We start from the raw sequence: 288358 nt of genomic DNA on the forward strand, positions 1-288358 counted from the left end.
GGCCCCTGCTGCTCAACCGCCCCAGGGCTGCACCTGCCATCTGCTAATGGCAAGGACTTATCGTCAGTGGATATCCCTCCTTGGGCCCTATTTCTAATGTTCATAAGTGTTAATGTAAGCTGATTTCCATGAGCTCTTATTCAAGGGCAGGACAGCGAGTATAAAGTGAATTAGCTCAACAGTCTCTGTGGTCTCTTAAATTCTTGTACTCTGTACTTCAAATTTTATTCAGACTCGCTGATTCTCTGGACTGTTCCAATCCAGAACAGGTACTCTGGAGATTACCCTTAGGTTAGCTCCTAGACTACTGAAATAAACTAAGTTAAGTAAAAAAAGGGACTAGTTTTAGGATGTTTGTTCCCCTACTTCTAACTTTAGGCAAGAGACCCATATTGTTTCTAGATCCTTTGAGGAGAGATTATGAGGCACTGAACAGTCTAATTCAGATTATGCCCAAGATTGAATGCACTCCCTCCTCCAAGGTCAGCCACTTTGACCTTGTCACTCATTCTTTCTCAAGTATCTCCTTGAGATCCCCAGTTATTTTTATAAATATTGATCTCTAAACTCATTTGTAAAGTAAACAGTTCTGTCACATAAGCTCTACATATTATACCATTTCTATAATTACAATTGCTAGAAATTTATCTGAATATTCCAAACAAAAGTATTGATGATCAAACAAAACAAACTTGGAGTTGTCTGTCTAAAGGCTTAGAAGTTTGGGGTTTTTTGAGTGGAACTTGCTCCTTTTCAGAGGAAAACCTTAGAGAGGAGTGGCATATGGTGCATCTTCCTAGGCAGGGCTGTGTTAAGCATGGCAGGAAGGCATCTGAGTCACCTGCCTTGAAGAAACCCTGCTGCTTGGATAATGAACACATCAGCATGGTTATTAATGAGCATGAAGATCAACGGGCTCCCTGAAATTGAATGCTATGAACTGTTGAAGACTTCCACAGAACAGAGCGGGGAGAGGTCCACGATGACTGAGATGACTTTCTTGTCATCTTTGTTAGAAGGAGATGAACCTAGGATCAATTTTACTTTTACTAAGGAAAACTAAAAAAGTTGGGTATTTCTACATCCAAAGGTAATATACAGCGAAATTCATAGCATTCCGTGTCTTCTAGTCTGAGTTACAAAATGGCATGCGCATAGTGGGAAGGACAGGATCTGCCTCACATAATTTGCCTGGCAATGAATGCTAAAAATAGGGAATGGGCCTCAGGAAATCAAAAGAGGCCAGTGTTTTATAGCTATAACAATATCTGATTACTGCAACACAGGAAAATAGTCTGACAATTCTCACCCAGACTTCTAAACTAAAAGCGATTCTGTGGTCCATTCTAGCAGAGATTGTGCAAGGGTACCTTTTGAAATCATAGTACAAAAATCTAGTGGTCCTCAATGAAGGAAAATATAATCCTTATGCATGAGAATTGGAGGAAAGTGGAAGAGAAGGGAAAGAGGTGATTAAAAGATAGGAGAGGTCGAAGTCCTGACAATGTGAACCTATCCAAATATCAGCCTGATGAAATAAGACCACCTGGATCTCCCTTCTAGAGCCATCTGTCTCCTCTGGCAGCATCACAGACACTCCTGGTCTTAGACACAAAGGATGCCTGAAAGTTAAGGGTCTAAGTTAATTTTTCTTACTCTATTACAATTTAATAGTAGTTAATCCTGTTTTTGCTGCAGTAGGCACCATTGGTTGCCTCCCCAGTTTGATTCCTCCTTCTCCTTCCTATCAGATCCTGACTTTGTTCATGTAGCCACCCTCTATCTTTGCAGCCTTTTTGACTCAAGGGAAGCCGATCCCATCCTCAGCTCAAAGAGAAGACATGATTGTTCTAAATTAGTCATGGCAATTCCATTCTCCTTACCAGTGATTGGTTAAGGGCTCCAGTATAAGCCAGTTAGCACATGGCTTTCCCCTTATCAATGCCTTGGATCCAGAGATGGGTACAGGATCTAAGTCAGGCCAATTGAGGGAACAAAAGGACATTCATCCCATGACTGAAGGACATCCTTTTACTGGACATGACCAAACAGACACGTTATTTGTTTATTTGCTTGTTTGTTCAGCAGTTTGGTTTGACAATCTTCTTGTAACAATAGGAGAATAGAGTCTAAGGATAAAGAAAAAGAAAGCAGAGCCAAGAGGAGAGCAGCGAAAGGGATCCTGATGATGTAATGCCTGGAGCCCACACCACCTCTGAGCTTCCTGTTATGTGAGATAATATATTCTTGTATCATTTAATATAGCTGTAGTTGGTTTTTAGTTTACTTAAAGCCAAAAGCATCCTTATATCACTCACTGATTTGAAATGCCATCTTTATAATATGATATCATATGCTAAATTCTTTATTTTAAAATTTTTGAACTCACCCATCCCATTCTGTTTCATTCTGTGACATTCCATTGATGTATTTTTCTTTCTGTACCAGCATCACAGCACATCATTTAAATTATTGTAGAGTTTCAATTTGCTTTCACAAATTGTGGGTCAAGTCGACTCTCAATTCTCTTCACTGGACAAATTATTTCTTAAAATCATTTTATTAAGTATTAAAATTGTACTGGGATTATGATTGGGATTCTATGATATCATTTAGTTATTTGGTACTAATTAACATTTTTAAAAGATCAAATCTTCCAATCCAGAAACAGAAATTGTTACTCTAAAAAGTTCATCTTCATTTTTTAATCCCTCATTAAAGTGTTTAGTTTTCTTCATAGAGATCATATACATTTCTTTTTCATCCTATTACTAGGTAGCAAGCATTATTGTGAATATGATACTTTTCCCCACACCATCAGATATTGCTGGGATAGCATAACTTGGTTTCCCCTAATGTGATTACAGTGAAAATATCCATGAGATTTTTCATTAAAAATGACAAATGATTCTATAATTCATAGAGAAGAGCAAAGAACTGAAAATAGCTGAGACAATTTTGAAGAATAGTAATGATATTTGGAAGATGATGGTACTAGATGACAAGATTTAAAAAGTTACAGTAATTAAAATACTGTGATAAGACGCAGGAATAGATAAACTGACCCACAAAAACAGAACAGAGGGCCTAGAACACGACCTTGAATAGGTGGAAAATTTAGATATGATAGAGGTGGCACTGCAGGTCAATAAATGGTGATGAGACAATTTGTTTTCCATATGAAACAAAAATGAAATTGGGTCCTTATAGCATACACACAAAACCAAAATGAATAAAGCAAAACTAATCTTTTGATTATGATTTTTTGGATTTGTGCTTATAAATGAGATTAGCCTAGAGTTTTGCCATTTCATATTCATTGTCTGACTTGATATCAGGTTTATACCAGCCTCATAAAATGAACTGGGGGGTGATCCCTCATTTTATATTCTCTCAAAAAGTTTAAGTTTGGAATGAAATGTTTCTTGATTGCGTACGCACAGGTTTTTCTTGTAAGTAGATCTTGCTGGTAAAACCATCTGGACCAGGTGGGGGAGTGTGTGTGTGTGTGTGTGTGTGTGTGTGTGTGTGCATTCATCCATACACATTCATACATACATGTTCATAGTGTGTAGGTATGATTATTGTCTTCATTCACAAATGAGGAAACCAAGGCTTAGAGAGATTAGGTGACCCGCCCAAGGTCACACAGCTGGGAAGTGATAGTTTGGGACTGGAACTCCCCAGTCTGGCAATCTATGTCCAGAGCCCTCTCTTTTATCACGTACCTGAGCTTCCGATTTTAAATACTAATTGTATTTACTTAATGGTTGTAGGGGTTAAGTTGGGTTTGGTAAACCAACACCTGGGACAGTGATTTGGGCTGCTGTGTTGTATTGAGGGAGTGATCTTCAGGGAAAACCTCTAAGGAAGGTAGGGAAGCAGGATTGAGAAGAGGGAAAGGCCCAGAAAGAGGTGATCTCAGGTAAGGTCTAGCTTTGGCTGGATTCCCAGAGGAGGAGTGTAGAGAGAATGCATCTTGCTGCAGAATTGTCCTTCTTTAGTGCAAGGGGGCTCCCATTTTTATTCTTGCTTTAGTCAGTCATAGACTGTGGGCTGAGGAGAAGATGCTATTTTTTTCTGACCCAGATTTAGGGTAATTCTTGGGAGAAGGGGGAAGCTGTAAAAACTTAGCAGTTAACAGAGCAGCTGGGGATGAGTGAGCTATCTGGTAAAGGGAATCTGTACAGGGCACCCAAACAGCATCTACCACTCCTAGCTATTCGGGTGTTATATTTCTTCTTGAGTCAGATTTGGAGGGATACATTATTCTAAGAAATTATCCATTGTTTCTAAATTAATACGTGTTTTGGAATAAAATTATTTACATATTATTTTGAGCAGCATTGTTGAGGTATAATTGACATACAATAATGTGAATATAATGTACAATTTGATCCTTTTGACATATGTATACACTGTGAACCATCATCACAATTAAGATAATGAACATTTTCATATTTTTCTTTTTCTTTCGAATTTATTTTACTTTAAGTTTTGGGATACATGTGCAGAACATGGAGGTTTGTTACATAGGTATACATGTGCCAGTGTGGTTTGCTGCGCCTATTGACCCATCCTCTAAATTCACTCCCCTCATCCCCTACCCCCCAACAGACCCTGGTGTGTGTTGTTCCCTTCTCTGCGTCCATGTGTTCTCACTGATAATGAACATTTTCATTGCCACCAAAAGTCTGCACATCCCCTTTGAATCTTATCCCCAGCACCTACTGATTTGCTTCTTGTCACTTCATATTAACTTGCATTTTCTAGAGTCTTATATAAGTGAAAATCTATAGCATGTACTCTGTTGCATCTGGCCCTTTCACTTAACATAATCATTTAGAGATTCACCCATGTGGTTTCTTGTATCCCTAGTTCATTCCTTTTTATTGCTGAGCAGTATTACATTGTAATACAATTTGTTTATCCACTCACTTTCTGATGATCAGTTGGGTTGTTTCCAGTTTGGGGATTTTACAAATAAAGCTGCTACAATTCATATACAAGTTTCTGAACAGATATATGCTTCCTTTTTTTTTATTTTGTAAACACTTAGGAGTGGGATGGTTGAATCAAATGGTAGATAGATATTTAATTTTTAAGAAACTATAAAATTGTTTTCCAAAATGATTGTATCATTTTACATTCCTACCAGCAGTGTATGAGAGTTCCAGTTCCTTCATATCTTTACCAGCACTTGCTATAGTCATTTTAATTTGAACTATTCTTCTAGGTGTGTAGTAGTATCTCATTATGATTTTAATTTTGATTTCTTTAATGACTAATAATGTTGAGCATCTTTTCATGTGCTTCTTGATATCCATATATCTTTGAGGAAGTGTCTGTTCAAATCTTTTGCTCATTTAAACAATTATGCTATTTGTTTTCCTATTGTTGAGTTTTGGGCGTTCATTATATCTTTTGGATCATCCTTTAACAGTGTATGCTTTGCAAAGATTTTGTTCCAGTTTGTGGTTTGTCCTTTTATTCTCTTAACATAATCTTTTAAAAAGCAAAAATTTTGAATTTTTAAAAATCTAATTTATCAATTTTTTCTTTTACACAGATTGTGTTTTTGGTGTCTTATCTAAGAAATATTTGCCTAATTCAAGGTCATAAATATTTTGTCAATTTTTCTTCTAAAAGCTTTATATCTTTTGGTTTTACATTTAGGTCTACGATCCATTTGGATTGATTTTTGTATGTGGTGTGAGATATTGGTCCAAGTTCATCTTTTTTGCATATGTATATCTAATTTTGCTGGCACTATTTGTTGAATGAGTTGTCTTTTGTGCCTTTATGAAAAACCGGTTGTACATATATATGTTTGTTTTATTTATGCAGGTATTTTTCTATAAATTAAAAAATTGATTATAAAATTCACTTGGAAATGCAAAGGACCTACAATAGCCACTACAGCTTTAAAAAAGAATGAAGTTGGAGGACTAGCTCTACATGATTTCAACATTTATTATAAAGCTACAGTAATCAAGACAGTATGGTATTGACATAAAGATAGACAAACAGATCAATGGATAGATTAGAGAGACCAGAAGTAAACTCATACATATATGGACAATGGAATTTTACTCAGCAATAAAAAGGAATGAATTTTGGCATCTGCTACAACATGGATGAATCTTAAAATAACTAGGCAAAGATTAAAGAGTCATACTAAAAAAGTGCTATTTTATGATTCCATTTATGCAGAATTCTAGAACATGCTAACTATTGTATAGTGATAGAAAGCTGATCAATGGTTTCAGGAACAGAGGACAAGGATGCGGAGCAACAGAAGAAGGAATTACAAAAGAACGAGAAAGCCTTAGTGGGAAATAGATTTGTTTATTTCATGCTTGAGATGATGGCTGCACAGGTGTATGTGAAAACTTACGTAATTGTACACTTTAAATATATGCAAGGTATTGTATGTCAAGCCTCAATTTTTACCAAAGTACCATAAGGAATTCCCCTGAAACAGTAGGAAGAATCAAAGAATGATTATATAAAGGTAGAGGGGAGGGCATCATAGGCTCTAGGAGAGAGAGGTTTTGTAGAGAGTGTGAGTGGGATGGGGTTCCCAAATGGATCTGGCAGATCCTTCTGGACATATAAATAACACAAGCACAGCCACGGAGTTGGAGATGACCATGGTTGCCATAGCATGTGGGGCCCAAATGGAGACTGGACCTTGTAGAATAGAGATGATGGTTGGGATGAGTTGAAATGGTCAGGATGAGAGAGGATGTGCTGTTTCTGTGAAGGCAGGAGTTTGAATTTAATGTAGCAAGTGACGGTAACAGTTTCTGAGCAGGAAAGTGAAATGATGAGCCCTCAACTTCCTTAAGGCTCTGGTTTTTGTCCACTCTCCCTGTGAGACTGTAAAAAATGAAAATTCAAAAATGTTCAGGATTGGCCAATGCCCTCATGGGAAAAGTAACTTTTGAGAATGCTTCTCTTTCTAGATTATTGTTTTCCCTTCAATTTTGGCGGGGTAATTCTTTACTCTCTTGCCAGCTTTTTGATGCCTCCCAGAAAACATTTTTAAAGTTGTATTTTTAGTTGTTTTTAGGGGAAATTTATGTTCAAATAATCTAACTTGTCTTTACCAGAAACTGCAAGTCTTTTTTATGTCTTTATTATTACTCGTTTTACCGTGATGTGGCAAACAGAACCAGTATTCACCACCATTCAGTTTTCCTCTCCTTCTGGACACATGGAAGACAAATCTCATTCACCTTGGGATTTAGTAGGGCCATGAGATCAATTCAAGATGATAGGTTACGAGTGAAAGCAATGTGTGTGTCTCTTCTAAGCTGATGCATGTAATTGCTGATAAGAGATCTTCTCACATTCTCTTCCCCTGTTGCTGTGGCGGAGGAGAAGTGTGTTTCAGGTGAAACAATTTCAAGATTATGGGGATCTCTGTCAGTCAGGTTCCCTGAAGGACTACATGGAAGAGATCTCTGCCTTTGAACCTGTGAAAAACATAGAAGGGATAAGAAATAAACTTTTGCTGAGTCCTGATATTTGGGGGTTGATTTTTTTTTTTTTAGGAGTTTAGGAGTTTAGGAGTGGAGGTTTAATAGGGAAAAGAAAAAGAAAGAAAGAGAAAGGAAAACAGCTCTCTCTTTAATCTGGGGGTTGATTTTTACTGCAGAATATCTTATCCTCACTAATACATAGACTGTATGAGGCTACTCTTCCTTTCCTTGCCTTCCCTTCCTCCCTTCCATTCTTTCTCCCTCCCTTCTTCCCTTCCTCCCTTAATTTTTCTTATTTTCTTTATGTTTTTCTTTTAAATTGAAGAAAAGAAGCCCAAGCTCACTGTTTGAAATTATTAAAAGTCTTGATAATTGGAAGAAGAAAACCTTTGGCATCAACTCACCCAATCCCCAACCTCAACCTCTATTTTAAAGTTTCAGACGTGGACTCCCAGACAAGGACAGAATGTCAAAACATTAATGCCAGGGTTTTGGGTCTTGAATTTCATTATCTTTCCATTCCACCATGTTACAGCAAAGATAATAAGTTATATGATGTTTTTTTCTTTTTCTCTTTTTAAAAGCAGAATAAATTATACTTATTTATATAGAAACAAAGACCCAATGGGGTAAGAAGAAGTTTGAATTTTTAGCACTAGGAAAATATAATTCATGCATGGTGAGTGGGCACATGGATTATTCTCTTCCTATATTTAAGATATTAATGTTTCTTTACCTCACACTCAAGGGAGAATATGAGTCATTTCCATGAATCCAACATAATGTGTGAATTGCAAAAAGCTTTTCAATTTTTAAAGATCATTCTGTAGTCATTTAGTCACAATATTTTCCTGTCCAAAGCTTAAAGATTGAAGCATTCTTCTTCTTTTTCAAATTTAAATTTGTTTGTTTAATTCACATAAAAATTATGTATATTTGAAGTATACAACATAATGTTTTAAAATATGCATACATTGTAGAAAGGCTACATTGAGGTAATTAACATATATATTACTGCATATATCATTTTTTTTGTGGCAAGAACACTTAAAAGGTACTCTCAGTGATTTTCAAGTATAGACTACATTATTAACCATAGATGCCATGTTGTACAATAGATCTCTTGAATTTATTCCTCTTATCTAACTGAAATTTTGTAATCATTGGCCATTTCCCCAAGCCCCCCACCCCCTAGCCCCTGGTAACCACCATTATACTCTCTGCTTCTACCTCTCTAGACACCCGCCCCCCCGAGTCAGATACAAGGGCACCCAGTTGGCAGAGCCTGGATCCCATGCCCACATACCTTGGGACCCGGGAGCAGAGGGAGAGGGACTATCTGCCCCTCTTTTGCTCTGTGATGAGAGGGAGGCTGGTTTCTCACCTAGTTTGGGATTTACCCATAGGAAGGATAGTTAAATGCTTGACAGCCACAGAAACAGTTGTTCTGGGGAAGTTTGTGAGTCTCAGGAGGGCAGTGTGTGTCACCTGTCTCTGACTGGTTTGTTCAGGGAAAAGCTGGTATTGGTTATAGCTCCATGGCAACGTTAAGCGGTTTGCAAAGTTTCCATTTGCTTTAGTCAATCCACACAGCGATTGTGTTGCTTTTTTCCTTCACCATCAATTACCTGCATGAGGCATGGATAAACTTTGATTTTGTTTCAACATACTAATAGCATGCTAGGGAGTGCTCCTGTTGCATGAAGCAATGATAAAGTTCTGCTTTAGGGCACAGATGGGTCCACCTTATACTGCCCATCTCATCATAACACACGTAACTTACGATGTTTTCAATTCATGATAGGTTTATTCAGACATAACCCCATTGTAAGCCGAGGAGCATCTGTACATACTTAGAGAAGTAAAACCTAAGTGTTCAGTTAATGAAAGTCAGAATGTGAACATTCATGAGTCTCTCTTGGGTGCCCCTTCTGGACTTCTGCATTTTCCTTCCCCTTAGATATAAGCACTATTTGGATGTTTATATATCCAATTCTTGTCCTTTTATTTCTTTTTCTTGCCTAACCTTTCCTGCTAGAATTTCTGGGACAATGTTAAATAGCAGTTGTGATAGCAGGCATTTATGTCTTATTCCCAAATTTGAAGGAAAAGACATGTTTATCATTAATCATGATGTCTGCTCTAAATTTGTTACATTTTATGACATTAAGGAAGTTGTCTATTATTTCTGTTTTGCTAAGAGTTTTTATCATGAATGGATGTTGAATTTGTCACATGCTTTTTTTCCTGCATCTGTTAAGATCCTCATTTTTATTTACTGTTTTAATATTTATTATTTACTATTTTTATGTGTGTGTTTCTTTTATTTACTGTTTTAAAAGGACTTTACAGAAGTCACCCCAGGACTAAAGTGGATAGAAAACATTTTTGGTTTTTCTTTCAAGTTATCCTACCTTTAGTACCATATATCACGCAATATTTGCCATATATCATGCAATATCAAGGTTGGAAGGAACCGTAGAGGTCATACACCACTATTATCTGTCACCCAGGCTCATGAATCATCTCTGTTGTTGCTAAGTGGTTGGTTGTTCACCTGCATCTGTTCGAATATTTTCGGGTATGAAAAATGTACTATCCTTGTCCATTCTATTTTTGGAAATCTCTGGTTCCAGAAAATCATTTATTGTGTGAGCTGAAATGTGCCTCAGTGTCAGATTCATGCTTTGGTCCAAGGTTTGCCCTATGGAACATGTAGGACAAGTGTTCCCTGAGGTATGGGTAGAGGCAGTGTGTTTAGTGGGAAGCTGGTAGTCTTCAGAATTAAGCAGATCTGGGTTCACTTTCTGGCTTAGCCATTGACAAGCTGAGTGAGTCTGGATACTATAGAAGATGGCTTAACAGCCATAATTCCTTCCATCCCAGTATGACCCTCCTTTGCAATGTGACTTTGCAACTCCTCAAATCCAGAGGTAGATTCCATTTTTCCACCTCCTTGAATCTGGGCTGGCCTTTGAACTTGCTTTGGTCAACAGAATGTGGAGAAAGTCATACTGGAAAAGGTCTGAAGCTTAGGTCTCAGGGGCCTTGCTCCTTCTGCCTAGTTCCTCTTGGGATGCTGCCCTGAACCTGCCATATAAGGAAGTAATCTAGCCTATTAGATGTAAGAGGATGCTTGGAGGAGAACCGAGGTGTCCCAGCCAACAGCCTGCATGCTCTGACTAGAGCTTCTTCAATGTCAGCTCCTCCCCTGAACTTATGCAGGTGTTTTCTTGGAACTTAAATGTAAGACTTAACATTTAATCCGGAGGAATTTATTTTGATTTTTAGAGATGGGGTCTCCCTTTGTCATCCATGCTGGAGTGCAGTAGTGCAATCACAGTTCACTGTAGCCTCAGACACCTGGTGTCAAGCAATCCTCCCACCTCAGCATCCCAAGTAGCTGGGACTACAGACCCACACCACCATGCCTGGTTAATTTTTGTTTGTTTGTTTTTGTAGAAACGAGGTTTCACTATGTTGCCCAGGCTAGATTCGAACTCCTGGCTTCAAACAATCCTCCTGCCTCAGCCTCCCCAAATACTGGGATACAGGCATGAGCTATGGTGCCCAGCCCGAAATTTCTTTTTGTTAGTCTTAGCAGAGCACTCCACCTGTGCCAGGGCAATCGTGTTTTTTTTTTGTTTGTTTGTTTTGTTTTTTTGAGACGCAGTCTTGCTCTGTCGCCAGGTTGCAAACTCCACCTCCCAGGTTCAAGCAATACCCCTGCCTCCCTGCCTCAGCCTCCCGAGTAGCTGGGACTACAGGCACGCACCACCACCCCCAGCTAATTTTTGTATTTTTAGTCGAGAAGGGGTTTCACCACATTGGCCAGGATGATCTCGATCTCTTGACCTCGTGATCCACCCGCCTCAGCCTCCCAAAGTGCTGGGATTACAGGCGTGAGCCACCACTCCCGGCCAATTGTGGTTTTATATCTGTCATTTATTTCTCCACTTAGTTCATCTAGATCAGATGATTATTACTTCCATGTTTTCTATCAGTTCCTAAAAAAAAAAAAAACGTGAAATAGGACCGTGCCAGGGAAGGAAGCTTAAGGGACACTACTAAACACCTCTTCCATGCCTGTCACTGAGCCAGTCAATATTATTAACTATGTTATGCATGCATGTTATTTCCAAGCCTACAGATTGCTTTCACACATTAGCGTGTTCATCCATAGTGAATGTGGCCAGCGGAAATCTATATGGGCAGTAACATTCTTTCCTGAAGTCAAGATATACCACGTCTAGTAATGCTCTCCTGAATAAGTTATTTATTGAGTATCGACATCACAATCTACGTCTTTTCTCTTTGTTTATTGGATCACAGTGAATATAAAACTATACCTATAGTTACGATTATACAAAAGAATCTTAAGTCAGTGGTCATGGGTAAGACAGTAAACCAATTTATCTGCTTTCAGAGCTTTTAAGAAGTCAAAGTGCAAAAATGACAGTTTTGTGCAAAAAGAATTTTCAACGAGCCTGACAGCCAAAATATACCTGAAGTCGCTGCGAGACTTTACTTGGATTTTCATGAGATCGTTTGTGTGTGAGCACGCTCGTGTTTTTCCCAGAGCAGGTGTAATGATGGGTCTTTACTTACTCTCCCCACTCCCCACCCCCTTCGCACACTCTTTCACCTTGGGAAGGGTATGGGAATGAAGAAAGGAGTGTTAATCGGGTTCCCAGCGTTCCCTTATCTTTCACCTAGCTCCCTAACTACTGTGGATGTTAGGTTTGGGCACACCCATTTCAAGACAAGGAGACTGGTTCTCGAGGGAAGTGTGAGACTGAAGTTACAGAGCCTGTCAAAAGCGGAGCCTTATAGAGGGAGTAAAATCCCACGTGCTTCGTGCTGCAGCAGCTGGAGGGTGGACCTGGGTCGACCTGGGGGGATGCTCAGCCCTGCGGGTCCGGGAGCGCGCAGAACAGCGGGGAGGGCTTCTCCCTCTTCTGGGTAGGGGCGCGCTAGGTGGAGCCCCACCTCCCCTCCGCGGAGACCCACCCTCCGAGCCGGGAGAGGCGTTGCGGGGGGGTGGGGGGGGCGTGTCCCCTGGCGCAGCGCGGCCAGCGCGCACGCGCAGCGGGCGGAAGGTGCCCGGGCCCACTTTGAGCGCGCGGCTGCGCACTGAGCCGCCGGCCCTCCCGGAAGCGCAGAGCTCCGCTGGTGCCACGTCTATCCCCTTACATCCTCCTAGGACCCGGTCGGTAGTCGTCGCCCCAGCCCGCCGGGGGCGCAGCGCCCGAGCCGCGGCCCTCGAGACGGGACCGAGAGCATCATGGGCAGCACTGTCCCGCGCTCCGCCTCCGTGCTGCTTCTGCTGCTGCTCCTGCGCCGGGCCGAGCAGCCCTGCGGGGCCGAGCTCACCTTCGAGCTGCCGGACAACGCCAAGCAGTGCTTCCACGAGGAGGTGGAGCAGGGCGTGAAGTTCTCCCTGGATTACCAGGTGAGGCCGGGCGCCCGGCAGCGCTCCCTTCTCCCTCCACTCCCAGGTCTCACCTGGACACTGGCTAGCCCCTGACTGGAGGCGCTCGAATTAGCCACAGGCTACAGGGAGGCTGCATGGGGTGGGAGTCCCCGGAGACCAGTTGACTTCCCCGTGAGGAGGAAGGTTTGGGTCATCAGGGCCCACCCGAGACGAGCCTGGCCAGCGAGGAGGTAGTCAGCGCCGCAGGTGCGAGCCCGGGATGGGGACGCCAGGGCGGATCCCGCAGCCTGGGGAGCTGGCCAAAGAGATATCCGCAGGCCCCCGAGACACTAACCAACGGCAGTTCTGATCGGCTGGACACAGGCTCTCTAACCCCAGTCTCTTAGACCACCTTGTGCCTTCGAGTACTGAAAAATGGCAGCAAGAGGAAGTGGGCTCATAGTTTTAGTTTATTCCTCCCCTCTCCAGCGTTTAAAGTTGGAGTGAGGTGAGGGCAGCAGAAGTGAGAATGGGCACTTTGGAAAGGAGGGATCAGTGCAGCCATTGAGGCCTGGCGGTGTTTACAAGGAGCGGTGTGGCTGCAAGACTTGGCTCTTGCCATATGGCTTAGAAAAGCTCAGTTCCTGTATTCCTGTCTCCTTTGAGAGATCCCGTGGCCCACAGGTGACAGGAGCAGGTCTTGAGTGAGTAGTCTGCCCCGATATTTAGTGAGCAGGTCTAGGGTTGGGGGCCAAGTGGGCATCATACTCAGACAGCTATCTGCTTGTGGACGCATGCTGATAGGCACTTCAGAAATGAGGGGCCACGGGCAGCAGGAATGGGGGCAAGCTATTTGACCAGTTCCTCTGTGGTTAGAGGCACTGAAGGAAGCTTGCGCTTGGAGACAACTTCTATGTGGTAGTCTCAGTCACTGATTTGTCCACTTTCAGGTCTTTGTGGACAACATGCAAATTGTGACTGGGTTAACATGGGCAACCTAGGTGCAATGACAAAAAGAATGATAATTCTGTGGTTGCAGGGACCTCAGATGTCATCTGGTCACTGCCAGGGCGGAAATCCCTTGTCAAAGTGTGTCCAGCCTGGGTTTAAACACACTTAGCAACAGGATACTCACTGCTTTTTGCAAAGCTTGCTGAGCAGGACTAGTAACTTTTGTCCGGACAAAGAGGCCATTTAAATTTGGAAGCAGATGGAGGCCATTGACCGTGTCCTTTGATGGATCTTGGTTATAGCCATTGCCTACCTGTGAGATTTTGCTTTATGTGGGTCTTATTTTTCTTATGTTACAAGGAGAGTTTGAACTAAATGATTCCCAAAGACTCTTCCACCGCTGACACTCAGAAATTCCATGAATACTTCGATCAATATTTTTCTTCTCCTTGCATTCAGTCATTAATAATATATTGTTAATAGCTACTTGACCCATTCAGCAAGCCAAGAATGACCCTTGCTGGTGGGGGGAGGGGGAACACCTGTCTGTTATTGGAACGGAGAAGCAGGAGGTGCAGCATGCATGCTCTAGGGTGGCCCCCAAATCAGATCCCACATCTCCACTGCAACCCCAGGGGGTTAGTTTGCAGTCTGACGATTGTCCAGTAATTGGCTGGCACTTTTGGGGCCCTTGCTAAATTTATGTTGGACACCGTGCTAAACACTTTAGGTGTGATAACTTATTGACTCCTCACTTCATGGATAAAGACATATCCTCAGAGAATAAAGTAACTTGTCTAGGGTCACATGGCTAATGAGTGGCAGTGCCCTAAATCAGTGATTTGCTGTGTGTCTTGTGTTAAGTATTGAACAAAGATAAAGAATCGGTGGCATCTAGTTGCATTGGAATAGTTTCTTGGACATCCCTCCTCATCTTGCTCTTGATTTCGGGAAGCTTTATCAGCACCATCTCAGGAAGAGCAGTTATCCTGGGGTATGTTCATTCATGCTTCAGAATAGTGCAATAGGTAAATGTTTAGGCACTGGAACCAAAAGCTCTCAAGGCAGATCTCATCTCACCACTTTCTCTTGTGTAACCTTAGGGAATTTACTTAACCTTGGAACCTCAGTTTCTTCTTCTGTAAAATGGAAAGGATTAGGCTCATTGAAACCCTGCAGAGCAAACTTGGGAGTCAGGCAGGCATAGATTCAAATCTTAGCCCTTTCACTTTCAAGCAGTGTGACCACAGCCAATTTATTTAACCTTGCTCAGCCTTAGTAAAATGAGAAGTGGCGTAGCACCTGCCTTAGAAAGTTTTGAAGATGAAGTGACAGAAATGTTTGTAGAGTCTGATCACAGTGTCTGGTTGGCATTTGGTAAGTGGTGGTTGCTCCTTTGATAACAGCAATTTTTTTATGGTTGTCAGGTCATCACTGGAGGCCACTACGATGTTGACTGCTATGTAGAGGACCCCCAGGGGAACACCATCTACAGAGAAACGAAGAAGCAGTACGACAGCTTCACGTACCGGGCTGAAGTCAAGGGCGTTTATCAGTTTTGCTTCAGTAATGAGTTTTCCACCTTCTCTCACAAGACCGTCTACTTTGACTTTCAAGTGGGCGATGAGCCTCCCATTCTCCCAGACATGGGGAACAGGGTCACAGCTCTCACCCAGGTGAGTGAACATTAGCAGTTCGGGGCTGCTGAACCCCCTAGCGTGTTCCTCTTCATTGGCCTCTGTCTAGGCTGGTGGTGGGAGTCATCATCCATCCAGCTCCCAGTCTGGAAGTCTCAGGGTTGGTTTTGTCTCTTTCTTCATACCTAGTCCTAAAGGATGCCATGCTCTTCTTTCGATCTTCCTTTCCACTCTCTAACCAGGTCCCTGCAGTACTTTCCTCTGACATTCCTGTCTCTACTCTTTCATTCCCACTCAGTCTTTTGCACAGTACCACTTTCGAAGTACCTGTGTCATGTGTCTCTGCTTATATGATGTGCCTGTATCATAAAGACCAAAGTCCTACTTTGTGTGGTGTATTAGTTAAGGTAACACAAGGTGCTGTAACAAAATAAACACCAAACATCAATGGCTTAACAGAATAGAAGTTTATTCTCATGCATAATCTAGAAAAGGTTGGTGGGGAGCTTTCCTCCATGGTGTGACTCAGGAATCCAGGCTCATTCTTTCTTGTCATCTTTCTGTCTTCCCTTAGGGCTTCAGGGTCTTCTGCCTGTAGCTGCCAAAGGAAGAGAGAATGAGAAAAGCCCATCTACTTCTTAAAAGCCCAGGCCCAGTGGGAATACGTATCACCTGCTCATGTCCCATGGGTGAGAACTTAGTCATGTGGCAAAGCTGGATGAAAGGAAGGCTGGCAAGTAGAGCCTTAGCAACAGCTCCACACTATGGAGGAGAAACGGTGACATTTTGGGGGGATAGTCATGTCTGTCGCCCATGGCTGTCAAGGTTCATTATTCTCTGATCCCATCCTCCTTCGTCTGTCTTCCCTTCTGCTATTTAAGCCCCTCCTTCCCTTTCATATGCAGGCTGGGGGCTTCCTGAGGGCTAGGACCCTGAATGATTTACTTTTGTATCCTCAGTGCTTCAGTGCATAAGGTAGGGCACAGGAAGGAGCTCACCAAATACTTGTGAAATGACTGTCAGGGCCCAGGGAAACCTGTAAGACAGGAATAACCATCGATAGCAGCACGTGTGCCAGAACCAAAGCCACAGCGTCTTGAACTTTCAAGGAGGCCAGATGATCTTCTGGGCCGCCTTCCAAGGTGGCATCCTTCCTCTGTGGCTCTGGGCACACTCACGAGTGCCTGTGGATTCATTTGCCCAGTCTTCCACCTTCCCTAAGCAGTTGGAGGCTAGAGCTGCACTGTTCAGTACAGTAGCCAGTGTCTAAATTTGGCTATTTAAATTAATTAAAATTAAATTAAAAATTCACTTCCTCATCTGCACCATAGCAATACTCCAGGTACTCAATAGTCACAGGTGGCTAGTGGCCATGCATAGAAAGTTCCATTGTCCAAAACTGGGTTTGATCTTTGGGCTTTTGGCAACATGACTTCTGTTAGAAGATCCAGCCGAGGGTGTGTATTGTGTGTAAGATCTTTTGCAACCGATACTCATGAGAGTTCTGTTGGCCACTGTTGAGACAGCCTCTATTGGGAAGATTCTGTAAGTCTCCAAAAGCTGAGCTGAAGAACTTCCCCCTTAACCAGTAGAAAACAAATTGGTAGGAAAAGCCTTAAAGAATTAGGTCAACAGAGACATTCTTTCCTGGAGCCTGAGCAGTAGTTTGATTTTGTTGCAGGAAAGAGTGATTTATGCTTCCCTTTTCTTATATCTTAGAACCTCTTCTTTGCTCCTGCTTAGCCTCAAAAGAGCCGTTTCCTTCCACTTCTCTTACCCCGCCACCTTGAACCATCTGTGCCTGCCTTTGAGAGTACTTGCTTTTATGCCAGAATTCACTCAGTCTACACATTGTGCCAGCCGTGGATGGCTCTGTGCCTGGTACTGGGCACCCTGCAAGGAGCGCAGCCCTGCAAGCCAGTTGGCTATGGGGCACTGTGGTCAGAGCTGTAATTGAAGCGCCAGGAGTCTTGAGGAGGCACTGATGAATTCTTCCAGGAGTCAGGAAGGCTTCACTTGAAAATGTAGAAGCTTGGCCTTCTAGGTGAAGAGAACAGGTGAGATTTATGGAGTGTAACTTTCATTCTTCTCGCCAGCGCTTTTTATCTTGCTTGGCATGGGTCCCCCTTTACCCAGCAGCTGCTGTCTCGCCTCTCCCCAGACTTCTTGCAGCACAGTGGTGAGCCAGAGGCCATGGTTTCTGGCAAGAAAGTAAGTATTAGGTGAAAGAACAGGTTCCATAGTGACCAGGGCCCAGGCCAGGGATTCAGGTCCAAAGGACTTGTTTCAGGCCGGAGTTCAGGAAAACCAGGCTCCTAGGAGAGGACCTGGGCCAGGAGAATGCGACTTCAGGAAAGCCAAGCTCGAGGGGCTTCCAGGCTTCCTGAGAATCTGGGAAGATCCTGGTCAGAGCTGAAGGTTTCTGACAGAGGTCAAAGGCCAAGAGCTACCTCCCTGGTGATCTAGGAAGGATTAAAGGTTTTCTTAAGTGCTCTGATGCCAGCTTCTACTTCCCTGTCTTTGAGTTCTTGAAGAATTTGAAGAAGCAGATACTTGGGTCAGGGGAGGCCTGATGAGGTGAGGGCTGCAGGAATTTGTCAGTGGTTACAGACTGAAGACCTCGGCATCCGCTGGTGGCTGGGACAGGATGGGATGTCAGCGTGGAGATGGAGGAAAGGGATGGTGCCAGAGGTGGGATGGGTCAGGGTGTCCTAGAGACCGACAGTCACCATGAAGTGGCAACTATAATCCCTGTGAGGCTCCAGGACACTGGAAGCCAGCCAGGACTGGTGGTCTTAGCAGGGCGGAAGGTCACACACGAGGAGACCTGGGGACTCGTGGCCTGGAAAAACAGGACCCTGAAAACAGAGGGGTTCTGTTGGTTTTCTGCTGGGTGGGAAGCTGGCTGAGGGACTGCCTAACTGAAATTTTGTGGTAACAGGCTGAACAAGTTTGCTTTAGATGAGCACTAACTGAAGATCTCAGCGGATGGGGAAGTAGCATGTTTTTGTGGTGAGGGTGAGCATCCAGGTAGCTGTGATTCTTGGGGATGATTCTCGGGGATGTATTGCTCTGGGGTCTCTTGCAGCGTCTGTGCAAGGTCCTGAAGGCGTCTGCAGGTGTTAGTTGCCAAGAAAGCTGTAGAGTATCACCTGTTGCTCCGTTACCCTCTTGGAACTGGTCCCTTTGCTATCACTGATCTGATCTGAGATTGTTCCTTTAAAGGCCACGAGGCCTCTTCATGCAGTCTCCGTGCCGGTTTCTGGCCTGTGTCGCTGGATCTAGGCCTTTAAAGTGATGCTTCACATAAATATCTGACTCATCCTCTGTCTTGGTGTCTACACCTGTGATTTCTGTGTCCTCCCTCTTCTTTTTCCCTTCCTCCTTCCTCTCCAGTGACTCTGGGTCCTGGGAGAAGGCTGGAGATGCTGACCAGTACTGCTGAATTCCCAGGCCAGGGCCTACGGTCCAAGGAGTCCCCAGTCAAGTGAGTCTAGTTGTACACTTTGTTTCTGAATGAGTTTGTGACACATAAACTTGGAGAATGGAATTATAGCCTGGAAAATCAAATGAGCCCTTCCACAGTGTTCTCTGCGGATTTGTACATACAAACATGTATGCATATGTGTACATATGAATACATATGTGTGTGTGCCACACATACATATACACATATACTACCTATGACCATGATACATACATGTATACACTTATGTGTGTGTCTCCATCCCTCCCACTGATTTCAAGAATGATCCACTTTGTTATGAAGTCCTGTGATTTCAGTGCCATCAATTTCCCTCCAGTCCACTCTTCCCTGACATGGCGACCTTCTTAACCGAGGCCTGCATCTTCTCTTCCCAGTAGAATTGCAGCCACCTAAGTGGTTTCCCTGCCTCTAAACTGGTTCGCATACATCCCTTTCTGCATCATAGCTGCCAGAGGCAGATTCTCGTAAAGTGGGATTCCGATCTTGCCAATCTTCTGCTCACAGAGCCACACGATAAAGTCTTGGACCTCGAGGCCCTTTACTGTGAGCTTCCACCTCCCCACAGCTGCTTCTCCACGCATCCCCATCACCATGTCAGTCCCTGATCCCAGACCAGGCCCTGTACAGTTCTTTGCCTGTGCTTCTGCTGCTTGGGATGTGTTCTCAGCCTGGTGACGTCCTGCCCATCCATCAGGGCTCAGCTTGTCGTGTCCCATGTCAAGTACTCCATCTTCTCTGGCAGGCTCAGCATCTTTCTCCTGGGGTGTTCCTGCCGCTCTGCATACCCTTCTGTTGTTGGCTGTTTATACTGCATTCTAGTTGAGTAATTTTTTCTTTAAATTGGGAACTTTCTGAGACCCAGGACTGTGTCTGGCTCTGATTCTTAATTCCCTGGGCCTAGCACAGTGCCTGGAAGGAAAGTAAGCATTGAGTAAATGTTTGAATGAAGGAATTAGTGGAAGTGTGAGCTATTCAAACTCAGCCATGATTTGAAATCCTTGTAACCTCATCCTACAAGTGTCTATCCTGAGTCCCCCAGCCCCACCTTCAATCCTTTGTGATTTTCCAGGGATCACCAGGGTGATGTAAATACAGAACGGATTTGTGTTACCAAGTCTGCCTGTATAGGTAGTGCCTGGCAGGGAGCACTAGGGAGGCTTCTAGAAATGGCATATCTTGAGTTAGCTTTGACACAGGTTCACATAGGTTAAGCCCGACTCCACATTGACCTCTTTCCTGCTTCCTTCCCAGTTTAGTGTCCTGTTCCATCTGTGACAGCTGACATGCTTTAGTGAGCTTTGGAAGCATTCCCCGGAGAGCTAGGAGGAGCAACCACAAATGCGACCATTGTCCCCAGTGCAGAGGCCTACACCTGAGCTTTCTTTTCTGGTGGTTGGCCTTTGAAGCCAGTTGGCTTTGGAAGTTCCCTTTGGAGTCAACTTCCTGATGTCTGGAACCCTTCTTAGGATCATTTGTTCCTTTTTCAATATCAAATGTCTGCAGGTATAGCCCACCTACCAAATGCAGGGAAGTGAAGAAGTCCAATGCTGACTACACTCCAGTTGTGAAAGATGATATGTAGCCCAAAATAATAGAGGATAGAGGATGTCACTGAGAAAACAGGACAGAGGTACTCATGGGGGACAAATAGGCTTGTTCTTCACTTGCTATTGCTCCTTGAGCTGGTGTACCCAGTCTAACTCTATCAGTTCCATCTGATACACAGTGATCATGCCACCTTTCTACGTGTGACATTTCACCACTTCTTACACATGGACCTGGATGAGAGGGCCAGCCACTGTGTGCAGGAGAGTCCCATAGCCTTGGGAGGTAGACCTGTTGCCAGAAAGAGGGAAGCTGCTGCCCTGTAATGCAGAGGCAGAAGGGAAGCTTTTGTTCTTCCTTACATAGTCTAGTTCAGCTCCTAGAATGGCCCAGAATTAAGGATACCCAATGAGGCAAGTAAGGGTAACACCATTGTTTGGCAGTGGTTTCCTGTTTGTCTTCTGGAAGTGGTTTAATGTGAGAGAGAAACAAGGGTTTTGGGGAGGTGTAGGGTCCAGCCCCACAGGGTGGATGGGTTTTCTCCCTATGTGTGGAGACGAGAGATTGTAGAAATAAAGACATAAGACAAAGAGATTAAAAAGAAGACAGCTGGGCCCAGGGGACCACTACCACCAAGACGCAGAGACTGGTAGTGGCCCCGAATGCCAGGCTGCGCTGATACTTATTGGATACAAGACAAAGGGGCAGGCTAAGGAGTGTGAGCCATCTCCAATGATTGGTAAGGTCACGTGTCCACTGGACAGGGGGCCCTTCCCTGCCTGGCAGCCAAGGCAGAGAGAGAGAGAGAAGAGAGAGAGACAGCTTATGCCATTATTTCTGCATATCAGAGACTTTTAGTACTTTCACTAATTTGCTACTGCTATCTAAAAGCCCAGGTACACAGGATGGAACATGAAAGAAGACTAGGAGTGTGACCACTGAAGCACAGCATCACAGGGAGACAGTTAGGTCCCCGGATAACTGCGGGTGGGCCTGACTGATGTCAGGCCCTCCACAAGAGGTGGAGGAGTAGAGTCTTCTCTGAACTCCACTGGGAAAAGGGAGTCCCCCTTTCCCAGTCTGCTAAGTAGCGGGTGTTTTTCCTTGACACTGACGCTACCGCTAGACCACAGTCCACTTGGCAATGGGCGTCTTCCCAGACACTGGCATTACCGCTAGACCAAGGAGCCCTCTGGCGGCCCTGTCCAGGCATAACAGAAGGCTCGCACTCTTGTCTTCTGGTCACTTCTCACTATGTCCCCTCAGCTCCTATCTCTGTGTGGCCTGGTTTTTCCTAGGTTATGATTGTAGAGCAAGGATTATTATAATATTGGAATAAAGAGTAATTGCCACAAACTAATGATTAATGATATTCATATATAATCCTATCTATGATCTATATCTAGTATCACTATTCTTATTTTATATATTTTATTATACTGGAACAGCTCGTGCCCTCGGTCTCTTGCCTCGGCACCTGGGTGGCTTGCCGCCCACAGGAAGGGAGGTCACAGAGTGACTTGGTCTTTTCTAGTTTATTGTACTGTACTTTACAAATAGTTTGCCTTTGGAGTTTGGGAACTGAAGTGAGTGTCTGGTGCATGCTTTGTGAATTCCTCTAGCCTGAGAACTCACTGATAGGATAGAATTTTCTAGGTCTTGGATACATGGTGGTTTAGAGGCTGCCTCTGAATAAGAACTCAACGTTTTCCCACAGGCATAATGTGTTGTCTATTGCTGAGTAACTAATTACTACAAACATAGTGTCTTAATGCAATACTCACTTATTACCGCACAGCTCTGTATGCTGTGAGCCTGGGCAGGTTGGCCAGATTCTTTGGGGTCTCCCAAGCCTGATGTCGAGGTGGTGGCAGGTTGGGCTCCTACCTGGAAGCTCTGGGGAAGGATCTGCTTTCATGCTCATTCAGGTTGTTGGTGGAGTTCAGTTCTTTGTGGTTGTAGGACTGAGGTCCCCATTTCCTTGCTGACTGTTGTACCCTCAACGCCTGGAGGCCTTTTTCTGGTCCTGGCAAGTGGTCACCTCCACCTTCAAAGCCAGTGTGGCACATTGAATTTTTCTCATGCTTCAGAACTGTCTTGACTTCTTCTGCAACTAGCTGGAGAAAGCTCCTGGCGTCTGAGGGCTCCTGTGATGGGATCAGGCCTGAATAACCTCCCCATCTTCAGGTCAGCTGTGTCATATTAACGTGATGCAGTCACAGAGGTGACAGCTCATCATATTCACAGCTTTCTGGAATTAGGGCGGGGGACCTTGGTGGTGGTGGGAAGGACATTTTCAGACTTCTGCCTACCACACTGAATATTTTTGCAGGTAAAGAAAGTTATGATGTAGTATGTGTTACACATGAGCGTATGTGTCTATGTAGTGCCTGTTTATATATATGTGTCTTTGCATGTGTGTGCATGTGCTTACATACATGAAGCGTGTGTCTTCATGTGTTTGTGTTTATACATAAAACTATAGGCAGCAATTACATAATAGAATGAGCATGAGCAGTGGATTCAGAGTCCAAACACAACTGTGGTCTAGTTCACACTTTGCTGTTTATTAGTTGTATGACTTTGGGCAATTCGTGTAGCCTCTTGGAGCCTCAGTTTCCTCATCTGTGTGTGGGATAAGCCCTCGTTAACAGTGAGGGTAATGATCCGTGCCTATCAGGAGTATTGTAAGGATTGAATAAGAGAGTATAGGGCAGTGCTTGAAAGCATAGGCTCAGGACTCAGACTCTAACTCAGCCACATACTAACTGTGTGACTCTGGGCAAGTTACTTAACCTCTCTGAGCTTCAATTAGGCTTGTTGTGAGGATTAAATAAAACCACGTAAAACCCTTAGCACAGACTCTTAGTTAGCATTCAGTGGATATCACCTAGGATGTTGACAACAGCATTTGCTGTTTGCTGGATCCCACATTTGTCTATGGGTTAGCAGTGTGACTGCTTTTCTCTTCCTGCCCAGATGGAGTCCGCCTGCGTGACCATCCATGAGGCTCTGAAAACGGTGATTGACTCCCAGACGCATTACCGGCTGCGGGAGGCCCAGGACCGGGCCCGAGCAGAAGACCTTAATAGCCGAGTCTCTTACTGGTCTGTTGGCGAGACGATTGCCCTGTTCGTGGTCAGCTTCAGTCAGGTGCTACTGTTGAAAAGCTTCTTCACAGAAAAACGACCCATCAGCAGGGCAGTCCACTCCTAGCCCCGGCATCCTGCTCTAGGGCCCCTCATGCCCCAGGCTGGAGCAGCTCTCCTAGGTCACAGCCTGCTGGGCTGGGTCGCGTAGCCCAGGGTGGAGGCAGAACGATGCTGCTGTGGTAGCCCTTTGCCTTTCATGCCCATGCTTGATTCTTGCACCTCAGCAGCTGAAGGTCTCAGAGACCAGTAATCAGAAGGCATCCGACTGCATTAAGTGTGCAGCGCTGAAAAGACATTTACAACTAGGCCAGGGATTAGCCACTGTGGGAGGGTGGACAGGCAATGGTTCAGTGGCCTGGCTGTTGGCAGGAACTCCAAGTGCCCAGGCCTCTTGGGCAGCTTAGGGCCCTGCCTCTGTTTCATGATGCATGGGTCATTTGTCTTGGGTGTCCTATCCCATATGGAGAAGAAAGGGGCTCTAAGTTCTGGCTCTTCTTTCTTTGGGGTTCTCTGTACCTGAGGAAACCAGGCCCTGGGTGACTTTGCAGATCTGCTCACCCTCGGTGAGCAACAGTGTCAGCCATGCAAGCAGGACAGAATGGTGACTGGGTGCCCTTGGTGAGCTGTGTATTTCCTAGGAGGTAGAAAACTGTGGGAAACTGTGGCTAATAAAAACTAAGTGTGAGCGTCCTGGAGACTTGTGCCTTTATTTCTTTGCCCTAAAGGACTCCAGAGCTTACTGCAGAGCATGGGTGTGTGCATAAATAATTAGAATGTGACATAGAGTACCTAGAGAGGTGCATGGGGTGCTGTGCAGAGATGTATAGAGTGGGCAAGAAATGACTCCTCCCAGGTGACTGAAAACAAAATAGGAAGTCTCCTCGCATGCTCACACCATGTTGTACAACGGAACTTTGCAAATGCTGTTTCCTCTGATAATACCTTCTCCCGGATATCTGCATGCCCTGCTCCATCATTTCCTTCTGACCCAAAGGCACATTATCAGTGAAGTCCCTCCCAACCACTCTTCAAGATGGTACTGTCTCACTTGCCCTTAGTCCTCCTTGCCCATTAGTAAGAAATGAATGCATACCAATCAGATGTCTGTGCAGTAGGTCTGGAGGGAAGATACAGTGTCTCCGCTGAAGGAAACCTATCAAATCTGAAATCCTGCACCGTCTGACAGGCGTTAATGCATTGTAGGAAAGGAAGCAAAATAATCTCTTTAAAAGGATACCCCATAAGCCTCACTTATTTAGCTTGATTGAAGGATAAATGTTGCTTATCTTTCATATGTTTTTGCTATTTCTTTTCTCTTATTTTAGAATTAAGTACTGGGTATATATAAAAGGTTACTTATGAAATATGTCTAAGGTGAAATATGTCTAAAGTGAAAAACAATACAAAAATCCTATGCTCCTGCTACCTAGATTAAGCACTGCAACATGACCCATTGCTTCTGGAATGTTCTCTACCTGCCCTTCTCCTTCACCCTCTGAGGGAACCACCAGCCTGAATGTAATGCTTATCAAGCACTGAGAAAGGAGTTTAAAGAATTGAAGGACACAGCTTTACTAAAACTCACGTTGTCTTCCACTTTTTTATGGAAACTAGGTTCTTTCAACCTTAAAAAAAATAGGATTGCTGGTGATACCTGTTTTATTTATATAACCTTGTAATCATTTATCCATAAATATGTAGATTCATTGAGGGGGCAAAAACCCTGCCCCACTGGCTGATTTAGGAAATAATGTTGGCAATAAAATGTACTGCTTATGCAGTGTTTATGTTTTGATCAATTAGGTACTAATAACAGTTGAAATAACTTCCCAATCCAGAAGAAATTTTTTTTTCTTTTGAGACAGAGTCTCACTCTGTCGCCCAGGCTGGAGTGCAGTGGTGCAGTCTCGGCTCACAGCAACCTCCCCCTCCTGGGTTTACACCATTCTCCTGCTTCAGCCTCCCAAGTAGCTGGGACTACAGGCACCCGCCACCACGCCCGGCTAATTTTTTTGTATTTTTAGTAGAGACGGGGTTTCACCGTGTTAGCCAGGATGGTCTCGATCTCCTGACCTCGTGATCCGCCCGCCTCGGCCTCCCAAAGTGCTGGGATTACAGGCGTGAGCCACTGCACCCGGCCCCAGAAGAAATATTTTTAACACTTAAGCTTTACAGTTAAACAGCATATGAAACATTTTGAAATTGAAGATTTTTTGTTATAGAGAAATACAATAGGGTACTCTATATAATTTCAAACAGAGTAATACAGTTCCATAAGAAAGATGAAATGGAAGTATGACTCTAAGAAGGAAGGGGAAAGATGGAAAATTTCTGAGCATTTATTTATGGATGATGATGGGTATCAAATCGTCTTAGTAATTAGAATCCACTGAATATAATTAAAATAGTGATGTAATTTTTTAAAAAGTAATATTTAATATATGGTAGAAATTATCTCCCTTGTAACTATTTAAATTCATGATGAAATATTTTAGATGTCAGCTTTAAAAATGTATGAGGCTTTAGAGTTTCTCAAGTTCTTTTAGGGGATATTTAAGCAAAAGAAATAGGAGAGGCTATTTGCATCTGGATTTTCTGGAGAGACTCGTTGACATCTGGGCAGCATGGTGGAAAAGGGTGTCAGCATTGGCATTTTAGTAGAAAGAGGACTGGGTTGGGGCTGACCTTTCTGGATTTGAATCCAGGTCTGCTATGTGCTACTTGTGCCATCTTGGGTAAGGTACTGAACCTCTCTGAACCTTCATTTCCTCATCTGTAAAATGAGCAGAAGGGAGTATTTTTACTGGCCAGGAACTTCAGGCTTATGCATTGGTAAACAGAATTAGGATTCACCCTGTTTTCAGTAAAATCCCTTTAAATTTGAGGCCTGGGTGGAACTGACAGGTGGAGTTTGAAGGCACATCTGCTAGCTCACATAGGAAACAGAATCTCCCAGGGAAAAGACATAGGACCTCTGACTCTAACTGAGGTTCTGGATTATTATGAGAGATTTTCAGAAATGGTCTAATGGTGTTGGCTTGCTCCATACCATAGATTTTAAGAGACAGTAGAGCTTCTGCGATGAGATTCCCCCATAAAATAATTATGGATCTGCACTGGCAAGCTGGTCTTGGCTCCAAAGACCAAGAGTTGGTTTGTGGTGCTGATTCTGAACCCTTGCGATGCAACTGTCTGGTAGTAAAATGGCTTTGTATGGTAAGAAAGCTTTAATCCTCGAGGCCTAGACAACTTTACTGCAGGGCATTCTCTACAGGATGACTTTAGTGGGGAGGTGATGTTTTCTTTGTTGAAAGATAATTTTCCAAAAAAGGATAAAATCATTAAGTGTTATATAAAATGAACACGTGTATTAGGGTTCTCCAGAGGGACAGAACTAATAGGATATATGTATATATGAAAGGGAGTTTATTAAGGAGAATTGACTCACACGATCACAAGGTGAAGTCCCACGATAGGTCCTCTGCCAGCTGAGGAGCAAGGAAGCCAGTAGAGGCTCAGTCCGAGTCCAAAAACCTCAAATGTAGGGAGGCCAACAGTGCAGCCTTCAGTCTGTGGCCAGAAGCCCAAGAGCCCCCAGCAGACCACTGGTATAAGTCCAAGAATCCAAAGGCCAAAGAACCTGCAGTCTGATGTCCAAGGGCAGGAAACATCCAGCACGGGAGAAAGATGAAAGCCGGAAGACTCAGCAAGCCATCTTATCCCACCTTCTTCCACTTGCTTTGTTCTAGCGCTGCTGGCAGCCGATTGAATGGTGCCCACCCACATTGAGGGTAGGTGGGTCATCCTCTCCCAGTCCATTGAGTCAAATGTTAATCTCCTCTAGCAGCACCTTCACAGACACACCCAGAAACAATACTAGCTATCTAGGCATCTTTCAATCCAATCAAGTTGACACCTCATATTAACCATCATAGCACGTTAGAGGTTTTATTTTATGTACTAATCAATGAAGGAACCAGACAAACATCATAATGATTCAAAAGATAATTCAAAGAACAGACACATTTATACAGAGTTGTAAAACAGCTCGAAGACACTGAACCAGGCTAGAATCAGTAATCCAAAAGGATATGCTATGTGGAGAAAACACAAAGTTGCAAAAATAGCTCAAAGAGGAAACTTAGAATCAAATAGCCCGGAGGGGTGTCCAGAAATGCGTAGTTTATTTTATTAAAACCATTTTTTCCTATAACTTCAAAAGGGGCTCCTGAGCTGTCACAGCCCCTGGGGAGCGGCACTGATTTCTAGTTTAATTAATAGCAAGACCACCTGTTCCATGTTCTCTCTGGTTCTATAAGGACTCATCCCTTGGCCTCTTTATGTCTGGGATGGGAACAACTTTTAGCTATTGCTAGTCTTGGGGCTTTACCTTAACCCTGCCCAACCTTTGTAAATATTTCCTCCTTTAAACTCTCCTCAACTTAAAATAGGGAGGAGGGCGGGAAGAAGGAAGGAACAATCACTTGTTGCAGATTCTAGGTGCTATAGACAGAATATTCTGTTTCTCCCCAGTTAATATGTTGAAATTCTTCCCCACAAGGTGATGGTATTAGGAGGTGGGACATTTGGGAAGTGACAGAGTCCTGTGGGTGGAGCCCTCCTGAATGAGATTAGTGCTCTTATAAAAGAGGCCTGAGGGAAGGCCTCTTTAGTCTGCTTAGTGTTGCGATAAAGGAATACCCAAGTCTGAGTAACTTATAAAGAAAAAATGGTTTATTTGGCTCACTGTTTTGCAGGTGGGGGCATCTGGTGAGGGCCTCAGGGTGCTTCCACTCATGGCAGAAGGCAAAGGGAAGCCAGTGTACAGAGATCACAGGGTGAGACAGGTAGCAAGAGAGAGCGGTGAGGTGCCAGGCCTTGTTTAGCAACCAGCTCTTGTGGGAACTAATAGAGTAAGAGCTCACTCACTACAGCAAGGACAGCATCAAGCCATCCATGAGGGATCTGCCCCCATGGCCCAAACACCTTCCACTAGGCCCCATCTCCAACACTGGTATCAAATTTTAATATGAGGTTGGCAGGACAAACATCCAAACTATAGTGGGTCCCTAGCCCCTTCTGCCACGTGAGGATGCAGTGAGAAGACAGCCATTTATGAACCAGAAATGGGATCTCACCAAACACTAAATCTGCCAATGCCTTAATCTTGGACATCCCAGTCTCCAGAACTGTGAGAAATAAATTTCTGTTATTTATATGTCACCCAATCTGTGGTATTCTGTCATAGTAGCCTAAATGAACTAAAACTCTAGAAAACAGGGATGATTAGAACAAAACTGCAAATACACATATAATCACCCCTGGGTTGGAAAATTCTGGGAAAAGGCTGGATGTTCTTTTAAATGTACAAATGTTCGAGCACAGAGACCTGTGTATTCAGTATATTTCTTCCAGCCCTGCTGTTTGATCCTGTATGCGAATGTGCCTAGCACAATACTGGTCTGAGACAAATACTAATTTCCTTCTTTCTACTCACACGCACCCAAAAAAACACTACTAAATAAACTTGATGTGATGGTATCTGGGAGAGTCTGACCATCTAGATCTATCTATGAGAAAGTATTGTCAGACATTCTTGCTACTTCTTGTTGGAACTGGCAATTCGACAGCTTTTATTTGCTTCTCCCTGGAGTTTCAGTGTTATGTGCTATAGTCATTTGAGGGATGGTTCATTTTATCTGATCACAAGCCTTCTAAAATAAAATAGAAAATAGTTGCTTCCTTGGGGTTAGTTAGGGTGGCAGCACTCAGCCAATGGCCATATCTTTTTCTATGTGTTTGGGGGCTTGTGTAAGAATTCTAAGAGCTACAAAAGTAAATATAATATAGTTATCAACTCCTAAATGACATATAAGTGTTGGAGACTGTTCTGCTCTTCATAGAAAATGAAGCTGCTTCTGCTCAAGCTCTCTAGTGAATGCCAAAGCACGTTACTTTCTCTTGGACTTTGATTCAACAGTGGTTTAAAAAAGTCACCTTTCTTGGTAACTGTATTCATCGCAAAAGGAAAGAAGCACAAGGGAGCCAGTGGGTTGTATGATATAGGAGGAAGAAAAAGTCACGGCTGATCCTCTTAGGATCACCAAGCAGTCTTTTGATGATAATCTGGCTTCTCGTATCACTTGCCTTCGAAAAGAAAATATATTTGAGTTGCATTTTTAATTGTAAAAAAAAATTAAAAACCCCATTTTCCTTTAATTTATAAAGTAATCTTTCAGGCAATTAAAATATTAACTAAAATTTATCTATTCCCCTGACTTCTATGCAAAAAAACTGGGCCTTAAGCAGGTCTAAAGCCTGTGTGGGCTGCACCTGGGACGCGACCTTTGGTTTAGCCATGCTCACAGCCAGCCCCCCAAAATGGGCTGGGTTTGCATTGCACCTGGTGGACAGACATCTGGAAGCTGCAGAACAGTGGAGTAAGTGTATGTGTTGGATGGGGTTGGGGGCAAGGATAAGTTACAAAGACCCCATGTCACCTTCAGGTAGTGACCTGGCAAGGTGACCATCCTCCACATCAAGCCTGGAGAAACCACAGAAGCAAGAGAGAAGCCTGCATCTGAGGAACTCTCTCACACACACAGCTGTGAGAAACTGGAAGAGGGGTCTGTGGAGAGGGGTGGGAGGACACTGTAGCCTGGGGGCAGAGGCCCCTGGAGAGCACTGAGAAGCAAAGTTGGAGGAAAAACATTTCCATTCTGTGCCTGCCTCTCCCATGTGTTGCCTTAAGGCACCCACAGCCGACCCCTTTGCCATGAATTCAGTGGCACAGCCCAGGTTGCTGTTGGCCCTATGGGACAATAGCAGGTAGATCAAAGCCCCTGTCTGGGTGGAATCCAGTCCTCCTTGTCCTCCCCTTTTTAATACCTAGGGGTGGTGGATTAAAAACTAAGGCCACCATTTTATTCCAAAGTGGTTGTTTCTGAGAGTTTAAAGTGAACTTTGAATGAAGTTGTCAAGTATTAGCAAATGGGGATTTTCTTCTGTGATTTTCTCTGTCCAGGGGTTCCCTTCCTTCCCTTAAACTCTCTAAAGAGACAACAACCAGGGCCTGGCCTTTAGCCCTTCTCAATACACATCACCAGACCTCATGGGAGCATGACTCACAGCCCCAAACAGCTAGACTGCAGGGGATACAACAAATGGATACAAAATATCGTTATACCAGAATCACTGGAACATGTTGTAAGGTAAATGGATGTGCTTTGGTCAGGAATAGGCAGAGGCAGACATCCTGGCCAGAGTGACTCAGCAAGTTTAGCACACAGGCGCATAACTCCACTTGTTAAATAGCCTGTTTGTGTAAGCTTGTACTTGGCTCAGAGCCACTATTGTTTGTAAAAGGTATAACTGCCCTGCTGACATTGCACATACAGCTTGTGCCCAGAGAGGGAGAGAGTGTGAAGCTGTTGACCCTGTAAGGCAGAGGTGGCCTGGCAGGCCAGGGAATGCAGCTGTAAGTGTGGGAGCCACAGGAGCCGCAGGAGCCTCAGAGCCGGAGCAGGTAGCGGAGATAAAAGCAGACAGCATGAGAGAGCTGCTGAATAAAACCATATTTCACCTGTCTACAGCCCCCGAATGTTCTTCCTGCTGTCCGCCACCCATCCACCCACTCCCCTTGGACCTCAGCATGGGCTGGAACCTGACACTTGGTGTGACACATGTGGACCACAATTTTTTTAAGCAGCATGATAAATATACTCTACAAGAGAATATTTTAATAATATTTTGCTGTAACAAGAAGTCATAAAAAGAACCAAGTAGAAATGCTATATATGAAAAATATAAAAGTAGAATGTTAAAAATGACAGCAACAGGATGGCTATTTAGAGATGCCCGGTGGTCATTCCCCACCTCCTCGCCTCACCACACCCCAAGAAAGGCAATGACTAAACAGCTAAGGTTTAACTAACATCATATTGAACAGTGAAAAGCTGAACGCTTTTTCTCTAAGAACTGGAACAGGACAAGGATGCCCACTCTTAACCACTCTTATTCAACATAGTACTGGAAGTCCTAGCCAGAGCAATTAGGTAAGATAAAGAAATAAAGGTCATTCAAGGAGCAATTCAAATTGTCCTTGTTTGTAAATGACATGGTCTTATTCCTAGCAAAACCTAAAGACTCCACCAGAAAACTATTAAAATTGACAAATTCAGTAAAGTTGCGGGATGCAAAATCAACATACAAAACACAGTAACATTTATATATACAAACTACAACCTAGCTGAAAAAGAAGTCAAGAAGGCAATCCCATTTATAATATCTATAAAATAAATAAAATACCTAGGTATAAATTTAACCAAGGATGTGAAAAATCTCTACAAGGAAAACTGCAAATCACTGATGAAAGAAATTGAAGACGATACAGTAATTGGAAAAAATTCCCATGCTCATGGATCAAAAAATTAATATTGTTAAAAGGACCATACTACCCAAAGCAATCTGTGGATTAAAGGCAATCCCCATCAAAATACTCATTATATTTTTCTCAGAAATATTTTTAAAATCCTAAAATTTATATGGAACCATAAAAGACCCCAAATAGCCAACACAATCCTGAGCAAAAGGAACAAAGCCTGGAGGTATCACACTTCCAGACCTCAAAGTATACTGCAAAGCTGTAGTAACCAAAACAGCATGGTACTGGCATAAAAACAGACACATAGATCAAGAGAACAGAATAGAAAGCCCAGAAATTAATCTACATATCTATAGCTATATTAGTACATTCTCACATTGATACAAATAAATACCCAATACTTGGTAATTCATAAGAAAAAAGGTTTAATTGGCTCACAGTTCTGCAGGCTGTACAGGAAGCATAGTAGCATCTGTTTCTGGGGAGGCCTAAGGGAGCTTTTACTCATGAAGCCAACACTTCACATGGTGAAAGCAGGAGTATGAGACCAAGAGGGGAGGTGCCACACACTTTTAAACAACCAGATTGTGAGGACAGCACCAAGAGGTGCTAAACCATTCATGATAAATCTGCCCCCATGATCTAATCACTTCCCAGCAGGCCCCACCTCCAACATTGGGGATTACAGTTTGACATGAGATTTGGTGGGGACATAAACCCAAACCATAACACAGTGAACTGATTTTTGACAAAAATGCTGAGAACCTTCATTGGGAGGACAGTCTTTTCAATAAATGGTGCTGAAAAAACTGAAAATCCACATGCAGAAGAATGAAAGTAGACCCTTATCTTTCACCCAACACAAAAATCCACTCAAAATGATCAAAGACCTAAATGTAAGACCCCAAATGTTAAAACTATTAGAAGAAAACAAAGGAAAAACACTTCAGGACATTGGTCTGGGAAATGATTTTATAAATAAGACCTCAAAAGAACAGGCAAAAGAAGCAAAAAAAAAAAAAAAAAAAGGATAATATCAAACTAAAAAGTCTACACAGCAAAAGACACAGAGTGAAGAGACAATCTGAAGAACAGGAGAAAATATTTTCGAAGTATTCATCAGATAAAGGATTAATATCCAGACTGTACAAGGAACTCAAACATATCAAAGATAAAAAATAAATCCAATTAAACAATGGACAAACAATCTGAATGAATATTTCTCAAAAGAAGACATATAAATGGCCGACAAAATATATGAAAATATGCTCAACATCACTAATTATCAGAGAAATGCAAATCAAAACCACAACAAGGTATCATCTCACCCCAGTTAGGATGGCTATTTTGAAAAAGACAAAAAATAACAAATACTGGTGAGGATGCAGAGAAAAGGGAACTCTTATACACTGTGGAAGCTGAGGTGGGAGGATTGCTTGAACCTGGGAGACGGAGGCTGCTGTGTGCTATGATTGTACCACTGCACTCCAGCCTGGGTAAGAAAGCAAGACCTTGTCTCAAAAATAAATAAATACATAAATAAGAAAGAAAAGGATGAAAAAGACTTTCCAGGGAAATAACCAAATGAAAAGTGAGGCAATAGCCGTAGCATCTGACAAAATAGAATTCAAGGCAAACTATCGTACTGAACAGGAAGATTACATACTGATGTTAAAGGAACCAATGGAGGGAATGATAGAGCAGGTAGATACCGCCATCATCAATGGATAGAATTAATAACTGTATTAATTGAGAGCAGCAGACAGGATTGCCCATCAGGCTCCAAGGGAGACAATCCTGTACAGCTGCTTCAAAACTCTCAGATGTGGTGATGCCTCGCTCACACAGGCCATCTGGCCAATGCGAAACTCTTCAGCCTGGTGAGGTGGATGAGTTAAAAGTGGGAGTAGAGGGCAATTGGGGCACATTCAAGCTATTATTTTACCAGAATCTTCCTCCCACTAAGACATGTTAAAGACTTGGTTTTTCTCTTAAGGGCAACCCTCCAGCAATAGTCCCATAGTTTATTGCCATCAGGAAGATGTTGCCTTCTGAGAGGCTTGGCCAGTATGCTGGGGCAAGGCGGGCTGCTTTCCAGACAAGGTAAAACCGGCAGGCCCATTCTCGCTTATCATTCAGCTGTAAGTGTCTCATGGTGGCCTCCTTCCAGGCCCACGGACCTACCTGGTTGTGATTTCCCATGGATTAATATCTCCCTCCTGGAGCACAGCTGGGTGACATTCTGAACAAAAGTCATCTGATCTAGTGTTTATGATGTATTCTGGGCTTCCATATTGTATGATGTGGGACATGGAGTCTAGCAATTTAACTTCGTCATTTCCAAACTTTCAGGCTCACCTCCTCTCCAGCCTTAGGGAAAAACATAGCTGAGGTGAAGCCTGTGGCCACTTTATTCCCAGTCTGTGCAGGAATGAATGGCCCCTGACTGCCCAGTGTTCCATCTCGCCTGGTTTGCTTCCTCTGTGCTTTGACATTTGCATAAATCCTTCTCTTGCACTCCATTCTGACTGCCTGCTTGCAGTGGGACAGTCTTTAAACTCTGTGTATTCTAGGACATTCATCTCCAAAGAACCAAAAGTCGGAGTGCATCTGTGCTAGGACTTTACCTGGTACAGGTCTACTGGGGAGACCATTCCCCTGTGACATTTATTTAAGCAAAATTGTAAGAATGCTGATAGAACATTCTTGGTCAAACTCATAGGCAAGCAAAATCTAACACAGTTGAATGACAGGATATGGAGCAAGTTTGGGGAGAACCTGTTTTTCCAGCTCTGGTGGCAGTGACAGACTAGAATGTTGTTAACTCCTCCCTGCTCACCACCAAACTGCAAACTGGAACTTTTAGGTTATGTAGAAAGCAACTGTCTTTTTCCTAATATAACGCTAGACATAAGCGTTTGTATGCCCTCAAAACTACTGAGCCATTATAATTCTGGAGATGCTAACATAGTTTAAGGCTATTTTCCTTCTGCAGGTTTGTGTTTTTCAGTTCAATATTTGACCATAGGAAGAAATAGTCTTCAGATATGGCTTCTGCACCAGTAACTACTTTTACACTTTTGATCACATCCTGGAGAAATCGTTCAAGAACTTGATAAGACTTTCACATGTTTTGTTGGGCTATTTTCAGCTTTCAGTAGTGCACAGGAAACAGTAATGGCTTGGCTACCTTTTTTCAATATAGACTCCTGGTGGCTGAGGCCCCCACACCCTTTGTTTAAAGCTACTGTGAGAATTAGAATTAGTAGGAAAGAGTCCTCAAATGACAATATAATATTTCAAACTAAGTAAAACAGGGCTGTACTCAGGTAGATTCTCCTTCAAACATGGTTTGAATCAAAACCAACTTTATTAATATATATGCACTCACCTCAGCTCTAAGAAATTGGGGAAAACATATCCTCCTAAGCATTTGTGGTTTGATAAGATTATCACAAATCCAGAGTAGCCTCACAGACCATAGCAAATTAGTAGAACTTAATTTGCTATTAGCTAATAGCAAATTAATAGAACTAATAGCTTAAGAGTAACTGTTCTAAACTAATTATCTTGGGCTTCTGAAGTAAAAAGGAAGATCCCTGTCTTCCCCCGACATCCAGTTCCTTAAAATCAACCCAAGCAAATAAGAGTAAAATAGAATTTAAATTACTGAAACCAGGAAAGAGCCATAGTCAAAAATCACTAGCTATGAAGAGTGGCTGTCAAATGCAGTGATATTTGAACTAAAGGGAAGGAGAGGACTAGAACAGTCCTAGAGGGTTAAGACTTTCCTAAAAGAAGAAGGTTTTGGTCCTGAATGGCCAAATGGTGGAGCTTGGAATGGCAGCATCTAGGGGCCATGTGTGAGCAGCAGGGGTGACCCCTTCTCTTTTCCTCATTTCAGAGTGGCAGGGCAGGTGGGGTCAGAGGAGAAGCTTTTCAGGCAGGTGTGCAGGAGATGTGGCAGGTGAAGGAAGGGTCGGGGGGAGCTTTATAGCCCCAAATCTCAGGAGAACTGATGAGAAAGGATGTGGAGAAGGCACCTCTGACTCGCAGCTTGCTTCTGCCTCAACTTCTCCCCACACAGTGTGACTCTTCAGCAAATCAGTGACCTGGATCACAAAAGGAAAAGTGACAATTCAAGACCAGGATCACGGCAAAGTAACAAATAGAAGGCACGCAGGAAATGTATTTCGGAAGAATTACTCCAGGAAGTCAAACAGTGCACACATTTTTTCCCTCATAGTCTTAGAAAAAGGAAAAAAATTAAAAAAGGCAACAAGACTTCAGAGAAGGTTACAAGAAATTGTAGAAGGGGTTATAATACAACAAAAGAGATGAAAAGGAGCTGTCCAGTCTCAGGGAATATGTGGAAGAGGAAACATCATTTCAGAAATGATAGTTAACTTTAAGATGCCAAAATGAGAACAGGCACTGCACTGCTGAAATCAAGGGAGGGACACTAAAGAAAGGCTTGAGAAGACTGTCTGAAAAACAAATGGAAAACAAAAAGAACAAAAAGCTGAAAGTTATTAGGGAGAGCCAGACAGCTTTGTACAACAAGGATATCCATCATGCAGGTAATTGGTGTTCCTGAAGAAGAAAACAGAACAATTTCAAAGACGTAAAAAAAGAAAGCCTTAATAAAAGTCAAGGAAGACCTAAATCCTCAGTTTAAAAAGGTACCTTGCGTTTCAGGAAAAAATAAAGCAAAATGATTAACACAGACAGATTCTGGTGATATTCCTGGGCTTCTGGGAAAAATAAACAAACAACATTGAAGTTTCATCAAACAAACAAACAACAAAGACAAAAAAGCAAGTAACCTGTCAGAGGGAGAAATCATGTGACCCCAAACTATTTCTTGACATTTACTGGGATAAGACCCTGGAATACTGTCCTCAGGGAACTCTGGGAGAGACAGTGTGGACCCAGGGAAATGATACACTGCTAATTTGTCATTCAGTTACAAAGGCCACAGGTGGCCTTTCTAAAACTAGAAGGAATTCAGGGCACAGAGCACCTTTGAACCACTCTTGAATCAGCTACCCCAGGAAAAACTCTACTGAGTAAGGAAAGGAAAGGGGCCATCACAAAAAGGGCAGGTTTTCAAGCATTTCATCCATTAAAATATACAGCTGAGGCTAGACAACTATGAACAATCTAGGGACTATAAATGTTATGAAGTCTAATTATTTAAAAATTGCAATACAGCAAATTGAAATTGAGAATTAGGAGGTGAGGGAAGGTAAGAGAAAATGTAAACGCTAGCTTTCTAACTTTTCCTGATAGAACATTAATGACTACAAAAGAAATTACATTGAGTTCTTGCTAGGCACCAACCACAGTTCTTAGTGCTTTTTTGTGTGGCATTTCATTAATCTCTCACAACAGCTCAGCAGCATAGGAACCATTAATACTCCCATCTTACAGATGAGGAAACTGAGACACAGAGAATTTAATCTTTTCCCAAGGCTATGCAGCTAGTAAGGAAAATAAGGAAAGCCATTTGGTCATCTCAAGAGGCCCTGAAAACTAAGTTTGTAAGATCAATACAAGCCATTCCTGATGAAAAATTTTGATAAAGGAATAATTGGTCAGGGATAAGGGTGGCAGCTGAAGTGTGGCTGTGGAGTCTGGAGCTACAGATTCACTCCTTTCTTATTCTGGTGCCACGGAGGTGGGGCATTTCTTATACATGAGGTTGTAAATCTTCCCCTCTCTGAACCTCTGTGGCTCTGGCAGGCAGATATTAAAACATCAAAAAGCTAGGCCCCCACTGGCTGGCTAGTGGAGCTGGATCTGGGGGTGTCTTGATAGAGCCAAAAACAAACTACATTAGGGCTGGGCACAGTGGCTCATGCCTGTAATCCCAGCACTTTGGGAGGCCGAGGTGGGTGGATCATTTGAGGTCAGCAGTTCGAGACCAGCCTGGCCAACATGGTGAAACCCTGCCTCTACTAAAAATACAAAAATCAGCCAGGTGTGGTGGCAGGTGCTTGTAGTCCCAGCTACTTGGGAGGCTGAGGCCGGAGAATGACTTGAACCCAGGAGATGGAGGTTGCAGTGAGCAGAGGTTGCAGTGAGCAGAGGTTGCAGTGAGCCAAGATCACACCACTGTACTCCAGCCTGGGAGACAGAGCAAGACTCTGTCTCAAAACAAACAAACAAACAAACAAACACAAAAAACAAACAAAGAAAAAAACACATTAGCACCCTAGCTAATATTTTTACTCTAGGTGGATCCAACCCAGCAAACTCCACCCACTACACCCACTAGAGTTGATCGATTGACTTATAAAATAGAGGGACATAGATATTTCCAGTACATGAAACACTCAGGACACTTACCATGTCACAACTTCCAAGTGTCAAAGTAGTTATAATAATAACAGACAACAAATGCTTTGTGCATCTGTCACCAGAGCAAGGGGCTTGAAAGCTCTGGGCTGTGGTGGACCCTGGTGGAACAGGCCTCACTACTACCAAGCCTGTATGTGAACTGACCAGAATCTATTGGATCTATCTGCTTTAGCTGCTATCAGTTGCAAAGTGTCATAGTCCGCTGGGGCTGCCATAACAAAGTGTCCAACAGTCTGGGTGGCTTAGAACAGAAATTAATTTTCTCACCGTTCTGGAGGCAGGAAGTCAGAGATCAAGGTGTCAACAGGGTTGGTTTCTCCTGAGACCTCTCTCCTTGGCTTGCAGATGGCTGTCTTCTGTGTCCTCACACGGTCCCTTCCCTGTGCATGTCTGTGTCCTAATTTCCCCTTTATATAAGGACAACAGTTATGTTGGGTTAGGGCTCACTGTAGTTAATTTAATTACTTCTTTAAGCCTTATCTCCAAATATAGTAACATTCTGAGACACTGTGGGTTCAGAATTCAACATAAGAATTTGGGGGAAAAACAAAAAACAAAAATAGAATAATTTGGGAGAAAGGGGAGGACACAGTTCAGCCAATAACAGACAGTGTTAGATAAATTCCATCCAAGTCTTTCAACCTATGCTGCTTTTAAAAAATTAAATTATATTCTACTAGAACCACTATTTTGTCAAGACTAGGTGCATTTCGTAGCTTGAATTACTTCCCTTTTTCCTGATCTCTTTTATAAGATATCGATCACACACTCGCATCAGCAGGAACGTGCACAGAAGATTCCTGGAGTATGGAACAGTTCGGTAGTGATCAAATCCTGACTCTGCTCCTGGGAGCTGTGTGAGGATGAGCAGACCACATGGTCTCTCCCCTCTGACCCTCAGTTTCCTCGTTTGTAACAAAATGTGGTATTAAGGGAAATGTACAATGATATTCACTGCAGCATTGTGTTTGGTGATAAAACATTACAATATAACTCAAATGCACATGGATGGGAATGAATAAACAAAACGTTGCATGCTTGTATATGGGGATACTTTATAACAGTTGGAAATGAATAAAATAGCTCCCAATAAAGCAACATGAAATAATATTGAAGACACACCAGAGTGTACAGTGAAAAAGGAAAACCATCCAATGTGGTATCACTTATATATCAGTAAAAACACACATTAAACACTATTCTGTATAGCTCATGGGAAAAATAAATGTGTTCATGTATAATATATAGTAAAATTATAAAAACACAGATTGTAAAGAAAAGTTTACCTCTGGGAATTGAAGATAGAAATTGGGATGGGGTACAAAGGAGATTTCCATTTTATCTGTGCAGTATTTTTTTCTTTAAAAAATCTGAAGAATGTATAACAAAATATTAGCATTTGTTAGTCCTGAGTGGCAGATATGTGGGTGTTTGTTATGTTACCATTAGTATTTTCTGCATTAAACATCTCAAAGGCAAAGTAAATAGAAGGATGGTAATTGCCCTGGCTTCACCTCTTAGGGCTATTGCAAGGTTTCAATAATAAAATATTTGTGAAAGTTCCTTGTAAAATTAAAAGCTCTGTACTGTGGGCGGCAAGCCACCCAGGTGCCGAGGCAAGAGACCGAGGACACGAGCTGTTCCTGTATAGTAAAATATAAAATAAGAATAGTTATACCAGATATAGATCTTAGATATGATTATATATGAATATCATTAATCATTAGTTGGTAGCAATTACTCTTTATTCCAATATTATAATAATCCTTGCTCTATAATCATAACCTAGGAAAAACCAGGCCATACAGAGATAAGAGCTGAGGGGACATAGTGAGGAGTGACCAGAAGACAGAGTGCGAGCCTTCTGTTATGCCCAGACAGGGCCACCAGAGGGCTCCTTGGTCTAACGGTAATGCCAGCATCTGGGAAGACACCCGTTGCCAGGCGGACCGTGGTCTAGCGGTAGCGTAAGTGTCAAGGAAAAACACCCACTACTAAGCAGACCGGGAAAGGGAGTCTCCCTTTCCCCGGGGAATTTAGAGAAGACTGTACTCCTCCACCTCTTGTAGAGGGCCTGACATTAGTCAGGCTCACCCGCAGTTATCCAGGGGCCTGTCTCCCTGTGATGCTGTGCTTCAGTGGTCATGCTCCTAGTCTGCCTTCATGTTCCATCCTGTACTCCTGGCTCTGCCTTCTAGATAGCAGTAACAAATTAGTGAAAGTACTAAAAGTCTCTAATAATGGTGTAAGTTGTTTCTCTCTTTGTCTCCTCTCTCTCTCTCTGCCTCAGCTGCCAGGCAGGGAAGGGCCCCCTGTCCAGTGGACACGTGACCCACATGGCCTTACCTATCATTGGAGATGGCTCACTCTCCTTATCCTGCCCCTTTGTCTTGTATCCAATAAATATCAGTGCAGCCTGGCATTCGGGGCCTCTACCGGTCTCTGCAACTTAGTGGTAGTGGTCCCCCGGGCCCAGGTGTCTTTTCTTTTATGTCTTTGTCTTGTGTCTTTATTTCTACACTCTCTCATCTCCGCACACGGGGAGAGACCCACCGACCCTGTGGGGCTGGTCCCTACACTGTACAAATATTAAATTTTAAGCTAATCTGTTTCATTTGCTGTTGATTCTATTAACTTCCATTGCAAAAGTCCACAGTGTCGGATAGCTCCAAATTTGGGGTGGTGTTGGCAGTGATCATGGTAGTGGTCATGATGAGGGTGGCAGTGATGGTGGCGGCAGTGCAGCTGCTAGCGGGTGGTGATGACAGAGGAGTGGTAGTGATGGTGATGATGGTGGTGATGGTAGTAATGGTGGTGGCAATGGTGTTATGGTGGTGGTGATGACATGATGGTGATAGTGGTGATTATGGTGGTGTTGATGGTGGTGATGGCAGTGGTGGTGGTGATGGTGTGAATGTGATGGTAGTGGTGATGGTGGTGATGATGGTGGTGATTAGGATGATGGTGGTGATGATGGTAGTGGTGATGGTGGTGATGGTGGTGATTAGGATGGTGATGGTGGTGGAGATGATGTGTGTAGAGAGCAGTGTTAGACCTCTGATCTAGCTCTGAGCCACACCACACACACACTACTGCATAATATCATACACTTCTAGGGCTGTGTGTCTCACTGCTAGTAAGACTAAACCCTCCAAAGCCAAATTACATGAATGTGTATCTCCCATTGCTCCTAGTAAATACTGTTTAAAGTACTGTATTGAGCACGGTAATTAGCTTTTACTAGAAATACTTGAATTTCATCTTTTTGAAGAACTGCAGCAATATGAGAAATGACCACAAGAGGACAGTAGAGAAACATCAATAAAGTTCAACTTTACCTCAAGGATTGGGCAGGCACAAGCCATGGTCTCCACTCAAGAAGCTGCTCCTCAGCAGGGAGAAGTGTGGGTCTCTGCAAGAGATCAGGTTGTGGGAATTTCGGGGCCAGTCAACATATCACAGAGTGTCATGGACTTTGAGCTGTTGAAAACCATCTAGTTCAACCTCCTCAGCCCCAGCCAGCATCTATCTGGACTGCAATTTCTTGAGACACCCTGAGCCAGAATCACCCCGCTAAATCTCTCTTAAATTCCTGATCCATTGAGATGGTGATAAGCAGTGTTTGCAGTCGTGAAGTGCCAAAAAATTTTGAGATAATTCGTTATGCAGCAAAAGATCACTAATACACCTGGCGTGTAGTCAACAGTTAATGAATGTTAGCCATAATTGTTATTCAGGACTATTAAATGCAAGGAGGTTATTTTTCCGGCATTTTCTCATTATGTCAATTATGATGTAACTTGGAAGTGGTATCATGGATGCATTCATTCATTAATTTTCCAATAAGCCAAACTACTGCCCAGAATGACATCAATAAGAAAAATACATCATTCCTTCATGTATCCATTCACTAATTCATACATCCATTCACTTATCAAGTATGAATTGTGACAGAGGTACTAGCTTAAGGTAGAGTGTGGCCAATTGAGTGAGAGGGGTCAGATAAAAGGTAATTTGCTGGGCATAGTGATTCATGCCTGCAATCCCAGCACTTTGGGAGGCCAAGGCAGGAGGATCACTTGCATGCAGGCATTTGAGACCAGTCTGGGCAACATACTGAGGCCCCATCTCTACAAAATAATAGAAAATTAGCTGGGTGTGGTGCTGTGTACCTGTAGTCACAGCTACTTGGGAGGGTGAGGTGGGAGGATTGCTTCAGCCTGGGAGACAGGGGCTTCAGTGAGCTGCGATCATGCCACTGCATTCAGCCTGAGTGACACAGCAGCAAGACCCTGTCTCAAAAAAAAAAAAAAAAAAAAAAAGGTGAAGAAAGAAAGCCAGCAGGGGAAGAAAGACAGCAGATGATGGAAGGAAGCATGAGCAGAGGCACAGAGTTTCATGTGGTCTTGAGTACTCAGGGGAGGCAAGGACTTTGGCTGGGCTGGACCATAGGAAGAGAAGGTAAGATGGGAATAGGTATATGTAAAGATGGAGAGGATGCAAGGGCCAGCAAAGGAGCCTTACCATAATATAAAGATTGCCATAATATACTACAAATCCCATAAGAGGGAGCTTGAGCTTCATCCTTTGACAGGTTTTAGGTAGGCGAGCCCATGGCCAGGCGTAGGTTTTTAGATCACTGTGGCTGCTGTTAGCGAGGCAGATGGAGAAGAGAGACTGCTCTGCGAGTTGCTGAACAGCTGCCAAGCCCAGTAGGCTGCGGAACAGAAAAGTTTACAGGAATTCGTTTATTCCCCTTCCCTGTGCCATAAGAAAAATTCCTACTTCACTGGAGTGTGGGCTCATCCCCAAGCAGGAAGAATTCACTTCTTGCAGAGATGAGGGATCAAAAGGAAGGACCGCATGATCTCTTTCGGCGGTTTCAACTACCAGTGATTTTGCCCCTGAGGAGACATTTGACAATGTCTGGAGATATTTTTAGCTGTCACAACTGGGGAGGAGGAGGCGCTTACTGGGTAGAGTCCAGGGATGCTGCTGAACATCCTGCAAGGCACAGGACAGCCCTCCACTGATGAAGAAGTATACGACCCAGAGTGTCATCAGTGCTAGGCTGAGAAACCTTGGTTGGTACAAAAATGTGACAAAATAAAAATGACACATAAAAACACATTAAAGATGAGAAAAACTAAAAAACGTGGATGGGGGCAGATGAAAATTATGACTAAATATGTCATTATCAGTTTAAGAAATAAGTAATTGTCGTTACAAAACAAGAGTTTGAAGCAGAGATATAAGCAATAAAGATAGGATAAAAGATCTTACATCAACCATATCTGACATATAGATAAGGAAAATGATACTCATCTATCAGAAGAGAAAATGTTGGATCACAAAGCAAAACCCAATTTTATGTTGTATGCAACATAAACAAGATGTTGTATACAAGAAACACAATTAAGACCAAGTTGTCCAGCAAATTTGAAGAAGGGTTGGCAAAGATATACTATGTGAACAGAAAGAAAAATAAAGCAGTGTCACAACTTTTATATCAAAAAAGGTTAATCTCTGCTTCATACTTTATGCTAAAATAACTTCCAGGTAGATAAAAATTGTAAACATTACAAAGAAAAAAATTTAAATGCTAGAGGAAAATCTTTGAAAATAATATTATTTACCTTAAGGGAGTCCTTTGAAGTACAATATCATAAAAGAAGTTGATAAATCTAACTACCTAGAATCTAAAATTGTTGCATGGTAAAGCATGCACACAAACACACACATATACACTGTATAAACAAAACCAAAAGACAAAAGGCAAACTGAGGAAAAACTCATATTACAACTCATATCACAAAAGATTAGTCATCTTAATTAATTAAGTAGTTAATAACCATTTGTTAAGTGTCTGTGTTACACTGGGCCCTGCTTAGCACTGGGGAGATAATAACATAAAACACAAAGTTCCTGCCTTTGTGAAACTTACATCTCATGGAACAGCCAGACAATAAACAGATAAAGTAGTAAATGTATGTAATATTAGGTACTGATAAGTGCTATAAAGACAAAGTTAGGTGTGGGTATAAAGAGTGAGATGGAGTGAGAATAGGTATTACTGAGATTGGGTAGTAAGGAAGGTCTCATCGATGAGATTTTGTTTGAGCAGGGGACATTTCAGCTAGGAGAAAGAGCAATTGCAAAGGTCTGGAGATGGAAATATAAGGGTTTGTTTGAGGAACAGCATGGAGATAAGAATTGGTGTGGCAGTGAGAAAGGGGTATAGTGGTTAAAAAGTGAAGTTCAAGGTACCCAGGAGCCAGCTCACAGAAAGCTTTCAGGCCATGATGGGACGGTGCATACAACCTCCATCACCAAGACACTCTGTCCATCACTACAGAGATCTCTTCCATGCCAGTCCTTTATACTCATACACACTGCCCTCCCTTCTACCACCCTTGGTGCCTGTTAACAACTAATCTGTTCTCCATCTGCGTACCTTTGTCACTTTGAAGATGTCACGTAGATGGAATCATGCAACATGTGGCCTGTTGAGATCATCTGTCTTCGCTCAGCATAATATATGCTCTTTCATTTTATTTCTGAGTAGTATTTTATGCTATGGATGTATCACATTTTATTTAGACATCCATACACTGAAAGATATTTGGGTTGTTTCTGATTTTCACTATTACAAATCGGGCTTCTATGAATCTTCAAATTTGTGTTGATTTATATTTCAAAGGGTCACTATGGCTGCTTTGTGGGTAGTAGACTGCAGGGGTAAGAGTGGATGCAGGGAGTGAGGAGCTACTGCCATAGTCCAGGCAGACATGACAATGGATTCAACCAACTGGAGAGGTGAAGGATGTGGGACAGGCTCTTGGGTTGAATATGAGGCACAAAAGAAAGAAAGGAGTCAATGACAACTTTGTGAATTTGAACTACCAGGTGAAAGGTAGTCTCATTTACTGAGATGAGCCTGACTGTGGGAAGGAGAGTTTGGGGATGGAGTTTTGGTGGAGGCAGATCTAGCACTCTGTTTTGGCCATGTTAAGTTGGAGATCGCTATTAGAGGTCCTGCAGAGATAGCAATTCAACAGCCATATGAGTCTGGAATTCAGAGTGTAGGTTGGGCTGGAGAGAAAACTTTGAGATTCCATAAATATGTAGATAGAAGGTGAAATAAAAACACTCGGCCTACGTAGTTCACCAAGTAAATAAAGACAGAAAAGCAGGTCTAGATCCCATGGGCCTCCAACTTATAGAAGTTGAGAAGAAGAGAAGGTCAAATAGAAAGTGAGAGGGAGCAGCTGGAAAGACAGAAGGAACCCCCCAGAGTGTGGTGGCCCACAAGGCACCAGAAGATGCCTTTTCAGGAGTGAGGAGTGAGCCTCGGTGTCAAATGCTGCTGCTGAGAGCTGGTGTTGGCGTCCTAGGATTGCTGTAACAAATGACCACAAACTGGGAAGCTTAAAACAACATAATTTTTTCCTCTCACAGCTTTGGAAACCATAATTCTAAAGTCAAGGTATTGGCAGGGTTGGCTCCTTCCAGATGCTCTGGGGAAGAGCTCATTCCATGTCTCTCTCCAGGATTCTGGTGGCCCCAGGCTAGGATACATGACTAGGTTCCATGACACACCACCAAACCCCCAACTCCATTTCACATGGTGGTTTCTTGGTCTCTCTCTCTTTTCTCTTATAAGGATTTGTCATTGGATTTAGGGTCCTCTAATGCAGGATGACATTATTTTGAGATCCTTACTTTAATTACATCTGCAGAAAACCCTTTTTCTTTTAAGGTCACATTCCCAGGTTCCAGGAAGACATGAATTTGGGGGAACCTCATTCAACCCAGAGGGCCAGCAAGAAGAGAACTGGTAACTGAACTTTGGATCTGGCAAGGTCGAGATCGTTGGTGACTTAACAAGAGTAATTTGTACGAAACATTGGAGGCAAAGACTTCACTGTAGTGAGCCCAGTGAGATGAGGCAGTGTGAAAGGGAGACAATGTTTTATAGGAGTTTAACTTTAAAGCTTTGCTGTGTTTGAGCAGTAGCCGGAAGGAGATGTGGAAGAGACTGTTTTTGTTTTATAATTTGAGAGACAGAGCAGCATATGGGAATTTAATGGAAATGCTCACAGAAAGAGAGAAAACAGGGGGACAATGAAAGACATATAAATATAGAGAGCTACCAATCAGGAAGAAGAGGACCACCAACTCAATAGAAAGACTGGGCCAAAGATCCAGACAGGGAAGAAAAATAGAAAGCTCTTTTTAAAAATTTATTTACTTTATTTTTTATTAACTTTTAAGTTCAGGGGTACATGTGCAGGTTTGTTACATAGGTACACTGGTGTCATGGGGGTTTGTTGTACAGATTATTTCATCACCCAGATATTAAGCCTAGTACCCATTAGTTATTTTTCCTGATCCTCTCCCTTCCCACCCTTCACCCTCTGATAGGCCATAGTGTGTTGTTCCCCTTTATGTGTCCATGTGTTCTCATCATTTAGCTCTCACTTATAAGTGAGAACATGCAGTATTTGGTTTTCTGTTTCTGCATTAGTTTGCTAAGGATAATGACCTCCAGCTCCATCCGTGTTCCTGCAAATGACATGATCTTGTTCTTTTTCTGGCTGCATAGTATTCCATGGTTTATATGTACCACATTTTCTTTATCCAGTCTATTATTGGTGGGCATTTAGGTTGTTGATTCCATGTCTTTGCTATTGTGAGTAGTGCTGCAATGAATATACACATACATGTGTCTTTATAACGAAACAATTTATATTCCTTTGGGTATATGCCCAGTAGTGGGATTGCTGGGTCAAATAATATTTCTGCTTATAGGTCTTTGAGGAATCATCACACTGTCTTCCACAATGGTTGAACTAATTTACATTCCCACCACCAGTGTATAAGCATTCCTTTTTCTCCACAACCTCACTAGCATCTGTTATTTTTTCCCTTTTACTAATAGCCATTCTGACTGGTGTAAGATGACATCTTCTCATGGTTTTGATTTGCATTTCTGTAATCATCAGTGATGTTGAGCTCTTTTTTATAAGATTGTTGGCCACGTGTATGCCTTCTTTTGAAAAGTATCTGTTTATGTCATTTTCCCGCTTCTTAATGGAGTTGTTTGTATTTTTTCTTGTAAATTTGTTTAAGTTCTTTATAGATGCTGGAGTTAGACCTTTGTCAGATGCATAGTTTGCAAAAATTTTCTCCCATTCTGTAGGTTGGCTCTTCACTCTGTTGATAGTTTCCTCTGCTGTGCAGAAGCTCTTTAGTTTAATTAGATCCCATTTGTCAGTTTTTGCTTTTGTTACAATTGCTTTTGGTGTCTTTGTCATGAAGTTTTGCCTGTTCCTATGTCCAGAATGGTATTGCCTAGGTTGTCTTATAGGGTTTTGATATGGTTAGACTTTGTGTCCCCACCCAAATCTCATTTTAAATTGTAGATCCCATAATTCCCATGTGTCGTGGGAGGGACCAGGTGGACATAATTGAATCATGGGGGCTATTCCCACCATCCTGTTCTCATGATAGTGAATAAGTCTCACAAGATCTGATGGTTTTATAAAGGGCAGTACCCCTGCACATGCTCTCTTACCTGCCACCATATATATGTGCCTTTGCTCCTCTTTCACCTTCCACCATGATTGTGAGGCCTCCTGAGCCATGGGAACTGTGAGTTCATTAAACCTCTTTTTCTTTATAAATTACCCAGTCTTGAGTACATCCTTATTAGCAGCATGAGAACAAACTAATCAGGTTTTTATAGTTTTGGGTTTTCCATTTAAGTCTTTATTCCATCTTGAATTGATTTTTGTATATGGTGTAAGGAAGGGGTCCAGTTTCAATCTCCTGCCTATGGCTAGCGAATTCTCCCAGCACCATTTATTGAATGGGGAATCCTTTCCTCATTGCTTGTTTTTATCAGGTTTGTAGAAGACCTGATAGTTGTATGTGTGTGGCCTTACTTGAAACATCATCAATAATGAGCTCTGAAATTGAGCCAGTAATAAATAGCCTACTAACCAAAAAAGCCCAGGACCAGAAGTATTCCACAGCTGAATTCTACCAGATGTACAAAGACGATCTGGTAGCATTTCTGCTAAAACTACTCCAAAAATTTAAGGAGGAGGGACTCCTTCCTAATTCATTCTGAGGCCAACATCATCCTGATACCAAAACACGGCAGAGACACAACAGATAAAGAAAACTTCAGGTCAATTTCCTAGATGAACATCAGTGCAAAAATCCTCAACAAAATACTGGCAAACTGAATCCAGCAGCACATCAAAAAGCTTACCCACCATGATCAAGTAGGCTTTACCCCTAGGATGCAAGGTTTGTTCAACATATGCAAATCAATAAACATGATTCATTACATAAACAGAACTAAAGACAAAAAACCCACATGATTATCTCAAGAGATGCAGAAAAGGCTTTCAATAAAATTCAACACTGCTTCATGTTAAAAACTCTTAGTAAACTAGGTATTGAAGGAAAATACCTCAAAATAATAAGAGCCATCTATGACAAACCCACAGCCAACATTATACTTAATGGGCAGAAGATGGAAGGATTCTTTGTGAAAACTGGCACAAGACGAGGCTGCCCTCTGTCACCACTCCTATTCAACATTGTATTGGAAGTCACGGCCAGGGCAATCAGGCAAGGGAAAGAAATAAAGTGCATCCAAATAAGAAGGGAGGAAGTCAAACTATCCTTGTTTGCAGATGACATGATACTATATCTAAACATCCCCATAGTCTCACCTCAAAAGCCCCTTATACTAATAAAGAACTTCAGCGTAGTCTCAGCATACAAAATCAATGTGCAAAAATTACTAACATTCTTATACGCCAACAACAGTCAAGCTGAGAGGCAAATCCAGGAATGCAATCTCATTCACAGTTGCCACAAAAAGAATAAATACCTAGGAATACAGCTAGCCAGGGAGGTAAAAGATCTCTACAAGGATAACTACAAAACACTGCTCAAAGAAATCAGAGATGACACAGAAAAAGGGAAAAAACTCTTATACCCAAAAAAGCATATCATTTTGAAAGTTAACAAAAATAGCTGATTTTACCCAGATCAAAATGTTTGAAAAAACACTAGATTGTCCAAAGTGTGGAGAATGATGCCCAGTCATAGATTGCTTGTGGGAAATTAAGATGATAAGAGCTCTATAATAAAAATGAGACCTAACAATTATTAAGCACTTACCCTGTTGCCAGGCAATATTTTCAATAAGTTACATGCATTAAATCATTAACCCTCACTCTAACCCCTGAAGAGGGCACAGTGCCCTCTGAAGAAACTTGCCGGTTAAGTCACTTGCCTAACACAGATGACAGGTCACTTGTCACACAGATAGTGGCCTGCAGCACCCTTCAAAGGGCAAAATGGTGACACTTATCAATGTGAAAACATATATACTTTTTAAGCCAGCAATTCTAGGAATTTTTCTTATTGCTACATGTTCATGCTTGTCAAATATATGTATATAAATATAGTCACTACCCTGTTGTTTGCAATAGTAAAAAACCGAAAGTGAATTTACACATAAGAATGCTGATGGAAATGCTCATATAGGGAGACAAATCAATAGAAACCTCATTAGCAAACAATGGTATATTTCAACAATGAAATTTTAAGCAGCTATTACTAAAAATTAGATAGTGCTCTGTGTAATGGAAGAAATCAATCTCCAAAATACACTGTTAGGTGAAAAACAAGAGGTGCATACCATAATGTATGGAATTCTCCCTTTTGGGTAGAAAGTATACATGTACCCAGTAGTGTGATTGCTGAATCATACAGTAGTTCTGTTTTTAATTTTTTGAGGAACCTTTAAAATGGAACCTCTTTTCTATAATGGCTGCAGTAATTTACATTCCCAACAACAGGGTGTAAGGGTTCCTTTTTCTCCATATCCTCACAATACTTGTTGTGACTTGTGTTTTTGTTTTGTTTTGAGACAGGTTCTCACTCTGTCAGCCCAGCTGGAGTACAGTGGTGCTATCATGGCTTATTGAAGCCTAGAACTCCCAGGTGGGTGATCCTCCCACCTCGGGCCCTCCCCCACCCCCAGTAGATGGCACTACAGGTGCACACCACCATGCCCACTAGTTTTTTGATTTTTTGTAGAGACAGGGTCTCCCTATATTGCCCAGGGTGGTCTCGAACTCCTGGGCTCAAGTGATCCACCCACCTCTGCCTTCCAAAGTGCTGGGGTTACAGGTGTGAGCCACTGTGTCTGGCTTCATTTGTCTTTTTGATGATAGCCATTCTAACTGGAGTGAAGTGATACCTCATTATACTTTTGATTTATGTGTCCTCACGACAAAAATGATAACTGTGAGATAATACATTTGTTAATTAGTTAGATTTAATTATTCCACAATGCTTATATACTTCAAAACATCATATGGTGCATGATAAAAATGTAGAATGTTATCTGTCAACTTAATTTTTTTTTAAAGTATAAGATACTTTTTTATCATCTCTGGTAATGGAGATTGCATCTGGGAAGAGAAACTGGGTAGTTGGGAGACAGGCTGTGGGTGGAGATTTACATCTCATTCATGTCCCTCTTTTTCTTGTGAATTTTGAACCACCTGTGTGTTACATTATGCAGTAAAAAAACAAATAAAATTTAATTTAATTATCCTATTCGTCTCTCCCTAAAAACCTACCACTACTGCCATAACTGCAACCCTCCCTAGGCCTCTGTCATATTCAGAATGCTTCTTCTGGGCACACAAAAGGACATGCATGTATCACATGTTCTGATCCTTTTCTGCCTCATTGTCTCCTCCCAGCTCCCCAGCTGCCTCCCTGCTCCAGCCGCCTGGCTTCTTTCTGCTCCTAGAACAAGCCGCACTCATCCTTCCCTCAGGGCCAGGGCAACAGCTGTTCTTCCGCCTAGAAGGCTCTATCTGATTTTTCAGTGGCTCCATCTTTCAACATCCTCCTATTGGAGGACATTAATCCCTGTTTGAAACTCACCTTTCAGAAAGCTTCTCTGACCACTCATCCATAGATGCCACTCACTTACTCTGTATCCAGGATCCATTTTAATTCTCTGTTTTACATGTATCCCTCTCTATTTTCTTCCTGTTTGTTTTCTGTTTCCTTCCAGTAGAACATAAACTGCATCAGGATAAGTAGCTTGGCTATTGTGTTTGTGGCTGTATCCCAGTGCCTAGAGGAGTGGCCAGCACAGAGAAGGCTCAGTGAATATTTGTTGAAGGGCTGGGTTGAAGGATGAATAGATGGATAGATGGCTGTGCGGATGGATAGTTGGATAGATAAATGGATGAATAGCTGGACGGTTAGATGGATTATGAATGTGTTAGGGTTCTCCAAAGGAACAGAAGTAACAGGATATATGTATATATGAAAGCGAGTTTATTAGGAGAATTGACTCACATAATCACAAGGTGAAGTCTCATGATAAGCCGTCTGCAAGCTGAGGAACAAGGAAGCCAGTCCGAGTCCCAAAACCTCAAAAGTAGGGAAGCCAACAGTGCAGCCTTCAGTCTATGTCTGAAGGCCCAAGAGCCTCTGGCAAATCACTGGTGTAAGTTCAAGAGTCCAAAAGCTGAAGAACTTGGGGTTTAATGTTTGAGGGCAGGAAGCATCCAGCATGGGAGAAAAATGAAGGCTCAGCAAGTCTGCTCTCTGTCCACCTTCTTCTGTCTGCTTTATTCTAGCTGTGCTGGGAGCTGATTAAATGGTGCCTACCCAGGTTGAGGGTGGGTCTGCCTGTCCCAGTTCACAGACTCAAATGTTAATCTCCTTTGGCAACACCCTCACAGACACACCCAGGAACAATACTTTGCACCCTTCAATCCAGTCAAGTTGACACTCAATATTAACCATCACAATGAATGGGAGAATGGAGGACACTGCTGAGGGAGAGCATGGCTGGCCAAAAAGCAAGAAGTCTGGGGAGTCAAAGTCAGACTTCACTGATCTCAGGTTTTGCTGTACATCAGCTCCCTTTGCCACCACCTCTCACCAGAAAAGCAGAAGCTGTGTTTAGAAATGTTTGATGGCACAGCAGGCACCTGGTCAAATTAGAAGAGATATGGGTTATGGTCTCTTTTGTCCACTCTGGCTGCTAACTTGCTGTGTGACAAGTGTGCTGTAAGCCACGTTTATTCCTCAATAAAATGAGGAGTCATGGCTAAGTGACCTCAATGTTACTGTATTTATTGTCTAGTATTTAAAAAGTCCTATCATTCTTTAATAGTTGCCATCATGATAGGAGGCTCAATATTATTTTTAAGTCAAAATAACTTGACATAATGACTACTAACTGGTCAGGTGACCATGGGCAAGCCACTTGTCTATTCTGGGCTTCAGTTTACTAGGCTGTGCTATGAGGATGTTGAACCAGAACTGAATGATTTCCAAGAGTCTACGGCTCTGATATTCTGAGGCTTCTCAAGTTACTTTTGCCCAGATAAGTACATTCTCAGTTTATACACAAATCCATTACATGATCAGTTTTATAATTAGTTGGCAGTACTGTTTCTGCTTGTTGAAAAGATGAAAAAACCTTTAATTACCAGCACATCCAAGTCAGTTCTTTTCCTCTTCTTTCACAATAAAATACTTTGTAAAATAAAACGGGAAAACTGATTTTTAAAAACCCACCTTTTTATGGCCATAATACAAAAATACAAAAATAATAGATGTTGGCGTGGATGTGGTCAAAAGGGAACACTTTTACACTATTGGTGGAAACGTAAACTAGTGCAACCACTATGGAAAGCAGTGTGGAAATTCCTTAAAGAACTATAAGTAGCACTACCATTTGATCCAGTAATCCTACTCTGGGGCATCTACCCATAGGAAAAGAAGTCATTATATGAAAAAGATACTTGCACAAACATGTTTATAGCAGCACAATTCACAATTGCAAAAATTTAGAACCAGCCCAAGTGCCTCTCAATCAACAAGTGGATAATGTGATATACGTATATGATGGAATTCTACTCAGCCATAAAAGGAACAAAATAATGGCATTTGCAGTAACGTGGACTGAATTGGAGACCATTATTCAAAGTGAAGTAGCTCAGGAATGGAAAATCAAACATTATATGTTCTTATTCATAAGTGGGAGCTAAGCTATGAGGACTCAAAGGCATAAGAATGATACAATGGGCTTTGGGGACTCGGGGGGAAAGAGTAGGAGGGGGGTGAGGGGTAAAAACCTACCTATTGGGGACGGTGTACACTGCACGGGTGATGGGTGCACCAAAATATCAGAAATCACCACTAAAGAACTTATTCATGTAACCAAACACCACCTGTTCCCCAAAAAGCTATTGAAAAGAAACACCCACCTCTTTGCCACACAATTATTTGGCATAGACCATTGTTTCTGAACTTCCCTTGACCTGGCTTCATCCCCAGAAGGCACCCATGAAAGGTCAGCATTTGAATCATGCTCTGGTCCCTGGTGAACATTCAAGCCTCTGAGCTCATGTCATGAGTCCATGGCCATTTTTCAGAAGACAAACTGCCCAGCACCAGAATGTCAGGCGTCATGTGCTCAATCCCAAACAAGGATGTCAACAGGATTTCAGATGCATCAAAGCTGGGGAGAGCTAAGAGGATTTACTAATGTGACACATGCCTCTTAGAAACTGTGTTTTCTTCCTGCACTTAAGCCCCTAAAATAAAATAAAATAGAAGTCTTAATTTTGAAAGACACAAAATTATCTTTCTTTGTGACTAAGATTTCTCAAAGCGGAAAACACAAGGTCATTAACTAAGAAAAAAAAAATATATATATATATGTAACTGAATATATATATATATTTCACCCAACCTTTTATGGTACTCTTGCTAGTTCTAATAGATTTTTAGTTAATGATCTTGGGTTTTCCGCTTTGAGAAATCTTAGCCACAAATAAAGATAATTTTGTATCTTTCAAAATTTTATATATATATATATAAAATATACATATAAAATATACATATATAAAATATACATATAATATATATAAAATATACATATAATATATATAAAATATATATAATATATATACATATATAATATATGTAATATATAATATATAAAATATATATAAATTATATATTATGTTATATAAAATATATATTATATAAAATATATATATTTTATATATATTATATATATAAAAAATGTATATATAAAAATATATATTATATATAAAATATAAATGTATATAAAATATAAAATATATATATAATATATATAAAATATATAAAAAATATATAAAATATATATAAATATATATACATAATATATAAAATATATATAATATATAAAATATATATTATATATATTATACATAATATATAAAATATATATACTATATATAATATATATTATATATAATATATATAATATATATTATATGTATATTATATATATTATATATATAATATATATAATATATATTATGTATATAAAATATATGTTATATATAAAATATATATAATATATATAAAATTTTGTGTCTTTCAAAAAATATATATATATAAAAATCAATATTTTCTTACAAACCAACAATAGCTAGTTAGAAAATTTAATGGGGGAAAAAAGGTCCCAATGACTATGGCAACAAAATTTTATATATTTTCCCACTAGAGGGAAAAAGCTTTTTTAAATGTGCAGATTTTAACCACTGGGGGTTAAAAATACACACACACACACACACACACACACACACACAATTACCTAGATAACAATTCTAAAAGATAATCATCAAAATATCACCATGATTTTTTTCTCGATGGCAGAGCAAGTGTAATTGGTAGGTTTTGTGTTGTATTTTGCTTTTCTGTATTTTTCCACTGTTTTAAAAAATGAAGACATTATTGTGTTATTAAAAAAAACCTTAAAAAGAAAGAAGTAACACATCTCTGTAGCAAAGCCTAAGGATGCCACTCCTTCATTTTTGCCTGTTCCCAGATTCACACTTTGTCATATGCTTCTTCCCATTGTGTAGCTGTTGATCTCTCAGGGAGAACCAAGTGACCCCAGCTTCCCCTAGAATCCTTGTCTAGACAATTATGAGCCACATTTGGAAGCTTGTGTTTGGGATCACAAAGTCAGGACTGAAATGCAACAGATTGTGGACTGAACCCTTCATTGCCCTCACACAAGCCTAAAGAAAAGAACATAGTTGCAGGAAAAGGACTTTGCATGAGTAGTTGGGATGTATTCTTTGAAATTTTAAGAAGAATTGAGGTGTGTAGTTTCTGAGATTAACTAGGGATGTGTAAAACTTCATTTTGCCTGATGCAAAGTTCCCAGTATTCTTGTCACTAATTTCTTTCCAGAAAATGAAAGTTATAGGCTTGGCTGTTCTCTGTGGGGTGAGGAGGGGAGTATGGAGGGCAGAGGAGGAGACAGAAATGTCCAGGAGCCATAATCTAGAACATCCAAGTCCTTGACCAACAGTTTCCTTAAGTACAGTGAGCCTCAGCTAGACAGATCCTGGGGGAAGTTTTCTGCACAGAGAACAAGCTCAGGAAATTCTCCTTTCTTTACCACCCAAGGCTTTGCCGCAGCCAGAACCCTCAGCCATTGGGCTTGTGTGGTGCAGATCATGTAGTCTTCTTCTATGGATTCTGTCTGCTGATAACAGGTTCTTAGCCTTTGCTAAGAGCAAACAATTTGGACTCTTGGTCTCTTGTGCCTAAGTTCAGACTCCCTGTGAAAACACTCCAATGAATAGAAGAGGCAAAAAAAAAAAAAAAGAAAAATTCAAGGAAAGGTTCACTAAGGAAAAAAGGGGACTCTTTGCAGGAAGCCTCAGGCCCATCTTACCCCTCCCATCACATGGAGCAAGATAGAAGCAGAGCAAAGATACTGCCAATCCCAGGAGGCCGAAGCCACATAGGGTCATTCCCTGTGGGGGCCCAAGCTCTAAATTTCAACTGTTCCCCTTCAAGCTCTGCCCCCCCATTCCGTTTTTAGCTTGATTCTGATCTTTCTCTGGGGTGAAGATGTTGGGGTGGAGAAGCATCATCAGGCATGACCTTAGCCCCATAATGCCCTCTATGAGTTATTTCTCTTATTTAAGCAGCAAAGGCCAGGACGAATCAGGAGAGGGGATCAGTTGAGTATCAGAGGTCTTGCCTACCCTTGCCAATCCCTGCCACTGGGTTTACATACCCACTTGGTACCAGTAATACAGGAAGTAAGCCCTTTATTCCTCTTAATATCCCATTATTGAGAACCCCAGATGCTTCTGAAATGAGCTAGGATATTACACCAATTCACCAATTAAGTAACTCCAAAACACTGTGTACTAGACCAGGAAGTCAGCTGTGACATCCAAAAAGCCCACTCTGTAGAGTTATTCAGTGTGTATCCAAAAACAACATAGCTCACTTGTATGATCACAGCTGCCAGAAGGGGCCCTATAGACTCACTTCTAAACCTGGAGGTGGTGGGAGTGCCCAGCACAGGAGGGTCATTTGCAACAGTGGATCCAGCCCGTAGGTTAGGTGGCTGGGCTGATTGGAGGGAAGGAACTGTATGTGAAAGAAAGCCACACCAGCTCACCCAAAGGAGTGACTCAGCCAGAAAGAAGACTTCCAGAGTCTCAGAAAACCAGCTTGCTATCAAAAGCAGGGCTCCAGTCCTGGGGTGCTGCAATTTCAAGCCAGACATCCACAATAACCAGTTGTCCGACATGGCTTCACAATTTTAAGCATCCATCCTTGGCTTGGCAAATACACTGCAACCCTCAGCAAAAGGACAGATTTGAGGGTGGGAAAAGGGGCTCCAGTCCTCACCCCTTGGATCAGACTAGTCTCGGGATCTGGGGTGAGCACGCCAGCAGGTGTGAGCCATCAGGAAACCAAGCTCCAAGGAGCCGGCCTGACCCTCCACTGAATGGCTTGTCCTCCCTTTCTCTGAGCGCATCCATTGCCTTTTCCATTTGTGGTTTCCTGGGTGGCATCTACTGCCCACATTACAGCTAGTTTTTATGGATGAATTGACTGAAAGTTCGAGAAAATGTAATTTACCGTTTAAGTTTTAAGTGGGAGGTTTAATTTTAGATGTTTCAGCCCAAGTAAACATCATTATTATAAACTAAATGTCAGAGATGTCAGCAACATAACAGTCTTCTGGTCCAGCTTGTCCTCATTAGTTGGGGGAACTGAGCTTAATGGGACATTCTGATTGTCTGTTTGCCCAGCTCCCAGCACATGTCCTGGGTGGCAAAGTACATGGAAGAGACTGCCTCTGGACCCAGCATCAATATGTGTCCACGTGACACTTTCTGCAGGGATGAAGTGGTTCAACAGGATTTTGTTAGATTGGCGAGGAAAAGCTGTGTGCTTTGAAGAGTTTAAAGTGTTCCCCAGTCCCAAATGTCCCCCCATTAGAACAACCCCTTTCATTCATTTAGCGACAGGGTGGGGTTTGTGTCTGTTTTCTTTAGTGCTGTATCCTCAGAGTTTAGAACAATGTTGGCACATAAAAGGTGCTCAATATATATTTGGTGAATGAATGGAAGAATAAATGAATTTAAGAATGTTCCTTTGGCACCTACCACATGCTAGACACTGTCCTAGGACCTGGATGGCAGCAGTGAACAGCTCCAGTAGTGAAAAGACAGCCAAAGCCCCTGCTGTCATGAAATTTCCAGAAGAAGAAAATGAACAACAAACACATACATTCATATGCACTCTCTCAGATGGTGATGAGTGCAGTGCTGTGATGGAGATCCAAAGAGCAGGGCAAAAGGATGGAGAGTGTCAGGGGATGGGGGAGGTCTACGCAAGGGGGTCAGAGCAGCTCACTCTAAAAAATTCAGTTGAAAGCATTCATCCCCTTTAACTTGCATTTTTCTTTTCAGGAATTTATCCCACACATCTCAGCAGTGCTCTAAGATCTGTGTAGAGATATTCACTGCAGCATTATTTATAACCTCCCCAAACTGAAAACAATCCAAATATTCATCAGTAAGTTAAATAAGGTAAGATATGCAACACTGTGGAATATTATGTAGGCATTAAAATAAGAGGGACATTTACATGTGCAGACATAGACAAGTGTGCTTGATCTATTCCGGGAAACAAGGGAAAGCAAACTGAAAAACAGAATGTGTAGTATGAACCCATTTAAAATAAAAAGAATATACACATAAACACAGTTATGAACAAACATATAAACATATACAAATATGCATATGTTTATATGTGTATGAGCATTTGAAAAGATACACCAGCTTAATAGCTAATACTTCTGGAGAAGAGGATCCATTTTCTATGTTATACTCTTTCATATTTTAAAAAAACAAGCACACGGCTGGGCATGGTGGCTCGTGTGTATAATCCTGGCATTTTGGGAAACTGAGGTGGGAGGATCGCTTGATCCCAGGAATTCAAGACCAGCCTGGGCCACATAGTGAGACTCCCATTTCTACAGAAAAAAAAAAAATTGCCAAGCATGGCAGTGCATGCCTGTGGTCCTAGCTACTTGAGACGCTGAGGCAGTAGGATTGCTTAAGCCTGGGAGGTTGAGGCTGCAGTGAACTGTGATTGTGCCACTGCACTCCACCCTGCCTCAAAAAAAAAAAAAAAAAAAAAGCAAGCACATTATTACATTATTAATTTTAGAATTTAAACTTTTTTTTTTTTTAAAGCAGAACACGTCTTCTTGAACTAGTGTTATACCTCCTTCTCCTTGGGGTCCTATTGTCTGTGAATGTAGGCTCATCTCCTACTGGGAGGACTGCCGTGCTGGGGGCATTTGGAGTCTGGGCCACTGTAGAGGGAGCTGGCGGCCCTCCGCTCTGTGTATTGAGTCCACTCTGATTTCAGTTGATTGCAAAGGCAGTTGGAAGAACACTGGCTGGGAAATCAGGAAGCATGGCTGTACTTCTTAGTAGTTGCAAAGGACTGAAAAACTCACTTCCCTTTTCTGAGCCTCAGCTTTCCCATCTGGGAAGTTAATGCATTGGTTTATACCATTGTTTAAGTCCCTGCATGCCATCATACCCTAGGATTCTTTGGTCTTGTGAGTCTAAGTCTCCAATTGCTCTGTTTGAAAATTCTGTATCAACATCCTTCTTGGGAGATGTAACACACTATTAATGTACCCGTCTCGGCTTCTCTGTGAGCATACGTTCATTTATCAGATAAATCAGCAATCAGCAAGTTGACCCTAACGGGATGGGCCACTGAAGCATGCCTGTTTATGTCATGAGGGGAAGACCAGAGTATGGAGGTCAGTCCTACTCGTTGTCTTCCATCAGAGGCCCAAGGCACTGGATAGCGCAGTGAGCAGAGCCAGGCTGGGAGGAGGCTGTGTCCGAGGAATTTTCTGGGGGCCTGCTGTCTCACAACCCTGTGAACAGCCAGGAGAAGCAGACAGCTGCAAGGTCAGGACTTGAGGCCAGCACCTTCAAGTGTGACATCATTTTGCCACTTCAAAGCATAAAACTTTAAATGGCTCACTTTTTATTTCTGAGGTTTCAGACAACAACCCTACTGTGTGTGTCTAGGCAAATGGTTCAGGGATGCTGCTGACAGAAGAAAATTATGTTTGGCTGTGGATTGCAGTCTAGACTGAGCAGGTTGAGAGTGACTGGTACCTGGCTGGGATGGAAGCTGGGGATGGTGGGGGTGGAGTCTGTCTCTTGTGACAGCCATCTGTAGGATCCAACTTCAAGATTAGGAGGTTAACAGAAGCATCCCTCAGGCCCATCCCGAAGGAGATCACGGGTCCACCCTAGGACCTCTGACCACTGCCTTCCAGTTAACAGTATTTCCATCAGTGGATATTCAGCAAAGAAAAAATACTTTCTAAGACCCCAACATTTTCTTATTTGCCTGATGCTTAAAACGAAATTTCATAGAAAGCAGGCAGCTTCCATGCAGCTTTCCCTGGGGTGAAATGGCTGGGCCTATTTGCTCCTTGAAGGAAAAGTTTGCTGTGAACTTCTCAGATAAGTGGGTGGTGGATAGCAGGGACAGGAGAGCCGTGGCCTGGACAGGGTTCCTGATTCCTCCAGTCTGGATCAGTCTGAGGATAACTAAGAAAGGGAGTGGGGATGGGAAGGGGCTTTTTGCATGCCAAACCTGCATCTACTGGGAGTGCAGTGGCTGGAACAAGAGAGAGTGCAGCAGCACCTCATCTATCAGGAGTACAGCTCTGGCCATCCCAGGAGAGGCACTCAGACAAATTGGATTCTGCCCACGGGGGAAGACAAGGGAAGTGAGGAGGCTTATGTAGCTGGAAGGAACAAAATTGCAACTCAAAACAAAAGTGGACTGTGTGCTTATTTGCATACCAGAGGAGAGGTACAGTTTATTTGAAGGAGAAGGCTCAGTTTTTTTTTTTTTTTTTTTTGAGACGGAGTCTTGCTCTATTGCCCAGGCTGGAGTGCAGTGGCGCAATCTCAGCTCACTGCAACCTCCGCCTCCCAGGTTCAAGCCATTCTCCTGCCTCAGCCTCCCAAGTAGCTGGGATTACAGGCACCCACACCATGCCTGGCAAATTTTTGTATTTTTAGTAGAGACAGGGTTTCACCATTTTGACCAAGTCTCGAACTCCTGACCTCAAGTGATCTGCCCACCTCAGCCTCCCAAAGTGCTGGGATTACAGGCATGAGCCACTATACCCGGCCAATTTGAAGGGGAAGGCTCCTTATATAGAAAAATCAGCTGAGAGGTGAGTCTCCCTGTCCAGGGCATGACCTTTTTAAGGGTAAGGGGAAAAAAAGAGGAATAAACAGCTCCACAAATAAATGGTATAGAATTTGGGAGTTGTTTCTGACAGCTGAAGAGATTGAGAGATCAAGGTCTCAGAAAATGGAGAGAAAGCACGTATAGTATCAAAAAGTTAACAATCAGCTGATCACACCAAGCAAAAGGAATAAGTGAGTAAATACAAGTAAAGCCCTTATTATTATACATGCCTGGAATAGCGAAAGCCCTAGGTAGTAGCTATTATCTCCCTTCTTCTTCTGCCCGTGGGTCTACACAGAACAGGTCTTGCTCTTATGCTTCAAGAATGCCCTTGGGAGGAATGTCTGATAAATTTTTAGGACATTAAAGTCTAATGATGAATATAGTGTCTTGCCTGTACTTTACTATGTTATACTCTTCCACTGTTACCCAAAACCTTTAGCAAAACTGTAGTAAATCCAATCTCAATTGTTAGTGAGACTGCGGGAAGAAAAAGTTAGGATCTGGGGCCATGGACAGGCACAGCGGGTCAGTGAGAGGGCAGGTAGCCATGGGATCCGAGAACAATAGCCAGGAGCATGCCACAGAGTGCAGCAGGTGCAGGAGGACCCCCAAGATGTTGAATCCACCTAGAAATTCACACAACTGTTGAGGGTTGAGCTGGGTGTGGGGTGGGCTCCACACAGAATGTGGGATGGAATCTTGAGCCATCTTACATGGATATTAAAGTAGAGGGCCCAGGTTTCTGTGGGATAGACTTGGTCATGCCATCGAGGAACCAGGGGTGTTTAGGTGGGGAAGCACTCTTCAGGGGTCACATAGCTACTGTCTTCTATCAAAAGGACATTCCTGACGCATAAGAAAGACTTGTTTTGTGTAGACCCAAGGGCAGAAGAGAAAGGGCAATAATAGCTACTAACTGAGGACTTTTGCTATTGCAGGCATTGTTACAAATTTACTCATGTATTCCTTACAACAGTACACTGTAGTGTGTCACTGTAAAACAGACATCTTTACATATCGTTAGACCGCGACATCCCAACAGCAGTGCCTTAAGTGGATTATATATGTCCAGCGATGCAGGTGTCCAAAAGTGATCAGAGTCCCAGGCTGGCTGTCCACTCTACGTGTCGTGACAATGCTGATACTATCATTTTCTGTGTGTGCCATAAAACGAAAAACAATAGTGGAACATTGATTTAGACAGTATGCTACAGAATCACTTAAAACGAATACATAATATTCCATGTAATTTATTTTTTTAATTTTTATATTTTTAGAGACAGAGTCTCACGGTGTCACCCAGGCTGGAGTGCACTATTGTGATCATAACTACTGCAGCCTTGAACTCTTGGGTTCAAATGATCTGCCTGCCTCAGCCTCCCAAGCAGTTACAACTACAAGTGCACACTGCTCAGCCTGGCTAATTGTGTTTTATTTTTATTTTTATTTTTTGTAGAGAGAGAGTCTTGCTATATTGCCCAGGCTGGTCTTGTACTTCTGGCCTCAAGCCATCCTCACACCTTGGCCTCCCAAAGTACTGGGATTACAGGTGTGAGCCACTGGGCCTGCCCATATGTCACTGATATTTTTAACCAATTCCAAGTGTTGAAGTTCCAATTCTGCCATTTGCTGGTGGTGTGGATTACAGAAGACTTAGGTTTCGGTAGCCTAAGTTTCTTCGTTTGTAAAATAAGAATGATAAAACTTATCTCATATGATTTTTGTGAGGATTAAGTGAGGTAACTCAGGTAAAAGAATTTTATTTTACATTTTAAAACTATTTAAACATTCAATATATACGATGGAACACTACTCAGCCATAAAAAGGGATGAATTAATGGCATTCACAGCAACCCGGGTAACTCAGGAATGGAAAACCGAACGTCATATGTTCTCACTTATAAGTGGGAGCTAAGCTATGAGGACGCAAAGGCATAGAATGACACAGTGGACTTTTGGAACTCAGGAGGAAATGGTGAGAAGGGGATGAGGAATAAAAGATTACAAATTGGGTGCAGTGCTCAGGTGAGAGGTGCATCAAAATCTCACAAGTCACCACTAAAGAACTTACTCATGTAATCAAACACCACCTGTTCCCCAATAACTTATGGAAATAAAAAAATTAAAAAAAAAAAAATATTTAAACATTCAATATTATGACCAATACATATTTTGCCCAAATAATTACTAAATTAATGACCTGAAATTATGTCAAGAGAATCAAGTAAGCAACTTAGAATTAACAAGAGATTTCGGAATGTGTCCATTTATAAAATAAATGTAGAAAATTATTTTCCTTTTTTAAAAAAAGTATTAATCACTTGAACAGTAAAATAAAAGATCTAATTTATTATTGAAAAATAAAATATCACAGGAATTCCCAAAACTTTTTAGGGTCTATAAGAAGAATACAAAGCTTTGCTAAGGTCATGAACTATGACTTGAAAGACATTTTAGTTCCTGGATAACAAACTCAATGTTGTAAACCAGTCAGTTTATCAGAGTCAGTTAATACATTTAATATAATGCTAATGAAAATCCCACTGGGATTTTTTGCGGGGGTACTTAACCAAACTATGTATAAGTTAATATAGTTGGGTGCAGTGGCTGATGTCTACAATTCCAGCACTTTGGGAGGCCAAGGAGGGAGGATTGCTTGAATCAAGGAGTTTGAGAACAGCCTGGGGCATATAGTGTGATCTTGCCTCTATAAAAAAAAAAAAAAAAAATTAGCCAGGTGGTGGCATGCCTGTCCAGCTACTCAGTCTTCCTGAGTTCCAGCTACTCAGGAGGCTGAGGTGGTAGGATTTCTTGAGCCTGGGAGGTTGAGGCTGTATGAGCCTTCATCATGCCACTGCACTCCAGCCTGGGTGACAGAGTGGGACTCTGTCTCTAAAAAAAGTTTAAATAAAAATTAAAAGTTAATATAAAATATTTATTTATGTATAAGAATTGATATGGTTTGGCTCTGTGTCCTCACCCAAATCTCAGCTTGAATTGTAATAATCCCCAAGTGTCATGGGAGGGACCTGGTTGGAGGTAATTGAATCATGGGGGCAGGTTTTTCCTGTGCTGTCCTCATGATAGTGATTAAGTCTCATGAGATCTGATGGTTTTATAAATGGGAGTTCCCTGCACATGCACTCTTATCTCTGCCTGCTGCCATGTAAGATGTGACTTTGCTCTTCCTCTGTCTTCTGCCATGATTGTGAGGCCTCCCCAGCCATGTGGAACTGTGAGTCCATTAAATCTCTTTTCTTTTTAAATTACCCAGTCTCAGGTATATCTTTATTAGCAGCATGAGAACAGACTAATACAAGAATAATTGCAAACATTCTAAAAACAAAAAAGAGGGATAAGATAATGTGTGCTATCAGATAATGTAGCATTTCCAAGTTACAGTATGAAAATTGTTTGATTAGGGGTAGACTGACTGACAAAACACAGCAGTCCAGAATCAGATGCAGGTATACACAGTAATTCATTAGATGAGAAAAGTTTATGTCAGAGGGAAACAATGGACTAGTGAATAAATAGATTAGGAATAATTAGGTAACTATTTGAAAAAATAGTTTTATGTCTTGTATCATATATGAACACAAATTCCAGGTGGATTTGAATGTTTAAAAAACTGCACACAACAGAAAATATAGGTAATTGTTATTTACACATCCTTTATTTCAGAAAGAACTTTCTAATCATACAACAAAGGTAGAAATTATAAGAACAGATTAATAGACCAGACTAAAAACTTGTAAAACTTCTGTATATCAAATATAAAAAATGACAAACAGCAAACCAGGAAAAATCCTTGCATACTGTATCACAAAGAAATGGCCAGTGACTTTATATTTAAGGAATGCTTATAATTTGCTTTTTAAAACTCCAAGTGACAAAGAACTACAATGACTCAAAAAAAAAAAAAAAAAAATCTCCAAGTGAAAAATGACAGCCAAAGAGAGAAACAAGTCATTCACAAAGGAAACACAAATGGCTGATGAGTATATGAAAGTGACTTCACCCTATTTGATGATATATAATATTTTTACTAAAACAATTACAGTTTACAACTGAGCAGCAAAACAATACTTTTAAAAGGAAATTGTTAATTTTCTCCAGTTTTAACGTAAAGCAAAGGCAGATTTGATTATTTTTGTACTCTAAACTCCTTTCCATTGTTACCAAACCGAACTTGGGTCCACCCACCTGGTGCAGCAAAGCTCAACACTGACACCGGGATCGCAGCAAGACAAAGTACGGCCTTTACTACAGGGTGCCAAGCAAGGAGAATCGGGAGGCTCATGCTTAAGATCCAAACTCTCCGATGTCTTACAGGTAAGGGTTTTTTAAGTCGGAGAGGCAGAGATTACAGCCAAAGGCATAAATCAATATAATGCAGGATTTTTGCTCCTTTAGCTCAGCTAGGTCCAGGTTCTTGTCTCACAACCAGGAAAAATTAGGCATGCGGACACCATAGAGTGAGTGGAGTAGTATTTTTTAAGCAAAAGGAAAGCTCTCAGCAAAGAGAGGGGTCCTGAAAAGCAGGTTGCCGGTTGGCCCTTCACAGTTGAATACAAAGGCTTTTTATATAGAAGCTGATGGGACTGGGTTCCCTATTTGTATAAGGCACGAATTCCTGGTGGCTCCACCCCCATTCCCCCAGTGTGCATGTGGGCTCTTAGTCCCCTGCGGGCATGTTTAAGCAAGCCCCCTGTGCAAGTTCCCTTATATGCATAAAATATCTGGTGTAAGCACTTGTGGGCCAGGTCGGAGGTTCTCCGGGGGCTCTTTCTTTACTGTCTGCCTAAAGCAAGCTGGCTAACTCCTTTTGATACGGATAGGAGACAGAGAAATACTGGGTAGAAGAGGTCGGTTCCCCAGCAAAGGCCCCACCCCTCGAGCCTGGAGCCCCATGGCCCTAAGTGGGAACAGGCATTTCTGTTTTCATTCCCAAAAAGTTGTCTTTTGGCCTGCCATGCCCCGATCCTGCACCCATATAAACCCTGAACCCCAGGTTCCAGGAGCAGACAAGCAGATGAGGAGATGAAACACGCAGATGAATGGTGGAACGACACAGCAGAGAAAGAGAGAAGAGGAGGAATGTCTGAACACCGAGAGGAGTTCAGCTGGGGGCTGTCAGAGAGGAGTTTGGCCACTGGATGGCCAAACTCTAGGGGCAGATCATCCTCTCACTGCATCCTCCCAGCTCCCCATCCATCCCTCTGAGAGCCACCTCCACCACCCAGTAAAACCCCACATTCATCCTTCAAGCCCATGTGTGACTTGATTCTTCCAGGACACTGGGAAAGAGCTTGGGATACAGAAAGGTGTCACACCGGCCCTCTGCCCTTGCAAAAAGGCAGAGGGTCCATTGAACTGATTAACACTTAAGCTGTCTGCGGATGGCAGGGCTAAAAGGGCACACTGTAATGCATACCCACTTGGTCTCCTGCATCTGTCCCTCTGCATGCTCCCTCTCCCCTCAGGGGTTTGAGCAGCGGAGACGAGGGAACAGGCGATTCACACCCCTGCTGAATGTCCTGAGAGGGGGATCAGGGAACTCTCCTGTTTTGCTTTCAAATACATGGGGATTACACATTGGTTTGAACTAAAAAGACAGGACAGCTCAAAGCAGGGGCCCACAGGTCATAGGTGAATTCAGAGATTTTCTGATTTGTAACTGATTAAAGACGAGAAGCTTTGTCTAAAGACTTGGGGTCAGCAGAAAAGAATGTTAGGTCTGGCTTGTGGACATCACCTCCTCCAGGCCCCTCAGGAAGAAATTTAGAACAAAGAACGGCAGTGCAAACCAAAAAGTATCCGAGACAGGTCTCAATTAATTCAAAAGTTTATTTTGCCAAGGTTAAGGATGTACCCAGGAGACAAGTCTGTGCCTTTCTCCAAAGGTGATTTTGAGGGCTTCAATATTTAAAAGGGGAAAAGCAGACTGGAGGGGAAAGAAGGAGGGTATGGTCACATTACTGAATCCACGTGTTGCAAGAGAAAAGGAGCAGGTAGGGGAACAGTCAATTATGTGTCTGTCTGGTGCTCAGTAAATCAGCACTTTACGTAAGATAAGGTGAACGTAGAGTAGCTATCTGTGGAGATATTTAACCTTTTATCTGTAGCTCTCTGCTTAGGAGCAAAAGAAAAGGCAGCTTCTTGCATGACTCAGCTTTCAGCTTAATTTTTTCCTTTTGGCACAGAGATTTGGGGTTCCAAGTTTTTATTTTCCTTTCACAGCAGCAAGAATCCAGTCCTCTCGGTCCCTCCATATCTGAGGTCTGTGTGCCAGCAGATCCATTTGGTGGGGTCCGAGTTTCTGAAGAACAAGTCAGAGACATATGTTAAGATGTTATCTTGTGTGGAGTCCTAATTAGGGAAAAGGAGTCAGGCTGGCAGGACCAGAGGAAAGCAAAGAGATAAAGCAGACAAGCTATAGGTCTGCCTTTCTTCGTGGTTCAGGACATATAAACAAAAAGAGGGTGAGATAAGCTATAGGTCTGCCTTTCTTTATGACCCAGCACATAGGGCCCTCCTGTGTAGGTAATGTATATAGCTCACAATATCATCAAACACCTAGGTTGATGGAAGAATGCAAGTTACCTTCCTGCTACCTTGGCGTTATCAGTACTGTACACAGCACTCTGCAGCCCAAGAACTATCCTATAAAATCTCCGGGAAGCCTTTGTTTCTTTGCAGTCAGCTGCTCTCTTGCTGATTCTGCCCATTGCTCTCTTGCAACATTATTTTTATATGTTCCTAATGAATCTGCCTTTCTTTATCCACAACTGCCTTGGTAAATTCTTATACCCCTCAGCCACTGGCCCAGATAGTCACCGCTCATCCGCAACATTTAGTTTCTATAGAGAACCAAACATCTCATGATTAACTTCCATGGCTGTTGTTATAAGCTATTACCTTCTTGCTAATCAAATTGCTCCCTTACTTCTCAGGGCGAGCTAGGTGCCTGGAATTTCCCTTGAAGGAACTAAAGATTTTCCTTTATTTCCATGCTTGGTTCGGGGATAGTGCCCAGCAGGCTCCTAAGAGGGGTCCCTGCTCCATCTCACCATTATCCACATCTTTGGAAAAGCTGGCCATTTAGATCCTAAAGCTAAGCTCGTGGTGGCAGCTACTTGAATGTTAGGCACAGAGCCTGGGGATGGCTTCACAAATCTAAAGCTCCAAGGTGACGGTGAATGTCTTATTAGCTGTGTGACTTTGAGGAAGGAGTTGGACTCTTTTTCACTTTTCAGCATTCCAGCAGCCCTTTGTGTATTTAATGTGCTGCACTTTAAGGTGCATTTTTTTTTCTTTCATTAATATACAAGTGACTGGTTTTGACTCATCAGATGGAAACTTCCAAGTCAGTTGCAGAGAATAATGATGGCTAGGTCATTGTTTTCAAAAAGCACAGCACAATCTCAATTCATATTTACCTCAAGTGGAGCTGATTATAAACCAAGTTTCATTTTCTCCTGACCCCAGCTGCTGGGTCCTGAATTAGCTTTTTATTCTTCTTTCCGGGTGAAGGATTTAGGTGGAGACCTAAAGGCATCTTTAACCAAATGCATCTCATATGGTGCCTAACAAAGTCCAATATGATGCAGAACTAAAACAGAGTTGGTCAGCAGGTTACTGGATACTATAGAAAATTGGATTAGTGAAGTGGAAATCACTCCAGCACTCAGGTGGTGTTATCAAATCAAACTTGAAGTCTTCTCACCTGGTGCAGTAGGACCAGCGATCCACACTGGGTTTGCAGTGGGAGAAAGGGAGGTTTTTATTTGTAGGGCACAAAGCAAGGAAGATTGGGAAGCTAATGCTTCAGTCCTGACACCCAAATCCTGGCAGCATCTAACACCTCTTCCTTAAACTCTCCCCTAAAACACCTAATGCAAGCCCAAGTCCTATCATAGGTCTTTTCTAACACTCTCTTGCAGAGGTACCCCACAGTTCCCAGAGCGTGCAAGCTCCCTCAGAGCAAGAAGTAAACCCCACCTGTTCCACCACAGGTGTTCTGGATGGTCTTTGGCTGAGGTGTTGACACTTACATCTCCGAATATGCTGCCAGCAAAGGCTGTTGGACAACCCGATGGGTTGCAGGTACAGGATTTTTAAAGGCAGGGGTAAATTTCAGAAAAGTAGAAGTTACATGTAAAGTAATAAATCAATACGTGGAAATTGCACATTGGTTTTGCCCTAAAGGGTTAAATGTCTTGAAACAGGGTCTTACAGATCAAAGGTAGATTCAAAGATTTTCCGATTTGCAATTTGTTAAGGAAGAGAAGCTTTGTTGAAAAATTTGAGGTCAGTAGAAAAGAATTAGCTCTGTTTGTGAGTATACCTTTATCCAGGCCCCTCAGGAAGTAATTTAGAAGAAAGAATAGTGGTCAGAGCTCAGTCCTCAGCTCCCCATTGCCTGGGGTCTCAGTGCCAGTGGATCCATTTGGTGGGGACCCAGGTTTCTGAAAAACAACTCAGGGACGTATGTTAGGATGTTGTTTTTAGTTTCTATAGGAGAACCAAACATGTGATTCTGGCTTCTTTAGCTATTATTTTAAGTTACTATTACCTTCTTGCTTATCAAGTTCCTTATTTCTTTCTGAGGGCCAGCTAGGTGCCTGGAATTTCCCTTGAAGGAACTCAAGATTTTCCTTTACTTTCATGCTTAGAGCTTATTTTCAAGCTTTCATGCTTTTTTGATCATAATTCCCAATGGATGGTCAGAATCCAACATACTTTGCTGGCAGCAGATTGGAAGTTGGAAGTGTTAATGCTCCAGCCAAAGACCACTGAGAACTCCTTTAGTGAAAAAGGTGGGGTTTGCTTCTTGCTGTGAGGGAGCTTGCACACTGTGGGAATTATGGGGTACCTCTGTAAGATAGTGTTAGAAAGGACCTATGATAGGACTTGGGCTTGTATTCAGTGTTTTTGGGGAAAGTTTAATTAAGGAAGAGATGTTAGATGATGCCAGGAATTGGGGGTTAATTCTATGTTTGGGTATCTTAATAAATCTAATCTAGAAGGAGAGAAAACTAGGTGAGGCCAAAACTGTAATTGGTAAAGAAGCAGTAGTCAGTCATATTGTAACTGAGCACCTCCATTTTTTTAAGAGTTAGTTTAATTATTTTTAATCATTTTATTATTTTCTCTTCTTGTTCCCCTGATTTTCCACTTCCTACTTAACCCTTTAGAAATGCAAATATAAGGCTGGGCACAGTGGCTCACATCTGCAATCCCAGCACTTTGGGAGGCCAAGGTGGGCAGATCACATGAGGTCAGGAGTTTAAGGCCAGCTTGGCCAACTTGGTGAAACCCCATCTCTACTAAAAACACACGCAAAAAAAATTAGCTGGGCATGGTGGCACACGGCTGTAATCCCCGCTACTCGAGAGGCTGAGGCAGGAGAATCACTTGAACCTCGGAGGTCAGGTTGCAGTGAGCCGAGATCGCACCACTGTACTCCAGCCTGGGTGGCAGAGTGAGACTCTGTCTTAAAAAAAAAAAAAAAAAGAAATGCAAATATAGCCTTTTACCTCTTCTTCACCAGACATTCCCTACAGGGCAAGTTCGTCTAACTATGTTCTCCAAGACAGAACTTTCTTTGAGAATTAACAGTGGATTTATAAACAAAAGCATGCCCACTAGGAAACTCACCCACCAGGGGGTTGCCTCGAGAGATAATAGTTGAAAAACATGCCTGCTACTCTCTCCTACCTGGGTAGTTTTCAGCTTAGTCCTGCCCATGAAGATGCCAGCTATCACTAGCTTGACCGCCTGGTAAGTAAGGCACCAAGCTAACATGCAGACTGCCACCTTGCTGGCTTCCTCCCCTGCTTTTTAAAAGTGCCCACTTTCTGTTCCCAAAGCAAAGTGGTACATTTAAAGGTGGGATGCCTGTGCTTCTTCCCCTAAGCTGGCTTTGGAAATAAGTCCCTTTATACCAGACCTCGCTCTTGTTAATTGGACTCTGCAAGCGGTAAGCAACTAACCCGCATTTCAGTTACAATATTAGCCAGAATGGGGGAATGTTAGGTCATTTTTATGATTTGAACAGTGCTCATGTTTCGTCTGTGTTCACACATAATTATGGAGTAGTCTTGTTTTTGTCTTGGTCCATCATTGGCCCTGAGTAGCCCTGTTGGGTATTGATGTTCTGTGAAGTGGTTTATGTCTAACAGAACACCAAGGCCCTGCTGTGCCAGGCCAGCTCCTGGCTGTCAGGGGCCTCTTTGCTGTTTCTCAGAAGGAAGGGCGATCCTTTTTTTCCCCTTCTGCATCTGAAGTCACCTCCAGCAAGTGGCAATAGCAGGTCCCTGCTAGGGCAGCTTCCTGGATTCTGCTCAAGCAGGGCAGAAGTTGAGAGTTTCCTAGTGGGCATGCTTTGGTTTATAAATCCACTGTTAATTCTCAAGGAGAGTTCTGTCTTGGAGAACACAGTTAGACGAACTTGCCCTGTAGGGAATGTCTGGTGAAGAAGAGGTAAAAGGCTATATGTGCATTTTTTTTTTGAGACAGAGTCTCACTCTGTTGCCCAGGCTGGAGTGTAGTGGCGTGATCTCGGCTCACTGCAACCTCCACCTCCCAGATTCAAGTGATTCTCCTGCCTCAGCTCTCAAGTAGCTGGGATTACAGGCATGGGCCACCATGCCCAGCTAATTTTTTTTTTTTTTTTTTTTTTTTTGTATTTTTTTGCAATAGCAGCAGCAGCTCAAAGCTTGGACTCTGGCTCCAGCAGGAGCAGCCCCTGATGACTGTAGGTCCAGAGCTCCTGCAGCTTCCACAGGAGTGCAGACTCCTGGCATCCCATAGATTGGGGCAGGCAGGAGTAGGGGTTCCATCAGCCCCAGCGATGGGCTCCGGGGAATATCAATTTTCCTTTTGCTTCCCCGGTCACATGGGTTTCACCTCAACCATCCCCTTTTGCTCTTCCATCACTGCTAACACTCTGAAACACCTAGAGTGGTTTCTGTTTTCCTAACTGGGCACTGATTGATAATGTCTCTTCATAACTAGTTCTGCCATTCAGTGTCACATGTCTGTGTCTGATTTTATGACCTCCTAAGTGACAGAATTCGGTTATTAATGGGGTAGTTTTTACATGGAGACCTTGAAATCCAATGATATACTGCTGGAACCTGTGGATATAGTTTTGAGTCTGTGAGCTCTTAAATGGGAGGGAATGTTGTTGTAGTCCTTTGGCTTCTGATGGTTGTGTGAATGAAACAGTCATTCGCTGAGGATCTTCTGCTCATATTGCTTCACTTGTCATGTCTGGCATTTCTCCTTTGTGGTTGACTTTCATTGCCTGAATACACAAACAGCTCTGCACTGAGCTTATCTCAGTCACAGTTTGTGTGAAAGGCATCTGTAAAGTCTTCCCAGCCAACTTCTCCAGAGAGGCAGATGAACTGTTACTAATCTGACAGTGATCAAACTGAAAGAATAGTCATCTGCCCATGCTTGAAACTGCCTTAAGTTTTGAACTCTAACATACTCAAGAATGTATCTTTTAGTTTACCAAATAGTGTGCCAAGTAGGCCCTACTTCAAGAAAACCAAATACACAAAGATGTGTATTCTTAAAGGAATTGATTAGGATGCATATTTTAAAATTGAGGTCCCTAAGTAGGTTTAGATGACATGATGTATACCAATGAGTTTTATATCTAAATCTCTAAAGATGTGGCTATGTTAAGAAAATCCATATAAAATGTCTTTTGTTGATGAGGGTTGGGGCTGGTGACTTTTTGAGTGACAGTGAGACGTGATAGAACTGCAGCTTCCTGGGCCCCAGTGTCACAGCCCAACAGGTTCTTATTGCCTGCTGCCCTGAAAAAAAACCAATTCACTGAAAACAGTAGATGTTGCAGCAAAGAAAGAGTTTAATAATTGCTCTCTAGCCAAGTGAGGAGAATGGGAGAAATTTCTCAAATCTGACTCTCCAAGAATTCAGAGGCTAGAGTTTTTAAGGATACTTTGGTGGGCAGGGGGTTAGGGAACTGAAACCATCAAAGGGCCAGGGATGAAACCACAGGGGTATCTAAACTGTCTTCATGCAACTGAGTTAGTTCCTGGGAGGGGGGTCTTAGGACTAGAGGCATCTCTTGGTCTGCTGAAATGCCAACTCTGAAAAATATTTCCAAGACCAGTTCTTTAGGTTTTACAATAGTGATGTTATCTATAGGAGTAGTTGGGGAAGTTATAAATTTTGCAACCTCTGGTTATGCACCTCTGGGGACAGTAAGCAACTTACAGAAAAACAAGATAGGCAGTGGCAGGTCATTGTTTATGCCTATTCTTTAGCAAAGTTCAAGCCTCTACCATAATTCTACCTTTTCTTGTGAATGTGGCGTCAATCTCTGAACAAGAAGGGGTATCAGTTTTCCTTGTCTCAAAGTTTAACTATCAACTAAATTCTTCTCATAGTTTTCTTGGCCTCCATGCTAGAATAAGCAAAAACAAACAAACAAACAAACAGAAAAACCTTAGCCTGTGGGTTAAAAGCAAGATGGAGTCAGTCACGTTAGGTTTCTCTCATTACTTATAATTCTGCAGTGGCAGTTTCACCAAGATAGGTAGGGAAGTTGTAAAGTAAGTAGAAGGCTTATTGGTCCAAAGGAAATGGTGGAGATAGGCAGGGGTGGATGTCTTTGCCAGGGTGGAGAATTTGTAATGTGGGATGATGCAGGTAAAGAGGTTGAAGTACAGGTATGTTGAATTGAATGAAATTAACTTTTATTGTTCTAAGGTCCTCACCTTCTCTGCAGAATTTTCTGTAATCTTCCATATCTGAGACTTCTCCTCTCCTCTCCCTCCCTGTATTAGTCTGTTCTCACACTGCTAATAAAGACATATCTGAGGCTGGGTAATTTACAAAGAAAAGAGGTTTAATTGACTCACAGTTCAGCATGGCTGGGGAGTCCTCAAAATCATGGCCGGAGGCAAAGGAAGAACAAAGGCACATCTTATGTGGTGGCAGGCAGGAGAACATGCACAGGGGAACTTCCTTTTATAAAACCACCAGATCTTGTGAGACTCATTCACTATCAGCAGAACAGCATGGGAAAACTAGCCCCCATGATTCAATTACCTCCCACTGGGTTCCTCCCATGACACATGGGGATTATGGGAGCTACAATTCCTGATGGGATTTCAGTGAGGACACAGCCAAACCATATCACTCCCCAACCCTGACTCTACCGTTCAGTTCCCAGCTAGGTAGTTAGAATTGAACAGAATCCTTTAGAATTCTCCTTTCTTATCAGTGCCCCTTCTATACCCGTAATGTGTTCCTGTCTTTTCAAGTCAAATTTCAGGCAATGTCTGAAAAATGAGCTTTCTCCTTGTTTGTCTGATCAGCTTTAAATAACGGATCCACAATTTTTTGATTTATCTGTATGGGATTCTCCAGAGCCTAGCTCACTGGTAGCCTAGACTGATCAAATAAGTAGAGATAGAAGAGAATGGAGCCCTTGTGTTTCTGGTTTTAGCAGATTCTGTTTTATTTTTATACCTGCAAACAAGTCTGCAATAGTTATTCTCTTGCCATGCAATGAATTGGTGTTTTATAAACACCACTAATCATGCAGATAAGACCAGTCATAGGCTGTTATCTCTTTTATTCATAGAAACTTCTTGGTAATGGATAGAAAGGGCTGCATTTTCAACAGGATTATGCTAGTCTGGGAACTTTGTCAAGAATCTTCCATCAAGGCATCTTAAATCTTTTTGGTTTCCCTCTTGGGCTATTTTCTTTGGCTGTTCAATTGTCTTCAACTGCAAAAGGTTATAAATATGGTTTAATGTGAGCAAGCCCATCCTTCAGTGAATTTCCCTCGCCTCCCAACAGTAGTTTATCATCTATCCCTTTCATTCCTGCAAATGAACAGAAGATTAAGTACTGGTATGAGGACAGACTCAGCATACAAAGCAAGAGACAGCCTCAAGACAGACAGCCTCTCTGAGATGCTGCGGCTTTGGGTTTCATGGTCTATATAGTTGGTTTGTGTTGATGCAAAAGAGTCAAACCCTGTAAGCTATTTGAAGGGATTTATTCTGTGCCAAATATGAGTGACCAAGGCCTGAGGCACAGTCTTAAGAGGTCCTGAGAACATGCACGCCAGGTAGTTGGGTTACAGCTTGGTTTTATACAGGGGAAACATAATACATCAATCAATACATGTAAGGTACACATTGGTTTGGTCTGGAAAGACAGGACAACTCGAAGCAGGGGCTTACAGGTCATAGGTGGATTCAAAGATGTCCCGATTGGCAGTTGGTTGAAAGGATTAAGGTCTGCCTGAAGAGTTGAAATCAGCAGGAATAGATGTTTGTAGTTAAGTTAAGGGAGGTTGTGGAAGCCAAGGTTCTTGTTATGTAGATGAAGCCTCCAGGCAGCAAGGTTCAGTAAATGTCTCTTATCAGACTCTTAAAGGTTAAATCTCTTAGTTAAATCTCTCCTGGATCAAGGGGAAAGACCTGGAAAAAGAAGGGGACTCTCTTCAGAATGTAAATTTTCCCCAGTGGCCCTGTAACGTTGCAGGGCTATTTCAAAATATGTCAAATAAATATATTTTAGGGTAAAATACTTCAGTTTCTTCCGGGGACTGCTATCTGCCATGTGATGCTATGCTAGAGTCAGGTTGGAATTTGGTATCTTATTGCTACAAAGAGACTGTTTTGTCAGTCTTAGGATCTCTGTTTTAATTTTAATGCTAGTAAGTTGTGCCTGAATTCCAAAGGAAGGAAAGTATAATGAGGCATATTGGATGTCCCCTCTTCTTATCATGACCTGAACTAATTTTTTAGGTTTACTTTGGAATGCCCTTGGCCAAGAGGAGTCCATTCAGTCAGTTGGGGGGCTTAGAATTTTATTTTTTGGTTTATGTTTGAGACCTTTTCTGCCTGAGGCAAGATTATTTTTTAGGATCTGTTGGGCAGGAAATTGCTTAAACTTTAGGTGGATTCAGTTAAAAATTCCCACATGAAAAAAATGCATAAAGTCAAGATGGAAACTGACGAAATGCAAGTACATTCTCTCCCATCCCCAATGTCTCTCTGCCAAATGCCTGCCAAATTGTCTACCTGATTAACAAGGACTTGGGGGGTTAGGGATATTTCTGGATGAAGCATGGTTAATTATAAAGGCCTTCTTGTTCAAGCTAATTTGCAAATGGACCAGGGCAAACAGGTGGATCACATTAACTCTGCTTTGGGCCATAACTCCTTTTTCAAGTTGTCCCTTGGATTCTGGACCCCAAGAAACACAGTCTAGGAGATGCTTCAAATAGACTAGTGTACTTCATTCCTAGAGCAAGCTTTTTCTCTGATTCCCTATCCTGGGTTGCTGAGCAGATACATGAAGGTCTTTCTCCTCCCTAAAGACTTCACAACAAAGCCATCCTTAAATTGCTAATCTTATGTCTTCACAATGCTAGATACACTCGTAGCTTCTCATAACCTTCAGAATTCCATAAAGTCCTGAAAAAATGTCTCATCCCCAAAGCCTCAAAAGGCTCATATAAAGGGCCCTTATCAGCAGCATCCCTCTGGCCCTTTAATCCTTGTCATGCCAGGTGCAACTTCCCAGTTCTCTGATGCTGGGCCTTGACCAGGAAGGAGGAGAGGGTCTGGTCTGTCCCATGCTCCTCAGGCCACCAATTAGCACAATGTCCCACCTCTGCTTGGTCTCCTTCTGTCTGGATAACAACTAACATTCCTTGTGTTTACCTATCTCTTTCTTGGTTACTCCCAGGGACTTCCTCTGTGATGGTTGGGAAATGAGAGTATTGTGTGGGGCCAAATTCCACTGTCATCTGGAGAGGTTAGAGTTTACATTAATCCATTCTCACATTGCTATAAAGAAATACCTGAGTCTGAGTAATGTATAAGAAAATAGGTTTAATTGGCTCACGGTTCTGCAGGCTATAGAGTATCCACTTCTGGGGAGGCCTCAGGAAGTTACCATTCATGGTGGAAGGCAAAGTGGGAGCAAGCATGTCACATGGCGAAAGCAGAAGCAAGAGAGAGAGGGAGGAGGTGCCACATACTTTTAAATGACCAGATCTTGCAAGAACTCACTTACTATCGTAAGGACAGCACCAAGAGGATGGTGCTAAATCATTCATAAGAACTCCATCCGCATGAGCCAGTCACCTCCCACCAGGCCCCACCTCCACTCCACCACTGGGGATTACATTTCAGCATGAGACTTGGGCAGGGACACACATCTGAACTATTCAGGGTGCATGATTTTATGTGACATCAGAAGCCTTTCAGAGAAGGAAGGTGAGTGGTGATGGTCAGACCTGTTGTCCTGTCATCCTCTGCATCCAAGGTGAAGGGCAAAAATATGGCAGCCCTATGCTACATAGGGTTAGAGTTGGGATTATTTAACCTAGCGATTTACTCTTCTACTATGCCTCCTTTGCTTATCACTTCCAAGTCAGGTGACATACCGTATCAAAACTTACTTCATCTATTCTAGAGAAAGGTTTTTTTTTTTTTTTTTTTTTTTTTTTTTTTTTTTGAGACGAAGTCTCGCTCTGTCGCCCAGGCTGGAGTGCAGTGGCGCGATCTCGGCTCACTGCAAGCTCCGCCTCCCGGGTTCACGCAAGAGAAAGATTTCTTTAAGTTAAAGTATAACACTCTGTAATTTGTATAAACCATGCTATGAAGATCAGAACCCTGTTTGATAGCTTTTGGCATTCTTGGGTAACTTAAATAAGAGTAGAGGCAGAGGCCATTAGAGATAGATATTATTGGTCATTTTGCATATTGTATTTTAGGAGAGTTATGCAATGTCAGAAGATTTTGCAAACCCCAGAATTACAAAAACAACCCCAGTCCCACCCCACTTATTTCGCACTTTAATCCCATAACTACTCATTTCTTTGTGTGGAGGTGGTGGAGAGAATTTACGGGGAAGTGTTAATTTGTCAGGGCTGCTTGCAGAGTGTGTTACCCAGAGCAGAACACACTGTTGCAATTGTTATTTGACTAGCTCAGATAGATGAAAAACAACCCCTCCTTTGTTCTGGAACCTAGGCTTTCATTAATGTCTCTAAAATAGCATTAACCTTTTGGCAGTCTCACTGAATTGTTAACATTGGGTTACTATCCATCATAACCTCAAAATATCTTTTGTTTAGCATTTTTATTGTTGGCGTTTGTTTTATTGTTTTTTAGTTGGTGCTCAGAGTTTGTTCCCCCTTCCTGGAATCATCTAGCTGGTCTAGATTTGGGTCAGTTTGGTAGTTTTTGCAGACCTCCAAGACTTCCATTCAAATAGCCTCAGGTAACAAGGCCAGTTCAGGTACGTGATGTGCTCAGTGGCTCCTTCAGTCAGTGGGAGGTGGGGTCAAGACTGTGACTACTTACTGGTAGGTCTTCATGAAGCTGAGAAAACCTGGAATTAGCTGTTGGCATTGCCACTTTGGGAAGAACTAGAGGGATACCAGGGAGCAGAGATTACAGGTATTACAGGTGTCATAAAAAAGTACAGAATATCTAAATGAACAAGATCACTCTTTTATTTGCAATTTTAGGTTGAGCCATTTTCTTGCTCACGTGGGCCTATTTTCTTTTCTACAGTGGGCCTACTTTCTAGGGTGAGGTGGATATGTCATCCTAGGTATTCAAAATAGCAAACCCTAAGTGGAGAGTGTGTGCATGTGTGTGTGTGTGTGTGTGTGTGTGTGAGAGAGAGAGAGAGAGAGAATGTGGGGAGGGATTTTCAAGTGCAGGTGTGGGGAGGGAGTTTTGAGTGTAGGTGTGTCTTATTTTTGTACTTTTACAGTCTCTAATACAGTGTCTGAAGTATGGAGAGTATTCAATAAATGCACATGTAGTGAATGATTATAAAGATGTCTCTAACTTCAGATACAGATCTGTCACTTGCCAATTCATGCTTTAATAACTTTTTAAAATATCTACCATAGTGCATAGATTTTTAGTCTTAAATATTTTTAAAGAAGTAGTGAAGGACTCTGGTAGCAACTTAAGGCAAACGATCATCTTTAAAAATTGCATATGAACAAACCGTTCTTTTTTTTTTTTTTTTTTTTTGAGACGGAGTCTCGCTCTTTCGCCCAGGCCAGACTGCAGTGGCGCAATCTCGGCTCGCTGCAAGCTCCGCCTCCCGGGTTCACCCATTCGCCTGCCTCAGCCTCCCGAGTAGCTGGGACTACAGGCGCCCGCCACCGCGCCGGGCCAATTTTTTGTACTTTTAGTAGAGACGGGGTTTCACCGTGTTAGCCAGGATGGTCTCGATCTCCTGACCTCATGATCCGCCCGCCTTGGCCTCCCAAAGTGCTGGGATTACAGGCGTGAGCCACCGCGCCCGGCTGAACAAACTGTTCTATAATGTTAAAAAGTTTTATATCATCCTTTTATTTGCTTGAATTTATTTTGCCACATCCCTTCCAATACATAATTTTAGCTTATGCTATAATACATTTTAATATTTATTGGTCATGCCATCAAAATTCCCTGTATCAAAATTACGAATGGAAATTGAAATTAAACATCTAAACAATTTCCTATGACCATAAGGCTCTAAGTGTTAAAAATTCTTCCGGATTGAATTATTAATACAATTCATTACTAGCATATATTTATTAAAAGCAACAGAGATGTATTATAAATATTGATAAGTCATTATTGAGTATTGTGTTATTTACGGTAGGGATGGCTGTTTAAACAAATCCCCAATTCCAGTGGCCTAACACAATGGAAGTTTATCTCTGGCCCATTTTCCAGTCTTAGGTGGATGTTCTAGTTGGTATGTGGCTCTCTGTCCAGTGATTCGGAGACTCAAGCCTCTTTTGATTTTATGGCTTCTCCATCCTTGAGCGCCTTGTCATCTTAGCAGAATCCAGCTGGAGAAGGAAGAGGATTGTATAGGGAAGACCTTCTTAAGAGCCTTGGCCTGGAAGTTCCACCCACTGTGACTGCTTCCTTTCTATGGGTGAGAAGTAGTCACATGACCATATGACATGCCTAAGGTCACTGGGTGAGCAGCTGCTTTCTAGGGAGGACTTTCTACTATAGGATGAGGCATGGGAGCTCACAGGTGGGCAGGCAGCCAACTACAACATAAAAGGGGAAGGTTGTTGTAAATACATTCTTTTAATGAGATGAATGCTTGCAAAAACATTATCATATTCCATTGATTAATTTTACTTATGGCCAAAATGTAATATGATTTAGTATCTATTCTATTTTTTCATTTTTATAGATACAAATACTGAGAAACCTTGTTCTCAGAAATATGGAGGTGGGAATAGAAATTATGTTTTAGAATTGTGACTCAATTCTTGGAATTCTAAGTAATATGGCAAAAGTGATATACTTATCTATCATTATCAGTTGATGACGTAATTAGGTCTTTCTGCAATGTTGTTGAAATCAAATAGTTGGAAAACACCTTATTTTCAAATGATGTTTCCCATTCATAAAGTGATTTCTTATTTATATTCCTGGAACATATAACCAAAAAACTTTACCAACATGTATTAAGTGACTATTAATTATACTGTTGCCCCTTTACTCACAGGCACCATATTTAATCAATAAGAGTGGGGAAAATTAAAATTTTACTTTCAGTATGCCTTTGTCAGTCCAATATTATCAAATGTCTTAATTGTCTTGCCTGCTTTGTAAATAATTTTTATCATTATTGAAATCTTAGAACTGCAGATTTAGCTTATTCAGTTGATGGAAAATATCTTCTATATAACCTAATGAGCAAAGCCAATTTCTTGTTGGCAAAGTATTCAGTCACATTAGGTTTACTTTCTTTATTTAATAAAACTAGAAAGGATTGACTTTATTTTTCAATATGTGTTTCAAAAAATAGTATTTTCCAAAGAACAATTAAGGAATAACTTAAAAGCACATCTTGTAAGATATATTACTACGAGCAATCAATAATGAAGTGATATATATCTAATAATTACTCTAATATTACTGCGATGTAAAGTGTGGCTAAAATTTGTTCTTTAAGAAGCTAGGTATATGAGGCATTTATTTGAAAAATGTGTATGTATTTGTGTATTAAACAGTGGTGGCTAGCTTTTTGAAATAATTAACAAATAAGAACCATGTATAAAGTCAGAAATTATTAATCACATTAGATATACTGATCAAACTTTCCTTATGTATTTAATGAAAGTGTATAAATGAATCAGTCTGACAGCTAGCATATAATTTTGTTTTTTCTTAAAAAGAGAGAAAAATATTAAACATTTTATAAGCTGAAATAAGGTAATGGCAGAATAATTGGAATAAATATTTCATAATATGATGTGTTATGTGATAGGTTTTAACTATATTATTGAATGAAACACACCAAATCTGAAAGATCACAAAAGGTTTTTATCTGCAGGAATGAGTCAGTGTACACTGGAGAATTCTGGTAGCTCAGAAAACATTCTTATCATGCTTAAAAGTATCAGCATCACTAAGATGTGCAGGTCCTTGGTATATATATGTCTAAAAGCAATCACTTAAATATTGAGGGAGGGGCCGGATCACGAGGTCAGGAGTTCGAGACCAGCCTGACCAACATGGTGAAAACCTGTCTGTACTAAAAATACAAAAATTAGCTGGGCGTGGTGACACACACCTGTAATCCCAGCTACTCGGGAGGCTGAGGCAGGAGAATCGCTTGAACCTGGAGGTGGAGATTGCAGTGAGCCTAGATTGTGCCATTGTACTCCAGCCTGGGCGACAGAGCGAGACTCTGTCTCAACTATATATATATAGAGAGAGTTATACACATATATATATAAAGAGAGTCTCAAATATATATATAGTTATATATAGTTATATATATAGTTATATATAGTTATATATGTTATATATGGTTATATATAGTTATATATAGTTATAGTTATATATAGTTATATATATAGTTATATATAGTTATATATATGTAGTTATATATATAGTTGTATATATGTAGTTACATATATATAGTTTTATATATATATATATATATAGAGAGAGAGAGGGTATATTTTCTGGGGCTCATTTTTATGTTTTCAGAGGACTCTCCCTCAAGAGTGCTGCTCTACTTGGCAATATTTGGGGGATGGAAGAGGTGAAACCCTTCACTGCGGTACTCTACAATATATCCAAATTCAGAACACTCTAGCACAGGCCAACATAGGCTCCGATGTCTCACTTAGCCTCACAGAAATATCTCCCAGACCTGCAGACACAGACAAATCCTAGACAAGCCTATGATGCTTTGATTAATCACTAATGGAGTTGTCCTTGAAGACAGTATTTTAAATTGTCCCTTTGACATCCTGCAGTTTTTTTACAGCTCAGGGCAATGCACAATAGTAAGATTCAGGATGGATAAGGATGTGTCTTTCTTTTTTGTCCAAAAATGCCATTTTAAAGAGAAGATGGGCAAGGAGACTGTATCTGATCATTCCAATCTGTTTTCAGGCAGATTTTAAGAATGACAGTCGAGGCACCTGGAAATTGATTCCCTTCCAAGTCTCTGTGCAAGGGGTATTCTTGCAAAATCTTAGCTTTTTAGTGCAATTTGATGCTCACTGGTATAGAGTCCCATGCAAGGCGATTGCTACCACCAGGTGGCAGCATCCTCTAGTTGTTGGTGGGCTCTAAGGCAGGAAAGAAACCCAGTTAAGTCTGTAACCTTAACAGCCTTGAACAAATGAACCTGAGCCAAGGCAGAGTGCACACAGACCCCATGAACCAAAGGAGACAAACCCACAACAGACAGAAGCTAAGGTGAATGTCTCTTAGTCTCATTTTCTGCTCACTTCAGCATGAACAGCTTGAGAGATGCACACTTAGCAAAACAGGATGAAGGTTAAAAGGTCCTCTGGAGCGGTAAGGAGGTAGCAGGTGATCTGTAGTCAAACTCCTAATTGTTCCTCTGAACCATTAGCACTTTTGGGCAACTTTTGTCTAGAACAAGTGCTAAATGTCACAGAGGTTTGTTCCCCTGCCCAGTGGTGCCCAGGCTGAGAGGGCAGGTTTAACCTGGTATCTCATCAGAACAGGGACAAAAGAAGACAAATCATATTGGAGCCACTCTCACCTGGCTTGGTCTTATTAGAGCTACCTGCTCTCCCCTGGGGTGATAAACAGTTGCATTTGCCTGATTCTTTCACTGGTTTAAAAGGCTGTGTGTCCTGTGATTGCAAAGTCAACTCAGACTGTTGACTTAACAATGTCAGAGCTGCCCTTCCTGTCCTCAAAGCACCTTCCTTCTTCCTTCCAGAGCTCACTGGGGTCTTAATGCTGTCAGAAGTATCCATATGGACTTAAAAATATTGCATCACAGCCTAGAGGTGACCAGCTCTATCACTAATGAAGAAGCAATTTAAGCTTTTGGGGCCCCAGTTTCCCCATTAGTAAAATCATGTGCATTGTGTACAAAGTAGCTGCTTGAGCGGAGCTTCATTATTCAACAGGGCTTAGATTTTTCTGGACTTTGCAGGAAGAAGTCTCTGCCCTTCTGGGTTTTGTGCTCTGCAGCTATGGACATGAAGATCACCCCATCCTCTCGGCAGTCCTCAGCAACATGAATGGCAGGCCTGTCCTAGGAAGAGATAGACATCAAGGCCACAATGCAAGCCATGCGCAGGTCATGGGTTCATGGTACTGTTGAGTTTTGACTCTTTACTGAGGAACTGAACTGGAATGAACAGCTTAGCAGGCATTATTCCTGGAAGGAACTTTCTAGGGAGGCTATAAGCTGGCTGGACCCCCAGACTCTGCTCTGTGTTCTGCCTCACTGAAAAACAAAATAGTTGTGACTAGCCCTACCTTCTCTTGGCTGACAGTAGTACCTGCTTGGAGCTGCTACTTGCTGATACCCACATGAGCCCAATGCCAGAATGCATAGCTAAAGTTCTGTTGCAAAGGGAGAGGTCATTCTTCCAGTGATGCCTGGCCTGCACTGGCAGCACCTATCCCACAGTGGCCCTCTGGCCTTCCCCAGGCTACCAGAAGCTGTGTCTGCCCTTCACAATTCTTCTGGGTGCTCAGCTCCTTTGGCTCAGAAGTTCACTACCTCTACCCTCTAAACTCCTGGCTGGAAACCTTAATCCCTTTCTCTATGTCCTCCACTTCACTCTGAACTTCTACCAGTATGGCTAATGGCTTTTTCAGCCACCTATCCTTCCTGCCACTCCTCATCCTGAATTTCAATCAGATCATCTACTTGTGAAGTAGTGTTTTCAGATATAGGTGCAGGGAAGCTTCTTTTATATTATCTTTCATGGGTATCTCATACTATTGTTCTTACCAACACAATATAGTCTTTATTCCCATTGACAAAGTCAATTACAAGGGCATAAACACGATTTATTTCTTTTCCAAGGGTCCCAGTGCTTCACCAACACCAACGCCACCACTAAGGGTTCCAGTGTGATCACCATCTGGGATCTACCTGTTCCAACTGCTTGTTTACCTCCTGTGCATGCTCCACGGGACATGGCTCTTTGCCTGTAGATCGCCAGGTACCCACAGCTTTACTGCCATGGTGCACTTCACTTCCTGCCTTGTCCACTCTCACCTGCACCAGTTATTGCTTACGTGGTAATCAGTATAGTCATTGATCTTCAGGGACCATCCAGCTACCCGATTTCCAATGTGGCTGCCTTTGCTATCTTGTTTTGGAAAATGTCTTAAGGCTGTTGAAGATTATATCTATTTGATCCTTTGTGCCCTTAGATGGAGAAAAGAAATGTATTGAGTAGAAGCTCTGAAAGTTTGGAAGGTCCCTCACACCATCCTCAGGTTCAGAGTTTCACTAGATGAAGTCACAGAACTCAGCAAGCCAATTTACCCATGGTTACAGTTTGTTAGAGCAGAAGAATACATTTGAAAATCAACAATAAGAAAAGGTACAAAAGGTAAAGTCTAGGAGAGACCAGGAATGGAGCTTCCCACTTGTCGCTCCCCAGTGAAGTCATACAGACTGCACTTATCTCTCCCCGCAACGATGTGTGACAATATGCCTAGGGTATTGCCAACTAGGGAAGTTCACTTGAGTCTCAGTGTCCAGAGATTTTATTGAGGAATCAGTCACATAGATATGGCTAGCCACCATACGACTGACTTTGATCTCTAGCCCCTCCAGAGATAAAGCTGATGTTGTGTTGTCCAAGGACCTCACCATAAATCTTATGGTTAGTACAGACTATCTGGCATGGCCCAAGGTCCTAGGTTTATAAAGACACTTTTGAAAGCCAGGACATTCCAAGGGCTTAAATGTTACCTTCCAGAAACTGGGGGTAAAGAGCCAAAACTTTCTTTGGGTTAATCCTTTACTGCATAAGCTCTAAGACCCCAATAATTCATGGCCCTATTTCTGGGGCATGATTCAGCCCAGAGAAGAGATCGGAGAAACCTACCTCCCATCATCAAAGAGCTCCTGGATGTTCCATCAAGCAAAACTGTGGGAGGAAATTCAGTGTTCCTATGGAGATGGTGGTGTGACCTGAGCTGGCTCAGAGGTTCTAAAAGCTTCTTCTCAAACATTGGCAAGGTCACAGGTACCCAATAAGGTACATCTTCCCTTTCCTTCAACAGTCCAAAACCTCCAGAACTCTCTCGAGGCAGTGATTAATACTAAACAAAGGACTTGAAGGATAGGAGGGATTCTGAACAGGGTAGAAATAAATAGTAGTGTGGGATATTCGTATAGTTTTCTTGGAAGAGGTAATATTTGAGTAGGATCTTGAAAAATGAGTAGACGTGTAAATGCCACAAGTAAAGGCAAAGATATATACATCATTGTCGGAATAGGAAAGAGTGTGGCACATCTGGGAATGATGAGGGGCCTTATGCAGCTGGGGGAGTCTATTGGTCAGACATGAGGCTGGAAATGGTGCAAGGGCTAGATAGGGAAGGGCTTCATATGCGATGCCAAGAGGCACAGACTATGCTGTGATTCCCTGGCAGTATAGCTGGTGGGACAAAGAGAAATCAAACTCAAAAAGTTCCCCTCTTGTCTACCATGTGTATACTCAAGTAGGTGATGAGATTGTAGGAAGAAGGTAGGATATAATAGCAGATAATTGGGTAGCCATATAGAAAAATCAAATAAAATTTGACCTTTACCTTATAAAACATATTTTTAAAAACCCAGTCTGGGTGTGGTGGCTCATGCTTGTAATCCCAGCACTTTGGGTGGCCGAGGTGGGAGAATCGCTCGAGCCCAGGAGTTTGAGACCAACCTGGGTAACATAGTGAGACCTCATCTGTATAAGAAATGAACAGCAGAGGGGCGAAGATGGCCAATTAGAAGCAGCTGCAGTCCGTGGCATTCACGGAGAGGAATGAAAGGCGTGAGTGAATACAGCACCTTCAACTGAAATATCCAGGTTCTCACATTGGGACTGATTAGGGAAACAACTTAACCATGGAGAATGAAGAAGAGCAAGGTTGGGTGATGGCCCACCTGGGAGTGACACAGAGCTAAGGGAAGTGGTGAGTGATTGTGTGACCCTGGAAAAACATGCTTCTCCCACGGATCTTTGCAACCTGTGGATCAAGAGATGCCCTTGTGAGCCCACACCACCAGGCCCTGGGGCTGACACACAGAACTGTGTGGAGTCTTGGCAGAGTAACTGCTCAGGCATGCACAGAGACCCAGCAGCTTTATATACTCTGGCCCTGGGATCCCCATCAGATGTGTCTAACTCAGGCAAGGTGAGAGGTCCGCACCTACCCCTAGGAAGGGGGGCAGAATCCAGGGAGCTGATTCTGTGGGTCCCACTTCCACAGCACCTCACAAATTCTTGGGGCTCCATCCCATCTCAAGCAGGCTCCACCCAGTTGCCGGTGGCTGGCTGGAATGTCAAGCCAGTGGATCTTACTTTGTGAGGTGCTGCACCTGGGAAGGTGGCTGCAGCTGCACCTGGGGAGTTCCCATCCCACCCTGCTGGAAGGAGCAGGACTCCTGCTTGTCTCTGGCTCCTGCCTGCTCCCTGGAGTGGAAGGCCCAGGTCTGCAGTCACTGGTTGGGTGCCTGCAGCTGCACCCAAGAGGGCAGATCCTGCCTGTTCCTGGCAACCTCGAAGAGCACAGGTAGGCTCAGATCCACAGCCACAGTTTGGGCAGGGGTCCATTCTGCTCCCTAGAGCGGGAGGCCTGGGTCTGCAGCCACACTTTGGGTAGCTACAGTGGCACCTGGGGAGCTGAACCCCCAACTTAGAAGGGGCAGAGCTCCCACTGGCTTCATGGAGTGTGCAGTGCCAGCCGCAGCCAGTGTGATAGCAGCAGCCTCTGCCATCATTAGGTACTATTTATTATCTTGATTTTACAAATGATAAAACAACTGTTGGATTTCAGCCCAGGTCCACCAGAATCCACAGTCTTCATTTAACCCCCATGTTCTACAACACTAGACCAGGGGAGAAATTTGCACAGAAAGTAGTATGAATAATGGAGGCTGGGAATCAGAGAAAGTAGACAGAGAAAACAGGCTTAAAGGACTGAATGAATTACAGATAACCTGTATTTTCCAAGGGCTGGGGGCTGGAGGGAGGAGCAATTAGATTTTAATGGGTACGGAGTTTCAGTTTTGCAAGATGAAAAAGTTCTGAAGATCTATTGTCTAACAATGTGAATACATTTAATACCACTGAACTGTACACTTAAAAATGGTTATGAGGGTAAATTTAATGTTATGTGCTTTTGACCATAATAAACAAAACAAAATAACTTGTATTCACTCTCTGCAGGTGAGGGGCCACTTTTCAGAGCACTCTCCTCATCTCTACCTCACTAGGGCTTTGCAGCAAAAAGTTTGTCTGATCATTTTATGTTATTATATGCTACATTGTTCCTCATTGAGTATATGCTGCTGCTTCTTTGACTATATGTCCTCCTGCTTGGAGGTTTGGCTTTTCATTCTCTAAAAGGGGTATTTTGATGAATAACAGTTTTTAAATTTTTTTATTTTCAAGATGGAGTCTCACTGTTGCCCAGGCTGGAGTGCAGTGGTGCGATCTCAGCTCATTGCAACCTCCGCCTCCCAGGTTCAAGCAATTCTCTGCCTCAGCCTCCCGAGTAGCTGGGATTACAGGTGTGGGCCACCATGCCTGGCTATTTTTTTTTTTTTTTTGTATTTTTAGTAGAGACGGGGTTTCACCATGTTGGCCAGACTGGTCTTGATCTCCTGACCTCATGATCCACCCGTCTCAGCCTCCCAAAGTGCTGGGATTACAGCCGTGAGCCACTGTGCCTGGACTTTAAATTTTAATGTAATATAATTTATCAATCTTTTTTGTTTATGGCTAACACTTTTCTTTTCTTTCTTTCTTTTTAATCTTTTAATCTTTTTTTTTTTTTTTGAGACAATGTCTCGTTCTGTCACCCAGGCTGGAGCACAGTGGCACCCAGGCTCACTGCAGCCTTGAATCCTGGGCTCAAGCGATTCTCATGCCACAGCCCCCTGAGTAGCTGAGATGACAGTTGCATGCCACCATGCCTGGCTAATTATGGCTTCTACAAAATGCCAAACATTCTCTGCCCCCAAATTAGGAAGAGAGTCTCTTGCATTTCCACTAAAAGCTTTAGAATTTTGCCTTTTATATTTAAGTCTATAATCCCCCTGGATTGTTTTTAGTGTTTTAGAAAGTAAGGGTCCAATTTTATTTGATTTTTCCATATGACTACCCAATTATTTCAGTTTCTTATTGAAAAGATTATATGTCCCCCTCTGCTTTGCAGTCTTATATTTGTCATGAATCAAATATCTACATATGTGTCAATCTGTTTCTAGACTCTTTATTTCCATTCATTAGCCTATTTGTCAATCCCTGTGCAAATACTACAGTGACGTGATAATTGAACCTTTATAAGTGTTGACATTTTGTGGGACAAGTCCTCTCACTTTGTCACTTTCATGGGTGTCTTGGCTATTCTTAGCTGTTTGCATTTCCGTGAAAATGTTAGAAACATCTAATGAAATTAAAATACACACACACATGCACCTGCACACACACACACACACACACACACATACACACACACAAGTATTATAACCCTGTTCAGATTTTCCCTGGGATTACATTGAATCCATAGGTTGATTGGGGGAGAAATGACATCTTTGCAAGACAGTTTTCCAATCCATTCCTTTCCATTTACCTGAGTCTTCTTTCAGTTTCTCTCAATAAAGTTTTATATTTCTGTTCATGTGAGTTTATACATCTCTTCTTGTCTGGATTCCTACATACCTGATACTTCTTGATGCTATTATAAGTAGAATTTTTTAAATTTTCATTTTCTGTTTGTTGCTGGCATATAGAAGTAAAATTGATTTTGTTTTCTGACAATTTTGCTAATCTTTCTTAATTATTAAAAATATTAAAATTAACTTTTAATGATTCACCTACGGTACTTCTGGGCAGTCTGTGAGCACAATCATAATATCTGAAAATATAGGATTTTTTTCCATTCCAATCTTTATATATTTTATTTCTTATCTTACCATTTTAAACTGGCATGATGCCCAGTAAAGTGATGAATAGGACTGGTGATAGTGAGTGAATATTTTTGTCTTTTTCCCAATCTCAGAAGGAAAAACCTTCAGTATTTTACCATTAATTATGATGTTTTCGGTAGCCTTTTCTTTCTTTTTGGTCTATCTCTTTAGACAATAGGGAAGTAATAAAAGGGAAGTCTGCTTTTATTCCAAGTATACTAAGAGCTTATCTTTAACCATTAATGAATGATGAATTTTATAAATGTTTTATTCTATTTTTTGAGATGATCATATTATCATGTTATTTTTCTCCCTTAATCTGTTGACAAGGAGAATTATGTTTTTTTTTTTAAGACGGGCTGAGTAGTATTCAATTTTGTATATACATATACCACAGTTTCTTTATCCACTCGTTGATTGATGGGCATTTGGGTTGGTTTCATGATTTTGCAATTGCAAATTGTTCTGCTATTAATATGCATGTGCAAGTATCTTTTTTGTATAATGACTTCTTTTCCTCTGGGTAGATACTCAGTAGTAGGATTGCTGGATCAAATGTAATTCTAGTTTTAGTTCATGAAGTAATCTTCACTCTGTTTTCTATAGTGGCTGTACTAGTTCCTACCAGCAGTGTAAAAGTGTTCCCTGATCACCACATCCCCACCAACATATACTGTTTTTTGGTGTTTAGATTATGGCCATTCTTGCAGGAGTAAGGTGGTATCACATTGGGTTTCGATTTGCATTTCCCTGATCATTAGTGATGTTAAGTATTTTTTCTATGTTTGCAAGCCATTTGTATATCTTCTTTTGAGAATTATCTATTCATGTCCTTAGCCCACTTTTTGATGAGATTGTTTTTTTTCTTACTGATTTGTTTGAGTTTGTTGTAGATTCTGGATATTAGTCCTTCGTTAGATGTATAGATTGTGAAGAATTTCTCCCACTCTGTGGGTCGTCTATTTACTCTGCTGACTGTTCCTTTTGCTGTGCAAAAGCTATTTAGTTTAATTAAGTCCCAGCTATTTATCTTTGTTTTTATTGCATTTGCCTTTGGGTTCTTGGTCATAAAATCCTTGCCTAAGCCAATGTCTAGACGGGCTTTTCCAATGTTGTCTTCTAGAATTTTTATAGTTTCAGGTCTTAGATTTAAGTCCTTAATCCATCTGGAGTCGATTTTTGTATATGGTGAGAAGTGAGGATCCAGTTTCATTCTCCTACATGTGGCTAGCCAATTATTCCAGCACCATTTGTTGAAAAGGGTGTCCTTTCCCCACTTTAAGTTTTTGTTTGCTTTGTCGAAGATCAGTTGTCTGTAAGTATTTGGGTTTATTTCCGGGTTCTCTATTCTGTTCCATTGGCCTATGTGCCTGTTTTTATACCAGTACCATGTTATTTTTGGTGATTATGGGCTTATAGTATAGTTTGAAATCAGGTAGTGTGATGCCTCCAGACTTTTTCTTTTTGCTAAGTCTTGTGTTGGCTATGTGGGCTCTTGTTTGGTTCCATATGAATTTTAGAATTGTGTTCTCTAATTCTGTGAAGAATGATGGTGGTATTTTAATGGGGATTGTGTTGAATTTGTATATTGTTTTTGGCAGTATGGTCGTTTTCACAATATTGATTCCACCCATCCATGAGCATGGGATGTGTTTCCATTTTTTGATGTCATCTGTGGTGTCTTTCAGCAGTGTTTAGTTTTTCTTGTAGAGGTCTTTTGCCTCCTTAGTTGGGTATATTCCTAAGTTTTGTTTTGTTTTTGCAACTGTCATAAAAGGGGTTGAGTTCTTGATTCGATTCTCCACTTGGTTGCTGTTGGTGTATAGAAGAGCTACTGATCTGTGTACATTAATCTTGTATCCAGAACCTTTGTTGAATTCCTTTATCCATTCTAGGAACTTTCTGGAGGAGTCTTTAGGGTTTTCTAGGTAAACAATCATATAATCAGCAAACAGTGACAGTTTGACTTCCTCTTTACTGATTTGGGTGCCCTTTATTTCTTTCTCTTGTCTGATTGCTCTGGCTAGGACTTCCAGTACTACGTTAGGGAAGAATGGTGAGAGTGGGCTTCCCTATCTTGTTCCAGTTCTCAGAGGGAATGCTTTCAACTTTTCCCTATTCAGTATTATGTTGGCTGTGGATTTGTCATGGACGGCTTTTATTACATTGAGCTATGTCACTTGTATGCTGATTTTGCTGAGAGTTATAATCATGAAGCAATGATGGATTTTGTCAAATGCTTTTTTCTCCATCTGTTGAGATGATCATGTGATTTTTGTTTTTAATTCTGTTTATCTGGCGTATCACATTTATTGACTTGCGTATGTTAAACCATCCCTGCATCCCCAGTATGAAACCCACTTGATCATGGTGGATTATCTTTTTGATATGTTGTTGGATTCGTTAGCTAGTATTTTGTTAAGGATTTTAGCATCTATGTTCATCAGGGATATCAGTCTGTAGCTACCTTTTTTGGTTAAGTCCTTTCCTGGTTTGGCATTAGGGTGATACGGCTCCATAGAATGAATTAGGGAGGGTTCCCTGTTTCTCTGTGTTGTGGAAGAGTGTCAAAAGGATTGGTACCAATTCTTCTTTGAATGTCTGGTAGAATTCTGCGGTGAATCCATGTGGTTTTGGACTTTTTTTTTAATTTTTAAGTTACCATTTCAATCTCACTGCTTGTTATTGGTCTGTTCAGGGTATCTATTTCTTCCTAATTTAAATTAGGAGGGTTGTATTTTTCCAGGAATTTATCCATCTCTTCTAGGTTTTCTAGTTTATGTACATAAAGGTGTTCATAGTAGCCTTGAACCATCTTTTATATTTCTGTGGTGTCAGTTCTAATGTCTCCCATTTCATTTATTATTGAGGTTATTTGGATTTTCTCTCCTCTTTTCTTGGTTAATCTTGCTAATGGTCTATCAATTCTATTCATCTTTTCAAAGAACCAGCTTTTTGTTTCATTTATCTTTTGTATTTTTTTTTTCATTTCAATTTCATTTAGTTCTGCTCTGATCCTGGTTATTTCCTTTCTTCTGCTGGGTTTGAGTTTGGTTTGTTCTTGTTTCTCTAGTTTCTTCAGGTGTGGATGTCAGTTAGAATGTCAGTTTGTGCTCTTTCAGTCTTTTTGATGTAGGTGTTTAGGGCCACAGACTTTCTTCTTAGCCACACCTTTGATAGGTTTTGTCATTATTGTTGTTCAGTTTGAAGAATTTTTCAATTTCCATCTTGATTTTGTTTTTGACCCAGTGATCACTCAGGAGCAGGTTATCTGATTTATGTGTATTTTCATAATTTTGAAGGTTCCTTTTGGAGTTGATTTCCAGTTTTATTCCACTGTGGTCTGAGAGCATGCTTGATATAATTTCAATTTTCTTAAATTTATTGAGGCTCGTTTTGTGGCCTATCATATGGTCTATCTTGGAGAAAGTTCCATGCGCTATTGAATAGAATGTGTATTCTGTGATTGTTGGATGAAATGTTCTGCATATATTTGTCAAGCCCATTTGTTCAAGGGTATAATTTAAATCCATTGTTTCTTTGTTGACTTTCTGTCTCGATGACCTGTCTTGATGACATCTAGTGCTGTCAGTGGAGTATTGAAGCCCCCACTATTATTGTGTTGCTGCCTATCTCATTTCTTAGGTCTATTAGTAATTGTTTTATAAATTTCGGAGCGCCAGTGTTTGGTGCATATATGTTTAGAATTGTGATATTTTCCTGTTGGACAAGGCTTTTTACCATTATATAATGTCCCTTGTTGTCCTTTTTAACTGCTGTTGCTTTAAGGTTTGTTTTGTCTGTTGTAAGAATTGCTACCCCTGCTTACTTTTGGTGTCCATTTGCATGAAATGCCTTTTTCCACCCTTTCAGTTTAAGTTTATGTTTGTCCTTATGTGTTAGGTGTGTCTCTTGAAGGCAGAAGATAGTTTGTTGGTGAGTTCTTATCCATTCCGCAGTTCTGTATATTTTAAGTGGAGCATTTAGGCAATTTACATGCAATGTTAGTATTGAGATGTGAGGTACCATTCCACTCATCATGCTATTTGTTCCCTGTGTACCTTGTTTTTTTTGTTTTGTTTTTGCTTTTTAAATTGTATTTTTGTTTTATAGGTCCTGTGAGATTTATGCTTTAAAGAGGTTCTGTTTTGATGTGTTTCCAGGATTTGTTTCAAGACCTAGAGCTCCTTTTGGCAGTTCTTGTAGTGGTAGCCTGGGAGTGGCGAATTCTCTCAGCATTTGTTCATCTGAAAAAGACTGTATCTTTCCTTCATATATGATGCTTAGTTTTGTTGGATACAAAATTCTTGGCAGATAATTTTTTTGTTTCAAGAGGCTGAGGATAGGGCCCCAAATCCTTCTAGCTTGTAGGGTTTCTGCTGAGAAATCTGCTGTTATAGGTTTTCCCTTGTAGGTTACCTGGTGCTTTTGTCTCACAGCTCTTAAGATCCTTTCCTTCATCTTAATTTTAGATAACCTGATGACGATGTGCCCAGGCTTCTACTTTTTGAATACAGTAGGCTAGTGTTAATTCCAAAATTTCAAATAATTGTGCAACTCTTTCTACTGTTTATTATTTTAGCTGATTTTTTGTTCGTGTGGTCTTGTCTGATAATGTGCTTAGTTAATTTTTGTTCTGGACTTCATATTTGAAAAATTATTTGGAGAAGTAATTTGAGGCCTTCAGGTAACATTTTCTTTTCTTCTAAAAGGTACATGACACTACACATTCAGTACCACCCTTATCTGGCTGCAAAGCTTGAGCCTTCCAGTGACACAAAGCTAAAGGCTGTACAAGAGTTGGTTCACTTCTGATTCATCCTTCTCTGAGGTTGCAGACCTTTGGCATCCCAACTTAAATTGGAATCTTTATCCTTCTGGCTTCAGGGATCCCCAGAAGTGAAACTCAGTTTTGAAGCAATTTTCTCCCTTCTCTCTTATCACTAGCAAAAGAGCTAGACTTAGCTCTCTGGCTTTTCATTTTCACCCAAGGTTTTAGTTCAGTTATTTTCCATTTCTTCTTTATTCTTTGATCCTTTAAAGAGAAGCTATTTGGATTTTGAACAACTTTTTGGGAAGTTTTATCCAAAATTTTTGGAGGGTAAGGTCAAAAACATCTAGTCTGCAATTATTGGAACTGGAAGCTATTAGTATTTCTAGGCCTAGATTCCAGGAAATAAAACAGCATAACTGGTGATAGGCTTGCAGGAACTAGAGCCGAGTTTTGTTAATAAGACAATAAAAACTGAGTAGCTACTATCTGTAAGTACCTCTGCTAAATGCCAGGAGAGGATACAGAAATGAATCAACCAGAGTACCTCTCCTCAAGGCACTCGGGACTTGGTTTGAAAGACATTGTAGACACATGAGCACTATGCTGCCTATAAAAGCAAGATGTTATAAAAGATATATGTGAACAGAGTTCTGTGGAAGCTCACTTCTGCCTGGTGACACTTGGGAAAACTTCAAGTGGAAGTGTTCTTTAAACCAGATTTTTGAAGGGTAGTTATGATAGGTATATTATAGATTGGAGAAACAGAAAAGGCAATAGTCAGCAAATGATAAATGCCTAGAAGAAATACAGAGGAGTCCCATTTGGTTCATCTAAGCATTTTTAAAATTTTGTTTTTTATGACAGGGTCTTACTATGTTGCCCAGGCTGGAGTGCAGTGGTGTGATCTCAGCTCACTGCAACCTCTGCCTCCCGGGCTCAAGCCATACTCCCACCTCAGCCTCCTGAGTATCTGGGACCGCAGGTGCATGCCACCTTGCCCAACTAATTTTTTAAATTTTTTGTAGAGACAGGGTTTCACCATGTTGCCCAGGATGGTCTCAAACTCCTGAGCTCAAGCGATCCTCCCATCTCTACCTCCCCAAATGTTGGGATTACATGCATGAGACACAGTGCCCGGCCCATTTAGACATTTCATATTCTCCTTTCTACCTCTAATTTTTAAGTCATGGATGTAGGCCTCATTCTGAGGGAGAATTCACACCAAAATGTATATGACTGTGCTGTTAAAATGCTGAGAGCTGAAGAGGGTCTGCATAGTTGGGGAGTAGGGGGGTGGGTGGACTAGTGCACATTTAGGACCAAATGGCGTTTACATAATAAATTAATGAAGGTGTCCCAAGTCTCTAAAAAGCTCATTCGAAAAGGCATACTTTAAAAGGGTTTATTTTCCCCATAGACTGTCAGAAAATCAGCCTTGCCGATCTTTATAGAATGTTAACTTTGCAGAACGCCCACCATTCCCATGTGTTTACTGCGACAAGTTTCTTTTGGCTCTGGTTGTGTCTCTGGCTAGGAAGGCTGAGAGACTGACTCATCCTTCTGTTGGCAACCCAAGGTTTCCTAAAAAATACACATGGGGAGGGAAGTTTGCAAACAGATTTTGCATTTTGAAGTCTAATTGTTACTGGAGCAGCAGTTCTTAGATCCATAGGCTGGCATTCCAGTCTGAGTTTTCATTCTTGCTGTGAAATGCCCATGAAATGGGTTTTCCCCACTATTTATAGGTCCCATAGATTCAGCCTTCTCTGGGCTCAAAGAAGCAGCTACAAATGGAGAAGAGGTTCTTGCATTCTTTCTCCTGCTACGTTTATTTTTGAGAGACTATTTCAAACACACAACTAAGAATAGAGAATAATATCATACCTATGTTCTGACTACTCCAGTTTTATCCAGTTTTAACACAGTATCCTATTTTATTGAACTTTGTTTAAAGAAATTAAATATTCCAGAGAAATTGAGACCCCCTGTGTAATAGTACCTAACACTAGTACCCTCTCTTCTTCCCCAAAGGTAAGTACTGTCATGAATTAGAGCATCATTTCCATGCATGTTGTTTTATACTTTTGATACATGTTATTTATGTATCCATAAATATTATAAAGCACTGTGTTATAGGCTATCAAGCTATGTAAGTGGAAAAATGTTACTGATATAGTTGGACTTATTTCTCTCTATCTTTTCATTCTTTTCTACTCTCTTTTCTTCTTCTCTGCCTTCTGTTGGCCTGATAATATTTCCTGTTTTCGTTTTTTTACTCAACTCTCCTGATTTGGAAACTGTAGATGATGTCCCTGGTTTTTTTGTTTTGTTTGTTTGTTTGAGATGGAGTTCCACTCTTGTTGCCCAGGCTGGAGTGCAGTGGCACGATCTCGGCCCACTGAAACCTCCGCCTCCTGGATTCAAGCAATTCTAGTGCCTCAGCCTCCCGAGTAGCTGGGATTACAGGTGCTCACCACCACGCCTGGCTAATTTTTTGTATTTTTAGTAGAGACAGGGTTTCATCATATTGGCCAGGCTGGTCTCAAACTCCTGACCTCAGGTGATCCACCCGCATGGGCCTCCCAAAGTGTTGGGATTACACGCTTGAGCCACCGCGCCTGGCCAATGTTTCTGGTTTTTAAGTGGCCATACTTAATTTAAAAATATTTAACTACACTTTAAAAAAAAAGACATTTTTCTTCTTCCCCCAACCATGGATAAGGACTTTAGGCATTGAGATACTTATGCTATTTTTTGTTATTATTATTTAGAATTTTAGTTTGCCCTTTAACACGAAAATATCAGATTTTAAAGGGAGATGTTTAATTAAATTTACCAACATATTTTATGAATTCCTGTGTGTTTCATTATTGTTTCGTCTATTTCATATCTCACACTTATGTTTAAATACACCCTTTTATAGGCCTTTTAATGAAAGTCTGTGTGTAATAGACTCAGGGTTTGAACATTTTAAACGTTCTTATTTTGTTCTTTCTCCTAATTGATACTATGGCAAATAATAACATTTTGGATGGATACTTTGACTATATCACTCAGTTTTCATTTGGATCAGTTGTTGCTGATAAGTCATGGTCAGTCTAAATGACAATCTGGGAAATATTTTTTCTAGTGTTCCTTTGATAATGCTTCAATTCAGGCAACTCCTGAAGGAGACAAAAGTAAATTGTCTCTCCATCTTCTGACTTCCATGTTTAACATCTTTTTTATTGCTTCATCTCATTTTTCTTTGCCTCTGAATTCCAGAACAAATGCTAAAGTTTGCCCTCCGTAACAATTATCTTCTTTCTGGTTCCATCAGTTCTACTCTTTAACTCCTTCTAGTGAGGTGGTAACTTTTATTTTTATGTTATAACTGTCTAACAAATCGTGCCAACATTTGGTGGTATAAAGCAATGACCATTTAATTATGCTTGCAGATTCTGTGAGTCAGGAATTTATAAAGGGCACACGGAGAGTAACTTGTCATGACTCCACTATGTCTGGGGCCTCATCTTGAATGGCTAAGCCTGGTTTAAATGGCTGGGGGCTAGAATCTTCATTCACCTGTCCAGTACCTGGCAAGGATGGCTCAGTGGCCATCCTAAGTAGAAACATCAATCAGAACACCTGTTTGTAGCCTGTCCATGTGGCTTGAGTTTCCTCAACGCATGGTAATCTCAGGGTAGTTGGACTTTTTCCATCTTCCCTCTGGGCTCCAGTGTAAGTGTTCCTAATGCAAGGTGGACGCTGCACGGCGATTTATGATCTAGCTTTGGAAGTCACATAGCACCTCTTCCATCATACTCTGTTGGTCAAAACGTGCACTGCACAGAATGATTGGCACTGGTCACATGTGGCTGTGGTCACTGGAAATGTAGTTAGCCTGAAGTGAGACTTCAGGCAACTGAAGTAAATGCAAGACACATTCTGAGTTTCAAGGACTTAATATTCAAGAAAGAATGTAAAATATTTTATTCTTAACTTTTAAATTTATTACATGTTGAAATAATATTTTGGATATGTTCGGTTAAATAAAATATATTAACATTAATTTCACCTGTTTCTTTTTACTCTTTCTATGCAGCCACTAGAAAATTTAAAATGACACACGTGGCTTGCATTATGTTTGTGTTGGACAGTGCCGGCCAAAGCACCCGTTCAGATGTAAGAGGCGGGAATGCAGACTGCACTTCTTGAAAGCAGGAGTGTCAAAGAATTTGTGGTCAGGTTTTAAAACCATGACACTGTTTCTCATTTGCTGCTTAGCACCTCTCAACTCACTCATTTCTTTTTTACATTCATCTTCCTATTTCCTTTTCTTGTCTGTTTGCTTCATCCTTTTATCTTTTCATCTAAATCTGCTCTCTCCCTAGAACTTCGTTCCTGGTTCACAGAGGCTATCTCTTCAGTAATTTTTTGAGAAGGAAGAAAGAGTTTTCTTCTGAGAACCATGCCTTTCAGAAAGTATTGTGTACATAGCAGTCTGCTCACCTTTCTTTCATCTGCTTAGTTGTTTTGAGTTTTGCGCTCTCTGCCTGGACATGGAAAGACGACAAACAGATCTGAAGAGCCTCTTTCCCTCCTCATGGAGCAGCAGCACAGAATAAAGAACTGGCTACCATTTTCTGGTCAGCCCTAGGACTCAAGGCTGGAACAGATGAAAACAGACAGATTCAAAGTGCAAGCCAATCTTTGATGATTGTTGTCTGTTTCATGAAGGGTAGGTAAACAAGGTACACCAGGAGTTGACTCTGGATACATTTTTCCCTATTTAGTTAATCTGCTTTGCAATTTGCTTCAGCTTCTCTTCTCCCAGACTCTTGCATCAGATTATTACATTACTACAGTCAATATACATATGCATTTTTGCATTTGCCTGTATTTGAATAAGACGTCAGGAGAGGCAGCATTAAGAGTTCTATCCAGATGACATTTTGTACCAGAATTCAGGGTATAGTTTTTAATAGAGCCAATTTTTTAGAGCAGTTTTAGGTTCATGGCAAAATTGAATGAAAAATACAGTTTCCATATGCTCCCTCCCCACTAGCCCCATACCCAACCTCTCTGACTATCATCATCCTGCACCAGAGTGGTATATTTGTTATAACTGATGAATGTACATTAATACATCATTATCACCTAAAGTCCATAGTTTACGTTAGAGTTCACTCTTGGTGTTGTACATCCTTTGGTTTTGGACAAATGCATAATGACATGTATCCGTCATTATAGTATCATACAGAGTAGTTTCACTGCCCTAAAAACCTCTGCGCTCTACCTATTCATCCCTCCTCCTCCATCCAACCCCTGGCAACCACTGATTTCTTTACTGTCTCCATTGCTTTCTTTTTCCAGAATGCCATGTAGTTGGAATTACACAGTACGTAGCCTTTTCAGCTTGGCTTTTTCACTTAGTAATATGCATTCAAGATTCCTTCATGTCATTTATTTTATTGTATTTATTTTAGAGACAGGATCTTGCTTTGTTGCCCAGGCAGTGGCATAATCATAGCTCACTGTAGCCTTGAACTCCTGGACTCAAGTGATCTGCCTGCCCCAGCCTCCCTTGGAGAAGTCCTACAATCTGCTGCCTACAAGTTGGAGACTCAGGAAAGCCAGTGGTGTAGTTTGACGGCCTTAGAGCCAGAGAGACCGTGGTGTAGATTTCAATTCAAGGCTAAAGGCCTGAGAACGGGAAGCTGTGAGAATAGAAGAAGATCGATGTCCCAGCTTGATCAGTCATGCAGAGTTAGTCCCCTTACTCCACCCTTTTTTTCTGTTCAGGACCTCAAGGGATTGGATGAGGCCCACCCACAGTGGGGAAGGCCATCTGCTTTACTCAGTCCACCAATTCAAATGCCAGTCTCTTCCAGAAATGCCCTCACAGACACATCCAGAAATTGTGTTTATCCAGATGTCTGAGCATCCCATGGCCCAGGCAAGTTTCCACATAAAATTACCCATCACAAGCTGATGGAATTAGGCCCACCCACAATAGGGAAGGCTAGGGCCATCTGTTTTACTCAGTCTACCAATTTAAATGTTTTTTGTTTGTTTGTTTGTTTGTTTTTTGAGACAGAGTCTTGCTCTGTTGCCCAGGCCGGAGTGCAGTAGCATGATCTCAGCTCACTGCAACCTCCGCCTCCAGGGTTCAAGCGATTCTCATGCCTCAGCCTCCCGAGTAGCTGGAATTACAGGTGCATGCCACCACGCCCAACTAATTTTTGTAGTTTTAGTAGAGATGGGGTTTCACCATGTTGGCCAGGCTGGTCTCAAACTCCTGGCCTCAACTGATCCACCTGCCTCGGCCTCCCAAAGTGCTGGAATTACAGGCATGAGCCACCACACCCAGCAAAATCTTAATCTCATTCAAAAGCAGCCTCACAGAAACGCCCAAAATAACGTTTGACCAAATATCTGAGCTCCCCAAGGCCCACTCAAGTGGACATGTATAATTAACCATCACCTCAACTGTCTTGGTGTGCCCAGGACTGAAGGGTTTCCCAAACTGCAACTTCTAGTGCTAAAGCTGGGGACATCCTGGGACGAGTTGATCATTGTTTGTGTGAGTCCAAAAACGCAAAAAAGAGGAAAGAAAGGAGAAACTGAGGCATGGAGACACATAATGTGTCCAGGAGAATTGGGAGTTTTGGGTCTGGAGAAGTAGGATGGTGTGTAGCAACAGATGTGAGCTAGAATGGTGGTCAGGAGCCATGTGTGGAAGCAACTTGAATTCCATGCCAGGAAATGTGTCCTTTATCCGGCCTGTAATGAAAGGTTTTAAGCAAGGGAGAGACACAATCAGATTTGCATTTTAGAAAGGTTTCTGACCTGCCTTCCCATACTGGGCAGAACATTCCTCTGATTCATTACTCAAATGCCAACCTAAATGGGCTCTGGAAAGGCTAAATAAAAATTGCATCTGTGAGAATTGTCAAGTGTAATCCTGCTCTTATCTGCAGTGACAGCTGAAATCAGGGGGCGTGGATCTAAGCCAGCTAGACTGGTACATGCTTCAGTCTCCACGGAGGCAGGGCCTCTTCCTCTCCGTGAGGTCCACTGACAGCCAATGACCCTCTCTACTTTGCAAGTAGGGTAATTTACAAGGTATCCCAGGTCAGGAAATTGCTGTCCACAACCCCTGTCCTCAACATCAATGGCTTTCTATTGTACCGGGGATAAAGTCTAAACACTGCATAGCTTCTGCCTTTCTCTCCAGCCTTTCTCACTGAGGTCTAGCTAAAAGACCCGTCGAACTTGTCATGCTCCTCCCAACCTCAGGGCCTTTGCATCTGCTCTTTCCTTTGCCTGCACCATTCTGCTGTCACTCCTCACAGCACTGGTCCCTCCTAATGTTTTAGTTCTCAGCTTCAATGTCACTTCCACAAACAAGCCCTCCCTTATCCCTTATCCAAATCAGTCACTTCTGTTATTCTTTGTCATAGCACCTGTTTATTTTCTTCCTGGCTTCTTCGGTGATCTGTAATCACTTAATCTACTAATGTATTTAATTATCTCTTGTCCATCTCCCTTACTAAAATATAGGCACCATAGAGGCAGGGATATCAGCTGTCTTGTTCACCTTCACTTCCCCAATGCCTCGAACATTGACGGCTTAGCACACAATAGACATTTTGGTAAACATTTGCTGATTAAATGAACAATGCGAAAATGATACCTAGGGTCTAGAGTTGATTAGAGCCTTCTCGTTATCATTACTGTTAGAATGTTCACTATTACACCTACCTAAGAGACAGGAAAGTAGGAGAGTAAGTGATAATTACAATGCCATCATTTTAGTACAATTTTGTGTATATAACAATTATCTCATTTAATGAGAAATGAACAAGAGACCCATGTTATTTTCCTAACTTTGTCATCATTGTAAGTACTGGTATTTTCTTCTGAAAAATGAGGGGGTTGGATCACTTAATGTCAAGGGACCTTTCCACGTCTGATCTTCCACAACAACGTAACAAACTGTCAGAATGAATAATAATTCTCCTGTGGTGACAGCTATTATCATGAGAATGCGGCATACATTGCCTTCACTCTTTAAGCTGGCCTGCTAAGGTAGGCATTACAGCACCCTATTTTCTAGACCAGGAACTGGGTCTCAGAGAAACTAAGTACCATCCTAGGACCAAACATCCTGAAGATAACAAAAATAGGACTTAAACTCAGGTCTGTACTATTCCCAGACCCCATATATTTTACCATACCATGGGGAGTGACTACTATGCGCCTTAGGATTTTTATTTCCTTTCTTCAATAATAGATTTTCAGTGCCTAGAATATTTCCTGACACAGAATAGGCACTCAATAAATACTAGTTGAAGGACTGCATGTATGATTGAATGAATGAAATCAAAGACTTAAGTGCTAGTATTAATGTGTCATTTCTTAATGGCATAATGCCCAGGACGTACTCTGGCATGTAGCAGCTGCTTGACAAATATTTAATAATTTGTATTCTTATTTAGAAAAGAAGGAAAGATAAGTATTTTCTTTACAGGAGTGTGAGATAGATGACAGAGAGTGCATAGGAGGACGAGAAAGATTTCCTAGACCAGTGATTCTCAACCAGGAGTGGCTTTGCCCCCAGGGGACATTTGGCAATGTCTGGAGACATTCTTGGTTGCCACATTGGAGTTGCTACTAGCATCTGGTGGGTAGAGGGCAGGGATGTTGCTAAACATCCTGCAATGAACAGCACAGCTCCCCCAACTATGAATTATCTGTTCCCAAATGTCAATAGTGCCAAGATTGAGAAAACCTGTCCTCACCTGGTGAGGAAAAACGAAGAACAGTGACATGGGGTAGTGCGAAAGAGTTACTTCACCTTTCTGCCTCTGAGTGCCAGTAACTGCAAAAAGGACAAATGGAAAAGAGAAACGAGGGTGGAAGAATCAGAAAAGAAGATTTTCCTGTCAAATCACTTTTGCAATGGGGTATGTTGGGTGGGGATGTTTAATACCATTTTCAAATAGATGTGGTTAGCGATTGAAATCCCATCAATAGGTTTTTAGGCAGTTAGAAAGTCACTTTGGAGGAGGCATTCTTCATGAAGAGTATCCTCAGTGGCCTCTCTTGGTTGGCAAAGGAGCAGTGATGGAGGCGAGGGCAGGGAAAGGAGGTCATTGTCTTGGCCTGAGTCCCTCAGAAAGAAAAACCTGTGACAAAGGCTTTTGGGAAGATGGTTTATTTTGAGACCTCAGGGATCAGGAGGAAGGGAAAGGGAGCGTGCAGGGTGAAGAAGGAAAAGCTGATCAAGAATACATTCTGGAGGTGGTCGCTGCTGAGGATGGCTAAGGCTCAATTCTAATGAGACCTCAGGAGCAGAAGAGAATGTGCCCCATAGATGTCCACCCATATACCAAAGAGTGGAGCATTTATCTGCAGGCTCCTGTGCCCCATGGGTCCAGTTATCTTATGGTCATTAACTTTGTCCAGTCCCCAGGTTATACACGTGTGAGTGAATGCTGGGTGGGTTCCCACATGTGGCTCATGCTGAGGCTTTAGAGAAGCCCAGAAGCAAAAAGTGAGAGATTCATAATAGAGCCAAGGCTTGGCACTGCCAAGTTATACCTGCACAAAGCTGATTGTCCTAGCACTTGGTAGGGTAAAAGGTGGGCCAAGGAGGATGGGCACAGGGGCTCACACCTGTAACCCCAACATTTTGGGAGGCTGAGGCGGGTGGATCACGAGGTCAGGGGTTCAAGACCAAACTGGCCAAGATGGTGAAACCCCGTCTTTACTAAAACTACAAAAAAAGAAAAAATTAGCTGGGCATGGTGGCAGGTGCCCGTTATCCCAGCTACTTGGGAGGCTGAGGCAGGGAATTGCTTGAACCCAGGAGGTGGAAGTTGCAGTGAGCCGAGATCGTGCCACTGCACTCCAGCCTGGGCAACAGGGCAAGTCTCTGTCTCAAATAAAAATAAAAATAAAAAAATAAAAAGGGGGGCCAAGGAATAGGAGGTAAAGCATAAGAGATGTCTGACACTCAGATGACTGAGCCCAGTCCTCACACTGCTTGGGCCAGAGAGCCTTGTGAAGGAGTCTCATCAAGACTTGTTACAGGGCCAGGTGCAGTGGCTCATGCCTGTAATCCTAGCACTTTGGGAGGCTGAGGCGTGTGGATAACTTGAGGCTAGGAGTTGGAGACCAGCGCGGCCAACACAGAGAAACCCTGTCTCTATTCAAAAGAAAAAAAAAGTCAGCCAGGTGTGGTGGTGCATGCCTGTAATCCCAGCTACTTGGGAAGGCTGAGGCACAAGAATCATTTGAGCCCAGGAAACAGAGATTGCAGTGAGCTGAGATCACATCACTGCGCTCCAGCCTGGGTGACAGCGGGACTCTGTCTCAAAAAAAAAAAAAAAAAAAAAAAAAAAAAGACTTGATTTGATACAGGAGGGTCAGCAGAACAAGCTACAGTCCTTGCTGCTATAACTGGGCCTGAGGCAAAAATTGATGTTCTCTTTTATCTCCCCTTCCAGAATTCCCTACCAGTGATTTATCTAGTCTAGGTTGCTTGGCTGGTGGGGTAACCCAGACCTTAGGGACCCCTCCTTCCCTAAGGAACTCTAACTTTTCTTACCATTGTGTGGTGGTAGTTGCTACTTTTTCCCTTTTACCATTATCTCTTGGTGAAAAAGCACTAAGAGCCGCCCAGAGTGTCCCCTGCATTTTGTATATACTCCTTTCAGACCTCATTATATAGCAGCAATCCCAGTTTCTATGATAGGGACAATTATGTCTGCCAATCTGTTTACATTTTTCCTTGCCTACTAGTCCTGCTGGCATGAGAAACTCAAAATGACCAGGTGGTAGTCATAGCTGCAGTTCAGTGGAAACTTACTGTAATCTTGCTAGAACCTCTCCCTTGTTGGGAATCACAACCTATGATCCAACGGAATTTAGAGTAATGGAGGCAGGAAGCACATATTTTGCGAGAAAGTCATGGAGAATAATGGTGAGCGAGACCACTGCTACTTCTGTCTCTTGGTTCCTGAATATGTACATTCTAGATATTGGGGACACTATACCCGGCATGACCCTTGGTTCATTGTATATATTGCATTCTGGAGGAAAGAGCCCCAGTTCTGCAGGTGTTGTCCCCAATCTGGCACTTACTCTAAGTCTTTAAAAATGATTTCATTGTTCTGTATGTTGGTATCTTCCAGGTGATGTGGTATATGGTAGTTACATATTCACACACCTTCTTTGTCATAAAATGTATTCCTTGGTCTGAATCAATATTGTTCAAGATTCTATGCCATTAAACCTGGTATTCTTTAAGACTTTGCATGGAGAGCTGGAGGAAGCACAATGGGCAGGTTAGTCAAACCCCTATATGAATTAGGTGACAATTCCCTGTTAGGTGGAGGGGCCTATTGTAATCATCCTGCCACCACATGGCTGGTTGGTCTTCTTAAGGGCTGGTACCATATCAAAGACTCAGCATCAGCCTCTGCTGGTGACAGGACAAACATTTAGCTGCATCAGTAGTCAGATTCACACTGATGAGAGGGACCCCATGCCATGGGGCCCATTTGTAGCATCCTCCCTTGTTTCTGTAGCCTCTCCATTCATGGGTCCATTGCCCAAGCACCGAAATATCTAGAGAGAAGCTGGCTGCCTCAAACTAAAACATGGCAGGTGAATGCTTCCTTTGCCGTGCATATTCTTTGTGGGCATTCATGTGAAATACAAAGTTCTGCACACTTTTTCCTCCTCCCATCAGTCCTTCCTCAGGCCTTTCCTTTGTCCTTCTGACCTCTGATCTCCCAATCTTACTCCTTTAGGCCTCTTTACCAATCAGCCAAAACATTTGCCGCTACCCAGAAGTTTATGTGTGGTTTTACTTCATCCCACTTCTCCTTCCACTCAAACTTGACCATTTAGGGTGATGAGCTCTGCTCACTGGGAGGATTTACCTTCCCACATGTCCCTCATGACCACCCCTGAGTGGGGATGTGGGCAGCAGCATTCCTGCTTTGTTTAGCATCAACATAAGTGAGCCCATCCATCTATGAAGTAAGCCTCAGTTTTTCCTCCTCTATCTGTTAATCATAGGGACCCCTCTGTATTCTGCCATAGGCCACGGGTATAAGTTGAGGAGGTGGCACTGGTGTGTCAAAGGTAGCAGTCTTGCAGGTTTGGGCTTCCCATGGAGGCCACCTCTGAATCTTCTTGGACCCAATTCTGAATATACAATGTTCAGCATGACTTAGTGCATCTGAAAAATATCAGTTCATAATACTCAGCTCCAATCTCATAGTCACTTGCGATTCTGTGGTCAGGAACTCAGGCACACCCAGCAGCATGACAGAAGATACTCTCAAATGGCAAGCTATTCCCTGCTGCAGATGGTATAGCTTTGATCTAGAACTCTGGGGGTCTGAGCTGAAACTCCCCTGTGGTGATTGCCAGAGAATCCACAGAGCATCCTCACTCCCTTCAGATTCTTCTAGCTATATCAGATCTCCCAGTCACATGGCCTGAGTGGTGGGAGCTCAATATAAATTGGTGTGAATGCCAGCTTGGACCTATTAGAGAATCCTCTCTCACTCGTGTCCTGCTCAAAACTGGAAGCCTTCCAGCATGTCTGATAAATGAATTGGAGTAATATTCCTAAGGACTATACACGCTGCTTTCAAAATCCCAAGAACCCTACCAAACCTTAGTGGTAGAGATTGCAGGGTGCAGCAACCAATCTTACAGGGAATAACCTGGCAAGTCTCCGACCACTGAATGCCTGGAAGCATCACCAATGTGACCAGCCCCTGAATTTTCATGGCTTTTTTCTCCAATATTCTGGCAGTATGTATTTTCCTTGGGTATCTGAAATACTTTCCGCTTCTGGCTCATCAATCCAGTTAGCATGATGTCATTCATATAGTGGGCCATCATGATGCTTTGTAAATGTCAAGACAATCAGATCCCTGCATACTCTACTAAGACAGAGAGCAAAAGCATTAACATTGCCCTAGAGCAAGGCAGTCGATGTGTACTCCTGTCCTTCCCACAGAAAGGTGAGCTGCTTTTTATTCTCCTTACTGATGGGGGTTTGAAAAGAACTTATTTGCCAGCTCAATAGCCACAGTCCTAGAGCCTGAGGCTGTGTTTATTTCTTTCAGTAAAGATACTATATCTGGCATAGCGGTTGCAACTGAGGCTATCATTTGGCTTAGTTTAAGGTAGTTCACCATCATCTACTATATCTATTTCGTTTTTGCGGAAGCCATGTAGATGAATTGAATACAGAGATGTGATGAGGACCATCACACTTGCACTCTTTCCATCTTTGAGGAAGCCACTAGTATTTGCCATTTCACCCAGGAGGCAGAATGGATTCTAATTTGCTGTCTTCACCGGGGTGAGGGGCTGTTTCTTGGACTTCCACTCACCCTTTGTGCTTTAATAGCCCTTTCTCCATAGACCCGGAAATGAATGAGACGTCCTGTCAGCTGCTAGAAATAATTATATACTTGACAACTGACAGAATAACTAGAGGGTAGGTCTGTGGATACAATGGACCCACTGTGAGAGAATTTGGGCCAGGGCATCACATGACCTTCCCCATCCCCACTCTAACTGGGAGGGTGGGGGCCACAGTGGCATGCTGGGTCCCTTATCATCAGTTTTAGCCTAGAACTCATATCTAAGAGTGCACACATACAATTATTCTGGGAAGTAGCCACAGATCCCTTTGGGAAAGGACTGGAAGAATATTGATTTCTCTCAAGGAAGCAATAGGTCCTGGGTCTGTGAACTGACTTAACTCTGGAAACTGTAGGAGGAACAGTGATTTTCTGTTGCAGCAGTTAACATTGACCTTTGCTCATCAGAACTCCACTTTTTCTGTTTTGAAGTCAGATTACACCCTAGCCAGCTACCCATTTATCTTACCCCCCGCAGGAATACTATGGCCTAATGGGCATTACCGTCAATCTCTGAAGCCATGTGTGCCTGTTATGTTAACACATCTTTCTCGTCTCTGACCAAAGGGATTCTTGCTTTGTGGGAATCCTGTCACATCAATTTACTAGAGAGCCTAGTTCTATGCAGCATTTTCTAGTGTCAGTCCAGGCCAATGGAAGACAGTGGCCACTGAGCTTCTTAAAAGTGCTAATGCCTCTGTCATCAGTGGATTTTTATTGCCTTAGTAAAGAAGCCTCTTTCACGTGTTTCCAGGGATGCTGTCACACACGTGGTGGGCTCTCTGGTCTCAGTGAGTCCTTCTTACATTTCCACCTTCCTGGCTCTCCTGACTCTTCCTCTATATGCTGCCAAGGCAGACCCAGTGTCTCAACTTCATTTGCTGAAGGCTATCGTTGAGTGAAAGCTTGGAGGAGCCATTCCAGCAGTAAGTACAACTGGCTCTACCTGAGTTTAGCAGGATATTAAACCCCGAGTCAGGGGAGAGTGCCTCTACATCAATTAAACTCTCCCAACACAGCTTTATATTCTCCTTGTCACCTTTCCCTGCCCCAAACCTTTGAGATACTGGGGCATTTGCTCCCTAGTTTCTATAGGTACATATTAGCCTGTTCTTGAAATTCTTTGAGTTATGTGGACTATTTCTTCCCAAAGTAAGGACTCTATATCCCTGTTCTGTTCAAACTGAAGCCAGACCCTGGTTGTTGATCTGGAGGCAATGAGGGAAGACGGGGGCAGATCTTGGAGAGGACAAGAATCATCCTGCAAAGTTTTGTGTCAAGGGTTGGCCAACTATACAGCCCAAGGACCAAATCTGGCCCACCACCTGTTTTTCTAAATAAAGTTTTATTGGAACACTTCCATGCTCATTTGTTTATGTATTGCCTAGAGCTGCTTTCAGACTAAAACAACAAAGCTGACAAGTTGTGATAGGGGCTGTATGGTCTGCAAAGTCTAAAACATTTTTTACCTGACCCCTGACAGGAAACGTTTGCTCACGCCTGCTTTGCCCGAGAGCCAATGGGTAGTGGTCCATTGAGGATTTATGCTATCTGTCTAAGAAAACTTACAAAGAAGAGAGGAATTCGGTGGGCAAGGAAGTGGGGCATGCTCTGGTAGAGAACCAGATTGGTTTTTGTTCAGCCTTGCAGCGCAGCCATTTACTAACTGTGAGATTTTGCGCAAGTCATTCAGAGTACTAGTTCCTACCCTTCCTGCTTTACAAAGTCGTTGGAAAGATCAAATAAGACAATGGACATAAAACCACCTGGCAAACTGTAATGTGCTATAAAAATGGGAGGTATAATTGTTCAGTCCTCAATATCCTGACCTTCCAACCCACAGCAAGGAAAACATTCTTCATCTGTAAGAATGTAAGAATGTTTGTGTGTGAAATCCCTCTCTGCTCACATCACTCTACAGAGATCTTCCTTATGCAGGTTTGGTTTGCAGGCCCTGCTTAGAGGGCTGGAACACCCAGTTCCCTTTGCCAGGCTAGGTTGCACCTTCTGCTTCTGCCAGTCGCAGTTCCTCCCATCGGACGTATGAGTCACCCATAGGCTTTTCAGAGACCTATAGCATCTATGATCTGAGTGCTGAGTTGCAGTTTTGAGCTTAAGACACTGACTCCCGAGGTGGTCGGAGCCATAGGGCATCTGCAAGGAAGTGATATTTAAAGCTGTAAGAGGTATTTTAATGACATCATTTGAAGGAGAAAAGAGAAGTCAGCCCCAGAGAGAAACTTCAGGGATGCCTAAATGTGAGTGAGAGGAGGAAAGAATTGAGCCACGGAGACAGAGAAGGAGTGGGAAGAGAGGTGTGGGGAGAACTCAGAGAGAATGGCCCCTGGAAGCCAGAAACCCAGGGTCCAGATCTGGGATGGTCAATTCTGTGCTGTGTGGCTTTGCATAAATCACTTGACCTCTCTAGGGTTTCATTTTTCTCACCTTTAAAATGCAAGTGGTGAGAATTCCTGCCTCCCAGCCTTGTGCGATTCAAAAGAGGAAGGGCATAGAAGTACCACATGAAGTATTTTAAAGGTATAGCATCTTTCCCAGGGCAGAGAAGAAGGGCCCACGGCTTCTCTGTATTCACATTTTTATCTCACTGTGAATCTCTCTTTTGGTCTCTGTAATTACATTGTCCTAATACAACTTAAATTAGAAAGATACAAGAAAACTTGACTCAATATAGATTTCTTTGTTAATTTAAGTACAGAGCTTCTCTCAAAAGCTTGATTCCATGATTGCTTTTCTGAAGCCTAAAACCTGAAGCTTATATTCCTGAAGCCTATAACCTGCATTACTAAGAGGGCAACAAGAAGTCTTTAATGCCTGGCAACACATTTCCAACTGCAGGATGCATCCTATAAGGACAGGTCGAGGAGTTACAGTCTGCAAGTGCAGAGAGAGACTTTTCTTGATGAGCAAAGGTTCATTTGAGGCACTACTTTGGAACACTCCTTCTCAGTTCAATTTGGCACTTTCAGATATTCAGTGCCAATCTTCCAACCAAAGGATGTCCTCACAAATTTCTATAGATAAAACCATTATAGGAAATCAATGCGCTCCTGCATTTTCCAGTATAACACAGCCACAATGCCCCAGATATAGGCAGGGGAACCAAGAGGTAATGATTGGAGGTGGGGCAAGGGAGGACCCGTATTCCATTTGCAAAGTCACAAACACTGCTCAGAGTTCATGCAAATGGGCCCGCTAACATTAATTTGCTGGACAATTGTTTCCCAGTGTGAGCCTTAATTTCTTCATGTGTAAAATAAGGTCGTTGGAATAGATTTCTTATACATCTCTTTTAAAAAGAATATTCTGTGTTCTTTATTGACCATTCAACCAAATAAAAGCACTTTGTCTGAATGTTTTCCTCAGCCTTCTGCTCTTATTAGAAAGTTTTGGTTCGTATTGTAAGAAAAGAATGCCTTTGGTTTGCCTGGAGCCGAGTGACAGCTATGTATTATGGGTGAAATTTTGTTAATAGTGAAGAGGCCAAGGTTCTAGTTTGGCTGCAGCAAACAACTTGCCATGTGACTGTAGATTAATCATTTTGCTGTTCTGAGCCCAATTTTCCTGAACTGTAAAATAAGCTAGAGGATACAGAAGAAATTGGTAACCTTAGTTGCCCCTGTAGAGGGGTAAACTAATACCCGAAGATCCATTTTAGGAAATTTTGTGCTGAGTTTAGATAAGAGGTATACTAGATTGGATTGGTACTTTTCACTACACCCTATGCTCCTTTCATACCCGATGAATTTTACGCCGCACACATATGCCACCTATTCATTAAGTAAATAATTGTTTAAAATGAAAAATAAGTTCATAGGCCTGGGAGGTTTATATATTTCCTTCCAGAAACATAGCCCATAATTCTATATGCTTAGAATGGTTTATAGTGTTCCCTTTCTTTATCAGCCTCATGGTTAAATAAACAAGACATTAAATATTATAGATTCATAGAAAACTAGGTAAAATGACAAAGCAACCCATTCTAATTCAGGATATTAATAATTGTGAAAAGACCCAATTTTTCCCATCGGAATGAAGCATCTGTTCCTTATTACTGACAGTATAGGAGAGGGTGACGCTGTCATCTAATTGCATCTTCCTAATTGGGGAGAGCACTTGGAGGGGCAGCTGTGATGTGGCCAGCAAAAGAGCACAACTATCACAAAGGCAGCCAGCATGCCAGACAGGATGTTCACTGCAACTGGATGAAAATTGGTTTAGGTAATACAGTAAATTCCATCACCAGCTTAATTTAACAGGAAATGACTGCTATTGGGGACCTACAAAATATTCCTTGAAGATTTCCCATAGGTGTTTAAGCTTTAAATTGTGGAAAAAAATAAGATACATGTGAAATATATATATGTGTATATGTGTGTGTGTATATATATATATATATACATTCTCGTAGATGCATGTATATGAATAACAGCCCAGGATAAAGGAAAAATAAAATTATGAAAGTTGGCAGCAACCTCTCAGAAGCAATGATTTGCAAGTGCTTCAATCTAAATTATAATTTCCCAAGTCTATCACAATACATTTCCAGAAACATGTCCTGCCTTTTTAATGAAAATATATTGACAGGAATGTCACATCTATACGATAGTGTTTTATGTGTCTTTTGACCCCTGATGTCAAAGCATTCTCTTTATATTTGTCTTACTGATTTGTAACCCGAGAACAAGAAACATGCTGGTTGCTCATAATTAGCAATAGCAAAGAAATTTTCAGAATTCCAGAACTGATCATTTTATTTAATCACTTAAGGTATGCGGGAAGAAATAGTTGCAGAGATATTAGGTAACTCACCCGGGGTCACACAGGCATCCAGGGGAAAAACAGGAACTAGAGCCTGTTCAATTTATCTTGTGGTTCCCAAGAGCTCCCCATTTCTGGCAGGTGAATGTGTAAACTTTCTGGCTAGGGGAGGATAATTAGAGCCAGCAATAAAGGTAAATTCTTCCACAAAGGGGCTAGGCAATCAACAGAACTAGAGAATGCAAATGGAGGGCTTTATCCTGGGCAGTTCATGGTTCCACATTTCATCCTTTAAATCTTTTTATCTTTTTGAACAATGAAGAGATTCAGAGGAGCTTATTGGAAGGAGGTGGACAAGATGGTCGACTATATGCAGCCAGGCGGAACACCTGCCACCGAGGGACTGGGACGACTGGCACCCTCCTAACAGATTTTCAGCGGGGAGGCACTGAGAGTGGATGGAGGGAAGACACAGAAGCTACGCTGAAGTGGGAGGAAGCTGCTGCACAGAGCTACCATGCACTGGGACTAGCTCCTGGTCCCCAGTGACTCCAGGGGAACAGGTGAGTTAAACTGGCAAGGAACAACCTGCTCTCACCACAGGCCTCTGGAATCCCGGCAGGAGGAGACTCCTTGACCACCACAGACACTTGAGCTGGCAGGGAGAGTTGCTTGGAGAAGTGGTAGGGGCAGCACTTCAGCCTGGGTGGAGCCCAGAGGGTTTGGTGTGGGAGCATTTGCAATAAAGCATAGCCAGGGACAGCCATCCCTCTAGGCTCGACTTGCTCCCATGGCAGACTTTAACCCTAGGGGGACTGTTGAAACTAAATTCTTCAGGGTGGTCTTGCCTGTCAGATGAGGCCAGTTCAATAACCTGAGCACCCCTTGGTTTTCTGGTCTCTCCTGGAGCCCCAGACTGGCCGTGCCTGCTTGCAGTGCAGCCTTGGGTAGCCCTGGGGGCCCGCATCACAGCTCCTGTGCTGGCAAACCACACCATGTTTGCCAGTGCAGTAGCTGTGATGCGGGCCCCCAGGGCTACCCAAAGCAGAAAGCTCCAGCACAGCAGCCCCTATGGACATGCACCAGCCCAGCCACTTCCTTCCTCTACTGCAGTTTCCGCTGGGCCCATGGCCATCCCCCCCAATCACTGCTGGTGCACATGTGAGCAGGCAGATCTTGCCTTCTCTGCCCTGCCAGTGTGCATGTGTGCATGTGCCCTGCCCTGCCACTGCTGCTGGCATGAGTGAACTCAGCCTCCTCCTCCCCACACCATGCCATCATTGCAGTCAAAGCCTTGGCAGGCACAGAGTCCACCAGCCTCACCTTCACCAGTGCCTTGCCCCTGCACTAACACTGCTGCTGGAGTGAAACTAGGCAGGGAGAACAGTGGACTTACCACACCCTGAGCAGCCACCCTTGCCTGCAAAAACTCAGACAGAGGGTGCACGCAGACCAGCACCTGCCAGTCTCCCGCTCCCATGCTAACACCACTACCAGCGGGACAGCATGCGAAGTTGCCATTGGGCGTGAGGGGCCCACCTTCCCATGTCATGCTGCCTCCACTGCTGCTGCCAATGCCCACATGGAGGCTGGCACCTGGGCACCCCCTAGCACCCTGCCATAGCCAATGAGCATGCACCCTGCTGCGCTGCCACTGCCACTACCACTGGCACATGTGAATGAGGACAGATTCCACTGCCACTGCCCTACAAAATGCTTTGGCTGGCACCACCCATTGGAGTGTTGTGACCAGCAGTCAGGGAGCACCTTGGCTGCACCCAGCACAGTGGGTTCCTAACCTTGAGGAGCCAGAGAACGAAGTTGGGCCTGATACCAATCCCCTAGGGTTAGGGTATGCAGTCTAGGAGTTGGAAGCCTAGCTTTGGCTCCCTGAAATTTTCCAGAAATGAAGCCAGTCATTTGAACTCATCTTATAACACAAGCAAACCCTCAAGGTCATCAAATAGGATACAAGAGAAAAAAAAACCATCCCAAGGACAGCAACTTCAAAGACTGAAGGAACATCAGTCTGCAAACATGAGAAAGACCCAGAGCAAGAACTCTGAAAACACAAAAAACTAGAGTACCTTCTTTCTCCAAATGACCACACTAGCTCTCCAGCCAGGGTTCTGAACCCGCACATGTACCCCTAAACTTAAAAGATTTTTAAAAAAGAGATTCAGAGAAGGACTGTAGCTGTGGACCCAAGCTCCCTTCAAAGCACTGGCAGGTCAATCGTTTGCAACGCAGACAGCTGTATGTAGAGCTCTGTGATCCACCCAATTATTGGCTCATCAAGGAGTGTGCCACATGCCAGATGCTCTGCAGAACCCAACAGAGGGGTTGCTCCTCCATGGAAACAACAAGAAGCTTTGATCAAAGAGCCTGTATTGACTCCTTCAGTGAAATTCTTGACTGAAATAATCACCTTCTTAAAATACACACATGGTGAGGTTTGAAGAGGGGAAATTGCCATCCAGGTAAGAAACCTTGGCCTTGTCCCAATTTAGTAGTGCTGAAGGTGTGTTCATTTGAACATAGATCATGTGCTAGGTACTGGGAGGATACAGGAATGAGCATGGGAATAAACTTTACATAGCTCTTGTTCAAGCAGGAACTTTACAATCTAGTTAGAATAAAGAATTATCTGTGAGTCCTGGTTGGACAGTGTGTATCCCAGCACTATCTAGGGGTAAGGATGCCTTCATACCAACCTCGTCATGACTGTGCTAAGTGGCAGGTCTGATTTGGTTATAGAACTGGATACATCAGACAGTTTTAACTTTATGCTATTAAATATTTGAACATATCACTGTGCACTATGATGGATATTAATTGTTTATGGCTGTCTAGCACCTATTCCACCTTCTACTGAAAATGGCAGCCAGCTTTTACTTCTCTTCTATGGGATACTGTCTAGGGGGAGGTGGGGTATGTATTTAATTAGATCTTGCCTTTGTCTAGTTGTGAAATAGGACACACTAGGCTACTGATACACCCATTCCCTGAATGTTAATGATATGGAAAGAAGCAAAGGGACTGAAAATGTGGGATGCCTGCATTTGTTGCTGTCAGATATTTGTTATGTGCTGTGCTGGGGTTTCCTGCCTTTCTTTCTCTCCTGGAAGCAACACTACATCCTTCCTATAACTTCTCTTTCAATTCAAGATAGCCAGTTTCAGATTCTGTGAGTGCACACAAAGAGCCCTAATATATAGGTTAAGATCCCTGTGCACTGAATTCCTCCTACCAAGCAACCTTCTACTTACATGCATGTTTTCAATCTTTCTATTCCCATGAACATGGCACACAAAAAATTCTCAATGATTTTTGTGGAACAAATGAATGAGTAAACCACAAGTACAGAAAAGTAGTGATGTGTCAGGATATGTGATGTAGTCATGGTTGAAACTATGAAGAGGACAGAAAGCTGTAGGTAAGAGGCAAACCGGGGGAGAAGCTAAGGTGGAAGTGTAGCTGGAGCTGAGTTTTGATGGCTAAATATGGTTTGAATGGATGGACAGGGAGGTTGAGGTATGGAGATAAGAATGAGGATGGTATAGCTAAAAAGAAGGCAGTTTTAGCGTGGTTGGAGATGTAGGTGACCTCCTTGGAACAGTCACCTGAATTTCATAAATAATTATTGAGAAGGTATTGTGTGCTTGTAATGTGCCTAGAGGGGCACTTGGGTTCAGAGATGAGTAAGACCCGATCAAATTGGGGTGGGATGGGGGAATTAACCTGGAGCATGCAGATAATTATAGCTCAAGGCATAATGCAGTGAGCACTCCAAGACGGGTACAAACCAGCACCCTTAGGTCCTCAAGGGGTTTGGATCTTGAGCATGTCTAATCTGTGATAAAATGCAGAGCTTTCCAGCAAGGTTAAGAAAAGACAGTCACAAATTTTAACAATGGGCCTGTGTTCAGCGACCATAGGTTGAATCTTTGAGGTTGTCCATGTCAAGATAAGGAATAAACAGTGATGCTGTGTTGGGTTCCTCATGCAGATGTGGGAAACCCAGTGAGGTGTCAGGATAAGTTTCACATGGGGGAAAGCCCTACAGGCCTCCAGGGTGAGGGGCCCTGCCAAGTAGGACAGAGTGGGAAAGCACAGGGTGCTCATGGGGAACCAAGAGTTGCTGTTAGTCTGGAATAGGGACAGGCACACCCAGAGACTGATAGGCACCTACTGAAAGGTCGTGACTCCAGGGCTGAGGGGTCCTGCATTTAACAATGTCAGCCACAGGGAGCCACAGGTCAGTGGCTGGATGAGACCATATGTCATTTCTAATAAGTCAATAAATGTGCCTTCTCAATATCCTCCAAAGCACGAAGGAGCTACAGATTACCCAACTTGGGCCTTTTAATCTTATTTGCAATTTCTTGATCGTATCTGTTAATCTGATATCAGGAGGGTATTATTATTTTTCTGCCAAGGGTGGCTGAATTCTTTTGAAGTTGCAGACCAAAATCGGTAGTAGTTGCGGTAAAACCTTTGCACTGTGGACCTAGTTTTGGGAAATTACGTGATGAATTTGGATGAGGGCTCTACTTGATTGGATTGTGAACAGAGGCAACTTACAGAGGGTGCATTCAGGCCAGGTTCCTTAGGGCTGGCTGGATCTTTCCCTCTACATCACTCTAGGGGCTCACGTCTGAGTGTGTCAAAGCCATAACAAAAGCAGCACTCCCAGAAAAGGTCAAGAAGCATGAAACAGAAATTTTAATTACAGGCCTGTATGCTGAGAACATAGAGACCTGGAGATAGCTCAGGGGTTTAACAAACAAAATTCCCATGGTGTGGCAGGAAAACTTATTTGTGTGTGTTTAGTAAGGCAATACTTTTAAAAAATTATAGAAAAAATCATCAACTATTACTTTCCCTTCTGCTCCATACCTTCCAATTCTTGTTCATATGCCAAGGTAGATATTTTCTTTGTTGCAATGGTAATACACAGTATATGATTCCTTTGAAGTTTTTGTTCACATAGCGTATCTTAAATTTGTTTCTCTTTCAGATATTAATTTCATTTTAGTGGTCGAGGAACACATCATCTTAGTGAATATAGCATACTTTTCAAAATTCTTTTCTTAACACCGGAAACTTGTTTCTATCATAGCCAAAGCTGCCACAGACACCACTATGGACAGCTTTCAGAAAATGTCTCTCTTGGCTTCCTATTCTGCCTTTTTATAAATCAGTCTTAAAGTTATCAGTTCAGCCCTGAATTGGCAGCTGGTATGGAAATTTCTTGCCTGGCACATCTGGAAAGGAGGGGCTTGTTTGTGATCGAACAGATTTCTTGGCCAAAAATATTGGCCAGCCAGGATCCACTGCCCATTATGAGAAATTCCTAGCTTGCCAGCAATGTGATCTCTTTCCAGGGGTCGTAAGTCTCATCTTACCAGGACAGAACCACTTCATTAATAATGGCAATCCAGTCTGATGGGGCCATTTTCTTCAGCTTCATGGTAGTGTAGAGATCTTCAAACATCTTGTGGAGTTTGATCTCTTCAAGGCAAATACAGGGCTGAGGGGGAAACTCATTATGCAAATAATCTGAGCTATTGAAGGGCGTTAGAATAGCAAACGGGAAAAGTGAGACTAAATCTAACAATCGACCCCTGAATCTGAGTGCCACAAATTCACAGCAGTCAGCGAGGCAGGCCGAGATCATGGTGGCTGGCTGAGGAACACCGTGGTTCTACCTTCTTAGCTTGCAAGAATACCCAGTCTCTAGGACCATTGACTCCCAATCAGCATATGGTAAAAGAGGCCATTAGTGTCCATTGTGACCTCTGCTCCTCCTCTCAGCATCCTCACTACATCCATTTGGACACAGGGGAGGCCTTGACACCAGCTGACAATGAGCCCTTTCCTCAGGGCTCTGGAAAATCTCTACCTTCCCAGGGATTTGTGAAGTTTTCTTTTAGGCAGACAGCTGCCAGGCGTCACATGTGCAACACAGGTACCGTGAGCTCACCTGACTTTGTCCACCCACAGAGAGGGCCAGCAGGCTCCAACACAAGCAGGTACTCTGTCCAAGTTCACTTCTTGGCAGGAGGCTGCTTTCATCTTCTCTGCCCACTCAGACATAGGGATTTGAGTTGCAAATATTGCCAGGTTCACATAGTTCAATTACACCTCCTTAACAATCACAAGAATGTAGAATACACAGTTTAGGAAGCTGTTAATGTAAGCATCTGTCTATTAAATTGCAGATAGTTCCAGGCATCACTGCAGGATGAGTCTTATTAACCAAGGTTAATAATCCTTTCTAATCAGCACAGTATTTCTCCACTAGCGGTGGGCTTAGAAATCATCTATGGCACTTGTAAAATATGTGGATCCCGAAGACGGGCTTCTCCTCCAAAGCTGCAGGTCTTCCTGCTGAAATGGCTTGTTAGTGTCTGACTTTGTGTGGTAAATGGTACCTGAAAGGGCTTCCTCCTTCATTAATTGGAGATCTCCTCCCTGGCCATCTCCTGTGTCTTCCATCAGCTTCCCTGCATCCTTTTTATGAGGCTGCAGCAGCTGTGGTTAGAAATCATCTGTTTGCTGCTGCAGAACCAGAGTTTCTCTGTTTTACTGTTTGATCCCCTCTGCAGTGTGGGCTCTTCGCTCTTCCATCTTTAAAAGTATGGAGCAAACGCACACAGCAGGGCCAAAGGGAAAGCAGCCAGGCTTAGAGCCATCAAGAGGCCTGACCATCAGGCTATTTGGTTTAATGCTGTGGATTAAAAGTTGGTTCCTGGTAGATACAAAAGCACATGTTGGAAATGCCTGCAGAGACTTGAAAAATAGCTGCTTCTTAAGGATTTTGAACACGGGCTTGGCCGTGCTGTTGACACTGTTTATCTGCACTTTCCATGAAGCCACGATTTTACGAAGCGAAGATAAACTTTGGTCCAGTTACGGAATTATCATACATTCTAAATGAGTGTCATCCAAGTTAATGACAAGTAAAACTGTAATGCGGAGTGCAAATGCAAGGACTGGGAAAAGGTAGAATTAATCACGTGATTCTCCTTGGAGATAAAGGATGGGAAGGCTGTCAGTTGTTTATGGGAATCCCAGCAGAAAGCCCCACTCCTTTGATCACACACAGCTGCATTTAAGGCAGAAATGTGGAATTGCAGACTAGAGAGAAATTTAAAGATCATCTTGCCCAGATCTTCCATTTATAGGTAAAAAAATGAAATCAGAGAGGTGAAATGTTTGTTCAAAGTCACAGAGCAAAGCTATTAAGAGCTAAAAATAGAAGTTATTTAAGTAAGATGTTTAGGTGTAAACTGTCTTTTAAAAACACCGCTGTGAAGATTGATTTAGTGGCATTAGCATGGTTTCGCAGTCCCCTGCACCCACTCTGCCTATCCACAAACTCCATAGAAATGATATAAAATAATGTTTTGTAAGCTATTCACCCTTGGAAACCACATTGGGTACTCTCAGTGTTGAATCTGTGATGGGTCCTTGAAAGATGACAGCAGAAAGCCACCAAGGAAAGCCCTAAGATAGCAGAGGGAAGGACAGCTGGGGACACCATAAGTGAACAATTTGGGACAGAGAAATGGGGATAACATTGAGGATGCTCTTTGTCAAAAGGTGGCAAAAGCTGGGGGCAGGAGGGAGCCCGAGATTAGCAGCAGGAATGCTGTTTTCCTCCAGCCGGAAGAGTGGGTATAGATGCTTGGACTGGAAAGGACAGGCAGGGCCCTGGGAGAAAAGGGGACACTAATGCCCAGATGGACAGCTGCCCTAGGAGCCCAGCCAGCTGGCCTCACTCCATGAGCGCAGTGCATTCTGCAGGGGTGATTCCTTCATCTTCTCCCAGCCCAGCAGGAGATCCACTAACTGAGTCTTGGCTAAGAAAACGAGCCTGCAATTAAAGGCAGCAAACATTTGCAGAGAGCAAACCCCATGTAAATGAGTCAATTCATCCAAACAAAGGAAGAGTTTAATTCTAAAGGAACACATCGACCCTACTGGGACTTCAGATATAATGTGATGGGTGTTGGTTCATGCCTCGGCCATAGGCTACCCTTCTTAGCTATTGTGGGGATGGGGAGCGGTGGCATGGTGAGAGGGCAAGACCTCGCAGGAAAAGGGATAGCAGGGAAGCTGGGAGGCAGAGTATTTCCTGCCCCGGGATTATTCTCAGACTGAGCTGATAAGGTGGGAACTAACTAATCAGGGGAGCCCTGGAATAGTTTCTGGTGTCCTGGAACTCTCAGAAGCCTCATGACTCAAGATAGTCTCCACTGATATTTAAACTGAAGTGGACCACCACCAGTGTCAGATGGTGCCAGACTTCAAGTGGGATCTGAATGGGCTTGGACTTTGCAGTTGCTGCCTGTGACTGTCCACTGGCCAGCTGCGTGGGTGTCCCCCAGCATGCCCTCTAGAGATACCAGGTTTCTTTTTCTATCTAGAAATGACTGCAAGTGGAAGCTGGTAACATGTAACCCTTTATGAAGAGGGGACTTTGCTGTCTATGTGCAACAGCTTCATGTCCTCTCTCCCTCCCCCAGACAGCACATAGTTAGGACAGAAGAAAGATATTTTATAACTAAGAAGATCTTGGAAATGAAAACATGAATGCTAAAATAAAATGTTCAATAAACGAGCTGAATAGAATGACTAGAATCAAAGAGTAAATTAATAAAATATATGACTGAACTGAGGCATTCTCTCAAATCATGGTTTAAGAGAGAAAAAATACATAGCATAAAGGGAATGTTCGGAGACATGCAGGATGAATCCAAAGGCCCCCAAATCTACTTAATAACAATTTTAGAAGAAGAGAATAGAAAGAATGGTGGTGAGAAGAATACAAGATCTGAGAAAAAAAAGCTTAATTGTCTACAACCATAGAAAAGATTGAACAGGCCTACTGTTTACCAACTAGGGTGAATTAAAAAACAAACCAACAAACAACACCTGAACAAATTGTAGTGAAATTTTAAAACATCAAAGACAAAGAAAATTCTTTAAAATTCCAGAGAATAAAGATAGACTATTATGTATGAATGAAAATCAAATTTGTCTCAGTAACACTAGGTGGAAGAAGACAATGAGGAAAAATCTTTAAGATGCTGAGGGAGGGAAGAAGAAAACTTTTGATGCTTGAATGTTATATCCATTAGATTATCATTCTACAGGGAGAACTTAATATACACATTTTTAATAAGGACTCAGGTAATTTGCCTACATCATTAGGCAATGTGGGTGTTTTATCGAGCAGTGATTCTCAGACTAACTGATGTGAAATACCAGTATTTTAAAAAATGTCCAATTTACTCAAATCAATACTTTTATACAGTAAAATAAGAATAAATTTTTGGAAAAATAATTACAGGAATTACAAATTATCGCAAAAGTAATTCAGCTGTAGGCTTGGGGGAAACTTGGTGGTCCCTCTAGAGATACCAGGCTTCTTTTTTATCTAGAAATGACTGCAAGTGGAAGCTGGTAATATGTGGGCACTTTGTAAATTCATATTGAGTAAATGAATGAAATTGTGACTTCCTGAGAATTGAAACTTGGTTTCCTAACCCTAATTGATATGAGGCGAATTGCTCTATGGTGGTGTACAAACTCACCTGAAAAGGACTTTTATAGACAAATCTTCATGACCTGTTCTTGCCCCAGTTCATCACCTCTTTTACACCAAAAGGCCTACAGGGTGTGGTCACTGTTTCTTTTGGGTCATTTTGGGGTGGAAATGGTGGATGTAATGAAGCCAATAATTCAGGACTTAATTCCTTTCATGTTGTGGTTTTTTGCTCTTGCACTAGAGTACGAAATAGCTTCCAGGAGCTCCAGCTCTAAGCTTGAAAGAGTCTGTATGATTGTAATCACATGGTGACGATACTCAGAATCTACATTGGACTTCTGTTGTATTCTCATCACTCAGTTTATCTTTTAGCAGTTTAATAGGTACACTTCAGGGTCTTCCATTTTGTGTGGAATTAAATCCTCCTCTTCAAATGCTGTAAATAACATCAGTTAAAATAAAACTTGAATAAAATATTGGAAAAAAGTAATGCAGTAAAAAAATTACAGTAACAAAATAGACACACAAAAATATAAGCCAGCATTGTTTATTATTAAATTCAACATACATAAAATTACTCTGTCAAAGTGCTATGAAAGTTTCTGAATACTTACCCTGATTTGTGAATTTCTGCTATTGTGGGCAGGTAGCAGTTTGTGGGTCAGCACCAGCCTAGGATGATGATAGTGACCTCCTTATGGAGGGCACAGTGACCTGCCTGAAGATCTATCCAGAGTGAGCAGCAAAGGAAGGACTTGATCTCAGGTCTTCTCCCTCCAGGTCCAGGAGGTTTTTGATCCTCCTGCATCTTTGCCACTGCACCTACCTGAAACCTGTCTCTCTCCCTTCAGCCACAGCAGGAAGGTGTCCCTGAGGTGGGCAGTAGATCTCTCTAGACACAGCAGTCAAGCTCCAATTGAACACCTCTTGGATTTGAATGAAGTTCTAGGGTAAAGGGATGAAGAGGTCATGCCACCTCCCCCTACTCTTAGAAATGGTCTCCAAAGGGGCAAAAGCAGTTCAGAATCCATCTTTGATGAAACATGGAGTAAGTGAATGAGGGAGGGGCTTCCAAAGGCAGTGAAAGCCATATGAATGCTAGGGGTAAAGGAAGACACCAGAGGGGACACCTGCCCACCTGCCTGTACAAATCCCAGGCAAAGCGAGCACTTCTCCAGGGAAGGCAACATATCCTCAGGCCAAAACCCGGAAATGCCTTGTTTAGAGGAAAGGGAAAAGGGTGGGTCGCCTGGTGGTGGGAACTTGCCTGAAGCTAGTTTGACGTGGAGAGAAATAGTGGGAGTTTGAGTGGATGGAGACACATTGTATATGCAGTCAGCAGCCTGTTGTCAAGGTGGGGTAAGGAGAGAGACTGCACTATGAGCAGCCGGCAGGAGCTGGCCTCTGCAAAGGAAAGGAACTAAGTGAATGCTGAAACAGCCCCCATCCCCAGTGTCTCACCTCATATGACCTTGTGAACAGAGAGGGGGTCTGCCAACCTCCAGTGAGGCCCCAGCCCTCATCCCCAAACCTTCAGTGAATAACTTTTCTCAAGGAGTAAGTTCTTATTTGTTCACAGTCAGGAGGCACCACTGTAAAACATCCCTTCTGAGTTAAAGGCTTCAGATATGCAGGCCAGGCGTGGTGGCTCACGCCTGTAATCCCAGCACTTTGGGAGGCCGAGGTAGGTGGATCACCTGAGTTGGGAGTTCGAGACCAACCTGGCCAACGTGGTGAAACCCCGTCTCTACTAAAAATACAAAAAATTAGGCGTGGTGATGGGCACCTGTAATCCCAGCTACTAGGGAGGTTGAGGCAGGAGAATCACTTGAACCCGGGAGGTGGAGGTTGCAGTGAGTCAAGATTAAGCCACTGCACTCTAGCCTGGGCAACGAGAGTGAAACTCTGTCTCCAAAAAAAAAAAAAAGGGTTTCAGATATGCAGAGACAATATCACTCAGAAATGAATAACAAGATCAGAAAGAGAGGAATGGAAAAGAAAAAAAAACAAATGGCAAATGAAGAACATTCACTGGAAAAATGTTGCCACAAAATTGTGCCAAGTAGATGCCACAGTTCAAAAAGTGTAATGAAGCTGCCACTTGTATATAACTAAAGCTTAAAGGGCAGATAAGAGAGAAGGTGAGGGAAGTTTGGCCAGACCACAGAAGAAGGTAAAACATGGGCAGGTAGAACAAGAGGAAATAAAACCATTGCAGAACTGAAGTCTCAGTTGGAGGAGAGTGTATATTGGTGTAACCTCAAGGGAAGGTAAAATTTCAATATTGACAAATTAAAATTTCATATGCCCTTTGATTCAGCAGTTCCACTTTTAAGGATTTATCCTACAGGCATTTCCTTGCAAATGTGTGAAATAATATGTTCAAGTCTGTTAATTGTATTGACATTTATAACAGCAAAACTTTTGAAATGACCTATATATTCCCTTATAGAGACTCATTAAATAAATTATGGTTATCTCTACAATGGAGTATTATGCAACCATAAAACATAAGATAACTGCATGTGACTCTATATGTATCTCAAAATAAAAAGCTTAATTAAAAAATAATAAGGCAGCCTTATAAATACTGTTAGAGTAATCTCTAAAATATTATGTTGATGGTGAAACAAATTAACATGTAAGATAATGTGTATAGAATGTTAGCATTGTATAAAAAAATAACAGACTATGCTGACCTTCTTTTATTTCCTTAGTCTATCTCTGGAGGGACATATAAGAAACTGGTAAAGCAGTTGTCTCTGGACAAGGAAACTAGCTGGTTTCTTTTGAGTGTTGTAACATTTTATACCATTGTATTATTACCTATTCAAAACAATAAATTAAACAATTTATTTAACAATAACCGACACTCCTATGGCTCCTCTATGGCCCACCCTCTTCAGTGTCCCCACACCATCCTGCACTCCCTGGTCACCCTGAGTTATAAGGACTTTCTTGGCATCTGCCTTTCCCAGTGGACAGTGAGACTTTTGAGGGCAGGGACTATGTGTCACTCATCTCAGAATGGTATAAACATTCAACACGTAGGTTCTAGAATTAGGCTGCCTGGGCTGAAATCCCTGCTCCAGCTCTTCTTATCTTTGTAACCTTAGGGAAATAACTAAACCTTTCATTGCCTCAATTTTTCATCCATAAAGTGGGAATAATGGCATGACCTGCCTTATAGGATTTTTGTAAGGATTAAGTAAGATAAGTCTCAGAACACATACCTGGCATGTAACAAATTCTAGATAATTGTTAGCTTCTGTTGACATCTCTGCATTCAGATGCAGCTAACAGAGGGCCTGACATATTGGTAGCACTGGTGTTTTCACAGAATGAATAAAATGCATGCCACCCTGTGATCTGGTGCTAACAGAGCTATCTTTCTTCTGCTTAGCTGGTAGATAATTTTGGATGATTCAAGCTGTCTACCAACCTAACATCCCTGACATCATGAAGGAGGTGGTTATTTCAGTGGAAACCTGGAGGCATGCCCATCAATGCCGACCCTAAAAATATTTTTGTTTATCTCAGTGATCCAGATAACTCCATGGAAATAATGGGACTCTCAGAATGAGGCTTAGTTACCAGACATTCAGATAGAGAGACCAGGCTTTATCTGATCACAAAATAGCACCTGAAGCACCAGCAATCCCTTAAGTACCCTTTTCGATTGAGTTTCCTTTCGTTGAACTTTCCTTTTCAGGCAATATTATTTAGGTATGCTGAATTGAGATCTAATTCTTTTTGAAGTTCAGTCTAGTGGAGAAAATGTTAGAACAGCATTAGAGAACTCCCACTCTCTGAACGACGTGGTGAAGTCATTTCATTCACAGCACTGTGGCTTTCTTCTCCCATCTGTCAAGTCATGATAAAATAACAAATAAACCAAATCCCTGCTGCAGCGTGAGGATATTATAAGGTTAATGTTAAGCTTGGGCTGGGAAGTGCCCAGATAAAATTGCATGAAAGTACAGAGATGATTCTATAAACATGTGCTGAGCACCTATTATGTGCTGGGTCTTGCATTTAGTTGTGGGGACTTGAAAATGAAAGAGATTCATGCTCGGTAATTTTTACAAGAACATCGAACTCACTTGGCAAATATTTACTGAGCCCCTACTGTATTTCAGGCACTGTTTTAGTGCTTGGGATATATCAGCGACCCAAATCCACAAAAATTCATTCTTTTGCTTTCCAAGTCACTTGGATGTTATTGGATGCTTGGGTGCTGTGGAGAAGAAATAGAAGGAAGGCCTAGATACTTCTTCCCAGGATGCAAGTTTCAACACTCATGTTTCAACAAAAACAATGACATCTATAAATTATATAAGCATTAGTGTGCAATTATTGTCGTAAAAAGGAGGAGTCATGGTTCTTCTTTTGTTTGTTTGTGTTTTTTTTTTTATTTTTTTGAGACAGAGTCTCACTCTATCGTCCAGGTTAGAGTGCAGGGGCACCATCTTGGCTCACTGCAGCCTCTGCCTCTCAGGTTCAAGCTATTCCCCTACCTCCGTCCCCCAAGTAGCTGGGACTATAGTCATGCGCCAACACGCCCGACTAATTTTTGTATTTTTATTAGAGATGGGGTTTCACCATGTTGGCCAGGCTGGTCTTGAACTCCTGACTTCAGGTGATCTGCCCACCTGTCAAGGTGCTGGGATTACAGGCCTGAGCCACCGTGCCAGGCCCATGGTTCTTCTTTAACAATGTATATAACTGTCATCCCATTTGAACACTGCAAGTTAATAGGTGACTGTAAGTTAAATGGTAATGCCCAAAATATATTGATTTCCCCACTTACCCCTGTACCAGGACAGCATGTCTCATTCCTCCCTCACCTCACATGATGAAATTAGAATCTCAAACCATGGACAAAGCTCCTTTCCCCTCTCCACTGTTTCCTCCTTTATCTCTCATTCATGGCAGCTCAACCAACAAGCCTCACTCGTTTGGAGGTAAAAATTGGCAGCCAGGATGACTGGGGACTCTTCCCCAGACATCCAGGAATCCTTGAGCATTGGAGTGGCAAAGGTCTCTAGGAAACATATGGTGTAGCCTCTTCATTCGACAGCTGAGGAAACAGAAGTCCAGAGACTGCAGTGCCTTGGCCAAGGTACCAGAGCCAGACACGAGAGAGCCGGGCCTGGAACCCAAGCCTCCTGCCTCCTTGGTCAGTACACCACACTTTAGCCCCTGTGTTGTACAATAGGCCCTGTATCCTGCAGAGGAGAGGGAAGCATCAGGAAGCTCTTGTGGCCTGGTGAGTTCTGTTTCATCATGGCTGGACACTCGGAGCTGGATCTCAACGCAGCTGTCCTGTCTGGGACTTCCAGGGCATGATCATTTCCAAGAGTCAAAAGCCAATCTCTCATGCACCAGTCAGGACTCTGGGTTGCCAACATCAGACACTGACTCTGGCGTGCTTGGAGAGTGAAGGAATCTACTGAACGGATATCAGGAGCTGACAGAATCAGTGGTGGGGCCAGAGAATCAGTATCGGAAAATATGCATGCAGGAACTGAAGGAAACTGGGGGAGTTGGGGGGCTGGAATCACTGCCAAGGTCGTGCCACAGGAAGAGGCTGTTTAGGCTCTGTTGCTCCCACTACTGGACTCAGACCATTGTACCCTGGATGCCACTACCACTAGGGGTGGGACGATTTTCAGACTGTCACCAGATTCTTTCACATCGTCCCTGGCTTCAGATTCACAGCCTCAGGCAAAAGCATTGGGTTGGCCAAGCTCGGGCCACTTGCCCGTGCCCATGCTGTCAAGGTTCAGGAGAAGAGAGGCTCTTGAAATTTCACTATGGCAGCTTCCATTGAAATAGGGAGAGAATTTGGAATCTGGGCAGCCAAATAACAAAAAACGAATATCCTCTGCATCTGCCAAACAGGCCACCACAGCAGCCTCTGCTTGGAAAGGCCATTTGCAAAGCAGGAGAGTAGAATTCAGTGGAGCATGGATTAACTCAAGCTGTAGTATGCTCAGCCTGGCTCCCTGGGACCAGCCTTCTGAAGGGGACCATGGGTACTGCTATACTCACCTTCGTCTAGAGAGGCCCCTAGTCTCCAGCCTGACTCAAGGAAGCTCCTAGACAGCATAGAGATGCTCTGAACTCCAGGCCGTATTTTAGGAAATTTAGGAAGTAACCCTTTGTGAGCACTGGGCTGCATTCAGAAGAACTCAGTTCTAGTTTCAGATTCATTTATAATTCACAGCATCACTTAGAAGTTTATAATTCCTACCATTTGTCCCAGCAATCCATTATTGGGTATAGACCCAAAGGCAAATAAATAGTTCTACCATAAAGACACATGCACACGTATGTTCATTGCAGCACTATTCACAATAGCAAAGACATGAAATCAACCTAAATGCCCATCAATAGTAGACTGGATAAAAAAATGTGGTACATATGCACCATGGAATACTATGCAGCCATGAAAAAACAAGATCATGTCCTTTGCAGGGACATGGATGGAGCTGAAGGCCATTATCCTTAGCAAACTAATGTGGGAACAGAAAACCAAATAATGCATGTTCTCACTTATAAATGGGAGCTAAATGATGAGAACTCATGGACACGAAGAAGGGAACAATGGAGGCTGGGGCCTACTGGAGGGTGGAGGATGGGAGGAGGTAGAGGATCAGGAAAAATAATGAGTACTAGGCCTAATACCTGGATGACAAAATAATCTGTACAACAAACCCTCATGACACGAGTTTACCTATATAACAAACCTGCATATGTACCCCTGAACCTAAAATAAAAGTTAAAAAATCAGAAGTTTACCATTCCTTCTGGATCTCATTTTTATGATTGGCAATCTGCTACTATCAATCTCTACCCATTTAACTCACAACAAAGTGTTAAGAGCTGGGGAGTGGCTCTATATTCCACTTCACTCCAAATTTGTGTCTCATAAACCTATTGTTGTAGCTAAAGTCCTGCCACTCGTGGAATTCCTCTGGGAACAGATATTATATCAAAAAGTGTTTCCCTAGGAAGTGAAGTAGAGGTTAGAAGCTACTGTTCTACTGCCTGAAAATTATATCTTAAATGATCTCTGAGATTTATTTGTGCATGACATATATCCTTTTAAGTGCTTATATAAGATACAGGACAACTGAGGCTTAATAGAATGAGATCTAAAAAACTCTGGGTTCAGGGTGAAGTCACTAAGTGCTGTCCTGGCAGGTGACAACCCTGGAGTACCCAGGAGAAATACAGATACAGGATTCTTGGGCAGCTCAGAGGAGAATCAGAGAGGGAGCTGCTAAGCACTAATCACGGGGTACCCATGCCAATGACATGATTGTAAAAATGTGTACTGCTTGCCGTTTTGTCGGCCAGCAAAGCAACATCTTCTCTCAGGATCCAAAAGGAGATTACAGCTCAGCCTTTCAGCCCAGAGGAGGAAACAGTTTTCCCGTGCCCAATTCCTTGTTCACTGGTACATTCAAGCTTATGCCTAGATGCCAAGATGAAAGTCCTTCCTTCCTTCCTTCCTTCTCTCCCTCCTTCCTTCCTCCCTCCCTCCCCTCCCTCTCTTCTTCCCTTCTTTCCTTCCTTTATTCCCCCTCCCTCCCTCCTCTCCCTCCCTCCTTCCCTCCTTCCTTTCTTCTCCCTCTCTCCCTCCCTCCCTCCTTCCTTCTTCTCTCCCTTCCTTCCTCCCTCCCTCCTCTACCTCCCCCATCCCTCCTTGCCTCCTTTTCTTCTTTCTTCCCCTTCCCTCCCTCCTCTCCCTCTCTCCCTCCCTCCCTCCTTCCTTCATTCTTTCCTTCCTTTCTTCCCCTTTCCTCCCTCCCTCCTTCCCTCCCTCTTTCCCTCCTTTCTTCCCCCTCCCTCCCTCCTTCCTCCTTCCCTCCTTCCCTCCCTTTTCTTCCTTCCTTTTGTTTTTTCTTTCAGCCTGCCATTTTCAGTCACAAACTTTTGCGGAATACCTGTTATGAGGCTTCCACTTTCCATTTATCTCATCTTCCCAAAAACTCTATGAAATCTCTTATTACACTTTTATAGATGATAAAACTGAAGCTCAAGAGAGGTTAAGAAACTATCTCAAGTTTACCTAGATAGTAGGTGAGCTGGAGACAAAATCTTTATATAATGATGCTATATCCAGTGCCCTTTTCTAATAGTTCAATACATCTAAAATGTACCACAGGAGATCTGATTATGATGGATTAAAAAGTATTAATGTGTCAGTGGTCACAGTCTTCTCCCCTACCTCTATCACTAAAGAGAATTCTGATTTTGCCCACAGTTTTCCTTTCCCCTTCCCTCCCCTAAAGACAGGAGAGAGAAAATGCATAGCTCTACACAATGCAGAAAAGTAGAGAGGAGGTAGGAAAGGAGAGATGAAGAAAGATGTGTGTTATGTATTTAGAGAGAATTTGGGGGGCACTGGAGAAAGAGGAGCTTTAAAGCAGCTGAGATAAGAAGGGCTTAGAGAGAGAGGAGGATGTTAGTCTCTAAGAAGTTCAAATGAAGGATTTGATTAATGATACATTTCTCTTGGCTGCTGGACTATGTTTCATTGAATAGGACACTTATTGAGACTGGATCACATGGACCTCATCAATTTATTAGGTTTCATAATCAACCTCCGATCCTGTAAGATGGAAACCGTCCATGTTTCTGGGTTCAAATATTAAATTTAAGTAGAACCCTCCATTTAAATGCTAGAGGACCAAAACCAGGTCAAGTGATTTGTCCAAGTTCACATAGGTGGTTTATATCACTTATCAAATGTCTAAAACCATGTCTTCACATTCCAAACTCAAGGCTGTTTCTTTTACACCACATTGGGTTTTCACACCATTGCCAATGATATTATGAAGTGAAATTTCGGATCTGAGTGGGACACCACTAGAAACAGAGGAAAATGTGGAGGCTGGATAGTTTCTGGATGCTTATTCTATTCTTGTCTTCGTGATCTGGTGCACAGTCTCCCATCTCATCGTCAGTCTCTTTCTATTGCCCAGACCAAAACATTTTTTTAAACTACTTATCCTGGGAGGGTGGTGCCATGAATTCGCGTCATCCCCCAGCCCCTGCAAACTGAATGCCTTGGGTCCATAGATAAATGGTGAATATAATTTAGTATCACTCTGGTGCAGTGAGTAGTGCAGACAAATAACCTTCACTTTTCCCCAGGTGGGGAAGATGGGCTGTGCACAAAGATGTCCACTGTGCGTGTGTGCAACGGGAGAGGGAGTCCAAGTTCCAGCCTCTTCCCAGAGAGGGGGGCATAGGAGGAGACAGCACCTGGCTGAGGTGTTACTGTATCTGTGTCCACTTGGGGAGGGGTGAGTGGCCACAAGTGAGAGGAATACCTCCCAAGGCTTGAATGAGGGCTTCTGGGGCAGGCTTACAGAAATCAGTAGCCAGGAGGGGAAAAGGGCAACCACTTGAATCCTTTGTGTCTGTAAACACCACTAGCCAACTCTGGCTGGAACTGAGTAACTGTAGGATCAGAAAGCTCTAATCTGCATTTTCCTTTTATGCTGTTTCAAATTTTAAAAGTTGTTTTCCAAAAGGGTTATTTCAGAAAGAAATTAAATAAACCTCTAGCCGACCTCAGCTGAACTAAGGGAGGGAAAAGCAGATTTTTACTGAATCTGAGTTTCAGGAAGCTATGGTTTTTCCTTCTAGAATGTGGTCTCTGTGGTAGTATTTCATGAAGAAACAGGAGAAAAAACAGGAAAGAAGAACTCAAAGCAAAAGAAAAGGCAGATCCCACGCAGCTTCCTGTCCTAATTGTTCCATGTGGATTCAACTGTTCTCGGTTTTGGGAGAAATATATACTTGTTCAGGTCTCAAATAATCTGCCCCTGAACTCAAAGGACAATGAGGCCCCCAAACAGTCTTTAGCTATTACCAAACAGGCTTCTTACCCTGGGGACCCCCTTTACTCCTTAAGCTTATGCTCCCTTTTGCCACAAACAATATTGGGACCCAAAGACAGAGCCAGCACTACTTACAAATTTAAAATCACTAGGCAAGGTACAGTGAATCAAACAAACTTCACTCCTACTTTACATTTTCAAATCCGTTTGCCCTTACTAGAATAGGTTTGAACTTGCCTCACAATAAGGTAATAAAGGCAAATGGATTTTAAAAACTTGGGCAGAGAGGAGCTCTGGGAAAATCTAGTTGTCAACACGTATCACCCTGATAGGGCGTTATTTAAAGTATCCATTTATTAGCAAGTTCACTTTTGTTTGCTTGTTTTGTTTTTAAAAAACTTTTTATTAGGTAAAATTTGAACATGCACCAAAAAATAGAATCAGATAATGAATCTTGGGACTAGCTGCAAGTTCACTTTTAAAGCGTTGTTGCCACCCACATCCAGACAGCTGAGGGAGGCTGAGACTGAGATCTGCGTCCCCCCAGGGCCTTTGCTCCGATCACAGGTAGCAAATGTCAGGGAGAAGCTGGCCAGGGAAAAGCCGCCACAGCCCCCGAGAGGGCTCTGTCCCTGGGGAGGTATGCTCCTTAGCAGCTCTGTTCGGTAACTCGGTGGCAGGGAAGGAGGTGGGGTGGTGGGGGTGGGGGTGTTGCTTTCCTTTTGAAATGAGATTCCATGGCCCCGAAACTATGATTCCCTCCCTCACCCTTTTTGTTTGTGTTGTTCTTGTCTTGGGGATGCAAAGTGCTGTTAACGTGAGCTTCCCCAGCCACAGGGACAGGATCTGTCTAGATGGGGCCACCAGAGGCAGCTGCTGTGTTTCGGCTCCACTCCAGCACACAGGGTGACACGGAAGGCCTCCATTTCTGATCCATGTATCCAGTAAGCTTTTGGAAACCCATCCCAGTTTCGTGGGGTTTGGGGGTGTGTGAATGAGTGAGTATGTGTGTGTGTGTGGGGGGGGAGAGAAACAGGGAGGGGTGGTCACGTGACAGTCTTTCCAATCTGGATCCCAATTAAGCCGACACCAGCCAAAAGAAGAAATCAGTGAGTGAAGTGACCACTTGGCCCTGGCCTTGCAAACCACTGCAGAGTCCGAAGCCCCGAGTGCTCCCTGGGAAGAGGAGAGCCGAGGACACTCTTCGCCCCTGCTTGCCACTGGGGGCCGCAGTCACCTTCAGCATAGGGGAGTGGGGAGACGCGAACCCCGCGGGTGGCTCCGGGTGGTGGGCTCCCTCCAGCGCGCAGCTTCCGCTCGCTTTCCCCTCGGCGCTGCAGCCGCGACCTGGGACCGAACGGACACCGCCTTCCCGGGGCTCCGGCGGCGCTCTGACTCCCACTTTCCTCCGCCGCAGCCTCTGGCAGGGCACCCCCTTGGCGCGACGCCGCGCCCCTCCCCGGGACCGCCCCCTCGGTCCCCCAGGGTGCGCTCAGTTGCTGCCCGTGCGCCCCGCCAGCTTGAGCGCCCCGGGCGGGCGGCGGTGGAGAAGCCCAGCCCAGCTCTCCCCAGCCGCGTTCCCGGCCCGCGCTGCTCCCAGCCTGCAAGCCCATGACGTGGCGACGCCGACCGAGACACAAAGACCGAGGCTGAGACCGCCAGGGGTTGAGGGTGAGGCCGCGTCCCGGGGCCGCTGGAGCGCGGGCGTCATGCGAGACTGTCCCGGCTGCGCGCCGCCCCAGAGGAGTCCGAGCGCCCCCTTCAGCCGCGGCGCGCTGGCCCTGGCCGGGACTGCAGCCAGGTGGGCGCCGCGCGTGTGAGCGCCGCGCGTGTGAGCGCAGACCTGGACTCGGGCGGCGGAGGCGAAAGTCGCTCCATCCGCGGGGTGCAACCCTGGGCGCGGAATCCGGGCTGCCGGGTGACAGTGACCAGCTGACTCTGGAGCCTACCGGAGGCGCGGCATCGGAGGCCGTGCGGACCACTGCCGAACAGCCGCTGGAGACCCGCAGAGAAGGGCGGGCCCTGCGCCCGGGGCGCCTCGGAGGTAAGTTCGGAGAGCCCGGGCCGGGCGGAGGGCGGGAGCGCACGAGTGTGTGTGTGTGTGTGTGTGTTCGCGGTGTGCCCGCGGCTCGGTGCACACGCGCGCGGGTTGTAAAGTCAGGAGCTGCGGGAGCGCCTCCCTGCCTCGGCTTGGCCCCGGAGCATTGCGGGCCGCGGAGGTGTGGGGGCCCTTGTCGCTGCGCTCAGGGCAGCGGCGGAAAAGGTGTGTGCGGATGCGGGGCGGGGCCGCACCTGGTGGACAGAGCAGGGATTCGGGAAGAGAAGCCACGGAAGATGATCATGCAGTTTGGGGCAAGTTTTCCTGGTTGAGCATCGCTTCAGGAAACGGTGTTTTGAGGGTTAAATATGTGAGCTATCTGTGCAAAAAGCCTGACACATCAGAGGCGCGAAGTAAGATGGAAAGCTGGACAAGCCCCAGGTGGACCGACCGGTGCATCCAATTCTTAAATTGAGATTTCCAGTCACGTTGATGTGGAATGGGATCGTTGTTCTTCCCGAGGGTTTGATAAGGATGCTCAACTTCACCTGTCAGAAAGCACGGGAGCTGGGCCTGGCCCGCGGGGAGCGTAAGCTCGCTCACACGCGGTCCAACTCAGGCAAATGCAGCATGCCCGACCTGCTCTGCCGCCATCCCTCCGAAAGCGATAATTTCCTTGGGCTACCGAATCCATCAGAGTAGTCATTTGTCCCCTCGCCGGCGGTGCGGGGAGCGTAACATTTGAGTAGCCTAACTCTCACAGCGCGCACTCCAGCATTGTTTTGCTGGAAGATTGTTACTGTGGTAAGCGGCTGGTAGCCTGTGTTAAGCAGCAGGGAAGATAAGGTTGTGTTCAGGTGCGCTTAATTCAGCGGGAATTAAGTTATGTTTGGTGAAGATCTAAGGAGAGGAAAAATCCAGAGTTTCTGCTATAAACAATGTACATCTATCTTAAAGGCTTCTCACCCATTTCTCTTGTGGATGGAGCCATGTGGTTGGGAGGTGGTAGAACCATGCCGCCATCCCTGAGGCTGTGGTTGGAGGCCTCATTGCTGGGCTCTGCAATTTTATGCTCTGTGATATTATGCATGGCATGAAGAGTTGCTAGGAGGAGTGTGGAAGCAGCTTATGTGGCCAGTTATGCATCCTTTATTCCAGCAAACGAGCTGCCACTGCTACCTCTCTCTGATGGAGAGGGACGGTAAATGGCCCTTCCTTGTCATTTCTCAGACACCAGCATTACTGGGCCCGCCCTGCAGGTGGAAGCTAGCTCACTGCTGTGGCCACAGGATGTCTTTTGAATTGACCCTCATTGAGAGCCCGGCGGCAATATTTTGGGTATTGTTGAAATAAGAGAAGTGGATTAGAGAGAGTAGGATGCCTGGAGTTGTACAATACCCTTTAATGGGTTTTCCTCTTGTGTATCAGAGGAGGGTAGAGCAGGAGACGGTGGTGAGTCTGCAGAGAGGGCAAACTTAGAGATTTTCTCAGGCTACTGGAGCCTGGAGGGAAAAACCTTAAATGTCTGATAAATAAAGTCTGATTTTTATTGTGTGTGTCTGAGAGACTTGCATAGATCAGGGAGTATGTGAAAATAAATGTCAGTTGCCAGAGAAAGAATAGATCAAACAGTTTATTTGAATTTCTGATGAGTTTGGTGAGGAAGTGTATAGCACTTAACATTTGGAAGGCAGACAAAAGGTTTTGTTGTTGGTGTTATGTTCCTTTTGAATTTTAGATACATAATGCGATTTTTTTTCTGGCCAATGCTCCAGGCAAAATTGATGTCTTTCCACTTTCTAAAACCCATCATATTTATGAACTCTCTGATACTCTGTCTGAAACAGTCGTGCTCCTGTGAGGTTGAAATATCTCTCCTGCCTCTATTCACAGCAGACGCACAGAACTGATCTGGGAATTTTCTCACTCAGGATTCCCAAAATGAGCCCTTTCTCAAATCTTGACAAACGTGCAGCAGAAGCCATTGTTGCAGTTATGGCTCTGTGCCTGCTGGGCAGGGATTTAAAGGCCAGGAGAAGGCAGGGGAAGGCCCTGCTCTCTGCTCCAGCCAGGTGGTAATATGCATTCTCAAACTAGCTAGGAAAAGGTTCTAGATTCCTCAGTGAATCTATTGCTGAATCCCACTGATTAGCTTTTCCCACTGACAGACATTCAAATCTTTGTTTTTGGAGCTTCCTCTGCAGACTTGGTGTAAATTTCAAAAAAAGAAAAGAAGGCTATGAAGCTTAAGACAGGCAGAGACAGTTGGCTTCCTACCTAGGCATGCTTCAAACTCACTATATGACCTTGGTAAATTATGTAACTTTAATGCATGCTTGTTTTCACATGTGTAAAATGAGAGAGTATCAGACTAGATCATGGATTTGTTTCCCCTCTTTTTCCCCTTCTCTCTCGAAGAGTAGAACCCTTTAAATTAAATCTTTTATAAAAGGTAAGTGGCCGGGAGCTGTGGCCCATGCCTGTAATCCCAGCACTTTAGGAGGCCGAAGCGGGTGGATCACCTGAGGTCGGGAGTTCAAGACCAGCCTGACCAACATGGAGAAACCCTGTCTTTACTAAAAATACAAAAAATTAGCCAGGCATGGCGGTGCATGCCTGTAATCCCAGCTACTCGGGAGGCTGAGGTAGGAGAATCGCTTGAACCTGGGAGGCAGAGGTTGCGGTGAGCCGAGATCATGCCATTGCACTCCAGCCTGGGCAACAAGAACAAAAATCCGTCTCAAAAAAAAAAAAAAAATACGCAAAACAGATTAAGAGCAAGGGAGGGACATAGCAGCCAGTTCACTCTCAGTGTGGTGTCTGAAGAACCCTTTGGAACCCCTACAGGCTTTTCAGAATTCAGTTTGAGAATCACTGGAAGCTTCTCTCTGCAATATGGCATATTCCCTCTCTGAATGTTTCCAATGAAATGTTGTGGTCACCTAGCTCAGTGTTATAAATAGTCATGTACCTGTAACTGATCCTCCTGGATGGCTAGCTAAACCCCTACAATGTCAGCTCTGGGAGGACCATAACTTTTTCAGCCCTGGACCTTCTGAGTCTCACACAGTGCCTGGCATGTAAGTAGGTGCTTAGTGAATGCTTATTGAATGGATTAAGAAATGAAGAGGGAGTAAAGTTATTCTGGCAGACCAAAGACTGGTGGATGATACACTATGGTGGAAATCTTAGGAGAGCAGGGACTTTGATTTATTTGTTGCTATATCTCTAGTGCCTGGCACAGACAGATTTTGGCTTATTGTAGGAAGTCCTTTAAAATAATTAAAGTTAATACTGGGAATGGATTGCCCCAAGAGGGGATAGAAGCATATATATGGTGGCTATTAATTTTGTTCTTAAAGATTCTGGCTGTCTCTGCTTCTGGGCACATGGTAAGATTGCATTTTCCTGTTAATTTGAAATCAGGTATGGCCATGTGACTTGTTTGGCCAGAAAGTACATGAACCTTTAAGAGTCAGCAGGTGCCTCACCATGTTCTCCCTTTTCCTCTGTTTCAGTGGTAGTTAAGTCTCCAGAAAGTGGCTGCTCCTCCCTCAGCCTGGGTCTGGGATTGAGGATGATGTGGAGCAGAGCTTCTTGCTGACGCATAATGGACATGTAGCATTGATAATAAACAAACTGAAATCTGGGGATTATTTGTTGCTGCAGTGTAACCTAGCATACGTGACTGATGCAACATGTAAAGAACTTAGGATCATACTGGCTGCTGATCAGGATAGCAGTGTTATCCAGGAAGGCCAGTCCTTGCTGAGACAGGGCTTCATGGGGATCAGGACCTGTGTATGAGCACCACATCGTGGCATGCGGCTGTCATTTTGCCTGGTTGGAGAGCTTATTTGGTAATATACTCAGGTTAGTCTTTTAGAGAAGGAACATGAAAACCGAAAGTCTGATGCACTGGCTATAATATGCTGATTTCATAGTTTAGAGAGAAGCAAGTGAAGCTGATAAATGTGTTCAGTGATTGGACAGAATTGTCCATTAAAAGCCGGATAATAAACAGAAGGTGCTTTGTGAGCCAAGAATGAAAGCCAGGGGAGTTGGTGGAATGAATTGAATGACTGTGTCATAGGACTGTGACATGCCAATGTATCCTTCATTGTCCAAGTTAGAGAACTACCTGCTCAATAGACTCCATGCATACGCATGCATGTCATTTAATATTATCCTTAAAGCATGATTTATCGAACACAACTGTATGATTTTTCTGATGCTCTGAGCATTGTTCCATGCCCTTAGCCAATGGGAGCTCACATGACAGTTTTCTACTGACGTGGCCTGTGAGAACTTCATACTGCAAAAACTCTCAGCCAGTGAGCCCTCCACTGTCCCCAACTTCAGTGTCTTACTCAATATGTGTCCAATTCCCTGCACCCTTTCTTCCTGCCATTTACTTTGTGTCCTAGTGAACAATTTTGACCTTCAGTGGCTCATGTGATTACCCCATTGATCCCTCTTCAATAACACTGGGATCTTGAGGAGAGAAGTTTTATTCAGGAAGCTAAACATGCAAGTTTTAGGGTTACTAGAGGAGGCTTCAAGTAACTAACTAAGAAAACAAACAAACAAAGATCAACCAGTCACTAGGAACTGAAAGCTTTAGCATATCCTGGCAGCCTAAAAGACTGAACAGTGGTAAGGAGGCAAAATTTGGGAAACAACAAAAGGAGGCCTGTCTCAGCCATGGAAGTTGAAGAAGATGAAAGTCTTTTGGCTACGTGAGTGCAGAATGGGGAGGAGTGAGTAGGTGTGGGTATGGGTGGGTAGTGATTGGGTGTGAGTGAGTAGTGATTGAGTGTGGGTGGGATAGGTAGTGAGTGGATGTGGTGGGCAGTGATTGGGTGTGGGTGTGGGTGGATAGTGAGTGGGTGGGTAGTGAGTGAGTGTGGGTATAAGTGGTTGCTGAGTGGGTGTGGGTGGGTAGTGAGTAGGTGTGAGTGGGATAGGTTGTGAGTGGGTAGAGGTGTGGATAGGTAATGAGTGAATGTGGGTGGGGTGGTTAGTGAGTGGGTGTGGGTGTGGATGGGTAGTGAGTGCATGTGAATGTGGAGAGGTAATGAGTGAGTGTAGGTGTGAGTGGGTAGTGAGGGTGTGGGTGTGTGTAGGTAGTGTGTGGGGTGTGGGTGGCGTGGGTAGTGAGTGTGTGGGGTGTGGGTGTGGGTGGGTAGTGAGTGTGTGGGGTGTGGGTGTGTGTAGGTAGTGTGTGGGGTGTGAGTGGGGTGGGTAGTGTGTGGGGTGTGGGGTTGGCAGTGAGTGTGTGGGGCGTGGGTGTGTGTAGGGAGTGTGTGGGGTGTGGGTGGGTAGTGTGTGGGGTGTGGATGGGGTGGGTAGTGAGTGTGGAGTGTGGGGTGGGTAGTGAGTGTGTGGGGTGTGGATGGGGTGGTAGTGAGTGTGTGGGGTGTGGGTGGGGTGGGTAGTGAGTGGGGTGTGGATGGGGTGGGTAGTGAGTGTGTGGGGTGTGGGTGTGGGAGGGTAGTGTGTGGGGTGTGGATGGGGTGGGTAGTGAGTGTGTGGGGTGTGGATGGGGTGGGTAGTGAGTGTGTCGGGTGTGGGTGGGGTGGGTAGTGAGTGTGTGGGGTGTGGGGCTGGTAGTGTGTGGAGTGTGGGGTGGGTAGTGAGTGTGGGGTGTGGGTGTGTAGTGTGTGGGGTGTGGATGGGGTGGGTAGTGAGTGTGTGGGGTGTGGATGGGGTGGGTAGTGAGTGTGTGGGGTGTGGATGGGGTGGGTAGTGAGTGTGTGGGGTGTGGGGCTGGTAGTGTGTGGAGTGTGGGGTGGGTAGTGAGTGTGGGGTGTGGGTGTGTAGTGTGTGGGGTGTGGGTGTGAGTGGGTAGTGTGTGGGGTGTGGATGGGGTGGGTAGTGAGTGTGTGGAGTGTGGGGTGGGTAGTGAGTGTGTGGAGTGTGGGTGTGGGTGGGTAGTGTGTGGGGTGTGGGGTGGGTGGGTAGTGTGTGGGGTGTGGGGTGGGTGGGTAGTGTGTGGGGTGTGGGTGTGGGTGGGTAGTGAGTGTGTGGGGTGTGGATGGGGTGGGTAGTGAGTGTGTGGGGTGTGGGTGGGGTGGGTAGTGAGTGGGGTGTGGATGGGGTGGGTAGTGAGGGTGTGGGTGTGGGAGCATAGTGTGTGGGGTGTGGATGGGGTGGGTAGTGAGTGGGTTGTGGATGGGGTGGGTGGTGAGTGTGTGGGGTGTGGATGGGGTGGGTAGTGAGTGTGTGGGTTGTGGATGGGGTGGGTAGTGAGTGTGTCGGGTATGGGTGGGGTGGGTAGTGAGTGTGTGGGGTGTGGATGGGGTGGGTAGTGAGTGTGTGGGGTGTGGATGGGGTGGGTAGTGAGTGTGTCGGGTATGGGTGGGGTGGGTAGTGAGTGTGTGGGGTGTGGATGGGGTGGGTAGTGAGTGTGTGGGGTGTGGATGGGGTGGGTAGTGAGTGTGTCGGGTATGGGTGGGGTGGGTAGTGAGTGTGTGGGGTGTGGGTGTGGGAGAGTAGTGTATGGGGTGTGGATGGGGTGGGTAGTGAGTGTGTGGGGTGTTGATGGGGTGGGTAGTGTGTCGGGTATGGGTGGGGTGGGTAGTGAGTGTGTGGGGTGTGGATGGGGTGGGTAGTGAGTGTGTGGGGTGTGTGTGGGGTGGGTAGTGAGTGTGTGGAGTGTGGGGTGGGTAGTGAGTGTGTGGGGTGTGGGTGTGTGTAGGTTGTGGGGTGTGGGTGGGGTGGGTAGTGTGTGGGGTGTGGGGTGGATAGTGAGTGGGTGGGCGTGGGTGGGGTGGGTAGTGATGAGATGTGGGTGGGGTAGGCAGTGTGTGTGTGGGTAATGAGATGTGGGTGGGGTAGGCAGTGTGTGTGTGGGTGTGTGTGGGTAGTGATGAGATGTGGGTGGGGTAGGCAGTGTGTGTGGGTAGTGATGAGATGTGGGTGGAGTAGGCCATGAGTATGTGGGATATGGTGGCAGTCAGTCAGGGAATGTTCTCTGTGTTGTGTGGGACTGAGACGTGGGTAGATAGTGTCGGATGTGGGTTAAGGTAGGTAGTCTGTGGGCTGGGTGGTTGGCTGTGGGCTCCCACTGTTTGTGCCAATGACATCGGAGCGCTGACTGCCCTGTGCTATGACAGATGGTTTACTGCTGCTCCCCTTCCTCTAGCCTGTTGCCCCTGCAGGCATGGCCAGGGTCTCATTTATAGTTTTGTCCTGGTGAGGAGCACAGTGTCTGGCTCAGGTTGGGTGTTCCCTAGAGCTATTGGGTGAAAGACGGAAAGAACACGGTGATTCTGAAGACGCTCAGCAGGTACGGGAGAAGCCTGACTCTGTAGTCACAGCAGGAAGGAAAAAGTATTTGGTTATTTAGTTTTCCATAACCTCAGCCTGAGCCAACAGTATACTATGGCCACCAAAAAGATCCTTAGCTGAAATTATGGTGTCTAGAATGAGGAATGGAACTCCTGTTCTTTTCTGCACTTCAGGGGAAGGAGACACAATGTGAGAAATGCATGAGCCAATTGGAAATTATTTAAAGAACCATGGATCATTAGCCCCAAGGTGTGTCTAGTCCAGAATTTCCCAGTTAGCCGTCACTGCATCCACTATACCAGAACCTCCAGGGGACCTTATAAATGCATATTTCCAGGCCTCATCTGCTGAGTCAGAATCTCTGGGGTGAGGCCAGAGACTTGCTTTATCCCCCATATTTTACAAGGCTGTTGTGAGTTTCCCGCATAAGGAGAAGATCTGGGGTTTGGCTTGAGTTTTTGAGTCAAGAGACTGCACCTGGTAGCCTTCTCTCCATCAACCCAAAAGATGCAGGGAGCTGCAGCCAGGTCCTGAAGCAAATGGGAGAAATGGGATGTAAGACCCATCCTTAAATACTCGAAGAACTGCCCTTCGAAAGTGGATTTGGCTTCTGCATGTCCCTGGGGCAGGATGAGGACCAGTGGGTGCAATTGTGGAAGAGGCTGCCTTTGGGAAATTGTGAGTGTTCCCTGTCTTAGAAGCCATCATGCCCAGGCAGGCAAGAGCAAAGGCCCTGGGCTGGAAGCAGGACTGGCATGTTTGGTTGGTCATAAAAGTACTTCATAAAATCTGCTCTTCCGGTTCCCTCTGCCTGGGCTTTGCCTTCCCCTTCCCCCGCTCCTCCCCACCACCCAGGCAGGCACGTGGTTTGCTCCATTGCCTCCTTCAGGACCACATTCAAAGGTATCTTTCCCCTGCGCCTCCTCTGACCATCTTGTTTACAGTTGTAATACCTCCCCTTGTTCTTTCTAACCCCTTTTTCTGCTTTTCTCCATAGCACTTTCTACCATCTAATACACTCTAAATTTTACTTTTCTATTTCGCTTATTATCTGTCTCCCCCACTAGATTATAAGCTCATGAGGGCAGGGTTTTTGTTTTGTTCATTGTCTGCCTTACACCCTGCTGTATTGCCACCAGCTAAGACAGTGCCTGATGCATGCCAGTTACAAAAGAAACATTTTTGAATGAATAATATGGATGTCTCATTTGACCTTGTTAGTAACCTCAGGAAGAGGAATTGATATCTTCCTTTTATAGATAAGAAAATCAAAGATTAGAGATGATAATTTACTTTCTCAAATTCCCCTTGCCAGGATTTGCTTGCAAATCCTTTCTTCTTTATTTTTTATTATAAAATCACATATTTAGAACATTTAAATAAAACAGCCCTGAAATGAAAGGAAGAGAAAACCACCCAGAGACAATTATTATTAACATTTTAGTATTAATATATACAAAGAGTGAGTGTCTGTATAAAATTTTATGTCATAATACAACCAACCATTTAGTGGTATACTTTTTCACTTAAGAATACATCATTAAAAATTAAACATGCCAATAAATGTATTTCTGCACCATGACTTATTAATGGCTACATGGTATTCTATCATACGGATGCACTGCAATTTATAGAACCCAGTGTTGGCTACAAAGATTATTGCTAATTTTTTCTTATTTTAAGCAACATTAAAGAGAATATATTCATAAACTTTGTTTACATATATCTGATTATTTTCTTCAGATAAATACTTAGAAGTGTGGATTTGCTTCATTTCAAGGGTATGCGTATTTTTCAAGTTTTATTGTTGATTACTTCCTGTAAGTCACATACTTCTCCAGGAATACATGGGAGTGCCTATTTTCCCTCATTCTCCCCAACAGTGGTATGAGTATACTGATTATAGATACCATAACAAATATACTATATGCTGGTTATAAATAATATCAAAAACCCTTAATAATAGTCAGAACCCTTAGTCTTTAGTACTTTTCCACTTAGAAAGAAAACATTTTTATTTTCTTTAGATTTATAAATAAGTAATCAAACAAATTGCTGTTCTACTTTGCTTTATTTATGATGTTGCACATTTTTCTTTGCCTTCCTTTCTTTGTAAATTAACCATTTGTTTCTTTGAATTGTTCATTATTTCATATACATTTTTAAGAGCTTTCAATGAAATGCAAGAATTTTCTGCATTCTGTTTTTTCAAGGTTTTTTTACTTTTTTTTTTTACTGTTTTTTTTTTATGTTTACTGACATGGTAAGCAATTTTTATCTATCCAAACCTATCAGTTTTCATCTTAATTATTTCAATTTTGGGATCTTGTGTGGAAAACCCTTTCACTACCTCAAATTATCTAAATCTTGACTCGAATTTTCTGCTTTATATTTCATCTGTAATTTACTTTTGTCAATGGCAAGAAGTGGGGCTAACCTTTTACCAGTTGATTAACCAATTATTCCAGTAGTATTTTAACTAACAAAGTAACACATTTATGTTTATTGAATAAACCATTATTTTCTCATTGAGTTGAAAGGCCACCTTTAAAATATATTGACTGTTTATCTATATTTGGGTCTGCTACTTTCTATTCTGTTCCATTGATTTATCTGTCAAATTATAATAGGAACTTTGTATTAAGTTTTCATATTTGGCTATCCAAATAGATTTTTATTTTGACCAGAATTCTTAGATAATTAACTTAAAGCAAATAATTACTTAGTGTTACCTTTAACATGCATGGCCTTGCCCCATAAAAATGAAAAAAAAAAAAAAAAAACTTCCAACAAAACATAAACAATAGCAAAAAATCTGCCTGGTGAATTTTCTTTATGGTTACTGCCCATTTAGAGCCTTACTTATATAAATTTTCTTTTAGCTCTCTTTTTGGCAGGTCTCGGTAAAAGCAGATAAATTGGAACTTGTTTATCTAGTGTTTTTACCTTATTTAAAATTAGTACTTATTTTAAAAAATTAAGAAAAGTACATAAAATAACCCAGTAGACATCCATATACCAGTGAAATTAAACGGATGTTAAAGTTTTGTCATTTTTGCTTCAGTGTTTGTTTTTTGTTTGTTTTTAAAGAAAAGAATATGATATAGTTCAAGTCCCACCTGCCACTTGTTTTGTTTTAATCACCTGCTACTCCCTGCATTGGTGAGAGAGGATTTCCACTCTAAGGTTACCGAGATGACTGAACACTTGACACCAACACTGAGCAGATGAGATGGACAGTGATTTATTAATTGCCTGTACTCACAGGAGGGCAGGCGGAGGACACCACAGGCCACACAGGGCCACACGGGAGCTGCACTTAGAAACAGAGGGAACAAACGGGCTGTGGGAGGCAGGCTTTGCTGTATCAAAATGGTGAGGTGACCCCTGATTCCCACAAGAGGATGTGATTGGCTTGTTTGAATATTTCTGAGGGCTGGCAGGGAACCAGAAGCTGCCACTTGGGGTAAGTAGAATCTGTGCCTGGTCCCTTGATAAGAAGAGTGGTTTGACTAGGGTACCTTACCTGCAGGAGTAGAGAAACTTGCAGTTTGGCCATTCAAGGTCCTCCTGGTTTCACCAGGTGTCAGGGCAGCACATCATATTGGGCCTTAAATGTAGGCCTTATACCACATCTTTCCTGCCCCTCCCAGAAACCGCTATCCCAAACCTGGTATATTTCATTTCCATATAGATTTTTGCATTCTCCTTTTTATGTATACATCCCTAAATAATCTATTTGAGGTTTTTTTTCCAATTACATCAATGATATGATAGATCCATTCACAACTTTTTCCATGCATTCTTAAGTTTTTGAGGTTTATCTTCAAATTTATTGTAAGTAAATTCATTCATATTAGCTGTTGTATAATATAAACTATGTGGATAAACTCATTTATTCCCCCACATTATTTTACTATTCAAAAGTGTTTGATAACAGTTTTGTCTCCTTATGAACCTATGTGCATGCTTATCTAGGGTACCTCAAGGTAGATCTGGGGTGGCAATAGGTTTTGATTATCTTGAGCTTCAACTGTATTACCAAATTGCCCTCTAAAGTGATTCTGCCAATATTCATCCCCACCAGTAGCATATAAAAACTGTTGGCCTGCATATTCAGCAATCCTTGGTGTTATATTAAATAAAACTTCCAAAAAGTTGTCTATTGAATTTGTGGCTCTATCCCTGTTTTCATCCCTAATTTTGTGAAGTGCTGTATAATGTGATGTGTAACGTGAGCTCTAGACTTAGAGTGTATAGTTAAGGCCCGGGTTCACACATGCCTTAGGCTGTGTGGCCTTTGACAAGTTACGGACCTGCTCTGTGCTGGAGAAAATTCAGCCATAAAATTAGTATCATATTAGTTCCTATTTTGTAAGGTGATTTTGAGGATTAAATAAGTTAATCATTATAAAGTGTTTAAAACCTTTCTGGCACATAGTAAAGTTCTCCATAAATGTTACCTATGTTAATGTTGTTCCATTATTTATTCATGTCTCTTTTCTTTTTTTCTTTATCATTCTTGCCAGAGATTTCCAATTTTGTTATTTCAAAGAAATCATTTAGGTTTCATTGATGGTAATGTTTATTTGTTTTCTACTTCACTAATTTTTCTCGTAACATTAGTTGCTTCTTCCATTTTCCTTTGTATTTACTATACTGATTTTTTTCCCACTTCTAGAGTGGGATGCTTAGCTCATTGATTTTCAACCTTTTATTCCACTATTTGTATTTATTACTATAAACTTTCCTCTAATGATAGCTTTAACTATAGTTTATAGTTTTGATATGTAGTATTTTCATTACATTTAATTATAACCATATTCTAATTTTTACTATGATTAGTTTTTTGACCTATGGCTTATTGAGACCTGTATGTTTAAATTTCCGTGTGTTCAGGTGATATCTTTGGGTATACATTTGTTAATTTTATTACCTTATTGTAAAAAAAAAAATCACTGCAGGATATAAATTCATTTTTTTAAAAATTTGTATCATAATATGTGGCCAGCATTACTTGAAAAGAATGTGTATTCTTGGGTCCAGGTTCTCTATATGTATAGATCAAGTGTGTTAATTGTGTTGTTTTAGTATTTTGATATCAAATGTATTATTTTCTTTGATCACTCAGTTTCTTGAGAAAGATATGTTAAAATCTCTATGCATTATTGTGAATTTCATATATTTCCTAGAAATTTTGTTAATTTTTGCTTCATGTATTTTTAAGGCTATATTATTGAGTGTCGATATGTTCAGGATTATTTTCCTGGTGAGTTGTTTTTATTTATCATTTTTGCAATAATTATTTGTATCCCTAATGATTTTTAACCTTAATATCTTTATTATTTATGTTAATATAATAATAATGTTATAGCTCACACTTATTAGAGTGCTTATTGTATGCAAGGGACTATTACATAAAACAAATCATATAAAGTAGATACTATTATCATCCCCATTTTGCAGATAAGGAAACTAAAGTACAGAGAGACTATAATGTGCCCCAGGGTAATAACTAATAAGTGCTCCAACTAATAACTAATAAATCACATGGCTTATAAGTAGAACAGCTTGTATTTAAATTTGGGCAATTTGGCTCCAGAGTTTAGAATCTTTAACTGTGATGCCATTTTGCCTGTAACAAACACTAACAATACTCTGATTTAGTTTTGATTGATAAATCTTATTTCATCCTTATACTTTAAATCTTTCTGTGACAGTTATTTTTTTTTTTTTTTGAGACGGAGTTTTGCTCTTGTTGCCCAGGCTGGAGTGCAGTGGCATGATCTTGGCTCACCGCAACCTCCACCTCCCAGGTTCAAGTGGTTCTCCTGCCTCAGCCTCCCAAGTAGCTGGGATTACAGGCATGTACCACCACCCCTGGCTAATTTTGTATTTTTAGTAGAGATGGGGTTTCTCCATGTTGGTCAGGCTGGTCTTGAACTACCAACCTCAGGTGATCCACCCGCCTTGGCCTCCCAAAGTGCTGGGATTACAGGCGTGAGCCACCGTGCCCAGCCTGTGATAGTATTTTTAGGTATATCTCCTGTAGGTAGTCTTTGCATTTTATTTTAATTTTTAAAAATCCGGCTTGAGAGTCATAGTCTTGTAACTGGTAAGTTTAAGCTATTTACATTTATTGTAATATGATGTATTTTGAAATATTTCTGTCATTTTATTTGTGATATTAATTAGTTATACTTTGCTTCTTTATTTCTCTTATTTTCTACCTTCTCTTAATTGACTGGGTTTTATTTGTTCCCTTGTTTTTTCTACACTGGTTTAGAAGTCCTGCATTAAGTTGTACAGATTCTTCCTGCTCTTTTAATAATTACTCATAACTTTTTTCTAATATGCATATTTGACTTAAAATTTAAATTTATTTAACATCTCTTTCCTCTTCCAGATAACATAGTAATTTAAAAGTTTTAATTCTGATCACTTCCTCTCCCATTAAATTATTCATTAACAGTTTTATAGAGTTGATACATGATTAGAATTAACTATATATTTATCACCTTATTTCCTCTGGATTCACTTTCTTTCCCTCTGAAGGAGCTTCTTTATAGTTTTTACAATAAGGAATATGAGTTATAAACTCTGAAACTATTTCTTTATCTTTACTTCTGAATAATAGTTTACATGGTAATAAAATTATCTGTATATTATTTTTTTCAGTATTTTAATGATTTTATTTCTATTTTTTAGTCTATAATTGTGTTCTTAAAAATCTGCTTTTAAGTTTATTCTATTTTAGGTAATTCAATTTTTTAGGCAAGTTTTTCTTTTCATTTCTGGTATTCTTTAGTTTCAATATGATGTGTTTAGGTATCTAAGGGTGAGTTCATTATTTATATGTCTTATTTAGTATTTATATCACTCCTTGAGTTAGAAGATTCATGCTTTCAATTCTGGAACATTCTTATATATTATCACTTTTATCATCTTTCTGCCATTCTCTTTTCTCTCTCCTAGAATTCCAAATAGATATTTGCTGAAACTTATCCTTCTATGCTCATGTCTCTTAAGCTTGATTTAATGGTTTTTGTTGTTGTCATTGTTGCTGTTTTGTTTTTTGAGACAGAGTCTCACTCTGTCACTCAGGCTAGAGTGCTGTGATGCAGTCTCAACTCACTACAACCTTTGCCTCCTGGGTCCAAAAGCTTCTCATGCCTCAGCCTCCCGAGTAGCTGGGATTACAGGTGCATGCCACCATGCCCAGCTAACTTTTTGTATTTTTAGTAGAGACAGGGTTTCACCATGTTGGCCAGGCTGGTCTTGAACTCCTGACCTCAAATGATCCACCCACCTCAGCCTCCCAAAGCTCTGGGATTACAGGTGTGAGCCACTGCCCCCGGCCAGTTTCATGTCTTTTATCTTTGTATCTCTTTGTGCTGCATTCAGCTAAATTCCCTTAGACCTATCTTCCAGTTCATAGACTTTCTCTTTATTTAGATCTAATATGCTATTTAATGCCACTGTGTTTTGTATTTTAATGATTCTTTTTCTATTAGTATACTTCTTTTCCAGATCTGTATGTACTTTTTTCATAGTGTCTTCTTTTATTTGGATTTTCTATTAATTTTATGCCTTTACTTATTTTAAGTATATTTGTATCTTCTTTAAGATTGTGGATTCATTTATTTTAGGTTCTTGAAGTTCTAATCCTGCTGGTGATTTTGTGTCTGCTGATTCTTACTCATTGAGTAGTATTTTCTCTTGTGTGTTGTAATTTTTAAAAATATAATTCAACCTTAAGGTGGATTCTTTTCTCTGTGGTGCTCCTATGCACCTTTGATTGTCTTGAGTACTTTTGCTCTTGTTTCTGCTTGCAGCCATGGACATTAGCAGCATGGAACTGATTTTTTACATTAATTTCTTAGCTCAAGAGTTCTTGCACACCGTGACAACATAAATTTGGGCCCCAAAATATTTAAGACATTGGCCTTGTTTTCCATTTCTAAGGGGTAATTTTTTACTTTATTTAACCCAGAGCCCAGGCAGAGGCTGACAAGTGTCCTTGTTTACTGTGCACCAGATTTTTTTCATCCTTTCACATAAAGCTAGAGAATAGTCCTTCAAGGGTCCCAGCTTTATGCAGACATCTGTGTTTCTACTCTCCATCTCATGGAAGGCCTATCCTAATCTACCTTAGAAGGACCATCCCCTTTACTCTTAGGGCAGCCACAGTGCCAGCTCTCCTGTCTACCTCTGTGATTTTTCAATCTCTTCTCTATTTCTGGAATCTGGGCATTTAGCTTGCTCTCGCAAGTTTAGTTATGCCCGTTAAGAAAAAAATTTGCATCTTATCCAGCATTTTGAGGTGTTCATAATCAGAGTTTTTCACATTCTCTAAGCTTACTTTCTTGCCAGATCTGGAAATTGCTTCATAATCACTTGACTTCTTAACCAAGGGCTTTGCACTAGGGTTGAGCTCTGCAGGTATACGTCTTGAGAAACAGAAGTGTAACCCCTTCCCAACTCCTTGCTGCCCTCTTTAGCAATTTTTTTGTGGAAGATGGCTATCTCTGGGAGAGAAAGTGTTCCCCCTTAAGTTTGAAATTTTATTAGAGGTGACACAAACAATGTAGAAATTCTTAATCACAAATTTTATATTCCTAAATTGATAGCTTCCTTTTATAGTTTCACCAAATCACAGTAGCAACCACCATCCTAAAACCAGAAGCAAGACAAAATTCAAAACAAGCAGGCCAACACCGACGCAGGAATTACATGAATACTGCAGATGAATTCTCTTGCAGTGTGCTTTCGTGAGCGTGAAATGAGAACATTGTGGCTGTTATATCTCTGCACTTTATTTCAGTTTTTGAAAGATCAATATATTTTGGCGTATTGGAAAGGTTTGATAAGAATACTTTATAACTGAGTTTTGCTAATCCAGTTCAAGGTATATGTCATTCATTTTGGGGCTGTTGGTAGCAGAAGGGAAGATTAGATTTCTAATGGAGTTGTTGGAAATGAAATTCAGAGAGCTTGTCTTTTGTCCAAAGATTCAAGCAGCAATACTACAAACTATATCCCTAAATCATCTCTCTCTCTTTTTGCTCTGCTTTGATTAACATTAGATGCCAAGAGTGTGAGCAGTTGAATATGCGTAAGATTGTGAAAGGGTGGGTATTCATTTTAGCTCTGTAGACTGGACAGCAACAACATTTATCATGCCCAGAATGTGGCATGAGAAATGAACAAGGTGCCACAGGGTAATGGGAAAAAAAATCAGGCATCTGGTTCTGGCCTTTCCCAAACTACAGACTATTACCTAGTGGAAATACCTATGGGTTAGGAATTAGAGGAGCCTGGAGTTCTTCCCTTCGCTGTATACGGGTAGGAGGTTTTGAAAGGGGCTAAGACAATATGGATCCCCATCAGCGTATCCTGTAGGTTGCAGTGCTCATCTTAACCTCAGGCTTGCTCTGCTCTAACACCCACTTTGTCAGTTCCCAGCTCTCATTTACTACAGAATTGAGTTCAGACTCCCAGCCCAGAGTTTAGTGTACGCCCTATCTTAGTATGTTTGTGTTGCTATAACAGAATACATGAGACTAGGTAATTTATAAGGAACAGAAATTTACTTCTCATAGCTCTGGAGGCCGGGAAGTCCAAGATCAAGGTGCCAGTTTCTGATGTATCTGGTGGGGGCATTTTTGCTGCATCTTCACATAACAAAAGGGCAAAAGGGCAAGCTAGCAGAATGCTGCACAAAGCCTCATTTTATAAGGGCATGAAACCCATTCATTAGGGAGGAGCCCTTATGGCCTAATCACAATCACCTGGGATGGTTTTTAAAACCTATTGAGACCTGGCCTCCCCTACCCTAGACCAGTTAAATCAGAATTCCTGGGAAGGGGTCTTAAAGGTCCTACTTCTTAAAACTATCACACTGGCAACACCTGAATCTTGAAGGGACACAATCAAACCATAGCACTCCCTATCTAAATTGTTTGTCCAGCTCCACCTCCTTCTCTCCATCCCTACCAGACATACAGACTCTTCTCTGCTGCCCTGTACCGTCATGCCTTCTGCCCTCTGCCTAGAGTACCTACCCTGTCCCTTTTCTCCAGACCATCAAACACTCCCCTCCTCTTTAGTCTTTGCGGCCACTGCAGATGGCACCTTCTCTGTGAAGCCAGCTTTACCTTTTCCCCATGGCTGGAATTCATCTCCCCCTTAATCGGGTTCCCAGCTCCATGTTTATGCTCCTCTGGCACTTGACAGTCAGAACTGGCATTCTTGCAGACATTTATGAAAACAGCCTAGGGGTCAGGAACCCTGGGTGTTGGGGACAGTTCTGCCACTAGCTCTACATGTGCCTTTGAAAAGTCATGTTACTCTCTGGACCCCAGTTTTCTTGACCATAAAATGAAGGGTTAGGCTGGAGTTCACTGTGGTCCCATCCAGCCCGCTCTAAAGAGTGTTTTCTTCCCTTTACCTTTCTCAGCTGTGCCTAGCCCAGTCTCATGCACCTTCTGGGTGCTCAGAAACAAGTTTTAGTGGGGGCTGGACACCTACAGAATCTTCAAGGACACATAAGGCAGACGCACAAAGTAAGAGTCACATAGTGAGGAGGGTGTGCTGTAGTTTGGATTGGCGGGCGACGAGAGCACCCCCATTAATTCTGAGTGAGCAATTTCAACCTCTGGCTTTCAGAACTTTTCATGGAATCAGTTTTCTGAACTGTCTTCCTATTAAAAAAAAAAAAAAGCTGAATAATGAACCCCACAGCCAATTTGTTATTCCCCTCTGAGGTCATGTGCAGCCTAGAGAGAGGCAGTAAATCATTAGTCTACTGAAGGTCCATGGGAGCATGTGGTTGAGGATGAAGCTTTTTATAATGAGAAACTAAAAGTCTTTAAATAAGTTGAAAATGTAAAACTTGAGAGGCCAGAATCCCGCTTTAGGCAGGCGTCTCTTGCTCTTTGTACAGAATAGAGTCATTTTTCAAAAATACTCCTTTTTTATAACCTGCAGAGGGTGCTGTGAGGCATGAAGCCACTGAGACTGCTAGAATTCCCATTGCTACAGCTGTTCCATGAGTGACAGCTGTTATTTGTTGAATGCCTGTCACATGGGAAGCTCTTTATTATTAAGTGCTTTACATATGCTTGTTAATTAAACCCATTGTTACAGATGAAAAAACTGAGGCAGGGTGTGGGAGCTGTAAGTAACCTATCCAACGTCACATAGTGGGCAGGACTGGAGTCTGAGCCCAGGTCTGTGGGCCCCTGTCGCTCCTCTCTACCATTAGGCTTCAATGCCTTTCACAAACCTCATCCCTCCGACTTATTAAATGGGGCTTCTTGGTCCCAAAATCTGGAGGCCCATGGTTCAGAAATTTGGGGTGGCTTTTAAAACTCCTAAAGACCTGGACCCCTCCTAGGAATTCTGATTTAACTGGTCTAGGGTAGGGGAGGCCAGGTCTCAATGTTTTAAAACCATCCCAGGTGAATCTTACCTGGTTGAAAACTCCTGCGTGATAAGCGCTTTAGCCAAGGCACAGGCGGAGGGCTGTTGAGCACCACGGAGGGAACAGAGGAGACTCTGGGACCTGGCGAGGGACTGGGGCAGAAGGGCTGTTCCAGGAGCCGGCGTGGGTGAGCAGGACTGCGGGAGGATGTGGGCAGCCGAGGCAGCAGGCCTCCAAGCAGACGGGTCTGCGGGAGACACAGGGGAGGGGAGGCCTGGGCTACGGTGTTGGCTTGGGCAGTCAGTTGGGCCCGATGGGGGCCTGATGTGCTGCAGGCAATCCCCAGTCTGGCCTCATGATTTTCGGATCTCTGCTGCTCACCGGCTCCTCCTCCTGCCAGCTTCCCTGCCGCGCTGGGCATGGCTGTTCCTCAGCAAGGAGCTCTGAAGCCAGGTGGGATGGAAGTCCTGTGATTGGCCTCTCAGAGTCTTTGCGGAGCTTTTCCACATGGGGGTGGGGGTGACAGGGTGCTGCAGTGGCTGTGTTTGCAGGTCTTGTTGGCAGGCAATGTGCGGCATCATGGGGTCAGCTTCCCAAACGCCAGAGAGGGGTGGATTTGTTGGCTGCTTAGCCCCCAAAATATGCATGGAGATGTGCTGGGATGTTAAGAAAGTTTAAACCCTGAGGACAGAGCTAAGAGACACTTAGGAGAGAACAGAGCTAAGAGACACCTAGGAGAGAAAGAGTGTGGAGATTGTGAGTGAGCCTGTGTATGTGGTGTATACGTGTTTGTGAATGTGTGTGTGTGCAGAGGTGTGAATGTGTTTGTGGATGTGTGGGAGCTTGAGTACTTGTGTGAATTGTGTGTACACATGGGTGTGTGGAAGTGCGACAGCGTATGTGTGTGCAGCTGTGTATGAGTGTAGGTCTGTGTGAGTGTGTGTAGGTGAATGTGTGTGTGCTTGAGAGTGTGTATGAATGTGTTGTGTGTATGTGCATGAGCGTGAGTCTGTGTGTTTAGGTCTGTGTGAGTGTGAAGCTGGGAAGCTGTGCAAGTGTCTGGATGTGTGTGTCTGGATGAGTGTGACTGAAGCTGTGTGAGTGTGTCTGGGTATATGTATGTCCCTGAGTCTGCATGACTGAAGCTGTGCAAGTGTGAAGCTGTATGAGTGTGTGGGTGAGTCTGTGTGAGTGTGTGTGGGTGTGAGTCTGGGTGTGAAGCTGTGTGTGGATTTGAGTCTGAGTGTGAAGCTATATGAATGTATGGGTATGACTGGGTGAGTGTGTGGGTGTGTGTGGGTGAGTCTGTGTGTGTGAGTGTATGGGTGAGTCTGTGTAGGTGTGAGTCTGGGTTAGTCTGGGTGTCTGGATGAGTCTGTGTGTGTGTGGGTGTGTGTCTGGGTGAGTGTGGGTGTGGGTATGAGTCTGGGTGTGTGTGTGTGGGTGTCTGGATGAGTGTGTGGGTGTGGGTGAGTCTGTGTGGGTGTGTGGGGGGGGTGTGTGGGTGAGTGAAGCTGTGTGCGTGTCTGTGTCTAGGTGAGTCTAAGTGTGAAGCTCTGTGGGTGTGAAGCTGTCAGTGTGTCTGCATGTGAGTGTATGGGTGAGTCTGTGTGAGTGTGAAGCTGTGTGAGTGTGTGTAGGTGTGTCTGGGTGAATCTGAGTGAAGCTATGTGAATGTGTCTGCGTGTGAGTGTATGGGTGAGTCTGTGTGAATGTGAAGCTGCCCTGGGACATATGTGCATGCACATATGTCCCAGGGCAGTTTGCTCAGCCCCCAGAGATTCCAGGCGGCTATTTCTGCCTTGCTCTGACCAGATCCGGCTTCAGACTGTGATGCATTATGCTCTGAGTGGAGTTTCTCTAGCCTCCTTTTCCTCATTTCTCTTGAATAGCTGGGGAATGTCCGTGCCCCCCTCTCTGAGCTGTTGCTTAAAATCATGTAAGGCCTCAGCACATAGTAGGTGGTCAGTCCACAGTGGCTCTTCCACCCCTCATTCACTTCTGTCAGTAGGCGGTGGATGCTTGTCCTCCTGGCATGCGATTGAGCCTAGTGCCCCTTCAACAGCGTCAGAAGACCTGGGTTGGAGTCCACTTGGGCCCCTAACCCCATACAGGACCCCCAGCAACTCATGTCACCTCTCTGGATTATATAGTTACTTCCTCTCTGAGTTCCTCAGTTTCCTTATCTGTAACATGGGGGTACTCTTCCTGCCCTACACAGTTGTTTGTGTGGTCAAATAAGGTAGACTGCTGAGGGCTTCATGCTGGAGGCTGGATCCTGTTCCACTGCTACAGAGCCCGGAAACAGATTTTTCAATCCATCTCTGCTCTTGCTCTTCTTCCTCTCTGGTTCTCGTTGGTGCATTGTAGGAAATCTGGGTGCAGTTTCTCTATGATAACTGATCATTACATGCACCTGTGCTGCACGTGTGTCCATGCACCTGTTTCTATCCACAGACCTCCTACTTTCAGTTTTGATAAAACATAACTCAGGCTTACCATATTTGTTTGTACTTCTTTTATTCACTTCAGGAGACACTGGGCCTTGGTTTTCCAAATAGGGTTTTTGACCTGGGATTTCCTTTGCCATGCAAAGTAGGATAGAAAGTTGAGAAATCTTCCCAGAGAAGCAAAGTGTTGGGTTTTCCTGGGAGGTGCATGGTAGGACACACATGGGATTAGCTTGGAAGTCCTGAAAGGGCTTTGTCTCACCCAAACGATAAAATATATGCATGAGTTGTAGTTGCTGTTCCCAAAATTACATTCACTGGTCCTGTGCTCTGATATCTACACCCATTCATTTACTTGAGACCCCTTGTGACAGGCTGTCCCCACCTTTAACAAGCCAGAACATTTGGACACAGAATGCTTCCATCAGACGGATTGGAAGGCTGGGGCGGGGTGGGAAGAAATGGGTTTCCTGGTGACTTGTTCTGGGCAGGAACAGAACCTCTCAAGGGTTTGTTTCCTTTTCCTTGCAAGAAAATGCAAACCACTGGTCTCTGCATATCCCTCCAGACATTCATGGGAGAAACCAGGCTAATGTTTATAGAAGCCTATTGGGAGTGGCTGCCTTCAGGATGGAGAGAAAGCTCATTACCTCGAGCTGCTAAAATTTAATCCAAAGAAAATATACTATTCCCTTAGAAAATGGGTTGGGTACATGTGAACTGTGTTAACTTTAAAATCAACAAATCAGTTATCAAAATACTAATTTTCTAAGCAGTATGCGACCAGGGAAATGAACACATTGTGTAATTTGATGTGTGTCTGTAAGTCTTAGAACCCGCATCTATGTTTATCAACAAAGGGCTTCACCTTCTCTAATGAAGTTTTGTTAAATGTTTGGTTTGGTATTTTTAATTTTACCATCCAAGATCTGTTAATGTAGTGTTTTTGTTCAATTTCAAGGTAAAGTTTATTATTGTTTGGTGCTTACAAAATAACAAATGCTCATTGTAAGAATTTTAGAAAAGATGGGAAATAAAAAAAAACCTATAAAAATAACAGTGGTTGAACAGAAAAGGGCATGAGGAAACTTTCTGGGGCAATGGGAACATTCTAGTTCTTTATAGGGTCTTCGGTTTCTACACAGGCATACATAATTGTTGAAACATCAGCCAGTGCACCCTTAAGATTTGTGAACTTCATTGTACGTACATTTTACATTAAAATCTGTGAACAGTTTTTGAATTGGGTTAATGATATGTATGATGAAGTATTTGGAAGAAGTGTACAGATGTCTGCAATTTACTCTGAAGTGAATCAAAAAAATAAGAAAGCTTGATGATGAATATATGGATAGATATGTAATAAAGCAAATAAAGTAAAATATTAATGGAGAATCCAGATCTTGGGTATATTAGTGTTCATTATAAAATTCTTTCAACTTTGCTGTATATTTGAAAACTTACATAATAAAGTATTAGGGAAGAGAGATTACTAATTCAGAAAAAAATCCATATTTACAATCCGAACTTACCACTATTAGCATCTTAGTGCACATTATTTTCTTTCATTTTTGTTTTCAAGAATGCATAATTTTATACCATTATGATCTTATACAGATTTATTTTCATATTTTTTTCACTCAATATTATATCATAGTTTTGTTATGAAAAGTCTTCATTATGTAATTTCTAAATTGAGGTATTATTTATGTACAGTAAAACTTACACTTTCTAGTTTAGAGTCCTGTGAGTTTTGACAAATGCCTACAGTCATGTAACCACCACCACAACCAGGATGTAGAACAATGATATCATTTAGGAAAACTTCTCTGTGCCCCTTTGAGGTCAACCCTCCTCCTCACATCCAGGTCTTGGCAACCACTGATCTGTCTTCCAGAATGTCATTAAGATGGAATCATGCAGTGGAGGATGTACCTTCTGACTCTGGCTTCTTCCACCCACACACGATACATTCGAGATTCATCCACGTCCTTGCATGTACTAGTGGTTTGTTCTTTTTTGCTGATGCGTAGTAGTCCATTGTAAGAATGTACATTAATGTAGTTTCAATGTTTGTAAAAATTCATGTTATATCATAACATGTTTATGTATTCTCCTATTTGGATATTTAAGATGTTTTGCTTTTTCATTATTACAAGTGCCATCATAGTGAACACCTTTAAGCATAATTGTTATCAATCATTAAGGTAGATTCCCAGGAAGGGAATTACTAAATCGAATGTTATGAATATTTTTACTGTCCTTATTACATTTTTAATCATTAAAATGTTTTTCTCTGTATTTCTTTATATGGTTTATAAGGAGCTTGACTTCAAACTCCACTGGTGTTTATAATCCTCTTTTCCTCCTCTCTTTCTCAATATTGCCACCACAGAACTGACCTGAAGTTTCAGTGTAGTCAGAGAGCTCTTCAAGTAATAAATCATGGAGACCAGTCAGGAAACTTCCCTCTTCTTGGTGAAGATCTTGGAGGAACTGGACAGCAAGCAAAATACCGTTTCTTATCAGGACCTGTGCAAATCTCTCTGTGCCCGGTTCGACCTGTCGCAGCTTGCCAAACTGAGAAGTGTGCTCTTCTACACAGCTTGTCTCGATCCCAATTTTCCAGCCACGCTATTCAAAGACAAGATGAAATGCACTGTGAATAACCAGCAATCAAAGAAAATCATGGTGGCAGCAGATATTGTGACGATATTCAACCTGATCCAAATGAATGGCGGGGCTGCCAAGGAGAAGCTGCCCACGGGCCGCCAGAAGGTACGCAAGAAGGAGGCATCCTTTGAATCATGTAGGTCGGACACAGAGATCTGCAATGCAGCTGAGTGTGAGCCCCTGAACTGTGAGCTGAGTGAGAGGTCTTTCAGCCGGGGCTACCCCATCAGGCAGTCGTCCAAGTGCCGGAAGATGGACTGCAAGGACTGCCCACAGTTTGTCCCTGCCTCTGAGCCTAACTTCCTGTTGGGAGTTAGCAAAGAGGTGAAAAACCGCGCCGCTTCCCTGGACAGGTTGCAGGCCCTGGCTCCGTACTCTGTGACCAGCCCTCAGCCCTGTGAGATGCAGAGGACCTACTTCCCCATGAACATCGAAAACGAGTCCATTTCAGACCAGGACTCCCTGCCCATCAATCAGAGCATCAAGGAGACCTTCATTTCCAATGAGGAGCCATTTGTGGTCCAGTCCTGTGTCCAGAAAAGGAATATCTTCAAAGAGGATTTTCACAATTTGATGGCAGTGTCCCCCAGTTTGGTTGGCCCCATCAGCAAAGCAGAGAATGAGCACAGGGAACCCCAGAGTCGAAAGGAACCCCACAAGCCACCCTTCTTCAACCACAGCTTTGAAATGCCCTATAACAGCCAGTACCTGAATCCAGTGTATTCCCCGGTTCCTGACAAAAGGCGAGCAAAGCACGAAAGCTTAGATGACCTTCAAGCCTCTACATATTTTGGGCCCACTCCCGTGATGGGAACCCAAGAAGCCAGGCGCTGTCTAGGGAAGCCCAACAAGCAGACTCCCTGGCCAGCCAAAAGCTGGAGCCTAAACACAGAGGAAGTTCCTGACTTTGAACGGTCCTTTTTCAATAGAAATCCCTCCGAGGAGAAGCTACACTATCCAAATGCCAGTAGCCAGACCCCCAATTTCCCAGCCCCAGAAAGGCGCCCAACTTACCTTGTGCCAAAGGATCAACAGCCAATTCTCCCCATTGCTTATGCGGCAAAACAAAATGGGCTCAAATCTAAAGAGATCTCATCCCCTGTTGACCTGGAGAAGCATGAACCAGTCAAAAAGTTTAAAGACAAGAGCATTAACTGCACCAGTGGGCAGCTCAGCTCAGACACCAGTAGCGTGGGCACCCAGACTGAGCACGTGCTGGAGCCCAAGAAATGCAGAGACCTGTGCACCTCTGGTCAGGGCAAGTACAGTGACAGGCACACCATGAAGCACTCAGACGATGACTCAGAAATTGTCAGCGACGACATCAGTGACATTTTCCGATTTCTTGATGACATGAGCATCAGTGGCTCCACGGGAGTGATACAGTCGTCCTGCTACAACAGCACAGGATCCTTGTCTCAGCTCCATAAGTCAGACTGCGACAGTTCCCCTGAGCACAACTTAACCAAAATTGCCAATGGGGTCCCCAACAGCAAGGGAGACAAGGGCAACCGGCCTGAAAACACCCACCACTCGGAAGAAGAGCTGAAGACCAGTGTGTGCAAACTGGTGCTCAGGATTGGCGAAATTGAACGGAAGCTGGAATCCCTGTCGGGTGTCCGTGATGAAATCTCCCAGGTCTTGGGCAAACTAAATAAATTGGACCAGAAAATGCAACAGCCTGAGAAGGTGAGTGTGCAGATAGATCTGAACTCCTTGACAAGCGAGGGTCCGTCTGATGACAGTGCCTCTCCCCGGATGTTCCACGCACACAGTGGCTCCCACGGACCCAAACTAGAGAACAACCCTGACTGGTGCTGCTCTGATGCTAGCGGGAGCAACAGTGAAAGCCTGCGGGTCAAGGCCTTAAAAAAAAGCCTCTTCACCAGGCCATCCTCTAGGTCCCTAACAGAGGAGAACAGTGCCACAGAGTCCAAAATTGCCAGCATCTCCAACTCGCCCAGAGACTGGCGCACCATCACTTATACCAACCGTGTGGGCCTCAATGAGGAGGAGATAAAAGACACAGGCCCAGGAGATAATAAAGACTGGCATCGGAAATCTAAAGAGGTAATTTAAATTTAAGTTCACATAATCGGGCACCAGCTTCATCATAGCCCTGGTGTATTTCAAAGCCTTGAACATGGCGTTAAACAGGCAAGAGGCCTGGCCTCTGTGTGCCAGTCATCCTTCCAGGTTTGGCAGGGTTTTCACATTGGAATAGAGAGGACAACATAGGCAGGTCGTGTGTTCCACCAGGTTGTCCATCAGCTAGGAGGAGCACATGCTGCGATATTGCTGACAGCAGAACGTAGGGTTGGGATTCATTAGACAGGTGGTGTGAGAACAGATTTTCATAGAATGGGGAACGTATCAGAGCAGGCAAGCATCACCAAGGATATCTTCCTGTCCTTTCTGAAATAGGATGCAGGCCAGGTACACGAGGGAAAATACTGAAAAGGTGCTGGCTGATACATCTTTTTCATGGACTTCATTGTATGTGTGATGTTCCTTTTTAAGTATGAGGTTTTTTTCATTATAAAATAAATTGATGATTAGGAAGTAAAGAAGATAAATAGGATCATGAGGTCAGGAGTTTGAGACCAGCCTGGCCAATATGTTGAAACCCCATCTCTACTAAAAATGTAAAAAAAATTAGCCAGGTGTGGTAACACAAGCCTGTAGTCCCAGCTACTTGGGAGGCTGAGGCAGGAGAATTGCTTGAACCCAGGAGGCAGAGGTTGCAGTGAGCTGAGATCATGCACTGCACTCCAGCCTGGGTAACAGAGCAAGACTGTCTCAAGAAAAAAAAAGATAAGAAAGTCATTCATAGTTCCACCACACAAAGACGGCAACTCTTAATCTGGTGTCTTTCCTTTCCTTTTTAGTTTTTTTCTCTACACTGTTGTTCGTTGGAGGCTCTTTCACGTAAGCTCTGTGCTTTTGCATGTTTATAGCAGACTTCACTTCCTCAGTCCTAGAATCATTGTGCACACATACACTTGAATCCTTTCTTTCTCTCACCCCCTGCAGTAAGGGTGGTTTGTTTCTATGGGACCTGTGGCCCATCCTGTTCATTCTAACTGGGTTACAGTGACCCCTTTCTGGCCAAGGTGATGCAACTTCAGTTTGTTGCTTGTCTCCATTCCATGTCCTGCTTCTAAAAGGTCAGTGGACAGAGAAGGCCCTACTCCTGAGGTCTCCAAGGTCTGAGTTGTCAGAGAGTGACAGTGGTGTGGGCTACAGACATTCAAAGCCAGGGAGGAGGCCGAGCTCCTCAAATGGTGCTGAGAAGGAAAAGCTTGTAAAACTGGGTTTTAAGGAAATTTTCAGGGTCCAAAGAGGGGAGGGAGTATTTAAAATCCCCCTGATTTTAAATAAACCTCTAGTGTCTGCTGGTTACTGCTGTGTGCTTCTGGAGCGGCTTACTGCATGTGGTGTTGGAGAGGATCCAGAGTTTGATATATGCTGCCATGCTGGGCACAAGATGCCCAGATCCAGTCCTCCCCTTGGGTTCTATTGTCACTATCTCTTAGCTGCCAGGGTCTGGCCAGGTTTCTGGTGCTTTGGGTTTCAGATATCATTGAACAGTGGCCATTTAGAGAACTCAAATGGTTAGGTGCTTCTGTAGAAATATTAGGTTAAACTGAACCAGCCATGCCTCCCACCTATCAAATGTCAAAGCTTCACAAAGCCAGCAGGAATGAGCAGACACAAGCTTCAGTCAGATCCGCTCGATAGGTCTAACACAAAGTTGCTAACACTGGGGATGCATTCTCTTTATTTTGTCCCCTTCTGCAACCTCATTTCTCCTTCCTGGCTTGTGACTCTCACCACCTTGGGGATGGTGATTCCCATGGTAGTGACCAGACCCGGCCCACCTTTGGAGCTTTGGTTGCATATGTCAAACTGCTGAAGGCCAGTTTCCCCTAAATGTCTTGCCTACATGTCAAAATCTACAGTTCCCAAAGCAGGCTTTTCTGTTCCTTTAAAAACAGTGTTCCCTCTCACTATTTCCATTCTGGGAGGGGTGAGGATGGAGTCAGCATTCTAGCAATCCTCCAAACTGAAGAAGCCCCTCTGGTCCCTCCTCTTGGGCTCACTTTGTCCAGCGTAGCTACCAGACCCTATGGATTTGCCTTCTGTCGTGTCTTTTGCAACTCTGCCTTCTTTTCCATTTACACCTCTACGTTGAGTCAAGGCTCTTTCCCTACCGGGGATCCTTGGGCACATTCTCACCTTCCATCTCATCTCATGGGCCACTGCTGCATTCGCTTTCCTAAAATGCCACTCTCTGTGGTTGCGCAGGGCCCCCTATTCCCCACTCTTCTCTGACTCTCCTTTGCCTCTGCAAAGAGTTGCAAACGTCTTAGCCAGGCCTTCACAACCCTGTGAATGTACCTTTCCTCAACTAGAAGGCTCTGTTATACCTTGACTGGACCCTGCTCTACCTTGATGAGTCTTCCTGTTTTGCCTCAAAATAGCCATGCTCATTCATTTGGTCACCCATTCAGTAAACACTAATTGAGCACCTATGACGGCCAGGCCCTATTTCACTGTCAAACTTTTCTTTATGTGAATCCTCCACCAAGACTCTCTGGTCCACCTCCCCTGTACTGATCTAAGTCCTATGCTCCCGTCAAGGCCCCTTACTTCATAAGTCTCTGTAAGCTTTCCTAGGGCTTATTGCTGGTCTCCAGCCCTTAATCCCGTTTGTTCAGACATAGTGGATGGAAACTTTTATTGAAAATACGTATTATGTATATATATTGACTGCCCAGTGAGAACACAAACTCAGTGATACGAACAGGCATGGGCAGCAATGAAACTTTCCATCTTAGAAGTGAAAACAGTTTCAAATCCTGGCTCTGCCACTTACCAGCTGTCTGACATTGGGTCAGTCTCTTAACCTGAGTTTCCACATCCATACTAGGGATAATAGCTACAACCTCAGAATTTTAATGAGAAGATGAAATGAAGACAATGCATGTTTAGCACTGAGCAGAGTGGTGGACACATAGCCCTTGGTTAATTGCAATTATGCCTGCAGTGGCTACCGTCGTAGTTATTATCACCATCTCCCCTTCCTCCCAGCTTGGTGCAGACTCTGCATGCAATAGGAGCTCTCTGAGTGTTGGGCGGTGGTGATGAGCAAAAACTGGTGAAGTCTCTTAGAAGATACTTGGCTTTGATGAGTTAGAAAATAAGAGGGAACCTCATTTTCTTGTGTGGGTTTATCCTGTGTTCTCTGTGTCAGTGTCAGCAGTCTTGATGGTCTAGAATAGCCAAATGTTATGCTCTATTTGGGTAAGAGCCAATGGGTTGGGTTTGCTGGTAGGTGGAGATGTGTTTCCAGTCCCCATGCAGGTGTAGGACCCACACACTCACACATGTACACACATACACCACGTGTGCTTCCAACCCCTATGCAAGCATCTGATCCACGTACACACATACAAGTGTGCTTCCAGCCCCTATGCAAGCATATGATCCACACACTCACACACACTCCAGGTGTGCTTCCAGCCCCTATGCAAGTGTATAGGTCACACACATACACGTGTGCCCACGTTCTTGCACATCAACTCTCATTGCATCACACCTAAACATTCTCCTTCTCTTCCTTCTGTACACACACTTTGACTCACATTCTTCTTTTTTCCTTTTTCTCTTGCTATTACTGAGATACACAACTTCTTTGCTCTCTGTTCCATACACATGACTTCATATCGCCTCTAACCCTCTGATGAATATTCATGGAGTGTCTTCTACTTGGTGGTATTACGTTGCTGGAGAAGGGGATTAAAAGGTGAACAAAATGATCCCTTGCCTTTAAGGAACTCATAGTTTAGCAGAGGAGCCAGATGGGCAAACAGGCAGTTATAGTTCAAAGGCGCAAATGCTGGCTGAAGGGTCTGAACACAGTTCTAAGAGGTCACATAATGAGCACTAACCCAGTCTTATAACAGGTATACTGAGAGCAGAAACCCTTGGCTTGCATTTCAAGGACTGAGAATATTAATTATTGCCACCTGTTTTAGGCACCTTCCTACCTCCACACTGCTGCCCAGACTTCTTTCTTATCCTGAAGGCCATATCCCCTCTGACCAGGGGCCCATCTGCTGCCTGGGAAAATCACTAGAGGCTCCCAACATGTGCTTTCTGACTCAGCTTCTTCCCTCCAAAGAAGCAGTGTAGCATCAGGGTTTTCAGCGAGTTCCTTGAGGAAAGGACCCGTATCTTTTACTCATCTGTACCCCGTGCAAAATGGTGAAAGAAAGAGGGGGCATTAATATCAGTAGTTAAACAACGACTCTAAAGCCAGATGATCAGGTTTAAATCCTAGCTCCACCCCTTACTAGCTGTGTGCCTCGGGGCAAGTTACTGAGTCTGGGCTCCATTTTCCTACCTGTACAATGGGGATTCACAATGGTAGTGATGGCCTAAAGATTACATTAAATAACCTTTTTCTGGCACAGAAATGTTAGTTTATATTAGTAACATTATGATCATAAGCTTTTCCTAGAGAATTTCCCTCAATATGGTTATGCTTTCATACTTTTGATTTGGCTGGAAGTAACTGCACTTTGCTACCTGAATGTCTACAGGAAAGCTGCTGGCTGCTCAATTGCACTGTGAAATCCAAGGGCAACTGTGCCACTTGTCTGGACTTCTTTGTGCCCCTCTGCAGGCAGACAGGCAGTACGACATTCCCCCACAGCACCGACTGCCCAAGCAGCCCAAAGATGGCTTCCTGGTGGAGCAGGTGTTCAGCCCTCACCCCTACCCTGCCTCCCTCAAGGCCCACATGAAGAGCAACCCCCTGTACACAGACATGCGGCTGACCGAGTTGGCCGAGGTGAAGCGGGGCCAACCTTCTTGGACCATTGAGGAGTATGCACGGAATGCGGGCGACAAGGGCAAGCTGACAGCCCTGGACCTGCAGGTGAGCCTCTCACTGTCCCTGGGTGGGGGAAGCCCAGCTGTGCCCTGGCAAATGCCCTGGAATGGATCACGGACGGCTTAGACCGGCCAGCCCACTTCCACACCCTTCAACTCCCTGGGCCCCCAACATGGAATTCAGAACTTTAATAAATCATAGAGCAGAAGAGACTTTTAACAAGGGGATCGTTGTTTTGCTTATTTGTAAACATTTAGCAGTAGGAATGCTTGATTGATTTATGTATTTTTTATCGGCCATCTGATTTGCTAACAATGCATTTACGACTCTGTACCAAGTGCAGATTCTAATATTTGCTCACAAGACCTGAGCCAAACTGTTTAATGAAATACAAGCTGATTTCTCCTTCCATATGTAGCACGTGGGATAAGCATATTTGTGGGAGCCAAGCTATGGATTATGTTTCCATACGGAGCAGCCCCAGGTAAGAGCCATCCCCGGAAGCTCTGTGAATGCAGTTGTGGCTGGAGGGCATGTTTTTTGTTCACCCACAAGCAGGGCTGGGTTTTGGCCACACTTTTATTTTGGTGGGCAGCTCTGCCTGGTTCCATTCACACTGGGTTGATCTGTGTCTCCAGATCACCACAGGAGCAAAGGAAGCACCCTGTCCCCCTACCTGTGCACTTAGCTTTGTAGGCAGTGAGGCCATAGCACCAGGAGTGCCCGTTCCGTCCAGGCTCTGGAATGACCATGCACTTGAAGCACAGTTGGTGAGAGCTGCCTGTGGAGATCGGGTATGGCAAGGCTTCCCTGAAATGGCCTTGCTCTAAAAGAGGGCTGTGGGAGGTACAGTGTGGTGGAGAGAAGAGACTGCCTTCTGGTAGCACTGGGTTTTCATCCAGGACTCTTTCGCTGTGTGACCTGAAGCATTCACTCCATCTGATTGAGGTTCAGTCCCTCCACCTGTTAAATGGACATAATAATATCAAGCTTGTGAGTCATTGTAAGAATTAATATATTTAAAGTACCTGGCATCAAGTAGGCACTGAAAAAGAAGGCCCTTGGGGGCTGGTCAATGATGCTGAAATCAATCAACTTTGCATGGTGCTTTTTACAGTCTCTCAGTTCCAGGCACAGTGGCCTGTGAGGCCGGAATTGCTATGACCATCTTCAGTTTACAAATGAGGAAATCGAGGCCCCAGGAAGCTCGATAATTTGCCCCAGGTCAGACAAGTCTAAATTCATACTGGACCATCTGGCAATAAGTCTCATGGTCTTTCTCTTCTGCAATTTTCTTGCCATTTCATTTTTCTCTTGTTAAGGGTTTAGTGGAGTTTTATGTTACAAAAGAAAATGATTGCAATGACATTTCTTTATCTTGGGCCTTAAATGACAGCAATTATGGGAAGGGGCAGCTCTGTCCAGACCCTGACAGTGAGGGTTGTGGGGGCATCAGTAGCAACCCTAAGCCCTTCCTCACCCCCTTACCTCATGCATGTTACATTCCCACTTGGACTGCATACCCCTTGATCCTTCAGGTCAATCCCTCTTCTGTCAACTTCCTGCGGGCAAGGAGGCTAGACAGGGATTTGATTCTCCCTCCGGTGGAATATTTCATGATTCTCCCTCCGGTGGAATATTTCATCAGTATCACTGGATGACCTTGAAAGAGTTAGATTAATTAAGTGAGCCATAGGCTGAGAAACATCTTTGCAAAGTTTGCAGGGAGGGAGCTGGAAGATTTACCCCCTACAGATATGTGAGCTTTTACTGCACCAGTGTTTATAAGCATAAAGATAAAATTATAAAAATTAAAAATAGATATTGGGGTTACAGAGCTTTAGGTGACATTACTTAAAAATCCAAAGGAGAGAGTATCCAGTTGCATAAAATATGAGGAAGTAGAGAGTTCAATAGCCGTGTGAGGGTGTTTACAGCAAAAAAGAGCCAACCTTGAGAGCTTGGTGAAGGCAGTAAGCACAACCTTTTTTCTTTTCATCTCTTTGCAGACTCGAGTACAGTCTTAGGGCAGTGTTGGTGTCTGGACAATCTTCCCGGAGTTCCTTTGTGTTGAGATATACATTCACCATCAGTGGTGCCCACTTGAGGGCGTAGGCAAAGGTGCAGACCCCGTTCTTCTTTCCAGTGTTTGCCAGGGCTAATTAATAACTGCATACACTCACCTGTGTCCCTTGAAACCTCAGTATTACCTCTTTTCTACTTGGTGCGATTACAGCTTACAGTTATTGAAAAAACTAATTAAAAATAGTTTATTTCACACACTGAATCCCAGCCCGTAATAGTGTATATAGCTATGAAAGAAAGCCAATTTCCTTCTGTCTGAGCCGGAGGGAATAAAGTACAAAATCTGATGTGTCATTTAGACACTGTTTGGCTTCTGGGCCAGCCCTAGGATGACTGAGAAGAAGAGCAGGTTGTTCTACCCATAGTGTGCTGAGCCTGACTTCCAGGTGCCAGGGTAGGGAGGGCTGCTGGTCTGACCCCCACCAGCACCCAGCCTTTAGGGGTGCCTCAGCCACTTCTGCAGACCAGTCTTCCAGCAAAATATGCCCTTTAGTGCCTATTAAACTGCTGAAGGGTGTTCATGTTTTCATGCCAAGGAGAGCAGACTGGCCCCAAGGGCCTGTGGCAAGCAGAGCTTTGGTGGCTCAAGCAGGAGGAAGAGGCGGTCCAACAGTCAGGGTTCAGCAGCAGTGGAACTGCTCTGGGAAGCTCAGGGAAGAGGCTTCTGGGGCTCTAGCAGAGGATGCAGGAGTTTCTTGCAAAGGCTGAAGGGTTGGACAGAGCACTCTGCACAATAGGGACTTTTCCCCACATTGAGAGTGTCTTGGTTTCTATTTTGGGTGCCCTGAGTGTCCAGGACCACCTCCCACCCTTCCATGTAACTTGAGAAATTAAACAGCAGTCTCTAAACATTATGCCTCGGCGAGGGAAGGGACCAGGAAGATTTTCTGTGATGCCTAGATCCCCTTCTCTTTCCATTGTAGTGTCGCATAGCATGTTCTAGAACGGGGGCTGGCAAACTTTCTCTGTAAAGGACCAGATAGTAAATCCTTTAGGCCTTGTGGGCCTTATAATCTCCCATTGTACAATCTGCCATTGTAGTGTGAAAGCAGCTATAGACAATTTGGAAACAAATAGGAGTGGCTGTGTTCCCATAAATCTTTATTTTTGGACACTGAGATTTGCATTTCATATAATTTTCATATGTCATAAAATATTCTTTTGATTTTTTTTCAACCATTTAAAAATGGAAAAAAATCACTAAAAATCACTCGTAGTTCAAGGGTTGTACAAAGACAGGTGGCAGGTCAGATACGGCCTGCAGGCCATAGTGTGTCTACCCCTGTGCTAGACAACTATGAGCAACAGGTAGATAATAAAGCCTGAGGGGTGCAGGGCCTGCGGGTTGTCAGTGTCCTGGCAGCAGGCAGGTGACATTCTCAAAGGGGTAGCTAAGGAGGGGACTCTTTACAATAGCTGGTGAAGCACCCAGAGACCAGCACCAGTAGGAAGCTGTTGCCACCCTTGGATCTGAAGGGCCAAGGGAAAGGGGCTGTTTCTGAAACCCACTGAGACCCACAGCTCTGAGAGCAGGTGTCCAATAGGAGCTGGGCCACTGCCAAACTACAGCCCAGCCAGGAGGGAGCTGGGGGAATAAATACCTCAATCTCTCTTTCTTCTTGTCTTCATTGGCTGAACCCCCATGGGAGCTTGAGGGCAGGGGAGCCCCCATGACGTGTCCATGTACGTTATATTCCTAGGGGCACAGAGCAAGATGAAAAAAGAGAATGAATCTAGAAGGTCAGGCAGAGAATTACTAGCATGCATTAGAATCATCACTGTTCCATCAATAAATGGTACAACTGAGTTTTTTAAAACTTTGAAAGGTTTGTTTTTTGAGCCTGTGTTTGTATATGTGTATGAATAATTTTTAATGTGCCCATGTTTATGAGCATTAAACAATCTAAGAAAATCTTAAAAATGGATATTTTGTTTGCATTTCAAAGACTTAAATGACCTCACTTCGAATTGCAATGTGCTGTTGCTTTTATGTGACACTCATATTATTAAATGCTTGCCATAAAATGAGAACACTGCCTTTCTTCATGGAAATAGATTATAACTGTCAACGTGGAATAGGATTCACGGAAAATACAAGTTAAATATGGTATTTCTCCTGATGACAGTTGATTAACCTCAGGGAGATCAGCAGACAAATGTCAGTGGGGGCTCTCTCTTTGGGGAAGCTGCACCGAGTCTGAAACTATTGCCAAGGCAGGTCTAGGGTGGGAACAGTCTGCCATGGGGTTGGTAGACCTTGACTTTGAGCAGTGGCATGACCTGCTCAGATAAATGGCTGAATTTGAAATAGTCTATGTTTTGTTTAAACTGCTCATCTTGGAGGTTCCTTTGATTTTTCAGTAGAAGCTTTTCTGAGAAAGAAGAACTGACTCAGAGTGCTATGATGGTCTTGTTTCAAGCAGATCTGTTCTTAGAGCCTGTTGGAAGAAAGCATTTTTCAGTGACTTTCCTTGTTTCCTTTGCAGTGAGGCCAGCCCCTCCTTGGTTGCATGCCCTTGAAGTTTGGAGTCTTGCTCGTCTCAGCCCCATTTTGCTTGCTTACAGATAAAAGACCCTTGGGTTTCTCTGTGTCAAAACCAACATGATATTTTTAGTGAGGGAGGGGCCTATGCAATCTGTGATATGTGGGATGAGCCTGTAGTAGCCTGCCTCAGGCATGGGGCTGGTGGGGCAGTGTTATGCAATACAGTCTCTAACTCCCAGCTGCAGACAACTTAAGTGCTTCAGGAGTGATGACTGTCGGGACGTCTTTGACCTGATTTCAAGTATTCACTGTATTTCTAACATCTTCTCTTCGCTTTTAGACGCAAGAATCTTTAAACCCAAATAATTTAGAGTACTGGATGGAAGACATTTATACTCCAGGATACGATTCATTACTAAAACGTAAAGAAGCCGAATTCAGACGAGCCAAGGTCTGCAAGATAGCTGCTCTGATCGCTGCTGCGGCATGCACCGTCATCCTCGTTATTGTCGTGCCCATCTGCACAATGAAATCATGAGCTAAGAATGCAACCTTACGTACAGCTTATGACTACCAATGTCGTCGTCTGTATCTTAGAATCTTGCAGCAGTGAGGCAACAATTTGTTGAAATGGAGATGAAATCATGGAGGCATTTCTACAAATGTTGAATGAAGGTGGTTTTCAGAAAGTATACATTCTAGTGAGAAATCTACCTACCTATTAGCTTTGACTCAATTACACTCTGACGCATTTTTAGAAGTGCAATATCTTTTCCTACCAAAAGAACATCATGGACTATCAATAAATACAAATTGAATATTCCAAGCCAAAAAAGGAAGATTAATTGGGTTCTTTCCATTTTGATGATGTTTCATGGTGGGGAATAAGTTATACAGAAGATATTTAATACACGCCTCTTTAGAAGAAACTAAGGGAAATAGCAACATAAGAAGAAAAGAGGTGGCTTCTCTTTTCCATAATGTTCTTAGACCATTGCTGGTGAAGTAACAGGGTGTGTGTCCCTAAAGGGTATTACTTCTCTGTCGACTTTTATCAAGGGCTACTGACGTTTCATTCTTGCCCTTTTGTCATCAACACGACAGAGTGTCTGCATCACTGCAGATCTTCATGGAAACATTCTGGACCTTCTTCCTTGCACTTGGAGTGAGAAGGAGCTGGACTACCAAGTCAGGCGTGGAATGAAGTATGCTCAGACTGCATGATGGGCCAAGGTATTCAGGCCAGGAGACCTCGTCCTCAATCCAAAGTGTAGGGGAGCTGCCTGCTAACGATGTAAGGTCAGTATTTGAAAATCATGGCCACTCCAAAGGATCTCCTGTTCTTGCTTTGGTGTGTGGCTCCATTCCTTGATTTTCTATCTCCTGGTGGTACCAGATGCTCTGCCTCTCATACATGAGTTGAAGAGTTTGGAACTTGTCCTTGTGCCTTGAAGAGTAGAGACAATGGCTAAACGTTGACATTCTATCTGTAAACCATGGTTTTCACGCACCACTAATATCTGCCATTTTCAATGGCTTTAAAAAGATTTTGAAAGCTTGCTCAATAATGTTCAATAATATAATAATAATAAAGGCACTGAGGTCTTCTCAGTTACCCCAACACCTACTCCAGAGTTTTGAATACTTGTCAGCAGTGCAAAAAATATTATCTGTTTAACCACTTATCTATATGTCTATCTATCTATCTATATGTCTATCTATCTATCTAAATACTTGATTTTTATTTATTGTCTTCTCTGTTAAATAACTTGAGAGCAAGGTTTCTTTCGTGTAAAAGAAGCTGTTGTAATTTCATCCAAATTTGATCTGTTTCCACCTGCTGAATGGTGCTCTGACAATAATGGAACAGAAAGAATCCTTATCAGCATCTGATTCCAATGTCTTGTTACAGGTCAAAGAAAAAAGGATTGACAGAAACTAGCTACCTTATATATATTTTTTGATAATAAGGTGGGATATAAATAGATTTTGGTAGCAAGTGTAATCACTCCGTATGATATAATAAATTTCTAAAAGATTTGAGAGCATCTCAATTTTTAAAGCAATAGGAGTCTAGCATCCATTCTGAAAAATCGCAAATAATGCTTAGCTTGCTGTGTCTGATTCTGTTGTTCACCATTAAGGGGTAGACAGTTAATTTTATTATGTTAACAAGTGAGGGATGAATGTTTTCATCTGTGGTGAACCTTTATTTTTAGAAGTCTTCATGTTATCTATTTGTATTATCATGTTTATGTATGGATTTTCAATTTCAGTAACCGAAAACTTAAGCCTTAGTATGAAAAACTGAGGATTTATAATTGAAAATGAAAAAAATATGTTACTCTCTATCATCAGAATTATAGTCTTTGGTGCTCTGTTTTCAATGGGGCATATTACATAAGGTTGTTTCTTTCACCCCAAAGAGACTACTAGGTTACCACTCTGGGCATTGCCTTTCCACCTAACCCCTCAACCAGTAAGACTCTACACCATATTGTAGCCCCACTATTCTCCTCTTTATCACAGATGAAGTGCCAGAGCATCAGAGATAGGTAGCTCCCAACCTCTTGCTCTGGATTTGCAGAAGAGGGGGAGATGTACTTACCCAGGATAAGAAAAATCTAGTCAAATCCACCCCAAATCTTCCATTTAACAGGTAGGACCATCGAGGCTGGACCAAACCACTTTTTCCACTGCCCTTGGTGAATCTATTCCTAGTGGACCCCATTTGGGCATGTGCCTAGCTACCTTGGGAAGGCATGACTATAAGTCACACCTCAGGCTTGGAAATGAAAGGATTCTATAGAATATTCTATACTTTCCATAGCTGGAGAGGTAGTCAGAAATTCAGTCTTGCTCTGAGTCCACAGTAGCTTTAAAATTCAACTCAACATTGTTGTCACGTAACGGAAACATCTAGACCTGGTAATAATCCAGGAAATTGCAAAATGGAGGCCAAAAGTAAGGTGGGTTTCTCTGGAAAGGGGTCATCCTCAGTCTGATAATACCAAGTCTGACGCTGAGGTTATGAATCATTACCATGGCTTGGAGCTATTGGATGCTTGGGGTCTTGGGATAGATAGAAGGTGAGGTTCACAGTTGGAGCTTTTCTTGCCATTGACCCCAAGCTCACCCCAGCCTTCCTTCCCTGACCCTGAGACTCACCCTATCTATCTCCCCTATTCCCTCAGTTTGCAGAATGAGCAAGATAGAGTCTGGCTAGGAGGGAAACATCTATCCATCTCTCTAATCTTTGCCCATCACCTCCTGTTGCAATGAGTTCCCGCAGGTGACATACGGACTGGCCTCTCTACTGTACTGGGTGCCATCTCCCACCATACTCTGGCATTTTTATGTAAAGGATAATTTCTTGTACCTGAGTCTAAAATTACAACGTTATCAAAATTCACTTCGTTTTTCCTGCATTTTAAAAGTAATAAAATATTATTTGAGATTATTTTGAAATTAAATATCCTTAACCAATGATTAAATTCATAATCATTTCATCTTCTTTCATAATCATTTCATCTTCTAATCTGAATTTGTTTTGAACACAGCCTTGCAGAAAAGCAAAAAATATTTCCCCGCTCAAATTTTGCCGACATTTTATACCAGTATCCCCTTCATTACAGTAAACTAAATCATAACTTACATCATCCATTACTAGCTGATCATAAATTGTTAGTATTTTAAGGTATGCAACTATGTGATTGACATCTGTAAGGCTAGTTTAATAGACGTGCTAAATATCACTGTTCTGAATATCTGTGCCATAGTTCTGATACCCTTATTGGAATCAAGGCAGTGCTGTTTCTGTTTACAAGTTATCAAGATAAGAGCAGTGGCATCACATTTGTTGTTGTTGTTTTTTTTTTTGAAATAGAAAAAAACAGAAGAAGCTCTGCCAACAATAAAAGATTTTGTTAAGTGGTATAAAAATTTGTGAATGTTGAAATTCAACATGCTTCATATTATAACCAACCTGCAAGAATATTGTGGTCAATTGTGTGAATACCAAATCAGTATATACTGTATACTGTACTATGAAAATTTGTATTTAAAGGCAAAGATACAAGTAATTGTTGGTATAATTGGGGAAAAGGGTATTCAATATTTATTAAGTAACAATGAGAAATGCAACAAACTTCCTTATTTATGCCTTATGAATAAAAGAGTGTGGAATGTAAGGTGAAATTTTATGTGCAAGATCCTGAAGGAATGGGTATTCTTGAAGGCAGGGACTGTCTTTTCTATGTTTGTTCTGTACAGCTCTCAGCACACTCTTGGTGCTTGATAAATGTTATGTTATATAATACCAATAACTAAGCACATTTTTAGATCTTTTTTCAAATGGCTTGTGTAAAATTTGGTTAATGTACAATGGTTGGTTTGAAGCTATCATGTAAAATTGGCCTCTCCAAATATAATCAGAAATAAACCGAAAAAAATATAAAATGTCTTGCAGTGAGAGTTGATTTTATGCATAAATTATAAGTGTTCAGTTTTATGCAAGGATCATGTGTCCAGCTTGATGACTTCTCACAAATTGAACAATTTCACAAATTGAACATGTAATCAGCACTTAGAGCAAAAATGTCTCAGAACATTTAAACATCCCAGAAGCCTCCCTCGTGCCCCTTCCAGTTAAAACGCTGAAAAGACAAACCACCATCCTGACTTCTGAGGCCCCAGATTAGTTGTGCCTGTTTTTGAGCTTTATGTAAGAGTAATTGTGCAGTATCTACTCTTTTGTGTCTGTCTGCACTCTTTCAGCAGGATGTTTGTGAGAGATGTTCATGTTATGTGTGGTTGCAGTTTTCTCATTCTTATTTCACTAACTCATTGTGAATGTACCACAGTTTATTTTTCCATTCTACCATTGAATGGACAGGTAGCTTCCACTTTGGGCTATGAATATTCTTGTATATATCTATCTTTTTTTTTTGTTTGAGACAGAGTCTCGCTCTGTCCCCTGGCTGGAGTGCAGTGGTGTGATCTTGGCTCACTGCAACCCCCACCTCCCGGGTTCAAGTGATTCTCCTGCCTCAGCCTCCCGAGCAGCTGGGACTACAAGTGCGTGCCACCATGCCCAGCTAATTTTTGTATTTTTAGTAGAGACAGGGTTTCACCATGTTGGCCAAGATGGTCTCGATCTCTTGACCTCGTGATCCGCCTGCCTCGGCCTCCCAAAGTGCTGGGATTACAGGCATGAGCCACCATACCCAGCCTCTTGTATATGTCTTTTAGGGAACATATGCATGCATTTCTGTAATGTGTATCCCTAGGAGTAAAACTGCTGGGTCATGAGATATGCCTACACACTGCTTTAGTAGATACTGCCAGCAACTTTTTAAATATGGTGCTACCAATATACACGCTCAACAGAAGCATTTATGGGGGTTCCAGCTTCTTTACATCCTACTCAATAATTGGCATCATCTGTCTTTCATTTTAGCCATTCCACTCACTGTGTGTATGGTATTATCTCATTGTGTTTTTGATTTGTATTTCCCTGATGACTAGTGAGATTTGCTGTCTTTTAGTATGTTTATTGGCCATTTGGATATTCTATTTTGTGAAGTACTTGTTTATGTTTTTGCGCAGTTTCCTATTGGATTTGTGTCTTTTTCTTACTGATTTGTGGACATTCTTTATTTATTATGGAAATGTGTTCTCTGTTAGATAAACATTGGAAATACTACTTTCCATTCTGTGAGCTGTAGTTTTTGCTTTCTTGATGTTGGTGTCTTTTTGATGAATGAAAGTTATTTATTTAGTTAGTTAGTTTAGTTTGTTTTTTGAGACAGGGTCTCACTTGGTCACTCAGGCTGGAGTGCAGTGGTGTGATCTTGGCCCACTGCAACTTCTGCCTCCCAGGCTCAAGCCATACTCCCGCCTCAGCCTCCTAAGTAGCTGGGAGTACAAGTGTGGGCTACCATGTGCGCCTAATTTTGTTTGTTTGTTTTGTATTTTTTGTAGAGACAAGGTCTCACTATGTTGCCCAGGCTGGTCTTGAATTCCTGAGTTCAAGGGATCCACCCACCTTGGCCTCTCAACGTGCTGGGATTACAGCACGTTGAGAGGCTACTGTGAGCCACTGCATCTGGCTAATGAATGGAAGTTCTTAATTTAATATAGAAATTTATTATTTTTCCCAATATGATTGGGAATTTGGGATCTATTTAAGAAATCTTTACATACTACAACGTCATGAAGATGCTCTACGTTTCTTCTAGAAACTTTATTATTTTTCATAGTTAAACCTGTACTTCTAGAATTGATAGTTGTAGCTTATGTGAAGTAGGGGGTGAAGGCATGTTTATTTTCCTGTTTGGATATCCACTGATCAGCACCATTCATTACAAAGATCATTTTTTCCCCTTTGGCATAAAGCTGCTTAAAGTCTTTGTGGTTTCCTGGGCTTTTTATTCTCCTCCTTTGGTCTGTTCATTTTTTTTCTTGTATAAGCACATCAACATAATTTTTCTATCCTAGTCATATTAAGGCATTCCTCAACAATGAAATAAATGAATAATAGCTTACTTGGGTAGAAGCCTTGGCACATTTCTTGCTTGTGAAATCATATCATGGCAGATGTTGAAGAAAGAGTGTGTCCAGCTCCTTTTATCCCGTCTACTATTCACAAATGTCACTGGTTTCCCTGCTTGAGTCATTAAAGAAAAGTGATTACTTTAAGCATGAGTCACAGCACATTGTAAAAAGCAATTAATAAATATCTTGACACCTAAAAACAGCAAGAAGTCTCTGATAAAATTTTGAAGAATGTTAGAGTAACTCTACAATGGTGGATATAAGAATGCTTTTAAGTTTTACAATAAAAAAATTTAGACCCACAAATCCAAAGTTTGCATTTAGCTGGACTAGGCCTAGATTGCATTTTGCCTGAAATTCAATTGAAAGTGCTCTGAAAAAGTGAATTAAGAAAATAATGTATAAGTAATCTTATAGGAAAAATTGTTTATCTTCCTTATGAGGACAAATCAATATGCAATATGCGACTGTAAGGCATTTTAATATATCATTAATTTAGCTTCCTCCCCACCAACTATGAGCAAAAGTCAATACTTGGTTGACTTACTTTATATTATTGAATGTACTTTTTTAAAAAACACATACACCATACCCTAGTGCTCTAGAATTCAGGCTTCGCAATGGCTCCCACTGGCTTTCTCCAAAGCCTGAATTATTGAGACTTTTCTGTACCTGGATTTGGTTTACATCTTCAGTAGTTCTCATGATGGAAAGGAGGGGGACAAGTTACACGTGGCTTCATACAGAAGTGATACTGCATTACATGAAGAATATTCCAATATCTGAAAAGAAGAAGAGAACTTCAGAGTTTCTGGCCAGAACCAGGTATAGCATTTAAACCTTTGAAACACTGCTTCTTGCAAACACTGTCTCTTGACTTTGACTTGTAGCAGTTTATAAAAATTCCTGAAAGATTCATTAAATCCTGGACACAAAATTATTCATAGAAATTGGCAGCACAAGTTTGAAAATGAAACCGTATTTGCAGTTTCCTTCGCAAATACGGTTTCCTTTCATTTGTCAAGGAAAGCCCTCAATAAATTATACCACATAAGTTACTGGGTAGTCATTCTGTGAATAGAAGAAATGCACTTGGTATTTTCATGCTGGTTACTCATAGTCATGTTCTACATTTTAATGATTCTTGCATAATTTCAGAAATCCCAATGAGGCAGCCTTTCCTAGCTCATTTTCTCTGGACCAATGTTGTTTGATCTGGATGTCCCAGCCAGTCTAATTTAGCAGTTTTGTTGCTTTGTTATTAAAGTTTAGTTTTACTGTTAGCAATGTACTTGTGATCAATATCCTTTCTGATTCAACCTTTTTCCTACCTTTTGGTTTACTCATTTATTTATTTAGTCAACTAATATTTATTGAGCAACTGTAATGTGTAAGGCAGTGGTTTATTGCTGAAGTAGTATTGCCTGCTGTGTCCCCAGAACAACTGACAATGTCTTGTACATACTAGATGCTTAATAAATATTTGTTGAATGAAGGAGTGAATGCATGAATGAATGAAAATCTTTGATCTTCTATCTGTCTTGGAACGTCCATTCTAATGAGTGTGCAGATAACAATCAAATAGGCAAATAAATAACTGTAATCAGCAATGAGGGCAATGACGGAAAGGAAAGGAAACATTGGGAGAGATCAACTTGGAGAGCAACAGAGGAACTTCTTGAGTTAGGGTAGCCAAGGCAGGCTTTCAGGAGGAGGTGGCATGTGAGCAACTGAGGAAGAGGCAACTTGCAGTGAAAAGGTCCTGAGGTGGGAATGAAGATTAGAAAGAAGCCCAATGTGTCTTGAACTTACTGAAGTGGACTAGGGAACATGGTGTGAGGAGAGATTAGTGAAGTAGACAGGGACTAGATTATGTAGGGCTTTGCAGGCCACAATAAGGAGGTGAGGTTTTATTTTAAATATAATTGGAAGCCTTTGGAGACTGCAAGGACTGAAATGAGCTAATCTGTACTCTGATTTATATTTTTATCACATTGCTCTGGCTACAGTGTGGAGAATGGAGTAAAGAGAAGCAAGGGTGGAAACAGGCAGACCAGCAAGTGGGTAATTGCAAACAACACAGGGGAGAGATGGTGGCGGCTTAAACTAGGATGAGACCCTGGAGTTGACCTTGTATCTGTAGGTGCAGCCAGCTGGACTTGCTGATGAGGGCAGTGGGGGAATTAGACAAGTTGATTAAGGAGGGCTTCCTGATTTTTTGCCTTTAGAAACAGGGTAGGTGATGGTGCTATTTAATGTCTTGGAGAAGACTTTGGAAGGAACAATTTGGGGATGGGAAATGGCATCTAAGCCTTTGTTTTAGACATGTCACATTTGAGGTTTATCAGGTCCCTACAGGATGAAGTTTGACATAGCCTTGCCTCTTCTTCTCTGTCTAGATAATTCACCTTTAAGACTCTGTTCGGCATCATTTTCTCTAGGAAGTCTTCTATATCAGTCACTTTAAGCCATGGTATGCTTCCCTAACAAGCAGTTCCCCAAATCTCAGTTACTTATGACAACGGTTTGCTTATTTCCCATGTCACATGTTCATCATGGGTCAGGTGCAGCTGGATTTCATGTCTTCTTAATTATAAGACCCAGGCTGAATGAGCAGCCCTACATCTGGGACATGCGGGTCTCCTGACAGAGACGAAAAGAGACACGGCAAAAGTCCACAATAGTTCTTGGCACACAATCCCTGCATTCACATTTCATTGCCAAGCCATGTCATAAAACCAAGCCCGATGTCTTCAGGTACGAAAATAGACTCCTTGCTCAAGGAAGGTCCTAAGAACATGGTGCCTGGTATGGAAGGGAAGCAGTTATTTTTGAAAAATATTAACTAGCATAGTGCTGGCTAGTGTAGGAGCATGTTAGGTATGCAAATTCTCAGGCCCCACCCTAGACCTGAATCAGAAACTTGCAGGAGATTGGGGCTGGAGGCCCAGTACTTTGTGATTTATACAGCCCTGTAGGTGATTCTAAGTCATGCTCAAATTTGAGAATCACTGATCTCACATACCTGCTGTGACCCTCTTCCTCCACCAACTAGGTCAACAGCATTTCCCTAACATTCACATCCTATCACCGTTGTTACTACATTATGCTATAGTTTGATGCACCGGAACAATTATGCAGAGCCTTGCAGGTTACATTTGCCAACCTAGCTCAGCTCTAGGGGTGCAGTCCATATGCGCTTGGGACCTCTCTTTTGGGGAGGATCAAGTGGTATCTGGGTTCCTAGAAGTCACTATCCTCTGTCTATATATCCTCACCCCAGCCATTGCTCCACCTGCTAGACCGGTCCAGTTGCCGCAGCACACCCAGGTAAAGAATGGTCCTGTGAAACCCCATCTCTACTAAAAATACAAAAACAAAAAAACTTAGCCAGGCTTGGTGGCAGGTGCCTGTAGTCCCAGTTACTCAGGAGGCTGAGGCGGGAGAATGGCATGAACCTGGGAGGCAGAGCTTGCAGTGAGCTGAGATCATGCCACTGCATTCCAGCCTGGGCGACAGAGCGAGACTCCGTCTCAAAAACAAAAAAACAAAAACAAAAAAAAAGAATGGTCCTGGTAACACGGTCTCTGCATACAGGTTGATGCTCCTATAATTTAGCTTTGACCAATCACCTTCTCCTGACTCCTAGCCATCAACCTGGCTCACCGTGTTCTCACTTGACCTCTACTCTGACACCAAGTTAGCAGTGCCATCCGCTTGTCCATCCAGCCTCCTGCCATCCACGTGGCAAGCAACGCTCTGTGGCCAATGCAGGTCTGCTGCTCACCAGTCAGAATAACTGTTCCTTCAGGTCCTAAGACTGGCCAGGTTCCACTCCCGGCCTCTCCTGAACAGATGTATAATTCTTCAGAATACTAGGGGCCCCAATTTGTATTTGGATGGTCAGGAAATACACAGAGAAGGGGTCTTAACTGCTCGTCCTCGTCCAAATCAGGGCTGCACTGTGTCCACCCCAGACTGTGCATTGCACCATGGTGGGTGTTTGGTGAGTACAGAATGCACAGCAGTGATCATCACACTAACGGCATTAACCCTGGTTGAGCACTTAGCATGTGTCAGGTGATCCATTAGTTAATCCTCATAACCATCTTAAGAAATAGAAATGGTGGGCCAGGCGTGGTGGCTCACGCCTGTAATCCCAGCACTTTGGAAGGCCAAGGTGGGCAGGTCACCTGAGGTCAGGAGTTTGAGACCAGCCTGGCCAACATGGTGAAACCTTGTCTCTACTGAAAACAAAATTACCAAAATTGGCCGGGCATGGTGGTGCATGCCTGTATCCCAGCTACTTGAGAGGCTGAGGCAGGAGAATCACTTGAACCTGGGAAGCGGAGGTTACAGTGAGCTGAGATCGCGCCACTGCACTCCAGCATGGGCGACGGAGCGAGACTCTGTTTCAAAAAAAAGAAGAAAGAAAAAAAAGGAGGAGGAGGAGGAGAAACAGTGACTGCCCCTATTTTATAGTTGAGAAAATGGAGGCTCAGAGAGGAATGCCTGAGATTACACAGCTGGTGTCTTGAATCTTGGATTCAAAGCCTGTTTTAAAGTATAGTATATTAATAGAAAATGTAAGATATAAGGCCAATAGCTAGGAAGGTGATTGCCATTAAAAATATAGTTTCCAAGAGAAGGGGGCAGACCATGCCACGAGGTCCACATAGGAAGTACTGGAGTGGGTCAGGAGGCAGAGAGAGAGAGGGAGTTGTGGGTAGGAGCCTTTGTTGTGGTTTTTGAGGGTGGAAGGGGCAAGGTAGTGTAAGCAGACTTAAGACTGACCAGTTCAAACAATTTCATATGGGCTGTCGCTAGTTGTGGCCAAGCCAACAGTGGCCCAGAGTGTAAGAGCCTGATACAAAGGGTGACTGGAGTGTGGCCTCTGGATTGGTTGGTTTGCATTTAAAAAGTGCAGTCACAGGTGAGTTGTTCACTATCACTAAGAACTAGCTAACTCTGGAAGAGGCAGTCCATCCAGGGTCAGAAGGCCCCAGATATCAAAGCATCAGAACACAGAAAATAAAAGACATGGTTAATACAAAGCCAGGCAATCGATTCCAGAGTTGATCCTGCCCTTTGCAACCATTTTTGCCCTGGGGGTGGGTATGCCGGTGTCTGGGAGGGGGTGCGATGCGTGGACCACATTCATCTGTGCTTGTTTCTGTTAGACATTTCCCTGTGGGTTATTCATTAGCTCCCCACTTTAGCCTGGTAAGTGGGGATTATTATTTCAGGCCAAAGAAACCAAAGACATGAGTCTTGCACCAGATCTTCTAACCTGTAAGCAACACAGCTGGGACTTGGACTCAGATTTGAGTGAGGCCAGGTGCTGTACCTCAAAATCCCAAGTGGTGTTTGGCTTGGAGTTTGCACTGGAGGAGGACCTACTGCTCCATGAGCCTAGACAGAACCACTCCCATGGGTTTACACCAGAAGTCTAAATAAATTGGCCCAAACCAGCACATCCCAGCTCAGAGATGACCATGTGACAACGAATACCCAGGAAACTGAAATCAGACAGTTCACAAGAAGATGTGGAAGGGACACAGTCTTTAGAATCAGACAGACACGGGCTTGATTACTGAATCAGCCACTTTCTAAGCTTGAGCAAGCTTCAGCCTCTCTGGGTTTCTGTAAATGGAAACAATAACCTTAAGCTCACAAGTTTTCGAGAGGATTAAATGTAAATCCATATACAAAGCACCCAGCTCATGATAATCACTCAGTAAATGTTAGTTGCCTTCCTCTAATTCAAGGGGCTGTGCCAGGCAGTTGGTCAGCCCAGGAGGACAGACAGGTGGGAAGTAAGGGCCAGGTTGGAAGCCAGTGGTCACAACCACCAGGTAGCCACAGTTCCAAAGGCTGGCAGGCCAGTTGGGACTGCTCAGTGGCTCACCTGAGGGTTTAATGTGAATGTCCTGAGGTTACAAAAACCCTGAATTAGGAGCCCAGAGCCCACAGAGAAAACAGGGAGCAAAGGGACTGCTGGGAAAGAGGTGAACATTGGCTGGAGGAACTCTACATAGGCTTCCAGGGATTTGGCACAAGGGTTCAGGAGTCCCACAAGAGGGAGAAGAGCTCTGACATCATGTTCTGTCATCTGGAAGCAGAAAAGACTGTAGAGAACTGCGCCACAAAGGCAAACACCTTGTCCGGAGTGTGCTTACCAAGGGCAGAATGGAACAGCCAATCTGATGAGCCACTCACTCAGCCCTGCAGCTGTGTATCCATTCATTCACCAGTTCATTCAGCCATTGCCCACTGAGCACCTCTTGTTAATTCTGATGATCAGAGAATGTTAAGAAAAATACAACTTCTATTGCCAGGGAGTTTGAAGTCAGCCACAAGAGACAGATGTGTAAATAAATAATTATAGCACAATGAGATGTGGGTGCAGGCTGTTGGGAGTAAGAGGGTTAAGTAGCTGGAGAATCTAGCACCAGAGACGAGATGGCATATCTATTTATTGCAAGGTGAATAAGAGTTCACCACCAAAAAAAGAAAATAAGAAAGCTGTTTCAAATAGAGATAACAATGTGGGCCAGGACATGGAGACGTATAAAAGGAAGGTATCTTAGGAATACGGAGAAGTTCTGTCCTGCTGGAATACAGAGCTTTTAAGTGAAGTGGAAATAATGGAATGTCAATTTTCCCATCTTACTACTGAAGAAACTGATGCTCGTGGGTTGAGCGTTACACAGAGAATATGTAGTAGAACAGAGAGTCGAGTCAATATTCTTTGCCTCTACATCCCATATTATTTGCATTTCAGCACATTTTCTTTCTGTGGAGTGTGCTTTAACAATTAGTTTGTAAGTCAGTATTTCGGAACTCAGAGTAATTTTCCTATACTACTTCAGCAATGGAAAATTTATCTGAAAAAAAAAGAGTCAAGATATAGATGCAATTACATGTAAATTCAGTATATAAAGGAGGCATTTTATACCTCTAAGGAAAGGATAGATTATTTAGAAAATTGGGTTAGCACAATTGGCTAACCATTTGTGAAAAGCTAGACTAATGCCTTACATCTCTCACCAAAATAAATTCTACATGGCCTAAAGAATTTAATATTAATAAATATAAAGCCATTAAGGTACTGGCAGAAAATATAAGTTAATATAAAGACTTTTTCTATGCATGACACCAAGGAAATTGTACAGAAAGCTTTGATAAATACACCCGCATACGTAAATGAGTCAACTTCTGCTTCTGGCCGTGACAGAGAAACTGACACTGGACTTGTTCTCCCACAGTAAAAATTTAGAAAACTGAATATATAAAATGAATGAAATAATTGTCTTCACGCATGATACAATAGGCAGCACAGGACTGTGATATCTGAATAACAAACAAGGCCATCACTCAGGTCCCCTGGCTATCTGTCTAGGGCACTTTCTGGACCATGATGCGGGGAGACCAGCAGAGCACAGTGATCTTGCTGAGTTGAGAAACAGAGATCGTAGTTTGTGGAGACCTATACAGCTGGACATCAGACCCAGGTACTGGAGGGGAGGGAGCTATTCAATAAGAGAAGCTCCATAAATCTGCATATGCACCCTCTTGAGTCTTCAGTCGAATACTAAATAGCGCATGCTTCAGTGATACTCCACGAGGCTGGACAAAGAACTACTACTGGGTAACTGTAAACTGCACAATTCTCAGAGCTCACAGAGACACGGGAAACATTTGAATTCTGACCAGCCATAATGGGATGAAATAACCGAACTCCCAGTACATTCAGAAGAGACAATGTCAAGGTCATGCTTTAGCAATAGGGCTAAGGTAAACCTAGAGAAAGACTGCTCTAGAATTGTCCTGAACAAGTCTCCAGAAAGCCACGCTGCTCCACAGTACCTTAGCTACCTGACAAGGCACACTTCAGCACATTTTTTTTTTTTTTGAGATGGAGTCTTGCTCTGTTGCCCAGGTTGGAGTGCAGTGGCGTGATCTCAGCTCACTGCAACCTCCACCTGCGTTCAAGCGATTCTCCTGTCTCAGCCTCCCCAGTACCTGGGATTACAGGTGCCTGCCATCATGCCCAGCTAATTTTTTGTATTTTTAGTAAAGATGAGGTTTCACCACTTTGGCCAGGTTGGTCTCGAACTCCTGACCTCAGGTGATCCACCTGCCCCAGCCTTCCAACATGCTGGGATTACAGTCGTGAGCCACCGGGGCGCCCAGCCAGCACTCTTTAAAGTACATCAACACAGTCTAGATACTGAATAATGTAACATTTACAATGTCAAACACACAAAAACTTGATAGATGTGTAAAGAAGCAGGAAAATGTGAGCAAGAAAATTAAACCCATAATTTAAAAAATCCAATATATATAAACCTGAAATGACTGAGATTATGGAAACAGCAGGCACAAATACTTTTAATCAGGTATTATAAATATGCTCAATGATTTAAAGAGGATTTAAAGTTGTTCATTATATTTTTTCATTATGCTTCTAATATCTATATTCTGTAGTGGCATTGCCACTCTCATTGCTAATATTAGTAATGTGTTCTCTCTTTTTCCTGATCAGTCTGGCTAGAGATTTTCCTATTTTATTTATCTTCTTTACAAACCAGCTTTCTGTTTTTGTTTTTTTTAATTTTCTCTATTGTTTCTCAGCTTTTTATTTTTTTTCCATTCTGATTTTCATTGTTTTCTTTCTTCTACTTACTTTAAGTTTATTTACTCTTCATTTTGCTTGCTTCTTAAGGTGGAAGCTAAGGTCATTTATTTGAGATTTGTCTTCTTTTCTAAGATAGGTGTCTAGTGCTATGAATTTCCCTCTAAGTACTGCTTTCATAGCACCCTGCAAATTTTGATACACTGTTTTCACTTTTGTTCAGTTCCTAGTACTTTTAAATTTACCTTTTGATTTTTTTTTTTTTTTTTTTGACCCACAAGTTATTTAGAAAAGGCTTTTGTTTCCAAATAAATTCCAACATTCCTTAAGGGAACTAACACTATTCCCGGCCCCGCTGAGAACTGAATACTGATCCCTCTAATTATTTTGGATTGTTCTTTCCTAGTGTTGCTGCTCAAGGGAGACTCTGAATACATCTGAGTTCTTTCTCTGTGCAACTCTCTTCTCTTCATTACTCCACTGGTGCAATCACATGGCTCACCTTGTTTGTTTCCTGTCTCTCAAGGATTACTGTCCTTTTTTGCCTGATTCCTGTGTATTGAAAACTACAATTTTATCTATTCTGTCTGCTTGTTTTTGAGTTGTTTCATGTGGGAGAACAATCTGTTTGTTATTACTCCATTTTGGTCAGAAGCAGAAGTCCTTACACTATTCACTTTTTAAGCAAAAAATTAACAACAATATATTTGGGATTTATAAAATGTACAAGTAAATTGTTTGACAAAAGTAGCACAAAGTTCTGGTGGAAAGTAATGTAAGTATGTATCTGCAAGGCTTTTACATTATATACGAAGTGGGATTAGACTACTGGAAGATGTATGATAATGTGTTAAAGATGTTTCCTGAAATAGAAAAATCAATATAAAGTAAAACAAAGAAGTATAGCTAATAATCTAGTAAAGGACATAATATGGAATATGAAAATGCTCAGTTAAGAAGGTAAGAAAAGTGGGGGAAAAAAACACAAAAAAAGATGGAACAAAGAAAAAATAACAAAAAGGATAGACTTAAGCCCAACATATTAATAATGACATAGTAAATAGTGTAAACACTCCAATTAAAAGATAGAGATGGCCAGGCATGGTGGCTCACGCCTGTAATCCCAGCACTTTGGGAGGTCGAGGCAGGCAGATCACCTGAGGTCAGGAGTTCAAGACCAGCCTGACCAATACAGAGAAACCCTGTCTCTACTAAAAATACAAAAATTAGCTGGGCATGGTGGTGCATGCCTATAGTCCCAGCTACTCGGGAGGCTGAGACAGGAGAATTGCTTGAACCCGGAAGGTGGAGGTTGCAGTGAGCTGAGATCACGCCATCGCACTCCAGCCTGGGGGACAAGAGCGAAACTCCATTTCAAAAAAAAATAGAGAAAAAAAAAGGCAGAGATTGTCTAATGAATGAAAAAGTAAGACTAAGACTCATCTCTGTCATGTCTACAAGAAACACACTTTAAATCTAAAGATACAGGTTAATAACAAGCAAAAAGATGAAAAAGATATCCCTGTAAATGCTAGTCATAAGGGAGCTGAAATGTCTATGTTAATATCAAAGACTTCTGAGCAAAGAATATTACTAGAAATAAAAAGGGTAGTCCATAATAATAAAAGAACAAATGCTTCAAAAATTCATAGGAATCCTAAATGTGTGTCCATCTAACTATAGATCTTGAAAACTCTTGGAGCAAAAACTGACAGAACTAAAACAAGTAGGCTATTCAAATATTTTGCTTCCTTACTGAATTTTGTCCTTGTATGTTTATTTTAATAATTAATAAAAAAAAAGATATGCTAAAATCTACTATGATTGTGTGTTTTTTCATTTCTTTTCTAAAATTTTATTTCTGTCCATTTTTTTAATATTCTCTGCACCTATGTCATTAAGTGCATAAACATTTATATTTGTTATAACTTTTTGGTGGTTTGACCCTTTTTCATTAAGAAATATTTGCCTTAATTTCTACTCATTCTTCTTTCCTTAAAATCCACTTGGTCTAATGTTGGTCTACTTACATCTGTTTTCTTTTATTTAATGTTTGCATAACATATATTTTTCCCACCCTTTTCTTTTCATTTTTTTTTTTTGAGATGGAGTCTTGCTCTGTTGCCCAGGGTGCAGTGGCACCATCTCGGCTCACTGCAACCTCCGCCTCCTGGGTTCAAGGGATTCTCCTGCCTCAGCCTCCTGAGTAGCTGGGATTACAGGAGCACACCACCACGCCTGGCTAATTTTTGTATTTTTAGTAGAGATGGGGTTTCACTATGTTGGCCAGGCTGGTCTCTAACTCCTGACCTCAAGTGATCCGCCCACCTTGGCCTCCCAAAGGATTATTTTTAATCCAGTATGAAATTCTTTCTATTTTATTTGGTATATTCTACTTACTTTTAATATGATTACTTATAGATTTTGGTTTATATCTATTATTGCTATCTATTTTTTTTTCTACTTAAATGTTATCCTTTTTCTATTCTTTCTTTTCTTTTTTTGGAATAAGTGGGTTTTTTTATTATGCTATGTGAACATCCCAGTTAGGGTGATAGTTATCTCTTTAAGAACACCTTATTTTAGTGATAACATTTATGTGTAACTGGCCTGAAACATGCACTATTTTCTTACTACTGTCTAACATAGATTATCACATTTACCACTTCTCTGACAATGCAAAGATCTTAAAATGCTTGAACTCCATTAATCTACTTCTTTTACACTATTGTTGTTTTATATATTTTATTTATTATTATTATACTTTAAGTTTTAGGGTACATGTGCACAATGTGCAGGTTAGTTACGTATGTATACATGTGCCATGCTGGTGTGCTGCACCCACTAACTCGTCATCTAGCATTAGGTATATCTCCCAATGCTATCCCTCCCCCCTCCCCCCACCCCACAACAGTCCCCAGAGTGTGATGTTCCCCTTCCTGTGTCCATGTGTTCTCATTGTTCAATTCCCACCTATGAGTGAGAATATGCAGTGTTTGGTTTTTTGTTCTTGCGATAGTTTACTGAGAATGATGATTTCCAATTTCATCCATGTCCCTATAAAGGACATGAACTCATCATTTTTTATAGCTGCATAGTATTCCATGGTGTATATATGCCACATTTTCTTAATCCAGTCTATCATTGTTGGACATCTGGGTTGGTTCGAAGTCTTTGCTATTGTGAATAGTGCCGCAATAAACATACGTGTGCATGTGTCTTTATAGCAGCATGATTTATAGTCCTTTGGGTATATACCCAGTAATGGGATAGCTGGGTCAAATGGTATTTCTAGTTCTAGATCCCTGAGGAATCGCCACACTGACTTCCACAATGGTTGAACTAGTTTACAGTCCCCCCAACAGTGTAAAAGTGTTCCTATTTCTCCACATCCTCTCCAACACCTGTTGTTTCCTGACTTTTTAATGATCGCTATTCTAACTGGTGTCAGATGGTATCTCATTGTGGTTTTGATTTGCATTTCTCTGATGGCCAGTGATGGTGAGCATTTTTTTCATGTGTTTTTTGGCTGCATAAATGTCTTCTTTTGAGAAGTGTCTGTTCATGTCCTTCACCCACTTTTTGATGGGGTTGTTTGTTGTTTTCTTGTAAATTTGTTTGAGTTCATTGTAGATTCTGGATATTAGCCCTTTGTCAGATGAGTAGGTTGCGAAAATTTTCTCCCGTTTTGTAGGTTGCCTGTTCACTCTGATGGTAGTTTCTTTTGCTGTGCAGAAGCTCTTTAGTTTAATTAGATCCCATTTGTCAATTTTGTCTTTTGTTGCCATTGCTTTTGGTGTTTTAGACATGAAGTCCTTGCCCACGCCTATGTCCTGAATGGTAATGCCTAGGTTTTCTTCTAGGGTTTTTATGGTTTTAGGTCTAACGTTTAAGTCTTTAATCCATCTTGAATTGATTTTTGTATAAGGTGTAAGGAAGGGATCCAGTTTCAGCTTTCTACATATGGCTAGCCCGTTTTCCCAGCACCATTTATTAAATACGGAATCCTTTCCCCAATGCTTGTTTTTCTCAGGTTCGACAAAGATCAGATAGTTGTAGATATGCAGCATTATTTCTGAGGGCTCTGTTCTGTTCCATTGATCTATATCTCTGTTTTGGTACCAGTACCATGCTGTTTTGGTTACTGTAGCCTTGTAGTATAGTTTGAAGTCAGGTAGTGTGATGCCTCCAGCTTTGTTCTTTTGGCTTAGGATTGACTTGGCGATGCGGGCTCTTTTTTGGTTCCATATGAACTTTAAAGTAGTTTTTTTCAATTCTGTGAAGAAAGTCATTGGTAGCTTGATGGGGATGGCATTGAATCTGTAAATTACCTTGGGCAGTATATCCATTTTCACGATATTGATTCTTCCTACCCATGAGCATGGAATATTCTTCCATTTGTTTGTATACTCTTTTATTTCCTTGAGCAGTGGTTTGTAGTTCTCCTTGAAGAGGTCCTTCACATCCCTTGTAAGTTGGATTCCTAGGTATTTTATTCTCTTTGAAGCAATTGTGAATGGGAGTTCACTCATGATTTGGCTCTCTGTTTGTCTGTTGTTGGTGTATAAGAATGCTTGTGATTTTTGTACATTGATTGTGTATCCTGAGACTTTGCTGAAGTTGCTTATCAGCTTAAGGAGATTTTGGGCTGAGACAATGGGGTTTTCTAGATATACAATCATGTCGTCTGCAAACAGGGACAATTTGACTTCCTCTTTTCCTAATTGAACACCCTTTATTTCCTTCTCCTGCCTAATTGCCCTGGCCAGAACTTCCAACACTATGTTGAATAGGATTTGTGAGAGAGGGCATCCCTGTCTTGTGCCAGTTTTCAAAGGGAATGCTTCCAGTTGTTGCCCATTCAGTATGATATTGGCTATGGGTTTGTCATAGATAGCTCTTATTATTTTGAAATACGTCCCATCAATACCTAATTTATTAAGAGTTTTTAGCATGAAGGGTTGTTGAATTTTGTCAAAGGCCTTTTCTGCATCTATTGAGATAATCATGTGGTTTTTGTCTTTGGTTCTGTTTATATGCTGGATTACATTTATTGATTTGCATATATTGAACCAGCCTTGCATCCCAGGGATGAAGCCCACTTGATCATGGTGGATAAGCTTTTTGATGTGCTGCTGGATTCGGTTTGCCAGTATTTTACTGAGGATTTTTGCATTGATGTTCATCAAGGATATTGGTCTAAAATTCTCTTTTTTGATTGTGTCTCTGCCCAGCTTTGGTATCAGGATGATGCTGGCCTCATAAAATGAGTTAGGGAGGATTCCCTCTTTTTCTATTGATTGGAATAGTTTCAGAAGGAATGGTACCAGTTCCTCCTTGTACCTCTGGTAGAATTCAGCTGTGAATCCATCTGGTCCTGGACTCTTTTTGGTTGGTAAGCTATTGATTACTGCCACAATTTCAGATCCTGTTATTATTCTATTCAGAGATTCAACTTCTTCCTGGTTTAGTCTTGGGAGAGTGTATGTGTTGAGGAATTTATCCATTTCCTCCAGATTTTCTAGTTTATTTGCGTAGAGGTGTTTGTAGTATTCTCTGATGGTAGTTTGTATTTCTGTGGGATCAGTGGTGATATCCCCTTTGTCATTTTTTATTGTGTCTATTTGATTCTTCTCTCTTTTTCTTTATTAGTCTTGCTAGCAGTCTATCAATTTTGTTGATCCTTTCAAAAAACCAGCTCCTGGATTCATTAATTTTTTGAAGGGTTTTTTGTGTCTCTATTTCCTTCAGTTCTGCTCTGATTTTAGTTATTTCTTGCCTTCTGCTAGCTTTTGAATGTGTTTGCTCTTGCTTTTCTAGTTCTTTTAATTGTGATGTTAGGGTGTCAATTTCAGATCTTTCCTGCTTTGTCTTGTGGGCATTTAGTGCTATAAATTTCCCTCTACACACTGCTTTGAATGCGTCCCAGAGATTCTGGTATGTTGTGTCTTTGTTCTCGTTGGTTTTAAAGAACATCTTTATTTCTGCCTTCATTTCGTTATGTACCCAGTAGTCATTCAGGAGCAGGTTGTTCAGTTTCCATGTAGTTGAGTGGTTTTGAGTGAGATTCTTAATCCTGAGTTCTAGTTTGATTGCACTGTGGTCTGAGAGATAGTTTGTTATAGTTTCTGTTCTTTTACATTTGCTGAGGAGAGCTTTACTTCCAAGTATGTGGTCAATTTTGGAATAGGTGTGGTACGGTGCTGAAAAAAATGTATATTCTGTTGATTTGGGGTGGAGAGTTCCGTAGATGTCTATTAGGTCCGCTTGGTGCAGAGCTGAGTTCAATTCCTGGGTATCCTTGTTGACTTTCTGTCTCATTGATCTGTCTAATGTTGACAGTGGGGTGTTAAAGTCTCCCATTATTAATGTGTGGGAGTCTAAGTCTCTTTCTAGGTCACTCAGGACTTGCTTTATGAATCTGGGTGCTCCTGTATTGGGGGCGTATATATTTAGGATAGTTAGCTCTTCTTGTTGAATTGATCCCTTTACCATTATGTAATGGCCTTCTTTGTCTCTTTTGATCTTTGTTGGTTTAAAGTCTGTTTTATCAGAGACTAGGATTGCAACCCCTGCCTTTTTTTGTTTTCCGTTTGCTTGGTAGATCTTCCTCCATCCTTTTATTTTGAGCCTATGTGTGTCTCTGCATGTGAGATGGGTTTCCTGAATACAGCACACTGATGGGTCTTGACTCTTTATCCAATTTGCCAGTCTGTGTCTTTTAATTGGAGCATTTAGCCCATTTACATTTAAAGTTAATATTGTTATGTGTGAATTTGATCCTGTCATTATGATGTTAGCTGGTTATTTTGCTCGTTAGTTGATGCAGTTTCTTCCTAGTCTCGATGGTCTTTACATTTTGGCATGATTTTGCAGTGGCTGGTACCGGTTGTTCCTTTCCATGTCTAGCGCTTCCTTCAGGAGCTGTTTTAGGGCAGGCCTGGTGGTGACAAAATCTCTCAGCATTTGCTTGTCTGTAAAGTATTTTATTTCTCCTTCACTTATGAGGCTTAGTTTGGCTGGATATGAAATTCTGGGTTGAAAATTCTTTTCTTTGAGAATGTTGAATATTGGCCCCCACTCTCTTCTGGCTTGTAGAGTTTCTTCCGAAAGATCCGCTGTTAGTCTGATGGGCTTCCCTTTGAGGGTAACCTGACCTTTCTCTCTGGCTGCCCTTAACATTTTTTCCTTCATTTCAACTTTGGTGAATCTGACAATTATGTGTCTTGGAGTTGCTCTTCTCGAGGAGTATCTTTGTGGCATTCTCTGTATTTCCTGAATCTGAATGTTGGCCTGCCTTGCTAGATTGGGGAAGTTCTCCTGGATAATATCCTGCAGAGTGTTTTCCAACTTGGTTCCATTCTCCCCGTCACTTTCAGGTACACCAATCAGATGTAGATTTGGTCTTTTCACATAGTCCCATATTTCTTGGAGGCTTTGCTCATTTCTTTTTATTCTTTTTTCTCTAAACTTCCCTTCTCGCTTCATTTCATTCATTTCATCTTCCATCACTGATACCCTTTCTTCCAGTTGATCGCACCAGCTCCTGAGGCTTCTGCATTCTTCACGTAGTTCTCGAGCCTTGGTTTTCAGCTCCATCAGCTCCTTTAAGCACTTATCTGTATTGGTTACTCTAGTTATACATTCTTCTAAATTTTTTTTCAAAGTTTTCAACTTCTTTGCCTTTGGTTTGAATGTCCTCCTGTAGCTTGGAGTAATTTGATCGTCTGAAGCCTTCTTCTCTCAGCTCATCAAAGTCATTCTCCATCCAGCTTTGTTCTGTTGCTGGTGAGGAACTGCGTTCCTTTGGAGGAGGAGAGGTGCTCTGCTTTTTAGAGTTTCCAGTTTTTCTGCTCTGTTTTTTCCCCATCTTTGTGGTTTTACCTACTTTTGGTCTTTGATGATGGTGATGTACAGATGGGTTTTTGGTGTGGATGTCCTTTCTGTTTGTTAGTTTTCCTTCTAACAGACAGGACCCTCAGCTGCAGGTCTGTTGGAGTACTGGGCCCTGTGAGGTGTCAGTCTGCCCCTGCTGGGGGGTGCCTCCCAGCTAGGCTGCTCGGGGGTCAGGGGTCAGGGACCCACTTGAGGAGGCAGTCTTCCCGTTCTCAGATCTCCAGCTGTGTGCTGGGAGAACCACTGCTCTCTTCAAAGCTGTCAGACAGGGACATTTAACTCTGCAGAGGTTACTGCTGTCTTTTTGTTTGTCTGTGCCCTGCCCCCAGAGGTGGAGCCTACAGAGGCAGGCAGGCCTCCTTGAGCTGTGGTGGGCTCCACCCAGTTCGCGCTTCCTGGCTGCTTTGTTTACCTAAGCAAGCCTGGGCAATGGCGGGCGCCCCTCTCCCAGCCTCGCTGCCGCCTTGCAGTTTGATCTCAGACTGCTGTGCTAGCAATCAGCGAGACTCCGTGGGCGTAGGACCCTCCAAGCCAGGTGCAGGATGTAATCTCCTGGTGCGCCTTTTTTTTTAAGCCCGTTGGAAAAGCGCAGTATTCGGGTTGGAGTGACCCGATTTTCCAGGTTCCGTCTGTCACCCCTTTCTTTGACTAGGAAAGGGAACTCCCTGACCCCTTGTGCTTCCCGAGTGAAGCAATGCCTCGCCCTGCTTCGGCTCGCGCACGGTGCGCGCACCCACTGACCTGCGCCCACTGTCTGGCACTCCCTAGTGAGATGAACCCGGTACCTCAGATGGAAATGCAGAAATCACCCCTGTTCTGCGTCGCTCACGCTGGGAGCTGTAGACCGGAGCTGTTCCTATTCGGCCATCTTGGCTCCTCCCCCTGTTGTTTTATATTTTTAACTGCAAAATATTATATTATTGTTTTGTAGAGTAAGTAATTTAGTTTGCCTACAGATTTATCATTCTCATAGCTCTTCATTCTTCCTTGTACCTCCAGACTTCCATTTGGGATTAATTTCCTTCTGCCTCAAGAATGCCTTTTAGTATTTATTTTAAGATAAATCTGTTGCTAATGAATTCTCTTAATTTTTGCCTGTCTAAAATTTCTTTGTTTCAATTTCATTATGAAAGATATTTTTATCAGGTTAAGAATTCTAGGTTGTCATCATTTTAATTTAATCATTTTTAATTTATAAGCATTTTGATATCATTCCATTGCCTTCTGGCTTCCATTGATTCTGTCCTATTGTTGCACTTTCGAATGTATTATTCCTTCTTCTCTGGCTGCTTTTGAGATGGTCTATTTGTCTTTGGGTTTCAGCAGTTTTCCCATAACGACCCTTAACAATGTTGTGGTAACGAACACCTAAGATGATCTCCAGTGATCCCCACCTTCTGATGTTCATGCTTTGTGTAGTTCCCTCTACACTGTACCAGTTTTGGTATGGATGACTACTACAATTTGGCATAAGTTAAGGTATGTCACTTCTATGATTAGGTTATGAAAAACACAGTAGCATCCATCTTGATTCCTTTCTTTCTCTCTTGGATCCCTTGATTTGGGTAAAGCTGGTTGCCATGTTGTGAGCATCCTCAGAGGAACTGAGGCCTCCTGTCAACAGCCATATGAGAGTTTTGATGCAGATCCTCTAGCATCTATCAGTTCTTCAGATAACTGCAGCCCTGGCCAACAAGTTGAATTCAACATCATCACAGACCCTAAGCCAGAATCTTCCAGCAAAGATACTCTTAAGTTTCTTTTCCTCAGAAACAGTGAGAGATAATATCTTTGTGACTTTAAACTATTGTTTTGAAGCAATTAAATAATCAATCCAAAGATTTTGTAAAGCTCCTGGGTCTCTGTGTGTGCCTGAGCAGCTGCTCTGTTGAGACTCCACACAGCTCTGTGTGGAGAGCAATTACTTTTGTGCCAGCCTAATTATAACAGTGATTACTTTTGCAGAGGGATAGAAATTGGAGGATGGGAAATAGAGTGGGTAGCAAAGTTCTCAGTATATATGTTTTTATACTTGGTGATGTTTGTGCTATGTGAATATATTAACTAAACTATTCAAGAGATGAGATTTTAACCTTGGGCTTCTCAATTCTGGGACAGTGTTTTGTTGTTGTTGTTGTTGTTGTTTAAAAAAAAAACCCAGACATTTCCTTTGAATTTACCCAAATCTGAAATTTCTGAGTGTAGCATCATATAGTGAAAGCCACTCACATGTCTCATAACTAAACTTAGGCTCACTCAATCAGCTATTGCATTCTTTATACTTGTTTTTATGGAAGTAAAAGCCTATTTCCCCAGAGAAAGCCAAGTAATATCTGATTCATAAGCAAAGAACAATTTCCTAGAACTTCTTTTGTTATCTGTGGAAAATTGCACTAAACCTTGAAATCTTACTAGAGTATGAAATATGGAGCTGCCTTTTGGTTTGAAGAGTTCTTGTAACAGGCCTAAAAGTAATGCAGTCAAAAAGTCGACTTTTCACCTCAAGTTTTGGTGTTAAAAGGCAACTCTACATAGACTTGCACTCTGAGATTAGATTCCATCAGCCCTTCTAGCAAGGGCACCTCTGGAAGATTCTCTCTTCAGAACTTAGTTATGTATGTGCATACATATTAAATGTGGCAGGTAGAGAGTCAAGGACAGAGATTAGGTATCAAATAGAATAAGTTTTATCATTAGTTGAACTAACCTCAAAATTGGCCTCAGCTTGAGAAAGCCACTGAACCTCAGTTTACTCATCTGTAAAATGGGAGTAACTCCTTTCTAGGGTCACTGGAAGCATTAAAATGGTACAGTAACTGGCACAGTGTCTGGGGAAAAGTGTATTTAAAATAGATACCGTTTCAGATATAGTGTGACAGAGTGGGTGGAGCATGGGATTTGGCGTTAGATTCATTTCCATCCCTTCATCTTTGAAATGGGATCATTGGTGCTTACATTGCAGGACTGACATGAGATCTGAGACAAGCGCTCAAAGTTAGTGTCCTTTTCCTTTGCCCTGTTGGCAGCTACCTCCTCATCAGGGTTGCTGTTTTCAGGCCCCTATTTCTTCTGCTGGAGTACTCTCACTAAAGAATAACCTGATCATTCTGCTGCCCTGCTGTGAGACCAAGGATGGCAGTCTAAACCCAGGCAGAGAGAGTCTCTTCCAGAAAGAGATGTGCAAAAGTCCCACGACAGTCCAGATGTGGGACACAGGAGAGACAATGAGACCAGAGGCATGGAGGTGGGGCCATGGGAGAAGACAGGGGCAGTGGTGGAAGAGCATAATATTTTATAGGATAGACCCTGAAGCCTGAAGACAGAGCCCTGGAGAGCTCCCATGTGTGAAGCCTGGGAAGGATGTCAAGGGGATGTTGGAGGCTCAGGTTTCTGAGGAGGAGAAGATTCTAAGGGTCATAATCAGCAATAATGATATTGAGCACTTGTCACATGGGCAACACTCAACAACATGCATTATCTCATGTAGTCCTCACAACAACCAATAAGGCCGGTGCTTCTTGTAGTCTCGTTTTATAGGTGATGAAACTGAGGCTTACAGAGAGCATGTGGCTGGCCTGAGCTTGCACAGCTGGGGAGTGGCTGAGCCAGGATTTGAAGCAAGGCTGTGTGCTTCTGGCCAACTCACCCTTCTACCCCTTGCTGAAGGGAATGAGTGATGTCATCTGCACTGTGGAGGTGTTGAGGGGATGTGACTGAATTGGGCACTGAGGACCACAAGGAAGCAAGGAGGCAAGCAGTATAATTTAAAGTGACCGGCGGTGGGGTGAATAGAAGCCTGATTGCAGTGAGCAGGGGTGGAGGAAGTGGGAGAAGGAAATGAAGATCGATATGGTAAATTCTGCAGTAATTTACTGCATTGTCAAGCGAGGCTTTCTTTAGGAAGCGAAGATTGTGTCAGGGTGCAGGTCAAGGGGCAGAAGCCACATGGAGAGAAGGTCAGTGTTTGAAGGAGAAGTTGACTGATACAGTGAAGGGCGAGGGACTTCAGCCCGGATGAGGGGCTGCCCAGATGGAGGAATTAACCTTGGCAGGAAGAAAGAGAGAGAAGTGAACGCATACCAAGCACAGACTGGTGCCCCCAGTACCAGTCTTGGCACTCCTCCATTCTTTATCTCATTTATTTATTTATCTGAAATATAAATGATCTCATTTGACAGATAAGGAAATTTGGAATCAGAAAAGGTGCCTGGCCTCCCAAATCCACACAGCCAGAAGGTGACCAGGCAGGAGGCAGACCCATGCCTGTTGACTCCAAAGCCTGTGTGATTTCTTCCTTGACGTGCTGCCATTTACTGCTGGGGAAGTGGGAAGCAGGGGGAGGGGGAATGACCCAAGGATGTGGGAGGTGGAAGGGACAGGGAAGCTAGGAATTTCATCATTTGCTGAGAGAGACAGGGAAGGGGGTAAGAGAGAGGGTCTTCAATAGCTGGGGTGGGGAACTCAGCAGGGAGCGGGGTGGGGCAGGCTCCCTGGAGGGAGCGGGGTGGGGCATGAGGGAGGGGGGTGGGGCAGGCAGTGCCCAAGGCCCAGCTGACCAGGGGCTCATGGGGCCCAGTTTCTGCCTAACAAAAGGGCTCAGAGCCCCAGCCAGGAACTGGGGGCCTCAGACTCAGAGGTACAGGGGAGGAGCCGGGACATTGCCTCCATTAGGAATTACGGAGTCTCACTTGTCCCTTCTCCTATTTTGGCCAGGGTGTTTCTGTGTGTGTTTGTGAGTTTAAGTGTGTGACTGTGTGAGTATATGTAAAGTGGGAATATGTGTGAGTGTATATATCAGTGTGTGTTACTTTATGTGTGAGAGAATGTATTATGTGTTGTGTGTGAGTATATGTAATTGGTGTGTACGTGTGTGTGATTGGGAGTACATGTAAGTGTGTGTGACTTTGGATCTGTGTGAGTGTATGTGTGACTGTGTTATACATGTGAGATGTGTGTGAATATGTGTGAGAGTGTACATGTGTCTGTGAGTGTCCGTGAGTGTGCCTGGGTGGTTGTGTGTGTGTGGGTGTGACAGTGTGAGTATATGTAAGGGGGTGTGTGAGTGCATGCACTTGGCAAATGGGAAAAGAGAAGCTTCCCTGGGCCAGCAGCTGGAATGCAAATGCATCCCTCTGAAATAAATCAACTGTTTGCACCATGGGCCACAGAGTCAGGCTGGCCTTGAGCATTTAACAGGCTTCCAGAGGCTCTCAGGCTCTGCTCCCCATGACCTGGTGCTCAGGGTCACCCCTTAGCATGGCCCCAGCCCCCTGAGCACAAAGACATCTCCGTGCAGGACTGAAGGGACACCTTTAGGTGGGAACTAACTCTCATAGAATACATAGATGCCTGCCAATCACAGTTGGGACTCTTCAGTGGGGTCTCCTGGCCCAAAGTGTACCTGTTTGCTGCATGTCTGAGTCTGCATAGGAAATCCTGGTGCTCAAAGAGTTATAACCTCATTTTTTTTTTTTTGGTTAATGAAGTACAAGTGGCAGGGGTTGAATTAGAGAGAGAGAGAGGCACGGGGTGTAAACAAGAGTTTTCTTGTTTACCTATATAAGGGATGTACTTCACTCATTCATCTATTCATTCATTCACTCTACAGACTTTATTGAACCCATGTAACGGGCCAGGGACTATGCTAGATGCTGGGAATAAAGCAGGGAACATTCAGAAGCCATCCCTGCTTCATGGTATGAGGCTCAGGAAAGGCACACACACTCTCCTCTCCACATTTGTGTGTAGGAGAGGAGAGGTGCGCTTGGACCTCATAACAAAAGGCTCTAACTTAGCCCTGGGGGTTGGTGGGGGAGCAGTGATGTAGGTGACAAGGGCTTTCAAAGAAGAAGCACTTTTTGGGAGTGAGAACCACCTTTGTGCTCTCCAATGTGCCCCTGCCCGTGTAAGACACCCTGCCTTTGGGAGGCCATACCCACAGGGAAAAAGACCTGATGCCCCTGCCCCCTTACCTCTCAGGAGCAGAGCTGCAATGAGCCTCCATCTCAGGATGAGGCAACAGGCCAACACCAACCCAGGACCCCAGTCTCACCTCTTCTAACTCCAGCCCACAGGCAGTGACCTTTGACTCATTCATGCCCCTGGGATTTGAGGATTCCAATTGTGTTATGCCACCTCCTTGCACTGATCCACCCACTCTGTGGCTGGATTCAAAGCTGAGTCTAACTTGCTTTCACAGATCCCAAGATGAACTTTCCATCACCTATTCACTAAGGTTTTGAAAGCCACCAATATTGAGTCTACGGCCACGCCACCCTGAACACACCCGATCTCATCCAAAAGCCACCAATCTTGAGATCTTAGTATGTAATGACACTGTGTTAAACCCCTTATATACATTATTCATTCATTAATTCGACTGATTTTTATAAAGCACCGACTATGTGCTAGGCAGGGTTCTAGATGCTGAGAATACAGTAGTGAACAAAGCACACAATATTTTTACCCTAATTTAGTGAGGAGACCCATGATACAAAAAGGAGACAATGAACATATAACATAGTATCAGATAGTGATAAGTGACATTTGTCTCATTTAATACATACTCCATCTTTAAAAAGTAGGTGGTTTTATACCCATTTTATAGAAATAGAAACTGAGACTTGAGGCTCTTCACTATCACATAGTCAAGCCATTGTCAAAGAATAAAATGTTGCTTTCATTTACTCTTCTCTCCTCTCTCTTTTCTTCCTACCATCCCTGCTTTAGAAAAGGTAGGAGGGGAATGCTAAGAGTACAGAATCTGAGGGCTGGAGGGGCAATGCCCTGAAGCCACCCTGGCCATTCTCCTGTCCCGGGGTGGGGCTGCCCTCACACTTAGACAGAAACCATCTCTTCTCATTCTTAATGAGAATGTCATGCAGAACCCAATCAATAAGAGGTTCTCTGACACTAGAACGTCTTTTGTTTTTTCTCCCCACCTCTTGTGCTGACAAATGCATTAATGTAAAAACAGAAAAGAAAACCAAGCAATTTGTCACAGTGATATCTTCCCTCCTGGCCTTCATAATGAATTGCAGTGGTTAATCAATCACTCCCTTAACTCTTCTGTGGAGGCTTCCTTTTTAATGGGCCCCCAGACTGGATCCTTGAATTTGCTGTTTCCACAGACTGTGCACACGCATTATGTGTGGACTCAAGTGCTCCATAAGGGAAGAAAAATTACATTTCTAAGTGTATGTTTTGGGCACTATGCTGATTCCTTTGGATGCATTATCTCATCTTCTCCCAATCATCCTTCATGGGTGATCTTACAGGGCTGAAGAAAGATGACGTTTGTAGGCTGAGGTGACACAGCTTGTCAGAAGCAGAGTTGCAATGTGAACCTAAGTTTATATTTCCAAAGCTTCAACATGAATCATCTGCATCCTAGTTAATATGATAACCCTGGTTCCTATCAATTCAATTCATGTCCTTACCAGATGTTTACAAGCTTGTTCTCAAGGGCATAAAAATGCTTTGATGTTCTCTAAATCCCCTAACCTTAATTCCTATCATGTGGCTTTGTCCTTAGGATGGGAGCATAACAACTCATCTTATCTTGCAAGTCATTTAAAACACAGACTTCATAAGCTCACAGAGGTCCTCAAGCTCACCTGAGTCCTCATGCTGCAAAGCCTCACACATTCTCCTGAACAGGAGGTGGCAAGAAAATGTTAAAGACTTTTAAAAATTCAACCATATCACATAAATTAATTTATCAAGATGCTGCTGCTATTGGCTTACGATATTGATCAGTGCTATAGAAGCTAGCAAGTGCTTTAAAAAAATTGATGAAAATTTATGTTCAGCACTTTCATTACTCGTCCTCAATAACACAGTTGCCAAAGTGATTTGAAGAAGACTCAGGAATTGAGTATATTCATGTTCAATTAGGTTAAATATTTCCCTTGTATTCACTACCCATTTGCACAGCAATCCAATCCAAAGGAACCAAAATGAACTGTCGCACATACCCAATTAATGTTGTTTTAATTCCGAGACAAATAGGATCACAGTGAATTTCAACAAACTGTCCAAATTCTTTTATGTGAGTGTGCTAGGATGACTGGTGTGTGGAATTAGTTGGCTGTGGGCTGGAGCTTAGCAATTGTTTATCAGGCAAAAGTTCTGGTTATCATAGTGCTTGCTGTTACAGGATGGGACCTGGGTGTCACATTTTCTGTACTTATGAAGAACCAGAGCAACACCAATAGGTGCCGGCTATAGACAGAACATGGGCTAACTTGGAACCTGTGTTTTTAAAATGTCCATCTCTACTACGTCTAAAAATCGGCAAAAACAACATCATCTTATTTTTGCATGACCCATCCATGCCTAGGAGCTCATGCTTGTTTCCACAAAATTGATTGTCAGGATATTGTAGAAGGAATTAAAATCATAGAGAAAGAACTGGACTCCTCGATCTTTGAGGTTCCTTGCAGCTCTAAAACTCTGGGATGGCCTAAGATCTCAGTGGTTTGCCTGGATAGGAAGACATGACCAAGTTACTGACATAAGTACAGGATTACCTATAATGATGTATCCATTCAGCAATTACATACTATTTACTGGGTTAGGCACTGAAGAAACAGAGATGAAATAACTTAGCTGATCCATGCCTCCTGGAGCTCTCTATCCAGTGAAAGAGATTATTGTGATACCTCCAGGAGAGTGTCTTATCATTGCCTACTTTCCTTTCTGTATTGCCTGCTAGAATATAAGCCGCCTGAGAGAAAAGATTATATTCTAATCCCCAATCTATCCCCAAAACTCAGCATAGAGCTTGGCACCTAAAATACGTTTAAACAATGTCAACTGGATGAATACATTATTGGATGAATGACATTGTGGAGATATGATTAGAATACTGCAGGAATTTAGAGGAAAAGATTGCAAATGGAAAGGAGTTCATGGAAGACACACTTCAAGTCAGTAAATGCTATGTGAGAGTTACTACATGCCAGGCACTGAGGTATTTAGACACAACAGCAAGCATGCCATAGCTTCTCCTCTTGAGGGGCTTTTGGTTCACTTGAGTGATAGACACAAGTGACCAGACAATTGCAATGCAGCATAGCATATGGGGCATGTGAGTCAGAGCATTATGCCTAGGAAACTCACAGGAGGCTTACTTAGCCCAGTGATATGGTTTGGCTCTGTGTTCCCACCCAAATCTCATGTCGAATTATAATTCCCAGTGTTGGAGGAGGGGACTGGTGGGAGGTGATTGAATCATGGGGACGGACTTCACCCTTGGTGTTCTTATGATAGAGTTTTCATGAGATCCGGTTGTTAGAAAGTGTGTAGCACCTGCCCTTTCTCTCTCTCCTTCTCTGGCCATGTGCATATATGTGCCTGCTTCCCTTTCCATCATGATTGTAAGTTTCCTGAGGCCTCCCCAGAAACAGACGCCTCTACAGCCTGCAGGACCGTGAGCTGATTAAACCTCTTTTCTTTATAAATTATCCAGTTTTAGGTATTTCTTTATAGCAGGGTGAGAATGGAATAATACACCCAGTATTGAGGGATTCAGAGTGATGTCCTTTCCTGAGGGACAGAACATAAGGGCCTTGAAAATCCAAGGCACATGCTTGGTGGCAGCATGGTGTCTGTATGGAAAAGTAGTAGAGAATCAGGCTGTGAAGACAGGCTTGGGGTTATTAGAAGAAGGGCTTGTATGTCAGGCCAATGAGTTGGAGTGTCATCACTAGGTGATGGGGAGCACTTGATGATTGTTGAGTGAGAGTGTCATCACATGAGCACTGTAGTGGGAGAGAATGACTGGGATGCTATTGCCTGGAGAAAATATATTAAGTGCCTGGTCCTGTGTGATTTCAAATTATAACACCACCTACATTTATGGAGCACTTCCACAAAATCACAGAACCATAGACTCATGTGCTTGGAAGAAACCTCTGGTCCGGTATGCTGTTTAAGGCCTGCAGCTGTTGCTTTATTCTCCTTGACAGACTCCTATGCAAGGGTTTGTTTCCCTTCTGTTTGTGCATTACCAATAAGAGAGAATGCATTCCCCCAGAAGCTCATTTCATTCTCAACCACCCTGAATGCTAGAAAGTTCTTTCTTATATTGAATCAGAATCTGTGTTCCATAATATGGACATAATTTTCTCCAGAACAAGTCCCCTAGCTGACAAATGAGACAGATAACTATCCCTCGGGGAAATGGATGTGGGGTCTTGCGATGGTCAATTTTATGTGTCAGCTTGACAGGGTCATGGGGTGCCCTGACATTTGGTCACACATTATTCTGGGTGTGTCTGTGAGGGTGTTTCTGGATGAGATTAACATTGGAATCTGCAGACTGAGCAAAGCAGATGCCTCCCTCTAACGTGGGTGGCCCTCATCCAATCAGTTGAGGGCCTGAATGGAACAAAAAGGCTGATCCTCCCATGAGGAGGAGGGAATCCTCCTGCCCAGCTGCCTCGAACTCAGACATTGGCCTTCTCCTGCCTTCAGACTCAGACTGAAACACATTCTCTTCTCGGGTTTGGAGCCTGCCACCTTTTTTTTTTTTTTTTTTTTTTTGAGACAGGGTCTCCCTCAGTCATCCAAGCTGAAGCGCAGTGGCATAATCACAGCTCACTGCAACCTTGACCTCCTGGGCTCGAGTGATCCTCCCATCTCAGCATCCTGAGTAGCTGAGACCACACTCAGCTAATTTTTTTGTATTTTTGTTGAGATGGGATTTTGCCATGTTGTCCCAGCTGGTCTCAAATTCCTAGGGTCAAGTGATCCTCCTGCCTCAGCCTCCCAAAGTGCTGGGATTACAGGCATGAACCACCACACCCGGCCGCCTGCCACCTTTTGAACCAGAACTTGCACCACCAGATGTCCTGGTTCTCAGGCCCTGGACTCAGACTGGAACTACACCATCAAAGCTCTTGAGTCTCCATCTTACTTACTACAGATCTTGGGACTTCTCAGCCTCCATAACTACATCAATGAATTCTTTATAATATATATACAGCTCTCCTATTCATTCTGTTTCTCTGGAGAACGCTGGCCAATACAGTTCTTTTCCCTCCCTCCTGGCCACTTTCCTTCAACCCTCCCAGATTTGGCAGTGACCCTTGTAGAGTGTGGTATCAAAACTGGAAGATGTTTCTCCAAGTTCTCTGATCCTTCCAGGGATGGTAGATGACCTCTTTTCTTGTTTTGAACTATGTCTTATTAAATGCAGCCACAGTTAAGACCTCAAACAACACTTCAAGATTGGTCTTTAATCCTTGTTTTCCAATGTGGAAACTCAGAGAGGGGCAGGAATTTGCTCCAGGTGACACAACCAGGAAATGACATAAGTGGAAATCTAATTGTCATGATTTTAAGGCTGTGCTCTTCTACTGGGTTTTATACTGTAATTTGTGCTAACTGCATAATGAGCACTTTAAAATACTAGGTACTTTAAATAAGTCATCCTACTTGATTCCTAAAGGAATCTTGCAAGATAGGTTTTGGTTCTGTTCCTATTCCAGTCACATTCCTCCAACCTATCAAGGATTGGCAATGACCCTTATATTATCACCATTCTATAGAACACAGAATCAGGGGTGAACAGTGGGTAAATGTCAGACTGCATCAGTAAATATCAGAACACTGGGCTATCTGTTTGTAGACCACACACACACTACACTGCATGTTCCACCATATGAATGTCTTCAGAAGCCCAGTCACAATGTCCACTCGTTAAATGTGTGAACAGTGCTACCTCTCAGCTGCATTCTCCTCACCTACACCTGTTCAGCTACGTTTTCAAACCTGGCTGTAGGACTTCAGTTTTTTGTTTTTGTTTTTGTTTTTTTCTTAATCATGACATTGAACACATCAGACCTGGACCAGCTTTTACAGTTTTGGCATTAAGACACTTGCCATTCAGAATTAGGAGGACAGCAGCAAAACACTAGCACGTGAGAGCCGAGAAGTGTTAGCTTCATCCCTTTGTGTTTCCTCTGCCCCTTGGTGAGGGGAAGGAACGAGTTTCTTGACGACTGAGCAAAATTGTATCTATCACTGAGGACCAGAAAAACACAACTTTTATTTTTATTCTTGACGATGAAGGTAATGCCTTATGTGGCCCATTCTCTTTAGGGTCTCTCAACATCACTTCATCCTCATGCAGATCACCAATACTGGTGACCTCAACTCTCTCCTAGACCATATGCTCCTAAGCAGGCAACGTCCATGGGAGAAATGCACATTGTACTGGGCCGTATCATTCTGTTAGGACTTGTGCAGGCAGGTGTAACAGAAGATGGGAAGTTTCCTCTTCTCCATTCACTCCAGCATCTAATTTACATTTGCACAAATATAATATCACATGAATACAATGGTTGTGTTGTTGGGGGTGATCAAGGCTTGGAATCTGCCCACAACCATGCCCAATGGTTCTGTGATGTTGAGAATTCACTTCCATTCTGTGGACCTCATTTTCTCCATTAAAAACAACATCAACAACAAACTCTTCAAAGTGACTGAACTTGAGAATGAGTATGCTCTCTTTAAATTTTCATACTCCACAGTGCTATAATAGAATTTTTAGGCATATTCTAAGTCCATTAAGAATTATACAGGGCATCACATACATTCTTAAAGAGACTTGGTGGTTGTATGTGAGATTCAAATTTTCTAGTCATCAGGCTTGGGAAGAGAAATATCCTAATTTCACAATATCCCCCAAGAACAGAGCTGCCGACATATATAATTATGCAGACTCCACCAGTGATTCCCTGATGTTGTTTCTCACTAATTTTCTCACAGACGTGAAGACAGAAGAGAGGTTCTTGTGCATACGTTTGAACAGGGAAAAGGTAAATACCCAAGCTGCTTACATTTAGAGACACTCTTCTTTTGAACTCACCTAAATTTAATTTCCAAATCTCGACATTACAGATTGAAATCAAATGCCCGGAGGTTCCAAGGAAGAGTAAAAATAGAAGCCAGAGTGGCAGAGGGAACCATTATGCAGTGTGTGGCCCTCATTCACGATGCTTACAGTAGCTGATTTATTAGAAGACAGAAAAGAAAATTGATTTATAAATGGTCTTGGGAAGGTAAAGACTCCTGCCCACATTTTTAAATTAATGTTTAATTATATATGAAATCCTTAATTACACATGTAATCCTTAATTATGCAAGCAATATACGAATAAATTTCCCTTTACCAAAAAAAAAAAAACACTAGAGATAAAGCTGAAGTCACCTCTGAACAATCCCACCCTGAGTTCTTACTTGATGCATATCCTTTAATGTCATCTTCCTTGCTCTTGTATAATTTTAGATACAGATATATAGAGCCATAAAATCATACTGTGTTGTTTGATAGTATATTTATTGTTATTGACTGTTTTTTTTTTTTTGAGACTAAGTCTCACTCTGTTGCCCAAGCTGGAGTGCAGTGGCATGACCTCGGCTCACTGCAACATCCACCTCCCAGGTTCAAGCGATTCTCCTCCCTCAGCCTCTCAAGTAGCTGGGACTATAGGTGCCCACCACCACGCTTGGATAATTTTTCTATTTTTAGTAGAGACAGGGTTTCACTATGTTGGCCAGGCTGGTCTTGAACTCCTGACCTCCTGATCCACCTGCCTTGGCCTCCCGAAGTGCTGGGATTACAGGCATGAGCCACTGCACCTGGCCTGTTATTAACTTTTTAATTGCATATGTAATATCATTTTACAAGTTTTTTTTTAACTTAATGGAAGGACTTGAGTTTCTAGCCATATTCCTACATATGTTCATGTTGCTTCTAGTTTCTAACTGTAAACATGACTGCAAAGAACATTTCTGTACTTGCCTCTTTTTGCATGTGGGCCATAGTGAGTTGTTCTCTAAAAGAAGCTACATGATCTTATAGTCCCACCACTTTCCATTTCAGTGCTAACACTTTATATTTCCAAACTCTTTCAGTTTTGCCACTCTCTGGGTAACAGATGGCATCTCATTGTTTTGATTTGTATTTCTTTACTTACAAGAGAGTTGAGTATATATCATGTATATTTTTCTGTTATTTGTCAAACATATTATATAATCATTTTTCTATAAGGTTGCTTTTTCTCATTGATTTTTGAGAATAGTAACCTTTCCCCCAGTATTTGTTGAAAATGTTTTCTCACAGGTTGAAGGCATACCTCCTTTCCCCTTACAATTTTGGAATTTCCTAAGAATAGGGTTATTCTTTTATGTAACCACAACACTGATATTCAATTCAGGATATTTAACATTGATGTTATAATTTCACCTATCATCCATATTCCAATTATTTCTTTGTCCCAATAATATTCTTAATGTTTTATATCCCTAATAATAGCACTCTTCTTCTCCAGTGCAGGATCCAGGACAGAATTATATATTGCATTTACTTATCACTTATCTTTAGTCTCCTGTAATCTCAGTTCTATAACCTTCTGTTGTATTGCATGCCATTGACATTTTTGAAAAGCTGAAGTCAGTTATTTTATAATATATTCCTTTAGCTGGTTTTGTCTGATGTTTTCTCATAATTAGATACAGGTCTTTTACCCCCAGATGGTACTACAAAAGTGATCATTTGTTTTACTCAGGATGTCACATCTGGAGGTCCACAATGTCCATCTGCTCTTGTTGGTGATACTAATTCTGACCACTTGATAAAGGTGTAACTGAACAGCAGTTATGATTTCTCTTGATCCTCACAATTACCCCCTAAATTTAGCATTCATTGATGATTCTTGCCTAAGGATTGGTTACAAAATGATGATTTTCCACCATTTCTTCCACATTTATTAGTCAACTTTTACTGTAAGGAAGAGCCCTCCCTCTCCCCTACCTGACATTCATGTATTCTTTCATTCCGTTATTATGTATCTATCATCTGTCTATCTACTTATCTACTATTAGAATGAACTCATGGATTCCTTATTTTTTTATAACTTATTATGAGTTGTAATATATTACTGTCTCTATTAGTCTGCTGTAACAAATTATCACAGACTTGATGGCTTAAAACGAAACACATTTATTCTCTTACAGTTCTGGAGATTAGAAGTCCAAAACCAGTTACATTAAGCTGAAATCAAGATGCCCTCCTTCTGGAGGCTCTAGGGGAGAACCAGCTCCCTTCTCTCTTCCAGGTTCTAGGGCTGCATTCCTTGCATTTCTTCGCTACTGTCCACTTCCTGCATCTGCAAAGCCAGCAGCACAGGCTCTGGCTTCAGCGGTCACATCACCTTCTTCTAGGTCGACAAATCTCCCTCGGCCTCATTCTTGTAAGAACACTTGTGATTACATTTAGGGCCCACCAGCTAATCCAGGATAATCTCCACAGCTCACAATCCTTAATTTAATCACATCTTATGAATCCCTTAACATTCACAGGCTCAGAGATTAGGAACTGGATATCTTTGGAGGTCATTCTTCCACCAGGAAGGTGGTATCAGTAAGAGTTCAGAGTAACAGAATCACTAGGATATAAGTATATCATTCAGGCCTGGCACAGTGGCTCAAGCCTGTAATCCCAGCACATTGGGAGGCTACGGTGGGTGGATCATGATGTCAAGAGATTGAGACCATCCTGGCCAACATAGTGAAACCCCATCTCTACCAAAAATACAAAAATTAGCTGGGCGTGGTGGCACGCACCTGTAGTCCCAGCTACTCTGAAGGCTGAGGCAGGAGAATCGCTTGAATTAGGGAGGCAGAGGTTGCAGTGAATGGAGATCACACCACTACATTCCAGCCTGGCAACTGAGTGAGACTCCGTCTCAAAAAAAATAAATAAATAAATAAATAAATAAATAAAAGCATGTAATAGATTAGATAGATAGATAGATAGATAGATAGATAGATAGATAGATAGATAGATAGATTTGCTAAAGGGTATTGGCTTACATGACTGGGGAGTGTATTAATTAGCTTGGGCTGCCATCACAAAATACCACAGACTGAATGGTTTAAATAACAGACATTTATTTCTCACAGTTCTGGAGGCTGGAAATCCTTGATCAAGGTGCTGGCAAATTTGGGTTTTGGTGAGGGCCTTCATGTGGCTTGTAAATGGCTGCCTTATTGCTGTGTCCTCACGTGGCCTTTCCTCTGTGTGTGCATGGAGAGAGAGAGAGAGAGAGAAAGAGAGAAAGAGAGAGAGAGAGAAAATCAATCTCTGGTGTCTTTTCTTATAAGTACTGGAAATCTATCAGACTAGGGCTCCATACTTATAACCTTACTTACTTTCTTAAAGGCCCTATCTCCAAATATAGCCACATTGGGGGTTAGGGCTTCAATATGTGAAGTCCATAACAGGGAGCTAGTTAAGTAGTGTCTCTAAGGTTGTTTTTTCCACATCTGATGCCCAAGTGAGAAGCTCACAGGGTAAGCAGTCAGAAAGGGAAGGTATGAGGAGGCCGGAGTCCACGAACATTAGCTGGAACCCACCAGGACAAACTAGAATGGTCTCTTACCTCGAGGGTATGGGTTACTGCAGAAACTGGGGCCCATGGTCATGGAGATACTCACACCTAGCCCAGGAGCTGGAGAAGCTGAAAGAGGGTCCAGGGGAAGGCAGAGCAATTGCACACCTAGCTGCCACATCACACCTGTGCATGAATCTGCAGCTCATCAACAAGTGTGCAGATAACAAAGTGCTTGCTGCTTCCTTTGTGCCCTCCAAGTCTCTCAAGAATCTCCATTGTGACCGCCACAGCTAGTAATATGTAAGAAAGCCAACTCTAGGAAATGTAGTGTAGCCTCACCAAGTTGATAGCTTACAACGTCACCATAGAGGACCAAACTTCCAAGAGTCTTTACATCATCAGAAGAGGTCTTTCTGGACTTTCTCATCAAGAAGACCAACTCTCTGACAGCATTCATTTGATTGGTCTACTAAGGTTGGTTACTAACATCATAACCCTAAATTTCACTGTTTGGAAAACTTTCTAAGGTAATGGAATCACCTAGAATGGTAATATAAAAAGAACATAGACTTAGGCAAAATAGGAAGTCTTTGAGACTTTCCTCCAGGCTGCGTCTGACAACCACTCACAAGCCCTCTCTCCTAATCCCATTTTTCTTCATTCTGAACTACTTCCCTTCTCCTTACCATCAATCTTCTTTCTTCATTTTTTTATTCTGCCTAGGCTCCATGATCTGTCACTCTGACATCCCTCTTCCCGATACCCACACTTCCTTGTCTTTTTGTGTTTTTCCCTTTAGTAAGATGCACATAGATTGAAAGAACCAGATTGTTATTTGACTAGTAATGAAAATAGCAGTCTTCTGCCCACTTACCGCACAATTCCCCACTCCTCAGATAAGCAACCAGTTTTCATTCTGTTAGCTCATTCTTTCGGTACTTATCCCTGTGTCTTTATAGAATACACTTATTTGCTCTCAATTTTTTCATCTTAGGCTTGTCTATGGACATCCCACTACGGAAAATGAGAATTTAACTCTCTTTCATTTTCATTCTCTCTCCTAATCTCCCGCCCCATGCAAGTGTTCCTTCTGGCTCTCCACTCTCTAATTTAGTTTTATGGTAATTTAGCTTAGTTCAACATTTAGTGTTTACATAATTATGAGAATGTAAGTGCTATTCAGACTGAGTCTTTCCTGCAAAATATGCTTGAAATTCATCCTTAACTTTTCTCCCTAACTTTGTTTTTCTGTATTCCTCACTAAAGCAATTCTAAATGTTTCAAAATTTCAATACATTTAGATACTTCAGGTCTATCCATTGAAACTCCTTGGAAAAAAAAATCTCTGTGATAATCTGGACTCTGGGCTGATTGTCCTCCTCACCTGGGGCATAGCTATTGCCCTGGGATCACACCTCACCAGCATCCTAGGAATCCCTTCGTTTCTCTCGTATAGTACAAGCCCCTGAATACCAGGCCTTCCTACCTCTTGGCATCCTCCTCTCTCCTATTCTCACTTCATGGCTGCAATATCTTCCCTTCTTCTCTGAAGATCTTAATGCTAGATAATGTTAGTTTTTTTTTCTCTTGCAGATCTTGTCTCCTTCAGTTTCCTTGCATTCTTCCTCTGCTGTGTTTCTTTTAGTCCCTATATTTTATGTTGGCATGTTTCCTCATATATCTGGTATCTCATGGTTGCCTGTTCATATTTAAAAGTGGGGGCAATAAGCTGACCGATGCTCTAAGCACTTTGCTGGGATGAGTTTCACCTTATAACAGTCCAGCTGGTTTACTCCACTGGACAGCCCCATTGCCAGCACCTTTATGCCGTTCCTCCCAGCTGGTCTTCTAACTCCCAGCTAGAGGCTAAAGGCCAGGCTGCTAGCATTTGTGAGCCCAGGAATTGAAGTCTGAGAGTTTCTGCCTTACTTGATCTTGCTACTTCCAGTCTGGTCCTCTCACTCTCAGCTCTGCTAGTCTCACCACAGTCCAAATGCCTTCCTTTTACTCTCTTCAGAAAATGAACCTCCAGTCTTCTGCTGGAGCAATCAAAGGCTAAGTCAGTTAGCCCCTTTACATTGGCTTTTCAGCTCTCAGGATTTTGTCACTGATGTCTTTTGTGCATGCGGGTTTGGGCTTTTTAAAAAGTCCTTTTAAACTCCCCCCACCCCGACACACACACACAAATGAGCAAAAGTAAATGTGTGTGTTCAAGATGTCTTCTTTACCTGGCATTCCCTGGCTTTCTGTCACATGTGCCATCAAAACACCAACCCTGAATCTGTTCCCCGGATCCCTGCTGTCCTTTACTCCTTGAGAACATTGTATAATCACATGGAATTGTGCCCCTGCAAGTATGTAGTCATAAGCCTCAACTGAGACTCAAAATTGCCCAGGAATCCTTATTTGTCTTCCTTAAGAGCTCTGATTCCAATTCCATACCCACCCCTGAGTTTCTCTCAGACCCTCCTGTCTTCCTCCAACTTCACTTTCAGCAGGATGCATCACCCCTGACTTGAGAGGAAGGAGTCACCAGCCAGGTGTGCCATCAGCCTTCGTGGCACTACCACTTTCCAGGTCAACTGCCTCCATGCCCATCCTTGTCACAATGAAGAACTTTCTCTCCCCTGAGTGGGTCCAACCCTGCACATCTGCTCCAGGTCCTATCCTCTGGATCTGCCCCTCCTGAATACCACTGTCTTTCATAATCTTAGCCTCTGCCTCTCTACCGACTCCTTGCCATCAATTATGTAGCTGGGATCCCTTCAATGTCTGGCCCTTGCCCACTTATCCTGGGTCATCTCATACCTCTCCTTGCCCATCATGCTCCAACCACTTGACCCCTATCCAGTTCCCTAAACACACATCTCTTCTCTTCATTTGGGACCTTGGCATATGTGGATCATTTTCGCTGGACTATCCTCTTTTCCTCTACCCACCAGATCACACCTGTCCTTCGGGACCTAGCTAAAATGACCCCTAGCTAAAATTAAGAAGCTCTCCTCACCACCTGAAAGCTCAATATGGGCCACTCATGTGAGATCCCTCATTACCCCCCTTCCACTCTCATGAACCACTTCTCACGCTGCTGAAATGGACTGTTTTCTCATCTGTCTCTCCTGCTTGACTGTAAGCTCCCTGGAGGTAGGGACTGCATTCACCAACTCCCCAGCACCCATCGCTGTCCCTAGGAATATGGTAACTGTTGACTTCCTGTTGAACTCCCTTTCTCATTCTCTGGGAAGAATCAAACCTTGTGGGGAATGGCAAGTGAAGGAGAAAGCAATCCAAACAGCAGGCTACTATGTTTATCCACTAGAATGACTCCACCGTCCCTCCATTCAACTTTCTCTCCACACAGTGATGGCAACAACTAGAACAGGAAAGGCAACGTGGAGGGGAAGCTCTTGATTTATTCGGGTACCCCAAATTCCTCATCTGTATTATCCCCCCTGAGGTGAAATTAAATAGGCCACCTACTATCGCACCATTTATTACACTTAATTTCCATGTGTTCTTCCTATAAGCATGAGGAGAGAGCTCCATTGCCAGGTAATAACTAGGAGTAACATATGCCTATTTCAGCCTTTACCAAAGTCTAAACTTGACTTGATCAAACATCCAGTGTTGACTCCTACTCTTACGGTCCAGAGAGTGAAAGCTTCCTTCAGTTCTGTTGGTGTCCTCTCCAGGATCCCATACATTTCTACATTATTTCCTTACGCTAATACCTTAACCAATGTCAGTGCTATTGACTAACCTCGATTCTTTCCTTTTCTCCAGTACAACATTTTCTCATTCTGATCAATAGTGTTTACTCAAGAATAAACATTCAATAATTATTTACTGAGTGAATGGACCTCAGACCATTAACAACTCATCATTTCTAACCACCTTGGCTTTATCCATCTGGAAGGCAAGATCCGTTTCCTATTTCACATTACTGTATAGGTAAATAAGTTAGTCCAGACCAGTGGCAGGTTGTGAAATTATGAGAACAAATAAATCATCTGGGTAATAATACACACATTAAGTTATAGAATCACAGTACTTTATTTCAATCATCCCTAAGAATAACATCTACTCTCCCTGTGTCACCCTGGTCTAACAATTACCACTGCTTGTAAAAAAAAAAAAAACCAGAGTAGACATGCTGCTACTTAAGCTGCATTCTTATGCTGATATATGCTTGTATATGCTGGCTATCCCAGCTGAAAGTGAGGATATCTCCTCCTAAACATCTATTTTAAAATTAATTTTAGTCCAATTTTTCTGACTTTTATTTGTTTGGTTTTAAACTGGAAGTGTCTGTAGTTACTGCAGGGGACATATTGTCAATTGGTGCTCAGGGAAGGCTCTCTGAGCAGGTGTCTTTTGAGGATGAGAGAAGCCAGCCACCGCTGGGGACAGAACATTTGGGAAAGCAAGAACTAGTGCAAAGCCCCTCGTCGAGGCTGGCAAACAGAAAGAGGGATGGTTCAGAAAATAGAACAAAACAAACAGAAATGAATAGACTAGAATCTTCCTACTCAAAGTTAACCATTTATTATCATTCCTTTCTATATCATCCCAATCAAATTACAGCATGCCTTTCTTCTTAGCACTGTCCAGCATTTTCCTTATTGCCATAGGTTGATAAGGTGTTGGTTACTTAACGATTCCCCTGTTGTTGGATCCTCTCTTGGGTTGATTGTGGTCTCCCTGAAACTTTCTTCTCCGCCATCCTCCAAAACAGTCCCTAGGCCCCGCTCATTTCAAACATTTCATTGAGGAACAACAAGGCACAGTCAATGAGTACCTTGTGGAGAAAAACAAAGGTCCTAGCATTTTCACAAAGTCCTCTGAGTTGGCCTGAGTTATCTGGGTTCCTGAGCCTGGAGCCCACACACTCCCTCTTTTATTCTGATGCCAACACCTTCCTCCAGTGAATAGGCCTGGAAATAAATCAGGACTGAGACAAATGATCCAACTGGCATAATGTCTGAGCACCCTCTGGTCAGCCACCCTCTGCCCCAGTGTCCCAAGGCCCTTCTGGAAGAGCCTGACTTCTCAAAAAACAGAGAAGGAGCCCAGTCCTAGAGAAGGGAATGATTACTGGGTTTAAGGGGCTTTGCTTTCCAAGAATACTTTTCCTGCCTTCCTTCTTTGCTATATGCAAACCTTAGCCCTGGTGCGGTGGCTCATACACCTCATGCATGCTACCTCTCCAGCATAAAAAGGACCAGCTTGTCCAGGGGGATGCAGCCCCATGCTCTGGCTGTAACTGTGAAGGGAGGCTGGAGAGTGAGTGGGCAAAGCCCCCACCTCACACTGAGACAAATGATCCAATTGGCATAATGTCTGAGCACCCTCTGGTCAGCCACCCTCTGCCCCAGTGTCCCAAGGCCCTTCTGGAAGAGCCTGACTTCTCAAAAAACAGAGAAGGAGCCCAGTCCTAGAGAAGGGAATGATTACTGGGTTTAAGGGGCTTTGCTTTCCAAGAATACTTTTCCTGCCTTCCTTCTTTGCTATATGCAAACCTTAGCCCTGGTGCGGTGGCTCATACACCTCATGCATGCTACCTCTCCAGCATAAAAAGGACCAGCTTGTCCAGGGGGATGCAGCCCCATGCTCTGGCTGTAACTGTGAAGGGAGGCTGGAGAGTGAGTGGGCAAAGCCCCCACCTCACACTGCCTTGGAGGAAGAAAGAAGCTATTCCAACCTGGCAGCTGTTATTTACACTTCTGAATAATGTGTGAAGGCGGGAGTGTAGAAACAGTAGCAGATGACTCCAGAGAATAGGAAAACGAGGCCTTTGACAAAGAGATGTACTATTTATGTGAAACCCAATGCCTCTGCTAAGAATATATCCCCAGCACCAAATGCTTGTTCCTGATACAAGAACTACACAGATAATAAAGTTATTTCCCATCTATCTTTCTCCCAGGCTGCTGGCCCAGGTGTTTACATCTAACAGTTAGCATCTCCATTTTCCAGGGCCTGATTTCAGTGTAATGCTACAGAAGGGGCTCGCTGTTCTAGTCCTAGATCCTTGCTAACTGATTATGCTAGATTCACTTTATTGGTAAAATGAAAGGCTAAGGGGATGAAATGAAATTATTCACGTCCACTTTGACATTTTATGAATAGAAAAAATCATTTAGCTGGTCGATGGCCTGGATGGGGGTTTCCTTCTCCAGCACTTGTGCTTAGAATTGTTTATAGCAGGCACATAACATGTGTTGAATGAATAACTTTACACACCAAACCGTTCAATTTGAATTTTTATAATTATGGAAATTTATTCACACTGTCTGAGAGCAACTAACACCACACGATGTAGGGGAAGTCCGCGCGACTCAGAATAAATATCAACTCTTACTTGCAGGTGAAGAAAACTAACTAGAATAAGCAAAGGAAACAAACACAGAATTCTTTTATTTTTAAAAAAAATTCATGTGGTTGTAATGTAGGAAGGATGTGGGAACGGTGTGGGAAGGGTGTGTGGGAGCCGCCCTTGGAAATCACTGCACCTGGCAGTGGAGTGCTGCCAGGACCCATTCGCCCCACACTTTGTGCTCCACTCCAAGCCTGGCGTTCTCTCCTGCCCACTGGTGGGCTGGAGAGCAGGGAAAGGGGCAAGAGCCTACCAGCTGGAAGTTCCATATTCACATCTTAACAGAGCTACAGAAGAAAAGCAGCTTCTATTCTGCCAGGTAAAGTGTGAACAATCTCAGGGAAAGACTGCAATTGGCCCACCTTGAACCCCATGCCACCCATTGGCCCATCTGTTCAAGGAGTGAGGATATGATTGGCTCAGCTCTGTCACGTGCCTGAGTAGTGGGCGGGGCTCCGTTCTACGGAAAGTGGAGTAGCACCGTGTGTCTGTTGGGGGAATTTGTGATTCAACAGGAAGAAATTGAACAGAGTGTTGCTTGCATTTGGCCTCAATTATAAATATGCAGTGGGGACTTGTCACAAAGTGCACATTGCAGTAACTTCAATGTTTGAAGATGCTTGTTAAAGCAGATTCTGTTCAGAATGATCCTGCCTGCTTCAGGATAGGATAAGAAGAAACTAATGCCTTAGACAGATAGAATTTTTAGGGAAGCAAAAGAATTCCCCTTTAAGGGAATAGTTTTACGTGTTGTAAGAAGTTTACTAGGCCACACTATATTTTCTATGAAATAAAACAAATATATGTCTCCTGATTCCATTATGGGAAGAAAAAAAAAGGGGGTTGGGGTTGTCAGAGCTCTATGTAGATAAAGTGAAGTGTCAGGGGTAAAATAAGCAATTATTGAGATTTGGGGGTGAGGCTTCAAAAGAACTGCATGCTAATTAAAACAATTCTGTATCATTTTATGCCTATTAAATTAGTGGGAGGTTTTAAAATGATAAATGTTGGCAAGGTTTCAGTGAAGCAGGTACATTTGCGCATTGCTAGAGGGACTATGAATTGGAAAGCAATTTGACAGTATGCCTTAAAAGTGCTTGGCTTTTTTCTTTTCTTTTCTTTTTTCTTCTCCTTCTTCTCCTCCTTCTTTTTTTTTTCTTTATCCAGCAATCTCTTTTCAAGGAATTTCTCCTTAGGAGTTAAACTGAATGTAGAAATCAAGATACTCACTGAGCTCTAATTTGTCCTAAAGAATTGTGAGAATCAGGGTCACATTTTATCTTTGTGTCCCTAACACAGTCTCCATAAGGCATGGCATAGAGTCAGTGCTCTACAGTTTGTTAAAGTAATAAATGAAAATATATGTTCACAGGAGGATAATTTTAAAATTAATTATGTAAGATCATCTCAGTGGGAGACGATGGTGTTATTAAAATTAAAAACTAAGAAAGCAATATTGCAGTGTGGGAGAAGGCCTGTCTGAGGGATCCAGGGGAAGAAAAAACTAAATAAATCTAGAAGAGTATATAACATTGTTCCTATGTTCTGATTAAAAGTATGAAAAATTTGCTTATGTATCTGGACATGGAGTGGAAAGGAAACAGAAGAAAGCAAGCAATGATTAATTGAGGTGAATTCTTTATTGTACAGTTCCTCAATATTTATGCAAAAACACGTTTTAAATTAGTCTATTTGCTTGTTCAATATAAATATTGTGTTAGACTAACCCATAGGACTCATCTGGATGGCAACAGAGCCTTTGTGAGCTGCCAGAAGGAATTTCTCTGCTCATTCTGGGTCTTGGGAGACCTTAGAAACGAAATCTCCCAAAGTAATCACATCTACACTATTGTGAAATGTGTCTACATAAGAGTGTACATACAGACATGTAGAAGTGATCAATAAAATATTAAAGTTAAACATTTTCTTGTACACAGCTAGTATATATAGGACTGGCTACGTAATTTGCAGGGCCTCAGGCAAAATGAAAATTTGGGACCCCTGGCCAAAAAATTATTATGAATTTCAAGATGGCAGCAGACGATCATTAAACCAAATGTTGGGCCCTTTTGTGCGCAGGAAACTGTGTTGCTGCACAGGTCAATGCCCGTGAAGCTGGCCTGGTTATATAGACACAGGATGTGAGCAAATTATTAATAGTAAACTTCAGTTCTAGTATCAATTCTCTCTCTTGCTAGTGGTGCAACCTTGAAAAAATAAATCATTTGCCCTTTCTGTGCCACCATCTGGTCAGACTTTGATTCCCACTGCCAGTGTTTTCCTCCATCCGACTCAGTTTCCAATTCTATAAACCAGAAGCAATGCCTCCTGATTCACTGGGCTGCTGTGAGATATTGAAAGCTCTTGCTTTTTCCAACACAACTCCCACCTCAAGGGAATATTCCTTAAAATTACACATATTCAAATTCAGCCTGATGCACCCCCCAACAACTTCCCATTAAATTACTCATAAAAAAAAGATGAAAAGGAGAAAATTCACAACAGCAGGGACATTATGGATAATAACCAACCATATGCCAGAATCCAGGGGAGTGATCATGGCTGCACCATCAACAGGGCTATAGTAAGCAAGGCAGTCGTGGCTGCAGCTGACTCCTTCCAGTGAGGCCTGGGGCGATGCCCACCTGGAGCTGCAGCTATTTTAGGCATTTGATTTCTTTAGAAACAGGCTTAATTTCAGCCATGGTTTCCATCTCCTGAAGAGCTGTGAGTGCCCCACCTTCTACTACGTTTGTGGCCACTCCTCCTCCATCCCACACACCAGGGAATTACTGGGACTGATTCTTTGGAAATTCTGTAGCCCAGTTTATCTTTCCAGCCTCCTCACTATGTCTCTCATCTTTAATCACTTCCTTAATGTATTTCCCCCACTGGTCTGTCCCCCCATAGTCTCATCCTCTTATTGCTCTGGGCTGCCTCTCCCTCATCTGGTTTCCCACTGCTTTCCTTGTGCCCTTTAGAATTCTATGGCCTTTTTAAATGATTCGAAGGTGAGCCCCCTTCTCCTATCTGAGAAACCTGACTCTTTCCAAGGGGAATCTTCTCAAGTGGATGGTACCTCCCCCACTTCCTTGTTCCCCACCCTACAGGGCAGAAAGGGAAGGTCAGGCCGTACTAATCAGAATCCACTCCTCCTGTAATAAGGTCCTGGAGTGAGGTAACTTAAGAGACAGCCCACCAGCCAGCAAAATCTTCAGACATTTTATTGCCACACAGCATCCTTCAAGCCATTGCAGCAGGTGACATCCCACGCCAGACCTCACCTTCTGGTTCCCTCAAATCTATCCTATTTCTTGCCCATGTAATGCAATGATCATCCACATCCAGATTGCAGAGTTAGAAAATCTTTATTATGAGAGTTTGTAATCTCTGTTTCTAGTCCCCTGAGGTCTTCATATTCCCTTAGTGAGCTCATTATGATCAAGATTCACTCATCAGTTCACTGAAGAATCTGGCCTATTTCTAATGGTCTGGTTGCCCAGGTCAAGCCTTCAAATTCCAAGATTTCTATTTAGATAAGTAAATACAGTTCTTGCTTATTCCCTCCACCTGTTGTTCTCTTGGGGACAAGTTCATTTGACAGAACTATCTAACTCAGGTAGAATGTTTCAAGGCTATCAATGCAGTGAGGCTGCATGGCTAGCCAAAGCATCTGGTCTTACAAGCACCCGTATATTGAATGAGAGTGGGAGCAAAGTTTGAGAACAACCTGAGTGCAACCACAAAATTAATATGACCCAGAACTGACATTATTTACATTAACATGACTTTATCATTTCAGAAATTTCTTACCCAAGAAGGTAAAGTTGCAAACACTTTTATTGTGTCTAAGAAATTGCTAACAAAATTATTCATTTAAACAATAGATCACTCCTCAACTACACCTATTCTCAGGATGACAGGTAAATAAGACAATATGTCACGACAATATGTAGATTCAAGTAATGGACAAATCTGCTATCTTTCCATGCAGCTTTTTATTCATTAGGACTTTCTTGACCTCACAATCTCCCTCTACAATGCCATTCATTCATTCAACAAATATTTATTGAATGCTTTCTCTGGGTTGGATGTTACCTTAGACCCTCTTCTTGTCAACTACCAGTCTCCTATTGAAATGTCCACCTTTATTGAAAAAAAGGGCAAAATTTGGCATCCTGATGGTTTTTTTTTTGGGGGGGGGGTCTCAGTTCTTATCATCCTTACTGTCTTCAACTCCAGTGACTTTCACCTTCACTTTACCTACCCACTCCAATGGAAATGCCCTTGATTCTGCCATCCCTGGGGGCACTCCATCTCTGAGTATTCCTGTGTCGAGGTATTTTCATGTATGAGTTCTTCAGAGAAAGCACTGAGTGGGTTCTTTCTCTCTTCAGGCCTCATGGTGGCCCTTCTCCCATCTGAGAGCTGGACTGAAAGAACTTTGATTGCTGAGAACACACTTGCCATTGGGAGCAAAGACTCGGACTCTAAATCACTGCCATAGGTTGGCTTCTTTAGAAACATACACTGAGACAAAGATTTGTGCACAAGTAGTTTATTAAGAAAGTGCTCCCAGGCAGGGTAACTAACAATTCCGGTATACCTGGGACAGAGATACAGGAAGGTAGTTACAGTGATTTAGAACTTTCAGTTTTAAAACTGGGACCATCATACTCAAACTGGGATGAGTTGGTTGCCCTACTCCCAGAAGAAACTGATAAGGGGATAGAGAAAGCAGAACAGGGAATGTGCTTCCTAGCCAAGCAGAATTGCAATTGCATGTATCAAAAGGGTAGCCTCAACCTGATCCCAAAGGTAAATTCTGGAGAGTAAATTGTGGCTCAGAGTTTGCTCCTAACTAAAGTAAGAGAGCTGAGCTTCCAAACTCCCATACCCATTACACATCAGCTAGAGTCTTAGGGTTGAGGATGCTCAGAAGCAGGGAGCAGTTCCACAGCCTGAGAACAATCCTCTGAACAATTGTTGCAGGGTATTTGCAAAGGGGTAGATTGTGCACTGAGGTTGTCCACTAGAATACTAACTTTAAAGGGTATGGAATTGAAAAATTCACACAAATGAGAGGACCGCACTTTTTTCCTCCCTTTCTCACTCCCCATCCAATCAAGTTGGGATGGGAGAAAGGAAGGTTGAAGATCGGCATAGGGAGCGCCAGGGGAAACATGCTACTTTTCCAGGTGCTTCCTAGAGGAAGTGTGGGGGGCACCCGGGAGAATTTCCCTCAAAGTCTGTGGGTCTTTAGGAAGACAGCATACTTGTATCCCTTCTCTCATTTCTTCTGAAGACAGAAGATTGCAGGAGTGTCCCACATGGTCGGGGCATTGAGAAACAAGAGTACAGTGTGCCTAAGTAGAAAGGGTGACCCAGCACCACCCCCTCTCATTTCTCCATGATGTTGAAGACATTGTAAAATGATGCCAAAGTTCCCCAGGGCCCTGAGTGAAGAGCCGTGGAGGTAGAAAATGAAAAAGAATGCATGTGCTGCCCTGGAGCCTCTTGGCTAAGTAACCGGAGCTCCCCAGGAAAGGGCTGCAGTGCTACTTTGAGAGGTCGTGATCTCCTTTGTGGGCCAAATTCTCACTGATGTTCATAAAGACAACTGTACCTCATCACCCTGACAGTACATGCTTGCTTGCTTTGGAACTTGCTGAAAATGAAGATGACTTAAGTCTTTTGCATGCATTCATTTTCTCTCCAGGGGAAACGGATGGAATAAATGAGCTGAGACTAGGATATGAGCTACACTAAGGGCTCCATGTGCCTTCTCAAAAGGTAAATTATAGATATTGCAAGAAGAGATGAGTATATAAAATGTTTGTCAAAATAATATGAGAAGTCTCTCTTTGTCTTCAAATTATGCTTTCCTGCTGTTAATGTTTTTGTTAATGATAGAGATTAATCTATCCTTCATGTTTTGAGTGACATAATAAAGCTGGGATTGTACCTAATCCTTAAACCTGCCTCTAGTGACATAAATGAATTGAGATTGAATACCAGCAAGAGCTACTGTTTCTGCCCCAGGGGAACAGTACAAGAGGCCAGAACACAGCCCTGTGCTGCAGCTTTAAGCAGTCCTTCAGTTGTGTCACAATGCAGTATCGGGCTGCAAACTGGGGATCTACACAATTGTTTCTGTCCCTCTGTACATGAGACTGACGCTAAGTCCTGGGGTCCAGGACTGCTCAGATGCATGGAAAGATCCCACCTTTAATAGAGGGCTGAAAATGGGGCCAGTGGCTGCTGAATGCTGCTCTGCCATTGTCTTGAGTGGGGCGTAAAGGGATAGAAACAGCACTTGAAAACTCTGTCTTTGGTGTCTTAAAATTGCCCCCTACCTTTAGAATAAAAGAATCAAGACACAGTCTCACTATTTGGGAGGTGTTGAAGGAGATGCATACAGCTGGCAAGGCCAAGGGAAGATGCTGCGCTATCTCCTACCAGTCCACTCCAACCAGGAGCCAGGCTGGAGCTGAAAACCGCAAAGGGCAAGGTCATCATAGCTGCAAAGGTCACAGATGTCAGCCCAAACTGATACAGAAGGCAGTCATCACAACTTCTACCACCGCTCTGACCAAACAAGCCTCCCAGGTGCTGGGATCTACCAGAGGAAAGGAGAAGAGAGCCTGAGATGGAATTTTGAACTGGACTCCAGTGAGTTAATTATCCTGAACCCACTGATCAATCTCAAGAGTGGGCTGAATATTCTGAGAATGGCTGCCTGAAGATGTCTGCCAGAGGGTGGCTAGAGGGTCAGAGACAGAAATTCAGGGCTATTTTAGAAATAAACACAAGTCTACTTATTTTTGTCCATGTCTAGGCCTATTGAAATATTTTACCCCTTACATAAGATTCCCTTACTCCCACTAAACCTCACCTTTAGTCTAACCAGGACCTCTGGCATTTGACGCTTGACTGTCTCAACTTTCAGCCTCTCTTCTCATTTCCCACCCTGACCTCTAGACACTATGGTGTGCCATGAGATCTGTTTCCCTGACAATGCATTCAATTCTCATCCTCTTTCCTCCGTCATACCTGCTGAGAAAAACACAAACTTGTATCCACCCAACTTCCTGCCTCCTCCAATCCGATACCTTGGCTTCTGAGCAATGCTAGAGAAAATTGCATAACCATGCAGATTAGTAACATTTCAGATGTGTGGCCTCCAAACTCAACAAAGCCTTTCAGCATTGCCAAGAGATACTTTCTAATTTCCAAAGTCAGCTTTCATTTCCATTTTTTCTCAATAAACCCTCCTGACACCTCCTAGCTACCCCTCCATGCTAATTTTCCACCCATTCTCTTTCTCCTGACATGCATGCACACATTTATACACACAGCCACTGGGAAAGGTGTAGTCTTCAGACTAGACTCCTTGGCATGCAGTATTTTGGAAAGCTGTTTTATCTTTGGAGTTTTAGTTTTTGATAGTGTCTTTTTAGTACTTACGTACGTTTCTGGAAGGGAAGCCTAACGCTTGTTTCACTGGATAATCTCTGCCGAGCATTTGAATCCTGAATTGACAGACACAATACCAGAATGCCATTGCCTGAGCCATTTTAGAGCCCATTAGGGTGAAGACTCATGAATGCCTTCAGCCAAGAGCCCTGGGTTTTCCAGGTCCCTGCCTTTCTCAGGGCATGGCTGCTGAGTTCTTCCTTGGACTCCCTGTCATTATCCAGTTGCTTATATTAGTAAATGTCATTTTTAAGTTATCCATGGCCCATTTCTGTTACTGCTGACCAAATGAAACTTACCAAATAAAGAAGTTGCTGCTAGGAGTGGAGATTTTCAATTACAAGAATGTCAGAGAAAATGAGTTGTGATGAGGAGAGGAGAGAAGTAAGGATTTGCTCATCTTTCTGTCCTTGTCTGAAGAGTTGGCAATCTTTGCCATGCCACAGTGACATAATTAGTAAAACTGTTGCTTATCTTCTCTTGGGATTTGACTCACTAGTAATAATCCATGATTTTAGCATGTTTCAGTTAGTTACTTCTTACAGCCCTTATAGTACATGATGAGAGAGAGAAGCTCCAGTCCAAGATAGCTGTCATAAAAATTGAGAGAGAATAGAACAGGGTGCATGTAGTTTCGTTGAGCAAGGCCTAGGATGCATGTAGTTATGTTGAACAAGGCCTTTTATGGATGTCAACAGAAATCTGAGTCAGCTGAGGGTTAAATAACTGTATTCCTTACCAAGCTGCAAGAGTCAAATTTGCCACTGAATCCTCTTTATAAAGCTGAAGTGAAAGTTAAAGCTAAATGTCATGTCCTGATCAGAAAACTGGAGGTTTATGGCGATCACAAGTCAAAGAAGTCTGAGAACTCTGGGGAGCTCCCTCTGATCTCCTTATTCTTCCAAAGCACCTTTAAAAGAAAGAGAGTGGAGGAATGGGTAATCTCCAAAGACTGTGAACTTGGAAAAGAGACTCCCTGTCGTCACATTGGAATTCATTGCCAGATGTGACCTTAGGTTTTCTCCCACTGGGGAAAAGGATCTTGGTGAATAGAATCGAGCAGAGGCCTCTTTGGGTGTGTGGGAGGAAAGGATCTGTGTGTATCTGCACACATGTGAACATGCACGTGCATGCACTTGAGTTGGTCGGTCAAGGTGTGGAAGGTAGTGAACATCTATTACTTGATTCACCCACCTTCTATTGTTTTTCCAGAAGCAGGCCTCCAACTGAGGATGGCATGATTTTATTCTCCTCCATCTTTTACTTTTTTAACTTTTTAGTTGTTTTTAGAGACAGGGTGTCGCTATCACCCAGGCTAGAGGGCTAGAGTACAGGGGCATGATCACAGCTCACTGCAACCTTGAACTCCTGGGCTCAAGCGATCCTCCTGACTTAGCCTCCAGAGCAGCTAGGACTACAGGTTCATATCACCACACCCAGCCAGTAAAAAAAAAAAATGTTTTGGAGAGACAGCTCTCACTTTGTTGTCCAGGCTGGTCTCAAATTCCTGATTTCAAGCCATCCTCCTGCCTCAGCTTCCCAAAGCACTGGTTCTACAGGAGTGAGCCACTGCACCTAGCCCTCCATCTTTAATGTTTCCAAAAGAGGAGTCATGTGTATACAATAGGACCCATGATTATGCAATATGGCTACATATCTCAGGCTGTATCTGATTCACACTGAGTCAAAGTCCTTTCTAATGAATTTCAAGTTTGAATTAAGACATTTAAATATCAGCCTGGCTGCTCTCTGTGTCTGGAACTATCACCAGTGGTCAGTTCCCTTCATGTGAACTGGAAGACAAAGAAAGCCGGATTACAGCGAGAGAAAAGCATGAAGCAGCTCTGCTGAGAAGGAGGTGTAAGAAAGAGCAGCCGGATCTTCCTGCCGCTCCAGTCTGCCCATTAAGGTTGACTGCATCCTCGCCTGGGATGTATGATTCCCTCCATTTGCATGATTCCACTCAATTCTTAGTGTAATAGGGTCACCCTTTGCCTTAAGCTGGCTCAAGGTTTCTATTTCTAGCAACCAAGAGAATAGTAAATAATATTCATTATTACATGTAAAATTTACATTTTTAAACTTTATCCTGAGTATGTCACCCCTTCCCCAAGTTTTCTCTGCATTTTGAACAAACCTTTATCACAGCACTTATTACAGTGGACAGTAATTATTTTACACATATGCCACCCACTAGACTATGAATTCATTAAGAGCCAGGATGGTGTCTTACTCATCTCGATCCCCATATCTGATTGCAGAGTGAGCTGCGTAACCAAGCACATAAAAGCAGATGTGGGAGGCAGAGCCTGTTGCAGGAACGACACTTCCTGCCTTGGCAACTGCTTCATAGGGAAGCTCCTGATTCCCCTGCTCTATTCACACCAGGGAGTCATGATGTTTCCTTGTCACCTCTGCACAAGAAGTCCAGGAGATTGAGATGTGGTGAGAGGGAGCATGTTGGTGCTCTTTAGCTAAGTGATAGCCACGAATTAACCTACTGACCTGCCCGATCATCTCAAAGAGGGATACAAATGCCCTGCCTTCTAGAAGCCCTAACTAGGTTTGGAACCTCAACAGAAGCTGGGCCATGGAGTGGGCAGACCAGCACAAACTCCAGTGTCCACTTGGCCAGGCCAAGCACTGTCATAGAGCACCATGGCTCTGCCCGATCATGGCAGACGAGAGTGGGTTCCCATCATATGGATGTGGGTGTATGAGGAGCAGGGGTCATGACACGAGGCAGTTTGTCCTTAAGAGCCAGGAGCAGCCCAGCCCCCTAACTTGGATGAATCCCAGAGCAAGAACACAAATGGAGGCCACACTCTGTATGCCTAAATGTTTAAAAGTTATAAACTCAGATGACAAAGTGCTAAGCAGAGCATGTTTTAGCCTCCACCTTGACAAGTACACCTTCCAATATACCTGGAAGCCAGGCTCAGATTTGGAGTTGCTGGATTTCTTGGAGTTCTGCCCAGAAACATGGATATGACAAGGAGAGCGTGCCCACCCATCACTCCTCCCTTCCCACTCCTGGCTCTCAGATCCGAGGGTGGTCCTGGTCAAGAAGAAAGGTGGCTGTCCCCTGAAGGGGTTCTCCTTTGGGGCAGAAGGCCAGCCACTGATGGTAGCCACTAAATGGTAGCCATGAATTAACCTGTTGACCTGCCTGATCATCTCAAAGAGAGATGCAAATGGCCTGCCTTATAGAAGCCCTAACTAAGTTTGGAACCTGAGCAGAAGTCAGGCCATGGCGTGGGTAGGCCAGCATAATCTCCAATGTCCACTCGGGAAGGCCAAGAGCCTCTGTGGGACACAGAGCATAATCCATGGAAGTCAACACAGTCTGTCTGTGAGCAACCTTCAAAGCTATGCAAAATAACTTCAGGGGCCTGCCCATTGACCTTGTGTTCCCCCAGATATCCCCTTCTGGGTCTGGGTCAAGGCAGGAAGGCAAGGCAAGTTTCTCCCCAGAGGGATGGTGGAGGGGCCTCTGAGCAAGATTTCTGGGGCACATAGGTGCTCTGATCAAGTCTGTCTGTGGGGCGAAAGGTGAATCATAGACTCAGGGGCCATCTGAGAACTGTACTCACAGGGAGGCCACCAGGCCTGGGCTTGGTTAGCCACTTAGGAATTTGGAAGATGGTGCAGTGGGGAAGGCGGCAGGCATTGCTGGAGCCCACTGGTCCCAGCCTGCCTTGTCAGTCGATTCTGGATCTAGAGAGTTTGGCTTCATTCCAAGTGCCCACTCTCTCCTCCCTTCCCCTAGTGAGATTGCTAATGTCCTTCTGACCTCAGGCTGGCTTGGATGTTCCTGAGCCTGCAGGTGGGGACCTCCTGGGCTACAGATATGAGGGACTGGGTAGGAGGCTGGGGAACAAGGTACAGCAAGTGGGAAATTTCTAGGGAAATTACAAGCTCCAGGAGATCTAGAGTGGTGCTAACCAGCATCCTAGCCACCAGCCTCATGTGGCTAATTGGGCACCTGAGATGTGGCCAGGCTGAAATGAGATGTGCTGTAAGTATAACATACACACCAGAGTTTGAAGAGTGAGTAGGAAAAATAGAAGGTAACTATTCCATTAATAATGTTTATGTCAGTGACATGTTGAAACAATCATATGGTTCTATATATTTCTTTACATAAAGCACATTACCAAAATTAACTTTACCTACTTCTTTTCACTTTTTAAAATATAGCTGGTAGAAAATTAAAATTCCATATGTGACTCATATTATATTTATATTAGATAGTACCCATAGACTTTCTCTGACAGAGGTCAGAGAACATAGAAGATGAAGGAAGGAGATGAAGGAAGAAGGTGAAAGAGGAAAAGGATTTTTTTTTTTTTGGCATGAGGAACTTTGCCACGAAGCTCACATTCATTTCATCCTTACTACACTCCAGACGCTGATCAAATAACTTTCTTTTTTTTTTTTTTTGAGATGGAGTCTCACTCTGTCACCCAGGCTGGAGTACAATGGCATGGTCTTGGCTCACTGCAACCTCTGCCTCCTGGGTTCAAGCGATTCTCCTGCTCAGCCTCCTGAGTAGCTGGGATTGCAGGCACCCACCACCACGCCCGGGTAATTTTTGTATTTTTAGTCGAGATGGGGTTTTGCCATGTTGGTCAGGCTGGCCTCAAACTCCTGACCTCGTGATCTGCCTGCCTCGGCCTCCCAAAGTGCTGGGATTACAGGCGTGAGCCACCGCACCCAGCCGATCAAATAACTTTTCTATGTAATGTTTTATTTCATCTTCACAGCAGCTCTATCAGGTTTCTATTACTATTATTTCCATGTTAGTCATGTGGAAACTTAGGAAGTATAAGTAACTGGCCCAAGATCTTACAGATGGGGAACTGTAGGGCTGGGAACTGTAAGGAACCAGCGAGACCATCCTAAGTTCTTTTATCCTTTATCCTTTACCTACATGCAGCCCAAGCTAGAAGCTCTATATATGTTCTCACTGACTTTTCAAACAATCTCCGGGCAAAGGCTGCATTTTTAGAGATTTCACATTACAGTTAATATTGGCTTTTTTTTTTTTTTTTTTTTTTTTTTTTAGTAGAGAGCTTATTGTTTGTTCCTTGAGCAAAAATAAGAGGACTCATAGCAGGTTCAGTGGTTCTGGATGTCAGACCTCAACCCTAGTCTTGCAGGGACCATTCCTATCTTCCACCCCTCCATGGTACAGATGTATGATGTCAGATCCTCTGAAATTTTAGCTCAAGAGAATTGGATGGGACCTAATCAACTGAACAAACAAGGCTGCAAATTGATCCTGACATGGGAAGTCATCAAGAATCTGCAACAAAATTTCCAAGCTGTCAAAACAGTTCAATATGCATTCACTTAGAGCATGGTGGATTAAAAATTCCAATTCTCCACCAGACACCAGTGATGAGTGGAGAAAATGAATGGGCCATTATAAACCTAATCTTCTGACGCTAATTGCCACTGGAGCAGCGCAGGACACAAACACCGTTCTCTCCTGCAGCAGACTTGAGAGTGCAATTGGATTTTGATCTGGCTCTTTGTCACCAGTGGGGGCACTTCAGGACAGGACCCCTCTGTTTGGAAGATGAGTCACTATGCCTTCTTAACACAGCAAGGACCCTGTCCTGGGGCAGGGTCATGTCTTTCTGGCCTCCCTTGGCACTACACAGCAATGCTGGGTCCCTTCAAGTCAGGCAGTGGCACCAGGGCTACTGGGGTCTCTCAGTCAGATCCAGCTGAAGGGCTGGGAGGAAGACACAAATTCCAGGACTCCGTTAGTTTCCCGGGGCTACCATAACAAAGTGCCCCAATCTGGGTGGTCTAAACCACAGATATTTATTGCCTCACCATTCGAGAAGCTAGAAATCTGAAACCAAGGTGTTGACAGGTTGGTTCCTTCTGAGGCTGAGAGCAAGGCTCTGTTCCAGCCCTTGCTCCTAACTTCTAGTAGCTTGCCGGCAATCTTCAGCATTCCTAGGCTTATGGCTGCATCAGCGTGATCTCAGCCTCCATCTTCCCATGGCGCTCCCCCTGTGTGTGGGTGTCTCCCTATTTGTATCTACCCCTGTGTCTAAATTTCTCCTTTTTATAAAAGGACACAGCCATATTGGATTAGGGCCCACCCTAATGACCTCATCTTAACTTGATCATTTGCAAAGACACTACTTCCAAATAAGGTGATCTTCACAGGTAGTGGAGTTTAGGTTCTCAATATCTTTTGGGAGGGGGACACAGTTCAGTCTGTAACACCTGGGATGACTGCTGTTCCCTCGAAGAACAATTATGTCCCTAAACAAGGGTCTGCCAATGGGCAAGAGTCATTCATTGGCCTAATGGTTCCCTGCCATAGACCTGGCTTTCTCCTGGGCCCCCAGGGACGTGTTGTGGGGTAGTAGACAGTGGGCTTGGGAAGGCAGTGCCCTTTTCTCTCCTAAGACCCTCGCCCTGGATCCTGTGGGGGAAGTTCTAAGGCCATGGATGCTGTCTTGCTCTGCTAGGGCTCAGGCACCAGGGTGAGGCAGAGCATGTGCTGATCTCTGTCCATCTTCTTCATCTGTACCTGTAGCAGGTGGTGCCTCACCCAGACCTGCATTGAAGTCTAGACTTTGTCATTTACCAGCCATGCGACTTTAGACATGCTCCTTGACCTCTTCTAGCCTTACTTTTCTCATCTATAAATGGGGGTTAGGATGCTCACTTCTTTTCACATGTTGTGGTGAGAATGCAGGAGGTGAGCCTGTGTCTGGTACAGTGTTGCTACATAATAAGTGGTGGCCTTTGTCACTGAGGCCTTGCTTAGTCAGAGCCTGACTTGGACAAACCAGTTCCCCCTCTCTGAGAAGCCACACAGCAGGCGGCATTCTGAGACCAGCATTGCCAGGGACCACTTCTTCTGGCCAATGACATTCACACCTGGCTTCAAACCCTCTGGAGGAGCTCTCCTTGCACATCCCTGTAGGCATTTGCCTTTCAGAGGCAACTGTGGATGTGGCAGCCCTGAAGTTGGGACCAGATAAGCAGGAAGGGAGAGGAAATGCATATTAATGCAGAGATTTGAACCCCCATAAAGAACCCAGTTCGTAAGAATCTACCAGAAAAACAAATGGCTATCTGCCCAACCTCCCAGGATCCCTTGTAGGGGGAAGCCAGCTGCCCTGTTGTGAAGACACTCAAGCAATCCTATAGAGAGGTTCACATGGTAAAGAAAAGAGGCCTCTAGCAATTGCCAACAAATTTCAGTAACTTGCCAGGTATGTGAGTGAGCTACTTTGGAAGTAGGTCCTTTAGCCTGAGTTAAGACTTCACTTGAACGTAGCCTCAGATGACATCTTGACTGCAACCTCATGAGAGACCTTGAGCCAGAACCACCTAGCTAATCCATTTCTAGAATCCATTCCCTCACACGGAAGCTGTGCAAGATTATTGTTTTAAGCCACTGAGTTTTAGGGTAATTTTTATGCTGCAAGAGATTACTAATATACTCTCCACCCCCAAAGAAAAGCTGATTAAGGAAAAAGGAGAGAAGGCACAAGACCAGAATCAGGAATTAAAAGGGAGCCATCACAGAAGATCCCACAAACATTAACAAAATTATAAAAGGCTAGTTGAAGAATTTATGGCAATAGATTTAAAAATTAGAAATGGACAAATTTCTAGAAAAACACAATTCACTAAACCTGACCCAAAGAAAATAAAGGACTTGCAGAAAGAAAATTCCAAGCCCAGGTGTAAAGGGCTTTTATAAGGCCAGGAAAAATGTGATAAGAAACCAAGAAGGGCATCGCAAGAGATACCAAATATCAGCCAATATCTTTATGAATATAAATGCAAAAATCTTAAGTAAAATATGGTAGTCCAAATCCAGTGATGTATAAAAATAATATTTTTTATTTCAGCAATGCATGGTTAATTTGACATTCAAAAATCAATTATTATAATTGACCAATTTAATAGATTAAAGAATAAAGATAATATTTCAATATATGCAGAAAAGGCATTTGATGAAATTTATTATGTTTGTGTTTAAAAATATTTAGAAAACTAAGAATAGAAGAGAACTTTCTTAATCTGATAAAAGGAATCTACAAAAAGCCTACGGGAGGCTTAATGGATCTCTCCCCTGAGATTGGGAATGCATTAGAGTTGCCTGCTACCATTATTGTTATTTGACACTGCCCTGGAGCTTTTAAATCACTTCTAAATAGTCACTAAAGCAAGAAGATAAAGGAATTAGAATGGAAGGAAAAAACTTGTCTTTAGTCACAGATGACATGATCACATAAGAAAATCCAAAAAAACACCAGACATCTTACTAGAATTAATCAGTGCACTTAGCGCATAAGCTCCCCGCTATCTGCACTCCGGACCTAGATTCCCAGAGCTGCTTCTCTCTGGAACCCTGACAGTCACCAGGGTAAGGAGGAAGAGTCGATGACCCGTGCCCTGGCTCTGCAAGCTTTTGCCCAGATGTTACCCTCATCCCCTGCAGCCACGTGTCATGGGCCAAAGCATGTCACAAAGCTACTCCTGCGTTAAACAGAATGGGGATATTCCAACCTCCTGGAGGAAGAGGCACCTCCCTACAGAGAGGGAAACAGATTATTTCACAAACAATGATCTAACCTATTCCAAGAGTAAGGAGACAAACATCTAGTGAACTAAGAAAGAGCAGAGCATCATGGCAGGAGACGGGAAACCAGGATTGTGGGAGAAAAGTTGCCAATGAAAACTCCCCAGTGTGGAGTCACCAGAAGAAAAGGCATCCTCATTTTTCTTTTCCTGCAAACATTCTAGTGACTTATCCTCATTTAAACTTGTTTACTTTGCTGTAACATGAACCCCTTCTGTTTCCCAAACATCTGATAAAGTCCACCCACACAAAAATGGCCTTGTGTGAATTTTTGTTGGAAATAAGGAACAGGAGATAGATTTCCTATCTGGATCTGTGCAGAGCAGGGAAGATGCCAGCCATGGGAAGTTAAGAAGCTCATGAGAACAAAAGTTCAGCTAAAGTAGATTACTAGTATACAGCCAGAAGTGATGAGAATTTATGTCCCTGGGAATGTTCAGAAATCTGAAGAAGTTCATTGGAATTCCCACAAATACAGGATAAGAGGGTTGAGCTAATTTTCTCTAAATCTTGGCATTCTCAACTAAGATCTAGGTTACATCTACAACAGCATGCATTTTTTAAAATTGGAAACTAATTAGCAAATATTATGGTTGTTTAAAAAATTCCAGCCATATCTGCCAGTAATGAGGTAGCTGAAGTGAGGTCGATAAGTAGAGGTAGAGTATTCTGATGATTTCTTCTTGGGTTTGGCATGAAGTTACGCAAGGGAATCATTAAAGACTTCTTGGATATCACACCAAAATCAGGTAACAAAAGCAAAAATAAACAAGTGGGACTATATCAACCTAAAAAGCTTCTGCACAACAAAAGAAACAGTCAACAAAATGAAAAGGCAACCAACAGATTGGGAGAAAATATTTGTGGATCATATACCTGATAGGGGTTAATATTTAAATATATAAGGAATGCACACAATTCAATAATGAGAAAACAAATAACCTGATTAAAAATGGGCAAAGACCCGAATAAATATTTCTCCAAAGGGAACATAAAAATGGATAATAGGTATATGAAAAGGTGGTCAACATCATTACATTTCAGGGAAATGCAAATTAAAATCAAATGAGATATCTATCGGCCAGGCGCGGTGGCTCACACCTGTAATCCCGGCACTTTGGGAGGCCGAGGTGGGTGGATCACAAGGTCAGGAGTCCGAGACCAGCCTTACCAACATGGTGAAACCTTGTCTCTACTAAAAATACAAAAATTAGCCGGGCGTGGTGGCACGTGTCTGTAACCCCAGCTACTCAGGAGGCTGAGGGAGGAGAATCGCTTGAACCTGGGAGTCAGAGGTTGCAGTGAGCCGATCATGCCATTGCACTCCAGCCTGGGTGACAGAGTGAGACTCCATCTCAAAAAAAAAAAAATCGAATGAGATATTATCATCTCACACTTGTTAGGATGACAGTTATCAAAGACAAGAGATAACATGTGTTGGGAAAGGTGTGGAGAAAAGGAAATCATTGTACACTGCTGGTGCCAATGTAAATTGGTACAGCCATTATGGAAAGCAGTATGGAGGTTCTTCAAAAAATTAAAAATAGAACAATCATATGATTCAGCAATCTCTCTATCTTGGTATATACCCACAGGAAAGGAAATTAGAAATACCACATGGAGATCTCTGCACTTCTATATCCATTGAAGGATTATTCACAATAGCCAAGATAGGCAAATAATCTGTGTCCATCGAGGGATAAATGAATAAAGGAATTGTGGAATACATAATGGAATATTGTAGAGCCTTAAAAAAGGTGATTCTGCCATTTATGACAACATGGATGAAGGTAAAGGATGTTATGCTAAGTGAAATAAGCCAGATACAGAAAGAAAAATATTGCATATCTCACTTATATGTGGAATCTAAAAAAGTCAAATACATGGAAACAAAGAACAGAAAGGTGGTTACCAGGGGTGAGGAGAAGTAAGGAATCGGGGAGATGTTGGTCAAAAGGTACAAAGCTACAGTTATGTACTATGAACAACTAGAGTACTAGTGTACAGTGTGGTGACTAGAGCTAATAACATGGTACTGTATACTGGAAAATTGCCAAAAGAGTAGATTTCAGGTGTTCTTAACCACACACATACACAAAGTAACTAGGTAAAGTCATGAATATGTTAATTGTATTGACTACAGTAATTATTTCATTATGTATATTAAAACATCATGTTATACAGCTTAAATATATATAACAAATAAAATAAAAATTTTTTAAAAAATTGAATCATTAAAAAACCTTAACCCTTGTGTATTGCAAAGGATGCATTATAGGGGTTTTTTGGCTAATAAAGAGAAATAGAGCTAATAAATGTTACTCAAAGCTTTTAATAATCTCAATTTTCTAAGATATAAATATAAGGGTTCTAATGCTGATAAATCCAAGCACTTCTCAAAAAAGCAGGGATCTAGATAAAGATTTAGCCCAAAGTCAACCCTTCTGTTTGTGTCAACCCTAAAACAAGAGATTGTATTAGCTCCATTATGTCAGTCTTCACTGCAGCAGCAAGAATTGTATGCCAGTATAAATTGAAATGAACACATTTAAAATTTGTTTTAAAATATAAGGCCAATCCAAATGAGAATGCACAGATCTACAGAAATTCCTTATAATCTAGAGCCTATATTTACATTAGCTATGAGAAATCAGGCCAACCTATCTCAAAATCAAACTCAAGGAAATTAAATTTTCCATGAGACCGGTAAGATGGCCATCCAATGACTGTGATAGTTCAACATGTGTTGTGTGGCAGTGATGTCCTTGACATTGTATTGTGCACCCCTCTATGTGCGTGACACATCCATGGAACAAGTAAGCACCAGGGTGTCATGTAATAGCATTCTGTCCATGTGTTTGTTTGTGTTTCCTCAAAATCAGACCTTAAATTGAGGGTTTGAGTACAGACAGTTAATTTAAGAAGTGATTCCAGGAAATGCCATTAAGAGAGTGAGGAACCGAAACAAGGAGAAGAAAAGGCAGCCAATAAAGAGTGTATTCTCAAGCAAAACACTACTGTGGATAATTGGAGCGTAATGCTAATGAAGAACCACAGAAGCCAGTGTAGACTACTCCCGTTAGAGTTATGCCACCAAAGGGGCAAGAGAGCTGAGGTATTTATACCCCAACTGACTTCAGTCATTAGGTAAGGGCTCCTGGAGGCAGATACTAATTCGCCAGGACTTGTGGCTTGCCATGGGCCCTGCCACCCTCAGGCAGAGCAATGCAGATGCTGCCAGTGGGAAGCCAGCTGTGGTGAACCACAGTGGCAAAAGCTGAGGAGACATGGGTGGGGCTCTGACGGCCGCTGTTCCCATCTCATTCCCTATCTTCCCAACAGGGCACATGCTTGATCCTTTATGCTCTAGTGTATCTTGCTGACTTTAGCACAGATTTTGATGCTGGGTAAGAAATCCTCACTATGGGGGTCTTTTGCTCCCCTTGTTTCTGCCTCCTTTCCTCTGTTCTGCATTGTCTAGCATTTGCCCACCAAGATGGTCTGAAGAAGATGCAACAAAACGATCAGGACAAAGGCCCACAACGATCAAAGTGTTCTCCATCTTGAGCCATAAGGAATAAGAGGCTTGCATTCATTAGCCCTGTGGTAGAATGCAGCTGCGAGCCAGCCAGCTGCTCTGTTCCACCCATGTGGTCTCCACTCTTATTCTGAGACACTCGCTACCTCCAGGAGAACAGCCCCCATCTGCTCTCTAGCAAAGCCTCACCAGGGACCTGAAGATGTAAATAGAGCCTTGGCTGAACCAAGCCCTTCTCAGAGTAGCAAGCATCTAAGCAGATCTGCATGGCACCATCTTCCCAACAGGGAAACGCTGCAGCTTTGCTCACCAGGCCATTCCCTAATTACCTCAGTGCAGCACAGAAGCCAGAAAGCCCCAATGATTAGCTTTTATGAAAGACATTTTCCAAGAGGCTGCCCATGTCCCGCCCTGCTCCTCAGAGCTGGAAAGCGATATACTCAAAGCTCACACAGAGTTTGAGAAGGTAAAGGTGGCCACGATCAATCTACGACTGATCCTCAGCCGGGGGAGATTTTGCTCCCAGGGAGATAGTTGTCATGTCTGGAGAAGTTTTCGATCATCACAACTGGTATGAGGGTGTTCCACTGGCATCTAGTGGGTAGAGGCCATGGATGCTGCTAATGCACAGGACAGCTCCCTCAAGCAGAGAATTATCTGACCCCGAATGCCAATAGTGCTGAGGTTGAGCGATCCTGGTCTAAAGAGATATTTCTGCTGGCAATAGAGTGAGCTAGACCCTCAGACAGCCTCCCCTGGAATTCTGACTTCGCTTTTTCAACCCTGACTCTGCTCTTCGCAGGCTACCAGTTTTGCTAATTAAGCTCTAGACAATACCTCTTTCCACTCTCCAACCCTGTTATAGTCTCAGAATTCTCTTCTCCACTCCCCAGTTCCTTTGATTGCTCTGTTCTCAGAATTTACCTCTCAACATCCCTTCCCCAAATCCAAGTTACATTTCAAAATTCCTCTTCCAACTTCTGCCCACCTTCGTTCCTTTTGCACCCAGAATTTCCCCAATCTTTGAGCTTTCCACGCCTCTGCTGTGAGCTCATCAACCCCAGAACAGGTCTTTCCTTGCTGCCAAATCCCAGAGCAAAGTGGCATCTCAGAAACCTTCCCAGCCTTGAACCAACAGCTCTGGAGCTGATCATCCCCATAGAGCTGATGTTCCAGAGAGCTGCCTTGAGCTGCACTCCAAGTACGAGCAATGGAATTCCAGGCTGCAGGCTCTCTGTCCCCAGCTCTGACAGCGGCAGCCCCTGTTTCTGATGCCCATGTCATCCTGTAGTAGTGAGACTGAGGCTTCCTGTGTCCTGGTTCGGCAGACAGACAAACTGACTGCAAGAGCAGCTGGACTCCCAGCCGGGTTGTCTTTGGACCTGGGGTTTGGGTGCACAACTTGTCCCAGTTGACACTGAAAGTTTTGGTACTGAATGTTCAGGGATGGTAAGCTTGGAACTGTCCAAGTTTTAAAATGGAAAGTCCTGCTTCACAGGAATGCCCCCAGGATGGGGGCCCACCCTACCTGAAGTGATCTAAGTGGGAGCACCTCGCTGAATGGAGCAGAGCTGAGCTACTGCTTCCACTGGCCTTATTTCAGTTCAACGTGGTTTTCCCTGATGCAGCATAATTGTTTCTTGGGTTTAGGTTTAAAGTTTGTCTCAGGAACTCAGACTTGAGGGTTTCACGCAATGTAGTTCAGTTCCATAAATGTCCTTGAAGCATTGCAATATATGTCTTATTCCTTGTCAGGACAGAAGAGACTAGGCCATGCCCCCTGCCCTGGGAGATCTCTAGGTCTAGTTAATGTGTGAAAATGCAGACACAACACAGTGTAGCAGGTGCTATGACTATGGCCAGGGGTGGGGAAGTCAGAGAAGGCTTCCTGAAGGAGGCAGTGCCTGAAAATGGAGGCTTAAAAAACTGAGAAGGTTTGCCAGATAGAAAGGTAGATTTGGGGGAAATTTTTCCAGGTCAATGAAAGAGCAAGAATATAGATACCCTGAAAAGCCTTGGTAATACTTAAAAACTTAGATGGAATAGAGAGAAATGTAATTCCCTTTGATTGTTAAATGAAAGTACCTCTTTATGCTTATAATGTAGGCTTATAATTTTTCAAAATGCATCTATATCTATCTCCCACTTTTTAATTTTCAGAACTTCCATGGAAGGGAGAGACCAGGATTCCAATTTACATTTTGGGGAAGCTGGCCCCAAAGAGTTAAGCAATTTATGCAAATCACATGTCCACTTAAGGTCTCTAGGCTTTGAATTTGAGGCAAGCTGTTGAATACAGCGAGGATTGGGATCATCTAGGCTCTGGAACTGGATAGACTGTAGTAGGATCCTAGATTTTTTTACATACCAATTCCATGACTTTAAGCAAATTCCTGAGTCACAGTTTTCTCTTGTGTGAAATGGGGAAAATAATGCCTCCATGCAAGGGCTGTTGTGAGAATGAAATGAGACAGCTAATTTAAAGGATGTGGAAAGAGCTAGCACTCGGTGGGCCATCCAGAAACGGTCTTCACAAATTGGGGCTCCTCATTTAGAAAATCAAAGAGTAAGTTTTATCAAAGAGTGAGTTTGCTGTTACACTGAAGGAGTTCCTACCATGTAGATCTCCCAATTGTGGGATTGCTTTCTTGTACTTCTAACAACTTGATTCTCAGTATGTTCAAATTAATTAAATAACCTTTCTTCAAGGATGAGAAAGCTGATGTGCTTTTGAGGGGATGCTAATTACAAGATATCTCCTTTAATAATATGAGATTAAAAAGACTTGGAAGTAAGAATTTTTTTTTTTTTTTTGAGATGGAATCTCACTCTGTCACCCAGGCTGGAGTGCAGTGGCACAATCTCGGCTCACTGCAACCTCCGCCCCCCAGGTTCAAGTGATTCTCCTGCCTCAGCCTCCCGAGTTGCTGGCATTACAGGCATGCTGTAATTTTTGTACTTTTAGTAGAGACGGGGTTTCACCATCTTGGCCAGGCTGGTCTTGAACTCCTGACTTCATGATCCACCCGCCTCAGCCTCTCAAAGTGCTGGGATTACAGCTGTGAGCCACCACGTCCGGCAGGAAGTAAGATTTTTAAATGCACAAGACGACCATGGGACGACAAGCTGATCTAGGTTGGAGCCGTACACTTGTTTACTTGCATTCTTTTCCTGGCATTGTTTTTATGTATATTTAAACCAAGGACCAGCTAAGCCACTTGAAAGGATGACAAATTCCAGCTTTCTATGTTTTATTACAAGTAGCTGAGGAGAGTGGATCTACGCAGCTTGGTTGTACCTGCTTTCCTCCAACTCACTCATAGGGTTCACCTTCCTCCACATCTTCCTGGCGTAGGCCTTGCCCACCAGTGTGGCTTCAATTTCAGTTTTATTTATTTTATAGCATTCTCTTCTTCTTCATTATCTACATAGAGGGAACAGCTACAGTTTGTTTGGATATGGTGGACCATAGGCAGCAGACACCTCTTCCTCACTGAATGTGACAGGGGAACATTCTGCTCATGGGCCCCATGTCTGCCCCCAGTGGCTCCCTCTGCTCAGTCATGGAAACAGCAGTATAGATGGAAAAAAACACAGGCTGCTCAGATGGTCCTGGGTTCAAATCTCAACTCTGCCTCTTATACTGTAACAATGACTGTGTTTCTAACTTTTGTTGAGTCTCCTTTGTCTCATCTCTAAGATGCAGGTGAGAATACTTGCTTGTAGGATTGCTATGAGGATTGAACCCAGCAGAGTATGTAAAGCACCTAGAATACAGCCTATATACAGTAAGTGTTCAATAAATGATATTTCCCCTACTACATCATCACTGTCTTAAAATTCAGCCAAATTGGTTTGAATCTTGCAGAGTCTATTATAAGAGCCTAGAAGCAGGGCCTAAAACCCAAAGTAATTCTATCCAGTATTGTTTGTTAAGGCATTTTTCTAGATAAGACCTCCAAGGATTCACCATATTAGTAAATTTACTCATCAGAGTCTACCATGAGCCTGCTGTGTGCCAGGAACCAAAGTCGTGTCTACAGCAGGACATACACAGTCTCTGCTTTCCTGGAGCTTATAAAGAATGAATAAGTGTCCACTTTTTTTTTCAAGTAGCATAGATAGGTCCTGGGTGGCTGGGGGCAGGTGGGGGCAGAGAGTGTTACCACTGAGGAAGACAGACATTGTCTCCCCGAGGTGATGCCACCCAAAGCTCAGAAGAGCAGGCCCAAGGGGTCATTAGCAAGAGGAAGCTCCACCAGGGAGATGTTCATGATTCCAATCAGGACAATAGTAATCCCAGGGTGGGGGCAACAAGCCATGACAAGGAGATTCTTGTAAGTGGCTTCTTTTTGGGAGGACCAGAAGGAAGAAGAACCACTTTCTGGTCCTCCCAGAAAAGCACCACTTACAAGTATTTCCTAAGGATAAAAAAGCAATAAAGGGGCAGTCCCCGTCTGGGGAAGTGTAAACCCTTTGATCCAGCTCCATCATTGCTATAAGAATGCTCACAGGAAAGACCATAACACATCTTAAATAAAAAGGTTTGTGGTGCAGGGAAAGAGCTTTTCTGTTAGGCCTTTCTCCAGGAGCCCAAAAGCTCCTAAGATTTAAAAAAAAAAAAGGCTGGTAAATAGCTCAGTTCAGGCAATCCTTGGCTCAGCAATCTGATCTGGGAGGGGCTTTGGCACCCCATGGTTTTGTGCAATTTTTAGAGAAAGAGAAGCAAAGTCACTCTGGTCTATGATTGAGAAGAGAAAAATCATTGGGGTCCAAGTCAAGTTAGGTTAGAAATGCAGCAGGAGACTGAAGGGTCCCATATGTTGTGGCGGGTACAACAGGATGAGAGTGGAACCCGAGAAGACGCAACCAGGGACAATGCAACACAGTGGTTCACAGGAGTTCAATCAGACAGATGATGTCCTGAACCAAGGCCAGGACAGAATAATTGGCCACCTCTCCTGGTACCCACAGCACTGACAGCAATTCGTAACCAATGCACATGATTGCCACTACTATATCTTGCTTACATATGCCAAAGGAAGTTATTTAATAAGTTGTGTACACATTTAAAAATTTTTTTTTTGTAATCCACTTGTTTTTTCAAGTCCTAAAGGTCTTTTGAATTAGAAATTTTAGGCCCAACCAGCTATACCCAACTAGTCATTCTAGGGCAGTGGTTCTCAACTGGTAGTTATTTTGCCTCCTCTGACTCCCCAGTCCGGAGGACATTTGAAAATGTCTGGAAACATTTTAAATTGTTGTGATGGGGGTGGGTAGCATTACCGGCATCTGGTGGGTAGAGGCCAGGGATGATGCTGATCATTCTACAACGCACAGGAGAGCCTCTTACAATAAGGGATTATTCAGCCCCAAATGTCAATATTGCCAAAGAGGAGAAGCCCTGCTCTAGGGCACGCCTATCCTTAACATTTGCAAGGTCCAGAACAAGCACACTAATGGAGGTCCTGGGCTCATGCTCACCCTCCTCGACCTCTACCCTGGGCTTCTTTCCACACTGAGATAAGCCTTGCACACACATGTGTGCACACCCCTGTCTGCACATGTAACCTGTTCATGCCCCCCAAAAACTTAGGGGTACACAGATCAGGAGGACAGAACCAGGGAAGAACCACACAGTCCCTAGATGCAGACTCTGAGGCCCTGAATATTTAGCCCACGATCTAGGAGGGGGACTCAGTTTCCTTGCCCTTTGGAAAGAGGTATAGCCAGATGAGAGCCAGAGTGGGGTCCTTTAAAGCCTGGGGCCCAAACCAAGGGGCTTTTGGTCAGAATCCTAAATCCTGAAGAAACATCTAAGCAGGTATGAACCATGAGTCTATGTCATGTCACATTGCTAGAGTAGGGTGGTGTGGGATGGGTAAGAATAAGGCAACTGGAGTTAGGACTGAACATGACCATCAGAAGACCTGGAGTGTGTATTTGACCCCCGCCCCCTCTGTCAGCTGTGTGGACCCCAGAATGTAGGAGAAACCCAAGCTTCAGAGAAAGGGCACATAAGACAGCAGGGGCCTGGTGGACAGGAAATCCCAGGATGAGAAGAGCAGATGGGACGAAGAATTGTTAGTCACAGTTAACGTGAAAACAGCCTAGGAAAATTCCAACAGTTTGCCAATCCTCCTTGCTTTTATTCCTATTACTTTGAAATAGAAACATTTCGAATCCTTTCTCTAATTTGACTGCACTGTTATGCTTTGGGAAGTGAGCCTGTTAAAATAATGTGCCCAGATGCAGAAACTGGAGAATTCATGACTCACCCCTCCCTGTCATGTGACATTCCATGTAGGCATGTCCTGGCATTCTACCACCTGGATGTTTTTCAAATCATTCCCTCTTCTCCACCCACCCCATCACCATCTTAGTCCAGGTGCTCATCTCTCACATGAACCATGGCAATGGTGTCCTAATTGGTCCCCTGATACCTATCTCCTCTATTCCATCTTCCACACGAGCTGCTGAAAAACCCTTCTCATAACACACCTCCAGACATGTCACTCCAGATTTCCAAACCCTTTAGTGGCTCCATCGTGCCCACAGATCACTGCCCGAACTCCTGACCCTTACTATGTCCTTATTGTATGGTTTCTGCTCCAATCCCAAGGCTCAAGTTTTCATGCCAGACCAGCGAAAGGGAGAGTTTTCCAGGTTTATCTCCAAGAACGCAAAGTCCTGAAATGTCTGCAATTTCTCCAACCATGACTCTGAAACCTTTGAGGCCCTGGGCATTCTGTACATTTCTAGCACAATGACAATTCTAGGGGAATGGCTAATATAGGCATTATTAGCATATCCCAGGGGGCTTGTGAAACATCATCAAGGACAAAGACTAGGAGACACAGAGATGCACTGCTCAGCTCCCCATTCCAGGAAGGATCCACCCACCTGCAGGGAGAGTGGTCAGCACACAGCCTGCATGATCAGCTCCTTCGGGGTCTACCTCTGCTGCGGAGTCCCCATTGACCCAAACATGCTTTCCTGTGAAGCTCTCACCTGGTGACTAAGTGAGTGGGGGTACAAAGGCCTGGCCTTTCTGGTCCAAAAGGATGCAACTCTAATAGCCACTACTTGCTCCAGAGCACCCCATAAGATTGGCAAAATTTTTTTGAGGCTGCATTACAATTTTATCACTCCTTCTGCCCCCATTTCACTGGAACACCCAGTAGAGGATTAGATTCCATAGGAAGACCAAGTGAACACAGTATTTACCAAATCCATAAGGATTATGCCCCACGTCACCAAGTCCATCTGCAGGCTGGAGGTGATGGCAGAAGAGGCTGCTACAGAACTTGGCTTGCTGACTGCAATGGGGATGATTAGATCCTGAAACAATAGAGGAAGTGGGGCAAGACTGCCCAAAGCCAAGGAATTGCAATTATTGTAATGACCAGCAGGGACAGAGTGGCAGTTAAGGGACTATGACCCATAATAGACTGTGGAGTTCTGAGGGATCTAATAGATGGGCAGCCGATAAGGGCACTGCCCAGCTTATAGCAGCAGAAGAAATTGAGACTAGGTGACCAGTAGGCTGATAGAAGTTGCCCCAATAAAATGTCATAGCCCTTTGCTTAGTTTCTGGACCCAAGTCAAATTTCAGACTGAAAATTCATTGACTGAACAGGTGGCTAGGTCCCCAAAAGGAAGGACCTTACAACATTCTGGCAAGTGTACACACCCAAGAATCATCCAGTCCTTTCACAAAAGGATTTATAGACATTTACTGTGGTAGCTGTATAAAGGAAGGGGAAGGATCAGAGAGTTCCAGGATTGTTAGTCACAGCTGACATTGATACCCAGAGACCCAAAACACCATCAAGGCTCTGCTGTTAGAATGGGGAGAAAGGGGGTTATGAAATAAGAGGTTCTCTGCCCCAGGTCCAGCTTACAGCAGGTCCACTGGATCCATGGACCCACACTGTGACCATTTCCCCAGTGCCCAAGGGTATGATTGGGATCGACACGCTTGGCAGTACATGTAACAGCCCCATTGGGACCTTGGCTTGTGGAGTGACAGTCAAATGGAAAGGCCATTTGTGGAAAGGCCAAATGGAATCCTCTGCAATTACCTCACTCTAGCTTAGACAGTAAATCGAAAACACTAATGTATCCCTGGAAAGATAGCAAAGATAACTGCTGCCCTCAGGGTTCTGAAGGAGGCAGAGGTGGTCCCTTTCATGTCTCCATGTAACTCAAGGGGATAGCCCCTGCAGAAAGCACTTGGCTCCTAGAGCAGACTAGAGACTACTGCAGGCTCAGCCCAGTTATAACCCTGACTGACTGTAGCTGTCGTTTCTTTGTTAGAACATACGAAGACAGCTTCACGTATATAGTATGTGGTCATTTATTTGGCAAATGTGTTATTTCTATCCCTCTCAGAAAAGAGGATCATAAATAGTTTGCATTCACGTGGAATAGACAACAATATCCATTTACAATTTTGTCCCAGAGATACGTTAACTCTCCCAACCTGTCATGACATAATCGCAAGAGACCTGGACCATCTGGACATCCTATATAATATCACCCTGGTTCTCATTACGTCAGTGGTGTTATATTGGGACAGATAAGGAAGAGGAGGGCAACCACGCATACACTCCAGAGGACTGGAGATGAACAATACAAGGACTCAGGGGCTGCCATGCTCTTACTATTTTTAGGGCCCAGTGGACAGAGGTATGCTGGGACATTTCCTCCAAAGTGAATGAATTATTGTAACTTGTACCTCCCATTGTGAAAACAGAAACCTGACACCTGATAGGTTCCCTTTAGGTTCTGTTCTGCAAATAAGTCAGGGGAGTGGGCCCATGACCATGAGACGCCCTAGTTCTATGTACCTTGCCATCACGAAGCTGCCAGCTAATAGAGAACTGGAATGACCTGCTGAGCCCTGCTGAGTGCAATACTGCAAGGATAGTGTACCGTCCTCCAGAGTGTAATATATGCACAAATCAAATGTTATTATATGGAGCTGTGTCCCCAAGAGGAAGAATACAGGAACCAAGGTGTGAAAGCAGGGGTGGCCCCACTTACCACTGACTCCTAATGACACACTAGTGGACTCTGTACGTCCCACCCCTACAACTCTGGGCCCTGCAGGGCTAGAGGTCCTGGTCCCCAGAGGGTGCATGCTTTCTCGGGGAGACACCGTAGAAGTCCCATTGAATAATATGATGTGGTTGCTACCTGGGCACTTTCATTTCTTTGTGTTGAGAGACCAGTAGGCAAGAAGAACAGTCACTTTGTTGGCAGGGTTAGATGACCCTGATCATCAGGAGGAGGTGGCTGGTATTAAAAATGAGGGTATGAGGAGTGAGTGTGGAATCCAGGTGATCCACTGGGTCCATCTTCATCATTATGATTGTACATGTACAAGTGCAACAACCGCAGCTGGAGAGCATGTGACTAGGGAGCGCAGACTCTCTGGGGATGAGGGTCTAGTTCCACCACCAGGAAAGCCACCAAGACCAGTAGCGAGGGTAAGTGAAGGTGAGGGGATTCTAGATTGTACAGTGGAGAAGGGAAGCTGCATATCGTTTTGTGGCCTGGAGCCCAACTGCTGAGGCTGGGGCTGTATCTTATCCTGCTCACGTGCCTCTTCTAGGTTTCTGAGCAAGAGAGGCCACCAGAATCCTGGACAAGCCACTTCCTGAGTGAGTACGGAGCAGGGGTCCTGAGAAGCACAAGAAGTAGGCTGGTGGACATGGGGGTGCACTGCCCAGACCCTCTTCAAAAAAGGGCTGCCTGCCAATCATAGGGAGAATGGCAGGCAGACAGCCTGCTGCCCCCAGCATCTTCAGGGTTTTCCCCAGCTGTGGAAGGTGACTTGTCTTTCCCAGAACAATCCACATCTGGGGACCAGGTGTGATGAGAGTCAACAGGCCTGGCCATTTCTGCCCAGCAGGGCACAACTCTGATGGACCCTCCTCCACCCACAGCCCCCTGCTGGGTTGACCAGGCATTGCTGAGCCTGCAGTGGGTTCAGTTTCTCCCTCTCCTCATCCAGGCTTCATCTCCTTCCTTCCATAGGTGTTCTCCCTAATATGAGTTTGTACCTCAAATTCTGTTTCAAGGTTTGCCTCTACAGAACCCAACTTGTAACCAGATTTATACTGAAAATTGAGTGGGGAAGTTTAGCCTTGGGCCCTACCTTAGTCTGCTTGGGCTGCTATAACAAATATACCATGGACTGGATGGCTTAAACAGCCCATGCTGATTTCTCACAGTTGTGGGGCAGGAAGTCTGAGACTAAGGCACCAACAGATTAGGTGTCTGATGAGGGTGCGCCTTCCTGGTCCATGGGTGGTGACTTCTAGCCATGTCCTCACACGGTGAAAGGGGTGAGCTCTCTGGGTCCTCTTTTATAGGGGCACTACTCCCACTCATGAGGGTTCCCCCTCATGATGTAATCACTTACAGAAGGCCCCGCCTTCTAATACCATCACCTTGTAGGTTAGGATTTCAACAAATGAATTTTGTGGGGACACCAAGAGTCAGCCCATAACAGGCACTGTATGGCTGTACTGATAAGGGGAGCAGGCCTGAGGAAAGCCAATAAGAGACTTTTCCCCCATCCTCCCTCACTAAAACCAATACATGCTGAGACCAAGAAACATCAAAGGAGGAAATTAAATTTTGGGAGTAAGGGGGGTATTCACATTGGAGTATTAAGCAGGAGACCACACCCTCAGCAGGGCATGATGTCACTTCTTTTGCTTCCCATCAAAGTTCTGGAAATAATTTGTGGTAGTGGGGAATGGCTAAGGACGAGATGCCTGTGAACTTTCTGGAACTGGGCAGAGGAAGCAATCACAGACGTAAGATTGCCTCTGCCTCCTGCATCACCCTGGAGCTGGCTCTTCCATTGCCCCTGTGTGGGCTCCGCACAGGCCACGGGAAAAAGCAGCAGCCCCAACCTCTGGCCACTTTGGCCACCACCCCCTCTTTGAAGCAAATATTTGTGAAAAAAAAAATGTTGTCTATTCCGACCTTGAAGGGTGACTCAATCAATTCAGCGGACCAAGAAATCAACTAATTTCACTCTTTTTGTTAGTTTTTTAAAACCCACTTAATAGCTATTGCTTGACTCTGATGGAGAAGCAGTCTAAGAGCTTCCTGTGTCTCTAGCGAAAATTGCCGTAACTTTCTGAAAATAATTTATGAAAAATTGACTATATCAGTTATGCATAAGCTTTCCTATGATTCTACATTTACCCAAACTTGCACAAACATTCTTTCTTTATCTTCACAACTCTCTTACAGAAGGGGAGAAAATTATCCTTTAAAGATCTAGAAGCTCACAGGGCTTAAGTGACTTTTAAGATCAGGAAAGCCAAGAGTAACAGAGCACAACTAATTTCACCATGGCCAGAGACGAGAAATGGAGAATGTCATAATCCCAGCTACCAGCAAGGTTCCCTAAGGATCTTCTTGTAAAGTTTGTTTCATTTTTATCTTGCCTGCAAATGAAAAATTATCCACACAGCATAGTAATCTGAAAAGAGACACTGAAATAATAGAATATTTTAGTTGTATGCATGCTGACATTTGGTAACTGTTAATTAGCTAAAGCTATAAATAAATGAGATGTCATCAAGGTGTCAGAATGCAAGAAGGATCATTCTTACATGTGTAGTCTTTAGCATAAAAAAAAAACATTATTGGCACCTCAGCCCATCACTACCTTTTAGCAGCTAAAATGAAGCTTGCCTGTAGCCCTGCATAACCTGGGAGCTGGGACAGCCAGGATCCAGTTTGACACGTGGCTCATGGGAACAGAGAGGAGAGGGAGAGGCTGTTTGCTGAGCAGCTACTATATGCCAGGTGCTGGGCACCCTGCAGTGTGCATTATACACATTTTTGACAATCTTGACAATGACCCTGCCACCAAAATCCTGTGTTTCTCGAATTACAGAGCTGAACCTCAGAGAGGAAGGAGGTAGCTAAAGATCACTGTTGCCAGTTTCTCCTCCATAAACTCACCTTGAACTCCACTGATGGGCATATGTTTCTAAGACAGAGTTCTGTTCATCAAACCACTCATTTCATAGCACCATACTCATCAATGAACACCTTCCGATTTTCCGTGGCACTGGCCTGGCATTAATCTGCTATTCAGGGCCTTAGTGCTGATTTCCTGTAAACCTCCACTATTTTGCGCCTACTCCAATTTTTGCATGCTTTTCCTCCCCACTGGGATGTCCTTTCCTCCTCATTTTTGCTTGGTCAAAGTGTTTACACCCTTCAAGGCCAAATTCAAAGACTACCCCCCTCCTTCACCTGTCCCAGTAGCATTTATCTATCCCACAGGTTTTTTTCTCCTTCAAGTGTTGGCCCCAGGGTTCCTTCCTTGGTGAGACCCACCCTGACTCTCCCAGGAAAATTCAGATATTCCTTCCTCTGGGCTCTCACACACTTCACCCCTAGTTCCATTGTGGCACACCATGTAACCTGCCCAGATACAAATGGAAGCAAATGGCAACATGATAGTATCTTGCAATGGTGAGCCTTAACTCTTGCTTTCTTTTTCCACCAGGTACCACAATCTTAATTCTAAGCATATGTTCAGGCAAGCCATCTGTTTACAACACCATTTGGGTCATGTTTTACAGTCAGAACTTAATGAAAAAGACAACAAAATGTGTGAACATCCTACAAAAAAATAGGCATAGCATAGATATTAAAACAGGAAGAAAGCTGCTAAGGATGGTCTGTTAGAGAGCATGAGCTGTAGCATTATGCTGCTATTCCCATGGTATACAAACAGGGATCAAATGCTCAGTCTGACTTGGTTATGGTGGGAGCCCAGAGTCAGCTTAGCTGGAGACATCCCTAGGCCGGGCCAGTCTGATTCTCTTGTGAGCCCCGCAGTGTTCTCCTCCCATGCGATCTCACCTGCACTCGTGCTTCTGATTTTTGCCCTAGAACTCTGATTTTTTTTTTTCCAGTATTAAGACTTCTTCACCTAAATCCAGTTAGGTTTACTACTATTATAAATAAGCTTCACATTAAGGCATCTGCCATTACCTATGAAAAAGATTTGGATTCAAAACAAAGGAATATACACTGTACAACTTTTTTTCTTTCATTCTGATGTCATTACAGATATTATCGGTTTTAAATGTTAAGTTTCGTATGGCAATATATATCTTTAAACATATTTCCTGATTATAGTTCAAATGTTTCTCTATGATATTTTGATATCTTAAGGTATATATTTAAAGTATATACTTCAATAATGAGGAAACAGACAAAAGCAAATCAACATGGATAGCAAAGGACTAAATATGAGACATTACAAGCTCTGAAAAAAAATACTCGCGACTATGAGCAGATCTTGGTCAAGTCATTTAACTTCCCTGAGGCTCATTCTTCCCATGTGTAATATTTCAATAGCAGTTGCTCTGTCAAGCTGTTTGAGATCAAATGAGATGATGTAAAAACACATGGCAAACTGTGAAGCAATGCAAAAAATAAATGGTATTATCATAGGCCAAAAGATCTCAAGTTTCTGATGGTCTCTATAACAAATAAAGTTATGGCCTGCTCCTTTTGCATTCACTTGAGAACTCCCAGTTTTGGTCAATTAGATTGTTATGGACAGAATGGAGCCAAAATTTATGCAAAGAGAATATCCCTAAGTTTTAGCATCCAGAATTGTATAGTTTGTTGTGAGTGGGAAACAACTGCTTGAAGGGGTATACAGAATACCAAATAATGAACTAGTATATTAAAAATCCAGTATTTCAGTAATAAGACTTCTTTATCCAAAGACAGGTTTAACTCTAACTAGGCTTAGGCTACCTCTTGATATTTACTAAAAATAAATAGGGGCAGACTTCTCAAAAACCCTGGTTCCCGGCCTTTCCTCAGTCTCTTCTAGAGAGACTTCCATTCCCTCACCATTGGCTATCACATAGCATAGTAACATTAAAAGGACTATCTCTTATAACAGCTCAAAAGAGTTTTAAAAGCATAAAGAAGCATGATATTTAAGCCTTAGTCTGTATTCACGCTTTGCTCCAAATGCAAACAGTATCTCGCATCTTTCTTTATAAAGTCCTAAAACAGCTACATAATGCTGCAGCACGCATTCTCTGTGGCCAGGCAACCTTTTGCAGCTGTTTTAATAGCCTGCTAAACCAATGAGAAGGCTCTTTCAGCCCCTTAATAGGAAAAGTCATTTCTTGCTTACGGTCAGCACTAACATTGATTCCCAATTGCTCAGCCCAAGGCCTACCTATAGAACACCATTAACCATTCTTCAGACTAGAGTGGTCAGGACACTAAAGTTTAACCATTTCATATCCATGTTCTCTGGGTAACTGTAGCAATCACTTTGTATTTCAGTCCATCTGTGTACATGTCTATCTCCCCCTAGAGATGGTAAGCTCTTAAGAACACTCAGTGAGGACTTTCCATCTTCATATTCTCAGCACCGGCACACAGCCTGGCACAGAATAGATGCTTACAGATTGTTGTGTAAATGAAGAGATTATTTGTATCCAACATACTTCATCAGATTTCATCTTTAGATCTCACTTCCAGCTCAGTACCTGCACAGGTAGACTAGAGAACTCAAATCCAAATGCCTGCTGGGACCAAGGAGGCGGCCTCAATGAAAGAAGACAACCTAGAGTCGTGGGATGCAGAGATCAGGAGATCACCTGCCCATCTAAAGAGAGCAGCTCCTTAGGCCCTCATGATTACTGGCATGTAAGAACACAGGCCAATTGTGGCTAGACCCTCTGATTGTTCAAAAGAATCTAGAAAATGTGATTCTCAGCTGGGCGTGGTAGCTCATGCCTGTAATCCCAGCACTTTGGGAAGCCAAGGCAGGCGGATTACCTGAGGTCAGGAGTCAGAGACCAGCCTGGCCAACATGGTGAAACCCTGTCTCTACTAAAAATACAAAAGTAGCTGCGTGTGGTGGCGTGCGCCTGTAATCCCAGCTAATCAGGACTCTGAGGCAGGAGAATCATTTGAACCTGGGACACGGAGGTTACAATGAGCTGAGATCATGCCATTGCACTCCAGCCTGGGTGACAAGAGTGAAACTCCATCTAAAAAAAAAAAAGATAGAAAATGGGATTCTCACTTGAAGTTTCCCTGCACAGGTCAAACAATACAGACCTGTAGCTTAAATCCTCTTACCGGTCTGCTCTGTGCATCGCTTCTACTAGATATTCAGTGACCGGTTAAGTAGCTAAGAGGTAAGTCAGGACTTACTCAGATAAGTTCCATTCTGGTGGAAAGTGTGACTTGGCCCTGGGACCCCCATAACACATTGTCGCATTTCCAAAGAGTTAGCCCTGATTTTAGAAACAGGGATCCTAGGGTCTTCACATTCCTCTTTTTGTCTGTTGTGGTCTATAAAGGGTTTCAAATTATTGCTCTACAGGCTCTAAGACCTGGGCTCCTGTTCCCTTTAAGACTAGCTTTGGCTTTACAAACTAGCAAGCTGTATTTTAAAGCTGGTCCCTGAAGTTAAGTGTATACTGCATTAGAACATATGTCTTATTGATTTGTGGAGCCTTCATTCCAGTGAATTATCTCTTGCTCATTATCAACCAACGACCTTGTTTGTGCATTTGGCAAAAGCAAGGGGAAGAGGAGGATGTGGACTCATTCTTGGCAAGCAGATGCCTTAAAGGACCCCACCCGGCACCCCCTTGCTCTGAGACATAAAATACCTTTTGTATTAAAGCACAGAGCAGACCTCTTCATCTCGAGACCATTCCCAAGGAATCAGAAGCCATTGATGTGTATCAGGACTTTAAATTGTTTTTTCAATGTGCCTTAAATTGCAATTATCTGCATGAAATTCATTAGCCATTGTATGACCTAATTATCCCATGTTGGCAGAGATTTCAGAATTTACGAAGCTTCCCTTCCTGAGCAACATAATTTTGCAGGAGCCACACCTCTGTCTCCATGCTCTTGCCAATGCTTCAAGGTGGCAGGCGTGCTGAGTCACAGCAGGATAGTCTTTGAAGCCCAGGGACACACTTGGCCTGGACAGGGGAGGTGATGATGAAGAAAAGAAAGCCTGTTGCCCAATAAACATCAAAGGGTGGGTTGCACCATCCTGCTCTTGCCTACAGATTTGACCCAGGCTTCAGGATCCTCCTTCCCTGGACTTCTGACTCAATGAAGCCCAGCTACTGCTCCAGTGGCCCCATGTGCTCTGAGGAACCCAGAGGTCCCAGTCTACCATCTGTGTTCCGTAATTATCTGAAGATGGGATGAGTCCTCTTAGAATTCCTAATCCCCCATTGTAACAGGAGGGGCTGTGCCCAATGATGGCACAGAATCACAGAATGTGTGGACCTCTAGAACCATGGGGAACACCTGGTCCAACTCATTTCTTTTCTACATGGAAAGACTGAGGGCCAGAGAATTTAAGTTTCTCACCCATCTGGGAAGAGAGAGTGCTATGTCTCAAGTTGAGGCCCAGGACTCCAGGTTTGGTACTTGTCCTCCACCTTCTAGGTGCAACACTTGGAGATCTGTCTCTGGGTAATTCAGGAGGGCACTTCCTGCAGTGAGATTGAGGCATATCTTCCAAATAAGGCTGGTTGGGAGAAGGAGGCTCCTAGAGTCATTTGTTCCTTTGCTGCTGTATTCTACAGATGTCTATGCATGCCTGCTGCAGGTCAGGCTGTGTGTTCCCAGTGATCAGGAAAACAGAGTCCATATTCCCATGGAGTTTACAGATCAGTGGGGGAGACAGTATTAAAATAATTACATAAATGAACACACAATTATCCACTTGTGAAAGGAAGGGAGGAAGGAAGGAGAAGGAAGAAAGGGAACACAAAGTGTTATGAGTATAATATAGAATAATGGGAATCAGGAATGACTCCATCGCACAGATGGAGCAAAAATTGTGATCTGAAGAAAGCTAGCAGCAACTAGACCTAGAGGAGGGAAAGAAAACATCTACACAGAGGCACGGGGGTGGGGTTCATGCTCTGTGGATGCTCAGAGTGAGTGGATTTCCAGGATTGATGCCAACTGATGTGAGGAACAGCGTGAACAACTGAAATAACGTTTCACACTCTGCAAAGAAGCAAGACCAGATTCCACTTAAAGGAACTAGAATCTGAATTTACTAGGAGGCAGTGACAGAAGGAAAAGCACGTGATTTGGAATCAGAAAGATTTTGGTTTCAATTCTAGCTTCATCAATTACAAGCTGTTGACCTGAGCAAGCCACTTCAAGGTTCAATTTCCTCATTCACGACACTACAGTAAAAATACCACATAGGGTTGTTGTCAGGGATTAAACATTTTGTACAGCTCTTGGCACAGAGTAAGTGCTTGAATTCGTTTTCTAGGGCTGCCATGGCAAAATATCACTTACTGGGTGGCTTAAGCAACAGAAATTTATTTTCTCCTGGTTCTGGAGGTTGGAAGGCCAAGATCAAGGTGACAGCAGGGTGGTTTCTGGTGAGCCTCTCTTCCTGGCTTAATAGACAGTGCCCTTCTTGCTGTGGGTCTTTCTCAGTCCACACACACTCCTGGCGTCTCTTCTTCTTCTTATATGGACAGCAGTCATGCTGGATTAGGGCCCACTCTTAGGACCTCACTGCACCTCTATTACATCTTTAAGGCCCTATCCCCAAATACAGTTACACTGGGGGTTAGGGATTCAGCCTGTGAATTTTAAGGCGACATGATCCAGTCGGTAACAGTGCTGAATAGAAGTCATCATTTCTTTCTTCAATTTTTCTCTACCAAATGTAAAAGCAATGATAGAAGAAAATGGAGTGATGCTTTTACAATACTTTAAGAATTAGGATGTTCTCCGAGAGTGCTTCTTAGTGAGTTACTTCTTAGTGAGGTCTACAGTATTTCACTTTACAACCATCCACCCTTAAGTGATAAACCTCACAGGAACCCACTCTGTGGTGAACACTCTCAAAAATAAAGAGGAAAGCGGGAAATTGGAAATGGAAAAACACCTGGGGATGCCTATGTGACCATCTGCTCACTTTAAAAAGTCATCAATGTCAAGAAGAATGTCAAGGATAAGGTAATAATAGAACAGGAGAAAATAGAATTAACTGTTGAGAATTGATTTTATTAACTAAAGCTGTGGCTCAAAAACAAGCTACAAATAACCAGAACTAAAAAGGATGGGAAAAGATAAAGTGGGATCAAAACTCAAATTGTATCAATGAAGAATGGGAGGGGAAAGAAGGAAGAAGGAAAAGTAGCAAAACCTCTAATATCTCTCAGCAGTTATGAAGGAGGGTTAAAAGTTGTCTTTGTCTGGAAAGTTTAAAAATGAGGATTATAGCTTTAAGAATGTTAGTGGAGTGTCTCATAAATTGATCATAAATATTTTTATTTTAAAATTAGAGAGTAACCTCTTAAAAATACGTCTTTAGGCCGGGCGCAGTGGCTCACACCTGTAATCCCAGCACTTTGGGAGGCCGAGGCGGGCAGATTACGAGGTCAGGAGATCAAGACCATCCTGGTCAACATGGTAAAACTCTGTCTCTAATAAAAATACAAAAATTAGCTGGGCGTGGTGGCACATACCTGTAGTCCCAGCTACTCAGGAGGTTGAGGCAGGAGAATCACTTGAACGCGGGAGGTGGAGGTTGAAGTGAGCCAAGATCGCACCACTGCACTCCAGCCTGGGAGACAGAACGAGACTCAGTCTCAAAAAAAAAAAAAAAAAAATCTTTAGACAGAAAACAAAGTAAAACATAGTCATTTATTGAACTATACATCAAAAATCAAAAGAGACGACAGAGGACAAGAAGACATAAAGTGAAGTGACAGCATGGTGGTTATGAAAATGGATATAAGTGGCCTGTCCCAAGCTATGTAAAGATTATAATTTTTAAAAGTTAGTGTTAAGTTGTCCATAAGATCTGCTTCTGCTTCAGTGGCAGAAGGGTAATAAAAGTTTAGAAATGAATTATTGGACCCAAATATGCCAGCTGAATTCAAATCAAAGAACAGCAGGATTAATTCTGGACAGCATAGTGCTTAAAAGTAAAAACTTTACATAAGATTTGCAAGTGTATAAAGCAAAAACTGTAAAAATACATAAGAAATCAAACAAAAACATGCTTGGGTATAAGAATATAATTTACTGTTATCAGGCTATTACAGACCCAAGTATTTAGAAATGAGGAGCTAGAAAAAAATAGATGACACAATAAAAACAGTACATCTACTAGACTTATTTCAAATCTTGTAATGCAAAAATATGGATTACTTTTTCTTTTAAAGTATATGTAGTCGGTCTGTAAGCAAAAAATCATCATATGCTAAATCATAAAGAAAACACTGGTGAGTACCTTATGGCAGAATTTTTACAGCTAATATTTTCAGATCAAAATGCAATGAACTAAACATTCATAATATATGTTAAAGAGAAAAAAACTCAAATATATAGAAACTAAAAATAACATCCTACACGCTACTGTGTGTAAAACACGAGAGCAAGAGAGTGAGGCAATGAAAGCAAGAAGTGAGAATGAACTGAAAACAAATCCCATCTGGAGAAAATAGAAGAAATGAAATAATACCAGCAAAAAATGGAAACGAGAAATAATGGAATGAGAAGGGGAAAAAAAGAAGAAGGCAGTAGAATGCAGGGACTACAAGCCCTATATCTCAGGTCAGGTGAACCTGGGTTTGCAGCTCCATTTCAACACACACAGCTCTGCAACTTTGGAACATTTAGTTCACTTCTCTGTGCCCTACTTTCTTATGTTTCCCATCTGTAAAATATAACAACTTTGTATAAGATTGTTGTAAAAATTAAATGAAAGTAAATGCCTGGTAAAGCTCACAGCACAGTGTCTGGTAAATAATGGATAAGGGCTCACTAAATCTTGAGAGGCAGAATGTGGTCACGGCTGTTGTTGTAAAAGTAGTGGTAATAGTAGTGTTACTAAAAACTAGAACTTTGAGAGGAAAACAAAACAATAAAACAGACAAGCTCCTGGTCGATCTTTTAACAATATCTGAATCACAAAACAGACCATTAGAAAGGAGAATGAGAATCTAGCACTAAGTGGAAAGGAAAAGTGTAAGGTATGTGGCAATATTACATATAGTTATATGATAAAGAATTTACAAATTTCAAGAATAGATATTTACACATCTGTGTGTGTGTGTGCGCGCGCACGTGTACATGTTTGTGTGGGTGTAAGCATGAGGATCACATAGCACACGTTCATATACCCCCAAAACAGGCAGAGCTAAAAGCAAAAAGAAAGCAAGGATATATGTCATTGTAATTTCTCAGTGATCCTTATGGATTTGTTGATAAACCTATCCAAATATTTAGAATACTCATAATCTCTATCCAATACCACTAATTCTTAACCAATAAAGAAAAATTTAATGCATCCTATTAATTTCAAATTTCCACACTTGCTGAAGAGATCATAAGGTCCCCAAACAAATTTCATATTGATTAAAATCTACCTTAGAAAAAAAGTTTGAAACAAATTAGAAGAATATATCTGATAATATTTTTATGGGCTGAGGGTAGGGGATAATTTCTTAAAGATAACAAGCATAGATCATAATGAAAAATATTTTTAAATCTGACTACATCAAAATTAAAATCTTTGGTATGATAAAAAACAAAGTTAAATGAAAAGACTAGAAAATGTACTTGTGATATCTGTAGGGACAAATAATTAATTTCCAAAATATCTAATAAATTTCAAGTCAGTAAAGAGAAAAACACTTTGGGAAGCCAAGGCGGGCAGATCGTCTGAGGTCAGGAGCTCGAGACCAGCCAGACCAACATGGTGAAACCCCCTCTCTACTAAAAATACAAAAATTAGCTGGGTGTGGTAGTGCATGCCTGTAATCCCAGCTACTTGGGAGGCTGAGGCAGGAGAATGTCTTGAACCAGAGAAGCAGAGGTTGCAGTGAGCCAAGATTGCGCCACTGCACTCCAGCCAGGGCGACAGAGTGAGACTTCGTGTCGGAAAAAAAAAAAAAAAAAAAAAAAAAAAAGCAAAGACAATGACCAGGTGATTCTGAGATGAGAAAATTGGTGGTTCATAAACATGTGAAAAGATATTCAAGCTCACCAGTACTCAAGGAAAGGCAAATTAAACAAGGAGATAACACTTCCCACCTGACAGATTGGCAAAAAATAAATTTTAATTGTCAATATTGGTTTTGCTGAAGCTAGGGGGAAACAGGTACTCTCATCCTCTGCTGGCTGGTATTTAAATTTGAATAATAACGTTCAGAGCAAATTGACATTATCCAGGATCATTGAAAACATTCATGCTGTGACCCAGCCATTCAGTTCCAGGTCTGCACCTTGGATAATCGTGGGCACATATTCTGTAAAAAGACACACTCACTATGGGATTGTTTAAAACAGCAAAAAGAATTGAACTGCATTTAAATAACAATAAAGAAATACATAAATAAAATGTAGTGATAAAAGTCCAATTGTTGAATGTTCCATGCAGCATATTACTTTCAATGGAAATGTTAGGAAACACAAAAGAATGCTATAAATCTTTCATAGATTTGTATGTTTGTTTGTAAAACCATAAAAGATAGACTGGAAGATACTATAATCAATTCATGACAATGATTCCCTCTGGACACCTGAGACAAGAATGACACTGGGGATGTAAAATAAGGGGGACTTCTTTTTTATTTAACTGTGAAAAAATACACATAAATGTTACCATCTTAACCACTTCTACATGCACAGTTCAGTGGCATTTAGTACCTATACGTTGTTGTGCAACCACCATCCATCTCCAGAATGCTTTCGTCTGGCAAAACTGAAACTCTGAACATATTAAGTGCTAACTTCCCATTTCACTCTCCCTCACTCCCTGGCAACCTTCATTCTTTCCGTCTCTGTGAATTTGACCAGTCTGGGTAGCTTATATGAGTGAAATTATAAATATTTATTTTTTTGTGACTGGTTTACTTCACTTAGCATAATGTTTTCAAGGTTCATCCATGTTGTAGCATGTGTCAGAATTTGCTTCCCTTTTAAGGCTAAATAATATTCCATGGCATCGATATGCCACATTTCATTTATCCATTCATCTGTTAGTAGACACCTGGGGTTGCTTCCACCTTTTGGCTCCTGTGAGTAATGCTGCCATAAGCATGATGTACAAATATCTTCTGAGCCCCTGTTTTTAATTCTTCTGGGTATATATCAAGAAGTAGAATTAAGGGGAACATTTTTTATCTTGAAATTTTCATATATTTTAGGAAACACGAAACGAGCCTTGAAGGAAATATACCAAGATGTTGACAACTTTCCAATTCAAGGCGTTGTACTACTTTTTTGCAGTTTTCTCCACTTTGCAGATTTCTCAAAATAAACAAATTATAATAAAAAAGAAACTCTTTTAAAAGAAATCACATAACCAGAAAGACTAGAAACTAAACCAGTCACTCTTATGTATATTAAAAAAAACCTTAAACTACAAACTAAAGAAAATCAATAATAAATAAAAGAATGTTCTACGGACCCAATGAGGCTTATCCTGTGAATGAGAGAATGAAGCCTTAGTAGGGAGAAATCTATTAGAAGTCACTACCAGACCAAGGAAGAAAAGTCTCATGGTCGTTTTAATAGACGTGAAAATCTTATTTGCTCCAGTTAGTTTGATCAATTCTAATAAAATATGCTTTGTAACATGGATAAACGCATGTTCTTTAGAAGCAGCTAAATGCATGGTCTTTGGAGCCAGATGCCTGGATTCATGTCCTTTTTCTGTTATTGACATGGGCAGTTACCAATCTCCTTGTGCCCCATGACCCCTCTGTAGCATGGAAATAATGATTTCATGTGAGGATTATATGAAGTCACATATGTAGAAAGAGCCTAGAACAGTGCCTGGCACACAATACCACACAGTAGACACCAATATCAGTGTTTGTGCTGCTGGCGCTGTTAACAATAAAAATAATATCTTTAGCTCAATATCCTCAGGATTATGCTCAAAGGTGACACTGTACCAAAAAATTTCCACTTACCTCAGGAACAAAGACTGCTGTCTACCACCATTTTTATTACAGAGTCTTGAAACAACATAAGAAAGAAAAGACAGTTAACAGTGATATAGATTAATTAGAAAGAGACAAAGTGCCATTATATGCTGATGCTATGACTCCATATCTACAAAAGCAGGGTTTTTGTTTTTGTTTTTGTTTGTTTTTTAAATGCCCATGACCGTTTTATTAATAAAAACTAACAGTGCCAAGTTAAACAAGTCAAACAATTAAAGTCTCTTTATATTCCATAAAATATTACAGAAAAGTTGGTGTTTCAATAAAAAGACTATCATTTTAGAACAGGCAGCTAATAGCAACTGCGCAGTTAATGGGTTTTGTGAATAAATTTTAAAAGAGACTATGGCCTGTCCTTAAATTCCTTTTTCTTTTTATAAAAAAAGAACTATTAAAAATTATTGACAAATTTTGAGTTAAAAAATTGTTAAAACATTCTCTATATTTAATTTCAATTTTATAATAGATTACAGGAAGATGCTTATGAAACAAATACATTTGTTTCAGTACATGTCTTTAAGTGATAGAATTATAAGTATGTAAACAACTATATAATAAAAGGTTTCCGAACACTGCCTGTAAGAAATCAGGCAAATTTTACCATAAGCAATAAACCATTCCAAGCCTTCCAGATAGTCTCCATAGCCGCATCAGCATGGCAATAAGCTTTAACCAAACAAAACCAAACAAAAGCACTTTGCAATTTGTTGCTGCAAAATAGGGAGAGAAAAGAGTGTATAAACTTGATGGAATCACAACAGCCAATATAATTTAAGGGACAATAAAGTCAATAAGGTTGATGGTGTTTATTGTTTAGAAAGTCGAATTCTGCTGTTTGCTTGGGGCTGTTTAGAAAGTCGAATTCTGTTCACTCTGATGGTAGTTTCTTTTGCTGTGCAGAAGCTCTTTAGTTTAATTAGATCCCATTTGTCAATTTTGGCTTTTGTTGCCACTGCTTTTTGTGTTTTAGACATGAAGTCCTTGCCTGTGCCTATGTCCTGAATGGTACTGCCTAGGTTTTCTTCTAGGGTTTTTATGGTTTTAGGTCTAACATTTAAGTCTTTAATCCATCTTGAATTAATTTTTGTATAAGGTGTAAGGAAGGGATCCAGTTTCAGCTTTCTACATATGGCTAGCCAGTTCTCCCAGCACCATTTATTAAATAGGGAATCCTTTCCCCATTTCTTGTCTTTGTCAGGTTTGTCAAAGATCAGATGGTTGTAGATGTGTGGTATTATTTCTGAGGGCTCTGTTCTGTTCCATTGGTCTATATCTCTGTTTTGGTACCAGTACCATGCTGTTTTGGTTACTGTAGCCTTGTAGTATAGTTTGAAGTCAGGTAGCGTGATGCCTCCAGCTTTGTTCTTTTGGTTCGGGATTGACTTGGCAATGCAGGCTCTTTTTTGGTTCCATATGAACTTTAACAAATTTACAAGAAAAAAACAACCCCATCAAAAAGTAGGTGAAGTATATGAACAGACACTTCTCAAAAGAAGACATTTATGCAGCCAAAAGACACATGAAAAAATGCTCATCATCACTGGCCATCAGAGAAATGCAAATCAAAATCACAATGAGATACCATCTCACACCAGTTAGAATGGCAATCATTAAAAAGTCAGGAAACAACAGGTGCTGGAGAGGATGTGGAGAAATAGGAACACTTTTACACTGTTGGTGGGACTGTAAACTAGTTCAACCTTTGTGGAAGTCAGTGTGGCGATTCCTCAAGGATCTAGAACTAGAAATACCATTTGACCCAGCCATCCCATTACTGGGTATATACCCAAAGGACTATAAATCATGCTGCTATAAAGACACATGCACACGTATGTTTATTGCGGCACTATTCACAATAGCAAAGACTTGGAACCAACCCAAATGTCCATCAATGATAGACTGGATTAAGAAAATGTGGCACATATACACCATGGAATACTATGCAGCCGTAAAAAAGGATGAGTTCATGTCATTTGTAGGGACATGGATGAAGCTGGAAACCATCATTCTCAGCAAACTATCGCAAGGACAAAAAAACCAAACACCACATGTTCTCACTCATAGGTGGGAATTGAACAATGAGAACACTTGGACACAGGAAAGGGAACATCACACACCGGGGCCTGTCATGGAGTGGGGGGAGCGGGGGATAGCATTAGGAGATATACCTAATGTAAATGACGAGTTAATGGGTGCAGCACACCAACATGGCACATGCATACATATGTAAAACATATGTAACATACCTGCACGGTGTGCACATGTACCCCAGAACTTAAAAGTATAATAATAATAATAATAATAATAATAAAAAGCCGAATTCTGCTGTTTGCTTGGGGCTGTTTAGAAAGTCGAATTATGCTGTTTGCTTGGACACCATACCACTGAACAAACTCCACAGAGTCTCGCCATCTGCCAGCGGGGGCGCCGTCCAAACTCACGGCAAATAAAAGGCATCAGGTGCTCACCATCCACAACAGGAGGGCGTTTCATTTTCATGGATGTGGATGAAATACAATTTCTTCAGCAAACTCAGCAAAAACTGTTCAGGGGCAAAAATGAACTCCGCACTTAAAGAAAAATAGAAAATGAAAACACAAAATCCTAAAAACTAAATAAACACTCTGCATCTGCACACTGGTATCAAAACACACATCCACAGCACATCCTAATCCTACGGGAAACAATCCTTGCTTATCAGAGGTGCATATCTAAATTCAATAGCTTACCAATATTTTCTTGGGAGTAGGCCAAAAGGAAACAGAAAACCCACATTAAAAAAAAAAATCTTTTCCCTCAACGTTTTCCTGAAGCTGAATTTGAAGTGGGGAGGATGTCAGTCGTCCTCCTCATTCTCGTTGAAGTCATTATCCTCCTCGTCGTCCTCCCCGACGTAAGACACCGGGGTCTCCACCCTGGAGCTGCTGTACTGAGACCCATTGGAACTTTGTGGCCAGCGTCTCATCTGCACCATTGGTCAGGTCACTGGCAGAGAACCTCGTGCCGTTAGACGTGGAACCTGCCATCGTGATGAACACGCCTCCCACAGTTCCCTGAGCCATTTCTGTCACTTACCGCTCCAGAGTCTTTGGGACCAGACTTTTGGCCATTTTAAGGTCCTCAGCAGAGAAGCTCCCGGACTCCACCCGCTTCAGCACTTCTATGTCATCGTGGATTTGAAATGTGTTGTCAAAATTAAACAGATAGTCGAATTTGTCGTTGGAGATGCTGCAGTCGATGACCGTCTTCTTGCTGGTGTTGATGATGATGAAGGGCAGGTGGATGACCGAGTTGGCTGGCGGCGGCTGGCTGGCCTGCCGCTCCGCGTGCCGGTTTCTCTGCACCAGGTTCTTGAAGGCAATTTGCTGTAGAATAAGTTTTGAAGTTGAGACTGTTTCTGTTTTATTCTTTCAAGTCTCCTCTGTCTTTCCACCTCTAAGTTCTGACATTCCTAAGCCGAGTTGGTGGGCAGACCAATCCACTTGATCTCCTTTTTCTCCTTGGAGATGATGCTCACGGCCCTCAGCACATTTAAGGCATCGCAGACGCGCCGTCTTATGTTCTTCTGGTCACAAGCTGACTCGTTTGGTAAGATGTGGTTGTCGGCAGCACTGAACTTCGCGACCAGCTCATCCGCCACTTGGTTGTAGGAAGTGGTCCCTTTCCTCTGCACCTTCTCGCAGACCTTCATGGAGAAATGCCGCAGGCCCCTGCCATTCTCCTCTCCTTTTCTGTTGCGCTTCCCGGCAGACCAAGGTGAGGAGTCGGAAGGCTGGTTCTGAGAGGCAAAGTGAGTGCTGGGGTGTGTGGGCTTCCTACCCCCAGGGCGTTTGACGCTGCCGGTCTCTGAGGTGTACCAACTACCACTTGCTGGGCAATGTTGACATTGGACTGTCCAGAGGTTTTTGCCAAGAGCTGCTCCCCGAGCGGGTTGACGGTGGAGGGGTGAACGGCCACGAGGGACACCACGCCTTTTCCAGGACTAAGGTTCTGGTCTATGAAGACCTTGAGGTCTCCATTGGCTTCAATTAGACCGGCATCTTTTGCCATGTTACCAGATCCGGGAAATCAATGCTACAAATGTTCACCTTCCCAGAGAAGAAAAATGATTTTTCTGGCTGCCCGGTCCGGCCGCGCGGGCGGGGGTGCGGAGAGAGTGCTGTGCGGGGCACGGGGTGGCGCGGGGAGGCGCGGGCCGGGGCCAGGCCGGGCGGTCCCGGCCCTGGCGAGGTCCCTGCCCTGGGCCGAGCGGCGCCAAAAGCAAGTTTTAACTGAAAACCTCCAGAATTAATTTTTTAAGTGTAGTAAATTAATCAGATACAAGATATACATATAAATAAAATAATAATTTCCTTGCACATTACTAAAATGTAAATAAATCTCATCTAAATTATAGCAAAATGTACAAATTATTATACTAAACATATATTTCATGTAAGTGGCTTTATAAACAAAGCATCAAACTTTGGGACAAATTACAAGAAATTTGAATGAAAGTAAAATATAATTCATTCCTGGATGGTGCTATTCATGTTATTGTGGGATATGATGAGGTTTCTCTTCAAATAATCTGATCAATCTTTTATTATTTAATTCGTAGTACCCCCTCCCTTTTTCTTCTTTTTTCCTTTTTGCTTTTGTTAGATGCCCAGGCACGCCACGGTACCAGGCGTTATCAGTACCAGCTCACAACCTTTCCTCATTTGGAAAGAGGACTAACTTTCTAGCTCATTACAGACACCTCTTCCCCTTCCTCTCCATTTTCTTTTCCGTGCCCACCTTACCTAAAAAAAATCAAATGTTTAGACAATCGGGATTAGTTTAGATTGTACAACCCGACCCCGGCCAATGGGGAAAGTGTACAGGGGCAGGACTTGTGTCAGGAATAAAGGCTCTAGTGTCCCTTTGTTCAGGTGTGCTTTCATGGTGACTGGCCAAGGAGGCACCCCTCTGCGCAGAAGTAAAAGTGCTTTGCTAAGAATCCTTTGTTCGAGTGTTCAATTTCCTTAGGATTTTGAGCATTATTCCTAACATCATATTATAAACATATTGGTTTACCTAAATAAATCTATAGATTGAATATAAGGTCAAAACTAATTTCTCTGGATGTTTTCTTGGAACTGGAAAAAAATCCCTAATAGTTAAAAGAAAGAATAAATAAGATAGACTACAAAAAAATTCTGGGATGTGCTAGCTCTGCCAGATACTGAAATGTATTGAAAATCAACAACAATAAAGAGTAGCATACTGGCACAAAGGAAACAAATATTATAATCTCTGTGTGTGTATGTGTGGGAATTTTATGTATAACCAATGAAAGAGCTATCAAAAAAAACACAGAAAAGGGAAGAATTAGTCAATATAATGTTTGCAAAATCAAAGTAATTCAGAAAAAGAAGGAACACCTATAACTCATACAAATCTAACATGGAAATAAATTTCAGCCAGATTTGGGATTTTAAAAAAAAAAATTGAGCACAGAAAGTTAAAATGAAACAGAAATGAGTATTTAAAAAGTGATGGAAGTAATCACAAAAAGATAGGTAATTTATAATATTAAAAGAATAGAAACATCTCTATGTTCTCCAAAAATTTTTTTGAAAAAAGCAAATAAAACCAGGGAAAACATTCTGGAAGCATCCTTATCAGCCACATTGCAGCAAAGTGAAGTGACATTCTGTTTCCCTTTCTCCCTCCTACTCTCTCTCTCTCCCCCGTACTGTGTTAGGAAATGGGACATACATAACTCACCTCCATGTATCACTGAATGTGCTAGACCCACAATAAATGCGGAACTGCTGAACTGAATCGTTAATTATATTAGAGGCAGAAGGAAAATGGCTATTTACAAAAGATGGAATCCAACTAGAAAACTGACGTATGGAAAAAGGTTTCAGCTCCCCAGTGATCAAAGAACCCCAAATTAAAACAACCAGGCATTTCTATTTTTCACCTATGTCATTAACAAAAAGCCAAACAAGATCACAGCCCCGTGGCCTTAAGCAACAGGACAGCCAGGTTGTGGCCACTCCTGCCCCTCACTGGAGCAGGAAGCTGCTTAAGATTTACCGCGATGGTTTCAGCATTGCTATTTCTTTGATTTGCTTATAAAAAACGCAGTAAAATCCAAGCGTAAGCAGCTTGGCGGCCAGAGACCGTGAATGCCCCGTCTTTCTCTAGCAGCAGTTACTGAAAAACCTCCAAGGGCGGTTTTAATTTCCTCTCCTTGTTCATCTGGGGTCTGGTTTCCCAGGCAGCCAAGGTACTGGGTGAACGCGGGGAAACTCATCTATCAATTTTGTGGCTGCCATAGCATGGCGATTTTGAATCTTGCAATAAAACAAGATTAATGGGCTCGACTTCAGTGGGTCTGACATTTCAGCGACAAGGGCTGTATTCGCCAGGTTTCTACACCTCTCTCCTCTTTCTCAGCCATTTTGTAGTCTCAAGCCAGGTCCCTTATGTTCCCTGGGATTCCTGAGAGAATCGTGTAAAAGGGACACGTAGTGTGAGGTAGGAAAAGACAAATCACCCTGATCTCCTCTCTTCAAAGACCAATGGGAATTTCAGTGGGAAACGGGCTCTCACAGTCATGGTGTTGGGATAAAGCATTAGTCATTTAACGGTTTTGGTAATCATTTTATCCATCAACATGCACTTACCACGTGCCCAGCACTGTGCAGCCACCTGGGAGCAGGGAGAGGGGAGACACAGAGGCGTGGTCACAGCACGAGCGAATCAGAGCGAGTCAGAGTGAGTCGGATGCTGGGCACAGGACTCTTGGAGAAAGTAGGACTTGAGCAGGACTTCAGAAGGAGAAGGGACATTTCCTCAGGGAGGCAAACAACATGGGGAGATGTTCCCAAGTGGAGGACAAGAAGCCGCATGCAGAGATGGGTGTGGGAATGCCATGTTGTTTTAGGTCACCATGCCTTCCTGCCTGCTGTTTCCTCACCTAAGACTCCAGCTCAGACCCAGCTCAAGATCCATTCCTGGGCTCCCTTCTTCTTCAGAGCCTTCCCTGTCCCTACCACAGACAGAAGCAACTGCCCCTTCTCTATGCCTCCTCTGCCCCCAACTTATCTTCCCACTGTTACACTCTACACTGACTTATTACTATTATTTTATTGTTTGAAGTTTTTATTAAATTACTATTTACACTGCCTTATCATTATTATATTTATACATCTGTCTCCTGTGATAGATATTGCACTTCCTACAAGTAGCAGCACAGTGTCTGAAACACAGTAGGTACTCTGAAAATATTTCTTGTACTTAATCAAATTAATGAAAACTAATTGGTATACAAGTGAAGAGTAGCTTGGACAGTGCTGACGGAGAAGGGGAGGAGAGCAGAGCATGAGTAATAGCTGCTAACAGCTCACCTGTTTACCTAGCATTCACGACTGGCCAGGTATTTAAGTGCTTTACATGTATTCATTCATTTCATCTTCACAACACAACTATGAGAAAGTTGCTGTTAATATCCCCATTTCACAGATAAGAGTGTGGAGGTGGGGAGGTCAAGGAACTTATCTGAGCTCTCTTGGCCAGCTAGGGAGCAGGCGGGGGTGGAGCTGGGACCTGGAGGTGGTGGGCTGGCTGCGGAGCTCGCTTTAACCACGATGCCTGATGCCTGGCTGCCCCTTGTCACTGCAGGTCACTGTGGGCTTAGAATCCCAAAGTCTGAGAGGGAAATCTTGCCCCATTCCCTGTTCAGTACAAGAATGGCCATAATTAAACTTAACAAATAGCTGTTTATTTTCTGTTTGTTTAAAATCAAGCTTTATTAGTTAACAAGGCAACCTATGGTTTAAAGTATAATTGAAGAAAACTTAATTTACGAAAAAAAAAAAAAAAAAAAACAATGGGCTGGGAGCAGTGGCTCACACCTGTAATCCCAGCACTTTGAGAGGCCAAGGCGGGTGGGTCACCTGAGGTCAGGAGTTCGAGACCAGTCTGGCCAACATGGTGAAACCCCATCTCTACTAAAAATACAAAAATTAGCTGGGCATGGTGGTGGCCACCTGTAATCCCAGCTACTCGGGAGGCTGAGGCAGGAGAATCACTTGAACCCAGGAGGTGGAAGTTGCAGTGAGCTGAGATGGCACTATTGCACTCTAGCCTTGGTGACAAGGGCAAAACTTGAGAGAGAGAGAGAAAGAGAGAGAGAAAATGCATGACTTTTATCACTCTGGGATTAATAATAATAACAAGACTGTGCTTAGCACTTGCCGTGCATGATCTTACTTAGTCCTTCCAACAACCCTTTGAGACAGGTACTACTATTATCATCTCCATTAAAAAATAAGAAGACTGAGGGTTTGTTACACTAGCAACAACAACAAGATAAACTTCCAAGAGCTAGGGAATAATGATAATTTTTAAAAGAGATGCTGAGATGCTAAAGTTAAGGTTGTACAAAGATATATCTGAAAAACATGAAGAAAAACAGGTGTTGCAATATCAATATCAGCAAACGCAGACTTCATGGGTAAAACATAGAGAAAGAAGAAATTGTAATTTTCTGTTGTGAAGTCTAATTCATAAAGGCATGAATATTTAATAGATTGCATTGTTAACAAATAAGATTGCATCAAAATATATTTTTGAATAGAAAGAAATGAAAGGCATAGCAATGAGAGAGGTCAATACTTCTTTAATGCTTCAAAAATGAGGAAAGTATATAACAAGAATATAAAAGGTTTAAATAATAAAGTTAGTAAGACAGACTTAACACATTTACATTATAATCTGGGCCCTGTAAAGCTTACACTTTGTTTTGGTACCAATATATGGCCTATATTGGATGACAAAGAAAATTTTAGTTAAAAATCTCTCCAAAATAGAAACTACATGGACTCCTTTTTTAAGTCAAATAAAATTTTTATTTTAAAAATCCAACCACTTGAAAATATGAAAAAAACAGTATCCCAAATAATTCTAGGGTAAAAGAAAAAATCAAAAGAGTAATTATTAAATGGTTACAAAAATGAAGATGAGGAGGCTACGTATCAATACCTCTGCAGTAATCAAAAACTGAGTTATTGCATTAAGGGTATTTATTACCAAATAAGAAAAAATAAATATAAATTAAGTAAATTACATATATTACAGAGAAAAAATGAAGGAAAAGAGGAGGAAAAATAATGATATAAACAAAAATTAATGATTAGTTTAAAAAAATGTAAAATTGATAATTCATCCAGAGGCTGCTTTTTTCATTAAACCCATAAACTATGCAAAACTTCAGGAAAAGCAAGTGACTATTCAAAATTAGGACTAAGAATAGATATCTAGCTACAGATGAGGAAGAAAATAAAGAATAACACTTTAAACTCTATTCTAATAGATCTGAATATCTGTATTAAAAATCCTTTAAGATTGTATGCCATGGACACCCAACTCCTGCTACTGCAGGAGAAGAAAGAAGCTCTGCCAGATATTAAAAGATATTATCATGCTATAGTAAATAAAAATGTATGGTACTGAGGCATGAATCCACAGACAGGTCAAAGGAAATGAATAGAGTACATAAATTGACACAAATTTATTCAAAAATTTAGCATATAATAAAAGCAGTGTTTAGAAGAAGTGCAGAAAAGACAGATTATTTGCCAAGCAGATCAAATATAAATATATAGTATAATTATTAAACACCACAAAAATGAGAGTTTAAAAATAATTTCAGAAAGCAGATATCTTTCTAACTGTAACACAAAACCTAAAACTTATCAAAGGAAAATATGGGATCAATGTAATAAATTAGATATAAAAAGTTTTCTGCATGACAAGAACATTAAAAAAGACAAGCAATAAACTATGAAGAAATATTTTCAATTTATATCACAACTGGGTAAATTCACCAATATAGGTAAAGAGCTATACAAATCAATAAGAAGTGGAATGCTTTAATAGGAAAATGGACAAAGTATATGAAGACGTATTTTCCCAAAACAGAAAAAGAAATGGATTTTCTTCACATGAAAAAAAAGTCAACCTTTTTTATAACAAGAACAGTGTAATTAGAACTTATGCTGAGTTTTAAAAATTTACATATCAGGTTGATAAGAATCAAAAAGTTTGATGAAATTCAACTTTGGAAACACTGTAGAGAAAGAGATACTCTTAAACACTTCTGATAAGAACAGATACTACACTTGATCTTAGCCAAAAGGCCAAGAAGCGATACTCTTAAACACTTCTGTAGGGAGTGTAAGTTCATATCACCTCCATAAAAGGTAATCTTATCATATCTATCAAACTTTAACTTAATTATTTCACTTCCAGATTATATATTCCACAGATAAACCCATGTATTATAAATATATTCATTGCAGCCGTGTTGTGATAGAAAATATTAGAAACAATTTAAATGTTCATCGATATTTGATGGTTAAATATAGTCCAAACATAGGATGGAAAAGTATACAGTCATTATAAATAATAAAGCAGCTCTATAAAAATTTATATAAAATGGTCTGCTAGATATTAAGTGAAAAAGCTAGATGTAAACAAATTTATATAAATTACCATATATATAAATATGGTAATATATAGACTCCTACATATATATGTATATTCTTACAATCTGTATATGCATGCAATATATCAGGCAGGATACACAAGATTCTGATATTAAGTACAAGCATACCTTGTTTTGCTGCTTTTTATTGTGCTTCTCAAATACTGCATCTTTACAGATTGAAAGTTTGTGTCAACCCTGTGTCAAGCAAGTCTATCAGCATTATTTTTCCTACAGCATGTGCTCACTCATGTCTCTGTGTCATATTTTGGTAATTCTCATAATATTTCAAACTTTTTTATTATTATTATATCTGCTATGGTGACTGGTGACCTGTAATCTTTTAAATGTTACTATTGTAATTGTTTTCTGGCACCACAAGCCATGCCCATCTAAGAGAGCAAACTTAATCAATAAATGTTGTGTGTGTGTTCTTACAGCTCCACCAACAACCTGTTTGTTCTCTGTCTCTTTCCCTTTCCCGGGACCTCACCGTTCTCTGAGACATGACAATATTGAAATTAGTCCACTTAACAGCTCTACAGTGGCCTCTAAGTGTTCAAGTAAAAAGGAAGAGTTGCACATCTCCCACACTAAATCAAAAGCTAGAAATGATTAAGCTTAGTGAGGAAGGCATGTCAAAAGCCAAGACAGGCCATAAACTACACCTCTTGTGTCTAACAGTTAATCAAATTGTGAATGCAAAGGAAAAGGTTTTAAAGGAAATTAAAAGTGCTACTCCAGTGAACACTTACACAATAAGAAAGTGAAACAGCCTTATTGCTGCTATGGAGAAGCTTCTAATAGTTTAGATAGATAAAACTGGCCACAATATTCCCTCAAGTCAAAGCCTAATCCAGAGTAAAGCACTAACTCTCTTCAATTCTGTGGAGGCTGAGATAGGTAAGGAAGCTGCAGAAGAAAAGTTGGAAGCTACCAGAGGTTAGCCCGTGAGGTTTAAGGAAAGAAGCTGTCTTCATAAAAGTACAAGATGAAGCAGCAAGTGCTGATGTAGAAGCTACAGAAAGTTATCCAGAAAATCTAGCCAATATCATTGATGAAGGTGGCCACACTAAACAGCAGATTTTCAATGTATATGAAATAGCCTTATATTGGAAGAAGATGCCATCTAGGATGACATTCATAGCTAGAAGGAGAACGCAATGCCTAGTTTTAAAGCTTCAAAGGACAGGCTGCCTTTCTTGTTAGGGGTATGCAGCTGGTGACTGTAAGTTGAAGTCAATGCTCATTTACCATCCTGAAAATCCCAGGGCCCTTTAGAATCAGGCTGAACCTGCTCTGTCTGTGCTATATAAATGGAAGAACACAGCCTGGCTGATGGCACAGCTGTTTACAGCATGGTTGACTGAATATTTTTAGCCCACTGTTGAGACCTACTGCCTACAAAAAAAAAAAATTTCTTTCAAAATATTACTGCTCATTGACAATGCACTTGGTCACCCAAGAGCTCTGATGGAGATGTGCAAGGAGAGCAATGTTGTTTTCATGCCTGCTAACACGATATCCATTCTACAATCCATGGGTCAAAAAGTAATTTCAAGTCCTACTATTTAAGAAACATATTTTGTAAGGCTATATAGCTGCCACTGATAGATTAATTAATGCCATAGATGCCATTAAGAACATTTGTAATTCAAGGGAGGAGACCAAAATATCAATATTAACAGGAGTTTTGAAAAAGTTTATTCCAGTCCTCATGAATGACTTTGAAGGGTTCAAGACTTCAGTGGAGGTAATAACTGCACATGTGGTAGAAATAGCAAGAAAACTAGAATTAAAAGTAAAGCCCAAAGATGTAACTGAATTGCTAAAATCTCATGATACAACTTAAATGAATGAAGAGTTTCCTCTTATGAATGAATGAATGAGCAAAGAAAGTGGTTTCTTGAGATGGAACCTATTCCTGGTGAAGATGCTGTGAACATTGTTGAAATGACAGCAAAGGATTTAGTTGATAAAGCTGCAGCAGGGGTTGAGAGGAATGAGTCTAATTTTGAAAGTTCTACTTTGGGTAAAATGCTGTCAAACAGCATTGCATGCTACAGAGAGCTCTTTCATAAAAGAAGAGCCAATTGATGTAGCAAACATCCATGTTATCTTTTTTTTTTTTTTTTTTTAAGGTAGAGTCTCACTCTTGTTGCCCAGGCTGGAGTTCAATGGCGCAATCTTGGCTCACTGCAACCTCTGCCTCCATCGTTCAAACTTCCCAAGTAGCTCGGATTACAGGCACCTGCCACCATGCCCAGCTAATTTTTGTGTTTTCAGTAGAGACCGGGTTTCATCATGCTGGCCAGGTTGGTCTCGAACTCTCAACCTCAGGCAATCCACCCGCCTCGGCCTCCCAAAGGGCTGGGATTACAGGCGTGAGCCACCACACCTGGCCAGTGTTATCTTATTTTAAGATATTGCCACAGACACCTCAAACTTCAGCAACCACCAACCTGATCAGTCAGTAGTCATCAATGTCAAGGCAAAACCCTCTGCCAACAAGAGATTACGACTTGCCAAAGGCTCAGATGATCATTAGCATATTTTAGTAATAAGGTATTTCTTAAGTAATATATGTACATTTTTAGATATAATGTTATTGCACACTTGATAGACTACATTATAGTGTAAACATAACTTTTACATGCACTAGGAAACCACAAAATTCATGTGACTTGCTTTATTATGACATTCACTTTATTGCGGTGTTGGGAAGCAAATCTGTAATATCTGTGAGGTGTGCCTGTAGCAGCTTCTGGAAAGGGACAATGGGTGATGGGGCCAGGGGATGGAGAGAGCCTTTTATCTCACTATGAAGCCTTTTGAATATTTTGCATTTTGTACATGTTTGTATTGCCCATTTAAAAGCAAACAGGGACAAGTTTTGAAAAACATGCCAGAAAATATTCTTACTAAAACAACTACAAAATGATTACCAAGAAAAAACTAACATCCTAAATAGCAAGTCAATTGGGCAAAAGACAAGACCAAAGAATTCACCAAAGAAGCATGGTCAGTCAATCATCAATTGTTCAGTCTCAAAAAGAAACAGTAAAAAAAAAAAAAAAGCAATGTTTCTCAACTGAACATGCACAATGGGTCAGTGATTTGCCTACATTCTCTGTAACAGATACCTGAAAGGGAGATGGTGTAGGAGAAAGGGAAAAGAGGAAGGAGGGAGAGGGAGAAGTGGGGAGGAAGGGAGGATGCCTAATCTCTAGGTCCCTGGGTGGGGCAGAGGGGAAGGTGCAGCCAACAGGAAACTGTGACACTTCTCCTTCCTGAGCAGGAAACAGGAGCCCAGGCTACATGTTCACTTTAAAAACTTGTCCAAGGCTTATTATCCCTTATAGTATTTATAATCACAGCCCCACGCAAATGTATGTGGGTTTCCCTCCCTCCTCCCTGTTGCAAAGTAAAAGCCTAAAGTCACAGAACAGGGCGCCTCAGGAAGATACTGGTAATGAGATCAACTGCCTCCTTCAAAAGTTAACTATTCCTAGAACAGTAATAATGACAATACCAGCAATTGCAAGCTACTGTTGCCCTACTTTTAATATCTCACCTCATTTAATCCCCCCAATAGTCCTATGAGTTAGGATTTATCTCCGCTTCATAGATGAAGATGTGGTGGTTTGGTAACTTGCCAAACATACCATGTGCCAAAGGTCGGATGGCAAGGATTTAAAACCAAACTGCACTGCCCTCTTAGATGATGTCTAGATAGAGACTATTTTCTCTCTACTCTGCAGAACCACACATAGTATAGAAGAGATGGCTAACTTCACAGTCAGGGATGGCCAGGTTCCCCCAATAGCTGCATCCTAATCCATATGGATCAGGGCTAGAGTGAGGAGACAGGGTGAGAACCGGTCACTTGCTGACATTAGCACGGAGAGAAATGATTAACAAATCAAAGAGATTAGTTTCCATGGAAACCGTTCACCTAAAGCGATATCAGTGTGTTCCTGGATGGATGGAGGAGCTTCTGAAATCTTAATAACGGGCCTGAAGGAAGATAAGCTGTCAGGCTGGAAATGGTAAGATCTCAGTGTTCAATCTTTGTTGAAACATCTATCAGGCCAAGCAAAGGAGCTATATTGTAGTCAACAAAACTTGTGTTGACTAATAAGGAATTTTAGAAAAGTAAAGTCGGATGAGTCACTAGTACTTGTTCGTATCTATCCAGGACGCGGGCTTGTCTGAAAGCACCCCAGACACCAAACGTCGCCCCTTTTTAGTCTTCATTCCACTTGCCCTTTTGTGCTCCTGGGCACAGGTGATCACACCTGTCCTCTTGTCCCCCTTCCCTCCCTCTCTACATCAACCCTTCCTTAGACTCCTAGCCGGGATTCTCTTCTTTTTGAACAACCCACTTGTTTGTCTGCCATCTACCTTCTCTGTACATTTCCTCAAGTGACCAGGACTTCCAGTAGCCCCTACTGACAAGCCCCCAGGCAGTGTCTCCAATCCTCACCCCATCTCCACCTGGATGTCCCACAAGCACCGGCACCCTTGTCCAAACTGAAACCATCCCCTCCTCCTATGCTTCTTCCTCCTCTCTCACTGCCTAGCTTGGGCTAGTGAGACCATCATGCATCCAAATACCCTAAGAATATACTCAACCATTCCTTTTTCCTTCCCCTCCAGAATTCAATCAGTAATCACTTTCCTACAATTCTACTCTTCAGTATCTCACCAATCTAGTCTGTTTTCCATCTTCTTAATGCAACCTTGGAGAAGGTCCTCCTCTTCTCACACCTTGCCCTATCAAAAGGGCCCCAAATGAGACTTTTTACAATTTATCTAATCCATGCTCTGTACTATCATCACTGCTAACTTTCCAAAAATCCAGTCATGCTTTCCCGGTTTAAAAACCTCCATTGTTCCTTCAGCATCCAGGCTATCACTTTACAATTTGACCCTGTATTATCTTATTCCTGTCCTGTACCCCTTTCCCTCCTCTACCTCGATGTCCCTTGTCATTCACTGAACACGGTATCAAGCATCTGGCCTCCTGGCTGGGACCCTCGTGTCCCTTCTCCACCCAGGGAAGGCCCACTCATCCTCCCATGCTCCTGGATGGGAAGCCTTCACTGATTTCCTGGAGCATTCACCTCTCCTCTGCTGTGTGTTCACCAGCACTAAGGAGATGAGGAATAAACATAACAGTATTATTTATTTATTGAGTGCTATGAGCCATGCACCATGCTATCACTAACCTGATGGATGTTGTCTCAGTGAGCCCTCATTGTAGCCCTCTGAGCCCACCTGCTTTACAAGTGAAGACACAACTGCTAACAGCTATGCTCTGTATTCTCTGTTGACTTTCTGGCTCCCTATTAGATTGTACATAAGCTTCCGGGGATAGAAATGGTTATCTGTATATTCCCAGAGCCCGGCAAGGACCAGGCACATGATAAAAAGGCTCACTAATTTCTGAACGGAGAGAGGAGGGAAGGAAGAAAGAAAGGAAGAAGGGATGGAGGGATGGAAGAAGGAAGGACAAACAATTTCACAAGAAGATCCTGCTTTCTTTGCTCTTTGCTCTAACTTTGCACTCACTAAGCATCCTTCTGATTTGTAATTTACCTTCTGAACACACCTACCCCCATCACTGGCCCTGGACCTCCAATAACAAATTAATAAGCATAGTTGACCTATACTTGGCCTCCCATGGGTTAACATGACTTGTTTCCTCAGGATCTGACTCCTCTGGGTGACCAAAGGCAAAGTTAAGAGAATCCAAGCTGGCTTCAGATCCATACCTGTGCAGCCTCCAGGAAGGTGTAAAATTACCTTGCCCCACTCGAGCATCCCCCAAGCTACACCTAAACACTTTCTCTGCCTCTCAAGCTACCTTAAGTACTATAGGAGAGTAATGCACGATGATTTGACTTCCCCATTGTTTCTGCCAACAGGCAGCTCTTGGGGCCCAAAATTGATCTCCTGCTGGGATCTGTATATGTCTTGTTGCCAGCTGCATGCAAGGCTGGCTGGCTCACCAAGTTTAGTCTTCCTTGCATCAAAGCAACAAAGAAGCTGGCTTCTGATGAACAAATAAATGACTGGTTGGGAGAAATTTTCCAGACTCCCATCCAACAATATGTGGACAGGAGAGAGTCCTGTTTAGATGGCAATATCCACAGTATTGACTTTCTGAGATAAAATATCAGAGTGAGATAAAGGGCTCAAGGAAATCAATCTCAGCGAGCTTGGCTGCACAGAACTGGTTTTTGTAGTGTGATGTGGCCGAGAAAGCTCAGTTACTTCCTAATGCGTGTGAGTTTGCATCTCGCTTTCATTAAAGCTGCTACTTGACAAATGCAGGCTTCACCACAGCCAGCCCTGGGGGCAGCTGGCTGGGAGGAGGCCTATCTGAAAACAGCCATTTGGGAATCCAAGGAAAATCAAAGGGCTCCAAGGCTCCAGAAGATGCCTGGGCATTGTGCAGCTGTGGGTAGGTGTATGGGGTCAGGCCTAGCTGCTGACCTACATCAGGGAAGCCTGAAATCTGGGGCCCATGCCTGACCAAGAACATAGGGTGTAAGTTCTATTGCAGTCCTGCCTTTAGCTGATATGGTTGTTTTTCTCCAACTAAGTGAAAGGAACAGAAAGGGAATCAGCATTTATTAAGCACTTACTGTGTGCCAGCCCCTGGACTACATATTCTACATACATCATCTCATTTGGTCCTTACCTCAGCACTGTGATCAGGACATCCCCACTTTTTAGATGATGAAACTGAGGCTCAGAGAAGGTAAAAGCTTGCCCAAAACCACATAGCTAGGAAAAGATGTTGCTGGGATTTGAAGTCAGGTTCCTTTGGCTCCAAAGCCTGTTTGCTGTGCTCCTGGATAACTTTGGACAAAGAATGGCAAACGGTCTTAGAGGAAGGTCTCTCAGATCTCTAGATTCTTCAATCTCAGAGTAGACCCTGTCATAGAATGAAACTCTTCAGTGGAAGGTGATTCTGGAGATGCCCTTTATTCCAGTTTGACAAAGAGGAAAAACCTAGATTCTCTCTAGACACCTGTTATTCTTTATGCCACAGAATTGTCCTTCATGCAGACCTGGGCCATCCAGCCAGTGGAGACACATGGGGAAATGGTAGAAGCGTGCACACTCCATGGCAGCCTTCAGCTTAACCCCAGGACCGCAGCCCCCTCTGAAGACCTCCTGCCACATACAGTGTGTTTGTGGGTCCCTGGCGGGGTAGATGGAGGGGCCTCCTTGTGTTCAAGATCAGCCTCTTCCTGCTCAGTGCTCCGACATTCTCCCACCAGTTTTCTGCCCTAGCTACCATCTTTACTCTTTCAGAAAAATGCTGGGCCACCTGGAACACAAAACCTCCACGATGCCAAAGTGGCACACCCTGTACCTCAACTTCCAGAACATTTCTGAGGAGAATGCTTTCCATACTCACCACTAGGAGCCCCCATCCCAAAGTGGCCAGATGGGAAGCCAAGCATTATCCTTCTTCTCCCATGTCTTTATCTGTTGAAACCCCAGGCTTTACTTATGGCCTGCTGCCCTTCTTCAGCCAAAGAAAAATGTCTTATAAAGAAATTCACATAGGTAAACCACTTTTAGGCTCCAAACCTTGGCAGACACAGGCAGGAATCCCAAGGAACAAACTCCTGCAAGACTGCCTTAACACCGTCTTCCCCACCTTGAGTCAATATTTATAGTCTGTACATAGGTTTCCACACTCATCCAAGAGTGCTTTCTTGCAGGATAGACAAATCAGAGAATTATTTTCCTGCTTTCTCTCTCTCAACGGGTAATAGTTTGTAACTTCTTGAGACTCAGCTAGAGCCACCCCTATCATAGAATCTTAGAACTAGAAGGGGCTGAGCTGGCTAGCTGGATTGTGGCAGCTCCACTAGATAGTGAGATTTTTGCCTCAAAGGATCCAAGTGTTGCTCACATATGAGCATGGGGCCTGCAGTTGGTAGGTGCTGTATAATGTTGACTGCCACCTGCAGTTGGTAGGTGCTGTATAATGTTGACTGCCACCTGCAGTTGGTAGGTGCTGTATAATGTTGACTGCCACCTGCAGTTGGTAGGTGCTGTATAATGTTGACTGCCACCTGCAGTTGGTAGGTGCTGTATAATGTTGACTGCCACCTGCAGTTGGTAGGTGCTGTATAATGTTGACTGCCACCTGCAGTTGGTAGGTGCTGTATAATGTTGACTGCCACCTGCAGTTGGTAGGTGCTGTATAATGTTGACTGCCACCTGCAGTTGGTAGGTGCTGTATAATGTTGACTGCCACCTTGAAAGTCATCTGTCCAACACCCTCCCCACTGTGGGAGATTTCTCCGTGGACATTTCCTGACTAAATGCCACAAAATGGCAGCCAACTCTGTGGCCGCCAATCTGGCATGGTCTAAAAAGTGGCAAAGAGGCTGCTGCTCCCAGTTCTCTTCCCCTTCATCTGTTAGAGCTTTGCCTCCACCTATGACCTCTCCAGCATCAGTCAACATATATTAGGTGAAAATAGTGAGGCCAATTCTCCATAACCACCAGGCTTAAGCCCCTTAGCCTATCAAGCATAGCTGTTTGTAAGGTATCACCTGCTTCCCTCTTCAGGCTTTCATCCTTCCCCAACCATTCTTGCCCCCTAGGAACTGAGAAATTTAGAGAAGCAATACAAAAGTACACATAGTAAAGGCTCAATAAATAGTTATCAAGTGAACTCTCAGACAGGTCTTCATCCACAGACCTTGTCTGGGGCAGAACAACTCTGTTCAGATCTCAGTCTAACTTCCAGGGGAAATCTTTGACCCTTAGCGTGCATCGCTACCTCACAGATCCCCCTGACCATACATAGAAGCAAGACATCCCACTTCATCAGCTGGAGCTGCAAAATCAGGTCACTTAAAAAAAAAAGATTTAAAGAGCTCAGCTTAGCTAATGTGAAAATGTCCTTCTCGCTTCACTGGGGTCCCTTCCTCCTGTAATAAGCCTTAAACCCTATGGACTTAGCCTAAAGGCCATCCATACAGAGAGAGAGACACAGAGAATGCAGCCTGGTCACCAGCAAGCCTTCCCAGCTGCTGGCCTGGCCTCACAGTGCCCCTCTAGAAAATGGCAGTGTCCATGGGTGCGAGGTGTGGTGGGGAACTACCATGGCTGGTCCGGAAGCAGTTCCTCCAGGGGTATTGGGAGAAGGAAGAAAGGACCTCTCTCTCCAGTGTGATGGCCACAGCTGTGGCCACGAAAATGGTCCTCTTGCATCTCTCTTGATATGTACACTGAGTTTGGGGCATTGGTTCTGACTCTTCCACCCCATTCTTCTCGCATTTCTGACATGTTCTCCAGGAATGAGGTTGGAGACATAAAGAGAAGGGTCTTACTAGTGTCCTTCAAGTTGCCCTTAATACAAACAACCACAATCCACCAGAGAAATCTTGAATTTATAAGGAGAAAGGAGTCAGGTCTGCTGTTCTTTGTTTCCCCCCAGGAGGCTTCTGTGGCCAAGATCCACAATTTCACACCTCCTCCGTAAAGATTTTTTAAATTAAGAAATTTCAATGTAAAATAATTTAAACATAAGAAAAAGAATAGAAAATCAAGTTATATTTAAGAATTCACCACCCAGATTTAACCAATATTAATCCATTGGCAGATTTGCTCTGATTTTGTTTCTGAAAGGAATAAAAATTACAGCTACCTCTATCCCTCTCCTGCCCTCACCCTATATCCAGAAGTAATCCCCTAATTTAATCCTAAAGTAGGTAGGTAACATTCTAATATGTGAGTTTAATAGAGTCTGATAGCAGGACTCTGGGGCCAGAAATAAATGTTTGAATCCCAGCTCCTCTACTTACTGGGCCTGTGCCTCAGTTTCAGCATCTGTCAAATAAAGTTGGGAGGATTAAATGAGATAATGCATTTAAGTCCCTTAAATAACACTTGGCACAAAGAGACACCGTCTTAGTTCATTTTCTGTTGCTTATAAAATAATACCTGAAACTAAATAACTTGTAAGGAACAAAATTTATTTGTTACAGTCTGGAGGCTGGAAAATCCAAGATTGAGGAGGTGCATCTGGAGAGCACCTTCTTGCTCATGGGGACTCTTTGCAGAATCCCAAGGCAGTGCAGTGCACCACATGGTGAGGGGCTGGGCGTGCTAGCTTGGGTTACTCTCCTCCTTCTTATAAAGCTACCAGTCCCACTCCCATGATAATCCAGTATTGCATTAACCCATTAATTCATGGTAATCCACTCATTAGGGTAGAGCCCTCATGACCCAATTGCCTCTTAAACGCCCCTCTCAACAAACACTACCATGTTTCAAATTAACGTTCAACAGGCACTTATACATTTTAGCTATTATTAGTAATGCATATGTTTATGTATTTTCTAACATATGTGTGTATCCATAAACAATTTATGCGATTGTTTTAAAGTATTTTATAAATATACATAAAGTGTCATCTGCACATATCCTTTTAACTTGTTTTTTTTTTTAACTCAACTGTATGTTCTGAGACTTGAGTATGTTGACTTATATAGATTCGGTTCATTGTTAATGAGGTATAATATCTCACTGTATGAATATACTTCAATTTAATTATGCATCCCTCTGTTGATAGACCCTTGAGTTCCTTCTGATTTTTCACAGTTACTGCAATAAATCAGTGCACAGTTCCATGTGTGCGTGCAAGAATTAGATGCCTACCGGTGGAGCTGCTGGCTGTTCACAACTGCGACTTCAGTAGATATTTTTACTTCCTATAAATATTCTTGAGCTCTGTCCTGGGATGCAATTAAGGTACTTGGAAACATTTTATCCTTTTGAGACTCACTTTTAAGCTTTATTAGATGGAACCAGAGCAGCCTTCAGTCCGGGGCTAATTTTTTCCCATCATTGATTACTTCTGATTACTCTCCCTGATACTCTGTGAATTACGAGATTTTCCCACTCTGGCTGGTGACACAAACCATTCCTAGTCTTGTGTGAGTTCCAGAGATTGCACCCACTAATTATTTCCATTGTTTTCTCCAATGCAAATACTTGAGTAGTTTCCTTAAGTAAATGCACTGAGCAGCTTCAGCTGAAGACTCAAGGGGAAACCTCTCCAGATCCCTCAAGCTCTCTTGCTGTCTGTAGCTTTCCCCTCCTATGCTATTTCCTGTCAACTGTAGCCCTCTTGCTCTCTGTAGACTCCCAACTCCATCTGTTTGACACAACTCAGGAGTGCCCCAGACTGTGCATGAGTGGGATCTGCAAATTCTCAAGGTAGTAAGCTGGAGTGATTGTAGGACTTGCCTTGTTTGTTTTCTGTCTCTCAGAGGTCATGGTCTTGGTCTTGGTCTTGTGCTGCCTAATGTCTGTGTGCCTTATGGTTTCCCATATTTTGTTTCTTGTTTTCAGTCATTTCAGCCCAGAGGTAAATCCAGTCCCTGTGACTTCATCAAGACCAGAATGATATTGTTAATCTGTTCTTTGAGGTGATCAAAACATTTTACAATCATATCAATGGTATGGGAAAGTTCTAGATTCTACACAAATTTCCCCATTATCAGTTTTCTAAAATTTTAAACAATCTAATGGCTAAAAATGGTACAGACGAGTATCTCACAGTTTAATTTTGCATTTCCTTGATTACTAGTGGGATTGTGCATCTTTTTATGTATCGGCCATTTGGGTATCTTCTGTGAATGTCCTATCCACTGCTTTGCTCATTTCTATATCGGCTTGTTTATATTTTTATATATTGATTTGTGTAGGTTAATTCCTTACATATTCCGGATATTGATCTTTTGTTAGGTAAAGGTATAAGATGCTACTTGGGAGAATATTTTCCCAGTCTATGGTTTGTGTTTTCACCTTGTTTATAGTTTCTTTTATCATATAAAACTTTCTATTTTTTATGTATTCAAATTCATCAATCTTTTCCTTTATGGTTTGTGCTTCTGTGTATTATTTAAGAAATCTTTCCCTATCCTGACACAATGAAGATGTCTCTTATATTTTCTTGTAAAACTTTTAAAATTTAGCCCTTCATATTGTACCATTAGTCTATCTGGAGTTTATAGCATGAGTTAGGACTTGTTTTTCCCTATGGGGATGACCAATTGTTTGAGCACTATTAATTAAATAAACCCATCCTCTCCCTTCAGATTTGAATGACAATTCTATCATATACCAAGTGGGGTCTTTATTTTCTGCATTCCTGGAAACAATACCAAATTGTTATATCTGTAGAACAGGTTTGATACCTGGTAGGACAAGATACTCCTCCTATATCTCTTCAAAATTTTCTTAGCTATTCTTCACCTCTAAGTCTACTTTTTGAATCAGATACTTAAGTTTAATTAAAAAGTCCATAATAATTTCATTGAAATTTCAATACAAGTTAGTTGAAGGACAATTTAAAATATTCACCCTTCTCATTTATCTTCTCATTTATCTTTCTATTTGAGTTTTCCTTGACATCCTTCAATAAAACTTTATAATTTCCTTTATTAATGTCTTGCAAATATTTTATATTTATTCCTACAATAAATTATAAATATATAAGTCTTATGGCTATTCAGCATGAGTTTTTAGATTACATTTTAATATATTATTTATTATCAGGTTTTCTGAATCTCCTGACACTTCTGAACAGACTTCTGTTATCTGGAGGAATTATCAACCTTCTGAGCTCTTTCTAACCAAGTATCATCCTGGGTTCTCCCAAGTAGCACCTTCTAAGTAGCATCCTGGGTTCTTCCCTCCACTCCTGCCTGGCCTCCTTTATGGACCATGCTCTGATCATCAAATGTGCCCACTAGACTTCACTTAGAAAGTGAGGGATGTAAAACAATAGTGGAGCTAGATATCCATTTTTCTAGAAATTATGCAGTAGAACAGTGGAAGACTTTCTCTTATCTGGTCCAGAATTTCAATGGCTTGAACTGTACAGGGTTGTCATGGCTTCCAATATAATTGAGTGCTGTTCCTGACTGCTTAGTGTATAAGCTTAACTCTCTGGCCTCCTGTAGATTCCATGAGCTGCTAATATCCTCTAATGAATATGCTTTTGCCTAAATAACTAGAAAGGCTTCTATTGCTCACAGCCAAGAACCCTGATACAGAGATATTGCTATACTGGCTTTTGTTTGATTAATATTTGTCTAGAAAATTTCTTGAACTTCTCTCTGTCCTTACACTTTATAGGTGTGTCTCTTGTAAACAGCACATTGCTGCATTTAAAAATTTATTTTTAATCTAGTCTGAGAATCTGTATCGTCTAACAGATAAATGTAACCGTTCTGTATTTGTTACAATTAGTGATATATTTGGAACTATTTATGCTTTCCTATTTTGTATTTTCTATCAGGCTCTTCCTTAGTTTTTTATATTTTCCTTTTCTCTCTTCCGTTTGGGCTGTTTGAGCTTTATTTTTCTTTCTTTTTTGTATCTTGAATTGAGCTTATTGAGTTTTCATTATTCTACCAGTGTCCTCTCTGGACACAGTGTCACAAAAGAATACATAATGTCTTTATTCTACTTGTGTTCTCACAGAGGGGACTGAAGTAGAATAAAGACATTATGTAGTCTTTCTGAAATTATATATTCAACTTTTAATTTTGAAATTATATATTCAACTTTTAGGATGGATATAAAGCTAAGAGATATTTAAAGTTAATTAATACCTCTTCCCCCGTCTCAAACATTGCAAAACTCTTACAATACTTTAATTTCTATCACTTTTATCTCATCTTCCAGTCAACTGTTCTTTGAAATTATCTGACAGATGAGGGGATGGATACCTCATTCTCCCTAATGTGCTTATTTCACATTGCATGCTGGTATCAAAACATCTCATGTACCCCATAAATATACACACCTACTATGTAACCACAAAAATTTAGAAAGAAGAAAGAAAAACAATAGTCTGACAGAAATATACTGGAAGCCACATATATACTTTTATATTTTTTGACAGTCATATATACAAAAATAAAAACAGTTGAAATTATTTTTAATAATGTATTTTAACTAACCTAATATATCCAAAATATCATTACTTTAACATGTAACCAATATAAAAATAATTAATGTGATATTATACATACTTTTAAATACTTTCTGAAATCTCATGTGGATGTTATAGCATACCTCATTTCAGACAATAAATATTTTATCAGAGCCAGGTGCTGTGGCTCATGCCTGTAATCCCAGTACTTTGGGAGGCTGATGCAGGAGGCTCGCTTGAGCTCAGGAGTTCAGAATCAGCCTGGGCAACATGGTGAAACTCTGTCTCTACAAATAATAAAAAAAAAAAAATTAGGCAAGCATGGTGGCGTGCACCTGTAATCCCAGCTATTCAATTGGCTGAGGTGGGTGGATGGCTTAAGCCTGAAAGATGGAGGTTGCAGTGAGCTAAGATCGTGTCACTGCACTCCAACCTGGGCAAAAGTCAGATCCAGTCGCAAAAAAAAAAAAAAAAAAAAAAAAAAGAAAGAAAGAAAGAAAAAAAAATTATCAGAAATACTTGATCTGTATTTAGATTTTATAAAATTTACAATTGTAACACAACAAAATTCATCATCTTAACTATTTTTAAGTGTATAGTTCAGTAGTGCTAAATATATTCACGTTGTTGTACAACCAATCTCAAAAATTTTTTCATCTTGCAAAACTGAAACTCTATACCCATTAAACAACTGCCTAGTCCCCTCCCCTCAGCCCTTGGCAACTACCATTCTACTTTCTATTTCTATGAGTTTGACTATTCTAGATACCTCATATAAGTGAAAAATACAGTATTTGTCTTTTTGTGACTGTTATTTCATTTAGCATAATGTCTTCAAGGTTCACCTATGTTGTAACATGTATCAGAATGTCCTTTTTAAGGCTAAATAATATTCCATTGTCACAATTTGCATATATATCACCATTTGTCCATTTTTCTGTTGATGAACATCATTGAGTTGCTTCCACCTTTTGGCTATTGTGAATAATGCTGCTATGAAAAATGGGTGTACAAATATTTCTTTACCTGCTTTCAATTCTTTTGGATGCATACACAGAAGTGGGATTACTGGATCATATGGAAGTTCTATTTTAAATTTTGTGAGGACCTGTTTTTCATAGCCGCTGCATCATTTTACATTCTCATCAGCAGAGTACAAGGGCTCCAATTTCTCCACATCCTTACCAACACTTGTGATTTTCTGGCTTTTATCATCCTAATGGGTATGAGGTGATATCTTATTGTGGTTTTGATTTGCATTTCCCTAATTATTAGTGACATTGAGTATCTTTTCATATTCATATTTCATCTTTTCACTTTTTGGCCATTTGTATATCACCTTTGGAGGAATATTCATTCAAGTTCTTTACCCATTTTTAAATTGGGTTGTTTTCTATCATTGAGTTGTAAAACTTCTTTACATATCAACTGGATGTTAGCCCCTAATCAGATTTATGATTTGCAAATACTTTCTCCCATTCCATAGGTTGCCTTTTCACTCTGTCGATTATATCCTTTGATGCACAGAATTTTAAAATTTTGATTTAGCACAATTTATCTTTTTACTTTTGTTGCCTGTGCTTCTAGTGTTGTATCAAGAAATCATTTCCAAATCCAATATCATTAAACTCGTCCTCTGCATTTTCTTCTGAGAACTATAGAGTTTTATCTCTTACGGTTAGGCCATTGCTCAATTTTTATTAATAGTTAATTTTTATATAGTGTAAGGTAAGGATCCAACTTCATTTTTTTGCATGTGGATATCCAGTTTTCCCAGCACCATTTGTTGCAGAGACTGCTTTTTCTCTGTTAAGTAAAAAAAAATTGGCAAATATACAAGAGTTTATTTCTGAGCTCTCTGTTCTGTTTCATTTGTCTAAACATCTGTCTTTATGCCAGTACCTCATTGTCTCAATTACTGTTGCTTTGTGGTATGTTTTGAAACCAGAAATTGTGAGGCCTCCAACTTTGTTCTTTTTCAAAATTGTTTTGGCTATTTGAGGTCCCTTGAGATTCTGTATGAATTTCAGCATTTTTTTCCCTTTGTGAAAAAAAAAATGCCATTAGGATTTTGATAGAGATTGGATTAAATATGTAGATGGCTTTGGGTAATATGGACATTTTAATGACATTGAGTCTTCCAGTCCATTAGCATGAGATGTCTTTTAATTTATTTGTATCTTCCTTGATTTGTTTCTTAGCAGTGTTTTGTAGTTTTCAGTACAAAGGTCTTTCATCACCTTGATTAGGTTATTCCTGATGCTATACTGAGTATGATTGTTTTCATATTTTCCTCTCTGGACTGATAATTGTTAGTGTATGGAATTGCAACTAATTTTTGTGTGTTGATATTGTATCCTGAAACTTTGCTAAAATTGTTTATTAGTTGTTAACAATTTTTGTAGATTCTTTATAGAGTTTTCTGCATATACAACTATGTCATCTGCAAACATAGATAATTTTTCTTCTTTTCAAATTTGGATGGCTTTTATTTCCGTTTCTTGTTGATTATGTCATCTGCAAACCTAGATAATTTTACTTCTTTTCAAATTTGGATGGCTTTTGTCTCTGTTTCTTGTTTATACACTCTGCTTAGGATTTCCAGTACTCTATTGAATAGTAGTGGTGAGAGTGGGCATCCTTGCCTTGTTCCTGGTCTTCTAAGAAACATTTTAAATTCTTCACCTTGAGTATGTTAACTGTGGGCTTTTCATATATGACTTTCATCATGCTGAGCTAGTTTCCTTTTGTTGTTGGTTTGTTGAGTGTTTTTCTGATGAAAGGGTGTTTTGTCAAATTTTTTTTCGACATCAGTTGAGATGATCTTGTGGTTTTTTTTCCCTTCATTCTGTTAATTAGGTGCATTACTTGATTGATTTTTCTATGTTGAACCACTCTTTCATTCCATGATCAAATCCCACTTGGTCATGGTGTGTAATCATTCTAACGTGTCAAATTCTGTTTGCTGGTATTTTGTTGAGGGTTTTTACATCACTATTCATCAGGGAGATTGGTCTGCGGTTTTATTTTCTTGTAGTCTCTGTCTGGCTTTGGTATCAGAATAATCCTAGCCTTGTAGAATGAGCTTGAAAACGTTCTCTTCAATTTTTGGAAGAGTTTGTGGAGAATTGGTTTTAATTCTTTTCATGTTTGGTAAAAATCTCCAGTGATGCCACCTGGTCCTGAGCTATTCTTTTTTGGAAAGTTTTTTATTACTGACTCAATCTCTTTACTACTTATAGTTCTGTTCAGATTTTCCATTTCTTCATGATTCAGTCTTGATAGGTGTGTGTTTCTAGAAATTTATTCATTTGATTTAGGTTATGCAATTTTTTGGCAAACAGTTGTTCATAGTATTCTCTTATATTCCTTTTATTTCCGTGAAACTGGTTGTAATGTCCCGTTTTATTTCTGATTTTAGTTATTAGAATCTTCCATCTTTTTTCCTTAATCTAGCTAATGATTTGTCAATTTTGTTGATCTTTTTAAAAAATCAACTCTTGGTTTTGAGGATTTTCTCTACTGTTTGTGTAGTGTCTAATTTGTTTATCTTTGCTTTATTTTAAATTATTTCCTTCTCTATTCCAGCTTTCGGTTTAGTTTGTTTTCCTTTTCCTAGTTTTTTAGGGTGTAAAATTAGGTTGTTGATTTGAGATTTTCTTTTTCTTTTTTAATGTAAGTGTTTACACTGATGAATTTCCCCTTGGCCACTTTTTACTGCATTCTATAAGTTTTGGTATGTTGTGTTTTTGTTTTCATTTGTATCAAGATATTTTTAGATTTTCCTTGCAATTTCCTCTTTGACACACCAGTTGTTTCGAAAGATAACTTTTGTAACATTTGCATCCACATTGACAAAAGTTGTTCAATGTTTTCTAGAATAGTTTGTATTTGAAGTAAAAGCATATCTGTTCCCAAACTACATCTGTTCAGTTTAAATAAACTCACTAACTCTTGTTTTAACACACTATTGTTAGCATGTAATTCAAAGAGGGTACTGCATAAATTAAAAGCCAATTATAAATTTATTAATATTAATAAAATATTCTTACAATTTATCTTGTAGTTTTGCAGCCAATTTATATAATGCTGGCATGTGTATTGATACATGTTAGAAAAATGTGTAAAATTATTATTATTGGTTTGTATTGTAAAAAGTTTCTATTTCAACATGAATCCCCATATCTCTCTAATTTGTATAGATTTTCCTTTCTTTGGAACTTCAAATTTATCTCATTTATATATAGTGTGATATCAGTGAAAAAGTATAAATTACTGCCATTTTTGTCTTTGATTATTAAATATTTAGAAAGCACTCCTTCTGTTTTAAGAAAATCTTGAATTGGAGTTAAATATTTGTAAATTCTGCCATGTTTTAACCAACGAAAATTGGCAAAAAATAAACTATCATTAAATTCATTTCCATTTGTTACAGCAGTTTTAAAAAATAGTGATAATTCATAGCATTCACAATGCTTTTGGCAACCGTATGCATGATACTTTTTATAGAGTCTGCATCAGGAAACCAGGCGCAAATATTTGCAATAACATGTCATACATTATAATGAAGCAGTACCGAAAACATGGTCTCATTTTGAAATTTCAATGCATTTTTATTTTACGTAGCTAGAGCAACTTATGTCTATGTAAAATTCTTTGACAAATTAAAATGCTCAAATATATCTATGCCACAAGTTTGATATTTTAGGCCATGTATTGACCTTTCTTTATAAATTTGGAAGTTCTTTGAGATCAAACTCACACAAAGTATTAATTGGATAATATCTCCTATTGCACAATTCACCTAAAGCTAAAAAAAAAAACTTGCAATTTTCAAGCTTTGATTCAATTGATCTTTGCTATTATTATAAAAGCCTTGTGTCCTATGGAAAATTGGTAGCTTAATTGAAAATCTTTCGCTTTTTGTAAAGAAATCATTTTCAGTCTTTTTTCATAATTTTCTACCAATATTACCATAACAATAAGCAATAATTTATTTCACTATCTCTCCATCCAAAAATGGCTTTAGTTGTCATGGAAGAATCCAAGACATTTTATAGGTGGCCAAAGTTATAAACTCAAATGCTATAACTCAAGTAATTTGTACAATACAATCAAGCATGTTACAAGATTGTATCCATGCAGAGAAAACAGCTTAGTCAAACTGAATCAGCTCATTGATACTGACTAGATAAATGATGGGTTTAAGTGATTGATACTGACTAGGTCAATTTGTGTGGTTTGTGTTTATATTGGAAATAAGGCATGTACTCAACATGCCCACTGTAATAAAAAATAGTGTCTTACATAATATAGTCACTAATATGAAATGTAATCCTATTAAAACAATAAAATTGTGTTTAATAAAAAAATTATACTGGTTTAAAGCTAAGTTTAAATTAATCAAAATTAAGTAAAATAAAAAATTTGGTTCATCAGATGTACTAGCTATGTTTCAAGTGCTCAGTAATCACATGTAGCTAGTGGCTACCACACTATATACCACAATTTTATATTATTTTAGTTCCAGCTTGGTTTTGGCCTTCCAAAAATTTGTCTTTATTGTTAAGATTGTTTTGACAATAAATGGTTGTTTACATTTACTATTACTTATTTGCTTACTACAGCTTCTTGTATTCCAAACATTCTTTTATATCCAGTGTGTTTCTTACTGAATTATATTATATTATTATCAGTTGTTGCAGTAATTATCTATAAGTAATGAACTCTTATTCTGTGCCTGGAAGTTTTTTCTTATCCTCTCTCTCTAAAATAATAGTTTACCTAGGTTAGTTATTTTTCCTCAGTACTTTGAAGCTAATATTTAATCTTTTGGTCTTTAATATTGCTGAAAAAACAGTCATTCTAATTACATCAGTGTAATTGGAATTACATTCTAATTTA

The 288358-nt window shown here is 42.2% G+C and overlaps 2 protein-coding genes, 2 long non-coding RNA genes and 2 pseudogenes across 14 annotated transcripts, besides 11 other annotated features; 3 read left to right on the top strand and 3 right to left on the bottom strand.

Moving 5' to 3' along the window:
- Positions 12478-12527: a silencer, noted in NCBI's record as "silent region_6721". NCBI's record gives its function as "represses an Ori minimal core promoter by ATAC-STARR-seq in GM12878 lymphoblastoid cells {active_cell/tissue: GM12878}" and the evidence as "EXISTENCE:reporter gene assay evidence [ECO:0000049][PMID:35858748]".
- TMED3 (transmembrane p24 trafficking protein 3) lies at positions 12634-115408 on the top strand. 5 transcript variants are annotated; one of them, NR_125394.2, is made up of 4 exons: positions 12634-12939; positions 15279-15527; positions 16063-16177; positions 23500-24362. NR_125394.2 is itself a non-coding variant. In NM_001330376.2 (3 exons), exons 1-3 carry the CDS (start codon positions 12772-12774, stop codon positions 113024-113026), a joined length of 522 nt encoding a protein of 173 aa, NP_001317305.1. In that variant the 5' UTR covers positions 12634-12771; the 3' UTR covers positions 113027-115408. The 5 variants fall into 5 exon arrangements, 4 of the variants coding, with proteins under 4 accessions (NP_001317305.1, NP_001288132.1, NP_031390.1 ...); NM_001330376.2 differs by lacking the exons at positions 16063-16177; positions 23500-24362 and adding an exon at positions 112922-115408; NM_001301203.3 differs by lacking the exons at positions 16063-16177; positions 23500-24362 and adding an exon at positions 84490-86261.
- Positions 12738-12807: a silencer, noted in NCBI's record as "silent region_6722". NCBI's record gives its function as "represses an Ori minimal core promoter by ATAC-STARR-seq in GM12878 lymphoblastoid cells {active_cell/tissue: GM12878}" and the evidence as "EXISTENCE:reporter gene assay evidence [ECO:0000049][PMID:35858748]".
- Positions 29805-30745: an enhancer, noted in NCBI's record as "H3K27ac hESC enhancer chr15:79620625-79621565 (GRCh37/hg19 assembly coordinates)". NCBI's record gives its function as "activates a minimal SCP1, AML or CMV promoter by ChIP-STARR-seq in primed H9 embryonic stem cells {active_cell/tissue: H9 hESC(primed)}" and the evidence as "EXISTENCE:reporter gene assay evidence [ECO:0000049][PMID:30033119]".
- Positions 29805-31685: a biological region, named in NCBI's record as "MED14-independent group 3 enhancer GRCh37_chr15:79621073-79622272".
- Positions 30253-31452: an enhancer, noted in NCBI's record as "MED14-independent group 3 enhancer chr15:79621073-79622272 (GRCh37/hg19 assembly coordinates)". NCBI's record gives its function as "activates an origin of replication core promoter dependent on BRD2, BRD4, P300/CBP and CDK7 cofactors, and independent of MED14, by STARR-seq in HCT116 cells {active_cell/tissue: HCT116}" and the evidence as "EXISTENCE:reporter gene assay evidence [ECO:0000049][PMID:35650434]".
- Positions 30746-31685: an enhancer, noted in NCBI's record as "H3K27ac hESC enhancer chr15:79621566-79622505 (GRCh37/hg19 assembly coordinates)". NCBI's record gives its function as "activates a minimal SCP1, AML or CMV promoter by ChIP-STARR-seq in naive and primed H9 embryonic stem cells {active_cell/tissue: H9 hESC(naive and primed)}" and the evidence as "EXISTENCE:reporter gene assay evidence [ECO:0000049][PMID:30033119]".
- Positions 75144-75789: an enhancer, noted in NCBI's record as "OCT4-NANOG hESC enhancer chr15:79665964-79666609 (GRCh37/hg19 assembly coordinates)". NCBI's record gives its function as "activates a minimal SCP1, AML or CMV promoter by ChIP-STARR-seq in primed H9 embryonic stem cells {active_cell/tissue: H9 hESC(primed)}" and the evidence as "EXISTENCE:reporter gene assay evidence [ECO:0000049][PMID:30033119]".
- Positions 82649-82698: a silencer, noted in NCBI's record as "silent region_6723". NCBI's record gives its function as "represses an Ori minimal core promoter by ATAC-STARR-seq in GM12878 lymphoblastoid cells {active_cell/tissue: GM12878}" and the evidence as "EXISTENCE:reporter gene assay evidence [ECO:0000049][PMID:35858748]".
- Positions 82789-82998: an enhancer, noted in NCBI's record as "active region_9932". NCBI's record gives its function as "activates an Ori minimal core promoter by ATAC-STARR-seq in GM12878 lymphoblastoid cells {active_cell/tissue: GM12878}" and the evidence as "EXISTENCE:reporter gene assay evidence [ECO:0000049][PMID:35858748]".
- On the top strand, positions 112922-173826 carry MINAR1 (membrane integral NOTCH2 associated receptor 1). Of its 6 annotated transcripts, none has more exons than XM_017022027.2 (4): positions 112922-113162; positions 157620-159967; positions 164589-164843; positions 169709-173826. In XM_017022027.2, the coding sequence occupies exons 2-4, from the start codon at positions 157670-157672 to the stop codon at positions 169904-169906; spliced, it is 2751 nt and encodes a 916-aa protein (XP_016877516.1). In that variant the 5' UTR covers positions 112922-113162; positions 157620-157669; the 3' UTR covers positions 169907-173826. The 6 variants fall into 6 exon arrangements, with proteins under 6 accessions (XP_016877516.1, XP_011519694.1, NP_056021.1 ...); XM_011521392.2 differs by lacking the exon at positions 112922-113162 and adding an exon at positions 113633-115079; NM_015206.3 differs by lacking the exon at positions 112922-113162 and adding an exon at positions 133858-134062.
- Positions 120283-120816: an enhancer, noted in NCBI's record as "NANOG hESC enhancer chr15:79711103-79711636 (GRCh37/hg19 assembly coordinates)". NCBI's record gives its function as "activates a minimal SCP1, AML or CMV promoter by ChIP-STARR-seq in naive H9 embryonic stem cells {active_cell/tissue: H9 hESC(naive)}" and the evidence as "EXISTENCE:reporter gene assay evidence [ECO:0000049][PMID:30033119]".
- Positions 165353-166552: an enhancer, noted in NCBI's record as "CDK7 strongly-dependent group 2 enhancer chr15:79756173-79757372 (GRCh37/hg19 assembly coordinates)". NCBI's record gives its function as "activates an origin of replication core promoter dependent on BRD2, BRD4, P300/CBP, MED14 and CDK7 cofactors, with strong dependence on CDK7, by STARR-seq in HCT116 cells {active_cell/tissue: HCT116}" and the evidence as "EXISTENCE:reporter gene assay evidence [ECO:0000049][PMID:35650434]".
- LOC105370918 (uncharacterized) lies at positions 165360-176705 on the bottom strand. Of its 2 annotated transcripts, XR_007064728.1 has the most exons (5): positions 176596-176682; positions 175915-176035; positions 168485-168579; positions 166287-166460; positions 165360-165761 (listed from the first exon to the last, which is right to left on the bottom strand). It is a non-coding gene; the product is annotated as an uncharacterized LOC105370918 (long non-coding RNA). The 2 variants fall into 2 exon arrangements; XR_007064729.1 differs by having other exon boundaries at positions 166287-168579; positions 175915-176032; positions 176596-176705.
- A 28527-nt stretch (positions 176706-205232) lies between these two features.
- On the top strand, positions 205233-222060 carry LOC105370919 (uncharacterized). Its single transcript, XR_001751629.2, has 4 exons — positions 205233-205284; positions 205367-205527; positions 220959-221032; positions 221602-222060. It is a non-coding gene; the product is annotated as an uncharacterized LOC105370919 (long non-coding RNA).
- TFDP1P3 (TFDP1 pseudogene 3) lies at positions 258087-262188 on the bottom strand (annotated as a pseudogene).
- On the bottom strand, positions 267972-268129 carry LOC124903591 (uncharacterized; annotated as a pseudogene).
- Positions 268130-288358: the final 20229 nt, after the last annotated feature.

Source organism: Homo sapiens, chromosome 15 (assembly GCF_000001405.40).
Source record: "Homo sapiens chromosome 15, GRCh38.p14 Primary Assembly".
Taxonomy (NCBI): domain Eukaryota; kingdom Metazoa; phylum Chordata; class Mammalia; order Primates; family Hominidae; genus Homo; species Homo sapiens.

What these genes read in the sequence shown, in the direction of transcription:
- TMED3 (NM_007364.4), top strand. Translation starts at nt 12,772, where the DNA reads ATGGGCAGCACTGTCCCGCGCTCCGCCTCCGTGCTGCTTCTGCTGCTG. An exon ending in AGTTCTCCCTGGATTACCAG is followed by an intron (nt 12,940 to 15,278) that starts GTGAGGCCGGGC and finishes TATGGTTGTCAG; the next exon opens with GTCATCACTGGAGGCCACTA. An exon ending in GGGTCACAGCTCTCACCCAG is followed by an intron (nt 15,528 to 23,499) that starts GTGAGTGAACAT and finishes CTTCCTGCCCAG; the next exon opens with ATGGAGTCCGCCTGCGTGAC.
- MINAR1 (XM_017022027.2), top strand. Translation starts at nt 157,670, where the DNA reads ATGGAGACCAGTCAGGAAACTTCCCTCTTCTTGGTGAAGATCTTGGAG. An exon ending in GGCATCGGAAATCTAAAGAG is followed by an intron (nt 159,968 to 164,588) that starts GTAATTTAAATT and finishes GCCCCTCTGCAG; the next exon opens with GCAGACAGGCAGTACGACAT. An exon ending in TGACAGCCCTGGACCTGCAG is followed by an intron (nt 164,844 to 169,708) that starts GTGAGCCTCTCA and finishes CTTCGCTTTTAG; the next exon opens with ACGCAAGAATCTTTAAACCC.